At 39.7% G+C, this 256,490-nt stretch overlaps 23 protein-coding genes and 2 long non-coding RNA genes across 38 annotated transcripts; 14 read left to right on the forward strand and 11 right to left on the reverse strand.

Moving 5' to 3' along the window:
• Positions 1-44,739: 44,739 nt before the first annotated feature.
• On the reverse strand, positions 44,740-64,999 carry LOC148414885 (uncharacterized). Its single transcript, XR_015867360.1, has 3 exons — positions 64,891-64,999; positions 54,016-54,159; positions 44,740-44,884 (listed from the first exon to the last, which is right to left on the reverse strand). It is a non-coding gene; the product is annotated as an uncharacterized LOC148414885 (long non-coding RNA).
• An 11,217-nt stretch (positions 65,000-76,216) lies between these two features.
• Positions 76,217-82,249, reverse strand: psmb5 (proteasome 20S subunit beta 5). Its single transcript, XM_088430084.1, has 3 exons — positions 81,973-82,249; positions 80,650-80,956; positions 76,217-76,624 (listed from the first exon to the last, which is right to left on the reverse strand). Exons 1-3 carry the CDS (start codon positions 82,195-82,197, stop codon positions 76,341-76,343), a joined length of 816 nt encoding a protein of 271 aa, XP_088286210.1. The 5' UTR covers positions 82,198-82,249; the 3' UTR covers positions 76,217-76,340.
• A 3,164-nt stretch (positions 82,250-85,413) lies between these two features.
• prmt5 (protein arginine methyltransferase 5) lies at positions 85,414-91,645 on the forward strand. Its single transcript, XM_088429503.1, has 16 exons — positions 85,414-85,576; positions 85,782-85,900; positions 87,401-87,486; positions 87,627-87,761; positions 87,860-87,972; positions 88,082-88,131; positions 88,224-88,387; positions 88,544-88,705; positions 89,229-89,306; positions 89,393-89,451; positions 89,623-89,745; positions 89,856-90,031; positions 90,526-90,729; positions 90,812-90,922; positions 91,000-91,064; positions 91,141-91,645. Exons 1-16 carry the CDS (start codon positions 85,479-85,481, stop codon positions 91,291-91,293), a joined length of 1,896 nt encoding a protein of 631 aa, XP_088285629.1. The 5' UTR covers positions 85,414-85,478; the 3' UTR covers positions 91,294-91,645.
• Positions 91,646-92,483: 838 nt separating this feature from the next.
• Positions 92,484-106,851, forward strand: ap1g2 (adaptor related protein complex 1 subunit gamma 2). Of its 2 annotated transcripts, none has more exons than XM_088429206.1 (22): positions 92,484-92,740; positions 93,079-93,281; positions 93,862-93,986; positions 94,405-94,546; positions 95,592-95,688; positions 95,773-95,849; positions 96,063-96,158; positions 97,320-97,400; positions 97,514-97,612; positions 97,696-97,751; positions 99,755-99,868; positions 99,972-100,112; positions 100,392-100,446; positions 101,675-101,797; positions 102,826-102,915; positions 102,997-103,124; positions 103,313-103,417; positions 103,520-103,667; positions 104,146-104,308; positions 104,645-104,796; positions 105,138-105,236; positions 106,079-106,851. In XM_088429206.1, exons 2-22 carry the CDS (start codon positions 93,081-93,083, stop codon positions 106,172-106,174), a joined length of 2,388 nt encoding a protein of 795 aa, XP_088285332.1. In that variant the 5' UTR covers positions 92,484-92,740; positions 93,079-93,080; the 3' UTR covers positions 106,175-106,851. The 2 variants fall into 2 exon arrangements, with proteins under 2 accessions (XP_088285332.1, XP_088285333.1); XM_088429207.1 differs by having other exon boundaries at positions 93,105-93,281.
• A 66-nt stretch (positions 106,852-106,917) lies between these two features.
• On the reverse strand, positions 106,918-108,118 carry nedd8l (NEDD8 ubiquitin like modifier, like). Its single transcript, XM_088429208.1, has 4 exons — positions 107,972-108,118; positions 107,513-107,560; positions 107,341-107,423; positions 106,918-107,269 (listed from the first exon to the last, which is right to left on the reverse strand). The coding sequence occupies exons 1-4, from the start codon at positions 107,987-107,989 to the stop codon at positions 107,143-107,145; spliced, it is 276 nt and encodes a 91-aa protein (XP_088285334.1). The 5' UTR covers positions 107,990-108,118; the 3' UTR covers positions 106,918-107,142.
• Positions 108,119-109,080: 962 nt separating this feature from the next.
• zp3f.2 (zona pellucida glycoprotein 3f, tandem duplicate 2) lies at positions 109,081-110,686 on the forward strand. The gene is made up of 9 exons (XM_088429554.1): positions 109,081-109,153; positions 109,224-109,408; positions 109,472-109,575; positions 109,666-109,757; positions 109,841-110,021; positions 110,092-110,194; positions 110,273-110,361; positions 110,437-110,528; positions 110,604-110,686. The coding sequence occupies exons 1-9, from the start codon at positions 109,090-109,092 to the stop codon at positions 110,684-110,686; spliced, it is 993 nt and encodes a 330-aa protein (XP_088285680.1). The 5' UTR covers positions 109,081-109,089.
• Positions 110,687-112,701: 2,015 nt separating this feature from the next.
• On the forward strand, positions 112,702-114,367 carry LOC148414891 (zona pellucida sperm-binding protein 3-like). The gene is made up of 10 exons (XM_088429555.1): positions 112,702-112,768; positions 112,850-113,016; positions 113,080-113,180; positions 113,306-113,394; positions 113,470-113,647; positions 113,717-113,822; positions 113,886-113,971; positions 114,061-114,152; positions 114,231-114,283; positions 114,353-114,367. Exons 1-10 carry the CDS (start codon positions 112,702-112,704, stop codon positions 114,365-114,367), a joined length of 954 nt encoding a protein of 317 aa, XP_088285681.1.
• Positions 114,368-115,678: 1,311 nt separating this feature from the next.
• On the forward strand, positions 115,679-137,052 carry rnf212b (E3 ubiquitin-protein ligase RNF212B). Of its 8 annotated transcripts, none has more exons than XM_088429957.1 (12): positions 115,679-115,759; positions 116,040-116,151; positions 116,242-116,294; positions 117,572-117,646; positions 117,794-117,900; positions 117,972-118,074; positions 118,149-118,177; positions 118,250-118,290; positions 120,083-120,107; positions 120,199-120,268; positions 121,335-121,392; positions 126,464-127,119. In XM_088429957.1, exons 2-12 carry the CDS (start codon positions 116,052-116,054, stop codon positions 126,730-126,732), a joined length of 930 nt encoding a protein of 309 aa, XP_088286083.1. In that variant the 5' UTR covers positions 115,679-115,759; positions 116,040-116,051; the 3' UTR covers positions 126,733-127,119. The 8 variants fall into 8 exon arrangements, with proteins under 8 accessions (XP_088286083.1, XP_088286084.1, XP_088286087.1 ...); XM_088429958.1 differs by having other exon boundaries at positions 115,699-115,968; XM_088429961.1 differs by lacking the exons at positions 115,679-115,759; positions 126,464-127,119 and adding exons at positions 132,279-132,316; positions 135,890-137,052 and having other exon boundaries at positions 116,022-116,151.
• Positions 122,324-126,481, reverse strand: homeza (homeobox and leucine zipper encoding a). 2 transcript variants are annotated; one of them, XM_088429953.1, is made up of 2 exons: positions 126,098-126,481; positions 122,324-124,907 (listed from the first exon to the last, which is right to left on the reverse strand). In XM_088429953.1, the coding sequence occupies exon 2, from the start codon at positions 124,878-124,880 to the stop codon at positions 122,925-122,927; it is 1,956 nt and encodes a 651-aa protein (XP_088286079.1). In that variant the 5' UTR covers positions 124,881-124,907; positions 126,098-126,481; the 3' UTR covers positions 122,324-122,924. The 2 variants fall into 2 exon arrangements, with proteins under 2 accessions (XP_088286079.1, XP_088286080.1); XM_088429954.1 differs by lacking the exon at positions 126,098-126,481 and adding an exon at positions 125,271-125,411.
• Positions 127,333-133,498, reverse strand: dhrs1 (dehydrogenase/reductase (SDR family) member 1). Its single transcript, XM_088429955.1, has 9 exons — positions 133,351-133,498; positions 131,830-131,978; positions 131,049-131,192; positions 129,956-130,035; positions 129,720-129,852; positions 129,516-129,656; positions 129,380-129,449; positions 128,897-128,977; positions 127,333-128,820 (listed from the first exon to the last, which is right to left on the reverse strand). The coding sequence occupies exons 2-9, from the start codon at positions 131,971-131,973 to the stop codon at positions 128,684-128,686; spliced, it is 930 nt and encodes a 309-aa protein (XP_088286081.1). The 5' UTR covers positions 131,974-131,978; positions 133,351-133,498; the 3' UTR covers positions 127,333-128,683.
• Positions 134,540-137,066, reverse strand: c12h14orf119 (chromosome 12 C14orf119 homolog). Its single transcript, XM_088429966.1, has 2 exons — positions 135,899-137,066; positions 134,540-135,087 (listed from the first exon to the last, which is right to left on the reverse strand). Exons 1-2 carry the CDS (start codon positions 136,337-136,339, stop codon positions 134,914-134,916), a joined length of 615 nt encoding a protein of 204 aa, XP_088286092.1. The 5' UTR covers positions 136,340-137,066; the 3' UTR covers positions 134,540-134,913.
• LOC148414896 (uncharacterized) lies at positions 135,946-142,431 on the forward strand. Its single transcript, XM_088429965.1, has 6 exons — positions 135,946-136,795; positions 137,090-137,307; positions 140,978-141,043; positions 141,511-141,622; positions 141,711-141,766; positions 141,952-142,431. Exons 2-6 carry the CDS (start codon positions 137,170-137,172, stop codon positions 142,429-142,431), a joined length of 852 nt encoding a protein of 283 aa, XP_088286091.1. The 5' UTR covers positions 135,946-136,795; positions 137,090-137,169.
• On the forward strand, positions 142,416-151,778 carry LOC148414897 (uncharacterized). 2 transcript variants are annotated; one of them, XM_088429951.1, is made up of 14 exons: positions 142,416-145,174; positions 145,925-146,080; positions 146,214-146,293; positions 147,550-147,610; positions 147,941-147,980; positions 148,459-148,601; positions 148,667-148,807; positions 148,889-149,072; positions 149,175-149,320; positions 149,586-149,693; positions 149,775-149,882; positions 149,970-150,264; positions 150,345-150,445; positions 150,530-151,778. In XM_088429951.1, exons 1-14 carry the CDS (start codon positions 142,577-142,579, stop codon positions 150,830-150,832), a joined length of 4,464 nt encoding a protein of 1,487 aa, XP_088286077.1. In that variant the 5' UTR covers positions 142,416-142,576; the 3' UTR covers positions 150,833-151,778. The 2 variants fall into 2 exon arrangements, with proteins under 2 accessions (XP_088286077.1, XP_088286078.1); XM_088429952.1 differs by having other exon boundaries at positions 142,417-145,174; positions 147,553-147,610.
• A 100-nt stretch (positions 151,779-151,878) lies between these two features.
• Positions 151,879-155,304, forward strand: LOC148414898 (uncharacterized). Its single transcript, XR_015867500.1, has 3 exons — positions 151,879-152,032; positions 154,881-154,980; positions 155,170-155,304. It is a non-coding gene; the product is annotated as an uncharacterized LOC148414898 (long non-coding RNA).
• Positions 155,305-158,261: 2,957 nt separating this feature from the next.
• On the reverse strand, positions 158,262-173,667 carry mmp14b (matrix metallopeptidase 14b (membrane-inserted)). The gene is made up of 10 exons (XM_088429650.1): positions 173,277-173,667; positions 163,788-163,936; positions 163,576-163,698; positions 162,677-162,984; positions 161,414-161,575; positions 160,697-160,854; positions 160,475-160,613; positions 160,247-160,397; positions 159,995-160,110; positions 158,262-159,748 (listed from the first exon to the last, which is right to left on the reverse strand). The coding sequence occupies exons 1-10, from the start codon at positions 173,376-173,378 to the stop codon at positions 159,267-159,269; spliced, it is 1,890 nt and encodes a 629-aa protein (XP_088285776.1). The 5' UTR covers positions 173,379-173,667; the 3' UTR covers positions 158,262-159,266.
• A 1,009-nt stretch (positions 173,668-174,676) lies between these two features.
• On the reverse strand, positions 174,677-183,640 carry sall2 (spalt-like transcription factor 2). Of its 2 annotated transcripts, XM_088430204.1 has the most exons (4): positions 183,300-183,640; positions 176,905-180,421; positions 176,702-176,772; positions 174,677-175,573 (listed from the first exon to the last, which is right to left on the reverse strand). In XM_088430204.1, exons 2-4 carry the CDS (start codon positions 180,116-180,118, stop codon positions 175,271-175,273), a joined length of 3,588 nt encoding a protein of 1,195 aa, XP_088286330.1. In that variant the 5' UTR covers positions 180,119-180,421; positions 183,300-183,640; the 3' UTR covers positions 174,677-175,270. The 2 variants fall into 2 exon arrangements, with proteins under 2 accessions (XP_088286330.1, XP_088286329.1); XM_088430203.1 differs by having other exon boundaries at positions 176,702-180,421; positions 183,300-183,635.
• On the forward strand, positions 183,397-189,511 carry trim110 (tripartite motif containing 110). The gene is made up of 9 exons (XM_088430205.1): positions 183,397-183,761; positions 184,534-184,648; positions 186,053-186,577; positions 186,650-186,745; positions 187,029-187,262; positions 187,642-187,664; positions 187,905-188,050; positions 188,295-188,566; positions 188,734-189,511. Exons 3-9 carry the CDS (start codon positions 186,089-186,091, stop codon positions 189,001-189,003), a joined length of 1,530 nt encoding a protein of 509 aa, XP_088286331.1. The 5' UTR covers positions 183,397-183,761; positions 184,534-184,648; positions 186,053-186,088; the 3' UTR covers positions 189,004-189,511.
• Positions 189,512-190,249: 738 nt separating this feature from the next.
• Positions 190,250-193,467, forward strand: cbln12 (cerebellin 12). Its single transcript, XM_088429485.1, has 4 exons — positions 190,250-190,397; positions 190,876-191,378; positions 192,672-192,791; positions 192,865-193,467. The coding sequence occupies exons 2-4, from the start codon at positions 191,109-191,111 to the stop codon at positions 193,060-193,062; spliced, it is 588 nt and encodes a 195-aa protein (XP_088285611.1). The 5' UTR covers positions 190,250-190,397; positions 190,876-191,108; the 3' UTR covers positions 193,063-193,467.
• Positions 193,468-195,497: 2,030 nt separating this feature from the next.
• Positions 195,498-212,488, forward strand: chd8 (chromodomain helicase DNA binding protein 8). The gene is made up of 39 exons (XM_088429808.1): positions 195,498-195,540; positions 196,628-197,658; positions 197,781-198,095; positions 198,340-198,453; positions 198,533-199,035; positions 199,133-199,244; positions 199,680-199,889; positions 199,988-200,056; positions 200,146-200,201; positions 200,301-200,418; positions 200,791-200,874; positions 200,976-201,113; positions 201,291-201,412; positions 201,844-202,087; positions 202,161-202,337; positions 202,437-202,580; positions 202,749-202,847; positions 202,966-203,125; positions 203,347-203,557; positions 203,635-203,830; positions 203,931-204,101; positions 204,205-204,495; positions 204,574-204,794; positions 204,995-205,197; positions 205,330-205,486; positions 205,567-205,656; positions 206,315-206,418; positions 206,538-206,661; positions 207,003-207,078; positions 207,168-207,442; positions 207,550-207,782; positions 208,761-209,402; positions 209,483-209,586; positions 209,808-210,020; positions 210,167-210,259; positions 210,808-210,921; positions 211,021-211,122; positions 211,191-211,295; positions 211,403-212,488. The coding sequence occupies exons 2-39, from the start codon at positions 196,729-196,731 to the stop codon at positions 211,790-211,792; spliced, it is 7,710 nt and encodes a 2,569-aa protein (XP_088285934.1). The 5' UTR covers positions 195,498-195,540; positions 196,628-196,728; the 3' UTR covers positions 211,793-212,488.
• A 919-nt stretch (positions 212,489-213,407) lies between these two features.
• Positions 213,408-219,446, forward strand: tox4a (TOX high mobility group box family member 4 a). 2 transcript variants are annotated; one of them, XM_088430383.1, is made up of 9 exons: positions 213,408-214,054; positions 214,168-214,233; positions 214,806-215,117; positions 215,402-215,647; positions 215,823-216,128; positions 217,024-217,104; positions 217,170-217,898; positions 218,284-218,426; positions 218,530-219,446. In XM_088430383.1, exons 1-9 carry the CDS (start codon positions 213,950-213,952, stop codon positions 218,585-218,587), a joined length of 2,046 nt encoding a protein of 681 aa, XP_088286509.1. In that variant the 5' UTR covers positions 213,408-213,949; the 3' UTR covers positions 218,588-219,446. The 2 variants fall into 2 exon arrangements, with proteins under 2 accessions (XP_088286509.1, XP_088286510.1); XM_088430384.1 differs by having other exon boundaries at positions 213,409-214,054; positions 214,806-215,105.
• Positions 219,447-222,269: 2,823 nt separating this feature from the next.
• LOC148414905 (uncharacterized) lies at positions 222,270-225,899 on the reverse strand. Its single transcript, XM_088428660.1, has 4 exons — positions 225,517-225,899; positions 225,191-225,270; positions 224,677-224,752; positions 222,270-224,427 (listed from the first exon to the last, which is right to left on the reverse strand). Exons 1-4 carry the CDS (start codon positions 225,764-225,766, stop codon positions 223,511-223,513), a joined length of 1,323 nt encoding a protein of 440 aa, XP_088284786.1. The 5' UTR covers positions 225,767-225,899; the 3' UTR covers positions 222,270-223,510.
• Positions 225,900-226,782: 883 nt separating this feature from the next.
• Positions 226,783-233,019, reverse strand: casq1a (calsequestrin 1a). The gene is made up of 11 exons (XM_088429378.1): positions 232,666-233,019; positions 230,575-230,668; positions 230,357-230,457; positions 230,107-230,218; positions 229,835-229,908; positions 228,508-228,638; positions 228,382-228,427; positions 228,085-228,139; positions 227,865-227,965; positions 227,580-227,654; positions 226,783-227,501 (listed from the first exon to the last, which is right to left on the reverse strand). The coding sequence occupies exons 1-11, from the start codon at positions 232,900-232,902 to the stop codon at positions 227,217-227,219; spliced, it is 1,311 nt and encodes a 436-aa protein (XP_088285504.1). The 5' UTR covers positions 232,903-233,019; the 3' UTR covers positions 226,783-227,216.
• Positions 233,020-234,435: 1,416 nt separating this feature from the next.
• LOC148414907 (crystallin J1A-like) lies at positions 234,436-239,295 on the forward strand. Of its 2 annotated transcripts, none has more exons than XM_088429533.1 (10): positions 234,436-234,543; positions 234,820-234,883; positions 235,919-236,095; positions 236,221-236,319; positions 236,426-236,518; positions 236,613-236,769; positions 237,837-237,952; positions 238,074-238,151; positions 238,250-238,389; positions 238,730-239,295. In XM_088429533.1, the coding sequence occupies exons 2-10, from the start codon at positions 234,820-234,822 to the stop codon at positions 238,823-238,825; spliced, it is 1,020 nt and encodes a 339-aa protein (XP_088285659.1). In that variant the 5' UTR covers positions 234,436-234,543; the 3' UTR covers positions 238,826-239,295. The 2 variants fall into 2 exon arrangements, with proteins under 2 accessions (XP_088285659.1, XP_088285658.1); XM_088429532.1 differs by lacking the exon at positions 234,436-234,543 and adding an exon at positions 234,556-234,659.
• An 825-nt stretch (positions 239,296-240,120) lies between these two features.
• eif2b5 (eukaryotic translation initiation factor 2B, subunit 5 epsilon) lies at positions 240,121-246,848 on the forward strand. Its single transcript, XM_088430367.1, has 16 exons — positions 240,121-240,304; positions 240,500-240,624; positions 240,715-240,900; positions 241,120-241,297; positions 241,620-241,700; positions 241,792-241,869; positions 242,625-242,937; positions 243,046-243,191; positions 243,529-243,670; positions 243,737-243,838; positions 243,937-244,038; positions 244,896-244,986; positions 245,059-245,182; positions 246,108-246,233; positions 246,315-246,425; positions 246,629-246,848. Exons 1-16 carry the CDS (start codon positions 240,161-240,163, stop codon positions 246,689-246,691), a joined length of 2,112 nt encoding a protein of 703 aa, XP_088286493.1. The 5' UTR covers positions 240,121-240,160; the 3' UTR covers positions 246,692-246,848.
• A 92-nt stretch (positions 246,849-246,940) lies between these two features.
• mul3 (mitochondrial E3 ubiquitin protein ligase 3) lies at positions 246,941-248,974 on the reverse strand. The gene is made up of 4 exons (XM_088430368.1): positions 248,688-248,974; positions 248,503-248,590; positions 248,084-248,204; positions 246,941-248,019 (listed from the first exon to the last, which is right to left on the reverse strand). The coding sequence occupies exons 1-4, from the start codon at positions 248,802-248,804 to the stop codon at positions 247,533-247,535; spliced, it is 813 nt and encodes a 270-aa protein (XP_088286494.1). The 5' UTR covers positions 248,805-248,974; the 3' UTR covers positions 246,941-247,532.
• Between the last annotated feature and the right edge of the window lie 7,516 nt (positions 248,975-256,490).

Raw genomic sequence — 256,490 nt, forward strand, 5'->3', positions numbered from 1 at the left:
AAACTTGGGGTTATTTTGGTTGTTCGTTTGTCCCGCGCAAGGGACTAAACTTTTGTTTTCACCACTTGGCCCATTCTATATTTTGAAATGGAGAAAGGAGAGAAATTGAAAGGTGAGTGCTTTTACGACTTGAAACCTTGAAAGAAATATGAAAAAATAACACCGACTGAAGCATATTCATGTTCCGTCAATCTGCTAGAAACCTGCTAGTTTGTGCTCAGTCCCTGTATTCTTTCCAAATCTTTTTCATTTTAAAGAAATGCGAGAAAGAAAAAGCGAGAGTCTGCGAGCCCTCCCATGTTTTGCGGCATGCACTCGATGTTGCTGCAAAGTCTCAAAAACAACACGTGCACCAAGCACCAACTGTAGTGAGTTTACATCCATAGATCAGGTCAGCGAAGATCTTTCTAATTTTGTGTATTTTTACCACGCTTTCCATCATAAAGGCCTCGCTAAAGGTATGAAAGTCCGCATTCCTAAAGTAATTCGTAGATTTGCCAATGGACTGCCCGGCTCTAAAAAAGTATATCAATTTATTAGTATTAAGTTACCAGAGCTGAATATACATTAACAAAATGCTGCATTCTGCATTCTCATGCAGTATGTCACAACAAATGATGTTTTGTTTTTGGTTTTTTTCCCATCATCTTGCTTTTTTGTCATTCAGATTTTGAGTTAGTGCCACTTCTAGAACAGGAGTGGTAGTGCAATTCTTTTCCTCTGCTTCACCTCATCAGTCCAATTTGAATAAACGGCCTTGCCCTCAACAACTGGGCGTGATCGCTAACTGGTGGACCATAGTCAAAAACCTCGGATCAGAAACCCTGTATTCCTGAACTTTTTTGGTCTAAAGGGGGCTTATGAGTTACTCAAAAGACTATTTTTAACCAGTAGCTATTTTAATATTACCATCTAAACTTTGTTTTTGAAACTGGAGAAAAAATAGAATAATGACAAAACCAAAGCTGCCTTTGAAGGTTGAGAAAGAAAATGTAGAAATGTATTTCTTTTAAGCAGTCTCCTCCAACACAGCCAGTAGGGTTAGGGGAGGTCTGTAGGAAGGGTTCGGCGCACGTCTCTTTCGCCGCCCGGTGGAGCGCGGACAGCAGGGGGTGACTGAGACAAGCGGCAATCGGGGACTAGCTGCCACTCTGCGGTTGCATGGCAGAGAGGTGCTAAATTCTGCACACGCACACGGTCTTCCGTCATCTGTGCTTCTTCCGTGCGGCTAACTAGGAATTGAAACTTAGCACCAAACATTTTAAAACCCAAACAATTGAAGGTGATCTGGAATGGTGGTCCTGGTTCCATTTCATTCCCGATTGTGGGTGCCCAACCATGCTGTCATGTAAAGCTTTCTTTCCTATTACTTTTTCTGAGTTTGTTTTCCAAGTTTAGTTTCGAATGCTTGATATGGTGACATAAAAACTTTTACCTTTTTTTTTTTTTTTTTTTACTTTTTGCCTCTGGGTCCAACCTTTGCTCCTCGTGTAACATCAATACCGATATGTGCATTGGGATGGGTGCCGAATGAGAAACCCTTCAAAATAAAGGCATTTGAATTGAAGGGTTTATGGCAATCAAGTTACTTTTAAAAGAAGCAAATCTGGCAAGAGTCAACAGACACCTAAAAACCTGAGCAAACTAAGAACATTACAGGGCCTTTTCCCCATCTTGCGTGAGCCCAATAGGAACAACAAATGGCATTTTGTCATGGATTAGATCTATCTGCTCATCTACACACCTGTCCCCATGTCGCTTAAAGAAGAAAAACTCATCAATATCCTGGATCAATGGCCTCGAAGATTTAGCCTAAGCAATCCTCCATCTGTAACAGGTTGTCATTCACCACTGGCTGCACCGACACATCTTATTTACCAGAACACTTACTGGCTTCTAACTACATCTGGAAAGTAAAGCTCCTCCTGAAAAGATAGATTGGTTTTTATGGGATGGGGAGGGGTTACTTTGAGCAGAATTCCGACCTCTCGGAAAGACGAGGCGGCAGTGGAGAAGCTTCCATGTAAATAAATAAATACACCCACTCTGAGAATGCAACCAGGAAATGATCAACACAGCAGTTGGTTAAGGGTCCCTCTTGTTATAAGTAGTAAAAGATGATGCTGTAGCAGCAGACAAGCTGATAAATCTGACTTCTGGCTCCAGCTACAGATAGTCTCATTTTGTTTGACACGGTCCGCCTTTCCTTCACTGGCAGCACAATAAATGGGAGGTTTGGCATTTGAAAGGAAGCCGAGAGATTTGCTTGCGGATTAATCCTTTCATTAAGGAAAGTGAGGAGTTAATTGCGGCAGCAGCTGCATCTCTCATGTTTACGCGAGTGACAGTTTTACACCAAGCCTTCAAAGAGACAAAAAGCAATTATCAAAAAAAATGCAGAGCGGTCTTTCCGTGATGAATTCAAGTCAAATTAGCCTTTCTTCTTTAGAGCATCAGCAGCTGTGTTGACTGGTAGCGTGTGGTCTTTTCCGGGTGAATCGTCACACAACAAAGATGAAACACTTGACAGCGTGCGCTGAAGAGGTCCCAGTGAGAGCGATCAAAGGTGAGCCAGAGTCGTGATTTCAAACCATGAGACTGAGGAAAACGCGAAGCCGGGCAGGGGGAAGGGGGAACGTCGGCTGTGTTGTGATAATCTACGGAACAACAACTTGAACAGAAATAGAAACTTGCCAGAACCATACCAGAAAACTACCCAGAATTTTTTTTGACAATTTAGAGAAGTGTGTTCTAAGTCTACAAACGGAAACTGGAATGGCGGTCAGGAAAAAGTAGAGCACACTTAATGCTTTGTGTCTATTAAAAAAAGATGATTAGCGTACTTGCCTTGCCCAGCTGTTTTATCTTGATAATATGCATGCTATGTAATAATAAGTAATAATAATGAATTACACTCGGTGCTTTGTCATTTACTTTTGCACACTCAAATGTATGATTCACATACTCACACCTTCACACTATGGTGATGATAAACTACCTAAGTAGCAGAGATGGAAATGAAGTAATTCACTTATGTGCAAGTCTCAATTCGCAGCCTTCAAATCACAAGCAAGTCCTAATGAGTTACAGTGGAAAAAAAATCAAGCTTAGACGAACAAGTGATACAATTTTTTTTTAAACCTAAACATAACACGAACTAGTTCGTTCACCCCTTAAAAAGGTAGCAAACATCAACAGAGATTATGATCAATTGAATTATTGTGCTGAATTGTTTTCAAGTTACATTTCAAACTCATCCAAACTTTGTTTTAAACCGAGTAATGCAATTACAAGTAGAATAATTCCACCTCTTGTAAACTATTCATATTTTATTGTGTTCATATCCCTTATTTATATATTTGTTGTACGTTAAGTTAGGAATGCTTCAGATTTCCCATATTGTGAGCGTTCAGTGAACGCTTCATCAGTGTAATTTTGCACAAAGCTGTTGTTTTTCCTTTTCCCCGCGACGCTGTTCGAGTTTATTTTAACATAAATACCCAAAGTTTCACCAAGTTTATGAATGTGAGTCAAGCCAGAAGACCACAATTATTGAACGAGTCAAATGGAATACCTTTTCATGTTCTCGAACCGATGCACTCTTAATTGAATCAGCTGGAGACATCATAACTTTTACATGATCCTATCGGTTTTAGTAATATTCCTGTTTGTGAACAAGGATGGACTCGGACTTTCAATCTGCCCACATCTTTTATTGAAAAAAATGTAACAAACTCCGCTAACACGAGCTGCTGTTAGCTACTGCAGGCACGAGCTCATCCCATTACAGTAATTGTTATATACATAAGACTATATAAATGCACATCTGCAAGTCAAAACTCGGCTCATGTGGCTAACATATCATTCTTCCTCGAATGGTCGAAAAAAATATATACCAGAATGTAATTTTTAAGATATCGTTTATAGAACGCACTCATACTTTTGGCCTTCATTTTTGGGATAAAAGTGTGTCTTCTATTTGGGGAGTTACAGTATGTTTTTTTTCAAATGAATGTGACATAGCTAACACAACTCAATTGGGGGAAAAAAAAAAAAAAAACTTTTGAGGAAGATATGTAAGATTAATAGAGGAAAATAATTAAATAGCACCCTATTGGCCCACAACGACACGGGCTCAATGGGCGTCTGCCCTCTGTAACAGATGGTCAGTCAAGCCCTGTTCACACATTCGCTCCTAACCATCTGTACGCTACTCACTAGAGGTGGGTTGCACTTTTGTCGACTTTCCATGACCATAATCAGCAGACCTCTACCATGCTGCTGGTGCATCATGCACTGGTTGTCTGCCACTCTTCAAAGTTGCTCTCCACTCCTTTATTTTTTTTCCTCTCTTAGCAACACAGCGCTTTAATCCTTTTGCATTCAGCAGTTGGAGTCTGTGTTTTAGATGCTTAAGAGCTACTTTCAAATTTCACATCATTGGGTTGGGGTTCTGGGCGGGGCATGTTCCATCGTTACAATACAAACAGATTCACAGCGGTTGAAACTTAGCACTCAGTTTTCTTAAACCATTCTATCCCTAATTATATTACTTAGCAGTGCGCGTACATGTCCACAGTCACATAATTTGAACCTGTCTTGGTGTTGCGCGCAAAATCACAAAATTAAGTTTGACATTGAAGTTGTTGCGTTTAATCTTTGAGCCACAAACCATGCATTTTGCTGTCCTCCTTTTGCAACCTTCATCGACAGCATAATCTGTGAATCCAAATGGAATCATCTTCAGGACTACTTCCATCACTTTAAGTGCCACTTCCCACTGGCGAGTGCTCCACGTTGCTGACTGGGTTAACAGTAAAGCCCTATTTTGATTTCTTTTTTCCGTCGTTCTTAAAAGGGCAGACTGTGTATGAATGAGGACTTCCAACTGTTAAACAAGATGACTTGTCAAGTTATCCAAATCAAGTTGGGTTGACTGAGTTAGGTGCCAGGTCTTAAGAGAGAGAGAAAGACAAATGTAAAAAAACATGCAAGCGACTGGACTTCGAGGACTGGAATTTGACACCTGTGGCTTTAAGTCATTGTTGTTTTATCATTTTAAAATGTCTTGCATTTTACATTAATTATGAAGAAATATTTATGAATTGCTTTAGTTAACAAAACATATTAATCAGAACAGAATGTTTGAAAATTTTGCTTTCCCCACTTTGCAGTTTTCACAGTAAGCTTTATAATGCGGCTAATTCTTTATAATCTGGAAGGACTTTCACTTCATTGCGGTGCATGTTCAAGCATTAGGAGCAAATTCCTTGACCTTCCAACATGTTTAAATCTGGTGTTTCCACACTTTTGACTGGTACTGTATCTTTACATGGATCCACATCAAAATGTAATAGGCATTTCCACGTGCGGAAATTCGTGAAGTACTTCTTTTGTTAACTCATGCACATCAGCACCTAATCAGCAACCAACACATAACCACAGTTCGTACTTGGGGGAGGTAACCAAAATGACCTCCACAAATGACAAACAATAGTATTTTGGACCAGGACCAGATAGAAAATCACATGTCGATTTATTGTTGATACTTATGCTGTTCTGTGCTGTAGGGAGCTGGTGCAGGACACCAGAAAAAGGCCAGACTACATCCTTGACTTGTCGCTATTCAATCACAGGGCACATACTGTAAAGAGACAGACAACCACTCGTGCAAATATTCATGCCGTCGCCGAGTGGGAACTGAACCCACAATGTCTGCACTCAGTTGTCAGTGATCTACTCATATTTTCAGTAAATTTCCACCATTTATCTTTCAGATTTATGCATTAAAAGATGCATTGCACTATGTCATTGTAAACAAATGTGGGAAAATGCTAAGCCTGCTTCTTTATTTGTCTGCACCAAATTGCAACAAATGTATGATCAATATAATTGCACATTCTGTCAATTTAAGAAACTTAATTTTTGTCAACTGCAGTCAGATGTTTTTATACACTCGTCAGAGCATGTACATAATTTATTTAGGGCTTGTAATGATTTATTTGAACCATTCTTCCGAACTTCAATGGTTACATTACGTACATATTTAATGTGGTCATTTGTTCAAAGTAAGAACTGGGTCATTTTTATGGTTGCCTATGATACAGCAGTTCACTTGCTTGACTTTTGCAAACAGCATGACTTTTCATTCATTTCCACTCCAAAACAAAGCAAGAATTATTGTCATACATGTCCGGTAATTGACTGCCACTTAATGACAGAGAATCAAAGAGTTTTCTCAAAAGCTCAAAACTATACATATAGTACATGTTCATATAAATCCATACTTCAACAAAATCTTTTCATTTGTGAATGAAATAAATAAGTACCCGGGAATGAATGTCTGAACTCTCAAAAGACATAAAAATGCCTTTGGGATTGAATTTAAGACACCTAAGGATGAGAATTTAGCTTTGCCTGAAACTGTTTGGGAGCCATTTTCTATGCAACTGAAGATTTCAAGAGTATTTCTAAAAGTTCTAACAAATATACATATGTAGACATTAATATAGCACAACTTTGCTGAGATCTTAAAGATGACAGCTTCACACAGATGTGACCTCCGGTTTCAGCTTCATGTGACAGGAGGGTATATACAGCACTGAAATTGTAAAAAGGCTTGGTGGCTATAAGCTGAAAGAAAGGGCAGGGAGGGATGTGTGGGGGACACGGAACACAGCAGTGGTGAGAAGACAAAGAGACGCACGCTAACACTCGCTGTTAGAGCTGATCAATTTCCCATCCCCTCAATAATAGATGTGACGAGCACTGAGCGCTATCTGTCAGGCTTGACTGACCGAAATACAATCCCCAGCGGGAGCAGACACACACACACTCGCATACACCCACGCATACATATAAACACAACTGTAAGCTTCTGCGCAATCACATAATATTAGATTTCAACACACTCCACTTATTTGTTTGATTACTTTTAAGCTAACCTTGGAGAGCACGGCGGCACAAAAAAAAAAAAAAAAAAAAATTCAATGAAATTTAATACAAGATCGCGCTGGCTGTCTCCCGCGATGTCATCTCCGCGGTCACACACCGGTGCGCTCATTCATCAATTCAACTTGATCCATTTCAAATGCAATGAACAAAAAGTGGCACATCTTTCTTGCTCCCTTGTGCCACATACTTATAATCTCTGTCTCCCTCGTTCAAAAAATAGAGAATCTCTCACACACCTTCCCAAGCATCAAATAATGCATGCATTAAACACACTCTGTACCATCAGATTGCCCGATAGCAAAGCGGGAGCATGGAGCGACAACGGGAGGTGAGCATGTTGGAGAAGTCTGAGTGAGTCAGAGCACGACGTAAGAAGGCTCTTGCTCAGCCCATATCTGTCAGGACCCCCTTGTGTCCCTTTACCCAGATGTGTCACACCACAACACTGGCACACGCATCACATATTTCCTTTATCGCCAGCTGTTACCCTGCAAAAGCACATGGATGATTATTCTTCACCTAAAGATCAGAAGAGTATCGCTACATGTACAGACTTTTGTCTTTGTGACATTTGGCTTAATGGGTGTCATCATTCTCACGGCTGCGTTCAAAGAGAGCGCGACAAATGGAGAACAGCGGGTTTCGGTAATGTTGACGGTGTTGGGACAACAACTGAAAACATGTCAGCCCGACGAAATCAAACGCAGAAAAGAATTCCGAGAAGAATTGACGCAGACTTCAAATCCGATAAAAGGCCGCATCGTATGACAGTTCAAAAATCTGAGATAGTCAGCCTTGAAAGTGTTGGAATACTAAAAAGACGCGTGAGGCACTTTGTAAGTCAGCTTTGTCGTCATCACAGCCTGTTTGCGATCGAACAGAAGGCGATGGCTCCACATCCAAGCGTCTCACGGTGACACCTCGGCCACCAAATGCGCAAATGCATGAATTTTTAAAGTCGATTTATTCACGAGAGACGTGGCAAACGGCCCATCCACTGAAATTAATTGTTCATTAGCTATTGTTTTATCTGATTAAAACAATAAGTACAAGTGTTAAAGTCTGGGTACGGTTTGAGCCTCGCGCCCACCCACACATGTTTCAAGGTGAAGTGTGGCTTTGAGGTAAACATAATCGCTCTCTAATGTAACACACTGATATAGAGACAATTAGTCTCACACGAGCTGGCAGAGCTGCACGTAACTTGTTATACTGAGCCCCATAAACATCTGGAAAAGATCTACTGTTTTCTCACCTATGCTTAAAAAGTACAATCATTAAAACGTACTGATCTATTATTTAGTTAGCTATCTTGCTAGCTAGGTGCGTGACAGCGAGCTACCCTTTCAAAATGTTATCATATCTCCAAGCCTGTCACAGTTACATGACAAGACACTCTTGGCTCTTTTTTTTTTTTTTTTTTTTTACTGCGTTTATTAGAATATAACCACATCAGAAAGAGTGACAGAAACTCACTTTTTAAAATATTAAAAAAGTCAAATGAAAGGAATACAGAAGAGTGCACTATCTGACCTGTACAGCTGAAGGCCATCTTTTGACAGCACTCAATCCCTTTCCGGCTCCAGGTACAGATTGGTTTTCTATTAAAAGCAATAGAAAAATATTCAATCCCAATGCTGTATCGTTTTTAAATACATGCAAGTAAGGGGAGAGGTTAGAGCAGTAGCCACGAGAGGTGCTCACTTGTTGAAAGACCATTTTACATATTTTATGAATGCATCTTTCACATTTTTAGTGTACTATAAATACATTGTTGAAAACTGAGGCCTTCTCAACCTATGATTGCTTGAATGATTATTTGATTGTAAACGATCATCAATCATCAATCCCATCATCAATGAACATACTGACACACCCACTGGTTCATTTCTGCAGGGTCTGATTTCATACCATCTACACCAGGGATGATGAACATGTTGGTTCGTCAGCCAATTAAGCGAAACAGCAGAATGTCCAATGGGATTTCCTTTTACACATTCTCAGAAGGGTTTGAGAGTGTATGTATCGTTTTCTTTGTGCGACTATATGTTGATTTATTTCCCACATTTTGAAATAATTGACTCAGAACATTAGAGCAAAACGTGTTTTTGAAAACGTTTATGAAGACATCAAGAGTTCAAACCCTGCCTCCAGTATTTGTTAATTTTTATGTTTGTGTGTCAGTGTTTCAGTATAAGAGACTGGCAGCCTGCCCGGGATGTTGCAAGTACACACTACACATCATCATAAATTGAGAGATGCATCCCCAAAATGTTGTTTGTAAATTGGCCTTTCACCAGATCTAGTTTTTACTGCAAAGCAATGCTAGATTCGAGGAATGGGAATCCCTCTTGATACATACAGGCATATCAAGATGGGTACCAGTTTCAGGGCACCAGTTCAATACAATTTGTTGAAGTTATGCAATACTTGATTTCATATTCATTTCCAAATCCAAAACAATGTAGTAATTGAAATTTGATGATATAGAAATTAATCACTCATTCATCCATTTTCTATAGCCGTTTATTCTCACAAGGGCCACCGTCTTGCTGGTGCCTATCCCAACTGTCTTTGGGCAGTAGGCGGGGGACACCTTAAACTGGTTGCCAGCCTATTGAAGGGCAGCCAATCACACCTGTGGACATTTTAGAGTGTTTACACACCTACCATGCATGTTTTTGGAATGTGGGAGGCAGCCGGAGTGCCCAGAGAGAACCCACGCGGGCTCAGGGTGAACATGCAAACTCCACGGAGGAAGGCCTGAATGAGCTGGATTTGAACTCGGGACTCTGAACTGTGAGGTGGATGTGTTGACCACTCTTCCACCGACCCACCCCAGACATTAATGATTATTTTTTAAAAGATATTATTGTAGTAGGTTCAAACGCCACAATACTAATTATCCTTGGGCACTGTTGTTTTATGGTGCAGTAAAAAAAAAAAAAAAATGATAATAATTTCCAGATCAAACCACTTGGCAAGATGGCAATCACAATACAATACTGTTTCATGATGTTTTTAATATTAGTCGTAATGGACAGTTATTGTTATTTATTCAACCTATGTATGAGCAAAAAAAAAAAAGGCTGAATTCAGGATGGCTTTATTTGGACTTGAAAAAGAGATCAACGTAAATAAACTGAATTCACACATAATTCAAAGAATTTTGATAACAAACTTGATCTTGTCAAAACATCTGTGAGATGATACCAACATTTTTTGCAGTCATATATACAAATATGTCCCATTTCAGTCAGTTTTTTTAATGCACGTATTCATTTATTTATTTAATTGGTTCTGAGACAAGATGGTAAAACACTGAATCACCACTGTTCAAGCTCCTCATCAAACAGATGACGGAGTGATCAATTGATTGATAAGAATTCACAAGCACTACTCCAATACATGAATTTGAAAAGAAAAAAAACGGGATCATAAAAAGTACCCGGACTAAATACTGTGCCAAACAAATCAAGAGAGTGACTCGCTCTGGCTACCACTCCTGATGGGACAAGTCCAAAACTTCCTTCCTTCTACTAGAATGACAGATCTGCTTACAATTCCTAGTTGAATGTACATATACTGAGGATTTTTTTTTTTTAACTGGCATGGGGAAAGTTTGTCATCTCAGACACAAGAACAAGTTGGTTGTGCAACCACTCATCATTTACCAAAAAAAGACCAAAAGGCTTTAGGAAATGCACACAAATAAAAGATCTAAAGCACTCACGGTCTAGTTTAAAACAAGATTCAAGTCCTGTTCTGCCATACTGTGTTCACCATGTAGGCCAAGTCAAAACAAATGGCATGCTAGTGCAATAATGAACAAGCTTTGTGTTTGAGCGCGACCGTGATAATTAGTCTCAAGATGGTGCGTTTGTCGAGAGAAGGTTCATAAAATATAGAGGCCATTTGGCAAGCACTCAAGAACAAATCTGTATTCAGAGAGGGTGGGGTGTTACACTAATGTTTGAATGTTTCAATCTGGCAGTAGCATCAAAGATCCTAAAGATTCCAGGTAAAATGCTGTAAAGCCTGTAAAGAGAGAAATGTGAAAACACACTTCACACAAGTTCTTATATTTTGTTTACATTATAATTGCCTGTGGACCGTTTGGATCACCATTAAAGATTTCTGACAAAAATTGGGGCCACTGAAAAGAGGAACGACCCAAGGTCAGAAAAATTATAGGGATGTTTTTAAAGTCTGAACCCACAAAATGAGATTCTACTTTTCATCTTTTCAAGTACCTATATCGACACGAACCACTCAGCGTTGCGTTCAGGTGCATGCTAACTGACTTTATAGTGTGAAGTGTACTCAGGATGATCAGCACTACATCTCACAAACCTAACATTGAAACAATATCTGTCATATTACTGAGACTCATCTATGAAAGGCAAAAAGTGCCACAGGGAATACAGACTATCAGGAAATATGAAGACAATGTTGTAAAAGACTGCGATTGGTTGGCAAACAGTCCAGGCTGTGCCCCACCTACTGCCCGAAGATTGCTGGGATAGGCACCAGCAAGCCAGCGACCCTTGTGAGGATAAGCGGCTGAAGAAAATGGATGGATGGATGGATGGATGGATGGATGGATGGATGGATGGATGGATGGAAAAGAAGCCCTGCTAGTTGTTATCTTATCTTTCCTTTTCCTTGTCATTTTTGTTTACGGGGATGTCGCGGAAGATGTGTTATACAGACACTCGACACAACCAGCTGTCTCTCTTCTAAGTCTCACTTCCTAATTGTGTGAAGCTGAAAGCATTCACACCTTTGATATTCAACACCTTCAACTTTTATATTTTGTTTTTCACATTTTCAAGTGCTACTCCTTCCACATTTCTCAACTGATTCTCACCATTCCAACATGAATATTTTACGGCAGGTGTGCTTTCCTATTTTCTCATTCCAAATATTCACGGTTTTCCCAAAATGTAAACATTTTCTCACAGAAATTATTTCCAATGAAGTTTATTTCCAATGAAGCCCAAGGGTCGTTTACCAATCGTTTCAATGGCACATTCAACTTGACTTTGAAATTCTAAACACTCACCTCATTCTATTCAACTTGGGAATTATTTTTATCTTTTCAAAATTTTGCACACATACAAAAATTCACAATTTTTCACCCTAAATTAAATATCTTTAAATAGTTATAGTTAACTTCAAGCTCTAAAAGAAAAAAATGAAGGACATTCATTCATCCATTTCCTAGTCATTTATCCTCACAAGGGTCGCAGGCATGCTGGTTCCTATCCCAGCTGGCTTCAGGAAGTAGATAGACAAGTTGTCCAGAAATCGCATTCTCTATTTAGAAATTTATCATTCAACTAAACGTCAGTCACTGAGTCCGTGGCTCGCTTCACGTAAAATATGTTGTAATCTCTACAAATTCATTGCAATGTTGTACGCAGCATGACGGCTGATTTCTCCATGTCGAAATATTTATGGAACCCACTGTAGATCAATCCATTCCATTGCAGACGAATTGAAACGTGAAAACACAATCATGGCGTTGAAGTCCGGTTTATGTTTCAGTTGTGACATCCTCCTTGTGTTTGTTGTCCGTCGATTGGTTAGTAGGCTAATTCTTGGTTCAAAGATTATCAGGTCAAATACTTCAATAAGCTTTCTGTGCGTGCCTATTGGACAAGGCCAGACTTCTGTCAGACTGTTGTGAGGCTTGACATAAGTTAAAGAAACAATAAATCATAACAAAATGGGACAAGATGACAGGACAAAGTAGCTCAACTGCTGCTGATCCCAGTTCAGATTGTTCGTGTGTTTCTTGCATTTTCGTTGCCATTTGTTTTTGTGTGACTTGTATATGCTTTCACACTGTCAATAATACAACCAAAGAGACTTCATCGTTCCTCACGAGAGCTCAGTTCAACAAACATAAAAGGACATGTCTGTGCAAGTTTCTTTTCTCTTTTTTTTTTTGTGTGTTGGCTTTTTGAGGATTTTTGTGACACTTCAAAGGAGCAGTCTCAACTAGGGTTGATAAGAACAAAAATATACACCTGAAGTTAGTTTTGTAATACAGTATATTGTAGTACGAATACTTTGTTTTGCTACCTAAGAAGAAGTTTCACTTTTGTGTACTTTTACTCTCTTTGCGATATGTTATATAATTGTTAAATGGCAACTTTCACTTTTTACATTATAATGAGTGATGGCCATAAAGTTCATTATGAACTTTCCAACTATTCACTCTTTTATATATATATATATATATATATATATATATATATATATATATATATATATATATATATATATATATATATACACTAAACGCATGTCTCCTTTTTTTTAAAACCCCAAATGTGCCCATTGCACACAGACAGAAATAAGAATCCCATTCCTGAAGTGACATATTAGGAGATTATTGTTCCACGCTTCCAGCCCTCCGAGCTCATCTGCTCAGATATCATGACACTAATCACTTCATTTCAAAGCTGTTCTGTTTGCTTAGGAAATTGCAGCAACACAGTAGGTGACCTTCTGTGACAAATAAAAACTCGATGTTATACATAAATGTGATGACACTTAGGTGCAATTGCTGCAGGTCGGATATTGCATCGCGCCATTTAAGACGCTCGAAGACGCCGCTATTCTCACAAAGCAGGAGCTGTAACCACCAGGGGGAAGAAATACTTTTACTTCTTTAAGCTTTTCTTCTTGTCTTTTCATTCTAGGGGCATTAATGATTCATAAAAACAAGACTTTTTGATTAAAGTATCTAAAGGGAAAAAAGTGAAGTCTATGAGTGTATTTCAAAAGGGAGACTTGCCACATCTAATTGGACTGTTCTTTGACAGCATCAAACACTCTGAGGGACTCAAAACAATGAAACACAGTTGGAGTTCTAAGCACACAGCGACGTTCGGTACACTGTGTCTCAAGGACACATTTATGAGATCAATGGTGATGATCTAGATAGACTTATAATAATGAAGGCACACCCTAGGGGATTATATGCAGTATAAAGCTTATTCAAAGTAAACACAGGCATCCAACTGTGGTTGACCACAATTACCACAAAAGTTATTTTCAAACAGCTATACATACACACACACACAAACAGTCACTGCTTTGACCGCCAATGTTCTGCTACAAACCAAATTACAATTACATTCGGCATTGCACGCTCCTCTGGGGTAGGAATATCGATGATTCATTTCGGGTTTTATCAAAGAAAGAAGAGTGCCATTAAAAAGAGATCAGTCAGCCACCAGGCATGAGGACTCTGCGACTAATTGCCCATTCATCAAAAAGCCTCCTCAAGTGGATCGCAGGCCTGAAATATCGCACATGACAACTGAACCACAACACATTAATTTCAATATTGATGAACTTCATGCTCTGAAGCGTGCCCCCCTGTGAAGAGCCTCTGAAGAGTCTGGAAAATGAGCAGATGCACACACCTGGACATGTGCATATGTGGCGCACGCCATAGATAAGCCATATTGTCCTAACAGGCTAAAATAACTCTCATCATTAACAAAGCTATTTATCAAGAGAATTTGGCGGGAGATCGAACACGTATTCCCTGTACAGCTGTGGGTTTCTTTTTTTTTTAGCTCTCTGTGGGATAAGGACACTATATCAGCTTGGTGGTGATAGCAACAAATCTGTTTTAAAATAGGCCTTTTAAACATTTCACTTTGCAACATGTCCAGCAGGCTTTTACAGGGATTGAATACGGGTTTCAAAAGATACCAGACTCAGTGTCTTGTAGCTGACTTTGGTCGACTCAGCCGCTGTCGGGACTCACACAGATGAAGCGTTTTGAGCTCCATCCGTCTCCCCTAACCGCATACAGCAAATTTGCTATTCATCCATCTTATGATGTACCCTAACTAAGACGGTTTTTAGATTTGTCACAGAATTATACATGCTGCTTCTCTCTCTCTCTCTCTCTCTCTCTCTCTTTCTCACACACACACACAGACACACACACACGTGAACATCTGTATCTTTGCTCAGAATTCATCCATCTCTGCATATCTGCTTTTCTAGCTTTTGCAATTTTGACCCTTTTCCTCCCTCTTTTTCTGAACTGCTGCATCAGCTGGAGCTAAACACTAAACCCTTGCCCTGAGGCGAGGAAAAAGAGGCAACTTGCGTGTGTGGTTACTGTGCAGCTTCAGTTAAAACAGGCATTAAAAGAGTCACATGTGGGTATGATTGCAAGTACACATTTTTCTGAGCTATTTCATTTAAAGCATACTGATAACCAAGGAGCAGTCAAAGCCCCAGATGGTGCTGAATGTGTGGTTAATGATTTTGGTAAGGCTATGCACCACTTCTTCCATATCTAAACTCAATGGAAGCATGAAACTGCTGTATCAACTTGAGCATGAAACTAAGACATTAGCGTACTACAAAGACTTGGGCGATGAAGAAAAAAACCCAAATGTTGCTTTGCTTAATTGTATGCCTCCTCGTGAGGTAATCACATCTAAACAGGCTTCACATAGGAGTGATGTAACGTTGGTTGTCAGCATCTGCTGCACCTCAAGTTATTGTGTTCATGGACCATAGAGCTACAGTATGAGAGCTTTAATGGTGAACTAAGGTAATACGGAGATTTTGAAGCACATTACAGTGTGTCAGAAAGACCATATTTTGCAAGCCTACGCCATTAACGGGAGCGGCAAAGACACAGTGAGATGGGTTTCGGTGCACAAAAGCAAAAGCACTTTCCACACGTGTTCTCATCGCAAACACAAATACACGCTTACAAGTCAAGTAGAATGTAACAACCCTCAAGGCACCTGGCCAAGGGACACAAGGAAGCCATGACTACTGCTCCTTAAAAGTAAATTGTTGTTGGATCGCAACTTCTCAGCTAGTGTTTTCTTTTGTGTTTCGTGCGTGACTTCAGGTGCGTAGAATAACTTTAGGCATTCTAACTCCCAAATCAATCAAACTCCATTGTGATACTTTCTTGCGTACTGTGCAAAGAAGAATCCCCCCGCTCCTCCACCTCTTTAATTATTCTAGTCTTCCTTCTCCTTGTATTTATGATTGGCATACAAATCTTTTTCCTCTTCTGTTTTTATTTGTGATTGGCATACAGACTAGAAATTTGTTCAGCTGCACACAAGACACAAACCACATCCAAAACAAGATTTGAATTGCGTTTGCAAAGTTATCCTCTGGCTTTCCATAGCTAAAAGACACATGATATAATTATTACTTGACCTATGATTATTTAAAAATAAATAGTTGATGTGAGAGAACACATGTATTTGCATGTTATTGAAATTTAAAATGTATAACGTTTTTAAATGAATAACTCTCTAAATTCTACACACTGTACCTTCAAGCATGATTATGGGATGCTAGTCCAATATCGAGCCTTTTCTCCCCCTGAGGGTTGATGTCATTCTTGCTCATGTTCAGAGCAGAAGAGGCAAGCCAAACAAGTCTCAGTCATTACATGGTGCCGCATATGCCAGTTTTCCGCCATGCATACGGCCGAAGATAATTTGCACAGATATATATATATATATATATATATATATATATATATATATATATATATATATATATATATATATATATATATATATATATATAGTCATCAGACAGCACTCACCTCACCCACGAAAATGCTCTTGTCTGGATTGACTGCCCCCAGGTGCCCGAAGTCTCTCAGACTTTACATGTCAGTCCCTACAAAGGAGCTCTGCTCTGTAAGCACTACCAGAATCCGTTCATCATTGTCATACAGTAATTCAGTATGTAATGTGCTTCAATGTCCCTGAGAAGCAGAGCGACAGACAGTGTCTTCTGGAAACAATTCCAGCCAAGTCAGTGTCCTGTAGGAGCAGCTATTTAACACAGGAATAAGCCAATTACCTTTGTGTCGTGGGCAAATCGACAAAAGGATATACAGAATTCCTAAGGTATTTGCATGTCAGAGGTGGCAGCTTATACTGGAGGCCCCTTTCTAAAATCATGAACACACAAGCACTCGCACACATCTGCGGCTGATATGATAACATGCAGTCGTGCAGATGAACATTACCACCAGACCTTGCACACACCTACGTAGAAAATCGTTCCTCGGGCGGATATAGCTTCTCACATAATTACTGCCAACGATGATAAATGTGAACCAGAAAAAGAACACGATGCGATGAACCCACCAAAAAACACAACTATGAGCATATTTTATCTTTCAAAAACTCTTTCATGAGTATCGGCTGAATCATTTTTGGTGGCGCATATCAATAGAAATCGGGGAGTTAAAAAATCAAATCAAACGTGTCTGTAGTTTAGAATCATGAGCAAGACTAGGAAAATTAAAACTGCATATTTGTTTTGGCTGAAACACGTATGTACACTAAAGTATATTTTTGTTTACTAGAGGATAGAAAATTATGATTTGATGCACTCAAGCATTCAATTCAGGACTGAGCTCTCACACTGGTTCCTACATCATTATCAGAATAAATGTAAGTAATATAAGCTTACGTGAACATCACCAGCACAACTCAGTCTCCTTCCTTGATGATTCTCCAGGGCCTGTCTCTTCTGAAATTATAGGAGGATAGGGTAAAAAAAATAATGCACTGTAATTACTAGGAAAAGAAGACCGCCCCCCAAAGCGATCGCTGAAAACATTACGCCCTGACTGCTTTTGAATTTCTACAAAATGTTTTTTTTGTTTAAGGGGCAGAACATGTCATTAGTGCTTTTGGATTGCTTGGTTTCAAGACTCACTTTGGAGAATGATGCTGAGGGAATTTAAGTATGTAGTTTAATTCAATATATGTGTTATTTCCTACCCACAATTTAACATTGCTGCACAAAGTTAGTCTAGTTAGACTAGTTTCAAAGGTAATGTACATCCTGGATGTTGTATGTCTGAGGCAACAAGCAAATAATTTAGTCAGAGAACAGTTACATTACATGTCCATGTGATGTGAAGGTTATGTTCCGTTTTGTGTGGCACACATAATATTAAATCTGTTGCATCTTTAACCCTTGTGCAGTATTACTTCCAATCGTTTGATCTCTACTTCAAAGGCATTTCACATCAAAGGGAAAGCATTGAAAGAAGACACGAGTGAGCAAAAATTTCACCCAGATGGTGACAACATGTCAAAGTTCAAATGATTATCACACTACCAGGAGTAGGCCATCTTTTGACTAAAATACAGTGAAAAGATGTGGAAGAAAATTACTCAAAAATGATGAAAATACTTCACAAAGGTAAAGAGAGTGCTGCTCACTGTAGTATTTACTTGCTGGGCATGTTTCATTACAAACACTTCACTGTTAACCAACAAAAAATAATTCATCCCTAAAAAACTTGAAGGGGTTGAAAATTATCGAGATCTGTACTGCAGTTCCTGGAATGCACTTTTTTGATAAAAATGCAATCAACCTACTCAGTGATTTAATCCGGGCAAGTCTGGCACTCAAACTTAATTAGATATTTCCGATAAGGTTATGCAAACTGTTAAGAGCGGCAATCATTAGGTAGCGTTCAATTCCTGGCTCGTAGTCAAGAATTACATCAAAAATAACTCCATAGTATTGTCACTTTGGCTTGCTGATCCTATTCTTCATCAGTGTCATCGCTCATCAGTGTCAGCAAACACACACAAAAAAAGACAAGAGCAAAAATGGTAGAAGCTTTCTAGTGCTGCCTTTTTGTGATTTTCTGCTCTATTCGTTTTCACCGTAGTAGCAGGAAACTGTAAATATACTGAGAACACACATTCACACTGGGACACACACATTCCGCCCTGAGCGTCCTGCTGTCTTTCTCAATAGCAGTGTCTCCTGTGAAGAGAGATGCTGTACTTTTATCGCTGGAGTTCTCCTTCATCTCACCCATCCAAATAACCATCCGACGCGGAGGTGAATATGGCTCCACCAATCCAATTCAGTAAGATTTGCAAGATGAACCACCAACAGGTAACAAATACAGAATGTGCCTCAGAGAAAAAGTCCAGATAAGCCGTTGATCATGGATGGCTTTTCAAGGTAGGATAAGGTGCGCACCACCATACGCATTAGAGTAAACAGCAGCATCAGATGAAAACAATTCGACCATGACCAAAAGCGACATTGTGTGAAAACGGCTTCTATGGAGGAAAAACACCGCACCGTTCAACCATACCCTCTAAATCAGCGGTTCTATAATGGGGGTATGAGTACCCCTGGGGGTAGGGGAAGGCACTTCAGGGAGTATGTGAGATTTTAAACGGGTTTTATGCAAGTATGAGCGATTATAATGCAATGCTTTTTACTGCCTTGACAGGAACAGCACATTTTCGTTTCAAGAGCAAATTAATTGTAACATGAAGCAACCTTTTGCTAAATTATGTGATACTGAATTCTATGCAAAATGTTGCAAAATGCTGTTAGGTTTTATGCAGTTTTATACAGTTTTATATACGCCAAAATCAAATGTCTGGCTATCAAGTTTCTGACCACATCCACTAAGAATACCTAGAATGTTTTTGAGGTTTTATGAAATTTCTTTTAAAATCTAAGGGTGTTTATGGTATTTTATAGTTTCATTTCTCATGTCACAATTGAAACATAAACCAGACTTCAACGCACATAGTTCATTCATAACTGACAGTACTCAATCAGACATTATCCAAGTGCTTTATTCTGATTTCTGTTATTTTTTGGCACAATACTTTTTTGGACAAATTGAGTGACGTTATACATTATTACTTATATCTTGGTAGATATTCTGGCTACCCAATCCAGCCCTCATGTTAGAGAAATTGAAAGCAAGCCATGCCACAGAGACTCGCAATGTTCATGATTATCTCAAGTCTTGGATTTTTGTTGAACAAGTCTCAGTTGAGCTGCACGTCTCAAAAAGTAGTGACTTAATTCTCTCCGGAGTTCAGGTCGCAAGTCCTTATCGCTGATACCGACGAACATTGTACATGGTGACACAATTATCTGGCAGACAAGCCAGAAATAAAAATAAAACAGATGATGTTGCAAGAGCTATCTTCTGGAGTTCCCAAATAAAATACTAGCCTAGTGACAACAAATGTAGTTCCAAACTTTAGTAGATCAGACACGGACGGCTAAGCATTCTGTTTAAAGGTGTTTTTTTTTTTTTTCTCCTCACCTAAAAACGCTTTGTAGTGGTTAGGGAAAGCTTCCTTAAAGAAAAAAAAAATCTCAGGGGGTACATCACAAAGATTGTGAACCACTAGCGGTACCTCTCTCCATGCCTCAATACAACTGAGGATGAGGTCTCTGTGTCCCGCTGTAACCCTGATCTTGGGAGAACATTGCATCATGGACCACAGAAGAAACTGAGGGTTTGATGCTTTGTAACGGAACCTAGGTAGACCTTTGATGAATTGCGAGCTTTTACAAGGGAGCATCAGCAATCATGTGTCTTCGCCTCCCTTGATTGATCGCCATCAAAAAGGACAGCGAGGAAACGTGTTCTCCGTCATCTTTCACATCTGTGAGAATTTTAAAGCGAGCGGCACATATGGGTGAAAAATCACTCGTCAGTCACACGTCTTGAGTAGGTAATTGGAGAAGATATAGCGGAAGAATCTGCTCCCCACAAAGTCACTGCCAAGTCACGAGCTTTTTCCAACCCCCTTCAAAAGACTGACACGAGCGGATTCGCACTTTGCCGAAGGTTTGATAAAGCTTTTATAATCTTCGCTCTTCCCGGAAATCAAGCAGGAACTGAAGGGATCTTAAGATCTCCGAAATTACCTGTTTCCTTCCCTATACGAATCAATCGCAAAGGGAATGCGAGCATTACGTTATCGCTGGCTCTTGGGGAATGTTGATGTCTTGATCACTAAGAATTTGTTTTTTCGTTCCTGGGAGGCTGCGCTGTCTGATCCATTCCACGGCATTGTCAACTAATGAATGGTGCCCATCCATCGGCTGCCACACGCTCGGTCTGGTGAGAAAAGCCCCCATGGGTGCTCATCTTGGGGGTTCTCCCACTCTCATTAGGAGGGAATCAAAGGCAAGTAAAGGCTCAGTGATCATTTACCACATTTCCTGTGTGTTTTTGCCACTGTTGGGGGGGGCAGCTTTTCATAACACCAAATGATGATAAGTAAACTTCATAAAGGCTGATTCACTGCTGGGGTCTGACGGGAGAGGCATCTACTTGTCTTAGATCAGTCTTTAGTGGATATTTTTGCAATCCTGGCAAAACATTACAACCAAGGCAGAAACTTTCTGAAGCGTACCCTCTCATCTTCTCAATGTCTTCTTTGCCACTGATTCTGTCTTTTTTTTTTCCCATGGATGATATTCCATCCGTGGCCATTGCCAGCTACAGGGTAATGTTTCCTATCAGACTGACTTTTACATTATGTGCATAAATGTGTGTAGGTGTAGTTGGAACTGAATCAACAGCGCTTTTGCTCTTTAAAGCCTTGTACAACAAGGGGTTTAAAAGTGTCTTACAGTAAGCCATATGCAGATGAGGAATCAATGATTGTGGTTTTATGGTTTATGATGTATCAGTTGTGGTATCTCGGTAGCATTTACATTTCAACTTATTTAGTCTAGTTCAGTAGTTGTAGTCGTTCAGTAGTAGTAATGCTTCGGTATCGATAGCAGCTCCCCTTATTTACTTGACTGATTGATTATATAAACATGAACATAAACACTTTGCACATAATTCATATAAATTCATATAAATAATTTACACGTAACCAACTTTTAGACAAGATCTTATTCAACTCATACTTAAACAAATACACACTGGTGGCTTTCCCCCTGGTGGATGGTAAAAAATAAATAAATAAATAAAAAGGCAGGTAAGCACTGGATGACACCTCACAGGGCTCCAATCATGAGAAAAAAAGTTGTGGCTTATAATCCAAAATTTACAATAATGCTTTTTAATGCCTTGATAGGAACAATATATTCTTATTTTACTTAGATTAGTTTGTAAGATGAGGCAACCTATTGCTAAATAGTGTTATCGCGACTCCGACGTTTTATATGGGTGCGTATTGTCATCAGTGATGCAATTTTTCAGCAGACGAGCCACAAAATAAAATAGATGACTGTCTGTGGTTGCCACACAGATTCTTTTATTTTTTTCCCATTGATGGCACTCCATCCATGGCAATTTATAATAAAATATGCTTGGAGATACCAGCGCAAATTGAGTTCCAAAGTTTAAGAAATCTGACATTGATGGTAAAGCACTCTGTTTAAAATATTTGTTTTCCATGCAAAAATATTTTGTTCTGGTTAGAAGATATTTGGCTTAAAAAAAAAATATCTCACAGGGAGTAACTGTGAAATTGAATAATGACATGCTGTATGCTTTCTGAAATTGATTTTTTTTCAAGAAGGTATCACTATTTGCGAGAGTGTTGTTTTTTATCATCTGTAATTGGGCTGCAAAAAACTGGTTGATGCCAAGTGCAGCAGCTCATGGAGATCTAAATTAAAAAAAAAAAAAAGAATCGATTACGTTGCCCTTGTGGCACGCTGGATTTTGAGAGCAGACCCCAGATAAAAGCAGATGATTAAGCGCATGTCATTGCCATTACGCTAGTGAGCTGCAAATTTGGATGGCACAAACGATTTAACTATCATCTTAAAGCGGGGGTTCAGTACATTCTCTACTTATGCCTCCAGACTGTTTAAAAATGGGTCCTGCTTTCATCATTTTGTTCACTACATCTTCAGCCGTAGCAGAAGTCTTCAGAAATCTACTTTAAAAGGAGGTTTGGGTTTTCTGTCTCATCTGTTTCTCGACCAGTCGTCTTCAACAGTTACACTTTTGTACTTGTCTTATGATTTTATTCTCAAATTTATCATTTCTGACCAGAACAAATCATGTCTAAATGCTCCAGTTCACCATTTTCTTGATCTACCTCCCAGCACTTGAGCTAAATGTGTTAAAAAAAAAAAAGATTCAGTGGATGCTGACATACACGATAAAATATAATGTTTCATTTAACATGTTACCAACAAAACACTGAGCAGAAAAATATTGTACAAGCAAAGTGAAACGCCATGCATTCATGCACCAGCTACCTAACACTTAAAACAAGCGATCGGTCATGACATTGACATACAATTGTGGCCTGATGCAACACCGATGTATAATACATGAGCTTTCATCATACATAAACATGTCTGCTACTGATCAGAATCATTACAGCCACTTCCGACCCTTCATACGCACGTACATGTGTGATAGCATTGATTCCCAGCATTAGTTTTTTATATGTTCAACAAGGGTCTTTCAGTGCACTGCTTTCCCTCTTGAGAATTAACCCAGCTTTCAGACTTGAGTGTATCAGAACCTCTCTGTGCCCCCTGTAACATCAACAAATTATATATAGATGGGGTAGACCCACTTTTCTTGCTCTTACAAAGACATAGTACATGGCGGGCTGCAATAATCGATATAACCTGAGAAAATAGGTCATAAATCCAAGCAAATGTATTTCCCTGGGGCTCAATTGAGTCCTATGCTGCCACACAAACATTAATAGGTACTCTTGTGGAGAGCGCACAAATGAGCGTTGTGCACAAGCTCAAACTGCGCACATCCTCTGGATATGAGGCGAAGTACTTATTATCAGCGACTTCTTGGGTCGCATAATAAATGGAGGCAATCCAGCGGGGCTTTTGTAGCCGATCAAGCCCATTAGAGACGCGATGAACCGAGTGGAAATAGCACATATGGGCGGTGAGCAGGTAAAAATGTTCTGGCCCCGGGGGCTGGTGTCGCTGCTCGGTGTGTGACAGACAGTCAGTCCGTGGGCTGCTGTTCCTCGGTCTCCGGTGACGCCGTCTGTTCCGAGTCCCTTCTTGCGCGTAAAAGCACTCCGATTTACCCCATAAAGGAGACAACGCTCTCGTTTCTTCCAGTTACTGTGCATAATCAATAAACAGTACTTGATACATCGACGTATGGATTGCCGAATCATCTAACCCAAAGAAGATGGAACAGAGTGCGCCACTGGACAGGTCTCAATTAACAGCGGAATACAATTTATTTGGATTCTGACCTTCGTTAAATGTAACCAACACACCGATGTCATGTCTCGTAATTTACATAAAAAGTCAAATCCAGTTGGGACTATCTGGATTCATCAAAAACGCAACGCAGCATCAAAAGCGCGCATATAACGAAATCACTAAATGTACAGTTTACACAGTGCCTGTGTCGCAGCTTAATCTAAAATGATTAATTTGCCACGGAGCGATGATGGGAGCAGACAGAAAGAGGCGAGAGTCCCAGAATTCCTAACGAGATGAAACTGGGGCTGATTCTCACTCAGCCTGACCCCCGCAAAACATGCTCATATCGACAAGAGGACGTGCAATTAGTTGGACAAACTGGTCGTAAATTTACCTTAGGCGGGAGGTCTTTTGATAAGTCTCAAGTTGCCTCGCTCGCGTCTGTATGCCTCGCTCCTCTTCTCAGTCGCGTAGACCTGAGTCCGACCAACAGGGACGCGCACGAACACACGCACGCACGGGCTCCGTCGCTCGCTCTTGATCTCGCTCTCTTTCCCCTTTTCTTCGCCACTAGCAGGTATAATAATTGAGCGCACATATAAAAAACAAAAACAAAAAAAAAGTCGAACAACTTTTTGATGCCAACTCAAATATTGAGCACACTGCACCTTTTTTTTAGGTTAGTGCTTCCTGTAGATACACTCCTTAATGATCAAACATTTTTGGAGACATTTAGATATCCTGTATTTTTTTCTCCAATCAAAACATTTAATTTTATGACACTTCAAAATATTAAACTCGAATACAACATTGAGGAAGTGTGTCAGAAAAGTTCCAAGACTAGTGTAAATTTCATATTACAGTAGAACCCCTCTACAACGGAATCATTTTTGCAGCCAGAACGTTTCACCATTGCAAATCTATGACGTAAACATTAAAAACGTGTTGTGCGGTCTACGATCTGACTGAAATTAAAAGCAAAACAAACATTAAAAAAAGAAAAGGGAAAGAAAGAAATTGCCACATCTACGATAAGTATTTGTTTTTATACTTACATCAATTTCTTGCATGTCTTCCACTTTGCTTCATCCATCTTTCATTTTTATTACTTTTATCCTGTCTTCAAGTGTTAAGCTTCGTTTAAGCTTGACGTGTCTGTGACCTCCAGCTCCACGCGTCAAAATGACGTTATTGCAGCAACCACGCCTCTCCGTGTGGAGTCCATGCAGGTCAGATTTTCTACATTCCGGGCTTTCTTTACGAGCAGTAAACATGGTAGACGAACTATTGCTTATGGAAGTTCGCCGGTACAAACACCTTTATGATTGGGCTGAAAAGGACTACAGTGACTTAAATGCCGTAAACAACTCCTGGCGAGCACCATGTTGGAGAGAGACGAAGAGTCTATTGAAAAATGCTTGTAACAATTTCAATCGTTTGAATCTCCTTGGATTCTCTAGCTCTGTTATAAAGTAGTGTTGTTTGTATGCTGTAGAGTCAATTTACTGTCACATATAGTATGAGAAAATATCGTCTGACTGCAGGGAAAAGAAAGCAGACAGAGTATAAAGTACTGAAAGAAGCATGCCGGTGTATCAAACATAAATCAATCAAGACTTTTGCTGCAGGCTTGTTTTCGCTGTAGTGAATTTCAGTGCAAGGCAAAAGCAGAAAAAAAATTTTTTTTAATGTCAGGCAACCGGGGGATTTTTTGTTGTTTGGGGAAGTAAAAAAGAGGGAAAGGCTTCAATGCATGGATTTTTCTTTCAACATGCCAGAGTTTTACAGTACAAAAAACAACGTTTCCCTTTCCGTATGGGACGGATAAACAACCAACACGTTGACAAAAAGATACTGTGAAATTTGCTTTGTTCAGTAGTAAAAGACATGAAGGTTGCGGCAGGACAAAATCATGGCTGCTTCACCATGTAATTACCCGCGATGCCCATAGCATCCGACAAATCCTGATCAAGAAGCACATTGGCTGCCAACCCTTTTTGCAGGGGACATCAAAATGGCTATGACAACAGAAATGAGGAAGGGTGGTAGAACCTTTCCAGAAGAGCATGAAGGTATAGCAGAGAAAGCTGGGAAAGAGTGGGTTATGTTCCAAGAGAATTACGCCAAAGCATAAAAATATGCAACTAGGATATAAAAAAAAGAGTTCTGGAAAACCTCCATAAATAGGCATATCATAATAGCTGATTATGCTTACATCCATACATAAACATACTTTCACGTTTCACCAAGCATACAGTAATAGCCACAATTGTACAATGACCTTTTCAGTTAAGAGGCTTTCAACTTTACATTGTATAAACACACGAGCATCCATGCATAAATTTAACACTGTCAGAAATATTTAACAAAATGTTGTCTGTACTGCATCAAGCAAAATATTAAAAACTGCTCCTAGCATGATGCAGTGCATTCTACATCGGTGCAAACGTTTTTAAATTCATAAGCATGCCTACCTACATTTATAATTCTTTAATGTAACAATGTAACATTAGTATTGTCTATGTAACATTAGTATTTTGTAAACTGTTTTAAAGAATTTACAAAACCGTCAGACAACAATCATACTTTGTAAACTGGCAGCTTTATTGACTGAAAACCTAAGCGAGGCCTCAAATTAGCTGCAAATGCAAAATGTTCACAATATCTGTGGACAGTGTTATCATGAAGGTTGAAATGTTGATTCAGAAGTTGGCTTCATTTAATAGAGCACCCTCAGATCAAAGAGTCAAAGAGCCATGCTTAATTTGTGTCCTAAAAATTGCTTTGACCTTTACTTCATTCAGATGTGCGTGCACCCAAACCTGGGACATTACACCAGTTATTGCCGTTCATTTTTGGACCTGTAGCAGCAGCAGCATCTTTTGTCTTATGTATTCTTGAAGTTGAAACAGACATTAACATTTAACATTCAAACCAAACTAACTAAAATCAAATTAACAGTATGTTGTTAAAGCAAATTAAAAGAAAAAAAAACATTGTAACTGCCCAAATACTTCCATATATATATATATATATATATATATATATATATATATATATATATATATATATATATATATATATATATAATGCATTTCAAGTTTTCATGTATTAAACATAAATTATGCATCACTGGACATCAATCCTCACAAAATAAATACTGTTACGTTAATAATGTTATAAATTACCATTTCCCAAAAGCAAACCAATTAAATGTCTTGGTTATCGATCAATAAATATTACATTAATTCACACGCCAAGCTAATAGCAAATTAGAATGTTTCGTGTTTATCGCAAGATGGGACGAAGAAACAAAAGTGCTTACCATATAGATAACCGGAACCAACAAGAGCTTTAAGGAATCAATATTATGTTGACAATTGGGACTTATAACAGGCATTTAAAAATATATATTTTATTCATAATCTGTCCCGATCTGGCCTCAGAGACTCTCTGTGCTTGTAGCAGTTCTACCTCATGCATAATTAATACTTTGTCTCCTTATTCAAAGATCAGTAACAATCAATAAGAATGACTTTGTTTTGCTTAGGAGATGTGTTTTGTTGTAGACAGTTAAGTAACAAGGATTTATATTAGAGTATGCTTGTATTTGCAAGATGACATCCTTCAGACTTTCTTTCTGATGTCAAACATGGATGAGTTCCAACATGGGGGCTGAACTACTCAAGGTCAAATGAGTGCAATTTTTATTTTGGTGCGCTGCCAAATTTCATTTTCAATCAATCATTTACACTTTAAGGGATTTTTTTAAAATAATTCCCACAGCAAAATTTAGCTAGACACAAATACAGAGACAAACATTACAATAAATAAAAAAAAATGTATATATATATATATATATATATATATATATATATATATATATATATATATATATATATATATATTATATTATATATATATATTAGGGCTGGGTATAGGGTCTCAAAAGTGTATCGCGTATTGCAATATATTGACTCAACAATTTCCTCTTCTGCCGTGCATGCTCCGCCTCCACTCTCTCTCTCTCGCTTTCTCTCTCTCTCAACCAATCCCTCGCTCTCCAGTCACGCCATACACAAAGCACTATTGTAACATTTAATGTGTTTTTGAAGTGCTTGGGATGATGTATGTGTCAAACATGATTCATGATATGTCAAAAATCATGATACAAAAGCCACTTTGGAGCAGATTCGTTTAAAAAATGAAATACTAGGAAATCGAGACATTTAAAAACTGATACGCTATAAATTGGAAAATGAATGTCGAAGCGCAGATGCTTATTGCGTCACTTCGTATTGCAATATATCAATAATATCGCCCAACCCAATTGATTAAAAAATACGGTCCATTTTGCTTGGGATTTCTACAACCTCAAGGCCTCCACTTTCATTTCCCAGCAGCTAAAAAGTTCAATTTGTAATCAAAGTGTATGAAAATGAAAGCTTAGTAGAAGGTGCATACCACCGAAAGATAAATGCGCCAAATTCTTCTCGACTAGGGATCATTTAAATTGCCATGACTTCACAAGTTTTTGAGCTACAGCTATTTTTAACACATAGTTTTAAAGGGAATTAAAATTACATACAGTATAACACCATCGTCATGGTGAATATAGGCTACTTCATCACAACGCCAATATTTACACGCTTCGCATTTTGCTGGCAGTCAAGTCTTGCATGCTTGATAATTTTGTCCCCCTATCTGTCATTAGGGCTTCGTCCTCTAATGGAATTTAAATCAGGGTCCAATATTTTGGTTTTAGGTAGTCTTGGATACATTTAGTTTCACTGTGGAGTTGTGATCTGTGGCTGAAACTCATCTTTCAAAAAGAAGGCAGCCCATTTTGTTCCATGGGACCATTGTGTTCTTGGGATTTAATTCTCCCCTGCACCTGTTCAAGACCACATTTGTGCATTGCTAATTTGTTGAATCTGTGTAGAGTACAATAAAATACGAAGACTTTCTTGAAGCAAAATGTGTTTACATTTTCAGAAAGCTTGGTCTAAGTCACAGGTCATTCAACAGGATAAGAACCCAATGTCTATTGAACACCTCTGGATGGATCTGAAACATGCAGTTTGAATAAGGTTGACCTTTAAACCGGAGAAAGATGGAACAACTTTCTTGAGATGAGGTTGCCCCAGATAGTCTGTCTCAATTCTCACAGAAATCATTTGTTTGAAGCCGTTGCCTCAAAAGTGGCTGGCAGGGCCTACTCTCTTTTTATCATCCGTTCATCTAGAAAAAAAATGTGAACCTATATATATATATATATATATATATATATATATATATATATATATATATATATATATATATGAAAAAATCAGACAGATAGATAGATAGATAGATAGATAGATAGATAGATAGATAGATAGATAGATAGATGTAGTGAAGTGTATTCGGACCAAGTACCATATGATTTTGCACAAATTGATTGATTGATTGATTGATTGACTGATCGATTGACTGATCGATCGAAATACTTGGAAGTGTGCAAGGCAGCGCATACGTGTAGGGCACTGAAAAAAAAGGTGTGAACACCAAAAACAATCATTTCAAGTCCAAGCACTAAGTAAGTGGTCATTGTGGCTCTGTGCAGCTGCTGAACTACATAACAAGGAATCATTCGCTCGCCTCGGTGACAGAACAGCTTGTTAGGGCCACTCATAAGACTGTTTGTCAAGACTTTCTTATAAGCAGATGATAGGCGATGCGTCAAACCTCGTTTCTGTTCACAACCCATAGCAAAAAGTAAATGAAAATCACCACGCTCCAAGGATTTTCATTCAGTAGTTTACATTTACAGGAAAGGAGGACCATTTTCTTCAACTTTCACCTGTGATTTTCAACTGGATTGAGACTTTTTGACAGCCATGACATCGACCGTATGTGTCTTTCTTCAAGGAATGTTTTGAAAGCCTTTTTCTCTATGGCTCCATGCTTTGCCATCTTGAAAAATGATTTAATCATCCCTGAATGTCCTTTCAATTGACAGGGCAAGAAAAGTGCCCAAAATGTTGACATTAACTTGTGCATTTATGGAAGCTGTAATGGCAGCCATCTTCTCAGTGCCTCGACCTAACCTGCAGCCCCGTATCATCAATGACTGTGAAAATGTGCATGTTTTCTTCAGGCAGCCGCCTTCATAAAATTCATTGGGAATGGCACCAAATAAAAGTTCTAGCATCACCATTTTTCCCAAAGCAGATTCATGCTCCATCACTGAATATGCTTTCCATATCCAGTCATCTACAGTCCACAATTGCTTTTCCAATGCCCATTGTAATTTTGTTGTTTTTGTTTTGTTTGTTTTTTCCTTTTTGGGTAGTAATGATGGCTTTTCTGTATATAAAATGCATTTGTTCCAGAATTTAGACAAAGCTATCTGTGAACACCCAACTTATTTTACAATATTGACATGATGGTTTGCCTTCTTTTAGAAGTATGATAATCCTTTTTTTAATCAACTAACATCTCTCATGTCAGTCCTGATTAATGTCAGTTTATTTAGTCCAAAGTGTTATCATTCCTGTTTGACTCATGTTTGACTAATGAACCAATCTAATCAGAAGTAGACGTTAGTTTTGGGAATAGAAATTTAGCGTGAATCCATCATTTCTTTCTTAGATGTGGTTTTCCCTACTGTTTTTTTTTTTAATTTAACTCATTTGACTACCATACATTTTTTTCTTTATTTCATTTATGGTTACTTAAAACTCATAAAATGCCTTTTGATTTGAGTTGTCATTTCTATGAGCTGTATTTTTTCCTCTCTGCAAATTTAGACAAATGATTGAATAGCCTCTGAGAATAGTGAGTCCATAATTTTTGCCAAGGGCTGTTGAAATGGCCTTTCTAGTTTGACGTAGACGGCGGTCGTACCAATCCAGAATTTAGGGAGGCATAAATAAGGATTCCCCTAAAGTTATAACTGAAGAAACCATTTATATATAGTGGTGACTATATGTATATTATGGGAACCACTGGGGGGACTGGTGGGCACTGGTGAAAGGGTAAATATGTAAAAAAATGAGGGGCCTAACTGACTGAGTGATGTCTTGGGTCGGACTAAGGGTGAGCTGCTTTTTCTCTGTTTTCTCTGGTCATTCTCTCAAGGGTTTGGGGGGTGGAGGTGCAGGTAAAAAGGCACATGGACCCAAGCACAGAGAAGCAGGCAAACCAGGAGTGCAGGAGAATCTCAGAAATATTTTGACAAATGAAAAGAAAAAAAAAGGGAAGGAAGGAAGGAAAAAAAACACAGCACGATCCAAATTCATGAACACTATTTTCATTGACATGGCATATACTGTGAGGCACAAATGCAGGCGAATTCAAATTTTTGGATGAATACAAAATGTATACGGTGAGCATGTAAAGTTTGAGCACCTCAGGTAAAAATATATGCGGCATAAATTACGGTCTGTACGACCCACCTGATGATAACCCGTGACAACAAAAGTTGAAAAGGAAATAAATTATTGTCATATATAGGTTGCACAGGAATACAGTATAAGCTACAGTTTGTCACATCAGGTTACAAAGAAAGAGGGTACACAGAAGTTTTTTCATTTTCGGTTTTCATTTAAAACTTTTTTTTTAACCTGCCACATTATAACAACAACATGTTTTCAGCAGATTGAAAATACCTGCTCAGTTAGAAATAGGAGCAGTACCAACACACTCAGATTGTTAGAATGTTGCACATATACAACACTAACACGCATGTTTTAAAGCCTACCAGAAGTTATTAGGCGTGATCATCTTCCTCTTTGCACTAAATCCATTCATGATGCACGCTGATGTCCTGTGGCTTCAAATATTTTGTTGTGTCCCCAGGAATCACAACTGGTACTGAATTTGTTTTCTTAATGGCTGCTTTCACAAAATATGATGCAGATTGTCAACTAGTGACAATAGCAGATACACTGCCTGAACTATAAACCACAGGGTTGAAAACATGAGAAAAAGTAGTATTTTATAATCTGAAATTTACCATATTCAAGTGCATAAAGAAGCCAATTAAAGTAAAATCTTCAAAAGGTATCACATTAAAGATGAGACATAACGAGATTTACGCTTTCAGATGAACTAATTATGGCGTCCTTTTGGGCACTCAGGTCGCTAAGATCTTCCACGTCTCGTTTGTAGTATCTTGAAGCATTCTTTCTTACAAAAGTCCAGTTCTTTAAGATTGCTGGGACACCTTTTGGCACACTGCTCATTAAAGGTCTATAATTAGGTTGAGGTTAGGGGATTGTGAAGCCATGGCGAGTCCATTTTACACGTTTTCATGTAATCTACCAGCATCCAAAATGTGTTCAAATGCATTGAATCCATTTTCTTTCTACTTGTGATATGTTCCTTCTGCAACTGGCTGAGATACAACCCCAAACAATTATGGATACTCCTCCATATATAACAGAAGGGCAAAGGTTCTTTACAGTAAATTCTGTACCCTTTCTTCTTCATTTGTACCTTTGCTTATTCTGGCCCAAATCATTTATCAGTTCACAGAACTTGTTGCCCAAATACATCAGGCTTGTCTAAATGTTTTTTGGGGGGATACCAAATTCTGATTTTTGTGGTGAAAATGTGCAAAACAGATTTTTCTGAAAAAATTTAATGCACTCTTAGGGATACAATCAACCGATGTAAACTATTCATCATTGTTTAGGTATGGTGGATATGCTTTTTGTTGTGGTGGTCTGCTGTGAACATTTTCTAATGGAAAATATTAGATTATGTGCCATAGCTAAATAAAGACTGGGGAAAAATATTAAAAATTGCTTTTGGGGAACTACACGCTGTTGGATTTGGTTTTGTATTCACTAATGACTTTATTTTTATAAATCTATAAATGCATATCCAAGCAATTTCAAAGCCCCTGATTCATTGATCTCTTATTTCGCTATCATTTATCAAGTGGCTTTTCCTGATCGTTGGAAGTTGGTTTTCAAATCACTTCAAACTTTTTTATTTTCGTAAAGGTACACCAGTGTGTCATTATTAGAAGATTATTAGATTATTAGAAGCGCTTGTAGTCTATCGTTAACATGAACATGCGCACTGAGCCATCAGTTGATTACACTAATGAATGTTATTTAGGCCTTCTTCTTCATCATCACCATCATCATCATGATCATCATCATCCTCATTATTATAACTTAAAATGCCCATTAGCTCCACTAGCAAATTATCTCTCTCTCTCTCTCTCTCTCGCTCTCTCTCTCTCTCTGTCTCTCTCTCTCTCTCTCCCTCTCTCTCTCTCTCACTCTCATACTCTCTTAAAAAAATAATTCTTCTTCTAATATCTAAGTTGTCCAGTGTCCATTTTAAAAAGAGAGGAAAGAGAAATTGGACATTCAGTAAGTGTGAACATTAGAATAAAAAAGAACGGGGACTGCATTGCAGAATCACAGGCCAGCTAACAATGGAGCAAGAAAGCACTGATTACACACTACATGCACATATGTGTTTGAAAAACGGAGAGAGAGAGAAAGATGGAGTGAGAATGCACTTGCAGAAGTGTCATTGAGATTAAATGCAATCATTATGTACAATGCTGCAAAAAAATATGTGCTTTGTTCTTTAGTCCCGTGTTTTATTTTATTTTTTGCAATTTTTTCATTCACAAAGTTTTTCATTTCATTTAATCAATTTAGATATCACACTGAGCATGGTCATGGCGGTGTGATGGTCTGGGGCTGCTTTGCTTCCTCAGGACCAGGACAACTTGCTTTGATTGATCAAAAAAGGAATTCTGCTGCAGCAGTACAATGAGCAGCAAGAACAGCTCGGAATGGTTCAAACCTCCACATCCAACCTTTTGATTTCAGGCATTGCTGTTAAAGTGGCATACCTTTCTATTTAAGTTTGGGGGCAATTACTTTTTCACGTAGGGTCAGAAATGTTTGTATTTTCTGTATTTTTTGTAGAACCTGAATTTTATTCATTTTATCTATCCTTGGGTTGTCTCAGCCTGATATTAATATTGGTTTGATGAAATAAAACTTTTGCAAAAGATAAATAGGAACATAAATATAGAAACACAGAAATCAGGAAAGGGGAAAATACTTTTTGATAGCACTGTATAATGTGTGTCCATGCACTAGTTCATTCTACAATCTTTGTTTATTTTTCCCTTTGGCCAGTGGGCTGGATGGAACGCTTTTTTTTTTCAAGCCAAGAAAGTGTTTTTTTTTTTTTGTTGTTGTTTTTTTTTGCCATACACTCCCTATGTTTGGCAGGCAAGAAAAGTTGGCCAGGCAGTAGAATCAAGCTGGCTATACCATACACAGAAAGAAAAAAAAAAATCACTCCTGGGCAATTCGGCACAGTATCAAGAGGCAACATGTGCCACAATAAGCCAGTCTAAAATTCAGCCAGTGCGTCTTTCTTTTCTGCCGTTTTTCTTTCTCAGTGTTTACACTTGAGTAACAATCTCGCACTGCATCTGAAATGTTGTCAACAAAATCACAGGAACCTGTATTTTCTATAACCCCACATGGTGTCTTGCCGTCGACAATGAATTAGATGTTTTTTGAAGTAACAATTTCAAAGACTTCAGCCTTGACTCTGCTGCAGCGACGAATTGAAACGTACTTGGGTGTGACGCTCACACTCATGAAAAATGACATTTAGAAAAATCAAAAGCAGCATGTTTTCGCAGAAATAGCAGAACATGATAATGCATAGCCTGGATTGGAATTTAGCAAGTCAGTGGTCGAGAAACGTCTGCTTAAGTCAAAGTTCAGTCAAAGTTCAGTACAAATGCAATTTTGGAAGCCACTCATTTTCCAAAAAAAACATTTGAAAGAAGATACACTTCCTACAAAACCTATGGAAATTGTATTGCCATGTCAAATGAACTTAATTTGGCCTTCTCTAAACCTTTGCACTTTTTGTTTTCTGAACAGGAGCTGAATGTCAAAATTCACCACAGGTGTTTTACCTGTAATATTTGTACCATTTATCCAAAATTCCACTGTTAATCAGTCAAAAGAATGTACAGGTGTCAGCAGGGCTTCCTTAGTCACTCGCCATTTGTTTGATCAGGCGGGGTTTTGAGAGGTTGATGATGAATAAACTATTTCAAGCGCTTTCAAGCTAGAAATATTGTAGTATGTCAAATGATGCTTTGATTTTAAAACCTAAATTAACCAAGAGGCCTGCTTGCTCGCCTAGTTCATTGTACACACACATAAAAGGTGTCCATTTTCCTGCAAGAAGTGCACATTTCTAAACGCAATGTCCATGTTTGGCCAGTAGGGGACACACTGTGGCAGTCCTCAAATAGTAGGGCAGGCGGGATTACCCCAAGGAACAGGCTTAAAATTTAACATTAAGGCCTAAAAGTTAACAGTGTTTAAAAGGATACAATTTTATGTATACAGTACTGCACTACAATTTTGGGGGTGGGGGGGGTATGATATTGGGGGCAAGAAATGTTTTCTCTTCAATATAAGGAGGCTTTGCAAAAAATTGCCAAGCACTGGACTATGTTCAAGACTAGTGTTAGGAGTAATGCATTACAAATGCAATATTCTTACAAATGCAATATAATTGCTGTAATGCATTACTTTTTGCTGTAACGCCGTAGTGTAATATATTACAAACAAAAAAAACAGTAAGATTGTACTCATTACAAATGAGAGTAATGCAATGCATTCCAATGCATTTTTAGCCTGAAAGTGCTGTTGTTCCCCCAAATTCGCCAAAAATACCGCAAGATCAGAGGAAAAAAGTCAGAGGGAAAATGTTTACTTGCTGTTGTTAGTATCTAGCAGAGATGAATGTGGCAGCAGCAGACAACAGGTTCAATATGGACAATACATACACAAGATGGACATACGCCCATTACTTTCAGTTTGTCAGACAAGAAGACAAGAAGAATATAATCTTTAGGTGCACTTTGTGCACGACACCCAAAGAGCTGTCCACTTAGAAAAATAGGACCAGTAACTTGGCAAACCATTTAGAGTAGTGCCATAGTAACATGAAGTCAGCGCAAAAAGAAAAAAAATACGCAGAGTGTCACGCTCTTTCGCTGAGCGATGCCACTTCCACCTCAAGAGGTTAGGAGATTTGTGTTATGTCATACGTAGAAGGTATGCTGCCGCTTCCCATAGTGGATTCACCAGTATTTTGAAACCTTGTTAGCAAGATCCCTGTCGCAACTAACAATAATGACAAGGTAAGCTAACGCTAATTTTCACAGTCCAAATGTTATTATTAATTGCCTATAAATAGTACTGGTCAATGCATATCAAGATGAAGCAAACAAAACTCATGTTAAACAGTATGTTAAACACAAAAACAATGACGTAGGCTAGCTACTAATGTTATTCCCACCAATGAAGGGAACAAAATACCTTTTTTTGGTATCTTGTCTTTAAAGTTTTACTATATAATACAGCTGAAATTATTTGTACTGGTTTTACGCTTAAGCCAATGTTTTGTTGGATGTGTAATGAGCATAATGAGTTACATTAAAACGTCAAATCCATATTTCCAGTTATGGTAGTGGGAGTTATCTAAAAGTAATGCAATAGTAGTGAAATGCATTACATTTCAAATACAGTCATACTGTAATGTAACCTATTACTTTGAAAAGACAAAAACAAGTCATAAATAATTATTTATCTTAATTACAACATAAATAATTACTTTTTATTTCCAGGGACAATCAAAGACTGAATACAGGCAAAAACACAAGTTCCTTCGGATAACGGCTCCATTAGGTAGGATAAAAGCAGGGTTCCAAGTGGTTGCAATAAAGACAGGAAATTAAGTCAATCAAAGTGTGAAGGTATAGTCGTCAATTCCGTGCAAATAATATCTTACCGTGACTTATTTACCTCTGGTTTCCACAGATACTGTCTCCTACTCTGTATGCTTCATGTCACCCTCTCTCCTTCCTATTTAAAGGGGCTGTGTCATAAGTAGTTCCAATTTTTTGGCGGCCTATATCTACAGTATATTGCACAACTAATTATTCACCATAAACACCTCCACAGTGTCCATTCACACCAACACCTAAGAAGTGATTCACCATGCTTGATTCGCTGGCGTTTTGTCGCCAGTGTATACAGGCAACCAGCTACTTCCCTCGCATGCACCGGCAAAAGAGAGAGTTGCCGTTTGGTTGACAATTATTGTGCAGTAAACAGCGGGGTAGAGCTGAGAACCGCTAAATGCTTTTGTTTCTTTTCTGGTACTGTGGCAGAGCCAATCTTATTTCCTATATTATCGTTATCCTTTTTCTGAGTTGTGTGCCACTAGCTTTGTGAGCCAAACTCAGCTGACAGAAAAAAAACGTTTGGACATCGCAATCAAGTTGGCGATACTTTGCGAAATACTTTAGTTACCCTGCACTGTTGCTAATTTCGGTACATTTCAACAGCTGTTGAAAAAGAAAGAAATACTGAACATACCAGGTATCCCATTTTCCTCCCTCACCATTCTGCAAGACTGTTAAGGGCTCTAACGAGAAAGCTTACCTGGATGAGTTCACCTCAAAATTGCATCTTAAAGAATAGTGTGGCACACCGAGCAGATCTGAAGCTGATCAAGCTGGTTTTATGAAATATTCATACTTAATTTGAATTATGTCCATCTGTTCAATTCAATTATGTCTATATATTATCTATGTAGTGGCGGCTCGGTGACTGAGTGGTAAGCAGAGTTTAATTCCAGCTGACTCTGGCCTTCCTGTTTGGAGTTTACACGCTTTCCCCAAGCCCTCGCCCGAGCTCGCGCGGGCTCTCTACAAGCACACTCCAAAAACATGCAAAAATTGTCTTTTGGTGTGAGTAGGTGCATGGAAGGTCGTTCGTACATCTGTGCCCTGCAATTGGCTGGCAACCAGTACAGGGTGTCCGTCGCTTACTGCCTGACGACAGCTGGGATAGGCACCAGCAAGCCTCTGACCCTTGTGAGGATAAGCAGCTATAGAAATGGACTTATGTAATGTTTTGAAGCCAGTGTTGAATATAATTTGAGCTGCTTCATTTCATTGCACTGCAATTTCTTTTTCATATACAGTCGGCCCCCGGCTTACGAACATCCTGATTTAGGAACAATTCGCCTTACGAGCGTGGATCACGTAGATTTTTGTCCCCCACTTGCGAACAAACCTTTCGCCTTACGAGCAATCCGACATGCCAGCCATTGAGTATGTTAAAATGTTTTCGCTTAACTGCGTCATTAAATTCAGCAGATGCGTCACTTAAATCACCAGTAGATACTTGTGTCAGCAACGTGAACGCTATTGCTCTTAGAACGTCACACTGATTGTCTCACTCACGGTGTCTAAATATATTACCATTTAAGTGTAGTGTTTGTACAGCTAGAGGGAAAAACAGCTGACATGAAATTAAATGTGCCGATTGCAGGACAAAGAATTGTCATTGGTTTAAATGTGTGTTTTTTTTAAATTAATTGTCAATACATTCCAACCGTTTAAAAAAAAGCGCGAATAATTATCAGTCAGTCAAGGAGACGCCAATATGCTATTTGTCGATTAAGGTCACCCGGTCTCACTCACGGAGATGCTATTGGCCGGCGTCACACGTCAATCACAGAAATGCCGATATGCTATTGGCCGAACGCCTTTATCTAGCTTGATGGCACAGGATGGAAGGAAGGAGAGAAAATGAGTGAAAAACGGAATGTTGTGAAGACTTTGCAAACTTTATCTGTTAGACATAGCTTCTAAAATTACTAGCAGCGGTAAAGGAAGAAATAAGAGGATGATGTTTTAGTATCTCCGTGATTTGCACCCTGACTGAAAGAGTTACTGTAACACTGTAAGACCAATAGCATATCTACCGCCGTGTTGACTTTGAGCGTTGGTCTCTGCCCCCCTCTGCTTACACCTAGCTCAAGTCTCGTCGTTTCAAAGGTAAAAGCCATTTATCCATTGTATTTATTGCGTGATGCAAGTGTACAGCAGATTATGTCACTAAATTTTAACATATGTATACGGTGTGACGTTTTTACCTAAGGTGTGACGTTTTTACCTAAGGCTTCAGCGCGCGTTGCACGCATTCACTAATTAACATGGGTTTGAATTGCCCGCTATGCGAGCAATTCGAGATACGAGCGTAGCCGCTGAACGGATTAAGTTCGTAACCCGGGGGCCCACTGTATTTTTATATTAACTATTTCTGTGTTTATTTATGCATTCATTCATTCTACTTTTTCATTCATCCATCCATTATATTAAAAGCCTATCCTAATGAGGTTTACAAGCATCCGACATAGAGGGGGAAAAATCATCAGAAACTAAAGCATTAAAGCTAATAAATGCAAAGTCTGCTGTTAGCACTAATCACACTTATGTTTTGGAGTACACAAATTCTGATTCTTTGCTGATTTGTTTAATTTTGTACAAAAACAAACTCTGAACCATAATGATTTGTTTTGTGGCCTTTTAATGAGTGTTTAGACGATCCAGTTGATCTTAAGATGGCAGTAAGGTTTTCATGTACGTTTTCTCCAGAGAGGGAGTCACAGGAGACAGCAATTTCAATGTCTCTTATTTCTGTCAACCTGTCTATGAATTACTGCTAAGATACTCTTTATCCCCCAAAGGATCAACAAGTCACAACATGGGGATTTTCCACAGTCCTTTCGATCCAACAGTTTCTTCCACATCAGTGAGCACATATATGTCATGCGGATGTGTGCAGGCTGTCAACATGCATGTTTTGCAGGGCATGGCCGCGTACAGAGGAGGGGAGGAGGGGATGCTTCCCGCTGCAGCTTTGATCAGTATATTTTCCAGACGTATAAAACCCACAGGGTAAAGAGAGGCCGACAAATGTTCTGCACATACTGGAAGCTGGTAATATATGTGAAGTGGTGAGAAAGCAGCATCGGATGCGTCTTATCGACAAGCAGGTGGGAAGAAATTGTCCTTGCTGCCACAGGAAACATGCACCCTCCCAGGCAGACAGATGAGGAGAGGCAGGCAGAGTGACAGATAGCAAGACGGTAGCAGACGGCTGCGCAGTTGCATGATGGCGTTCCGCATCTACGGCCTGAACGTCAGTAAAACATAGCCGTAGCACGCTATAGAGCGAGTGGAGTGAAGACAGACAGATGCCCTTCTCTAAGTTGGAAGGATGCCACACCTCTGCGCACATACACACACGCTCGCACATTCTACTCCTCCCCTACACCTGTCTGCCCCTTGCTGTCAGGCGGCCAGACAGGAGGTGATGTTTGCTCCCAGGGGCACCGTCGTCTTCTTTTTTCTCTCGTCCTTATTCATACGTCCCTCCCTATCCTTTCCTTTCTATTATGTGTGGCATTTACTGTTTAAAGTGCCGCTGTCCTCGCAATAATGCCACAAAGAGTGACAGCGCGGCGCAGACTAGTCTATTGGCGTCTGCTCGTGGCTAAATTCCAGATATGACAAGGGCTTTTTGCCAGGAGAGAAGCGAGACCAATTGTCTGGATGCAAATGACTATATGTGGGTGCATTATTATTTTCATTTCTGCATCCTTCTATTTGTCAGTGGGAGTACTGGCAGATCATTTTTGGGGAATCTTGTCAACATCTGAAAAACTGTTGATCTTTGAAAGTAACGAAGATCTGAATTGGAAGAGAGAGGAAGATGAGAAAACCATAGAGAAGGAAGTGCATTGCTATATCTGGAAGTTGTTGTTTGCATGTGGAAGATATTCAGAGGCATCAGAGTGGGTCTGAAATGGAAGGGTTGTGTTGGTAGTCCAGCTGGTCACACTTGTACATAATAGCACTGTTGATTCCATCTGGCAAAATGTGTTTGCATGAAGCCAAATGCGCCAAAGATTGAAATATTTATTGAATAAGAGGATTGCTTTAGCTAATACGAATATGGATGACAAAAATAATCAAATATAATAACGCCTCCCAGCTGACGTACATTGAGGTGTCATTTATTTCCGTTTTCCTATTCTGTCTCACATTATTAAGTAGAATTTTCCCTAGAGACACTTATCAAATTGCCCAACTTTTAATTTAATGGAGTTAGAGCCAAACCTATATGAAAAGTGTGCTTGATCACCCAAGCACTTATTTCTGGTGTTTCATGCTCATCTGTCAATCTTAGGTTAGCTTAACAATTAGCATGGCATTCTTTCTCCGTTCTCTAGAGTTTTATATATACAGTCGGCCCCCGGTTTACGAACACCCTCTTTTACGAACATTTCGACTTACGAGTGTGGACCGCGGAATTTTTTGTCCCCCACTTACGCTCAAACCTTCCGTCTTACGAACAATCCGACATGCCGGCCATTGTATTCGTACATTTTTTTCAGTTTTGCTACGTCAACTAATTCAGAAGTTGACACTCATCACGGCAACATTGAACGCTATTGCACTTACAGTGTCACAGTCACTGTCTCAGTCACGGTGTCAGTCACGGACTCAGTCACAGAGATGCTATTGGCCGGCGTCACGTCAATCACAGGAATGAATAGAAATAAATGAAATTAAAAAAAAAATGAATGAAAAGAAATAAATAAATAAATTCTGCGGGTTGGTCTCTGCTCCCCTTTGCCTCCACCCAGCTCAAGTCACGTCGCCCCAAAGGTAAATGTCATTTTTCCTTTGTATATATTATTTAATTTAACTGTACAGTAGATTATGTTACTCATTTTTAATATGTGTATAAAGTCGTGATGTTTTTACCAAAGGTTTTTGCACGCGTTGCACGCATTCACGAATTAACATAGGTTTGGATTGCCCGTCATACGAGCAGTTCAAGTTACGAGCGTAGCCGCTGAACGGATTAAGTTCGTAACATGGGGGCCCACTGTATTAATTTTCTAGCTAACTAAAGGTTAACTAGATACTTGTCCGAAGCGCATCATATTCACGCTATGGAGACAAAGCTCCTTTCCCACCAAGAACCGAAAGTAGCTGTTGTTTCATTTGTGTCAGGAATCATTCATTGTTGGAAACTTTCCTCAAACGTTCGCCAGGCATTCACCTGTACTGTTGTTGCTGCAAGAAATGTTAGATATGTTCCAAATTTCTTCTTTGACTATTGATATTCAGGGTTAGGGTGTGGGGTGTAGTCATTCTGAGTGGATGTGCAAAAATATATTTACACAACCGTGTAGTCTGTCCTGTCACAAAATTATGACCGTGCCTCACCCATAAGATTGAGTAGCCCTATTTCCACCGACAGTATCTACTCTACTTGAAAAAAGCTCAGCTTCCACCAAGAAACTTACCAACTTTTTGATACCTACTGCTGTGTGGAGGTTCCAGAAAAGTGGTCGAGTTCCAAAGCATAATACTTTGAAGGCCACTGATTGGACTGAGACTGATTAAAATGTGCAGCAGCAAAAACCACTGTAAAACAGGCATCATTAATGACAGAGAGGAAAAAGAATGAAAAAGCTTCCACAACTTTGAACTTCAAGTGAATACCGTCTTCTCGTTGATGAAATATTCCAAAACAGGCAGAAACCAAGCAGCAGGTACAAAAACCTTCCCACGCTCTTCATTGTTTTTGTTACTGTGTGCAGAGTATGCTCGCCAAGATCAGTAGGTGAGATGGGGCTCCCGTGTAGTGATGGTGGCAGTGGAGACACAATGTTATTTAGTGTAGAGCCAAATAGACTAGCGTAGAGCACAAAGGTAAGGTAAGGTAAGGTAAGCTTGGATTTGTTAGCCACTTGTAGTCGTTATTAGACAGAGAGGGTGTAAAAAAGAGCCTTCGTTCAACAAGTTGCTTTTCATGAGATTGCATGGTGAACCTTGCCGTTGTCGAGATATCTGTCTTAACCCGTTTATTTTTAGGGTTGTATCTAAGCAATTAACGTCACTGTGGCGGTGAATACCTTATGCTTTTCATCGTTCACACCAGGAGATTGGGAGGAAAGAGTTTTTTCCAATTATTAAGATAACCTAAAGTTAACATGGATAGCTTGTTTGACAGCAGAATTAAATACTTGTGTGATCTGCAGTGGAACCACCTTAAGCAGAGAACATCCAGCGTTGAACAGCAAAAAAAGCAGGCAATTTAACTACCTAAAAAAAGAACACTTATGCTTGCTAATCTGAACCAGTGAAATATGGCAGATGTAATGAGTCAGCATGGAGTCAGCGCCCATAAGCTTAAAAGTATATTAATATAGTACGATATATTAATATCTGTCATGTTATTGGTTTCTTTTCACAATAGTTTTGAAAATCATTGCATTTAGTCTCCATAATTTTAATTAATTTACATTCTCAGACATTATTCTTTAAAACATGCAATGTTTATGATAGGTTTATGAAATAAATGAGAATATTTATTTACCAACTTTTAACTAAAATGTAAATGTTGTCAATGGCCATACCCTCTGGATGGGTACTGTAGTAAATAATATCTTAACCATTATTATTATTATTATTATTATTATTATTATTATTATTATTATCGCTGTTGTTCAATTTGCTTATTTATACAATGTAGCTTTGCCCCTAGACAAGAAAATACAGTTTTCCTCTATGGACAGTGAATGAACAAAAACTATTCGATCATCATATCATATTATTATTAATATTATTATTTAATTAAAAAAAAAAAACCTTGCTTCCAGTCCCTGAAAATACCTAGCAAGGACAACATCAAGCCAATGATTTGCAAAACTCCAATGCAACAAAAATAAAATCCAGTCTCATTATTTTTGTTCAACGCGTTAATAACGTTAAGACTCAAAATCGCTGCAAAGTGTAAGCAGCAGGATGTGTGTGTTGTAATTTTTTTTTAAAGGGCGAGACATTGCCTTCCTCAATCTCAGTCACTCACACGCAGACAGCAACACTCATCCTGCAACTGCCCAGGATCCTCAGCTAATCACATCACAGCAGAAATAAATGTATGTGTGCCTTATTAACCAAAAATGTCTACTATCTCTGGGTTCTGAACCAGAAATAGTTTTCTTTACTGTTTATCCTACTGACTAGGTGAGAGGTTACATAAAACCGATCTCTTATCAACAATTCACATTCACACCACAGGCACTGTAGTCTTCAGTCAATTTTACATACATTATTTTATCCTCCGGGAGAACCCGAGCACCCCTGGGAGAATATACAATCGTTATATAAATGTCACACAGGCAGTGAGGCAACAGTGCTACAGTAGCTGCTCAGCTCACCTGAAATCTTCAAAGGACTACAATTCTTGAAGCCTGTGTGCCTCACAAGATCAAAGTTAGTATAGGCTTAAAAGTAATATATAGCAACATAAAAGTCGCTTGGATTGGAAAATTAAACATTTTACCATCTGTCACAATTGAAGTCTATCATACTGTGTCTTTATTTGATCGAATATACTGGTACACCCATAGAAAACCCACAAACTACAATGAAAGCACGCAAAAGAAACAAGTCCTGTAATATACTCCAGGAAACGTGTACAGTATAAATTTTAACATGAAAGTTAATATGTTACACCATAAATGTATACTTGAGAGTTTATATTCAGTAATCGTTCTGGCAAAAGAGTTTATAAAATTGAGATTATTTCATTAGGATCTGTTAAATTTTTCTAATTAATCCCTTTTAGAGAGAAAAACCCTGGGAGTTTGTTTTTAATATATACATTGTTATTATGGCAGATTAAAATATTGATGTGCAACAACAAAAACGTTGGCTTCATTGATTTATTTGGTTTAAAAAAATGCAGTTGTGACCATTTATCTGCTGCTTATTTGAGGCGACCATCAGGATTAATGGTTCTGTTTTCTTTTGTCAATGGGCAAATATTTAGAAAATAACAGTCCTCCAACCTGTCATTGCTCAAATATAGGGTGTTCTTGAGTTTAATTTGGCAAAAGAGCTACATCAGCATCTTTGTTGCTGTCCTTAGCATTGGTTGCAGTCGAGACTGGGTGTTTCGTATTTATGTGGTAGACTCAACTTCTGTGGTAAGCAAGCTCCTTCCTATAAAGAATGCATATAACAAAAGTATCACACAGAGTATATACCACACATAAGTGGCACGCAGGTACGCATGCGTGACAGAAATCAAAACGGCATGTGTTTTATTACGCACGTTTGCATATGTGCCTACTTTAATCCTGAGCCGAACAAGTGTTTGTTTGTTTTCTTTCTGAAAAGTGGCTCCAAGATGTGCCATGGCTTGACGCACACTTAAATGTATGCTAATTTTTAATCAGCTTTTATTTGACAAATATGAAACGAGCATGCAAATGTAGCGCAAGTTATTGCTAACAAACAATCTGCTCATACCTGTCAACCTCGGGGTGTACTGAATCTTACGAAAGTTGGACTTTGCCCTTATATATTTGTATATAATCTTACACAGAATTTGTAGCGCATGCACACGATAAAAACAAAACAAAACCTGGCACGCATGTTAGCAAATTATTACTATTCTAATTCCAAAGCATTATAATCTTAACAGAGATCTTTTTGATATAACCAAATTTAATAGCGCTGTAAGAACTGGTTGCAAAAATCTCCTTCGTGGCACATTAAAAGCTTTGAATGAATAGTGTCCAGCGATTTTTCTCCCCATGGTTTAACAGATGTTTGTCGAGAGAGTTACTGCACAACTTCAGCTTTCATCAGAAAAAACTGTTATGGTCATGCGTCACCGGTGTTACCCTGCTACAAGCCTTTTAAAACAAGACTTCAGATGTATACTTCAATCATTTTAAATGAATAAAAAAAAATAATAATTCCAAATTAATTTGCAAGGTTTTAAACGTTTAAGATGCTTTTGTGTTACACCGATCCGTTTAGTATTTACAACTAATGCACTGTATTTTCTTAATAAGCTTTTATTTTGTGAGGGCTATCTTAACCACGGTTACACCTGCATCAATAGAAAAATGCACACTTGCAGGCCAAACAGATTACGAGGTATGGCGGACATACAAATGTGTTTCCACTCCGAAAGTGTACTACTTGATAGGTATGCAAGCTAGTCGAGAAGCAATGGCTAATCGTCCTCTTGCTAGGTGGCGACACAAACTACAGGCGAACTTCGCAAACCATAAATAATGGACTTACAAAACTTTTCGAGGTTGCAGGCTGTGCGCTGAGCAACACTGAGAAGGACTTTAAGGAAGACTGTTTTTAATGACAGAAAGGAAGCGTACCAAATACTATGTCCTGGTACTCATGTGAGTAACCCACAAAAAAAAAAATTATGTGCCCCTTGCATATCATCCATCAATCCATTTTCTTCCGCTTATCCGGGGTCGGGTTGCAAGGGCAGCAGGGAAGCCCAGACTTCCCTCTACCGGGCCATTTCATCCAGCTCCGCCGGGGGGACTCCCAGGTGTTCCCAGGCAGCCGAGAGACATAGTCCCTCCAGCGTGTCCTGAGTCATCCCCGGGAGGCATCCTAACCAGATGCCCGAACCACCTCAACTGGCTCTTCTCAACGCGGAGGAGCAGCGACCTTACACTGAGTCCCTTCCGGATGACCGAGCTCCTCACCCTATCTCTAGGGGAGAGCCCAGACACCCTGCGGAGAAAACTCATTTCGGCCGCTTGTATCCTGCATATCACTCTACCTTTATTAAAGGTACAGTCGGTGCGCTTTTTAAAGTTAATTTTAATATTCATCAGACAACTCTCACATTCTCCTCCATTTTCAAGTCTCCCTTCTACCTTTGAACTCTCCTTCCGACCCACAAATGTCAATCAAGTCATGCCAAACACAATGACAGCCAATCAGTGTCCACTTGAGAATGTGATTGACCTTTGTTTTCCAAACTCCAACAACTCAACCTGACGAAGCCTAATGCTTACAAATAGATATGATCAGCAAACAGAAAGCATAGTTTCAAAATGAAATAAACGTAATTCAAAAAAAAATATATATTCCTTTAACTGTGACTGCAATTAATTGATTGCAATGATTCTGTTAACCTGGCACCCCTATAAAATATGTTAAATGAAATGAAAATAAACTAATTAAAGGGTTTATTTCCCTATATGAACATGGAGTGCTGAGAAACTGCATTTCCCACTCATGAAGCAAAATAAGTACTATAAAATAAGTTTACATTTACACGGTATACATACACGACTACAAACAGAATAATAAACATGCAGTGGAACCTCTAAGGTGATCACAATATGTTCTGGGATGCTGGTTGACCTCCAATTTGTTATGTTTTAGAAACAATTTTCCCTTGAGAAATTAAAAAAGTAAAGAGAAGCAGTACTTTGCACATCTGCCATTGGGATATCACTTTGTGGAATTTGCAAGTTCTCACAGCGATTGCGTCAGTTGGTTCATGCGACTATGAATGTGAGTGATGTTAATTAGCGGCAATTGTGAAACAAAATGAAATTATCTTGCCACACTCTGATATCTGGAAAAGTGTGCAGTTTGTAGAAGCACGAACATTAAACAAATGTTTAAATATGCATACCTCAAACATTTCTGTTCATGGAGTGGGTTGATAAATGAGCTTATATCGTATTAAAGCATGTATGGCGTGTGTGTATGTATTTTTATTAGGAGGATGTTTCTGCATTTTTAATAGTGTGATAATAATAATATACTAGTGGTAATAACCTGCTCACCCCAGACTACAATATGCTATCAAACAAAAGAATATGCATACATTTCCGCTCATCTAAAGAAGAGATGTAACAGTGCCAAAAAGAATCATATCCGTTGGCATTACATTAATGTGAAAGTAGAACAATTACTTACTTGGCTGAGAAATTATCTGCATAATTATGAGATGAACATTAGCGGCTTTGGTGAGCATATTAATTGTAGTGTGCATACAGGAGAAAAAAATAAGCGCAACAGAGGCCCTGCAACCAGATGTCAGCTGTCTTCCAGATGGAGCTTAAACGCAAAACAACCTTTAAAAGCCAAATGGAACCTTGAAGCAGAAGATATTGTTGACATGAGCATCAGCTGCACCAGAAGAAAAGAGACAGGTAAAGTAGTTGCGCCACTGGCAAAATCAGCCTCATTTAGGCTGGTACAGCAAGCGTAACATTTTGTAATACCTTAAGGGGATACAAAGCACTCCCTGAGAGCTTTAACACCCTTTTAGGTTGGATCTACAGCAGGTTTTTTTTTCTTCAAATATTTATGAGAAAAATCAAATTCTTCAAAATCTCATTACTTGACACAACACTGTATTTTGCAGCCTGGATTAAATTTGGATGATGTCTTTTTTTATGTTCTTACAGCTTCTCTTGACATGACAAAAACAAGCTACTGTATGTGTGAGCGTGCAAACGCCCCAATCATTGAGACGCCGATTTGTCTTTCTGCCACCAAACATATTCTCCACAAGCGAGTGGACAAAGCAAAAACAGCAGAAAAATAGGATCAACAACAGTTACACAAAATCAGTTTACACCTGTTTTAAAATGTCAAACAAGACATTAAGACAAACCTTTGGAGGGAAAAAAAAAAACAAATACTTCACGGAGATGCAATCATCTTTGTTCTCTGCAAGATCTCTGCATATTACAATCGGATTACACTCAGATGACGTATACCACAAGAGGAAGCCTGCTGGTAGTTCTGGATTGTCCCTTTGAGGACCTCTGGTCCAGAGGGTTTAAATCTGGAGATTGACTTGGCCATGTCAAACCTTTCACATCTTTCCCAATGTGAATCCCTGGTTTGTTCTTGTGTTTTGAGTCGTTATATCGCCTTCTGTTTATTTTATATCCAAATAGTCAAAACAAAACGTAGAATCAGCTTACTAAAATACTTAATTTACTACGGACAGGCCTTACCTTTCCCTACTTGAAAAGATGCTGGTTTTGTACCAGTGAGACTTTTGCAACATTTACCTCTTTTGCTCTGGAAAAAGAAAAATTACAATTTGATCATTTTCATGTTCAGAAGGTGGTGATGTATATAGGTGGTATATGTAATATTAATTCAAAGTTGTACAATGACAATGTGCAAATAAAAGAAACAAATACCTAAACAAAGGGGGAAAAGGTAACTGATAACTAATGAAAAAAAAATCCTAAACAAAAACCAACAAAAGAAAATTACCGGTAATCGAAAAATAAAAATTATAAAAGAGGAAACATAACTGCAAAAACATCCCAAACAAAAACAACAAAATCACAAGCAAAAAAAATAAATATAAAAGACAAAACCCAAATCAAAAATCACAAAGAAAATATTAACAAACAACAGAAAATTCATTACATCATGAGAGAGCTTCTGGCTCAAGGTCCCTTGTGTGGAGTTTGCATGTTCTCCCCGTGCCTGTGTGGGATTTCTCTGGGTTCTCCGCTTTCCACCCACTCTCTAAAATCATGCACGGACTCACTAATTGTCTTTAGGTTGTGGATTGTTGTTCATCTTCATGTGCTGTGCCATTGACTGGCAAACACCTAGGGGTGTACACCACCAACTGCCCGAAGAATGCTGGAACAGGCTCCAGCCCGACAGCAACACTCGCAATGAAAAATATTCAAGATAATGGATGGACGGACATTACAAAAGATGACACAAATCAGCAAACTCAAGTATCCCAAACAAACAAACAAAGAAAACAATATTAATCACAAACAAAAAACACAAAATAGCATTTCAAAAGAACCGCAAATAAAATGTCACAAATAAAAAAATTAATGAACAAAAGAACATTAACTGCAAACAAAAACACATTTAAAAAGAAGAAACACAATCGCAAAATAAAAATTGCAAACAGCAAAAACACAAAAACAAAAATCACATTACAAAAGACAATGTTTTGTGATTTTCAATCCTTGTTTTCTGTACGTGTTTTTTTTTTCTTTTTCGTTTGCAATTACCTTTGCTTGTTTATTTGTTGTTTTTGTGATTTGCACTCCAGGACTAGCATAAAATTGTCACCCATATCAAACTAAATACAATTACAAAATGGGGCTTTTTCAAATGCAATACAGGGGTACACAAAGATTGCTCATACTGAATACGGCTCACCCTTTCTGCTTCAAAGCTTCCTAATGAATCAATTCATCACCTGGTGCTTATCAGCAGACGCCTAGTTTGTTATATGGTAAAGCAGTAGGTTTGACAACACTGTTGAAAATACCATTATGTTCAGCCCCATTACATGGGTGACAGCTGATTAATGAAATGTAACACTGCGCAACATATTCAAGAAAGCTCATTTTTAAAATGACCTTGCACATCATAATTTATGCATTTATTATCGAATCCCTCGAGTTTAAACACACTTTTCTCAGGTCTTGTGGTTCAGCTTGTTGCTTTTTCCACTTGGGCTCCCTCAAACGTTACGTGCGTTTCATCTTCCAGCAACCGCAGGCCACCTTCTGTGCCATCAAGTCTGCCAGTGGCTGTGGCTTTGTCGCTTTTCTCCCGGCCAACTCGCAACCGCCTCCTGCAGTGATGCAGCTTCACTGTTCGACTTCCAGGGCCACCGCTCAAAATTCACCGGTTTCGCTTCCCTGCCACATGCGTCGGAGCCAGTCACCATGCAGCTACTGATTTGCTACCTACTGGAGCTTAAAATGTCGAGATGGCGGTCCTACATCTGGTCTGAATTCAGGGTGCAACATTGAAATATGAAACTGCTACCAGCACAGCTGTGGTCTTTCACTTGGAATCAGATTGATTATATGTAAAGTGAACGCCTGCTTATTCACGGTTCGTCGCTCACTATTTTGCTGACTTATCTGGGGAGATGTGTCCTCCGTTGTTGTTTTCTGTGCTTGGGCCAAAGCAATGTCTAATACAGAAATTGTGCGCTGGTGCCATCATGGGGCTAAGAAATTACTGTATGTTGAAGCGGGTGGAGGAACATCATTAAGTAATGCTGCAGCAGCCTTATTGGAGGGGGGGTGGGGGGCTTTGTTGCCATCTTGTGGCATCTATCTGCAATCACAACCCATTTTGGGTGGCTGTTAATTACTTGCAGTTTTTGGCAGTCCTAGACTCGTTGTATCCTAATTAACGCTCTCAATCAGCAGTGTCTAATGCGCACACGGGCTCCATTTGCATTTTCACAGCAGTGTTATGAGCCTGTGGCACGTTCCAAAAATAAAATAAAACATTTTAAGAGAAAGCTTGGATAAGGTGTGTGCATGCCTGCAGTGTTCACCTTAATTTTGACACTAGGTGGTGCTGCTTTGAAAAGACAAAAGCAATCATTCATAGTCAGCATGTCCTCAAATGCAATTTAGAGAAACATATCCATCCAAAAAGATGACACCCAAATCAAGAGATTAAATTAACCCTCTAAGCGCTTAAGTAGCAATATCGCAGCTAACAACTTTTACAATATCCCTATATCACTAAACATTTTCAAGCTTTTGAAACAGTGATGCAAAAAGTGAATATTTTATTGAAAAAAACTCCTTAAGCGTTAATATGCAATGATCAGTATAATAGCATATAGCTTAACCAGCCATTTGTCAGGAAGTATTTGTCAGGAACAGTATTGGCCACATAATTTGATTAAACAATCAAAAACATGGCACAGACACGTGGTTCTGAGAAACAGCTCATGCACCATACAGGAATGCACTTTGAAAAATAATTCCACACATCTATAGTTCATAGTAATTGTATATGCACCAATTGCAGCAACGCCCCCAATTTCATTGTCTACCTGCTGTGCAATTAAAATAAAGGTATTCTATTCTTCTCTATTAATAGCTCTCTCATACACAACTGAATTTGAATTAGATATACATAGAATTTGAATTGACTAAACAAAAATCGATTTTGGATGGATGGAGATACAGACAGACAGACAGACAGACAGACAGACAGACAGACAGACAGACAGACAGATAGACAGATAGATAGATAGATAGATAGATAGATAGATAGATAGATAGATAGATAGATAGATAGATAGATAGATAGATAGATAGATAGATAGATAGATAGATAGATAGATAGATAGATAGATAGATAGATAGATAGACAACAGTGTCCATTTCCATGTTTATGCTGTGTGTGCCAATTCTCAACCAACCTACAGGCAACACCTCTTAATGTATGCATCCACCTGTTTTTGTCTCTGCCTGCCTGCCTGTGTGCATGTGTATGTGGGGGTGTGTACAGCACAATTTTCAATGGGACCAATTTTAATGAATACCAATTTCTATGTAGAACCAACTTATACATCTGGCCCCTGGTAAAGTAAGTTTCGAGCAGTGTTGCAACAGTTTGTTTGTCAAAATGAGCTTCAATGTAGCCAGAGGAGAAAAACAGACTGTGAGGAGCGTTTCAAAGAAAATGGAAAACAAATTGAGGCACAAGACAAGAAAGAAGTGGACTGAGAAAGTCCAGTGCTGAAAATTATTGAATTTTTTTTTTTTTCAAATTATTGTTTTCATGTTGCTTCCCTTGCACTCTGGTCACAGAATGATAAACATCTACTGCTTTTAATGCAAAGTAGTGCAAGGCATGGTCTCTAAAGGTTTACAATGACCAGAAAAGAGATGCTTCTCATTGCTTTAACAAAAACATAAAAAAGATTTATTAGAGGAGTCAAGTACTCTTTCAATGTAGCAATCAAAAGTCCAAGGGCCCAATTTACTAAGAATCCAACTAGCAGAAAGTAAAATGTTTGTTTGTTCGTTTCACCGAATAAAGGGATAAAGTTGCAATACATACTTTCGCAACAGCAGCTGCTATACCTACACAGGAAACCCATCAGTGTCAGACAAAAGATCTCACTCACTTTCCACACTCATGAACCCAGCAATTAGTATGAACAAGTTTATGTAGTCCAAACTGGATTGGACTAGAGCAGGGTTCTAAAAACTTGACATCAAAGTTTAATATTACCACGCTGTTGCTCTGGGCATTGTTTTTTTTTTTTTTTTTAATGGGCTATCATAGATCAGCCTCATGGCACCTTTCAGTGAAATGTAATTCTGAAGTGACATCCTGACAAATGATAAAGGCCAATTCTATGATTGGTGCCTTCATAATAAGCGCACCACTCACAAGTTATGCTGGTCCAAATGATTTGAACGGTCTCAAACTAAAAACAAACAGTTTAAGAGTTTTAAGTCACAGTGCATTCCCATCATCTCACTTGTTTCGTGGAAGGTAGCAATCTCAGTTATTTTTGATTAGACTCTTTAAGTCTTATATCAAACATCTTTCACATGATCACAAGTCTTTTGGTCTTTGCAATGACACGACACAACCATGAACCAAAAGATGAGCTCTAACAAAGCGGAAAGTGGAAACTTGGCATGGGGAAAACACCAGCGAAATTGCAACTGATCCAATGAACAAAGACCATTTTGAAAATGTGGCGGATTGCAGAGCTGTTTCAAAATATTCCAGCATTGTTGGTGATCGCTTCTCCATTTCATATTTCTACCAAGAACATGATGGAAATAATCTGCTTAGTAGGAAATATAAGACTACATAGGCTGAGACTAATGTCGTAAAATGTGAGCAGTTACAAGAAAATAGTCTTCCATGGTTATCTGATCTTTTGAAAGTCTTCTGCACTGTACAGGTGACATTAAAGAGCTACGAACTACAAACCTCTTTTGCATGCTTATTTATTTGTGTGCATTATCCTGCTCGAATTAGCTTGATCATTTGTCAAATTTTGGATCAGACCATACATCATTCAAATATTATACATTTTTAATGTTGACTTGAGTTTCCTTTAAACTTCCCCTAATGACTGGATCGCTATCAAATCAGGACATTAGAAAAAAAAGAATCTAATTTTGGAGAACCATACCGTGCTGACACGCTATCATAATTATTTTGTATAACTGTGATTATCATGTGTATTAATGTTCTCTTTAGCATTGAATTACTCAAGGGTACATCCAAATCTATATTTCATGTCCTGTTTAAGAGTATTCCATTTTGAGCTTAAAAAAAGACCACATAATCCTATTAAATACATAACAACCTTTAAAAGTAAATTCACTTTAATGCAGCTCTTTCAACCACTATAAATAAATAAATGTGTTTCTCGGAATTTCAAAGCACATTTTCTACTAACGTCCCTTAATGCATTGTTAATGTGTGAAATGTCTGAAAATGTATCCAGCATCTTAAAATGTAAGATTTGAATATTCGTGTAAGTGTGCGTGAGGTGTCACCTTTCATCTTCAAGAGTACGGGCTCAATGTCAACCTGCCAGCTGATAAAAGGCTTTTCGGCATTCCCCCTTTCCTGTCTGCATTCCTCAAAGCAAAGGTTGTGTATCTGCATGTGCCAGGAAGATGAACAACCACACTGGAATACTAAGACAATAAAGACAGAGTGTGTTGGCATCAATATCACAAGACTCATGAGGGAGACAAAAGCAGGTGTTTGTGTGTACGTTCATTTTGGGACAAGCCTGCAGGAACAAGACGTGCTCATGGACAGCAAACACAAGACGGGCAAAGTGAGTGATAATCACAGCAATGTTCATAATCTTCAGCCACCCGAGCAGAGAGAAAATAAAGTTTGCACAAATTACATGCGGGTTAATTTCCATCAAAACAAGCCCACACCCACCCGGCACGCGCGGGGAATGGAGTGGCCACTGGTTGAGAAGCCAGCGGTGATGAATCGCTCATACCTGCAATCACACTAACAATGATGGGGTGTGATGAAAGCGGACTCTGTGACCGGAATACGAAACCATGGCCGAATATGAAATAGGACGCCATATAGTAGAGGCCCGTCCATGCTAAGTCATTTTTCCATCATGTTCGCTTTGGCATTCATCAGGGGACCTTATTGTTCCGGCTGACAGGGTGTAAATTACAGGTGGAGCCAGACTTCCTGCCATTCTCGAGAAATTGGTCCCCAGTTACGGATTTCTTTGATCTTTTATAGGCTTAATAGACATGTTTTAGAATTCCATCTTAATCATCCACGCTGCTTTCCTACTCTGTCATACGGATATTCTTTTTTTCTTTTATCAAACAATCTCCCCGCGTATTCTTTCACAATTCTGTCATTTTTCTTGATCGCTTGTCTTTATCTTTGACTTTCACGTCTTCTTTATCATTGTGCCCTTCATCATTTGCAACCGCATGCGGGGGACACATCTGCAGCATTTTGGTTCCGTTTTGGAGCATGTCCATATAAAAGCCCGCAACCTTCAAAATTAAGCATATTTAATTTGCTTCCCACTAAGAGTTAGATACATGCATTTTGTTTTCTGCAGAGGGAACGACTTATCATGTTGCCAAGTCAAAAGTATGTAACCAGAAAGATTAATATGGGGGAATAATTGAATGAAAGTTGAAACATGGTTGAGCTGAACAGTGAATCTAGGTTGAACTTATACAGAAAGATTGAGATCATGTTAAAGCAATGCTTCTCAGGCAACCCAGGGGGAGGACACGAGGTGATGCCAGGAGGTGCGCGGATGACCCCAGGGAAAAGGCTTTGTTTTTATCATGTGAAATGTGAAATGAAAATTGCAATAAAATAAGAATTTTCACCGTCATTCTTCTTCTTCTTCTCCCCTATTGGTGAAAAACTGAGAAAGACAATCTTAGATTCAACAATATTTCAACATTGATCTTTCAAAATAATTCAACTAAAATCCAATGTGGATTCAATGGCCTTTTTTAAACACAACTTTTCTGTTGGCAAAATAATCAGAATCATTAACTGAGCATGATTTTTTTTTTTAACAAAACCAAAAATCGACTTCTTAACCCTAATTCAAAGTTGATCTTTAGTAATCTGGGTAGAAAACTAAACACTGAAACATATTTCACAAATTTCATCAATAAAATAACTTTTTTTTGGGGAGGGCATAGTGTGAGTTTTGGGACACATCGCATTGAAAGCAGCAATGTTTGATGGACTTTTTTTTAACAATATGCAATGAGCTGCACTTTGTATTTTATTTTGACAAAGAGCATAGAGTCACAATGGCATCATAATGACCTCCTCATAATAACAAGAGATTAGATGCACAGTTATGTGTTTACAGACTAAGTGTCCTCTCAGTACACTTAAAATTGGTCATAAAAAATGAAAACGGCTCATTAACCGACAATCGTACAATTGTTGGTATCGTGAAACATAAGAAAGAATGTGCCACATTTGTTTTTAAGTCTAGGCTTTGAGACTTTTTGTGGATGTCTTCACTTCCCAAATTCAATTCTCCCTAGTTATACAGGTTTGGGACTGGCACTGAATTGCCTCCCTTAACATACAGTAGGTAATCTTATGACACGTGATATGAACAGTTGGTCTCCCATCCAAATTCGAGCCAAGACTAACCCAATTTAGCTTCTAAGATTAAATGAGATTAGGTTTTATCAAATCAGCCTCTTTAACACCAAAATTGCTTTCGGTTACCTGAAAATGATTTTTTATGATGATGCTTTTCTACAGATGTCCCAATCCTGATCATGTGATAAGAAATCCAGCCTCATCACATTATTCACAGCTAATGTGAATCGGGGAAAAAGATGGAAGTTTTAGTTGCATTTTATTTGTTTTATTAAAGGGCTACAGAGCTACAAAACAATTAAAAGTGCATTGATATTGTCAAAAGAAAAAAAATACTGGTTTCCTACTATAAACACAGTCAAATCAATGAGTAAACACAGCCAGAGGGGGAACATCTAAATGTTCAAGTCTACGTGATTTAAATCTCCCTATCCATATAAAAGATGTCACGTTGCCATAGTTTGTACAAAAAAGGCAATTTGTTTTTACTTTTTTCTGACTCAACTAAAGAATGCCAAGTCATCAAATCTGGACTTGGTATTGGCACATCTTCAAAATTAGGTGGATAGGGACTAGGACTGGGGTGCAAAAAAAGGTCATGGAACATCCCTGTTGTTCAATCTGCATTTGGCTAGCAATCATTCCATCGTGTACCCCACCTCTCTTCTTCTTGCAAAGTCAGAAAACAACAACGGTATTGAAATAAATGGAAGCAATGTCAGTCAAAAAAATTGACATGAAGGGGGAAGCTGAGGTCCGTCAGTAAAAACCTTCCATCCATTTATTTTCCAGCAAACTGGAGCTCATTCCGTCTGACATCGGGTGAGAGACAGTGTACACTCTTGACTGGTCGCTCGTCAATCACTCAGCACATACAGAATTGGAATCATTTACATGTTATATGACTAGCACCTCTGGCTCGTGATAGAGATCTGCTACTGTCCATCTTTTACATGTATCTCATTATATCCTTTTCATCAAATTGAAATGTGAATTCACTTGACTGAAACCCTTTACCTGTCATGACGACTAAGACCGATTTGGATAGGGCAGAACAGCATGGACTTTCACCAGCTTCCCTTACTAGGCCTTTGTGTTCCTGAATAACAGGATCAAAGCATGGACTCACACCTCCACCATCTATGAGCCCAAGCTAATTATTTCCTTTGTTGGCATATGTCTCCCCCAATTGCTTACATCGCTACCAAATGTCTCCCCTCCCAAATCCTCCAGTGCAGCAATTACTTATTTTTTTTTAATCTAGGAAACTTGTGAGCGAATAAAAAGAGAGGATGCGGAAAGGTTTTTCAGAACAAAGCAGAATTGCTTTTGTGCAGTCCTCCTCCGTTCTCCTCATACATAAGACAGGAAAATGCATTTTCTCCTTCTTTGTGTATAGGTACTCACAAATGTCGAACAAGTGAACCTGACACCTTATTTCGGCAACTCCAGCAAACATTCTAATACATGCTAATTATGTATCAAAACAAAACCTATAAAACATTGTTAAACTGTACAAACACTGCAGTTTTGCTTACCTTTTGGCTTTGATATGATAGGGTTTTTCCTGTAGTCTCATACAGAAAGACTCCTGACGATGCTTGAAAATGGCGGATCTTGACTCAGCCTAACTTTTTAAGTCATGATTGGAGAAACTTTGTGCGGGGGAGTCACTCTTGCGCAGCTCGCTCGCGAACACATTTTTTAACGTAGGCAGCAGATTGCTCGATCACTTCTTACTTGGTAGGTGGGCACTGGCAGGCACTCCAGAGATTCAGCTATTTGTATACAAGCAGTTAAAAAGAACATTTTCCATGGTATGCCCTCTTTTATGTTCACATAAAACCTCATGATCTTTTGATGTCTATGTGTATGCACCGCATTGACCATTGGCACCTGGCTATGATGATGGACCCCCGGTGAACACATAAAACTCCTACACAACTTGCACTTCATCCACGCGCATAGATATTCCCAATTGCCATTGTTCACACGCACGCACACACAGACACAACTCTTCCGCGCACCCCCTCCTCCTTTCATGTCCCTCACTTTTCCTCCATCTACCAGATGGCTGACCCATCTGCTCCCCCTCTCTTTCCCTTACTCTTCGTCTTGTGCACACCCTCTCTTTCCCAACCTGCTGTTATGTGTTTCTTGAGGTCTCGATCCAAGTTATGGATACACAGGTCCCTTACTTCTCTTTACAATTTACACTCATGGGGACAACCTCTTGCCTTTTGCATTGATTGCACTTTCATGAACATCTGTTTGCTTACTACTTTCTCTGTGCAAATGGTCAAAGTTATTTATTTTTTTTGACAATGCTTCCATTTGAATGTTCAATTTGTATGTGGTTTATTTTGTTCAACACATCTGCTTAGGTAGCCAATTTTGTTTGTCTGTGCAGGCATCACACTTACCATCTGTTTGTGTAATATTGCCTTTGTGGGGGGAGGTGGTTGCGCGTCTGAGTGGATAGTGTCTGATTATAGACTAAAATGTGTTTTCACTGGAGTGTGAAGTCAACATTTCGTGTTTGTTTTCATCCCAACAACACTAATTATTTATTAGAGTACAGTATTTCATAAAAGGAAACTTGGTTATTGCACATTAGTTCATATTTTTACTTTTGTTATACTCATGAACAATCATCTGGCAGCTGGAGCCTTATTATGAGAAGCTGAAAATCATTTCCTCAGCTTCGTCTTGAACTGTGGATCACCTCGTACCACTTCCAGCCACATACACTGTTTGCTGTTTGTGTTCTACTGACAAAGCAATTTTAAAGGAAAGCCCAGAAGGCTACAACATTCATCACTGCTCTGATAGAATTTACCTGCAAGACCAGTATTGAATGTATGCTGTCTAAAAAACAAGGTGACCTCTTTCTTTTTAAGTAAGTGAGATTTTAACACGTTCACTTTTAGTGGCAAAACTGAAAGGGGAAGTTGAATCAAAAATTTTCTTGACAATAATATTTTATGTTTGCTCTCGCTAGTCAGCATTCTGATCCATCTCGGAGGCAGCCATTTTGCCACTTGCTATCTTACTGAAAATGACATCACAGTTGCTGTGGACTCAGGAAGGGACCAATCACGGCTTATGTTTTTTGAGTTTGTGACACTCGCAAGCTGAGCTACAATTGGTCATTACCTGAGCCCTGAGCAATACCTAAGCCCTGAGCAACTGAAAAAAGAAGAAAGCTTGCGCAGAGAACTTTCACAGAACTGGTGTTTTTCTCATTTTTAATGAATATAAGAAATCAATGGGGTCTTCAAAGTGTGTTTTTCTGACTTTCCTAAAGACGTATTATAATCAAGACTTGAATCAAGTTTGAACTGCTTTTGAACTCTACAGCATTCTGTCGGTGTTATGTGAAACATGCAGGTATGTTCAGTCTGTTGAAGATAGGATGTTGTTGTAAGCAGGCAATTAAAAAAAAGTTTTAAGGATTTTTTTTTTAAACTTCCATCTAAAGTACCATGATTCTGTGTAAATATCTGACATTATGACCTGTGAGTTTTAGTCCAGTGCGGTTTATCGGTGTGTTTTTTTTTTTGGGGGGGGGGGGGGGGGGGGGGGGGGGGTTTGGTGCTTCGGCTTATATACCGGTGTGCCTTATTGTGAAAATATGGTATTTGTTTTGTGTATAAAGGTCCACAAAACTTCTGAATGAAAAAAAAGTAAATATGCTGATTTATAGATGTGCCATTTTCATACAATTGGATTTTTTGTATGTTGGATTTTTTTTTTGTAATGGATTGATGCTTGACGGACTGCAGATATTTGATGACAGATGGGTGGCCTGACAACTACAGTTTGTTTTGACTTAAAAAAAATAACAAAAATAAATGAATAAAAATAGAATGATTGACCGACTCAAGTCATGCCCAGGAGGATGACAAATGACTATAGGCAAAATTCTGTAAAATACACACCTCTGAAAATAGGTATAATCTTTTATTTTAAACAAGACTAGTGCCCTTTATTTGCTCTTGAATATGATTAGGTAAAAACAGGATATTCATATTTTCCTCCTTTTTTGTTGGTGTTTTATACAACAAACAGGGCTGGAGAGCTAAACCCAGTTCAGCTGCTACTGTGCAGTGGAATTGCAAAAAGGTGGATCTTTTCATTTTCTAAAGCACTTGTCTTAAATAGGTTTGTAGGCTGGATCCACCTTCAAATGGAGGCCAAGAAGTCACATTGTTGTGAGAAAAAAACTATAAAATAATATACCAATTGACTTTGTTAACAGTTGATTACTCACAAGGTGAATCTGGCAGGAATGTGAATCTTGTAATTCCTGTAAATACCTTCCTTCTGAGGCCAGCACTTCTTTTGAACCAAGTGTTCCAAAAAGTCAACAAAAATGCAAAAGGAAAATCATATCACATTTCATGTGACATCAGGCATAGCAGGAAACTAACTAAAAGGCACTGTGTGTTAGTAAAGCTCTAATGAAAAGAAAATCCACAGACATACTTTATTTCTCTGAGTATGTTTTTTTTTCAAGGTATGTCGAGGTTTTTTTTCCCGCTCATTTTCAACCCCACACATAACTCAAAACAGGCCAATATTTTCTACATAGTATCTGTGTTTGAATAACATTAATTCAAATGTGAAATAAGTAATATCATATAATCTACAAGGCTTGAAATGAATACTGTATATATCCGTTTTGCATTTACACAGAACATTGCAAAAATGCACTTTCATCAAGCGCCGCCTAATTGGCTTTTTGTTGTTTATAACGAGGCGGCGTGGATATTTTTTTCAAAAGACTTTGACGCATTATAAAAATGAAAATATGGCTTCACTCATCTCCTTCAGCCCTCAAACATGTGAAAAATTGTATCGGTCAGATGATGACTGCCTGAGGAAGAGTAACGAGGGTGTTTGTACAATTAACAAGGAGATAAGAGAGGACTTCCAGGTCTTAAAAGGGAGGAGCTATTTGGAGGTAACTTACAAGTGTTCACATAAGTTTGCCCAAGTTTTGTAAATTCTGTGAAACGAAGTGACCCCACACTTTGCTGGCTTGGTATAGGCTTGGATCATATGGTCTCTCTGACATATAGTCGTTCTCGCGTTGCATTACCGTAATACCACTACATGTATGTACCCTTCTAAATTCTACACAGTGCAGCTTTAAAGCTATATTTGTTCTCTTGCATTTGTATTTTCAATGAATTCAATTTGTTTGGCTTCTGGGGCAGTTCCACAGGAAAAATCCATTTGAAAATGTACTCTATTTACTCAATGAATATTGCACAACTACATTAATTTGCTTTCAAATGTGTAGAAATAGCTTGTATTGTGATTGCAATTATCAAAATATGTTGCTTGTGTTAACAAAAGACACGTAGATCTTTCTCATCAGAGTAAAAAAGCAAACGGCCACGTGCATTTTTTTTTTTTTTTTTTTTTTTTTTACATACACTATATTGAGCATGCTTCCAGAATAGGTTCTATAATTCAATTCTCTTTGAAGGTTTCCTCTGCCGGAAAATGGAATGAGGAGCCTGTGCCTGGGAGTTTGGCCAGGAGCTCTCACTGTTTGCATCTGTGTGTTCTGTGTTGCTTTGACCTTGCCTTTACAGAGGGCTAATGCCCCGCCGAGAGACGTGTGACTAGCAGCAGCCTCACAAAAGCACAGAGATTAACTCACATTCACCAAGAACCAATGTGAATGGACAGTGACTGGCACATGGAGAATATATGCAGCAGATTACAAAAAAAAGAAGTAAAAACAGGGATGCATGCAAAACTGAAATCATGCTCTGGTTCAGTGGTTCTCAAATGGGGGTACGGGTAGCCCTGGGGATACTCGATTTTAAATAAAACAACCAAAAATCCTTTAAAAAAAAAACACACATTTTATGTTCAATAGGTTATTCAATTTAATTAGTTTTCCTAGCCAGATTCTCCTCCATACTAAAATGGTTCGACCCAAATTGTCAGTTCAGTTAATAATTTCTTTTTGTGAACACATCTCTAATATCATCCCAAAAGTTTAATATTTTTCTGTGGACAAATACAGGGTGTTCCAAAATGTTTGACCCCATTTTGTAGGCCAACAATTTTGACAATTTTCGGTGGAATGACCTCAAATTTTCACAGCTTGCGTAGACACGTTTCATGCTTTTGTGTGTAACGTTTGGCAGTTCTATCTTTTCAGGTTAAGAAATGCCATTCACTTCAAAAGAAAAGGCATTTTGCGTGTTAGAGTATGCTCTGACTCAGTCACCAAAGACAGTGCAACATGCCTTCACAAATTTTGCAAAGAAGGCACCAACTACAAAACAAATTAGGACTTGGCACCATAAATTTAGAGAAGAGGGTATATGCATACCTAAATCGCCAGGACGGCCATTAACGTTTGCAGAGTCACAGGCAGTACTCAAATTGAACATTTATGAAAGTCTGTCATAGAACCAACAAAAATTTGTACTTTTCTTCGTAAATTTTACTAATAAAGTGCATGACCTTCAACATGAAGTGTATTTAGTTTCATTAAGATCCATCAAGTAGTTTCCGAGATATTTTTTCTTTAACCCAAAAATGCTTTGCACTGCTTAAGGGGATGAAGCTGAACTTGGATGAAAACATATTTCACAGGGGGTACATCGCTGAAAAAAGGTTGAGAACCACTGCTCTAGTACATTTGTTTTCTGCCCAATCGGCTACATTATCGCTACACAGATTTCAAAGTGAGAAGCAGCAGCATGAAAAGACACAATTTTTAAAAGGAAACACACATGCATGCCCATAACCTTCACCAGAACAAAGCCTACTCGTTTCAGATGTGAGTCAGTGATATTTGATTTTGATACAGAAGCTCTATGTCACAAACGTGATCACATCCTCCTGAGGAAACGCGGTGGGAATAGAAAGTGCAGAGATGGAACATTTTCTCAGATGTTCTGACTGTACAAATATTCTCTAAAGGACACAAAAACAATATGAAGCACATCAACAGGATAATAACCCAGCACTTTCTCTACCCCTGACTGAGTGTATGAATATGGTATGCACTAGGATTGTATAAATTCAATGTGCATGTATTTCTGTATCAAGAAATACAGTGGGTAAAAGCGGCCTTGAGGCCACAGGTGTAGCAAGACAATGCAGAGAATTTAGAGTGGGATGGAGAGAGCCAAGGAGGTCACGGGCCTCGCTTTGGGCACCAGGCCAACTGTATTCAAGTGGAAGACCATCAGACACTCACGTTCCCCTACGGTCAGAAGGAAACCACATGGAAAATAAGGCACGGCAGGCTTGATGTCGTCCACATGGGGTCACGCTTCATGTACAGATGCTACCCGGCATGTACATACACACATAATCCGCCAGATATAAACAAATAAGAGTAAATACCACAGGCAAAGATACAAAATTAAACTGCGTTCGAATGGTTTCAAGTAGCATCATGCAGACCATGAATCACTGAATCATTGCTTTTTTAAAATGTTGATCTAATACAGACAATAGCCAATTGTCATGCAGCATTTATACTTTGAACAGGAGTATAACATGGATCTTTTATTATTCCATGAAGAATTCATCTCATTCATAGAGAATAGTTGCTTCATAATTCCCCTCATACATTTTGCACACTTGCTATTTCTACTCGGAGAACTCAAAAAGATGGCTGCAAAGATGAATGGTAAGGACACTTGAGTTTTTCCACATCACATCATTAATTATAACTAAAATGTAATTGTAATTATATAAAATTGAATTTATATTTAAATAATAACAGAAAAACTAAAGCAAACAAAGCTCAGGTAACAACCAATCGCAGCTCTGCATACGACTGTCACCTGGCGAAACACAAAAAAGTGTTGAGCTTTGACTTATTGTTAGCTGTCCCTTAACCGCATGCGATATCTTGTCATCCTAAGGCATTGACTGTTTATGCTGTTGTTTAGAGCCACAACCACCGGAAGCAACCACATTACTTAATTCACTGCCATTTACGACTATACTGTCGACACCATTTTTTTTTATTATACAGTACATTGGAATTCAATGAGTTAATTCCTTCACTGCCACTGACAAATATGTCAAAGGTCCATTTTAAGTAGACTGGTCGTGAATGTGTTGATTCTTTGCAATGCATGCTTCACTGCATAAATTGCTTGGACCACTGGCTAGCCTTGAGTTAACTTTGTAGAATGTATTCAACAAACACAAGAACGACCCCCCCCCCCCCCCCCCCCCCCTTACACTTTGGATTAGTCCACATTTTAGTTGAGATCTGATTGATTCAGTCTAATGTAACAGGAAGACTTACAGTGGCGGTCCATGCATTTCACATTTTGGCCTTCAGTGAATGGACCCCTCATGCACACGTACACAGGCTTTTTTCAAAGCATTTAAACATAAATAAACCCGCATCAGCAATTAACGCTTATCATTATACATGCCACTGAGAATAAGTCATAATAATTTCAAATTTTTTGTCCACGAAGTTTTATGAAGTCCAACGAGAGTAGGCAAGCTTTAACAGGATTGTACGCTACATTACAAACGGCAATTTAATATAAGTGTCACGTCTGCATGGGCATGGTGAGTGAGTTGGGAGAAGGAAGGACCAGGACCCAAAAAATGCAGGAAAACTGAGAAATATCTGACTGAGAAAGGAAGTTTTAACAAGGAAATGAAGCAGACGGGTGGAAGAAATCAAACCAACGAGAATGCAGACAATACAGGTAAAACCCCACAACAAACACGATAATTGAATATGAATGACATTAAATGACAAAAACATATTAACTCACCCAAAACGGCTGTCCCCAAGTTATTTCAGTACAAAAGCCATTCTTCTTTTTTTTCTCAGAAAGACTTTCATGACTTGCTTGTAGCGTTTGTTTTAGCGTTTCATTTCCAATAAAAAATCATTTTGTAATGACATGGACGCCAATGCTGAAAGTCGCGTCGGTTCAATTTCCGGTTTGCTCTTCTTCGCCCATTGTGGGTTGAAGAAAAAAAGCGTCTGCGGATCTGACTTCGACGTATGCTAACGCTAACGTTAGCTGGTTGAGCAACATGTTTTTTTTTATCTTCTAACTATTTACATGGTGGCCCAATATAGCACTGCCTTCCTGCAGTGAGCGTCCACTTACGTCACGTTCGACATGATAGTTCTTGAAGGCGTTTTTATGGCTCGATTGGCTTTTGCATCTTTCTAACAAAAAATATAGCAATGTACAAAATATGCCATTGCGCATAGCACAGAAGCCGATTGTTCAAGGCAGACATGGTCTGGAAATCTGCCTGGCGACACACGTTAGCTTAATTCTAATTGGCTAAAAACTCTACATTAAACCGGCAGCACTTATAGGAGTGTAACCATACGGATATTATATGACACGAAAAGAACAGAATATGGAGAATACGTTTATACATAAAATATATATATTTAGCAAGAATAAATTAAAAATGAAATTGACTTTTATTTTAGTTATCATAATTATTATAGTTATGATAATTTCAGGTTAATTTAGGCCAGAAGAGAAGGCCTTGCTGGCCCTGACAGACAACCACTGCTTAACACAAACTATTACTTTGACCAAAATGCTCTCATTATTATTGGTAAGGCCAAATAAATGACCCACCCATCCATCTTAAACACACAACCTCACAAGGGTCACGGGTGTGCTGGAGCCTATCCCAGCTGTCTTCAGGCTGTAGGCGGAGTGTACCGGGGTACACCCTGGTATCTCAGCCAGCCAATCGTAGGGCACACAAAAACAACCCTTTATTCCATGTATTAGAGTGGCAAATATACCTACGGCGCTTGTTTTCAGAATGTGGGAGAAAAAAGGAATACCCAGAGAAAAACCACGGAGGCACGGGGATAACATGCAAACTCTCCACAAGAAAGTTGGAGCCGGAAGCAAAACAACAACCTCTGCACTATGAGAAGGACGTGCTACCTAGCGTTTTACCATGCCAGCCCGAATTAATTACGTTTTAAAATGAATAATATTTACTACACAAGGTGGTTGTTTGCAGTTGACGGTGATTACATGATGATGTCAAATTGCCCGGCCAGTCTCACTTTTGGTGTGCTTAAGGCGAGTAACAAGAACAACCAGCTGATAGTTGCCGCAATCAGCTCCTAGTTTGCCACTCAAACAGCCAATTACACGATAATACCACGTGATAATTTTCTCATTGGCCTGGGGGGCAGCTATACTTAAGCCCTTCATCTTGTAAAATCATCACATGTGGAAGGAGTAAGGTGACAGACAATCAGTTCGTTTATGCAGCCTCACACACTAGTTAGACCTCATGCCCTTGCCTCATTTTTGCTGCTTTAACCTTTCATTAATCCCATGTGGTACAATTTTTAACCCAGTTGTCATCATAGCTTAGTGAGCTCTGCTGCAACTTCCAAAATTTCCTGCAGAGGTAATTAGGCACCATGAACACCCTTCTTTGAGAGATTACAGAGACCCGGGTGAGCAAGCAATAAAACTGAGCCTGCACATCTTTATTATATGATATATGGGGAATGAGAGGCAATGACAACTGCTGTGAATGTCCTAAACTGTTGTTCTCTATCTTTTCATATTAAACACAGCCCAATGTTTTTTAAGACTGAAAATACTACAATAAGTAAATAGTTCAGATACATGATATATGCAGTACATTAAAAGGATTCATTGTTTTGACAATGGGTGCAGTTTTGCAAGTTTGTAAAAGAATGAGAATGTGTTGGCAAAATCAGCAAGGTTTTTTAAGTCCAGTGTTTTTATTTTCTGTGAAAGAAACTTTACATTGCAAAACAGCTAGACCAAACTGTAGCAACAGCGCAGAGCAATAGTAAAAAAAAAAGTTGAAGACCATCTCAAAACAGCAGCTGAATTGTTATATTAAGGGTTTTGTTGTAACAAGCACTTTAGGGATTATAGGCTACAGGAGAGCTAAGACTATGAGCTTACTCTGATATGTTTTACAAAGAGTAAAGAAGGGAGTAAAGTAAGCCATCTGTTTTCAGGTTCCCATCCGAAGTACAAATTCACTGATGTCTATTCCTTAGAGAACAAACCAGAAAATCTGAAAAATCACCTGCTTAAACTAAGGCTTTCGTCTGACAACAACATTTAAATACCCTGCACTACCTACAGTACATATCGTTTCTTAACCTTGGTTTATCCACTTGAGAAGTTAAATGCAGCTGTTAGAATTTGTTACTAGAGACGCTCTGAAACTGATTCACTCTCTACTTAAAATAGCATCTATAATGTTATTGATTTGAAGGTGAACACCATCATTGCCAGCATTAGGTAACAGACATTTTGGGATTGGAAAATGTCCAGAAATAGAGTACTGAAGTTAGCCTTTTGAACAATCTATAAAAATTATAGCTTGATTCATACTCATCAGAACATGAGAGAAATGACATATGGTCCTGTTTCATTTGAAATAACGACACAAATTCAAAGGACATTTTCCAAAAGTTCTAAAAACTCCGACAGCCACTCAATTCAATTTACCACATAAAAATATGTAACGGGCAGCTGTCAAGCTGTCAGGCTGGGATTATCATAAAATATATGCTTTCTGGTAAAAATAAATCATTAGTTATCACGCCCTGGTAATTATGAGGGGTTTGGCTAAGCAAAAAATATATATTTTTTTTTTCACGTCCAGTCCAGCCCCGATTGGCATTTTACTATTTTGACACACCATTTGTCTTACCTTAAATATTTGATAACGCAAATTACAATCAAAGCATTTGTGCATCCATTTCTGTTCCTTTATGACAAATTAGCCTTTTCTCTGTGAACACAGATGAGGAAAATGTGCTTAAATTAAATTCTACTCTTGGAGCAGTGCTAGATTGCAGCTGTGGTTGTCACATTCCCCGCTCACTGTGCTTTGCCTTTCAGGCGGTGTTCTCCTTCCATGACAAGGGGGCGGAGTCACCGGCTGCACTCCTGATGGCAATTTGTCATCAAGTACTTTTTTAGTGCGGTCGGAGCAGGAGAACGATGCCGGGTTATCCCTTTCAAATTAATTTTGGTTTGTACTTTGTCTTTTTACCTTTTCTCCGCGTTTGACAAATTTTGTTGTTAATTTGATTTCTAGAGGTTCTCCTGCTGACTCCGCTCCCTTTGGATTGAAGACTCAAGACCCTTTTTGTCTCACTTTGATTTGCACTTTGTGATTTTGGTTGTACTTTGGCGTTTTTGGATTTTTTGTTCCACGCTTGTCGTGCGCTTTTTGTTTATTAAACCTTTTCTACTGCACTCTAGTCGAGTGTAGTGGCTGGGGTCCTTATTCTACTGGTGTGACAGCAGTAGCAATTATTGTACCTTAGGGGAATGTGGGACGCAGAATGAAGTTGTAATATCATGAGATAAAAGCATTAATATTGCAAACCATAGAAAAAGTTGAAGTACATGGAAAACTGATCATGTGAGGCACATCACAGCACCACCACAACCAAGTCATTGGCTTAGAAAATTGTTGCGGTGGATAGCATTCCTGCCTCACAGTTCTGAGGTTCTGGGTTTGAATCTGGGGCCAGGCTTTTGCATGTTCTCAAGGCTGGCACAAGTAAGCTGAAGACTGGAAATTATCCAAACGTGTGAATATATGTGATTGTTTGTATGTGTCCTCCAATTCTCCCAAGTCCTTAAAGATGAGCTACTGCCACATAAAATTTCTAAATCTTCTGAAACCCAAGATTATCACCAGAAGCCTTGGCAAAATGAAGATTAGCAGACCACACCGTTCCCTCACAATAAAATGTTCAGCATGGGGAAAAACACTGTCAAGCCTAATAGCCAAGAGAAAAGAGCTAAAAAATGGTGCGCATTAGATAAAGCATTCACCGTTAGCGTTTCACTAAAATGCAGTGGTAGCAAGCAAAATCATCTATAGTGCAGGTAATTCTGAAATATGCACCATTAAAGATGAATAATAGAAGGAAGCCATATTTCAGAATGATGTCAGTGCTGGCCCTTGACTGCGTAGTGCAAAGATGAAAGGAGAGCACTTGTGCCCAAGATCTAAAATAAGATTTGTGGGAATGTATTCCATTTTATTAAATATATCTACACAGTATCCCACACATAAATTACTGAACAGGTACATTTCCTTATAACTTGACACATTCGGGCACCTATGAATCCGCTGGGAAGAACTCCAGCTAAAGAAAGTATGTATTCACAATTCCGTGACGCGCGAGAGTGTGCATGTGCACCTGGGATATGATGTACCATTCAAGACAATCACATGGCCATCAGTGTAATGAGTGCAGATTGGTCCTGGAGTCAGTGAAAGGAAGGGGATTGTGAGGATGGATGATGGGGAAAAGAACGAGAGGGGAAATGTGGGAACATAAACCATATGGAATGGAATGATACAGAAGTGGTGGAAATTGTTTTTTTTCTAAGTAGTACCAGTCAAAAAATGTATCATAAAGAGGAAAAACACACACACATATATAATTTGCTCCATGTATGCACTGCTTCACGCCAACTGTTCGGTAACACAAGGAGTAGCAGAACCAAATGTGACGGCCATACAGATGGAAACAGTTCACAGACAAGCTAGTAATTGGTTGAAAACCTCGGCAGTGTTTGGAAACTAATGGGAGAGGAGCGTGTTATGCCTCTCTGAACATTCAAAGTGTTAGGGCATCAAGGTGAATTTTCTGAACGCACCAAGTGTTTACAGCAGCGAAAGCATTATAGCCGGTTTATGATATTCCACCTTTGACCAGAGATATGTTTTCTTTTTAGTTTTAAATACCTTACCTTGACTAGAATCTCGCCCTACATTGTGACCAAAGATACAATCATTGTTGTTTATTGCACCTTTTGAAGCTGTGGTGTAGTGAGATCTGCAGCTATGCCATTGTTAATGGCCATGTATTTGTCACCGTATACAATATCATTATAATGTATGTATTAGTTTTGTCATAAAGCGTACCGTGTTTACTGTTGTAAATTGGTGTGATTGTTCTCTTCCTTGATGTTTTAGTTTGCGATGCAGTCATTTTTTTTTAAGTTTGCTTTATCTTGTCACATAATAATGTCTCACAGTCTATAAGATCTCGTGTGTAAGAACATCGTCAAGCTCTCACACTGTCATGTCAAGCTGTTCTCCAAGTTTCTTTCTGAGTCTAGTTTCTGAGTCTACTTTCCAAGTCTCTTTATCGAGTATCGTCACTGAGTCTTTTTTCAAAGTCAGATTTCAAAGTGACTTTAGTTCTCCAGGTCTAGTTTCTGATGCTTGCTGTGATTACGTCACATATTTGTGTCTTAAGGCTGTTCTGTCTTCTTCTGGGTCCAAATTTGGATCTACAGTATAGAAAATACATCCTTCTTGTAGTAGAATCCCATGCTATCCTCGTGATACGTTTCACATTAGTGACGTCCTCCCCCTCCTTCTTCTTGTAGCTGGCAAATATTTATCACTGGCGGCCACTTTTTTAGCGTGCTAAAGATGGTATCTTTGGCCTCAATGTGAGTGACACAGGATTCTTTTTTTTTTAATTTATTTGAAGCTCATTCAGTGTTGTCAACATGGAACGGGCATTTTGAGTGTGAATCCGCGCTCTAATTATAATGTATGCAAGTCGCTGAGTAAAAGTCATACAATCATTAAAAAAAATAAAAAAAAGTGTCACTTATAGTCCAAAATGCATGACACCAAACATGCATTTATTTATATATTTTTACCAAAGTGCACTAAAAACATCAGGTTCTGAATAACAGTGTCCTGTCTGGTGGACACACTGAAGCAACAAGCAAGAATTTTATGATGCAGACAATTATACTGTGGGATAAACAAAGGGGGGTAATTAGCAAACAGCAATTTACCTAAATCTTCACAATTCAGCAGCAGCAAAATATATTGATCAGTCATGGTGTCTCTAATGGGGGAATGTTATTAGTTAGCAAAGTCTTGGGATTTAATTAAACTGCCATTGCCATGATTTAGTTCATTAGCAATTCACTCTCATTAAGGCACCAGTTTTGTCATTTCCAAAGCAGTAAAAACTGGGCTATTGTTTGCATTCGGAGCAAGTGAACTTTCAAGAGGTCATTACTCATTTCTGGCATTTGTCTCTGTTGTGGAAAAGGGAATCATGAATTATACATCTCACACATAATGACAGTGCCAAAACGATGTGTCACTTACTTCCTGATCATTCTCGACACCCTTAACATCACTTGTGTCACGTCCAGCCCAGTGGATCATCTATCAGTGGGCGATCATCCATTTGGACGGTACCCCTCTGTTATTACCCTTGCCCTCTGGGTCTATGGCTGAATTACAACTGCAAAATCTGTGAGGAGCCAGGAAGCTGAAAGGGCTGAGCCAGGGTAACGAGCTGTGGGGTGGGTAATTAATGGCTCCATTTACCCTTTGGCTCTGTTGAGGAGATGTGGGGTCATACAGATCAAAGCAGGATTAGGCCCCAGGGAACGGACGGAGGGATGGATGGATGGATGGATGGATGGATGGATGGATGGATGGATGGATGGATGGATGCACGGATGGATGGATGGATGGCCCGACGGACGGACAGACGGACGGGAACCTGAAACGCCCATAAATTAGATCAAAGTATCTTGTATTATTCAGCAGCATATGAAAATGCCAGCGTGTTTCCAAAAAAAATACCATTAAATACCATTTATATTGTACGTCACTACTTGTTAACTGTTGTTTTAAAGGCCAGAAAAGAATGAAATTATCACCTCATTGTATCAAAAGAAAAGATGTTTGTGAATGACAAAAATAGAAATGGGAATGACCCATTGGTACTATGAAGCAACGGAGTCCACAATTCAGTTTTGTTTCCCTCAAGGGGCCCAGTTCCCACCTAAAAAGAGGTAACTACGCAATATAAACAAATATGGCCGGCAGTAACACAGGTGTAAGTTGAGTGACCGTCACAGGTACCATTGCTCTTACCGCCTTGTCTTTTCCTGACCCGGTCTTTGCTGCCCAGAAGGCAAGGCCAGCCGTGCTTGAAAATAAAACAAACCGACAGGCACCATTTACACAGTCAGGTGTCATGACAAGGGATAAACAGCCAGCTGCCTTAGGCCTCTTGAGTCGCAGTCTGCATTAATCGTATGGGCTATCATCCTCATGCCGGCTATCACCCTCATGATCATCATCATCATCAAGTGCGGCAATGGCTGTGCTGAAAAAAGTCTCGGTGTGCTTGCCGGAAGAACACAGTGCACTGAAGGTGAACAGAAGTCAATGGCTGGTAACTCTTAGGAGAGCAGACTGCTTTTGTGTCACTGAATTAATCAAATCCTAAAAAATGTGCAACAAATCCGCACCCTTTCAGCTTGGGGCAGAATAAACAGTCTCGAGTAGAGAGATGGTGGCAGTGGTAAGCGCGTGGCAAGAATGGCAACAGAGTGGCTGTCATCACAAGGGATGAAAAACAGCACCTCTCAAATGAGGCGAAGCTGTGGCTGCCTCTTGAGCCAGTGAGGAAGAGGATGCACAGGGACCGCAAATGTAATTATGCTCATGCCAGCTTTGTTGCTTGTCGGAGCCGCGTGCATTTAAAGACTAGCGTGAGCTGATTAGGCAACTCCCAGGAAATATTTGGGGTGGACAAGAGGCAACCAGTTGGGAGTCATTACCCAGGATAAATAGAGTTCTCATTTGTTCTTCCTTCAGGGTAAAACATCAGTGGGAATAAGCAATGGCAGATGCATCAATCGGTGCAGGATTATACTCTGGTCTTGGTTTCCTTTTGTGATCCAATTATACAATATTAGCATTAAATATTACAGTGTGTGTATCTTGTGTGTGTGTGTGTGCGTGGGTGCATGTGTCTGTACGTCTGTGACACCTTTTGAATTCTGTTTGGATATGATGTGGTGTCCAGGAGTGAGATCCCATATAACCACCTGACAGATGGCAAAATGTAGGCTTTCACAGAGAGTAAAAATAATCCTGGCGGGAAAAAAAAAAAAAAGACTAGCTGGTCCAACCAATGAAAAGCCTTCCATTTAATTCTGACCATATAATGATCCTATTGTATTTTATGATCATCTATTGTCAGTAGTATGGTCCCCATAAATTTCAGCAAAACTGGGATTGAATTAGTTGCATTACAATAATACTGTATTTGAAATGTTAAGGCATTACACTACTATTGCATTACTTTTATATTACTCTCACCAACATAACTTGACATTTGGATTTGGTAATCTAAATGTAGCTCATTACGCTCATTACACAGGTGGAAGGTTGGCTTAAGCCATAAAAACAGTACAAATCATTTAATCTATACTGTATTGTAAACCTTTAAAGACTAAATATTTTTTGTATTTTATCCATTTATTACTTGGCTTCAAAGCATAGTGATGCATTGTTAGTGCTTTACGCAGAAACAGTTAGTGCATTTCACAATATCAATGATAATATTCAAATTCAAGTTCAGTAGGCGAGGTTAGGGACAGACGTTTCAAAAATAGATGGCTTCGGAGGGGTTAACGTTAGCAGCTAGCATACAGTATCTCATCATTATTGTGTTTAACGTACTGTTTAAGATGAGTTTTTGTACGCCTCATCTTAATGCATCGTGGCTGGCGTGGCACTACGATTAGGACACTACTATTATGATGTATTATATAGCCTTGTCGATTTTTCTTTGATAATATTTTCTGCTTTCATGCAATCTCTTCGCTGAAGCTATATCATTACTGTTAGAAATCACTGATGAACTCCTCTCATTTCCATATATCGAAATCCAGTGCTCATTCCATCTGTTAACTAGTCACCTGTGAAACTAGTTTTTAACCATGGTTTGATAGGGTTTGGTTTTGGATTTATCTCATCCAGTTTATTCTCAGCCATAAAAAGCACTGAAGGGGCACATACTGCCATCGCAGGTCGTTATATTGTAAAACAACTTGGCAGGCTGGCACGCAGTTGTGTATTCAGTGTAAGTGCATGGTGGGTGTGGAATTAAGTTTACATCTCCCTTCCAATTAAAATATGTATTTGTGCAAAATGAGTGTGGAAGATGAATATTATAATGGCACTGTAACAACTAAGGGGGTACAATTACTGAGGCTGGTGGTACACAATTAAACCGCACCAGTTAGACAGTGCAACCTCTACTAATAAATGCAGACCATAAAGCCGGTACATAGAAGGCTTTAGTGTTTCTCCTTTGCCTAATGGCCACAGATGACTGTAAACAAAAACACAAAACATATGACACTACACATTTATGTGAACTTGTGATGGTACTTTCTCAGAGTGAGACTTAATATTAATGTTTAAAATTTACCCAGTTTAAGAAAGAGATTGCTGGACAACTCTGCAACAACATGTATTTAGTTTCCATGTTGATACTAAACTTCTCATTAGTAAGAAGTTCATTTTTTATTTTCTCTGTAGTTAATCAATTATCTTTCATGTATCATTACAGCAATTGGCCAGCAAGCGGTCCAGCCTACTGCCCAAAGACTGCTGAGATAGGCACCAGCGAGCCAGCAACCCTAGTGAGCATAAGCCACTACAGATAGTGGATGGATGAGGGGTGTATTATTAATACTTTTAAATACACAATTTGCTACTTGCTGTCAACTGAAATTAACATTACATGTACTCAAGGCTCAGATAACAACCAGTCACAACTCACCTTTTTTCTGAACTTTGTCTATGATGTGATGTTTGCAAGCTATGCCGTGATTGGTTGTTTCCTGAGCTCTGGGTTTATGTGACATTATTTTCAGTCAAGAAAAAGTGGCAAAATGTCTTTTTAAAGGTATCAATTGTACGTGGAAATGTATTTAGTGATCAGATTGAGACAAAATATTAAATGTTTTACTGTTGAAAATGGCCAAACCTAATTATAATATTAGGTAAAGAAAAATGGAATGATTTGGAAAACAATTTTCAGCCTACTATATATCCAATTGAATACTTGAAAATTATCTAAACTTCAAGCTGGTCAATTTTGTTAGATTTGCAAATATTAGCTCATTTGTAATGTGATTCAGGCAACAAAAAAACCTCCAAAAAACTGGGCTAGCTGGCAAAAAGACTGAAAGTTGAAGAATGCCAATCAAACTTCTGCAGGTGAACTGGCTGAATGGGAACAAGAGCTTGCCATGACTGGTCACAAAAGGAGCTTACCTGAATTGCTCAGTCGTTCACAAGCAAAAATGGGGCAAGGTTCTCCTTTTTTGTGAAGTGCAATCTGGAGACATTAATTACATTGCTGTAGTCAGAAAGGCTGAAAACCAACATCAAATGCCTGTGACCTTTGATCTCCCAGGCACTACGGGGGTTATCATCACATGTGCTCAGGAACACCTCAGAAAACAACTGTCTGTAAATATAGCTCTGTAATTTAAGTGCAAGTGCAACTAATAATGCTACTATTCATAGCACTAATTATCAACAACACCCAGAAATGCAGCCAGCTTTTCTGGACCCAAGCTTGCTTAAAATGGACATCTGTTGCAAAGTGTAAAAGTGTTGTGTGGTCTGACGCGTCACTTTTTCTAATAGTTTTTGGCTCTTGTAGATAATGCATCCTTCAAGCATAGACACACACACACAAAAAAATATATTGTAAGAGTACAATGCATAGAGGTTTTGGAGAAACACACGCTGCAATGAGTACACTCGCTCCTGCTTACTTCAGCATAAAAATCCCAAACCACATTTTGTATGCGTTGTTCAAATGAAAGGTGACGAAAGACAATGTTCAACTAGACTGTGGCAGCTTTTTAGAACATGTTGGAGCCATTTTAAGTTAATCATTAAAAACAATATGGTTTATCGGTTTCAACATATCTTGTCTATAAAATGTCACTATATTGAAAATTATTCGCAAATCACAGTAACGGGTTTTTTATGTTTAACACAGTCCCAACTTTATTGGAATTAGATTTGCAAGTTAATTATCCCTTTAATTGTGACAACCTTGCACCAAAAGATGTTTAAATATTATGTCCTTTTCAGTCACTCACCTATGATGGGACTCCCTAGCATTCCCAAAAAAGAATAGCAGGCTTTGAATAAATCAATTTAGAGTTCTCGTTCTAAGTTACTTGTAACCTTAAAAAAAGGAGCCAGCAAAAAAAATGAGTGTTTGTTTGTTTTTATTAATATCAACCCAACTGACATTCCAGAACATTTTGAATTTTGTATACAGAAATAAATGATTTCCAAAACCTCAGCCTCCACCCTGAACATTTAACTTTAAAAATTATGCCTGATCCTTGTATCTGTGGTGCAGCTCAAGCACGTCATCCTGGGAGACCCTGGTCCAGCCTTTGCTATGGACATGGTAGAGATTGACCTGCCCTCCGCTGTAAGCGTCGCGGTATGTGGCTTGGTAGATAGCCCGGCGGCCTAGATCACAGGCTTCCTCCACGGTCAGATCCTGCCGAAAGCCACTGTCCATCACACCGTAGGCATAGACCGAGCCAGAGCCCAGCGAAAACAGGTCGCCACGAACTCTGCTCCCGCTTGAGTCGACGTAGTAGAGCCCTGAGGACAAAGCGGGTTGGTCAAAAAGTTGCTCAATGCAAACACTGTAAGGGGATTATCTTTAAAGGATCAACAGTTCTTGCTTGAGTGTTAAATTGTTGTGCTTTCACACGGAATTGTGAGTGTGTGTACACTGCATCCTCCAATGCTAATATGAGCAGCTGCAACCTTTCCAAGTGAAGACAAGCTGGCAGATAGAACAGCTGCATCCACTTGAAGTAAAATGAAGCAGACCACGGAACCTGCTGACGATGCGCGGGCCACATCGTTTTCCGCCCAGGGGCCCTGCTCAGGGCTTTATTGATCCCGCAAACCTGCCAAAAATTAACTATCGACCTGCAACCCAAGCTGCACAGTTAGATGCACCTTACGCCTCTGGGGAGGATGAACACTGCGAGCACATTCAGTGGACAGTGGACTTCTCTTTTATACTTACCGATATCCAATTTAGCATTTAGTACTCATACACATTGAAGCTTTCACATACCGGGACTTTTTCCCAATGTACTGGGACTTCACGAGACAACAAAATAGCTTATCTTGTAACATTTCTCTCCTTCATTTTGTGTGCCTTGTAATTGCAATAATTCAGGTAAACCAAACTGGATTAAACATTTTTAAAAAATGATGTAATTGTGCCATCAGCATAGGTGTCAAACTCCAGTCCTCAAGAGCTGGTATCCTGCATGGTTTCCGGTTTTCTCGACCCAACACATCTGATTCAAATGATTGGCGGGATCCTAATCATTTGAATCAGGCGTGCTTGGGTTAGGAAACATGCAGTATACTAGACCTCTAGGACTGGAGTTCGACAACTGGATACGGCACGGCGTTGGTGGCTAGCTAACATGAGTATTGATGTTGCGCATGAGACATGAGGTGCATACTAACTGCTGATAAGGAAAAAAAAAGGGGGGGGCGGGGCAAAAGGGGCTCCACATGCAGCCATGAAAACCTGTCCAACGTAAGCATCATGCTCGAGGACATGGCATGTTTGTGTGTATAAACTAAAACAATAAATATGCTGAATTTTGATCATGTCACCCACTTCTGGGAGATGATTGGACAAAGCTTTGCCAATGAAAATCAGGTTGTGTATGTATAATGCTTAGTGTATGTATAATGACAATGTGTACAGCTTAGAGGATAAGGAAGAGGTCTTTGTCTTTACAATTTGTGGCATGCTGCTGCTCATGGGTACTTTCCATCCAAAAGGACTGAAGTTTAGCTATTTTATCTGTAAATCACTATTTTTTTTCTAAATATTTTATCAGTCGATTACTGAGCATTTTTAACCATCAATTTACATATTATTGATCAAATGTATTTTAGCTTGTTTTAATCCCAAAGTAATGTGAGTTTCTCTCACCAAATGCCCGCTCACAAAATTGCAGATGGGAAAAGGCGCTTACAAAAGAGGCATGTATTTCATGACAGCTTCCAAAGCAAAAACGTGTGAAATTTTTATTCTGCCCAATATTCACTCATATGTGGTATTACTAAAAAACACTTTAAACAAAACAGTCCCAGATTGCACATTCACTGCTAAACTTGTGACAGACTATTAGAGCTATGGAGGGCCACTTACTTTTCTAGAGGGGAAAAAGCTTCCCATTCATTTCAGCTGACAAATTGCAGCTTCCTGAGCCCGTCGTTAGCTTGCCTTGATAATCATCCACTGCCTATGCATGGGGTAAAATTGCCACTCTGACACCTGCCTGTTCCAATTGAAAAGTGTTGAGGACTTGTTACAAACAATAGTGCAGGCGGACAGTTAGAATGGCAGCCTCCTCTTGTGTTGAGCACCACGCATGACAGTGGATGATGAGGACCACAAATAGAATCAGCAGCAAAAAAAGCACATCCCACCATCAGTCCCTTACAAACACAAGTGTGGTCTGGTTTGGTAACTGCAATAGCATTTACTGTTCTGAAAAGAGAAATGTATGTGAAGGCATTCATATTTCGGTTAGTATGAGTTCATATTAAAAGCGGAAAACTTCAATTCGGATTAGGCATCTTGACAGGAAACTGTTTACTCGGATTGCACAACTGGCTCCATGACGGGGGACTACTGACTATCATCATGTGTGAGCAGCAAGCTTTAAACATCACAGTCTCTTTCCACAGAAAAATTTTGACTGTCAGGAAGTGAACAAGTGCAGATTTAAGCATATCACAAAACAACCACTCACATTCACACTTGTGGACAGTGGCATTGACCAAACTTAAAATATATATATATATATATATATATATATATATATATATATATATATATATATATATATATATATATATATATATATATATATATATTTGTAGTGGTTTCTTGAGGTGCGTTTTATTCAGCAACTCGAAAAGATAAATTGTATTAACATCACTTGTTTTATGCCTGTTTTTTCCACCAGAAAATTGTCACGAATGACGACAAACATACGCATAAAATTTAACAAAATAAATGCATACAGCGTTTTGCAAAGGACTTACTATAACACAATTTAGAAAATGTTGCTTCATGTTCCAAATTATTTGTGGTTAATTTGAAAAGATAACTATGCTGTTCATGTTATGGCATGAAATTAAGATTTGCTGATACCTGCAGAAAGCTTCTAAAATCTCACATAACCCCAACATGCCTTCACATACCCAAAGGGCCCCTCATACTCCCCCACTTGAGAACTGTTGGTTTACAGTGCCTTTTCACTTAGCAGCGTGGTTCGAAGAATAGTCAGCTAGCAAGCCTCCCACTTAATTGTGGGAGATTTAATTTACATGCCGTTCACCTGACACTTCAATCACTGACATTGATAAGCTCGTATGACACTTGGACAAATGAAAGGGTCATTATTTTCCCATTTGAATGCCTTGCAATTTTTATGAACATTATTTACTTTGGATGGCAAAAAAACAGGCAGAAAGCATGCACACAAACACCTTCACGTCAAAACAAAGCTAACATCCATCTCACGCTATGTTGAAGCGATATGTACAACGGTCGTTTAGGGCCGGGATACAACGTCCATCTTGCCACTCTCACTGGCTAGCAGATCCGGCTGTATCGATTTGCTATCATTGTGTCACTATTGCTAGCTCTTTGTCCAAGCCTCCAGTGATGTATAGTCTCACTCAGCCATCAAAAATGGCAGCATTGAACACTCAAGCGGTAACTGCTCACAAGAGCAAGACAGAGGTAGCAGTGCCATCTGGTGGGCATCTCTACATTTTCATTTTCTATTTCAATCTATTTCTTTTAAATGCTGCGTATTTAAAATCCTACCAAGCTTGATTTTATAGTGGTCTATTATAAACCTCTCTGTTGCACTCAATTATCGTGCCGTGGAACCTCAAGTAAGCTAATCATGAAGATGATCAATTTGCAATCGCAACAGTTTTGCTGGAAAATATGCCTCCACCGTTACTAAACCTCCTAAATAAAGTTTTTTATGTATGACATTAAGCATGTTCATACAAGACTTCAGTTGAATAAAAATTAAGACTTTCATTTTTCTGTCTATCAATGTGATGCAACAGGAGAAACAATTCAAATCTAACGATTCCTTGTGCATATCTTTAAGGATTGTGGACCAACTCCAAGGGAAACAAAAGTTGTCTCTTGTGTGGTACCAATTTGAGCAAATTTCAGAGAATACGGTATTTATTTCAATCTCCTTGTCTCACCTTGAATTGTCTTGTTCCATTCTAATTCAAATTAATTTCAAGGTAACTCACACTTTACTACTTAAAAATGTCGCATCCCATTGGCCGCACAAACGAGGCCCAGCCCAAAACATCATTACAGCTCTCTGTTTTAGAAAATAGTACTTTGGGGGGGGGGGTGAAGTGGGGAGAGAGCAACATGTAAAAATAATTAAAAGGCCAATATCACCTTTGTCAGATCATCTTATATGTGATGAATTATACGCACTATATAAGTCTAGAAATCACGTGCAGTGTGTGGTTTTAAAAGCTTCTTTTATGTGACAATGAACAAAGTGAGGCGTTGCACTGCCAGATATATTTACCTGGGCCTCTCTTGTCCCAGCCACAGACCATGGTTGCCATGCTGAGTCCCATGCCCTTGTACTGGTAAACCATGTTGGCAAGTAGCTTGGATGCTGCGGCCACGGAGATGCGTTCTTTGTTGCGGAGCTCGTAGACTCGGCACTGACGGGCCAGCATGCGCTCCCAGAAGCTACAGTCGGCTGCTCCTCCAGCCATGGTGCCCAGCAAGTAGGGATTGATCTCAATCACCTTCTTGACAGTCTGCGACGCAATGTAAGAACCCGCTGTGGCCCGAGAGTCTACAGCCACAATGACGCCATGCTGGAACTGAAATGACAACAACCAAAAGAGAACATTTTACTGATTGGAGGTTGAAAGACCACTGCCTACTAACATTTTTTTTTCTTATACTGTCAATGATATACTTTTAAAGTTTCCAGACAAGTCTGGAAAAAAAAAAATCAAATCTTTGTGTCAGCCTATGAGAGGCATCACTAAACTCTACTGGAAGACATGCATCATCAAATAGGAGCAAATTAAGATGAAAATGTAATTACGTCATCACACCCGCCAGTGTTAGTCATTTAAAGGTTTTTAAATACACAATGTAACATATATTCTAATTTTTACTGCAATGCTTCATATCATGAGAGCATCAAGCTACAAGACAGTTATTAGATCAAATTATAAGAGTTGGTTGAACATTTCAGTGTTTAAATTCTGTGAAATTCTCTTATGTGCCACTTCGAGACTGAATATAAAGCAATATTAGTTCAAGTTTACTCATTTAATATTACTTAATATGCAGTCGTTTGACGTTTCAAAATATCGTTATAGTAAACCCAGCGAATAAAAGTCTTCCCATTCCACTATTATAGATTGAACTGCATGCATGCACTACTGCAAGTGACAATGCACTATAGTTGAGTTGTAACGTAAACAGAGACACTTACCAAAACTACGTAAACTTCAACTGATTTGTCTCAGTACTGAACCAAATACTGCGTTTAACAGCAATTAAATACTTTCGTTTTCACGACATTCATTAAAAAAATTAATTCCTGTGTACAGTCACCGCACTTAGCGCACCTTTGATAGAATGTATAACAATGATTTAAGCATGAGAGAATCTTACCCGTAACACGCGTGAAAATAAATGACGGTAGAAGCCGTGATTCGGCGGAATGTAAGCATGCTAACATGCTAAACGGGACATGGCGCCGTATCGACAATGTTCAGTCTTAGCATGCTACCAACAGACAAAATCTGTGTGTAGACGTTGTTGTCTAATTAACTAAGTAATTAGAGGGCTTACGAGCCAACTATCAGAGTAAATTCCTTACTTTGAACGCCAAGGTAGTGGTCCCATGCAGAAATTCGATTTTCCTCTCGATACCATCGTCGTCCACGGCACGCAGTGGATTTTTGATGGCAAATCTAATGTCGTCTCCCGATGCACTTTGGAGCCCCAGATCAGTCAGTCCAGGGTCACAATCAAAAGCAGCCGTTTGACGACTGCCAAAAGAAAAACCAGAACAATCACTGTTCAACACATTAGCAAGAGCCATCTTTGAATATACCCGATGAGCAAGCAACTTCCGTGGCTTCCTACTTGCACGTTTTGTGACGCAAGGAAGTCACACAGCGCCCCCTATAGTTCCGGATGTTTTTTAAACTTCAAACTTTCATTCAACAATCTGTCCGTCCATTTTTTTCTAGCCTCTTATCCTCGGTGAGGTCGCTGACTTGTGGTGCCTATGCCAGCTGTCTACGGCCTTAAAGGGACACTTGATTCCGGGCAGCAGGATGTACTGCATTTATCATTGTCCATAGCTATAACAGACATGGCAGCCTCTGGAGGAGTGCCACCCCACATAATATATTGTAATGATAACTAGACCTACGATGAACTTTAAAACATACTGTTGCTCATTAAGAACACATTTATTTGCAAGTTTTTTTTTTCATTTTCAATTATTTCAGTTATTCGTTTTTAATTAAAAACGGTCTAAATCTTACATACAGTATTGTCCCTTTAAGTACAATTTAAAGTGTTCAATACACCCTAGCCTAACCGGATTGACCGAAGAGAACGCACCTGGACTCGGGACAACTCGGGACTCTGAACTGTTAGGTAAATGTGCTAGCCACTCTACCACCGAGGCCCCCAATCTTTAAAAGATACTAGGCAAAATTAGGTAAGGCCATGTTTTTTATGCTTGTATTTTGAAAATGACTACTTGTAAATAAGATCTCAAATAAAATAATCATTGTTAAAAAAAATAGCAAGTTCAATGATTAAAACTAACAATGCTATTCAATAGTTTTACGCATAAACTTAATTTTAGTTAGTTAACCCATTATTTATTTAGATGTTGAATTCTTCCATTTTATTTATATTAATTTAGATGAAAATTTTGCATTATGTAAATTTGGTTCTTTTATAAATTTGCATTTGATGTTCACATTAAATCAACCAATGAGTTTTGCAATTTTTTTAGGTAAATATGTGACAAAATATGAATTTTAATCAACCAATTTAAAGGGGGAATTTTTTTAAATTCCTGCAACACATTGTACAGAAATCTTGATCACGTAATCTCTCAATGAGATGGATGAGTGGATGGATGAAAGCACAACGGCCCAACTCTGAGAAAAAAATGTTACATTAGGTTGCATTATTCAAATTGTTCAGTCAGTCTTTTTTTTTCAGTCTTTTCAGTATAATGTAATAAATTTATACCAGCACAAATACAAAAAAATGTATAGTCAAATGTAATAAAGCACAACTTTTGTCAAATCATTGCTTCATGTGTATTTTTGTTTGCCCATCACTTCTGCCATCTCCCAGTCCTGCCTGTAATGTTATTCCTGAAGGTCCTTCCTCAAGGTGGACTAAACGCAACTTCTTTTACCAAGGACCTTAATCTTCTTCAACTTCTTTTCAGACACCCATTCAAACTTTCATCAAGGACACCACAGGTATAACGTTTGGCGAACCAACAGTAAACAAGCAGACACGAGTCATTGCTACAAAAACATTTTCAATTTGGATCACCGTCTGGGGGATGCATCCATCACAGAACTATCATGCACTACATGTATCATGAACAGTTCATTTGCACAATAATTGTTTTATTACCCTTCGAGGTTCTGCACCAGCCGTGCTTTCTTTTACCAACTTATATGTGGTCACCAAGTCAAAATAAATTTGTGAAAAATACATTTAGCATGTCCCACCTTGAAAGCTAAATCCCAAGGTTGTTGTTCCATGAGTTAACAAAACCAGTCAGTGGACTGCCAGAGAGGGGATTGATGTGAGGAGTCGTTCGCGAGGGTAATTTGAGGTCAGCATCAGCATGCAAAAATTCAATGGATTTCCACTTTTCTTTCTGGTTGAAAAAGATTTAGTCTCCGTCCAAGGTCGTAGCAGTTGATCAATTCAAAAGATCTGGTTTATCTTCAAAGTTACATCAACCCACTTGTGATACACAGTGGTGTCCTTGAAGCCACAGATGTATCATCCAAAGCCAAAAGCCAAGTAGATAAAAATGTATTCCGTCTTCAAAAAATGTCTTGCTACACAGGAAGAAAACAACTCTTCATACAAAGATTTAATGGAGTATAGGAAAATTGGACATTTATAAACTTGCTAACCCCACAAGCCTTTGTTCAGGGAGATGCTGTCATCCATTATCTAGGTCAGCTCATCTCACTGTCTTTTTGCAATTCACCTAACAATCTTAGTCTCAACTCCTTTATAGCGCTTCTAAATGTGACAGCTTGCACAAAATGTTAACACTTACACAGCCATTTTTTAGTTGACAAGAGTAATTTGATCTTGCTAGAATTGAAAATGATATGGAGCGACGCCTATTTCTGCAAACCTTTTCACATTTACCTCTCTCTTTGCTAATGACATAGTACAACATGTTTCAACAAATCTGTCTGCTTGTAAAATATGATCTGGGAGGTAGGAACATATTAGAGATGGTGATAACTGTCGGAACAAAACCAGTTTATGTTATGTTTGTATCTTCCAATATGATCCAGTCCTTATATGATGAGTTTTACTTCTTTATTTATAACTCACATTACAATAAGTGAGACTGTAGAAATATGTTGCTATTGTACTTCAGCAGACTTTGTAGGTACTGTAAGGGCACTTAGTTTGATACAGTATTTATTTTTCTGACAACTTTATTTCCACTGCCACCCTGGAAAACAGATACCTTTACTTTCCACTACTTATCTTGTCTAAATAGACTTGTTAATTTTGTGAACTGTCATGGATAACAACGAGACTTTTTTTTTTTAACTAATAGAGGTAGGCCTATAGTTTGGTTGCTATAATTAGGCTACTGTTTGTTGACAGTTAACAGAGCTATTTGATCACTTTTTGATTAGTTGTGCAGTGACTGTTTTGTTTTCCTTCTTATCGTGCACACTATATGTATTAAAATATTTTATCTTTTTCACGCACAAGAGGGCATTTTTTATTACCCGGCATAAAAAAAATGTGCTTTGTTTTCATTCGATACTTTTCTTTTTTTTATTTATTTTGTTATTTAAGTAATTAATCAGTACTTCTAAATTGACCAAAATCGTTCAAGTATCTGTACTTTTGCGTAAGTAAATGGTTGGCGCGGGTACGTTTTAGAGGAAAACTAATGTTTCATGCCGCGATATTGCACGAGATGTGAAACTGGTTTTCTCTCGAAGCCATTTTGACTCCACCTTCCCTAATTCATTGTATTGTATAGCGTCAGGCGCAGATCCAAAATGGCGTCGATTTCCTCCAAACCTGTACCAGCGTGGTGGTCCTAGTTCATACCCTGCATGCCAAGTCATGGCGTCTGTCAGTACGGGGAGCAGGGTGTCCTGCGGGAGAGATTTGAACTGCGTGCCAGAAGTAGCCGAGACTTTAACAGCGGTCGCCAAACTCGGGTAAGAGTTGTATTGCTAAGTGTTGAATCTGGAGGGGGACGCGGACAATAATGAGTCAATATCAACGATGGATGCTAAGCTAGCCGGGGAATTTATCAGCACGTGCACTATTTTTCAATGTTGATTCAAACGTGCAGTTTGTCGTAAAAAAATAACATATTTGTTAACTAGTTTTTCTTTTTTTCTTTTTGTCTTTTGTGCTCAGGTTTGACTTCGTATGCATGCCGCTGTTCCACCCGAGGTTCAGGAGGGAGTTTGAATTAGAACCCGCTAAATCACGACTCGGTGCTCAGACGCGGTCTGACTTGCTGCTGTGTGGAAGAGGTTAGAACCAGTTATTGGGAAAGTCGGTCTCTGCTTCATCCCGAAATCTGCACGTGTGTGCCAAAGAATTTAAAAAAAAAAAGATTTCCGACTATTACTCAGAAAACTAATACCAAGACTTTCTGACTGCCCGGAATCCTCTAATTCAAACTCAAGGTCCGCGGGCCAGATAAGGCCCTACGTGCCGTTTTATGTCCTGTAAGTCTGGCCCTAAGGAAGGATTACAAGAATCTTTGCAAAAGACATCGTTCAGACATCTAAAGAAAATATATGCCATGCTTTTTTTTTATTATTGAAATTGAGCATTCCTAATAACATTTTTATTCACGTTATTACGGGTGTAAGTGATGCAAAGTCATCTGCTGTTTTTCGGTTAACCTTTCTCAATAAACTACTTTCACGCACTCCACCAGAAGGTTCACAACCTCAAATGAGCAATAGCAATTGATTGTCTGTTACTTGTAGTCATGAATAAAAGCAGACTGGTCATATTGCTTTGTTAAAATTAAACTGTTGCCTTCCTTTGGAAAATAATGACCAGCATTTTTTGTCTAGTTTCTGACATGTAAAGGGCCAAACCTATTCCAGAATCATAATTAATCTTTGTTTGTTCACAGTTATTATGAAATAATTAATGTTGTTCTGATACGGGTATCAGCAGAGGTCTTGATACAGCTTTAAAATTGTGAACCAGAACAGTGAAGCAGCAAGATAAATGTCAGAACAATTTTACCGAAACGATCGTGCACTTTAAATCACCCTTCTCCTTTGTAAACAATTTGAGATTTTTATGTCGGCTTTTTATGGCACATGAAAATTATGAGGTGCATTGTTGAAACAAGTCCTTCAGTAATTGGAGTACCTCTATTCAGAGAATGCTCAATGCTTTATTTTCTTGCCCTGACTACATAGATATTTGTGTACACGGCAGAAAAAAAAATATTTCAAGCCAATAGCAGCAACAAATTATAATATTCTGCGAGACAGTAAAACATGCCATCAACGTAGTGACAAAGCCAACTTTAAAATAAACTCTACTTTAACCAATACAAAATGGACACAAATGCCTCGGATAATATCAAATCCACGACACAAACAAATGACTTAATTACACAGACATTGATATACGGTACCTGTTGCTAGTGTTTACTCGTGGCTCAGGGTCCATTACAGTTGCATCTGGCATAAATTCGTATTACACTTGCTGACGTATAGATGTAAACACCTGCACGCTTTGATGCTGACAGCCGGACACACTTGCCATTTCTACTGATCACATTTTAACACACCATGCTGTTAACTAGAAATGTTCTGATTTCAGATAGGCGTTAATGCCACACTCTCTTACTACCTCATTTATATTATTTATTTTAACTTCTTTTGCACTCCGTTGTACTGTACATGTTAAAGTCATATGAAAATTGCATTATTTTGCCCTATGAGAGGCAAAATGCTCAGGTTTTAGAAGATGACTAAATTCACACTTTTTTTTTCTTTAAGATTGGAACACTCTGATTGTTGGGAAGCAGTCTCCATGGATTGACACAGATTCAGAAATTGACACTGTACGCAGAAACTCAGAAGCTGTAAGTTGGAATGAACGGTCACAGATGTTGGTGCTGGAAACAATCCTTTCATTCATCTCTATCCGTCTTTCCCCTTTTTGATTTTTGCCTCTTTCTTCTTATGCCTTCCATCTTCATCAACATGTTGCCATTCTCTCCAGGCTCTGGCTCAGGAGTTGCATTTCTCGGCCTACTTGGGCCTGCCTGTCTTCATGATCCCTTTGAATGGACCTCATAAAGCAAATCTTGCACGTGTGCTTCTAAACCACATCCAGTCAGGACACCACACGACAAATGTAAGACACTCGACCGCTTGTAGAATAAGAGCGAGAACAAAGGAGCAGGATTTAGTAGATGAATCACTTAATGCCCTCTGTCAAATTTCTGCGATTAGTTTTGGATTCAGGTTCCACTGATGGCTCCAGAAGACATGCGGGAAGACCTGATTGAGAATGAGCCAGTCACATGTATTGACGAGACAACTATTGATGAGAAGACATGGAACTGGTTGGTTTGAAGCGACTACATGTCATCAATCTGGAGTTTTCTGTTTGAATTTTTCTGTTAGCTTTTATTATTAATTTGAAAGATCTTCTTTTCTCGCCTGTAAAATTAGGTGGCACTCATTTAGGACACTTTGTGATTACAACAAGAGGGTCTGCCTTGGTAAGAATATCATGCCATGATGCTTCTTATCTGAGTTAGTCCAGGAGTGGACTTTAAAATTAACATGAGCATCCTCCTTTGTACTCATGAAGCCATTGAAGTTGGAGCAGACATGCCTTCAGAAACTGTGGTTGATAAATGGCTTGGGGAACCAATCAAAGCAGCCATACTTCCCACCAGCATCTTCCTAACCAATAAGAAAGGTTTCCCTGTTTTATCTAAAGCACACCAGCGAATAATTATCCGACTTTTCAAGGTAGGCTAAAGTCAGTTGATGACGAAATTAAATTGCTTTTTACAGTGGAATGGTTGTATTCTATGATTTTGTTTGACTTCTGGCAAAGCAAAGTTCTAAAATGAGATTTAAAGACTTCTCAAGTGAAAAGTTGATCAAGTGTGTGTTCTTTCACAGTTGGAGGCACAATTCATCTTTACAGGTACGAGTCGCCACACTGAGAAGGACTTTCGTTCATACCTGCAATACCTGGAACACCTCAGTCAGAACCGGCCAGCACCCAATTCCTATGAGCTATTTGCAAAGGGTTATGAAGATTACCTACAGTCTCCCTTACAGGTACAGAAATATTTGATACTTTTTGTGTGTGTGTTTAGGTCCACAAATAAGAGGTTTTGCGTGTAATTTTCGGGCCTATTCCTGATATAGTGAAAGTGGATTTTCTTTTCTTTGCATTTTTCAAAATGTTTGTCTTTGGGAAACATTTTGTAAGTGTTCCTCATCCCATGTAGTGTCTTTTTTATCTATCGGCTTACATTTGACTTGAATGACAGTGAAGTGCACACTTCACTGAAGAAGTGCTATTCAGATATTTATCTTGTGCCGCACAAGTGACCACAGACCTGTATTTCAGCACTCCTAAATGAACATGACTTACTTGGACATGCACACATCCTCCATTTTAGAAAAGCTGCCTCATTTGAGCCGAAAAAGATTAAGCAAGAATTTCCAGAATATCCACTTTTAGGCCTAGTTTTCTCCAAGATACTGTTGTCATAAAAATGGGTGCCAAAAAATGGCACAGTGAATGTTAAAACGGTGTTGTTAAATCTTTTTTTGTTTGTTTTCCTCTTTCATTTAGCCTCTCATGGATAACCTGGAGTCACAGACATATGAAGTCTTTGAGAAGGATCCTATTAAATACTCACAGTACCAACAGGTAAGACCCACGATGCAAAATGAATGGACTGTTTTGTCTGGGTGGTAATTGTTATGATCTAAAAAGCTGCTGTGATGTGTTTACAGGCTGTGTATAAATGCCTTCTCGATCGAGTCCCTGAGGAACAGAAAGACACCAATGTTCAGTAAGTAACATCACTAAAGCAAGTGTAAGTTCAGGCCAAGGTTTGTTTGTGGCTCAAAATCATTTCCCCTTATTCTGAGTTTTTGACATTGAATATTAACTTAAGAAGAGGGACTGTCTCGTCATGACAAATGAGAAAATTGGGTAAATTAGTTGTAATTCTTTCCCTTAGAGTTTTGATGGTGTTGGGGGCAGGTAGGGGTCCCTTGGTCAACGCGTCTCTGCATGCTGCTAAACAAGCAGACCGGAAGCTGAAAGTGTACGCTGTTGAAAAAAATCCCAACGCTGTCATCACGTGAGTGGCTAATGCAAGGACCTACTTAACCCTAACTTTACTTTCAAAGATATACGTTTGTTATCCTGAGCCATTAACCTTTATCTATGAATTGCTCACGTTTTCCGCAGGCTGGAAAACTGGCGCTTTGAAGAGTGGGGGGATCAGGTGACGGTGGTGTCATCTGACATGCGAGACTGGACCTCACCTGAGAAGGCTGACATTATTGTCAGCGAATTGCTTGGATCGTTTGGTGATAATGAACTTTCACCAGAGTGCTTAGATGGAGCGCAGCACTTTCTCAAAGGTGCTTCTTTACAGTCATCTCATGTAAATTTGATCAGTTATCACTTCTGAGTCAGTCTGCCAAGAGTTATTCATTTAACAATGTGCTTACACTTATTATGCCATTACAGTGGTTTGTAGATGACTAGGTTACACAACTCTAAACTTGGAGATGTTAGAGGATATGCATTTAACTTGTCTCCAATCACTGAAAAAGAATAATCAAATTATTTTATATAACCCTTCTTGGAATCAGTTGTTCTGCAGTACTACACTGCAATAGTAAATATTGTTAAATATATACCATATTTCAGGCTACAAAAACTATTTTTGAGGGGGTTGGCAAGCAGATGTCTTATGCGCTTGCACTAAAAAAAAAAAAAAAAACGTTTCAGTGCAAGTAAACCCAATGATGTGTCCACTGTGTATAGTTTGACACGAGAAAAAAATGTCTGTTCCCTTCCATCGCTGCGTCTGTAATCATCTTTTTCTTCTTCTCACGTCTCATTATGCCAGATGATGGTGTGAGTATCCCCTGCTCTTACACCTCCTACCTGGCACCACTGTCTTCCTCCAAGCTGTATAACGAAGTCCGAGGCTGCAGGGAACGTGACAAGGATCCTGAATGTCATTTCGAAATGCCATATGTGGTACGCCTCCACAACTTCCATCAGCTGGCTGAGCCCAAACCATGCTTTACCTTCACACACCCCACAAAAGGTAAACAATGAATTTTACACCGATTCGTGATATGTAATATATTTGAAGGCACTGACCTCTTTGAGCCCCGCCCACCCTTCAGATAAGAACAATAATCGTTACCAGTGCCTGAAATTCTCGGTGGGTTGCAATACTGTACTCCATGGTTTTGCTGGGTACTTTGAGACCACACTCTACAAAGATGTTACACTCAGTAAGTATGCTTCAAATTGTAACATCACTGCTTTATAGTGAAGGCATAATACAAACCTTTTTCCCTGTGCATAACAGGCATAAAACCTGATACACATTCACCCGGAATGTTTTCTTGGTTCCCGATACTCTTCCCGCTCAAAGTAAGTACTTTTAAAAGTACTTTTAAAACACAGAGACTTTGTTAACAACAATAAATTCATTTACTTCCTTCAACAGCAACCCATCTCCATATCCCGTAATGATACTGTCACCGTTCGATTCTGGCGTTGCAACAATGGGAAGAAAGTGTGGTACGAATGGGCTGTAACAGAGCCAGCCTGCTCTGCAATTCACAACCCTGCTGGACGCTCCTATACAATTGGGCTATAAACATGACAGATCGTGCTTGGCCGCATGTTCGTATTTGTATTTTGGTTGTTTTTTTTATGTTATTTTTTAAGTTAACGTGGCCACGGTGTGTGTCTCTTTGTCTATTCAGATATACTCAGTCTGATTAGGATAACACAATGTGTAAAAAACATGTTTCCGCATCTGTTTTCTTCATTATTCTTACAAACACCACACATAAAAAGTAGATCAGCACAAACAATGCCTTATCAGAGACATTCCATAAAAAAATGGATGAAACATTGGTCCACTCTGAAATATATAGCACTGGGATTACATTCTATGTTCCTGTATTGTATGTTTGAATCATGTCAATAAAGACACTGTAATAGTTTCTTAGCTTGTTTTTCAGTGGATGTGACCCCCCCTTCCCCCTCCCATTTCATGAAATAAAGTACTGTTGCACTATAAGAATATTGTTTCGGGCAACTATAAACATGGTTTCTTTTGACTTGATATGTGTTTTGTATTTATAGGCTTTTGTTGTGATGAAAACTATCATAGTATTAATTATTCTTGAATGACCCGTTGCAAATACTTGTGAATTCTGACAAAGCCTACATGTTCAAAATCTAAATAGGGTTTGCTATTTCCAAATGCCTGCACATAAATTCGTATGGTCCAAAATAGGAATAGTAGAGTAGTATTTTGTTTTAACTTCTTCCTCTGAATAGCAACCTTCAAGAAATTTCGCCTTCACACAATATTCTGTAAAGTTATGGAGCTGAGTGATAATTTCCCAGTTTTGTTGTAGTTGTAGATCTTCTGTCAGTAATGGCAGCCTTTGTTTTGCTGAAGACACATGATGGTATGCAACTTGTGAAAGAAGGCAACGCTCATCAATTTTTTATCTTACTACTTTTAAAGGAGACACTCAAGAATGAGTTGCGGAAGTCGTGGAGATTGCGGAAAGCTTTTGGAAATGCGGGCTTTAGCGTAAATCCGGAAACTGAAAAAATGCTTTTCCAAAATAAAGCATATTACGTGTTTTCGATCATGTTTTGCATCTTTAAACTGACTGTGTCGTTCTGATGGTATGTTTTTATTAAAAGTGCAATGTGAAAAAAAACGTGTATACCAATCAGCAATAAAGGATCGTGCGCCCTATATTTTCAATAGATGATTATTGTGAAAGATCAGACCAGGAAATGATTCACCATTGATCACTTTTCAAGAGGACGTCGCCTAACTTGTCAAGCAAGGAGTGTACGGGTTTTTGTCTTGTTTTGGTTTTGACCATAAGCCGTTAAGTGTACACATTGTTGAGCATGTTGTTGGGAATCTCAGCAATAATCTGCCGCACAAATCGACTGTCATTGCTAATCCATCTAGCTCTTTAGCTTGGCACCATTTCCCACGGTTAGCTCAGCGCTATCTGAAGGTTAGCGACCCGGCTGCACTACCTGAGTGACCTGTCTCCTTGGCGGAGGTAAAATAACTGTTTTTGTGAAAACTAAAATGTTAATTTATGGTTTTCCTCATGCAAAAGTGATGTAAGGCGTCGTTCATGATTCTAACTTGAATGCCCCTGCAAATGTATATATTCCATATATCGAACACCAAACTGAATTGTTTTTGCTGGGCCGATATACTGTATGTATGTATATTTTGAGTTAGTTTCAATAGCAGAGTGCACGTTGTTTTTTCATTTAAATGTTATCTTTCTGATTCTTTTGATATGCTGACTCGATTATAATCGATTGTAACTAGTCTCACTCTTCCACGCCACACACTTACACACATTCGCACGCACACGCGCACGCACAGCCATGTCTCCATCGATCCCTCTGCAGGAGATGATCCGAGCCATTCGGTCAGCCAGGACTCAGTGCGAGGAGCGAGGTGTCATCCAAAGGGAATGTGCTGCCATCCGAGCACAATTCAGACAATCTGACAACGATGGTCGATCTCACAACCTGGCCAAACTTCTATATGTGCACATGCTTGGCTACCCTGCACACTTTGGTCAGGTGAGAGGATTTGGGGTTTGAGTGTGACAAAAACTCATCACGGCAGATGGTACATCTAATTCATTTCACGGAAGAAATGTTTTCCCGGAAAGTGTGAAGTTCCAAACTTTGTCCTCAGCTTTAGTGAAAAAGAATGACTGATCATACAAGTTCAAAACTTACGATTTTTCTATTGTTTTTTAAACACCAGATGGTTCTCCTTATGATTATCACCCTTGCAGTAAGCACTTGCATATTTGGTTTTCTATAATATGTTTCCTTTCATAATTTAATCCATCAATATTCTAAAATAATTCCCTCTGAGTGGACTCTGGCACAACACATGTTAAAGCCTATAGAAGAAGACCAACTAAATCCATGTTTCCATTGAGAACATCTACTCAGCTCTACACCAAATGTAGAGTAGAGTGTAGTAGAGTACCATTGGTGGAAACGGAATTTAAGTGGGCCACCTAGTCCACCCTGGTCCGTGCCTGGCTGTTTTGGAGCTACATCTGATTTACACTTGGACTGTGCTAAGAAATGAATATTTGAGCCACTTATTCCTTACATTTAGCAAAGTTGTTATTCTCCCTGTTAGATGGAGTGTGTTCGGATGATAGCCAGCCCTCGCTACAGTGAAAAGCGTGTTGGATACCTTGGAGCCATGATGCTATTGGATGAGAAGCAGGATGCCAGTTTGCTCATCACCAATTCCATCAAGAAGTAAGGAACTCAATCACATTACTCATCAAAGAGGTGAAAAATTACTATGAGATTCATTTAGCTGTTTGTTTTAACCTTTTAGGCCTCAGACATTTTTTTTTCCAATATAATTTCGATAGTTCGAGATGAAGGTTGCTTTGTGCAATTTTGCTTCTTTGGTGCTTAAAAGGCTACCGGCACATTTCTTAGATGTAGCTGCATAGTCAAATATGATTAAATTCCACAGTTATGATGTGTGAAAACCCAACGTTATTTTTGTAAATATTTACCGTTAGACTGTAAATATGTTTGGCCGGTGAGTGACAACCTTTTGTAGCAAATGTATACCAGAGTTATTCCAGAAGACAATGGTTGGCCCAACATAACAAATTAATTCATCATGTGCTACAGTAGTCATGACCTTATTCTTCCCTTTCAGTGACCTTTCACATAGTAGCCAGTATGTGCAGTCTTTGGCTCTATGCACGCTCGCCTGTATCGGCTCAGCTGAGATGTGCAAAGATCTTGCCCCTGAGATTGACAGGCTGCTTCGGGCATCTAATTCTTACATTAAGAAGAAGGTAAAATTTTCATATTTAAATACCACAATTAAAAAATAAAAAGTCTGTTCATTTTGTAGTTGATCCTGGAGACAATCCAGCTCTGTGAGTATAGGATCTAGAAATAAAATTTATCATTATAAATTATTCAAATAGAATTAAAAGGCCAGTATAATAGGATTTTAAGCCTTCCATGTTTAAATATTTGCATATAAATGATGGAATCTTACCTTTGGCCCATTGGAAATTCAATTTTTTATGAAATATGAATTTTTTCACTGGCCTGATTTCTAACCAGGAAGTGTGATGGCTTGTTCACTGAAACCCCGCCTCTCAGCGTGTGGCTACCACACCCCTTTCATGATGTCGTTCTAAAGCCGACCGCCACGACGGAACGAAAAAAGCTAACATTGTAGGTATCTGTAATAGGAGTCAGATGCGGAGCCAGTGCTGAGAGCGCTGAATATGCAGGAAATTCTTTGAAAAGCATCAGTGAAGGAAAATTACACTTTGAGGGTGTTTAGAGGTGGAAATTAACATTGTAGCATGGTTAAAATGTCCAAAAAGTTGAATTGCCATAATATGGGCCATTTCATCATTTCCAATTTTCAACTGTTTCCATATTTCTTCAGAATAGGCTTTACTTTCTGTTTTAACATATTTAATTACTAAATTAATTGCAAACAGAATGTACAAGTAATATAACTGGGTCTGAACTCATCTTGTCAATCAATATTTGCCATCCAAACACCCATGGTTATCAGTGTTCCCATAATACCTTACTGCTAGTTTATTTTGAATACAAACAATGTAAAATTAAAAATCGCAAATTGTAAGCTGCCACTTCTTAATATTTGCTTTTGAAGTGTGCACCAGATGGGAGAAAAGGAAAAATGACAACCCTCGGTGATAATACGCTCTTTATTGTGAGGAACTTGATGACATTCGCCAAGCAGTGTTCCTTAGGAAATCAATAAAGTCCAAACAGTTAGGTTCTGAATTAAACAAACAGTTGATCTTTCTTCTTGGTATATTTATCAGTACTCGTGCTCTTCTATTTACTCAGGCCGCCCTGTGTGCCATCCACATAATTAAAAAAGTTCCAGATCTCGGGGAAGTCTTTGTTCCTACAGCTCGCTCTCTCCTGGCAGAGAAGCATCACGGTCAGTTTATGTTCAATACTCATCTCAAACGATCACTTCCTGGGTCGTTTGTGTTCAAGGTGTTTGTGCTCTGTCTGTCTCAAGGTGTGCTCCATGGTGCTGTCGTGCTCATCACTGTGCTGTGCGAGTGTAATCCTGAGACACTGGAGCGCTTCAGAAAGGTATAAAGATGACACACACACACACATTCATCTTGGGCTGAATGAATAATTTCACTTAATATTCTAACCAAAACCATGGAACATCCGTTATAACTTTGCACTACAGTATTTACCCTCATGCCTGCAGCATTCTGCATTCCTTAGTTTACGTAGTGAAATGCTTTAAAAACATGCTCAGCATGTTTACTTATTCAGTATCTGTGTGTATTGCAGGTGGTCCCAGATCTGGTTCGTATTATGAAAAGCTTGGTAACTTCTGGTTACTCTCCAGAACATGACGTGGCAGGGATCAGTGATCCATTTCTACAGGTTTGTCTGTTTAATACAGCTGATTTTGTACAACTGAGCAACACAGCTGAATGTCATTGAACTGAACCAATGTGAGCAAATTACAGTTGGCGGATGGACTCATAGCTGCACGTCTTTCTTTTGCCACTCGCATCGGCACCAACATAGCGCAAAAGAAAAACTACGAACCCAGAAGTTCTTATCGAGAAACGGCGTTGTAGAAGCGGCGTACTGTATATCAGCTACTGAAAGCTAGTCACAGATCTCTGTGCGCTCAGTGGCAGTTTAGTCGCTTTAAAACGAGCCTCCGGTGTTGGTCCTGTCAGAACTGGAACTGATTTAAAACAATACTTACTGAATTTCATGATTATATATGTAGACCTACATTTGGAGATAGTGACAAAAAATTATAGAGGAAAGCATTTTTGTTTGAAAGAAGAAAGACTTAAAACACACTGCTGTGCTCACATTGTCTGATTTACTAATCTTTAACCCAATTTGGATTGTGGGCTCACTGTAGTAGCATCAGTGGGTGATGCAGCCTCGTATAAATATCCAAAATTCCACACACTCCGCCCCCAATTATTTGCTATTATTTTTAAAGTAGTACTTATGAAATTCATAATTATACTGTATATTTTGGTCCACCTACCAGTGAATGAAATCATGACAAATGTACAGGTAGAGTCAGTGGCAAAAAAGCAGTGGGTGATATAGCCACTTAAAAAATTATACTCGCCCTGCACTCCTCCGTATTGATGATGTGATTTAAAACAGTACTTAACAAAGTTCATGATTATGTATGTAGTGAATGAATCAGTGAATAGTCACACTTAGTGGACACAATGCACATTGAATGGGGAGCATGAAATGTAAACAATAGAGGTAGTTTTAATGAATGTCAAAAATCAATTCAAGTGGATGAAACTCAATATATTGAATATTTGATATTAAAAAAGCAAAAACGTCTAAATTTCAACATATTTCTTTATTGAATTTTTTCTGCAGGATTCAATGAATAGACCTGGCCTGGACTATTGGGCCAACACTATCAGGCCTAGCAAAAAACAAAACAAAAAAAAACATATAATATACCATATACTGATATATCACAAGCTGTCATGATGTCTCACATTAACAGAGTCCTGCAGTTTTGAAAACACAAACATATTCCATTCATAGGTCCGCATCTTGAGACTGCTGAGAATCCTGGGTCGCAACAGCGAGTCAGCCAGTGACACCATGAATGATCTACTAGCTCAGGTTTCACCCATGCTCACGGCGCATGCATCATTGCTTGATCCCAGCTATTTAACATTATTGTTTACACCAGGTAACCTAATGGATGATTTTTTTGTGCATGTGCTGCTGTATAGGTAGCTACCAACACAGACAGCACCAAAACTGTGGGAAACGCTGTGCTGTATGAGACTGTTCTCACCGTGCTTGACATCAAGTCAGAAAGTGGCCTCAGGGTGAGAGAAGCTTTTTAAATGGGAGCTCCTCAGTCACAATATACTTTTATTAGATCATAATTCCCATATGCACACTTCCTCAGATCCTGGCTGTAAACATCTTGGGTCGCTTCCTCCTGAATAACGACAGGAATATTCGGTCAGTGCAGCTTAGTATCACATGACGGCACGTTCTTTTTCCTCCGTCTCATCTCTTTCTCTCTTCGTTTACCTTTCCTTCATTCTGTTTCTGATTCTGAATATGCAAATTAACAAACAAAAAGGGAGCCGTTCTTGTTTTTTCAAGAATTACAGTTGGTTTAAAATATAAGACCCATACCCCATGAAAATATATCAGTAAAATTCGATTTTGTGTTGTTGTTTTTTTTATTGTGATTCTTTTGTTGTTTGTTTTCTTTAACATATGTTAATCAAAATGTAGGGATAGTTCAAAATCACGCACAATCATGTCACTTTCCTTGAGCATAAATCTTTTGTTTCTTTTAAAGAGGATATAACTCGACTCTGTTGTACATGACCAATTGTTTATTCCGACTAGACTATAAAAGACAGGCAAGTGGTTATTAGCTGGTGGCTTCAGAACTACTGTACGAATCCGCGTAGTTCAAAAGCAATCAAACATCGGAAATAGGAATACTGGACAAAACTTTGAGGCCTGTCTGAAAAATCCCACATAGTTTGTTGTTTTTTGGGGGGGAAAGGGTTGTCAAAACGGTTATCCTATTTTTGTTTGAAAAATAAACATTGAAAATAAGGAACTAGATTTTCTTTATGATTGTTGTTTAAGAATTAAAAATAGAATGAACGGAAAGTACATGGACCTTTCTCCATCCTCTGCTTCTTAGTACATCTTTGTTCCTCAAGGCCACTGGCAACTTCTTGACAGGCTGTCATCAGTCTGAGCTATCTCATCGTTTTGCCTTGGTACATTATCTCTGGAGCTACACTAGAAGGTCACTTTCTATCTGCTAGCCGGGGTGAAGGCTCATCAATTGTTCCTCTGGGGTTTGCTCAAGTAATATTTTTCCTCAGCTCTTATCTTTAAGGGACATTAGGTCACCTTACAGGGTCGTCTGGTTTTTAGCTGCAGGGGCCTTTTTCATTGTAATAATGATGGGACTGTTTTTATATTGTTTTTCGGCCGTATATGAGTGACAGCTGAGGTGATGTCAAGTTTGAAAATCAACATTGTTTTATCAAAATGGAAGAGGATAAATAAATACTAGGGATGTCCAGATTCGGATCATGTCATCGGAAATCGGGCTCAGTCTCATCATTTTCAGCTGATCGGAATCAGGGCAAAAAGATTGGGTTCAGGAAAATTTAATTTCATTTTATTGTACTGTGTTTTTAATTTTTAGGGCTGGAGTAGTTCACGGATATTGCCAAAAGAAACAAAAATGTTTATGTGTACTATATGCAACATGGCAACCAAGCCGGAAAAAGAGAAAGTAAACACATCCAAACTTTTAAATGTTTTATTCGACTTAGGTTAAACTGTATAAAAAGTGTTGCACAATTTAAAAAAAAATAATCAAGACTATTCAGGATTTAATTTTTTAGTAGATTCTCTGTCTCAGCAGAAATCTCCTCAAAATCAGGTGGAAAAAAATTGCATGGAAAATGTGTAATAAATACTTTATTAATCCACAAGCGAATTTCACAAGATTACTGTTATTATTTTATTACTAATTAGTTATTATTCACTAGATAATCACCTCCGATTTGGACAATGTCAAAAACAGAGTTGTGCTGGAATGATCTTTTATTCAATAGTATTGTCAACATGTTCCATACAATATTAAGGCGAGCCAACATGACCTTATTTCTATTGGTGTTAAGCTATCAAAATGCAATTGTCTGGAATAGAACGACAAAAAATCTTTCATGCAATGTAATTAATTGGCATTGTCCTTGTTTGGGTCACAGGTGAGTTAAGTCTATCTGTGACTGACTTTGGGAAGGTTCAGACTAGAGTCTTTAAATGAGCTGTTGTGCATGTTTTTGGTGTGTGGGAGCAATTCTGAATACCGAGAGAAAAAGTTGAAATGATAAGCAGAACAAGCTTAACATATTGTGTGATTTTTTTTTCAGCTCCCCGTTTCTGTTTTGCCAAAGATTTGTGTGTATGTGTGTGTCCAGATACATTGCCATGACCTCCCTGCAAAAAATTGTTGCGACAGACAACATTGCAGTACAGCGTCACAGAGGAACCATTGTGGACTGCTTGAAGGACCCTGATGCTTCTGTCAAACGGTAACTTTCCACCTGCATGTATTTCTTTCACATATTTTCTTTTACCTTGACTCTAACCAGTTTTGAACATGTGCTAATATCTCCAACTTTTCATTTGTTTCAGCCGTGCGTTAGACCTCTCCTTAGCATTGGTGTCCGCGAGCAACATCCGCTCCATGATGAAAGAGCTGCTGGTGTTCCTCTCCTCCTGCCCCCCGGAACTCAGAGCTGAAGCTACCAGCGGTATATTTCATGCTGCAGAGAGGTGAGGGAATTATGCATGTAAACAGGCATGCAAACGTTCACATTTGCATGTGATACATTAGCGCTTGCTTTGACCCAAGTAGGGAATGGATCACTTTACCCGCATTTTGGGGCGCACGTCTCACTGACATAAGGACTTTCAAAGACGTTACTGTACTTGCTTTTTCACTGGCAGTGTGACAATGTCGCCACGGTTTCACCTTGTCAATTCTGTGTGTTCATGGATGGATTTCTCTGTGTGTTTTTAATCTGCACTAAAGCACCATTGTGTGTCTGTTAGGTATGCACCTTCCCAGCGCTGGCACATTGACACCATCCTGCATGTTCTCACCACGGTAAACACTGACACAACGTCACACACGTCACCTTCAATAATTATAATTTGTGCATTTGGAGCACAGGGTTATGTGTGCAACTTCTTTAATTGTGACCAGTCACTAAGATAATCAATTAAGCTGACAAAACAATGCAGTATTTATTTATTATTATGCCTTAATAAATATTTGATTTCCAAGACTGCCATTGGTTACTGTCAGTCAATTATATAGGAGTATTACTGTCCCTAAATTGTAACTTAACGTCTTTTCTACTTGTTCATTTTGAATTTTTTTTCACCAAAACCACAAAACACTTGACAATTTAGACGTGGCAAAAATGGCATTTTGCCTTCATTTTCTGGCTCCGCTTCTCGCAGAGTGGTTAGCACGTCCGCCCCACAGATACGGGACCCGAGTTCAATTCCAGCTGGCTTTTGCCCGCCTGTGTGGAGTTTGCATGTTCTCACCAAACCTGCGTGGGTTCTCTCCAGGCACTCTGGCTTCCTCCCACACTCCAAAAACATGCATGGCAGGTGCATCGGACACACCATATTGTCCTTAGGTGTGATTTGGTGCGTGAATAGTTGTTGGTCCCAGTGTGCCTTGCAATTTGCTAGCAACCAGGGTTTGTCCCGCCGACTGCCCGGAGTCAACTGGGATAGGCACCAGCAAGCCTGTGACCCTTGTGAGGATAAGCGACTATGGATGGATGGATTTTAACAAGTCTACTGCACTGCCATTTTTAAAACAACAAATCATAAATATTAATCTTAAGAGCTCAACATCCTATTAAACGTCTGTTTGTTGTTCTACTGAAGTAGATGTTTTTTTTTTTAACTATACTGTTTGTTTTTTTGTCACATTTTGTGATGTTCTGTTTTAAAATCTGACCCTTGAACTAAAAATCAACACTTATTTATATATATATATATATATATATATATATATATATATATATATATATATATATATATATTTATTTACATATTAGAATTTTTTGACTAATCACACAATTGTTCTCAATTATTTGCAATTAATCTTAGTTTTTCAACAACTGTATTCTACACAATTTGTAACAAATACCGACTAAGTTCTTGGAATTCATGTAAAATCAACAAAAACGCAATTTGTCATTTAACTGTAGTAGTTTTCTTTGATATTTTAACACGATTCTTCGCCTGGAAAGCACTGTGACGTGTTTAAAAGTGTGTGTTGATACACTGCTATTTGTTATCTCTTCCTGGAGGCTGGAGGTGATGTAAGAGATGAAACTGTCCCCAACCTGATTCTGCTCATCACCAACGCTTCTGAGCTTCACTGTTACACCGTCCACAAGCTTTACCGAGCGCTCCTCACAGACATCTCTCAGGTGTGTGTTTGTTTGTGTGTGTGTGTTTTTTATTATGCAGTTCTTTACTTATGCCAAGTAAATCTGTTGGGGATATTAGATCTTCATTTTAAGACTTAGTGTCATTTTTACAGTGGCAACCTGATTCAAATTTACAGCAGTATTTCATGCAATACCAAATTTAATTTCATATAGAAAAACCAATGCTGCATACAGAATCCTATTGCTCTAACCTGATGCATTAGTAAAAATATGAACATTAAAATAAAGAGCTTAACCAAATGCGGTGACATTAATGATCTTTGTTTTTTAACATGACCGTATCTAATCAATAGTAATTTAAATCATTTCCAAGGTAGGCTATGTAAATTAAGCTACAAAACACACTGTAAACTCTCAATAGTTTGTCCCCCATGTTAGAAATTGAAGGTACGCGTAGCGGGAAATCTGTCCTCCGCTTGGAGGGGCATGGTTGCAGAAAAGACGTAATTTTGACGCCTGGAGCCGCGCGGACATTGTGACCGCGTCAAGCATAAACCAAATTTAAGAATACATTTACCTTTATAAGGTTTAATAATTTAAGATTTAAGTAAATATGTGTACTGCAATCATCATTGTAAAAGTATAAATACTTTTTACATTTAAAAAATTCAGGTAACTGCTTACACATGTGGTAAAATTCCTTGGGGGTGGAGGGGCTATTCTACTTCGCGGATTTCACACGGGTTTTTGGTTCCCATTAACCACAAAAACGAGGGATTCCTGTACAACAGATATGTCTCCTTGGAGTGGAATGAGGTATTATCTCAAAATGGCATAGATCAACCACATATTTTGTGGGTTACAGATTGATTCGTTTTTTTGTTTGTTTTTTTTAAATCAATATCGGGCTATGAAAAGGAAAAAAAGCCCAGTCGTTTGTTTGTTTTTAATACCGATTCTAGTTCCAATTAGACAGCAATTAGCCCAGCAATTCTTTGCTCCATACAGATGCAATACAGCTCTATTGAAACACAATTATGTTCATATGTTTTTATGGATGTCTGTAGCAACCGCTGGTTCAGGTGGCATGCTGGTGCATTGGAGAGTATGGGGACCTGTTACTCAGAGGAGAGTGTCAGGAGATGGAGCCTGTTGAGGTAAATAGAGCACACTCTTTTCTTGTTCATTACTTTTGTCTGTAAAACATTTTTTTCATTCTTGTTAATGATTTCAATCAGGTGACTGCGGACAGTGTGTTGGATGCCTTGGAAACAGTTCTCCAGTCTCACATGTCCACTCCGACAACGAGGGGCTTTGCTCTCACGGCCACCATGAAACTGAGCACCCGCATCAATGACAATGTCGAGTAAGACACACCGTTGTTGTTCCATGCTGTCCCAACATTATGAACACAACTCATTGAGTTCAACATATTATGAAATTACATTGCAGATATAAATATTTTCATGTAAATTTAAAGTATTAAAAAAAATCTAAATCCCTGTAACTCCATTTCTATAGTCCCATTGCTCGTTATTGTATTTTATTTTTTAGTCGAATAAGAAGCATTGTAAGCATCTATGGGAGCTGTATAGATGTGGAGCTCCAGCAGAGGGCAGTGGAATACAACGCACTCTTCAAAAAATATGACCACATGAGGTTTGGGAGAATTTTAATATTTTAAAGGCAAAAAAAAAAAAAAGTCTAATCCCAGGAGGACAAGCAGAGGTGTAGTCCTGAAAGTGTTGACCGTGTCCACAGGGCAGCAGTGCTGGAGAGAATGCCCGTGATTGAAAGGAATTCTCCGGGCCATACCAATGGGGACTCGGTGGGGGATGTCATTAAAGAGATGGCGGTGGACAAGGTGAAGCAGAAAGAGGCCTCACTGCCACAGCAGCCTGCTAACCAGGTGAAATTCTGACGCTTTCACAGCACATGATACTAATTTCCACTTTTTTTGCCAGAAAACAGGTGTAATTGTGATAAAATCATCTTTTTTTTCTGGCACTTATTTTCTGCTTAGACCAGGGGTGTCAAACTCATTTTAGCTTGTGGGCCGTATGGAGAAAAATCTCTTCCCGAGTAGGCCAGACCAATAAAATCATGTCATTTATTTATACATCTTTAAAACAACAACTTCAAATGTATTTGTATTTTTTTTATTACCGTCCGAAATAGTGTCCAAAAGCACAACATCGTTATTAATCATAAAACATTAACATTACTAATAATCATAAAACTTTTCAAGTTTTTCATTGATTAAAAAAAAATTCAGCTCTTCTTTATACTTTACAAAATCTTTGCAAAATATTATTGAAAAGCACTCACACTGTGATTGAATGAATAATGATCCATGGAATTTTGTTTTCTTTCCTCCTGTGTTTAAGGTATGTGATCTTTTGGACCTGCTCGGGGACTCGTCAGAGTCAGTTCAGCCCAGTCCAGCTCAGGGCGACGCCATACCTGTCCAGCTCATAAACACGGCCAAGCCAGGTGGAGGGGACCTTTTGGATCTGTTGGGAGGCTTTGAGCCTGCCCCCGTGGTGCCAGGTTTGAGTCCGTCACACACTTGAGCTGTCCAGACTTTGAGGCTTGCATGCCAGTGACTGTCCAAGGCTTCACCCTTTGTGTGGTTTCTTTCTTTATTCTGCTTATTTGTGACCGTGAGTGTGATGTAAATGAGTAAACACTGAAGGATACATCAAGTAGGAAGACTTGAAAAATGTATTAAGTTCTACTCCAATTCAATTACCACTCCATTGACATAAACACTTGGTTAACTTAGTTAATATAGTAGTTTTGTTGAAGTATGTGTGGCACAAACAAAATTTTGTTTTGTTTTGTTTTGGCAATTACCAGAGTCGTCATGTTGCTTCTGTTCCATAGTCCCTGCCGTGACAGTGTACGAGAAGAACGGTGTCACTTTGACACTCAGCTGTGAGAAACAGTCCGAGTCCGATGTAACAGTTACCTTGAAAGGCTGCAACACCGCCGACTCGGACGTCACAAGCTTCGCTCTCCAAGCAGCTGTGCCAAAGGTTTGCTTCCTTTCCATCATATTTGCAAGGAACTGAGCACTTGAGGCACAATGTGATGTAAATAAGAACCTTTGACATATGGATCCTCACTTAATTTGGCATGCTCGTAGGACTACGTTAGTTGTAACACAAAACTGTTTACGAGTTGGCATCTGCACGCCACTAGTACAAATATAATTTTGTGAGAACCTGTAACTACTAAATACTGAAAACTAAAAAAAACTAAATCACTAAATACTAAAACTACTACTAAAAACTAAAAACCTGTTTATGATTATAGAATGACATGGGAAAAATCTACACCTGTTGAGTGTCCATATTTGTGTATTTGATTGTTTCAGAGTGTCCACTTACACATGAAGGCCCCCAGCGGTGATACTCTTCCTGCAAGAAGCTTAGGTCATGTCACCCAGTTGGTACTCCTCAACAATCCAAACAAGGTGAGATACGTGGCTACCTATTATCACGTTTCCATTTCTAGTGTTACATTTTTTAAGGGCCCCTGTCGTGGTATTTTAAACTTTGCACATTTGAATACATGCATATAAATGATCAAATCTTACCTTTAGCACATTGGTGATTTAGTTTCTTCTGAAATATGATTTCGACAAAACAATAAAAATGAACAACCTTGGGGTGTGTGAATCTTTGTGCACAATTTAGATTTTACAACGTCCAGTCACTCAAATGTAGATGCTAACAGTATTTCCCATTGATAAATGTGAGTAGCGACTGTGTAAATTCATCCAGTGCACATGGTTCATCTCTGTGCATATACACAGCTAATAGCAATAGCAAAGATTCACCATGCATTCATCCTGTGAAATTGTGACACAATGATGAGCAGGAATGCTCTGCAGTTTTCTGGCCTTGTGCTCCCAAACATTTTTTTGCCACTTCAACATTTTATACAGTTAAACTTAGTGACTAATAAATGAAACGTTGTTTACTTGAGCGACTGTGCAAAATCTGCTCTCCCCGACTCCGGTGTAAAACCCGAAGTAAAATTAGGCACGGCTGCTCTGATAGTGTGGGTATGTGTTTATGCTGTTTATTCCTTGTTGTTCTAATGTCATCGACCCTCTCACAAGCCCTTTTTATCTGCTGAGAGCGCTGAACAGGGATTTCTCATAAATGGCCAAAGGAAGGAAAATAACACTTATGTAATGTGGTAAAAACACTGTAACATGGTAAAAATTTCATTTCCAAAATATGGGCCTTGTTAAGGTCAACCATAGAGGGAAAAAAATCATTCAAGTTTAATCTCGCTCTCCCCCACCAGGTCAACCTTAAAATGAGGATACGGATATCGTACTCAAGCCAAGGATCTTCCATTCAGGACACAGTTCAGATTGATTCCTTTCCTGGGCTTTCCTGATTTACCCCTGACAGTCTACTGTCAGACCTCCACACTACCATTCCTCAGATTCCTGTTTTGGATGTTTACATACGTTGTTAGAGAACACAACCTCATGATCTACTTAGTATTGCGTTTCTACTTTGGAATACATAAAAAACAATCAAGTATTGGGTGTTTTCCAATGTCAATTGGCTATAACTTTGTCAACCTAGGTGTAAAATTCAGGGTATTGAATACTATAGTTGATTTTATTTGTATTATGATTGCCTGTTCTTTTGAAATATGGAATGTCTTGTAGCACTCCATTTGCACTCCCCCAAATCATTTTGAAAATGAATTGGTAAAAAGCTCATCACTACACCACATCGTCACTCACAGCTCTTCTCCTGTGCCTTTCGTTATTTTTTGTTCAGATTTTTCCTTCATTACATTGCAATCAGCATTTTGTGTTTATAAATCATGCAAAACTGCTTATTTGCAGTTATTTTAAATATTTTTTTAAGGATTGTATAAACTGGTCTCTGTCTTAACTTAGAAGCCAATACACATGTACTTAGAGGGCTGGAGTCCATTTTAATGAATAAAATAACTGGAAATCTTGGATGTCTGAAGTGATTAAAATGTTGTGGGCTTATGAAAATTCTAATGTTTGGATTCAAACTTTTTTTCTAATAAAAATGAGACCATTTCAAGCACCTTGGGGAATCAAAGTGTGTATTTTGCTATTTGACCAGTGTGTGCATTGGAAAAATATGACCAACTCAACTTTAGCATTTATTCACAAGCAATAATTACCACAGCATTGTTAAAACTGCATGAGTGCCTGCATGAATTGGGCAAAAATGAGAAAGACTGTGGGTTATATGAACACAAAGATAACATCCTTTTTTTTTTTTGTCTGAGAGTGGTGATGTTTTCATCGTAACATGGTTTGATAGAAGTCAGGACGCATAAAGCATTGGCACACAGCTGGCGATAGGCGTCATTCATGACGAGGTGACATGGATGACAAGGTGACGTGTGTGGTACGCCTTCCCTCCCCTTAACGCCAACACCAGATGCAGCACCGAGCCTCCCTGGATTTTGTAGTCTGCTGCGGTCTTCTCGTCATTCCTGAAAATATGAAAATATACATTGCATGATATATACAGCGAGGAAATTTTTGTCAGAGTGAAGGAGCTCACATTTGTTTTCCACTGTAGATGAGTCTTTGTTGCTGAGGGGGTATGCCTTCCTTTTCTTCCACCCTTTCTTTGATTCGCTCCACCTAAAAAGCCAAGCAAGATGTTTCTATACCTTGGGTTTCATTCAAGAGGATGATGAGGGCCATGATTTTTTTTTTTTTTAATTGCATACCTTATCTGTGGGCTCAATGTCAATTTCTATTTCTTTTCCGGTCAGGGTCTGAAAGACAATGAACATGTAAGACCTGTCGTAATCCTAATCATGTAGTAAGAACTAAATAGGCATATTTGAGTTTGTATGGTGCATGTCCCGTTATCTATTCCTGTGATTGCTATGTAGAGCAGTATCTCATTATTTTAACCGAAGTAGACCGTGCATTGAATTGGAAGTTTCCCACTTTCCAGATTTAAACCCGGCAAAGTACAGCATAAAGAAGGCAACTTCACAGTATTGTTTGAGGTGGCATTTGGAAGATACTTCACACATGTAAAAACGATACAAACAACGTATTTTCATATCAATAGCTGCCAAAGTGGCGGCTACACAAAATAGCTACCAAATGAAACGGGCATCTTATTTAAGAGACTGACTCCAAATTGTGTGTTTGACCTAAAACGACAAACGTCTTACCTTCACTTTGATGAGCATTTTGAACGATGACTATGACACAATTTTAAATATATGTGAACATGTAATGAATACACCAAATTCTGTTCGTGAGTACTTCTAAACAGTTTGCCGGGATGATTCAGGACTACTTCCTGTGTAACACACAAACATTCCGTTAAATCAAATTACATCCAAAGGTTCCGCTGTGCAAGCTAGTTTTTACTTTGTCGTCATATTTTGTAACTGTTTAACTTTCGTTTGAATCAAAAATATGTTATATTGAATTCCCTTGCACAAATAGCTCGTATGACAATAAAAGTAATAATAATAATAATAATAATAATAATAATAATAATAATAATAATAATAATAATAGATCACATAAAAATCATAACCATGAATTAAAAGATGCAGGAAAACAATGTCCTTAATGCACCCAAATTAAATACATTTAATAGAATACAACAATAAATGAGTCATCATTGAAAAAAAATATGCATTATGTTATAGGTTCACCAACTAGTTAAAACAAGGCAGATTAGTAATGCATTTGTAAAATATGATATTAGCAGCAGAATCCACTCGTTTTTATTGATCTCAAAGGGAAACAATTGTGCCACTTGCTTTGAATCGAAAATGTCAACATAGTGTAGAAGGGTTCATGTAAAAGATCACCCAACACACATCTGTTTTCTGGTTATGTGGTCTTGTATGTTCACAGCACCTTTGTTTTATTTATTGGCAACTTTTTAAATCCATTTATCACACATATAAAATGAACTACAAGTAAAACAAAAAGACTTACACTTACTTATGCATTAGGATTTTTTTTTATATTGTATTAAATGACTGGTTAATAGCCTTTTGAACATACATATGCTTCTTCTTTTTTTCTCTCTTTTTTTTAATTGCATATGCCTTCTTCATCATCATAGTGCTTATTACGGATGACATGGCTTCCCCGATTAAAAGAAAAATCTGATGTGGCCGTTGAAATTAATGTTTGCCCACTTGCTAGGAAGGAGCTCATGTGTCTATATGGTAGGCAGTCTGCTCCTACACAGATGTTTGTCATTGGTATGATTAGACAGGAAGTGTGCATATAATCCCACTTACAAGGTGTAGTTCCTCACGTAGCTATGCTTTTCCATCTCTTTTTGAGTGTGATGCTGTTGGCTGTTTTTACAACAGCTGATGATGAAGGTATTGAATACAAATCCTTTGTTTGTTATTATGCTGTACAGCTTTTCTCATCAGCTTCCTATATTCACAGCTATCAAAATAGAATGTTTGAAAGACTCTGTAAACGTCACATGGAGGATCAAGCAGGAGCTTGCGCCGTACTCAACTCGTCTTTACCTTGGAAACTGCATACGATCGAGTATAACTAGTTTGCCAACAGGGGATTGGGAACTACATTTCGACTACAGATTCAAAGATTGTAAATTTAAGAAAAAGGTAAGAAAGGGAATTTTGTTTTACTTCACAGAAGATTTCCGATGACCAGTTTGCCTTTCACAGATAAGAGGAAAGCATCTTATCTATCAAAATATTATGACCTACATGCCTGGGCCCAAGTCAGAACCGCCAGCTTATGAGTATTTATTTGAATGCGTCCAGAAAAGGTCCAGTATATTTGTTAGTCCCCCCCCCCCCCCCCCCCCCCCGCCCCTTTTTTTGTCTTGATTTTAAAATAGTGACTTTGTATGGTTTAGGCCAGACAGCTGGATTCCTTCATTCCTGAACCCAGGTGCCAGTCTTTCTATGGGGCGGGGTGCGCTTGTCTTCCATATGGCGCTCCTCAATGGTATTTTTTTTCTCTTTCTACTGATATAGAAAAGAATATATCACAAAGATGCATATATTGAGTACAAACATCCTCCCATACAGAAGAAATGTCCGGGATAGCAAAATCGAATGTAATCCCGCTGGGCTCGTTCATGCCTATCTGGGCGGCTGTAGAGCAGAAAGCTCATCAGCCGTTGCGTCTGTTCATGGAGGAGTGTGTCGCAGCTCCCACTGCAGTGCTTGATCCACAACAGCAGCTTTACCCCATCATTCTCAACAAAGGGTAAGTTTCCCCATCACCTCTTCAGATACTCCTCTAAAAGGTAGAGTTATAATGCCTTAACTTTCTGCAGGTGTCTTACAGATAGCATTAAAGGCAATTCAGAGTTTGTGCCTCGATACCATTCATCTGCACTTGTCCTTTCTCTGCAGTCTTTTATGTTTGGTGTCGGAAAGGTGAGAAGGCAAGAATGAACACTTTAAGCAGCTTTTTTTTTTTTTTTTTTTTAATTTTCAAACTGACTTTCACTTCAGGTATACATCCATTGTAAGCTTGTCGCATGGGATCCCGAAGTCCTCGATGAAAGCAAGAAAGCTTGTCAATATTCAAAGCAGAAGGGCGGGCAAGTGTTACACCTGAGCACACCCCCAGTCCTGCTGTGACTATTTATTTTCAATGTCTTTTCTTTTTTTTTTAGTTGGGAATTGATAGATGACCCAAACCGGAACCACCTCTGTAGCTGTTGTGACAGTGGCTGCAAAACCCGGCCCAAAAGAGGAACAGAGCAGAGTATTTTATTCATTTTAATGCTTTTCTTGAGCTAAGTCTCCACATGACTTCAATGTATTTTTAAACCCTTCTTAGAATCTCGTGGGACGAGTCAACTTTCAGTGTTGGGACCTTTGATCATCGTTGATATGTCAGACAATCAAAGTCTGACTGGCTAAAGGAGATGGAGCCCTTTGCTTCCAATAACCTGTCATAAGCAAGTGTGCAGATGTTGTGCATAAAATAAAATGCTATTAGATCCAGTTTGACTTTCAATGACTTTGATTGAATTTGTAAAATTTACTTTCAGTGTCTGGGCGCTCACATTTCAAGTGGTACTATTTCTACAGGGGTTTAGTGTGATTGACCTGCAGAGCACATTTCCACTGGGTGTCCAGACTGCCAGTAAATATAGTAGTCACGGAGGAAATTGGATCAAGGTCCGGGGGTCCCCAAATAATTTCTTCAGAGCCACATAACTTTTCACTTCTGATAGTCAGTTTTGTGTGTATCAAAAAAAAAACGCAAACAAATCAGAGGTGTCTGAATGTAAATACTGTATATACATTCCTGAAAGCTGATGAAATAAATGACCAAATAACCCTTTTAGATTGCTCCTGACTGTCCATGGAACAGAAACGTTCTTGTGGACACCGTCGTTTGCAGCTCTCAAGTTCTGTGAAACAACAGAAAACAGCATACTAACGTTAAATGTAATCTTTTATTCCTCCAAAATAATCACTGGCCAACGTTATTGAGCATAACTCGAACCGAAATAAAAATTGAACGTGGCGTCGGGAGAAGTGGGTGGACGGCGTACTCCCGCGAACCACAACCACTACACCCCTGTTAAGGGGGCCAGCCTGTGGACTTTAGTTTGGGGACCACTGATCGAGGCGAACTCTTAGCTAAATGCATTAGCTGACTTGGCATACAACAAAAATTAAACATGCACAATATTGACTGTTTTGTTTGTATTTTTTATTCTCCAGGTTGTGACTGGTTTAAAGGTATTCTGCTTGAAAGATTGTATTTTATTTAACTCCATGACTTTCTTTGGCTTTCTTAATTTAGTACCTAATAATAAAAATTGTATTTGTTGTGATAGTTTAATGGAATACATGATGAATTATGATTGATTTTTTTCAATTGCCTGTCTTATTTATATTAAATCTGAGCATACATGCCACCACTAGGCCACCCCTGTGAAGTGCTGTAACAACCTGTTCACCCGTCATGTTAACCTGTAAAACATTTGTGAGAAACTATACACAAAGAAGGAGAAAATGCATTCTTTTACCGTCTCATACATGAGAAGAATGGAGAGAGACTGCACAAATACAATTCTGCTGCATTCTGAAACATTCACAAATATTAAATTCAAAATCAAATTTAGCAGAGGTAATAACTAGTCATATTATTTAGTTAATTTTTGTTAATGAAAGCAATTTTACGTTATAATCACGTGTTACACAAACTTTAATATCATTAAGGCTCGATTAAAAAAAAAGAATTTCTAAGTGTAAGCTTGTGAATGTTTTTAATAAATGAAATATCAACACATTCTAAATCATGGCATTCACATCTATGACTCTCAAAGTTTTGAGTTCATTTCAGTCATGTGAGTTTTACACACACACAAAAAACCCAACCTGCTGATTGATTTCAACGCTTCTGCCATGCTTTCATACACATCTCTTGCACAGTGACACGATCTTGTGTGACACAGGTCACATGAGGGAAAAAATACATTTTAACAGAATCAATTCAAAGCTTTATGAATCAATATCGTGATATAAAGTCAAATTAATTAGTCCTTTAAAAAAAAAAAATCCTGCCAAAACATTAATGCATTTAACTCATTTATATACCTCATATATCAACCATATTTTTTAATGAGTCCAGACATTCATATATATATATATAAATATATATATATATATATATATATATATATATATATATATATATATATATATATACATATATATATATATATATATATATATATATATATATATATATATATATATATATATATATGTTGCACGAACACGAGTTGTTGTCAGGAGCTCACTGTAATCAGCTGCACCTGTGCTGGTTGACACACATGAGTGCAACAATTTGTCTTGATTGTCACCTTCCAGTGAGAGCAGTTAAAAACAGTGTCAATGCATCAAGCTTCTGTTCAGTCATGATGGCTTTCATTTGGCATAGTGCATTGCTTCTGAGCTTAACTGCTGCCATTGCAGTGTATGCAGGTAGATGTTGGTGTGTCTGTTTTTAGTTAACTTTGTGTTGCGGTGTTTCTAGTTTACTGTTTTGTCTTTCTTTCGCCTAAGATGTCAAGCTGGACTGCAGGCGTGATTTTTTGTCACTGGTGTGGACTGAAAGCAGACACCACACTGATATGTCACTTTTCCGATTGGGAACCTGTATTCCCACCAGCTCTTCGACACGGGAAGCAACTTTCAATGTGGGGTATATCGACTGTAACTTCAGGACTATGGTGAGTATCTTTTTGTGGCATCACCTTATTATTCTATTGTCTTATAGCTCATTTTCCTTATAGGTGACTGGAGAGAAGGTAGTCCACACCAATGACTTGGTTTATTTGGCTCCTGGCTCCCAAGGGCCAACCTTTGTTCATGCTGTTACTTGCATGTTTGACAGGTTGGTGTGGTTTTTTTTTTTTTGTATTGTTTTTTTTTCCCTGCTCTTTATTGTAATTTTAAAAGTTATTGCTTCAATGGATATTTTTAAGTTGGCGCTTAATGAATTGCAATAACATATCGCAGGCCGAAACAATGGTCTCCAACCAGCTATGACCCAGTGTTCTCAACCTATGGCCAATCGAGTCTGGTGTTTCAGATGACAATCATGAATGGTTGGTTCATGACTAAAATGACACAATTTTGTGAATTCAACCTAACTAGTTTTTGCTCTCCGTCCTCCGCTTAAGATGACTTCACCGGCCCAACTGAATCGACTCGTTTTGCTCTTGGTTCATTCGTCCCGATCGTGGCCCGTGTGGATGAAAAGAATCATCAGCCATTACTCCTGCTGATGGAGGAGTGTATAGCTACCACTGCAACAGAGTGGCAGCCTGATAATTTTTACAAAGTTATTGGCAACAAAGGGTACTTTTAAAAGCAGGCCTAATGGGGGAAACTATTGCACTTTGTAATTCTCACTTTCTTCACAAACAGATGTCTTTTGGACAGTAAAATGTCACGTTCAAGATTTGAACACAGAGACATTTCATCAGAGATCAGACTTCGCCTACAAGCATTTAAATTTGCTCTTGAAGAAGAGGTAACTTTTTATTCATTTGTTTTAATTCTCCACTTTCTTAGTTTCTGTGCTTGGTGGTAACAGGTTTTGATCCACTGTAAACTTGTGGCTTGGAATCCAGATGATATTATCAGCACCAAGAAGGCATGCAACTTCGTCAAAGGGCATGGGTAAACATCCAGTACCTCCCAACTACTTCAGTTTTAGTATTTTCAGAGCTATATTTTAAAATAAACATTCAATTTACCTCTCCTTTCAGTTGGGAGTTGGTGGACAACCCTGCACATAACAATCTCTGTGACTGCTGCGAAACAGGTTGCAAATCTAGGTGGTCAAGAAGTGTATCTTCAGGTATGTATTATCACCTCTGAAATCAATAATTTCCTGAATGGTTGGTTGGAAATACTTAAGTACTTTTTGTGCTAGCAGGAAAACATGGAATCATCCAGAATGCGGACCTTGACCCGATCACTGTCACTGAAGTAAGTGGCAATTTTTTATTTTTCATGTGGTATCTCATTGCATAACTTTCTTCCCCTCTCTCCCAACAGAAATATACCAGATGATACAAATGTTTTATTTTTTTTTCTTCAAATTGCTAAGTCAACTGAAGTTCTTGCCTTTTGTAGATTCAATAAACAGCTGGAACACATGTCTGTACTTTTTTTTTTTTTTTTTTTTTTTTTTTTTCTCCAATGACTTTAAAAATGCATGCTAAAGAAATAGCTTTTTACACAGTAACGGTGTCATGGTTTTTCGATTTACACAAGTTCAGGTCACACTTTATTGCATAGTATACAATGTAGACAATTGAGTGCAAGCAAGGTTGGAGTGCATCACAGGTTTCAAAACTCTTTTGATCAGGTGGAATGAATTTTGAATAGAAAAATGAACTTATACAGCAGCGTGTAAGATTTAGACAACTTGTCATTCAACAGGAATACTTTAAATTACTGTCAACTTCAAAAACTTGCAAATGTGTACTTAATGACCAACAGTATATTTGAAATATAGTCATAGGTCTAGTTTATCAAAACACTACATGGGGGTGGTAATATTTGTTATAGCTACAGACACTAGTAAATACCGCATCTGCAGCACCTCCTCCTGTTCATAATGGGAAAAACTGTCTAAATCTTAGCGTCCTTTTAATCACTGTGAAAATACTACACACAGCAGTTTCGAGAGTTAAATTCAAGACATACCTGAAAGTTTGCTTTCTGGTATCTGCTTTGCAGGTGAAAACTTAATTTGTGGCAAAAGCATCTTTACTGTTTGGAAAGCCTGACTCTGAACTCAATCACTAGTAGCTATTATCACTGCCGTTGACACGGTCCTTGATGAAATTCATTTCCAAACTAGTGATTTGTAAGTTTGGAACGAGTTAAAAAAAAAAAAAAAAAAAAAAAAAATATATATATATATATATATATATATATATATATATACCAGTTGAAAGGTATCCCTCAACACGTTACAGTACAATATGACCAATCAAGATATGCAGATTGTTTCAATATTTCATCGTTAGTTTGTATTAAATGTGAAGGGTAAAACAAGCTTCATTTTTCTTAAGTTTTTTCAATGCAACAATTAACTAGGCATTTGGTTACAAATGGAATACTGTACATTCAATTTTTAGGGGGCGGGGGGCGATTTCGCAGCCTCAATGTTGCCTTCCTGTGTTGGAATTCCCTAGTACTTATGTCAGAATACATCATTTTTTAAAATATTAATTTTGTTTTGATGCTGTTTGAAATTGTATCGTTTGGAAATCTCCGAAGAGGAGTGTTATCTTGTTATGTTATCAATGTTATGGAACATTATTTTCATAAACGCTTACTACCATTCATTACGAAGTTCAGTGAATGCATCAAGTTACAAGTCACCTGCCTCACGAGCTATTGCTAGCAGGCTAACAATTACAAACTCGATTTTTGCCACTTCTAAGATATGTGGTAGGTGGCTAAAATATTAGACTATGGTTTCTGTGACAGTATGTCAAGTATTTTAGGTGTGTGGTAGTAACACGTGAAATTTGAATAATTTGAACTAGCAACAATTCTCTAGTTTAAGCTAACATGAAGCCATGCTGTACGTATTGTGATATTTTTGCATACGCTCAGGGATAATGTGATGACATACTGAAATCGAATTCATTTAAAAAGTAAGTGTCAAATTTAATTTTACCAAGTCTGCATTTGCAGGAGGGTTTTTTTTTTTTTGCAACTAAACTAGATAAGGGTTCAAATGGACTGGTTACACTGTAACAAGTGTTTCTCAAGAAAAGCATCAAAGTTTGCAGTGACCACCTGTGGACACATCTGCTGTGAGACCTGCATTAAACCAGGTAAGGCTTGTCTGCGATAATATCCCAATTTCTACTATAAGGGATTGACAAAATGCTTTGGAAACTCTTGGAATTTTTCAATTCTCGCAGGGCAATGTGTCATATGTGGAGCCAGCTGCAGTTATCGGCCCATCACAGATAAGGTTGGTGATAATCATGGTTAGGCTCATCGTGAGCTAGTTCTATTAAAGGGACAATCAGAAGTTTGAACATAAAAGTAAATAATTTTGAAAAACCCAGTAAAAAAAATTAAATTACGTGCAAAAAAAAGTGTTCTACCACATCATGTTTTTATATCATCATCAGGGGTGTCCAAACCCTGTCCTCAAGTGCTGGTATCCTGCATGTTTTCCGGTTTCTTTCCCCGACACACCTCATTCAAATGATCAGACTTCTGCTGAGCTAATCTTTTGAATCAGGAGTGTCGTGGAAAGTAACCTGGAAAACATGCAGGACAGCGGTCCTCGAGGACCGAGTTTGGACACCTTAGTCCTAGGTCTAGTCATCCCCAATTAGAGCTCAGAGAGGAGGCCACCATGTTTAGCCACCATTTTTAGCTACGGATAGTCAAAGGATGATGCAAATTGAATTCAAAACCCGTGTTTCTGATTGTATGCCAATCACAATGAAAACAGAAGAAGAAAAATGTTTGTATGCTAATTGGAAATAAAAGAAGAAGAACGAGATGGAGAAGCAGAGTTTTGGTCTGGATAGAAAGCATTGAAAAGTATCACAACATGGTGCGTGACGATCGACGTGAAAGTTTATTTTATACCTGAATGGTTGACCAAAATGATTCTAAAACAGTTTTGCAGAAGATATTAAATGAATTTGATTTTACCACATGAATTGCTGCCACTGGAAGCACTGATGCCCAACTAACTAACCAACTAACTTATCGACAAACACACAATACTTAACAATTTGAGTTCAGTAAAAGGATACTTATTTAGTCATTTTCAGATGTAATCTATAATCTTAATAACTTCATTATTTTTCTTGAAATTGACTGAGAATAAAATCACGTACTTCAGGGATTATGTAATAGCCAATCATGGTTCTGCATGCAAACATCACATGACTAAACCCAGAAAACAGGCGTAATTGGTCATTACTTGCTCTGAGTAACTGTAATGTCATTTTCAGTAAACAGTATGTGGCAAAAATGGCCACCTTCTGAGATGGATGAAAACAGTTTGTGTTTGTTGATTAATTCATATTCCGCAAATGCAATATTAATCAGAAAGTTTTTTATAGCTGCCTTTTCCCTTTTATTCTGCGCACTTCATTTATTTTTTTTTCACTTTTGAAGTAAACAAATCACAGAGATCCAAAATGTCTTTGGAAATTTTATGTTCATTAGATGTGACAACGGGCTTCCTCGGGGATAAAAAAAAAAAAAAATGCCTCTGTGTTTTAGATGACACCACGGGAAAAGATGTTTTTTACGGATCCTTTGAGGCTGTTTCAGTCACGGTTAGAACACATTTCACAGGTTTGTTCACTTTTTACTTATGTCATTATGTCATTATGTAATAGCGTTGTGATTATAAGTTATTTCATCTTATTGATAATGTAAGAAAGCCTTAATTAATATGTGGAAGTGAACATCTAAAAAGTCTAAAGGTGGACACTCCCTCAGATTGCCGATTTTCAGCGGGCACAAATGGAGAGAGCAACAGCATACTTCAAGCACAAGTCTATTGAACTGGAAAAGCGTTTAAAAGACGTTACCGAGCAGAGTTACAGGTGACTTATTAATTGTTCCCATAAAAAAGATGAATATTAGCTGTGACTGCCACTGTTTCCTTTGCCACAAGGCAAATAGCGGAATTGAAGCGAGAGAATGCTGATTTAAAAAACCAAAATATGGAGTTGAAACAAGAGATGGCAGAGCTGAAAAAGCCTCTTTCACAGAGGAGGGTATGTGTTATTTTTTAATTTTAGATTTGAATCTTAAACCATGTGTGGAATAGTGAGAACTCTGCCCTTCATAGGTTTCTCCAGGACAACTGAAGTCAAATGGGTAAAAGCCAATTCACTTTTCTCAATTAATGATGTGGTAAGGCTGTAACTGAAATGTTTGTCTCGTATATAGTGTTCAAAGGATCTCACTGCCTGTGGCTGTCACTTCTCCTGGTAATTCCAGTCGGACAGTTATGTCTTTTTTGTTTACACTTTGTGTTTGTAGTTTGGCAGGATTGCTAGTTTTCAAACCTTCCCAACCAATTTCCTAAGAATCTCTGCAGAAGGGAGTTTTTAAAGGGCCCCTTTTATGGAAATTCAACTTTTTGGACATTTTAGTTTTAATGTTAATTTTTCATTTTCCTTCCTTGATCCATTTCTGAGAATTCCTTGCTTGTTCTGGGCTCTAGGCCTGCCCCACCCAAGAACATAATAAGATACTCTTGTTCTCTGTTCAATTCTTTACATGACAAAACAACAACGATAAAGAAGCTAATGTAGCAATTAGTAATTGGAATCAAAGGCAGAATGAATGGATAAATCAAACACTGGTGTTACATGTGAAAACTGGTGAAATGCCAAACAAAGCAAAAGATGGGCCAAGAGAGCGCACATAGCAAGACTCATTCCCCCTGACAGATTGGTCCCCCTGGGAAAACACTACTCATAACAACAGTACCAGGTGAATTATGTACTGCAACGGTGATTGTCTGGCCGTGTCCTAGCAAACACACATTTTTACCACTTGGAAGTTTTCTACAGTAAAACTTTGTGACTTTTAAAGGAAACGTTGCCATTTATTTGGCTGAGGCAGTGCAAAAATCGCTCCTCCCCAACCCCGGAGGGAAACCAAAAGTAAAAACCATGAATGTCTCCTCAGATAAGGTGGCATGTATTTACAGTACTTTTAAACTTGCGGAATGAGGGACTGTTCATCATCATCACCATCGTCATGCGTCTCGCAACTTATCTGTTCAAGCAGAGGCAATTCTGCACAACAAACAAAAATAACACTATGAGGGTGGTTAGGGTTAAAAATTAACATTGCAACCCAGTGAAAAACACCAAGAAGTTGAATTTTCATGATATGGGTATTTTGGACACCTCAAATTGTCCTTGGGTGTGATTGTGAGTGTGAATGGTTGTTTGTCTCTGTGTGCCCTGCGATTGGCTGGCACCCAATCTTAAAATTCCCCCGCCTACTTCCCAAAGACAGCTGGGATAGGCACCAGCAAGCCTGCAACCCCAGTGAGGATAAGCGGCTATAGAAAATGGAAGGATGGCCCCTTAAAGTTTTTATTTTTTAAATAATCCTAACATTGACATTCCAGCACATGCAAGGAATTTTTTTCCTTTTTTTAGTTTGTTTTCAATGGTGGACCAAAGCTGCAAGAATAAAAAATAAATAAATGTGAAAATAAAAATGAATATTAGTAAATATTGAGTTCAAAAATTAAAAATAAATCAGTATGAAGAAAAAGTAGAAATAAATATGAAAAATATCTTGAATAAATAGAAACGCTCTGCTCTCATTCTTTCATGCTGGCGGCACTGTAAGCATGAAGTGGTTTTCAAAAGCAGGGGCGGTCCTAAGTTTGCGTTGGGGTCATGTGGTTAGCTTACATCGTTAGTTTGGATTCCAAAGAAAGTGTATCCCTTTGAGGAAGAAACGTTGCGTGTGTGGTTCTTTCTTTGGCAAATGGCAAAACACTAAAAGAGAGCAAAATATTTTTATTTACCTATTTTTATTTTATCGGTATTTATATATTTTCTTTACTTTTAATTTGTGAATGTTTTTCGATCTTGCATTTCTTTGTACTTTTGTCCATATATTTTCATTTGTTTTGTCTTTTATTTTGGCAGTTTTAGTCCTTCATAGTTTGCTACTGGATAATCCTTTTTTTGTAGTTGCTTTATTGTTGTTGATGAATATAATTTTATTCAAGATGAGCTTTTGTTTCTCCAGTTACACCTCAGTTGAGAAATATGAGGTATGTTACACACATTCCATGTTGACTTTATGATACCGTGTTTTCTTATATTGCTTTTATGATGTCAAAAATGAAGTGCTGTGTTTTTCAGTCGCCTAGATCCAACTGATTCCCCAGTATGGAGCACCAGAAACAGAGGTGTTGGTCTTGCATCCCGTGCAGTTAAGTAGTGCTTCCACAGTTACCCAGAAAGAGTCATTTAGTTACTTGATTACTTACTTTAAAAGTAACTAAGTTTTCAGATTCCGACCACCTTGCTTAATATAAAAATGGCACACGATTTTGACACCTAATTGGAAGTGTGCTTCTAAGAATGAAAGTAAAGAACAGCTATTTTTTATTAAAAACAAAGAGTGCAGCCATTTACACTTTTAATCATTTTAATAAAAAAAAGACTTCAGAATCTCATTAATCAGAATTGGTGCTTTTTTTATTTAAATAAACTGAATTAAAAGACACTTTCTAGATTTAAAAGAAATACATCTTAATAAATTCTAAAAAATAGTCAGCATGACTTGGTGGTAGATCTCCCAGCCGAGAGGCTGTGGGTTCGATCCCCCCGACCATCATGACCATGTCGAAGTTTCCTTGAGCAAGACACTGAACCCCTAATTGCTCCTGATGCTGCGTCGTCAGTAGGTAAATGACTAGTGTAAAGCGCTTTGAGTACCCAAGGTAGAAAAGCGCTATATAAGTGAAAGTCCATTTACCATTTAAAAAAATAGAATTATACTTGACATTTAATTATTTATGTTGCAATGGCAAAACACAACATTTATAATGTACAGTATTTATAAATATAACTATTTAATTTGGGGAATTCCTGCTGTGTGTCTGTAAATGAATATCATCCTGTGAAATGTTTTTTTTTCCACATTTTTTGACTGTTATTGAAAGTATGTAGATAACTATTGACTGTGCAACAAAAGGTTTTGTTTTTAGCTGATACAAATCCAATAGTAGTAACTACCTGCATTTGAAAAACCAATTAATAATGTTTGATATGTTCACATTTTACATGATAGCATCATGAAGCTTACACAAATACAGTATATGTGTGTGTGTGTGTGTGTGTATGTATGTATGATATATATATATATATATATATATATATATATATATATATATATATATAAATACACACACAATTAAAAAAAACTATTTATGTGAGCTAGATTTGAAAATGTAACAATAATTGCTCACATTGTTTGGTGTAATATTCCTCAGACACCTGGATCAAGCACCTCTTTGTCTAGCCACAGCCCTCTTCTTGAACATGGACGCAGTAAGTGTTGTAATGTCTTCTCTCATTCATTTGTGCATATTAGGCTTGCTGGTCCCAGAATATTAAATGCCTTTTAAATGATCTTAAAGTGACCCCAAATTTGACCGGCTCATCTATGAGGTGAGAAATGCAATCCTGAACAGTCATCATTTAGTCTCATCTGCACATTGTACTTTTCAATTCCTGCCATCCACAGAACCCCAAACATCTTCCGCTTCAATCTGCTGAGCGGCTTATCAATGCATTCACCTAGGCGTTAACCACATGTGGAGGCATGTCAAGATGTTTTTGTGAGGAAAAAAACAAAACTTTTTTTGGGGGGTGGGGGGGCACTTCAGTTGTTGCACTGTGTTATATTCCGTTGAGTAATTTAACAGTCATATGATCTCACTGCTCTGGTTTCTTCCTGGTGCCCGTTATTCCTGGGTCCCGATAAGATTCTATTCATCCACACAGTGAATTGTGAGTGGCAATACCATTAATTTCACAGTCTCTTGCAAAATGTTCCTGTTGTGCCATCAAAATAACATGCACTTGGAATGCGTTGCTCTAACGACTTTATAAATAATTTTGGGAGGGGATACAAAATTAAAGACAAATGAAAACAAGTGTTCTAACATTTAAGAAGACTTGGTGGATGTATGCTATCCAATATTAAAACTATGCTGATATTGTTTTGTCCTTCACAATATTTTCAAGTCTTTTCTAAACATGTTGATCTGAATATTCATCTAAACTCTTTATATTAAGCCGCATGCATCCCAGTTGTCGGGTAATGAAAAACGTAAGAATAAATGAATGTACTCAGTTAAGAAATCAGGATAGCGTGGGTTTTTTTCGTAGTACAGTGAAATTGCAACATGTAAGTACTTTAACAGATTAGCTAAATGAATGCGGATTGTGTTATGGATACATACTGCAGAGGTAAATGTCAATGTTTGCATTTTTTTTTTAATCTAAACTTGTATAAGTTAACAAACAACAGCAGGTTAAAGGAGGACAGTGTTTAGTACATGAAATAATTGGACTTATTAACATAACGGCAGCAGGTTCCAAATCCAAAGTGCAAGATGTCAAATTAAAGGGGAAACTGTCCAGTGTACATTCCTTTTAAGGAATAATGAATTATAAAGGAATGATTACACAAAATGACAGTGGCAAAGTCAACATAAATCTCGTCTCATCCACTGTACTCGGGTACCAAACGAACCACCAGTTTAAATTACCGCTACAATGAGCTATTCTGTAGTTTAGATCTAACCAAGAAAAAAAAAAATAGAGCCACCCAGTGTACACTTTTCTTTCATATTTACAGTAACACAGGCAGCAATGTTGAAATATATTAGGGTGAGCAGAAAAGGAAGTAAATATACACGCCTCAAAGCTTGATTTGGGCTTGTACTTGGAAGACTAAATGTTACAATCATGCTTCAGATAAAGCAAAACGTATATACCAAGTAACAACTAAGCTTGCTGGTAGCGACGATATTAGGAGTACTCAGTCGACGTGAACCCTTCAGTATGGTTGGCCTTTATTCTGCAACAACAGCTTCTTGGCCATTCTCGCCAACAACCTGAGCTGAAAACCAATCTCGCACTTGTTGATAGCTCATTTTTGATTTCTTGCATAATATGTCAAGGTCTTTTTCGTTGAGCGAGCCCGTTGAGAGGAAATAGTTTATTAGTGGCTGGACATTTGGGAAATCGCCACTGGTTCCATTGACTTGAGATTTCCGTTTGCGGCCGGCAGCAACCCGCGGAGACGGTCCTGAACCGTTAGGTAAGGCGGCATTATTCTGCTGGGCGGCGAGTTCTGCCAAGAATTTGTCACGGACCCCCTTAACCCATCGCAGCTGGCCGTTTTTAACGGCGTAACGCGTGTCCCCAAACCACTGGATTACATCGGCTCGTGGTAAACCTGTAATTTTAACAAGTTCTGTGTAATCTTCGCTCTTGGGCCACTGGCAGCGTAGGAAGTGCTGCTTTAATAAAGCCAACTGCTCCTTGGTTTTCCTTGGCCTGCCACCAGATGTCCGGGACGTAGATGCCGTCGAGAGGTGTAGATTATCGCCCCCGGCTGGGTGGACTGACTTCTTTGATGTGCTGATGTTGTTTGGGGGCAGTTTGTATGGCGACGCGGCAAGTGGTGGAGTTCCAGAGGGGGAGGAGCAGGGAGAGTGTTTGAAAGCGTCGGGCGGATCCTGCGGAGGAGCCTGTTGGTCAACCTTGCAGGGCTTGACCAACTGCAAAGGCTCCTCCTCACTTTGTTCCCCGTCTTTTAGGCTGTCTCCGTCGCCAGACAGATCTTCCATCGCTTCATATCCCTCAGCCTCGAGGTCCCGTTCCCCAAACGCCTCGAGGCTGTGAGACAAGAAAGTCTGAAAGAAATGCGAATTTCTCATCACGTTGCTCCGGGCTCCCTCGAGGCCCTTCCCCGCCGGATTAAAAAGACGAGTCTTTTGAGTCGTAAGCGAAAGAGGTTCGCTTTGTTGTTCGTGTTTGCCTCCTACAGCGGCGAGGTTAGAAAAGCCCTGGGCTGCTGCCAGGCTTCCTCGCCCGACTCGAAGCTGGTAACGGCTGTCGCTGAACCATTTTCGGATGTCGTTGCGGGTCAAACCGGTCTCTTCCTGCAAGCGCCTGAGCTCCACCTCTGCAGGCCAGTTCTCTCTCAAAAAGCTCTTGCGAAGTGCAGCAAGTTGAGCTTTAGACTTTTTATAGCGTCCGTGGCGGTGCTGTTGCGGCGAGGACCCCGAAAGGTCTAAGGACACCTCAGTGGCAGCGTCGGCGGCGACGGGAGCCGCCGCGTTAGCACTTGATGGTGTGTCACTTGGTGGGCGGTAGAAGTAGGAATCCTCAGGTGGCGGTAATGTGGAACTGAAACACGGGGAGGTGGATTTGGTTGGTTTATAGGAATCTGGCGATTCACATTTTGGTTTCTTCTTCTGGGGAGTCACGACAGGGAAAACAGGCTCTGGTTCGGAATCTTTATCCTCGCTTACTTTGGCTTCCTCACTTGTATCAGTGGACTCATCAAAAGAATATGGCACCGATAGTTTTCGTCGTGTCTCCTCTATCTCCTCTGATGACCAACTGATCCCATATTTGATTCTCTGTACCATAAACCAGACCTTAACTTTGTCCAAGGGCAAAGAGCACACTCGGGCTAGGGTGTTGACCTCAAGTGATGATGGGTACGGAAACAAGTTAAAGGCTTGGACGAGCTCTGGAATGGAATCAAGTTCGCGGGTTTGATCGGAATGCGTCCACACCAATTTTAGTTCTTCTGACACAAGGGGCAAACACACAACGGAGTTGTGGTTGGTCGTGAAACTGGACGCAGAGCCTGGGTTGCTTTCAGGTGACCTGGCAGGAAGATGCAAATCCTTATCGGCGTGACTGTCTTCTTGCTTTACTTTACAAACGGTCTTTGTAAACTTCTTGGTTGCGTGTGGTCCCAGTCTTCCATTTTGTTCATCATAGGTCGCCATCTGGACCTTGTAAGTGGGGTGTTTCACCTGGAAGAAAAAGAGATTTCCTTTATGTTTAGTTTCGCAAAATTGTTAGACCACAAGAGTTCATGCGCTAATGTTTTAAGGACTTTTGGTTAAGATAACTTATGTGTGGATGTTTTGCCCTCATTGTCGAAGTCAGTTATCGGACAGCTGTTTCCCCTCCCCCCTCTACTTTGAACTCCTTATTCTGAACTCCCACTGAAACGAGTTGTATACCCGGTCCAGACTGGGTTCCCCTCCCCCAAAGTGTGGTGGGTGACTTTTGTTTTGTGTGAGCAGGGGGGTGGGTAGGGGGCACTGGTCGCAAAGGGTGGGAGTGTGGAGAACGGACATCCATGAGAAAACCTTTCACGGTTACGTTCTCACCCTTTTCTTGTTGGGCTTTGTTCCACTTCAAGTTTCCAAAGACAATCAGAGCCCCTTCACGAAGGTAAACAGCAGAGCAAAAGCCTATGAACTTGTACAACGGAGAAAACGTTTTCGGTAAACCACTCCAATTATTTTTCCGCATTAAAAAGTACAAAAACACAAAAAAATCCAAAACGAGTTTGAGAAACTTTGTTCAATGTTAATCAATGGGTAATCAATAAAGCAAGCTGCTTTTTAAATGTTAAAGTTTTAGGTAAAACTCATTTGAACATTGAATTAAATAAAAATATTACGGAATGACTTTTTTTTGTGATTTGATTTTATGAATGAGTGAGTCTTCTGTAACAAGCGAAGCCGGGGGGCTCTGTGCTCAACTATTTACTAAAAAAAAAAAAAAAACTACATCATTTTTCTTGGGGGGTGAACTTTTTAAATAGGCAACGAGAAGAAATCGTGCGCATCTTGTTTTGAGACTGCGCCATGACCGCGGATTTAGGTCGCTTGAGCTACGCAAGAAATGTGTAAGCAAACCACGAGCCAACTCAAACGCCACAACGTTCGTCATTCGTGACCTATTGGAACAAATAGACGCGGCGATTTAAGTAGCCGCCCAACGCTCTTGTTAGCTTTACCCGAGACCCGAAGCGTTGAAATGAACAATGATTATTAAAAATAACGGTGTGTGCGGCTGAAAAGTTGTTCGTTGTGCCATTAACAATGGTAGTCGTGCCTGTGCCCCTTTATGGCGTACTAAGTAAAACGCTTCACTGAGCTGGCGCACTTCGCCGCCAGACTCTTGGGGTTGGACGCGAAAAATAACTTACCGCAAAATAATCCGTCGTTCTGGAGTTCGGCGAGAGCGAAAAGCCAACAAGAAGAGAAACCCACTTTCCGTTTGGTGAGAGGCGGCTCTAAATGGCCGAAGTTTGGAAGAAGACAGTGGACACAATGCCCGTCCGTCTGGCGGCTTGACCCTCGCTTTATTTAACCGAGCACCTCGTCGGATTAACGGTCAATGAAGGCAAAACGCGACGGCGATCAAGTTTGACGCCCTTTGATCGAACTTGCTCTCGCTCGCTCCCCGCTTCGGCGTCTTTTATTTCCTTCCGAGAGCTGGTGTTGGGTCGCGATCGCTGCTTGGTCCGCGGCCGCTTTTGTTCTGTTGAGAAGTGTTTCCACTGTCCGGCCAGATCGAGGCGAGGCGGAGCTGCGGACCAGGAAGCCCGACAAGGCCCAACTGACTGTCACGGCCTCGGCGGGGTGGGTGTGCCAGTCTGCCGGGGAAGGCTTCACATTGGTGGGAGCAAGCGTCTGTACAACAAATCCCGGCCAGTGGGCTAAACACTTTTTTTTTTTTTTTAATATATACGTACGTCAGCCACGCTGCGCGCCCCCCATCAGATCTGGGCCACATGCTATTTACGATGATTTATTTGCAGAGATAATCATCTATGAATAAACAAAGTGTAATGATGATGCTGGCGGTGTAGGACCGGGCAACCATGTCAAGTAAAACTGTTGTTAAAAATTAAAGGTCTATGGAAAAAAAAAAAAGGCACGTAGCTCACAGAAACCTAAAAAATGATGCACACAGCAGTAGGCACGGAGGCAATCGGATCTCATTGAAAAAAAAAAAAAACTATATAAATTTGTAATTCTCATTTTCACATTTATAACATCCCGAGTCAATGACATTACATTGAAGTCTGAAAATGTTACTTGGCAGATTGCTGCTGGATCGGTTAGCAATAGTAGCAGATGATGGCATCTGCGAATTAGCAATATTTTCTTGCTCTGAGATGGAAAAATTATAGTTGGGCACATGATTTCATAAAATGCATCGTATCAAATGTGTGTCAAATATAGCTCATGAAAACAAACAGATCCATATTGGATACATTTTTCTTTTTCTTTTGATGCACTATGTCACAGTGCGGGAAGATCACATACCTTCTTGCGAGAACAGACAAAAGCTGAGATTTAAGTCTTGAACTTTTTGAGCATATGGAACGGCAGTATTAAAAGTTAGATCCCTAGTTTTGGAGGAAAAATAAACCACTTTGTTTTACCCCATTTCTTTATTTATCAAGATACTTTGGTGGCAACTGTATAGCAGCAACACTTACATTGATACAAATATATAGTGTATGTATAATGCTTCAACATTTGATCAAAAATACTGTTGTAGATTGAGTGCATTCACATCAAATACAGACAAACCAGCTTCATATTTAACTCAAGTACAATTTTAAATTCTTCAGCTTAGTAATAAGCAATGCTGGGACCTCTAAATTTGAATGACTAAACAGTTCAACAAATAATATCCAGAAAAAAAAGGGCCTAGTTTCATGTGACTGTGCGGAGTTGTGTGTGTGTTAATGCAACTGCTGAAAGCATTCATGTACGCTAGATGTTTTCGCTGCCCAAACAGTTTGACGATTGTCATTGCAATTGTAAGTATTTAGTTTTCCAGCACACTCTGAATATTTATCAGTGGCATTTATCAAGTGTCAAATATATGACTGGATAGATGTTTTATTGCACTCCCATCACATTAACACTAGGTATATTTACACGTGTTGATGTTTTCATTTTAATTTATTCATTCCCAGAAGTCCATTTTTATTTCGTTGTAACGAGTCAACAGCTGCACTGTGGCCAGTAAGTGTGTGGTGGATGTTAATTTTGGGGTCATGTCAGATTCTGGCCTCTTTAAGATCCATCCATTTAGGGTGCCTAACGCCTTTAGAAACACTATGCTTTTTTTTTTTTTTTTTTTTTTTTTGACCAATGAGGCTAACTCTTTAACCAGACTTCAAACTGGTCTTACAGGGACAATTTTCGCACACAGTTTCAGCATTTCTTTATCCTCTGATTGGTTGCTACAGCTAACTTCAACACATAACACACATGTAGTATTCTGCACACGGTAATTTAAGTAAGCATTTTAAGCATATCTAATATGACCCCCTCGTAAATGTTTCTGTTTATGTCATGTTATTAGTTCAACACTGATTCTTAACTGCTACAGAGAATGTAAGTGGCACAGTTGTATGTCGTTATATTGCATTTCTCTATATTATTGAGATGGTTCCATTCAGTTACTGCGATGTACTGGTAGTGGCATTCAGTTTTGGATTAGTTGTTTAAGTCCCCGCTGAAGCCCCAGGTACTAAGTGCACAGCCCAACATTGTACAGTATTTGCCAACTGTTTGAGATGGAATGATTTGTTTCAACATCTGGGAAAAAAAATGGAGGTTGACCAGCGTTGCCGAACTGAATTCAAATTTAGAGGATTCACTATGGCAGTGATTCAAACTTCCCGGAGTCTTTGAATTAAATAGACACTTGTGGTGATTGAATTAAAAAGTAGTCACAAAGAGATTTTCATCGCATCATCATCTTGTGGTTAGAAATGGTTGCTAGCCAAGGGAAGCAGAAAGCGTGGCATTCTTAGAAAAGAAGGGACAAAAAATGAGAACCAGGAGAGGTACGGGACCTGGGTCAGAAGGAACTTCAGGGAGGTGAAGTCTTTTACATCTCGTCCTGGAAAAGCAAACAAACATAAATAACACATATATCCAGTTGACTTCCATTTTATTCTTCTCTAAAAGTGATTTACCATCAAAATCTTTGATTCCATAACGCCTGGCCAGGTCACAGGTCATGAGAATTTTCCCACTCAATGACATGAGGTTTTTATCTTTGAATCAGAGAGAGAGTGCGCTGATTGGAGCTTAAGAAACATTTCTTGTTAAAAGCGATTAAGTAAAAAAATAAAAATAACAGTTGTTTTAATGTTGCGTTTAAAGACTAAGAATTCATCAGAATAATCCACCTGTTTTTTTCAGCCATCCAATGTGACCCCTACTGCTTGCCGAACTTGTCCTGTAAGTGCCCATGGTCTTCGCTTAGTTTATAATATCAGCCACATTGGCTGGCTGAAAACGTTTGGATGTGTCTTTTTAAATCTTATTCGGAATACACATTTTTAATCAGAGCACCATGTTTGGACTAGTGGAGGGGTACATCCAACTTAGTATTGCAATCAACATTTTTGACTTCCACTTTAAAGTGAAAAGTGATCAAATTTCAGTCAACCTACCTTTAGCGAGGTTGACAATGCAAAGGCCACTAAATTCTGTGGTTTCTCCATCGGCAAACAAATCCTTAGACTGAGGGAGACAATTGAGATATTTTGTGAAAAAGACTCCACGCGTGTTCTACTGAGAGGAGCCTACCTTGGGATCTACCTTCGCTGCATCATCTGAAAGGACGAACTGAGTTATCAGCTCAGTCTTCACCGGTCCAGGCCACAGACTGACAGATGCTATTCCCCTGCTTCGAAGCTCCACAGCCATGTCGACTGCCATTCTGTCACACTGTAAATAAATCGTTTAATTGCTCTATACATCGATATGAGACCTTATGCAACACCAACTTACTGCTGCTTTCCCAACACCATATGGCACATTGAAGAGATAACGCATCCCTCCCATGGATGAAATGGTGACGATCAAACCTTGACCTCGAGCCACCATCATACGGGATGCATACACGGAGGCGATATAGTGGCTTCTACCAGATTGAGTAAATAAAGGAACAAAAAGAGAGGTTAAATAAATGTAAAGTAATGACACTGGCTTTTTTTCTGGCGTGAATAAGCATGCAGGTCTAATACCTTAGGCCCGTGTTGTTGATGATGTCCCAAAGTGACGGCTCCGTCTCCCAGAATTTTTTCCCCTGGTTCTCAAAGATAGCCTGCAATGATACAACATACATACAGTACAGTAGTTGTCATCTAAAGATGTCTGTAAAGTAACGACAGTAGGATTTCTCAGCATTACTTTTTTTTCCTAGATTGTGCTGAAGTTGGCATAACACCTTGAAGAAGTGATTGATCATTTTTTTTGTCATTTTAGCCACGTTAAAGAGTTGAATGCTAAAAAGTCAAGCTAAAAACTCTAGTTGACCTTGCATTTTGTCAGCCTGTCCCAAAAAGGAGGAATTCAGCTGGACACGACCCCCCAAAACATTGAGACAATATGCTTGGCGTAAGGACATTCAAACACATATGTAAAACACACAAAAACCTTTCCTTAACTTGTGACAGCTGCCTGTTAGCCCCATCATACATTTTTTTGTCTATTTCTAGGATAGACCTATGAAGTAAAATTCTGTTGCCTTGTAGTTGGGCAGATGTAATTACAATAAACAAACTTTGACCTCGTTGACAAAAGTTAGGCAGCTTGGAGGCGCAGTGGTTAACACGTCCCCCTCACAGTTCCGAGGTCAATTCCAGCTGGCTCCGGCCTTCCTGCGTGGCGTTTGCATGTTCTCCCCGAACCCACGCGGGTTTTCTCCCGGCACTCTGGCTTCCTCCCACACTCCAAAAAACATGCATGGCAGGTGTACTGGACATACTAAATTGTCTTTTGGTGTCATTGGGTGCGTGAATGGTTGTTTGTCTCCCTGCCCTGCGATTGGCTGGCAACCAGGTCAGGGTGTCCCCCGCCTATTGCTCAAAGTCAGCTGGAATAGGCACCAGCGAGCCTGCAACCCTTGTGAGCATAAGCAGCTGTAGAAAATGGATGAATGGGTGGACAACAGTTGGACGTTGGGACAAATTATCTCCCTTAACTCTATTATGAGAAATTATCCAATGTTTTGAAGTGAGAAACGTGATTGTCAATCAACATTACAAAACTATTGCATTCGATACTGGATGTTCTACAATCTACAGTATATGAATTAGTGCTTTAATTGCCACAAACCTGTACTCCAGCGTATGCATTGTTGACCAGGAGATCTAGTCTGCCACTCTGTTCCATTTTTATGCGTTCAAACAGTTTTGCAATGTCGCCATCATTTGTGGAATCACAGATGACTGGCACACACTTTCCACCCCTCTCGCTAACCTGAGTAGAGAGCAAAGTGATTATATGTGCAGTAAACATTTATTGAAAACAGTTTACCTCAGTAATGAGCATCCATTCATGTTTTAAAATGAACAAATGAACCAGGACAGTAAGGTGAGTTCAAAAAAGAAAAATACGAAAAAAAAAAATCTATGGAAATATAAGGTTAATTTTAACGATACAATAATTGATTCTCATTTTAAATGTGTCTTCATAGTTTTTCAATCAATTGTTATTGTAATATGAGGCCACCATACATTTATTTGGGTTTGCAGAGCATATCAGCGGTGAGTAGGAGAAATATCCAGCAGGTGGGGCTGTTGCGAATTCAAGAATAAGCTACAGGGAATGGGCTGCCTGCCCATGAATAGTAAATATGCATTTGGTGCTCATTGGAATGCATTGTTAACAATTATTCTGGGGGACAGCTGTTATTGTGTACCTGGTGTGTGTATATACTGCAGTATATCCTAGTCCTTTCTATTTCCACGGTAAACAAAGCTTAGTAGTTGCAATGAACCACAAAGCCTTTTCAAAATTTAGTAAAAGAAAAAAAAAGTAACAAAGAAGTACTACAGGTAACTAAAGTCTAACTCCTTGTTATGGTTATCACCCCCACCCAAGTTGACAATTCCACCTGTGTTGCTGTTTCCTGAAGAGTGTTTTCCTGGCGTCCAGTGATGTAAACGGTGGCGCCCGCCTCAGAAAGCTGCAGCGCTATTCCTTTACCGATGCCTCTGGAGGCACCTGTGACCACGCATATCCAGCCTGCCAGAGACATGTCCTCTGTGAACGTGAAGGGGACAAAATAATAAATAACCTTCAACTAACAATTGTCATAAACAACGATTAAAAAGGAGCTGGAAAGAAGACTCGTGACACTCTTTTCACACGATATTAAAAAATTCATAAGCAAACAAACACCCACAACACACACAAGCTCAACGTAACCAATCCCCATCAGTGATAAGTATTCATTCACAGATGATAAACAATATGATTTTGAATAATGTTACATTGTATGTCTGTATCCAAGTTTTTTTGTAAGCATTTTTCTCCCTCTGCGCTTGCGTATGTTTTCACCAGGTGCTCTGGCGTACCTCAACATTCACAAAAGTTGCATGGTAGGTTAATTAAAGATTGTGGGTGTGACAGTATGCTATTTGTCTAGAAAAGCCATGCCATTGGCTGGCAACCAGTCCAGGATGTAGCTTGCCACTTGCACAAAGACAATTGAACACAACTATAGCCCACCTGTGACCCAGATGAAGACAACCTCAATAGTAAATTTATACAGGTTGGACTGGTCACGAGTCAAATGCAGACAAACACCCATTCACACCAATGAACGGTTGAGTCTTCAACGAGCCTAAGATTTTGAAAGGAGTACACAAAGCCAGGGGAACTAGAGAAAACGCGCACACAAGCACAAGGAGAACATCTAGACACCAAACATGGACTCCATTCTCAGCTGTCCATAAAGGTTTCCATGAAGCTCTACTCAAGATATCCATGGCTATGTACTAGTATCTCGTCTTCAATTGTATGATACTGTATATGGCATCGTTGTATGGTGACAACACAAATAAGGCATTACTGTACACAAAATCTCATGCAGCAATAATACTTTTAATATATAAAACAGAAGGGGGTATGTTACAAAATAAATCAAAAGTTTGGCTCGCCTTTCACCGTTTTAATCAAGGATTTCAATTGTCAGTTCTTGGCAAGCTGATGTTGACTAGAACAACTAACTTAAGTAAACAAGAAGTATGACAGCGCGTTCTTCACCGTATGGCCAAAAAAAAAGCACCGTCATTCTTACTCATCTCTTGTGGCCAGAGTCCAATAGAAGTTGAGGGGTGTGGTATTAAGGTTTAAGCGACGTCTCTTCAGTAATTATTGATTGATTGATAACGCCGATTGACTCACGACTACTAAGTCGTGCAATCTGCCACCAAATAAGAAATAAAATGCATTCAATGTTTAAGTAAAGTTATGTAAATTCGAAATGTTTTACGCAAATATAGTACAAAATTACACAATAATACATCATAAGTGGATTACGTTTCCATTAAATGTCAAACTTGTTATTTAACATAACGTGCTACAAAACCAATAACAAGTTGAAAGAGGATCTTCGACGGCTGCAACTTACATCGAGTGGCTTCGGATAATGTTTTCTGAGTGAGTCTCCCTAATTATCTGCCAAAGAATCTGCAACGGGTTTGCTGCTGATATAAATGCAACGCCTCCAAGTTTCTTCGCAGCGTTTTAGCGTAGCCGTTATACATGATGTCACTTTACTGCCCTCTTTCGGCGAATTTGCTCATCTTTGGCTAATAAACAACTCTGCAAATAAATACGTATAGGTAATTATTTAATGATTGAGATCCCCTGTTCAATCTGTAAGATTGTTCATTTACAGATCATACAAAGTTTGTTAATTTACAGATCATGCAAATGAAAAATGTCCTTTTTCGTTATTAGCAATTGATGTAATTTAACCGCAGCAAAAGTTCACAGTCAAAGTACAGATAATTTTGTTAAAACACTTAAAATTTTCATTTAGCTCCCGTAAAGTTATAGTTGAATTTTTTTTTTTAGTATTTTTTAGCAGTGAAAAAGTTAATATTTTGTTACTGTGTTATTCATGTACAATACCTTTGAAAACAAAATTTTCTACTTGCCCACCACTGAAATTGACATGATCTGTGCTAAGGCTCAACTAACCAATGACAGCTCACCCGTTAGTCATTTTATGTTCATAAAATGAGCTATGATTGGTCGTTACCTAAGATTAGCACATGTGATGTGGACAGCAAATGGCAAAATGGTTGCTTTGTCCATTCATGTAATTTTAATTGTCAACAAATTAATCAAATGAAAATTAGTTGTAAACGTTTTACAACAGAAAATGGCGAAATATAAGGAATATCCTTTTCAATGAAAAAAAAAAAAAAATCTGTCAATGATACACTTGCTGTACTGAAGATAACCAACTCTATCACCAACTCAAGGCTCTGGTAATGACCAATCACGCCTCACTTAGTTTCTGGTTTGGTCATGTGACATTCACAAATTGACCTTTAATTGGTCGTTACCTGATTCTTGAGCATGCAATGCCAAGTTCGGTGGACAGCAAATTGCAAAATGCGATTTTAAATGTATTACTTGTACATGGAAAATGAATGGAATCAAATTAATGATTCAAAATTTAACTTATTTACCGCTTAAAATGTCTCAACGTGTATTATATTAACAAGAAAGCAAGGTCTTTGAAAGTATTTCGGACCTATGCATGAAATAGTCGTAGCAAGCATGCTTAAACAAATCAAAACTCAAGGTTAGAATAATGTATCATGTTTATTTGTGCAAGTTTACAAAAAAATGTACAGTATACACAATATCAGGTGTATAAATCACAATACCTGTAGTCAAAAAACATTTTCACAAAACTATTAGAGCCAGCGCATCACATATCAAGCTATCCATTACATACACAATTTAACAAAATGGCAATTTTGGGGGGGGGGGGGGGGGGGGGGGGGGCGCACTACATATTCTGTGTGATGTTTTCCTGAAAAAATGCCTAAGAAACAAACTGGTGACAATGCTAAGGATTTAACAACTCACAGATAACATTCATTTCTCTTTTAGGATACCGGTAGACATTCATTTTGCTTATTGTCCCTGCATGAGTTTTAGATCGAATCAAGACTCAGGCTCTCCCTGCTGTACCGGCTACACAATTGTAAAAGTGGGAAACAAATATGGGATCTCTCTCCTCCAGTATGTGTAAGAAATGATTGCGCTCTTCTTCTCCCCAAGACTCAAACCATTGTGTCCACAGGCGTAGCTGGCATTCGAATATGTTTGGTAGTCGGTCCTTAACCTTGACAGAGTATTAAAAAAAAAAAAAAAGAGAGAAAGAGAGGAAAAAAAGTTGAAGAATAGTTGTAGGCCAGCCCACAAAGAGAGGACATTTTTGGCATCACCCATTATATTTCAAACAGTCCCCATAATTTAACAAAACTATATATTTTGTACAATATTGACAGATGTCCTTGTTCATATTTTCGTCAATAACTCTAAACTAATATCTGCGACATGTGCTTTTGTCAAAACACATCACATACAAATAGATTGATTTTTAGTTTTAGAAAACTGATGGTTATTTAGGAAAAGCCCAGCATAGGTCTCAAACTCCAGTCCTTGAGGGCCGCAAACAAGCATATTTTCCATACTGCTCTCTTAAACACACCTGACTCAAATGATTAGGATCATTTTCAAGCTCCTGTAGAGCTTGCTGATGAGCTAATAATTTGATTCAGGTGAGTTAATGACAGAAGCATCAAAAACATGCAGGATTGCGGCCATCGAGGACTGGAGTTTTAGACCTATGGCCTTAAGCAGGGGTGGGCAATTCCAGGCCTCGGGGGCCGGTGTCCTTCATGTTTTCCTGTTTTCTCTCTCAAACACACCTGATTCAAATGATTAGGATTATTCTCAAGCTCCAGCAGAGCTTGTTGATGAGCTAATGGTTTAAATCAGGTGTGTTAGGAGAGAAAACTGGAAAACATGCAGGACACCGGCCCTCGAGGGCTGGAATTGCTCACCCCTGGCCTAAAGTGTTGTGCATATATTAAATGACTCATTTCCACTTTTAAGACTTTTGGGTTGTCATTGTGTGGCAGTGTTGTTACCTGAAGAGTACTAAGAGAGTCTAGAAGGGTGCACACCTTCCCAGGAACGGCTTTTCCCACCAGATTCTGCAGAAATCTCTCCCGCTGAGGGACAGTCCATCCCTGGAACCAGCTTAGGACGCACCTTTGCTCCTGGAGGGTCACATAGGAGATTGGCACTGGGTCTGCGACTTGGCCGCCGGTTGGAGACCCGCATGTCAGATTCTCCAACGTGGGGGGGCAGGCGACACCCTGGAATGCCGAGGGAAAATCCTCCGGCCCGCGAGAGATGGAAAGCCGTTCTTGTGTTGCAATGGTCGGTGAAGCCACAGTCGTCGTCTGCGCCCCCCTGAGCCAGGAGCTAGCGCCACATGAGGCGTCTGTGGCCGACGTTCTTCGGATCGCGGTGGGAACTTGCTGCTGGTGGCCCGAGGTTTGACTGACGTAATTGAACCATGACATCGTTTGGTAGGCTGTTTGGTTTCAACATGAGAAGACCCACCAGCGACTTGTCTGCTTGAAATGAATCGTTGGTATCAACCTTTTGGTTTGGATAATATGAGCTGTACATTTATCTGGCAGCCATTCTAAAGCACCATTGTACACATTCGTATCTATATTACCCACCTTTAAGAGTCGTCAGAACTAGTTATGTGTTAATCCGGTTTCTCCTTCGTGTTGTTTTGCTGCAGTTTGCAAACCGCGATACGGCAATACTGCCACCTATTGATTTGCGATGATCCCTATTTGTCGTGAATACTAAACAGTAAAGCAAAACAAAGGACATTAGATCTACAACGTATTTTTTTCAAATCCTTTACTCTGACTCGTTCTCCATCGATCCATCCACCCAGCACTGCAGTGACAGGAAACACGTAGCAGATAAAATGGAAGAACTCAACATCACCAACTTGGGAGGTATTCTTTTCTAAGCGTTTGAAAAATAATGAATGCGTCAATACAGCATTCAATTATAAAATGGAGAGGAGAATCAGACTAAGATAAAAGTTGCAAAACGACTGCGTTTTCGAGTTGGTCGCGGTAAAATGCGTCCGTTGACCTTGAGAAGTATCAGAACTGCGCACAAATTGCGCAAGTGTGGTAGTTTGCATGTTAACTGAATGTTACAAGTTTTATATTACTGTTGAATAAATACGCCGTGAAGGAAATGAAAAGGGACAAACGTATTTCATCTTTTTTTTTCTATCGAAGGAGGAAGTGGTCGGCGATGACGTCGGCTGTAGGAGGGCGTTGCTCGAGCTCTCGCTGGAATCGGTCCAGAGGAACGGAAAATGGCGGACCTCGAAGACGTAACCCTGGACGGTAGACCGCTCCAGTCGCTTCGTGTTGCAGATTTAAAAGCAGCGCTTGAGGAAAGGGGACTTCCGAAAAGCGGACAAAAGAATGCTCTTATAAAAAGACTCAAAGGGGTGAGTTCTACTACGAGTTGTACGGCTACCATTGCAGTGAGTTCGGATAACGATGAGACGGGGCTGATGCTTTCTCGAGGGCCGTCATCCGAGTATGGTTACTGTTTAACAGCGTAGTAGCCGGAGTTTGGCGTTTAAGCATTCCGAATCGGTTGTATTTTGCCTCCATTTTGTCTTGGTTTATTTTTTAAAGTGAGTTTTGTGTTTGGGAGTATAGCGGCCATAGGAAGGAAGACTTAACGCAACTTGAGTGCAACACGAAATGTGTGTTGAGGGTGATGTTTCCATGTTAGCTTTATTAGCCATTCTGGCTAACGTCGCGAGTTTAGCAGTGGCCGCTGTGAATTTTTGCGGTTTACGGTGTCTTGTGTGAAACATCCGAAAGCCTGCCTCGTTATTCACAACTATGTTATTTAATTAGCTAAGCATATTTTAACAACCAAACTGTTTAGCTATGATCGAAGTAATCGTTTTGAATTGTTACTTCTCTCTATGCATTGACGACTTAAGGTCTGTGTATTCTTAAAATATGTTTGAGGCCTTTGAGCTGCCGTAGGTCATTGACGAGCTGGTTTGTTTACTTTTCAACTGGCCATCAACCAAATCGTGTCGTTGACACAATTGTTTTCTTTTTAAAAAGGACAAGTTGGCAATTTACTTCACAGAATCCCCCCTCCCTCCCACAAACATCAACAATTGGCGGTTGATTTCGTAATTATATTTCTCTCCGCTGTCGGTTGTTTTTCATGTTAAATATATATTTTTAGGTTTATAATGTAGTAACATCAGCATTAATAAAAGTGGGTAAAGTTTGCGTAAATTCTTGGCGAATTCCATGGTAGTGTCTTCGTGGTGCCAGATGTTGGATAATGCGTTTATAAATGATTGATCCGCAAAACATTTCTTTGATATTTACAAACTTGTCTTGCACTTTATGAAAGAGTCTGTGAGGGGAGCTTGGTAATGATAATTACTATGTAGTGACAGGAGACCAGTAATGATCATTATTGTCAAGCAATGCTTAGTGATGTGGAAAAAAATCTTATTCCACACACACACACACACACACACACACACACACACACATATATGTATGTATATATATATATATATATATATATATATATATATATATATATATATATATATATATATATATATATATATATATATATATATATATGTGTATCTATATGTATGTGTGTATGTAAGGGGCTGCACAGTTATGTCCAAAATAATAATGTTTATTTTGGTTAGTATTAAAATCACAATTATTAATCACAATTATTCATCACGTTTCATATAAAATGTTTATTTCCTTTTTTTTAAACAAGTAGTATATTAACAAGACTGCAAGGCTTGATACTTAAAAATAATAAGCTTAAAAGTAAATAAGACAAATTCACTCAGGGCATGGCAAAAATGTGGCACACAGGGCAACTCAGCTAACTTAAATGCAAACCAAGGGAAAAAAAATAAGCCTACATGGAACCCAAAATTTATTATTTGCTTTTAAGCAAATTTTAATCAATTAGCAGTCCAAATTTTATTTTCAGTGATTTCGAACTATTCAAAATTTTTTGCTAATCAGATTGTTCAAAATGGGTCTCAGTTGACAGCACGGTATATATTAGGAATAAGGTGAGAAACTCAACGCCGTTTCACACTGGTAAATAATATGATTCAAAAGCAGAGGCTTTTGTCATGCAAATATGTGGGAAACATTGCCATCTAAAGGTTTTTATGGTGGAATTAAAAGCTGCAATCATGGGAGGGAGCCGTGAAGCCAAATTCAGTGTCTTCCAAGTTTTTTTTTTTTTTTTTTTTTTTTAATTCAACACTTCATCATCATGTATAGGTAGCCATCTTTTTAAATTTTAATATTGCCAAGGGTCATCTTAATTAATTGTGGCAGCCAATATAGTGATGGCTATTAAAATTCAATTAATTGTGCAGCCCTAAAATCACGGTGTTTTTATTTGTTATTTTGATATCTCAAAACCAGCAACACACACGCATGTCAAAGAAGTAAACCTGAAAGCATGCCATCACTGCTCTTCTAACTCAGTCCCTTCAGACTAACTTTCCCTCTGGAACTCCTCAACAACAGTTTCATGTTTGTTTTGAATTGCACCGTATGCCTTCAGAACGCGTTTTTTTTTTTTTTACACCGCATTTTACGCCTTGAGATCAGAGATAGCATCGAGAACGCCACTCTCGATGCCTAGCAGCGACCAGTGTTTATTTTGAAAAACGCCAGATGCCATTTGGAGCATTAACGTTAGCCAACAGCATTAGCAACGCCAGTTCGCGTCAAAATAAAAAAAGCTGTTCCAAACAACGACTGGTGTTTTTCAACATCAACATCGGTCACCACTACTGGTCTAAAGCGGTGTTTCACTAGCGATCTTTGATATTACTAGGCGCAAAAAGCGGCTTTCCAAATGCAAACCGGCGTAACTCAAAACAAACCTGAATTAGTGTCATGATCTCATCTACTTGCCGTACTGCGGGAGTGACAGGAACATTGTTTGTGTGTACGTATGGTATGTGCATGTTTGGGGAAATAGTCAACACTAAATGGCAGAATTCACACTGTACTATTAAGTGATACAAATAGTAGTCGGAAATAGTCAACATGAAAAAACATAATTGTAAAAAATGTACTGTAGTGTATTCATTGGCACAGCGTCTGTAATGACTAACTCAGGAGCAAAACCGTGACATGTTAAACAGGAAATTGTAGCCAGCTAAAGCCTGTTGCTTAATTTTGCCAACAAACTGCTTCCACAGGTCATGTTAGCAGCTCAACAAGGCCTTTTGGGACCTTCTCCCTCTGTTGTTATATGGGATGTCATGGTCATTAAAAAAACAGATCTGTATCAGTTTGGAACACTGTTTTTATAAATCTCTCTGCTCACATTTTCAAAAGATCTTTTCGAAAGTTCTTTTCTGTTTTGAACCGTTTCAGATTTTGTACTACCTAGCACTGATTTACATAAAAATGAAACTGTTCCTTGTTTCCAAAGTGCATCTTTCTAACGTGAGGGAGTAGTCGATTTTCCATGGCCCACTTAAATCTATGCGCATCAGTTTACTTTCCCTGCTCATGCAGGTTATTCTAAACATACATTTCTGGTTTCTTAAGCAAGTGAGTTTTGCCCACTGCTAGGCATTGAATGGTATCAGATTCTGACAGCATTTTAACCTTGTGCAAAAATATCCCTGTGTTTCATGGTTTCATGGTATTGAAATTAGAGTTCTAAAATATACAATTTTAAAATCTCGCTAAATAGCCAATTTTCTACATTCTAAAAATGGTTTTATTTTTAAACAAAATATATACTATAATATGTTATAATACCGAAATTTACCATGCTTAACTAAAATAAATATATCAATGAAATCAAAACAAACCTTCAGTGAGCAAAACAGGTCTTGCTCACCAATAAATTATTAATGTCAATTGGAGTCATTTCTAGATGTCTTGTAAGAGACACAAAAGGTTCTTGACAAAATCAAAGTGTCCCTAACAATATAATAATACATTTTTAATATATATATTCAGAATGTTTTTGAGAGCTGATAAAAATAGTTGGCTTTGTTTTTATTGCTCTTAACTGCGCAATGTGTCTAAAATAAAGTCAGTGACATCCCTTCTCAATGGCAGGCTCTCATGCTGGAGAATCTGCAGAAGACATCCACTGCCAATGCTGGACTCCAACCTAACTCTCACGTAAGTATTTCAAAGCTATACAACGTTTGCATTTTCAAACTGCAAGCATGGTGTGAATATAACCTCACTACTAGGCTTTGTCACAATAATTGCTATTTGGACTTGAGGAGCAAAAATGATTACTATAGTTGTGTTTTTTTATAATCTCTAAAAGGACATTTACATGCATTTTTTTTTCTTTCTTTTATATGTCTTCAACATTGAGTGTCATTATGGGCACTCAAATTATTCTAACTTGCTAACTGTTCGCATTGGATTTATTCACAAGTCAGCATACAGGGATTAATTCTGTCATGCCTGATGTGTTTTTTTTCTGGTCCTGATAAATTAGATTTATGACACACTGTATGATAGTGTTGTATTTTAACTGCACACTCCCCTTTTAATTTGTGTAATACTCAGTCTTATAAAAGCAAGAGGTAATTGCCCATTGACTTTTAGTTTTTCATTCATCTTTGTTCATTTAGATTGCTGAGGAAATGAGCCAGAATTGTTTCATCAAGCAGTATCTGGCTAAACAGCAGGAACTTTTGCGACAATGGCCCGAGAGAGAGGCCCGTGAATCAAATGACACCAATGGTAAAGGATGTAACAATTTGTAAAACATGTTAAGTGCAAATATGTTAAGTATGATGCCTGTTTTATTTTGTTTACTTTTTGTCACCAGACCAAAAGGAACACAAAGAAGTTAATCACACCATTGCAGGTCCTCCACAAGCCCAGGTCAGATACTTTCCCCTCTGCACAATTGTCATTTGAATCCCTTTCTAAAAGTGTGTGTGGTAATTCTGCTAGAAGATGTGAATGGGGGAAGAGAAAAAAATCTGAAAACTTCTACCAGTAGAAATATTGCTTGGAAACTGTAATGATGCCAGTATAAAATATTTCACCCTCTATTTTCTCTTTAGGATGTGACCCCAGCCTTGGTTGACCAGCACAAGCCTCCTGGCCCCTCTGATGGAGAGATCCAGTTTGTTACAGTAAATGAAGGAGAAGCTAATAGCAACCAGGAAACTCATATGTCTACACCTCCTGCTTCTGGATCATTTACCATCCATGTTCCCAGCAATGAGCGTCAACCAGAGAAGAGTGTTGCGACTAATGACTTCGCAGCTGACAGTGACGATGATGATAGTGAGGACTTCGATGAGGATGGTGACGATGATGAGGACTGGGGCAGTAACATTCGCAGGAGAACGCCGAGACAACCAGCCAGAGGACCCCTCACTCGGGAGAGGTGTGGAGCATCTCGTCAACCCCAGCAGCAGCAGCAGCAGCACATCCCTTCCCTTTTATCTCCTCAACTCCGTCAGCCAACCCCTCCCCCTTCCCCCCCCTCCCGAGCTATCGTTCTCCTTGCCAGACACCCCGAAACAGAGCCCCCCTAGTCCTGATGTAGCTCCAGCAAGGCACTCACCCAGTACCTCCAGCTCTGGTTCCTCTAGCAGTGATAGCCGCAGTAGCAGCCCTGAGCCACAGAGGAGTGGACATGTGGAGCGTAAACCTGGCCCATTGACTCTTCTGGCCCGTAAAATGGAGTCAGAAGGTGCTTTCTCTGGGGTTAGGAAAGACAGCAATTTACCAATAGCCACATCATTTTGTGGCACAGAGCATGTTGAGGGTCTCTCATCAGCTACCGCAGCGTGCCATGCGCAAGTTTCAATGATAACGGGCATCAACCAAGGTGCCAGCGGAACACATTCAGCTCGTGGTCATATTCCTGTGAGTGTGCTTAAGACTTCTATGATGACAGAGAAGGAATCAGTACTAGAGTCTGAACTGCAAAGACAAGGGCTTAGAAGCCTTGATCATGACCAAGCATTGGCAGAAGAGCACAGAAGAATTCTTGAAGGAAAGGAAATTGAAAAATTTAAGGGTTTGCAGGCTTTAGAGGGGGAGGACCTAGAAACTTTGACATTGGAAAAGAAAATTGCTTCTGAAAGGGAGAGTCTGGTGAGAGAACAAGCTTTTTTCAAGGAGCAGGAAGTGCAAGAGCAAAATTTGTCAAGAGAGAGAGTGCTAAAGATGGAGAGGCAGAGGGAACTTGAAAAGCAAAGGGTTTCAGAGCAAGAACTTCTCCAACGGGTAATAGAGGATAAAGAAAAGAAAGAGAGAGAAATGGAGTTAGAAAGAATTCAGCTGTTGGAACAAGAGAGGGAGAAAAAAATTGCTGAGGAAGAAATGTTAAAAAGAGAAAAAGCTGCAGAGGCAGAGAGAAAAGAGAAAGAACGAATTGATAAGGAAAGAGAATTGGAACACCAACGATTGGAAAAAGAACAATTTGAGCGAGAGCAACTAGAGAAAGAAAAAGCTTTAGAGCTAGAGCGACTAGAGATGGAAAGAAAGCAAAAAGAAACATTGGAAAAAGAAAAGCAAGAGCAAGAAGCGTTGGAAAATGAGCGACAGCAGAGGGCGAGAGCTTTGAGAGAGCAGCAGGATCGAGAGAAAGCCTTAGCACTAGAAAAGGAAAAAGCCTTAGAGCTTGAGCGACTGGAAAAAGAGCAGCAGGAGAAGGAGAAAGCCTTAAAAGAGCTGCAAGAACGAGAAAAAGCTTTAGAACTAGAACGACTAAAAAACGAAGCCTTAGAGCGACAGAAAGCCCTGGAGCAAGAACGCCTGGAAAAAGAGCGTCTAGAGCAAGAGTGCCTGGAAAAAAAGCGCCTAGAAGAAGAGCGCCTATCAAGGGTACGTGTAGAGCAAGAGCGTCTAGAGCAAGAGCGCCTGGAAAAAGAGCGACGAGAGCTTGAGCGCCTGGAAAAGGAGCGTCTAGAACTTGAGCGCCTGGAAAAGGAGCGTCTAAAGCTTGAGCGTCTGGAAAAGGAGCGTCTAGAGCAAGAGCGCCTGGAAAAGGAGCGTCTAGAGCAAGAGCGCCTGGAAAAGGAGCGCCTGGAGCAAGAGCGCCTGGAAAAGGAGCGCCTGGAGCAAGAGCGCCTGGAAAAGGAGCGCCAAGAGCAAGAGCGCCTGGAAAAGGAACGCCTGGAGCAAGAGTGCCTGGAAAAGGAGCGTCTGGAGCAAGAGCGCCTGGAAAAGGAGCGTCTGGAGCAAGAGTGCCTGGAAAAGGAGCGCCTGGAAAAGGAGCGTCTGGAGCAAGAGCGGTTGGAAAAGGAGCGTCTAGAGCAAGAGCGCCTCGAAAAAGAGCGTCTAGAGCAAGAGCGCCTTGAAAAAGAGCGTCTAGAGCAAGAGCGCCTGAAGAAAGAGCATCAAGAGAGAACACGTGTAGAGCAAGAGTGTCTGGCAAAGAGGTTGGACAGCAATAGAGCAGAGGAGCACGAGAGACTAAAACTGAATTGGATGGGACAAGAGAGGGAGACTAAAGATGCAGCTCTTGAAAGGAGGATTGAAGAGAACATTTCAATGGAAAAGTCTAGTGAACAGGATATTTTAAAGAAAACGTTCAAAAAGTTAGACACTGAACTCTCTCCATCCAAATGTGGTAGTGAGCTTGGTTTTACCCCTCCCACACACCTTTTAACAGGACCAGATAGAAAAACGGCTGTAGGAGTCCTGGAAGACGCTAAGGCGTCAATGTCAAAGAGTGAATCTCATGCAGCAGAATCAAGTTCCCCGATGACAACTCCACAGGCTTCATTGAAAAAATTCCGGTTCCTCAGGGACCCCCTAATTCAAGCCCAGTCTACCACATCCATGGTCATCAAGCAGCCTCATACTTTTTCCAACGTACACCAGCCCCAAATGACACTCTTCTCCCCCCCTACCAATTGTGGAGAAAGTGAAATCTCCGCTGAACAGGAACGGCATGTATCAGAGGACGTTAGTACCAATCTGCTGGGAGAGGTGGTGAGCCAATCTGAGAAGCAGTCTGCTTTCAAACAAAAAGCAAATTTTAAAGAAGGTTTCACAAATCAAGTTTTAGAGGACAGTGTGAAAAATGATACAAGGCAGAATGAGGCTGCAGAATTAAAAGATGTGGATAATGACGTTCCTACAAGTCCAGTAAAAGCTGTCGAGCGGCAGAGAAGAGATGGAAATATGGAAGAGAAAAAAACCAGAAAACATTCATCCTCTAATGATTCCTCTTCCTCTGAATCTGATTCTGGCTCCTCATCATCCAGGTCTTCTGCCACCTCCTCATCTTCCCTTGAGAAAATCTGCACTTCAACAAATATAAGGGTATGCAATCCAAACCAAAATGTTTTTTCAATTCTTTATTTCATCTCTTAAGTGTAAACTACAGATATTACACAGACAATTTTGCCCAGTGCTAGTTAATTTAAAGTAGGTGGATTATGCAGGTTAAAAAAAAAAATGGCCAAAATGAACTGTCTTGAAATAGTGTCATCGTCATATGGTCTTCTTGAGTGGTGCATTGGATCACCTTTGATTATTGATTGGTACAGGTTATGCACCATGGACCGGGCCACACACGAAATGTTGATTGGGTTGGTGGGGAGGACAAAACATGCACTTTCACCTCATCTGTTGCTTTCTTTACTACTTTTTCTATGTTGCGGATAAAGGCTATATTTTAATTCACTCCATATTTAATGGAAGGAACGAAGAGAATGTGCCTTAAATTGTACTATGAGGTCTAGTCTCCCGGGATCTGAGTTTTGTTTTGTTTTTTGCTCAATCTTGCTTGACGACGGACTCGTTGAAGTTGGGTTGAATGCTTCTGGGACTAATAATTAGAACCGATTTGGATTTTTAAAAGGCACTAGGTTGCAGATAAGATGTTGGTGCTTTGGACGCTCAACCACATTACAGACTGGCATCAATAAATTGGATTCAGCCAAAAGCAATTGTTGCTGGTCTTTTTTGTTTAGGGTCCAGCCCAAATCGTTAAACATGTCGTAATTACATGTACGGGACTCAACAGAAGGATTATTGCCTCAAAGTCGTTTTTGTGTTGCTTGCGTTTAGGAAGGAAAACATGAAAGAACGGCTTCGCCACAGCGTAGAGTGGCTGCTGTGGCCCAAGATACCAGTATAAAAGAAACTCAAAAGGCTTCCCCCTGCAAAAGAGAGAGGTCTGTCGAGAGGACAAGCACGGCAGATAATGAAGCTAGTCAGGCCAAGGTGAGTGTCTTTAATTCCAGTATTATTTCTGAATTATATATTTTTGCCTTTGATCAAGGGTTATACATGTCTACTGAATAGCTACATGATTTCTGTCAACTATTAAGCATTTTGATGGCCCTTAATATTCCAGAAAGCATTCCTTGAAACGCCGACCAGAAACGTGATAAACAGGAAAGACGGCCAAGGATTGGAGGAAAAGGATGAACAAAGGTCTGCTTTTATGTCTTCTTATAGATTGAAATGTCATATAAACACATGTATCTATACAGTACTGTATATGCATCTGTCCATACATTCCTGTCTTTCTGTCTTGTCAGTCTCTTTCCATATATTCCTGTCTGTCTTTCTCTCAGTCTCTTATCATCTATCGTCTATGTCTGTCTAATAGACCAACATACCAATTCAATTGAAACCCTAATATGTTGCTTTGCAAATCCTTTTCAACTAGACTCAGTTGAACACCCTACAAAGACAGGAAGTATATTTAACATGAGACCAAAATAGTGTAAATCATTTCAAAACCTTCCCACCTTCGTGCCCTATAAAGTTAACTTGACCTGTAGGTAAAAAAAAGAATCTTGTCGACAGGGAAAGTAAAACAAGCGTTTGTTGGCACGTGTGCGCATCCTCCTAGAACTGATACCTGTGCTCAGAAATTGACCAATAACATTCAGGCTATGAGTATTTTCAAGTCACCCTATTCTGAATTTTTGTCTCCATGTTTTTTTAATTGCAGTGCGAACATACCCGATTTTTTTCAAATGCATTCCCAAGCCACTTGTGGATGTGGTCCTGAAACCGATCCATATATGATCTTTTGTCATGCGACTTCAGTCTGAATTGCCAGGTCACATTGATCTAACCCACATGTGACCAAAAAGCAACAAATGTGGGAAAAACAAAACAACAATAGTGGATGAGGCAGAGACAGTTTAATGGAGGGAAAACGTGGTGCTCTCTCTCGCACTCTCTCTGTCTCTCCTTCAGCCCTTGGATGTGTGCTTGAACAAGCCGGCATGAATGTCGGCAGTTGGTGGGAGAAACAGCGGAGGGCAACCTTCCCCGCTATGATCTCACAACAGTCGTCACTTGGGTAAAGAAATCTTGAGATAATATCCCAAGTATGATGATGAGCAAATAATTTCCGGAGACCTCCATTTCAAACGAATTGGACGGGTCAGAAAAGGACTACCCGTGGAAGAGTAACGAGGAGGTTTGAACAATTGACGAGCAGGGAGTAGGGGACGTTCGAGATTTCAATGGGAGAAAGCTATTTGGCGATAGGGATAAGATAGTGATGATGATTTTTAGGGCTGTTAGTCAAATTCCAGTAAGAAAAGGGGTGTACTTGTACTTTGAGAATTAGTAAGTCTTGCTGTGTGAAGGTATACGTTTGTATTTCGTTACTCACCATGCAATCCTTTTTTCCCCCTCTCATTTTCTGCTTACGTGAATAAAATCCGAAGAAGACAGGGGATTGAGTCTGCCATGGCAGAGTCAGAGAAGCTTCAGGAGGCCAGCGAGGAGGTAAGGCAGTGGTGGAATCGTAATCCTTGTTTTTTGTTTTAAATATGCAGGTCGTCTAAAGTAGTGATGACAAAAATTATAGCTCAAACTAAAGTTTTCACAAAACACGTTTTATGACTAGGGATACTGTTGGCAACAAAGACTGCCCAATTTCAATTTCAGTTGTTTGTAACCACCACAGCGCTGACATTTGTATTATGAAATTAGCTCATCAGTTTTTATTTAGCGCTTTCTACTTGTTACTTTCTCCCTGCTCTGTTAAACCCATCGTTAACCATTTGTTGTCACCCTTCTCACTTATGTTGGGCTACTTTTCTTTTTGTGTTTCAGGCACACAAGTCCTTCTCACCCCGAAAAATCTCTCTTAGCAGTATGTACATCATCTGTTAATATCTTTTTGATGTGTTCCTTTGTTTTTATTGCGCAGAATAGCTCCAAGGGTGCTTGACTTGTGAATTTTATGAGCTGTGACGTGCTTGGATAATGCTTAAAAGACTTGACTATGTTTAACTACAAGACATGATATGATAAGTCATTCTGTTCATTGTTTAAAAAACTGCATTTTTAAAATGGTACTTTCACTCCAGATGCAAATTTCATTGGTGTGTATTTTCATCCATGACCATCTACAACCAGTCCCACACTGGTGAATTTCCTGCAACCTACAATTTGTTGTCCTACATTCTCCGCTATCAATTAAATCAATTAAAATATGTTAGTATGAATGCACCCTTAAGTTCAGTTTTGTGAACCATCATGTGAAAATGTCTTCTGAAGTTAAGCTTATTGAAGCAGCAAGACAGTGAAATGATTCACATCATAATTTCTTTCTCAAATTGCAATGGCAGGCAGTAAGTCATCTCCTGGTGCAGGCAGTACAGATGGCGATCAGGAATCTGGGGCTGCAGGTGCTCGCAAGAGGAGGTGGGGTTCCAGCACTGTAGTCACTGCCAAGAAAGCTTCAATCAGCATCACCACAGATTCGCTCAAGGTTTGAAAAGCATTCTTTTACTGGCACTCTTTTGTCTTGTCACTTATAAATTGTTTTGTTCCCAGTCCCTGATCCCTGACATCCGGACGGGTGCAGCCCAGGATGCTGTTGTGGACCTGCACCCTGAAGAGGTTGTTCTGTCCGGGGATGATGAACAAAAAGAGCCCTCTGAGCAGGACCTTCAGATCCGACGCACTGTCACCCAAGTAGGACATACAGCTGCTTGAATATGTGGCTTTTGGTGCTTAGCCGAGTGCCGGCGAGCTGACTTATTCTCTCGATTGGAGGCGGTACCTTCAGACAGCCAAGAGAATGGAGAGCAGCAGATGAAGAGGAGGAGATGTGAGGATGCGGAGGAAAATGACATCGGGGTAGACCGCGATCGGACCGCAACTCATGAAAAGGCACCTGAGGCAAACATGGAAACCCAATCACCAACCCAGCCCAGCCAGGATGGAGACATTGGCACTGGTGATATATTTCATTTCTTACGTTTCTTTTTTCTTCCTAGTTTATTGTTGGTGGGAGGGATGTTTCCACCGCCCTGACCTTTTTTCCCCATCCCTCTATTAGTGGCCACAGACAACACCGCCATTCGTCGCTCCATCAGTCAGCAAAAAACCGGCGTTTCCATCACCATTGACGACCCCGTACGCACCACCCGACAGCCCTCTCCTCCACGTGGCAAAGTTTCTAGCATCGTTCACATCAGCAACCTGGTGAGAAGAAAAATGATACGTTTGATTGCTCTCTCTCTATTGCTCTCTAGCTCTGCCTCTGTGTGTGTCTAGTATTATTGGATCCCCCAAAATTCTGAATCTGCATGAAACATTTTCTTTATAGAACCCCGATCATACTGTGCACCTGAAGATTTTTCAAGTTAGATGTTTTGAGTTGACGGATGTCTATGGTCTATGAAAGTTTCAGGCTTGGGTGAATAGCAATTTATGAACGTGAGTGTGTGTTTGTATTAACGTTGTCTAGGTGAGGCCATTTACTCTTGGGCAACTAAAGGAATTGCTGGGCAGAACCGGTACCATGGTAGAGGATGGCTTCTGGATTGACAAAATCAAATCTCACTGCTACGTCACTGTGAGTTACTATTTTTTTTTCACATGTACGGTTTTCACAGAACAACTAGAATGAGTGTTAACTGTACTTCGCTCTGTCTAGTACTCAAGTTCAGAGGAGGCGATTGCTACGCGAGAAGCACTTCATGGAGTAAAGTGGCCTCAGAGTAACCCAAAATTTCTTAATGTAGACTTTTGCCAGAAGGATGAGGTAATCCCTGAAAGGCCCATTTATATTTTGGTGTTTTGTCATATTTAAAAAAAATGCATTGACCTGGCCATGCCTTGTGCCTTGTAGCTTGACTTCCACAAAGGTTTGGGCACCGCAGAGAAACCTGGAACGGTGGAGCAGTGGCTGGCTTCAAGCCGCTTTCAAGCCGCGCCCCTGCCTTCCCTCCTTCCCAGTCGAGACCAGTGGACTGAACGCGAGCGGGAAATGGAGCGCAGGGAGAAGGCGCGCTCTGAGCGGGATTGGGACCGCGACAAGGTAAAACCTGGTAACGATGGAGAGGGCGGTCCCCGGAGGTCACGCTCAAGGGAGAGACGGCGCAAGGAGAGGGGAAAGAGCAAGGAGAAGAAGACTGAAAAGAAAGGTAACAGACGCAAGACGAGCTCATGTGCTTTTTGCGTTAGATGCAAGCGAGACCTTTTGTTTTGGTTTCTCTTTCTGCAGAGAAAGCTGCTGAGGAGCCCCCCGCCAAGCTTCTTGATGATCTTTTTCAGAAAACTAAAGCAACTCCTTGCATTTACTGGCTGCCGCTTACTGATGAACAGGTAGAAGCACACGGTCACTGCTCTCATCAATCCAGAGGCTTGGGAGACTTTCCTTTTTCTTGAATGGTTTCGTCTTTGTTTCAGTTTGTCGAGAGGGAAGCCGCCAGAGCGGAGCGGATGAAGGAGCGTGAAAAACGGCTCAAGCAGCAGCAGCAGGAGGAAGAGGACAAAAAAAGGAAAGATGAGCGCAAGGACAGAAGCAAAGGTGGAGATGATGCATCAGGAGAGCGGAACGAGGGAGCGAGAGAACGGGACAGGGACAGAGATAAAGACAGGGAGAGGGACACTGACAAACACAGAGATGGCTACCGAAGGCCGAGGGCGAGCGGGGAAGGGAGCAGCAGGCGCTCCCGGAGCCGCAGCGACCCACGAGACAGGCGGCGTTAATCAGCTCACGGAACTGTCTCGAAAGACCGCCCTCTTCCATTTGCCTTTCGCTACTACATGTACTTTGTTCCCAGTGAGACCCAGCAAAGGACCAACCCATGTCATCGCCTTTCCCTCTCACGTTCAGTTCTCACCTCAAAGCACATGTACACACACTCACGCAAACGTGTTGAAAGGGGACCAGAAAAGTTGCAGTGCCGTATGCGTCACTCCTTGTCAAGGTTTGCTGTACAGTATATTGGCTTCATGCGTTTGCCATGACGTTTTTTTGTTTAGTTTTTTTTTTTCTTCATCCATGCAGCATAGCAGTACGGCTGGGTAATCCCTTATCCTCATCTTCCATATCTGACCGAAAGTATTGGTGCCATCATTTGCTCTTTGCCTCCGCATTTAACAGGCTCGCACTTTTGATAAGGAGGACTTGTTGCTGCATGGAAACCAACAATCTTCTCAGCCGTCCTGCCTAGAGACAAGAGAACGAGAAAGCTCATCACTTTGCGAAGATGTGCTGAAATGTGGCCAACGTGTGGCATTCTGTACAGACATCTTTAATCATGTTTTTAACGGAGGCAGCTTTGGAATATTTTGATCATAGGCAATGCAGTGTTCCTCTCTCCAGCTGTTTGGAGAAGAAAAACAAAATCGAAATGGATCCTGGAGGCGACACTTTTTCTGTCGCACCAGATTCCTTTATTATCTCATCTATGATCATTCCCTTCCCTTGGAGTCCGCCGACGCTCTCTCCATGTAGGGCTTGTAACAGGCCAGCAAGGGGAGGTTGTACTATTTACTGTTTTCTCACCAATGGTTTTAATAATTGTTTTTAATTTACCATTTTAGTACAAATGCTTTGTTTTTGATTTTGTTTTGAATTTCTTCTTTGATTACGCCTATCAGTGGTGAATGTACAAATAATAAAAAAAAATTCGTAAAGAGTTTGAAAATACTGGCTTGTCTGTTTTATATTTTCTCCGTTGTTCCGCGTCCATCTCTGAGTACACGTTCAAGGATCCTCGTTTGGTGAGCTTCGCAAAGAACGAAGCAATCTGGCGGTCTGAAATACAACGTGAAAGACATTCAAAGCACTGATATAAGTCAGTGATGTACCACACAGTAGTTTGTTTGGCAGGAGCACAAATTGTGCCCTATATTGACATGATGAGCTGCTTTCCATCGAATCGGGGTTCATGTTGAGCACCGGTAAGTAAAGCGAGTTATTTTTATTTTAATATTTACTTACGGCAAAATTTCGTGTTAACTGAATATGTTAAGGCACTCAGGTTTAGAAGTGTTTAATTCCATGTCGGTACGCGAGTTGCCTACATACATGACGTACTGAGTAGATGGGTGCTAATTTTCAAGCTAGATAAGATAAAGTCATGTTATTAATGCTAGTTAGTTGATTTCGGTTGTATAAAATGTAAACATTTACATAGCTCATTGAAAGTAATTCATTTAAATAAATTAGGTTCATTGTAGTACAATGAACATATTTTATTTAAATGAAACAATGATTGTACCTATGCTACAATAATTTTAGTGTGGGTCTAGCAACTCGTTTTTGTAATAATTTATTGCATTGCCGATGTTTGTTAAACAAGACCACAAAAAAATGTACTAGGGCAGTAGCAGAACAATTACAACCTTCAACAAAGGATATCGTCGTTCTAATTTTAGTTAATAGAAATTCTCCCTGTTTCATTTTCATATATTTTGTCTGCCACAATGTTTTGTGAAGGTTATAATTTCATGCTGTTCAACTTCCAGCGTCTCCTTTTGCTAGTGATAGAGGAATTCAAAACTTCGAACTACGAGTAAGTGTCATTATCTTTAAGGTTTTGAGAAGCAATTATTTAATTATTATTGAATTAGACCCCTGGTTAATTTTGGGAATCTGAATTTCAATCCAGTTTTCCCCAAGATTCACTGTAGCATTATACCATTACAACTATAGTCCACAAGATGGCGTTCACCACAAGCAGTAAATTTTTGAGTATGTTCCCACTCAACTACATACAGTAAAACCACGATTGACGTGTTATGTTTGCAGAGCAAATCTAAATACATATCAGGGTCAGAGTTACATGGTGGCCAGGGGTGTCCATGATTCCCCCTTGTTACTCTGTGGCCACCCATTTGGCTACCCCCACGAACTACGGAACATATTAGATGTCTGTGCTTTTTCCACCATCTTTTACTTTACTACTTGACAAGTGCTTATTATTATTCTAATTATTTTATATTAACAATTATTTATTGGCCAGCACTTCTGCCCCACAGTGCAGTGGTCGAAGGTTTGTTTCCATCCCGGGCCTTCTCGTGCGAAGTTTGCCTTACCACCCCGTGCCTCTGTGTTTTCGCCATTAACTCTAGTTTCCTCCCACATTCCCAAAACATGCACGGAAGTTATATTCATCACTCCGAATTGTCCTTTGGTGTGTTTGCGAGCATGAATGGTTATTCTTCTTTGTGTGCCTTACTATTGCTGGGCAAACATTTCAGGGTATACGCCGCCTGATGCCCAAAGACAGCTGTGATAGGCTCCAGCATGCCCTCGCGAGGATACGTGGTTACAATAATGAATGGAAGGATTGATGGAATAATAAATTTATTTCCTAAAACCCTGACTTAAATACCACTCTCGGACATCTCTCACTGAGGTGTTGTGACACTCTGGCTACCCCATAGAAAAATTTCTGGCTATGCCCCTGCAAAATACAATTTTTTTTTTTTTAAATATAAAAAATCAAAGTTGGCTGTTTGTATTCTTTGAAATCGTCATTTTTAATCTACTCATTTCCTCCCACCTAACTCCTTTTGTGTAAATTATGAGTTTGCCCCCATTCCCCCTTCTTTCTCCTCTTTGTTCCATTTTTTTGCTCTTGACGTTCATCCTGTAGACCACAGCTGAGCTCCTGTGTAATTACAGCCCTTTGGTCGCTGAGCATGACATTTTTGTGCCCTGATGCAAGTCCACGCGTCTGGACTAGTGAATCCTCTGCCATCTTATCTGGCAGACCAAGAACTAGAGCAGTTCAGATGTCTTTGACAAGTATGGAGGTACATTTTCCATTGCATAAAGGAGGGACTGTGACCAAGCTACTGTGTCAGTAGGCCTTTGAATTATTGGCAGTTCTTGATAATGTAGTGAGTTCCCCTAGAGATGAAAAAAGAAAGAATGACTATTTAGAGAGTAAAATGTACAACTCTGAGCTGTGAAAAGACAAGCAGCCTATCATTTCTTGCAATTGCTTCATTCGAATGAAAGACAACATGTTTTACAGTTTCAAGCCAGATTTATTCATACGGTGCATACAAGAAGTTAACTCAATGTGTTTTCACAGTTAAAAATATGACATTCACAGGCTTTTCCGAACAAAAGATTAATTTATTTACATTTATTTGTAAGTTTTTGAAATTTATTATCGCTTCATTTATTCATTTTTAATGAAAACCCGTCTAAATCTTACAGTGTCCCTTTACGATATCTTGCATGGTTTTGGGCCCATGCTGTAGTCTCAAGGTGAAGTTTAGGGGTTGCTGTTCATCAAATAAATAAGCAAATACCGCTAAAGCATTTGCAGAGTAGCATGTGTTCTACTTGTGATCCTGAGCTGGATTGGTGGCCCATAATTTTAACTCACCCACAGCGATTTGTGTTCCCAACTCAAAGACATGGGCGTAGCGTAATTTTAATGGTGTCTCTCTTTGGGGTCCTCAGTGTTCAAATAGTGCGGATGATCTGGCAAATATCTCATGGTCATTCCCAGATTTGCTTCCTTCCTCTTTTATAACAACACCAATTTCCGGATCTACTGCATCAATTGCCTGGATGCAATGTTAATGTATGATGGAGTTTAAATGTTTACAGCTGTATCCTCTTAAATGCTAATCTTGCTTTTAAACAAAGTGTGTGCCCTGTTTTGGTGATATGTATTGCACTTTAGGCTCCCAAAAAAGGTAAAGCTAAAAACTTCAGCCTTCAACGCATGTGACACCACTAAGCCCCCGCTCCCCCCTCCACCTGATGTAATAATTTTCTTTTCAGATCCCATAATAGTTGCTGGAGAAGCACAGCGGCCCACCTGTGCCTGGTTCCGATCTGGGGTTAACGTTACAGACCAGTCAGCTGGGCAAGACCAACTCTGGTAAGAAGTATGCCATAGAAGCAATATTCTTTTGCCCTGTAAGCAGGACCCTCCTACGCATACATCCCCTCTACAGTGAAAGCGCATGTCTTTGTGTCCAGCGCTCGCTCAACACACAGACCCACTGAGATCCTCTTTCAAAGACAACCCTCTCTTGTGGCCTCTCTGATCTTGTTGACTTTTCTCTAGATTCAGCGTGTTTCTCCTGCTGGCCGCCCCTTCCGACACATCTTATAGACCCCCCCCACCATCGTGAGGCAAAGCTGAAAGGAAACACGGGAGGGGACACAATCAAAGCCATCTTGCCACTCGCTTGCTTTTGGCCTCACACAAACCCCTTCAGTCCCCCACCACCTCCCTTCTTGGTGATGACATCTTTTCACTTATGGAAACCAGATGCGGCAGTAGAAGAAGGGACGGGGCGGGGGGGGTGCATCGGGTTGGATAGCTCACGATCAAAGTGCAGGGGAAAGAACTCAGACATGAAATGAGTCCACTATCTTGACTAGTTCAGATTGAGAGGGGGTTTCCTTGTGAAGATGACTAGGTCAGAGTGAGGGCATTTGGCTGTGGAGCACAACCAGGAAGGAGAGCCTGAATCAGCATTTCATGTCAGAGGTGTTTTCCTGACAGGCTTGGGGAAAAAACCAGGCCGCATGAGACTGACGGTTCTTGGGAAAGAAAAAGTTCAATGTTGATGGTTCAACTTCCTTGCACCTGTATTTTTTATTTCACCCACACAATACCTCCCTTCGGGAGACTGCACCACACCCAGCACGGATCCTCTTTTTGACTTTTGATGGTTAAGATTCATCTTGGAGGGGCCAATGGTGAGTGAAAGTGCACTGTTGAGAAAATCTAGTACGATGGTAAACCATGAAGTATATCATACGTCACCCTTGAACCACTCGCTAAACACAAACCATGACATTTTTAATACTAGCACACAACAAGTAGAACATCAGGTCCAATACCAAAGAAATCAAATTTACTTAGCTGTCACTGTCAAAGTTACTCATTTAACGACGTGTTTGTTTTTGTGGTTGATTCTTGTAGTGATGTAAGGATGTGCAATATCCAACTGTTGGGTTAATAGAGCCGGGTCCAATTTTTCTCTTCCTCCATTTTCGTAACTGTTTTTTGTTATTAGGAGTGCTAAACAGCAGGAACCTATTTCTTCGGAGTTTGATCAGATCTAAACATGCCAAAACGGAAAGGGATGTATTGCCAGATCGTCATCATCACCACCATTTACCTCCATTCATGAAGGGTAGAAGTCAAAAGTTTGGAAACAAATTAAGTGAAAGTCATTCTCGGCCATAAATGAAGAAAATCCAGGTTATGGCAAACCCTGTGTTACTGTTTGAGGCCATGCTGCACATAGCAGGATGTGGTTTAGCACATGCTAATAAAATCCATATGTAGCCTTTGAGGCCACTTGCCAGCATCCTTATGAACGTCCAGAACTACCTCAGCCGACGTCCTTGTTGACAGGTAAGGGTTCAAGATTCTCATTTGAATAAAAAGGCAACCCGGCAGTCTTTCTGTTAGCATTGTCCTGGAATTCCACTTTGATGTATGGGTTGGTCATTATATGAGGCACAGCGGACCAGAGTAGAACCTCCTCCGATGGGAAATTTCCACTCCTGAGCCGGCAGGCCAAATACATTAAACTGAAACAGGAAGTGTCCTGCAAGGAGAAAAACTGCTCAAAACACTGATTGATGAGGTTTGTGACATGACACGAGGCCACCTTGTGACTTTCCAGGCAGCAGTGTAGTCAAGCAACAGTTTTCGTTTTATCTTGGTTGGAAAAGTGGTTCTATTTGTAGAGAGAAAAACCTCTCTAGTTACACAGAGGCAGAAAAAAAAGAAGCTGCAATGTGTTGTGCTGATTCTTCTCTTCACTTTGCGGAATCAGCAGGGAGAGACAGAAACACTTGAGCACCATGGCTACATTTTTTGATTGTCAACCTACATTAATAACAACTTCATACAAAATGCAGTTTCACCTAATAACATTGCATCCTGCGCCAGCCGCCACAACATTGCCGTGTCCTGCTTCGCATGTGATGCATTTGGAATTCCAGATGTAGCTCATGGAATTCTGGTCTCCAAATGTGACTTAATCCCCCCCCCCCCCCAACTCCTCCTTCATCCTGCAAACAGCCTCGTGACTTCACTCCTGACTCTTCAAAACACTTCAACAAAGCAGAGACAACCGGGCGCCTCCTTTTTCTTTTTTTTTAATTTTGGTGGGGCTTTAGGCGACTAAGAAAACATGATGTTTACTGCAAAGTTGCATTGCTGTCATAACATCACATATTAGCTCAGCCCCCTTACTGTCAGTCACACTTATGGTGACACGTAAGCCAAATAGGTCATTTTGAAGTGGGGTGACACCTTAACTTATTTGAACTTTTACTGGCTCATAAAAATCAGAGCCAGTGTAATACACACAAATACTGAGTGCATTTTCAACAGACACACGTGCTTTACAACAAACAAGACCAGGATTAAATGTTTACCAACTGAATTGCTTCATTAGAAAGAAAGTACTCCACATGTGATCCTATAAAATCAGGAGAAAACCCACACGCACATGCGCACACACACAACCATACAGCTGAGATATGTTTTCCTGCTGTGCAACGGCTCGATCATCTTTATTCCTGTTTCTACTTAGGATTTGGACGCATTCCCCTTTTTCCAACCCAATTCCCCTTCCCGATATTTTCCGATCGCCGCTAATAGAGGCTGGGGAGCAAGAAAGCTGGAGGTCCAGGAGGACAGTTGAAGACCTGAAGGAGGGCACAAAAGTCAATCAATTGGGTTTTACAACTTTAATCAACTTTAACACTCGAAAATAGGCAAGGCTAAAATTTCCCCTTACAAAATAAGTAGTGTTCCACATATCCTGATTCATCCATGACTGTACTTTCTGAATATTACAGGAGGAAAGTACAGTATATTGACACACTTCCTCTGCTTGTTTAATACATTAAAAACAAATAATAAACTTTTGGATTTCACAAATGCTCAGATTCAATTCAAGGGTACTTGATTACCCCTAATGATGGGCTAGAAATCCCCACGCTCTGTGTATGTGTGTGTGTGTGTATCATTTTACTTGTTGATTAGCAGTGTTGGCCGTATAGTGTTATTGGTTACAAAAATTGTGACTTTCGTGCCAGTATTATGAGTGGAATAATTTTTGGATGGTAACATGCAGGTTAAAGGAGCAGCTTGTTAAATGCCTAGTGAAACTCACACAACAAATATACTTTTGAAATGTCTTTATTTTGTAAGAAAGGTCCAAATGTAAAGAGCACAGACACAATCTCATCAAGAAAACTAAGGTCATTCTCATTATTATCATCATCACTAGTATCATCATTATTGCTGTGAGGTTTCTCTTCAACCTTGACAAGTCAAGTTAGCACCATATTGTGAAGGGTAGACAAATACAATGAAAAGAAGTGGAAGCCATGATTTCAGATTTTGGATTTATTTTCATTTGAAGATCAAATAAAAACAATTTTCAATAACAAATAATAACCCGCGTCCCCAGTTCACTATTCCCACATATAAAATTAAGGCCACTTTTAAAACTGTATGTCACTGTCCAGCAGGACTTTTTAATGACAATGTACAAAAAAAAAACACATTCATGACACAGACAACAACAATAATAGTATTGGTCATAATAATAATGACAACATCAGCATTTATATGAAAAAAGGGGAAACACAGTTTATTGCTCACGCTGATGTTTTCTTTCCCTTTTACGGTTCACACTTGGCTCTATTTTACTGGAGGGTTTAAAAAACACAATGATTTTGTGGTTTGTATGAGTTTCTGTGAGTGCAAAGAGAAACAACCGTGTGTGTGTGTGTGTGTGTGTTGTACAGTATATTGCTGGTGTGTGAGTGTGTATGGGGGGGCTAACACGCAAATTTGCTTACACGAGGAACATGCTCCGATGGTATGCCGTGAAGAGGCCACAAATGCTGACCAATGACATCAACTTGACAACAAGACATTGAAAAAAGGCTAAAACAAACAGCCGTGAGCTGGCGTCAGTCCCCACAAGGCCAGAGAAGCAAATGGAAGGCCCGAGTGGTTGAGTGACAGAGCAAAAAGAACCTTTCAGTGGTCTCAAAAGTGAAGTGCGCCGCCGTTCCTCACATTTAATCTAATTTTGTCGAACGCCACCTTCCATTTGTTTCTCTTTCGATCCCCGTCGTTCTTTCCTCCCTCTGTCGCTCCCTCCTCCCCTGTTCCAACTACACCTTGTCCAGTAAGGACCGTTGGCAGTAGAGGAGTCGGCGAGGAGTACCATAGCGACGGATAAACACTAAAGCTGCCAGCGTTGCGATCACACACACCAAGAGGAACAATGGAATAACCACAGCCGCTGCCCCCCCGCCACTTCCCGCCCTTCCCTCCTCGTCCACCTCGATAATGATCACTTCGGTATCCTCCACTTCCTCTTCCCGATCCACCTTTGTCTCCGTTTCTCTCTCTCGCTCTCTGTCCTTCTCTCTCTCCTTGTCTGTCTCCCTGTCTCGACTCCTGTCTTTATCGTCGTCATTGTGGTCCCTCTCTTTGTCCTTGTCATGGCCGCCTTTTCCTCCGTCCGTCTTGGGGTCTTCGTTGGGGCAGCCCATCCAATCGCGTAGAGCTGATTTAGGGTAGCCGGGCTCGACGCGCATCATCTGATTGTTGAACTTCCAGTACTTATTGGCCTTATAAAAGTAGGTGTATGCTGAGGAGGAGAAGAAAAGCATGTATGTGTTAAATCTTTTTTTTTTTTAATTTGTATTCAAGTTTCAAAATAAGCCATTTCGCATTGCTGATTGCTCTGATGTGGTTTTTGAACCACAGTTGATTGGTGTTCAAGAGCGACAAGTTTCGTTACATCTAAACCACGATCGGTATGGAACAATTCCCAAGGTTCTGGCCGCACATGTTAAGGTGAATTGCTCTGTGAAAGAGGAAAAACACCACTTACCTTGATCTTTGCTCATGAAGGCCGCCTTGATATTATCGGGCACCCCTTGCCACACATTGATGGGCCTTGGATAACCTTCGTCAACACTTCGCGATGCTTCATTAAAGCGGTAATACCTACAAAAATAAAAGAGAAAGGTTAGGAAGCCGTTAATTGTTGTTCCACTGATCTGAGCTGCTACTGGAAGGTGCTCAGGTCTTAATACCCAAATGGGATTTAGTTTCTACATTGAGACAAAAAGTTAAGACTGACTTGTCTCCCCTGAAGAAGAACGTCTGTCCAGTGGGAGTGTAATAAAGTGCGGCGTCTATCCGATCTTTCGGGAGGCCAGTCCCCATTTCCCTTAGCTTCCTGGGGTAACCAGAATCTAGAACAGATTCACTAAAGACCCAGTATCTGTCACCTAATTGGAGAGAGGAGAAACAAAACTTTAAGAAACCAATATATTTATTTGGTCAAATACTAAAAAGTCAAATTAACCTTTGAAGAATGCAAACGTGCCGTCCTCCCTTTCAAAAGCAGCGTTGATGAGAGTGGGCAGACCTCGCCAGAAGTGACCAATAGGCATTGGGTATCCATCCATCACATGGTTGTTACGCACTCGCCAGAACCATTTATCCTAAGAGGGGGGAAACAAAAACAAACAAATGTCCTAAATGTTGTTAAAACCTGCCCAAACAAGATTTACTGAATCTGCTTTACCTTAAACACAAACATTTCTCCTCTGAGAATGGCGATGGTGTCAAAGTGTCCATCGCAAATGTTTGGTCCAAAACGAGGTTTGTCTGGCGTATATCCGGGAGTTGTGTCTGTTGGTATTCGAGGTGTCACAAATGGGGGCTGAGGGCCTGATCCAGATCCTGAAATGAGACATTGTGCGGGGAAAAGTAGCAATAAGTAATAATTGCGTACTAGCTGTGGCATTCATGCGATACAATACACTAGACCAGACAGTAAAAAAAACAAGACATAAAAATTAGGACAAAATGTGAGGTGTGCTTCCCCTGAGAAGTTTTCTTAAAGGGACAGTGTGTAAGATTTAGACCTTTTATCATTAAAAAGGAATACAATAAGTGATTGTAAGTTCCAAAAACTTGCAAATGAATGTGTTCTTAATGACCAAGAGTATGTTTTAAAAATACTCACAGGTCTAGTTATCATGAAATTATATTACATGGGTGGTGGGACTTCTCCAGAGGCGGCCATGTTTGTTATAGCTACGGACAATGGTAAATGCAGTACCTGCAGCACCCCCTGCTGTCCGTAATGAAAAACAGCCTGAATCTTACACATTGTCCCTTTAAGGCAACGTCCAGATAGCAGTTTGTGAAAAATAAGATATTTTTAAATATACCTGCTGAGGAAAAGTACAGGAAATAATCTCACTGAGAAGTTTAAAAAACAGCGTCCAGCACCCACCGTAAAGTTGTTGTATGCCCCTGAGATCATCCTCAGGAAGTTGGAAGTTCTCAGTGTCCATCCATTGGTAAAAGGGAGCCATAATGGCTGAGGGGTCACTGGAATGCTCCAAACCGAGAGCGTGTCCCAACTCGTGCACCGCAACCAGGAATATATCATTGCCTGCGGGCACCGCAAAATTACGAAACGTGACTAAGTAGGAATAGGAAGAAAAGGAAGGCATACTGAATGTTGTTTTTCCACGACATCATTTATCACAGTGGATGAGCTCCAGACCATTTTTTTGCTCAATAGTTTTACGTCTTCCAAATGCCTCAAAGGTGAAGTGGACCACTTAAATGTCTTTACAATATGGTCTACGCAGCCTCCACGAGTCTAAAACCGGCAGTCTTATCTTTGTGTGTGTGGAAGATGAATTAGCTATCAAAATCCACCTGTTTTAATCTCAGAGGGCAGCCATTTTGCCACTTCCCATCAACTGAAAATCAGATCGTAACTAATCAAGGTTCAAATAACAACCTACCATGGCTCAACTTACAGAGGTCACATGGCAAATCTCAGAAAACAGGTTAGCCATGATTGGTTATTACTTAAGGGTTTACAAAGTGTGATGTCATTTTCACTTGAGGTAAAATGGCCGTCCACCTCAGATGGAAAAATACGGGTGGATTTTGCCTCATAAATCATATTCCTCAAACACAATATTTATCAGAATGAGTTCTGTCGCACAAATATACCCACTAGTAGTAGTGTATGAGTAAAATAATTGTAATATATTAATGGGAGGATGTAAAAACAATTGATTTCAAAACAACATCACAATGTAGTCGATAACCGTTTCAAATAGCAAAGGCAACAATTTAATACATGACATACTTTATGAAGGGATAATAAGTTGATCAAATAAATGCTCAAATTGACTTTGCATGTGAGAGGCCGTTTTTTGTGCCTTTGAGGTGACTAACATTCACACAAATACTTGACCTGTCTGTTAATCAAAAACAATGGAACATGTCCAAACATTTGCAGGTCATGTGAAGACTGACACAAGGCAATCCAGAAATAAACACTTCCCCATCTTTTAAGCGTGACTCTGGGAATTAACTCCCTCATACCAACGCAAGAGAGGACATGCCAGCACTTGTAGGATACAGCAGCAAAACAGCCAGAACATTTCCCAGGACTGTGCTCACTTGTTGTTAGCTTGTGAATGACACTAATGACAGAAACAACATCCTCAGTTTCTCAAAAGACTTTCCTTACCCAACAGATCCCGGTTTCCAATAGTCCAAGGCTCAGCTGCATCAAAGTGGGTGTCACCCCCAATGCCAACACCAGGGAAGTAAGCATGGGCCAGGAAGCCTCCTTCGCCATCAAAAGGGCTGCTGTCGCCGTGGAAACCCTCAGCGAAGAAGATCATGATATCCGCAAACTCCTCCACCTTGTCCCGTATGTAATGGTAGGGGATCTCCCGGAACTGCAGCGGGGTGACGCGCTCCCACACCTTAAAGGCCCGTCTGATGGCCTCGTGGGTCTCGTACTCGCCCACTTTTGGAGTGTAGTTCTGTATTCTGAGGATGGACAAATATTGTCTTTTAAAAGTTGGAAAATGACAAGAACAGGACTAGAAATTCTGTTTAAGGGCAAAGTTTCTCCGTGAACTGCGGAGAGTATTTTATAATTGTTTTTTTATTAAGACAATGACGTGTATAAAGGGGGATAAAAGCGCTTCAATGTTGCTGGAGCAAGCCTTGAAAAAAAATTAATGTTAATGTTAATAAAAAAATAAATGTTAGAAATGACTATATATATAAGAGCGCTGACAAATGATTATTTGTTAGCTATATAATTGCAAACCTTTCCATAATTAATCACAGTTAATCGCATTTTTCAACAGCTATTTTCTATGAAGTTTAGAAAATATTTACTGAGTAAAATCACATAAAAATGAATAAATAAACGACTGTATATTAAGTTTCAATGACTGTAATAGGTTTCTTTGATCCTTCAATACAGTTCTATGTGTATAAATCCATCTGTTGAACAAAAGTAACAAATGTGACTAATTTAAGCCATAGGTCAGGTGGCATAAGCTGCAGCACCAAATGATTTTGGACAGGCTTAAAAAAAGATATATGGATGGATGTTCATGAATCACTTACGAAAATGTGATTTGGTTCTTAGTCCACTTCAAGCCCTGGATGGCATAACGCTTCCTCCTCAGGTTGGTTTTCAACTCAGCGCCGAACTTGTCCGGCACACCACAGCGAGGTCGCTGCATCGCCCTGCCGGACGATACATTTGATCACAAGAGTTCTCTCATCGCGTCGTTAACCTATAACGGAACTGTGTTTTTTTTCCGAAGGCTACTCACTCAATGGTGTTGGTGTCAAAAGAACCGGTGACCGTGAGGCCATAGAACCTTTGCATGGCGGCGATGGCTGAGGAGACGGAGTGTGGCGAACGCTGGGTGTGTGTCCGCATGTCACCTGGGGGAAGGTAACCATATTGTTGCAGCCAAGACTGCCAAAAAAAAAGAGACATGTTAGCTTACTCTAAAATAAAAAACAAAATAGAAATTGCTCAACTCCAAACAGACAGACAGAATTCCTCAACAACGCTGACACAACACATCTTGAATTTTTTGGACCTTGATGAGGATAATAGAACAGAATGTGTTTGGATAGTCCAAATCACGCGAATTTGATGTTGAGGCATTAAGTGCAGCTGTTGTAATTCCACTTTGTTGCACAAAATGAGCTGTTTTGGCGTACTGCTGCCAACAAGTGTAGCATCATCCGAAGCCTCTCTGGATTTCTTCGTTGAGTAACTATCTCCAAAAGCCATTCGACCATCAACAGTCGGCCAGCGTAGGGCTATAACTTACTGAAAGTAAAACCCAGTCCAAAGCACTGCTCCAACAGCAAACGCAGCTCAAGTTTCGACAAAACCCCAGCAAGCCCGGAACCGCTCGAGGAAATTCCCTCTTTAGAATAAAACAATAACGTGACTTTTTCACTGCAGTTTCGTGCTAGTTACTCCTCTGATTTGGGGGTAGTGCTGCAATGCTCATCAAGTTCTTCAGAATTCTCAGGCTGAACTTGACCTTACTTTCCCCTGGAAAAACCATTTCACCGCGGCGCTGGCTCAACACTTGGACAGACGCCAGCGGCTTTGCTCGGCACATCTCCCACACAGCTTCTTTCCCTCTGTGACCGAAAGTCGAAAAAAATAACACTGAGGGTATTGTGAATGCAAAACTTAACCCACTTTGGTATTCTGTTGTAGTCACACCGAATGACCTTTTCTATGTGTATGGATGAAATGTCAAATCTTTTAAGATTGCAGCAAAATTATGCTCCCCGCAACATTTGATCATTGCTGATGTTTAACAACACCAATAATTTCAAAATTTTTGCAATATTCATACGCAGCATGCTGATATGATTCTAATACTTGATTTACCTTAAAGGGTACTTGTGGCACTCAGAAGGGAAACTATACATGGTTTATCAAAAGAACATTGCATCCAAATGTGTTATTTATCTCGCGGGTTGTATTAAAGCAACCTAAAAGCAGCTTGTTCAAATTAATTTTAGAGACAACATGCGCATAGGCATACTTGAGGGGGTTCCCATTCTATGAGCATAATTTTCTTGGCGAGATTGTGGCCAATCTGAGTCTGTCTCAATATTTTCCAAAGTCAATAGAGATGGGATTCAATGACCTTTTTTTCAGTAGTGACTCTGGAAAACTATGAGACTGACTGACTCTGATCGAGCACAATGAGAGAAGAAAACTGACATGCATTGAACGCAAGCCAAAAAAAGGTAGGATTGGCTGTCAATGCTTCCACCATCATTATGTGTCAAATTAATTTGGCCAATGCTCTTGACAGGTGCCGTCTTGAAGCCCAACATGCGCAATGCATGCTTGCAAAATTACAAACTGAAACATTTATCAGTGCAAGTTTCTTTCCTGCATAAATTAATGACAATTTCATCACAAAAAGACTGTGCAAATGGAGTCTTAGGCAATTTTGACACTTGTGTACTAAATTTCCGATTATTTACTACCAACTTAGCTGTTTGGTTTGACAACAGCTTGCAATGTTGCCTGCATTTGATTGGCATGGTGAAGAATTTTCTCCTAAATTTATCCTGTATGTCATTATACTAAGGAATTGCCATGTTGACAATAATGGTCTTGTTCTGTGTGAACACTTGACATAAAAAAATAATTAAAAAAAATCCAAAAAAATACGTCTTAGCAACACTAACTCTTACTATAGCCCTTATCTATTGATTGATGGGAGAAAAAAAAATCTATGACAAAAATAAGATGTCAGTGTCACATGACTGATGTCCATGTGACAATTTTCCGCTGAATCTTTGTTTAGTTATTTATCATTAAACTCACAAAAAGCAACTGAATTAAACACCAATGACACAGAGTGAAAAGCTGCACGATAAAAATCAGTTTACTGCTTTCAGCCAATCAGCATCTGCAGCCAGAAGCAGCAAGCTCTTTAGTTGGTCTGACTAAGATCTCTACCCCTTCCGGATCAAATGGATAAACATTTTGAAGCAGAAAATACAATGTTTGAGGGGCCTTCCTACTCCCAATTTGGATGGAGGGACGGATGGGAAATATCGAAAAGTAGCAGATCTTTATTCAGAACAACTTCGTTTGAGTTTTTGTCCTATTAATTGCGCTCGTCCATCTATTTCACCCGTCTTCATTCGCGTCGCGGCAAGACCGGAGTGAGATCTGAATCCCAGACCTCAGAAATGAGAGGGACACATGCTAGCAATGAGGCCACCACAGCAAAGCGAGAGAGGGAGTGTTCCAGGGTGAGACGCGGACCTCGGGCAAACCTCAGCAGATGGCTCCAGTGGTGCTCCAACGTCAGTCGGTAATTAAACAGGGAATTCTGCATTCAGCGATGCATCCAAACCTCAAAGTGTCTGTCTTTGCCTCATCACTCCACCCCTTCGCCTCTCTGCCCTCTCCTGGAAAACCCGGAGACTTCAGACCACACCCAGAGCCTATCAATCATTCCTCCAAAGCCCATCTGCTGCTGATACTTAGTAAATAGAATGACAGGATGACATGCTTCACTTGTGCACAGGGCTGTGCTGACATCTTTAAATATATGCTCAGCCCTTGTAGGTTTACAGTCCTCTAGTATGAGAGAGAACAGATTCTGATCCAACTTGACTATGTTTGGCATGAAGAAGGTTTAATTTCTCACTTTTGGTCTGTGTCAGGGAGACATGGAGGTTTGAGTGTTTACACTACTTTACCTTTGAAAGAGCCCTTTCTGGTTGTGACTCAGACATTGGGCAGCAGTGGACACTCATAAAGACTCACTGTCTCTTAGAAACGCATTGCGCTCACACGCAAAAAAAGATGGTGAAACATGGCAGATTATAGCAATGGAACCCAATTAGGAATGGTGGAAAATAAACCGATTGTTGAATAATCGAGTTAAGACTTCTGCAAATCATGTGAAATGAATTTGTGATGAATAGTATTTCACCTTCATCTGCCAGCCCTTTGTTAACCAGGACAGTCACAATTTTTAGCGATTTATCCCGAGTCCCGACGTAGGTCGCGTTCCGACGTCTAGTTTGTTTTTTTTTCCCCCAGAAACCAATCAGGCTTGAACTCAATGAAAAGAAATGTAAACTCTTTACTTTCACATTGACATTTGGGGCATACCAACACTAGAACTACTTCCTGTTTCAGTGTCAAGGAACCATGGGAAATGTTGTCAGACTGTAGCAAGTTTAACGATTCTGGTGGTAAGTTTCCAATGTAGGACTGTGAGGTATGTTATGCCAATGGATTTTTTGTTTTATGAACAAGGTTTTACAGAAAAAAAGTGCTTTCATTCTAAGATCAATAGCTGCGTAGAGAAGTAAAACAAAGCAAGTTCTGTTCTGGAAAAATTTAGTGTCCCTGTTTCAAATTTTGATTATCTTGTTACTAATGTGAAGTGTGAAGCTAAATTACTTTGGTTAGCTTGACAGTTTAGCTCACCAACTCCTGGTCAATTATAAGCAAATTTTCATGTCAGTAATGTGTTTATACAGAAGACAAGTATTATTATTAAGAAAAGTTCAAGAAACTTTGAAACTACAAGTATATCATTGAAAAAGTGATTTAGGCATGAAAATGTCTAAAGATAATATACTTTGATTTAGTATGTTGTAAAAACCCATGAAATGGCTACGCAGAAACGAAAATGTATGCTATATAGTGAGGATCTCTGTGTTTGAATAGTAAATATAATTGAGAAAAAAAAAGGTTATGTAGCGGGACCATGCTAGGTGCACCACAAAAAAATTGGATTTCGAGTATGAATCAAAAGTTGTGGTGTTTAACCACACAGGTTCCAATGTAGCCGGGCCATGCTAGGTGCACCACAAAAAAATTGGATTCCAAGTATGAATCAAAAGTTGTGGTGTTTAACCACACAGGTTCCAATGCACAAGGAAAAGGTTGTTTCAGGTCCAGTTTGACTGATATTTGAGACTTTGTCACAAGCATGTTTTTTTTTTTTTTGTTCAACTCATTCAAAAGACTGCTGTTGTGTGACACTGAGAGCCTGTATAAGCTTTAAGACGCCTAACATTTTTCCATCCATCCTTATAAGGGCCTCTGCAAGTGACATGACAAAGTCTTATTCACATTTAAACGATGCTATTTTTACAGCGCTAATAAGCTGAGTAATTTAAGAGGTGGCAGGAAGTGGAAATGGTCAGAATTTACGCAAATAATGACTGCCAACACTAAAAGGGCTTTTGAAGTCAAATATGTGAAACTTCCGCATGGAAACGTTTTTTACACGTCGTTTTGACAGCTTTATTTTATTTTATATTTGCAGCTCAACCATGCCATTTGAAATGTAGTTGCAAACACCCACATGTAAGACTTAATGGCAATGGTCAAGAGTGAAATGGGAGCATGTCCATTTTGCATAGGAAGGGAGTTAGGATAAGGGATAGTGTGTCAGTACAGAAAGAGAGCCAGTTGTTCCATCCACGCCGAGCCAATGGAAAAAAAAATGGTGATCACCAGTGATGGTAGTCATTCAGAGGTACTGTATGATCCTCACACTACTAACCAAATGGATTACACAGCATTATTACTCCCATCAGTTGTCACATTTTGTTAGAAGTGGCTTGCAAGCGACTGTGATGTGCATTCACAGGTTTTGGCTCGTAATTCCTCAAATGATGTGAACAAACCGTTTTCTGGCCAAGGACAATAAGGTCACACAAAAAGGGTGAACGTCACTGCAAATGTCATTTTCGTGGCAACGATTCCTCTTGTTGAGGTTACCACTTTGGGTATTACCTCATTTCCTGTAACAACATCAATCACTCCTAAGGGATACTACTCTCGGGCCACCCACTCTTTATGATCAGGGTGTGTCTTTGTCTATAACAAAACATAAGAGGGGAGAGGGGGGGGGGGGGGGGGGGGGGGGGGGGGGAACATCCGTCCTACTTTCCTGTCTTTCTTCTTTGTCAGTGCAAAAATATAAACTGCATGAGCCACACATATAATGTTTATATACATCTGAGCAGGTATATATACTTAAATGTAAAGTTACAGTAGTGTTTAAAAAAGAGCAAATAAAGGTTTATGATGTTTGACCATAGAACAGATTATTTCTGGTTCCGTCAGTTCCCATTTAGCTGCCGCACAGTTCCTAGGTTCTGGTTGTTTTTTCCTGTGGGAAAATCACCTGGGGCAAGCGCCAACTCACCCCTCGCTCTAATGAAGAAAAAGAATCAAGAAATTAATTGATGGATGGATGGGAGCAAGTAAGAAAGGAAAGACTGGTTCCTAAGGGGAAAGCAGTTAAAAAATCATGTGAACAAGCAAACTGGCTTTGATTGCAAAGATGTTTAAAAGAAATTTGACTTTGACTTGTCATTCCGCTTGAAACAACACAAATGACTTCAAATCTCACTTTCACAAATAATATAACATGAGTTCCCAAAGTGTTAATATGTTTGTATTTAACAGGGGCATCTTAATACTTGCAAAAATATTCTACAAGAAAAAAATGAATAGGTTGAAATAGGTGTTATCTTTAACAGAGGATTATACACACGGATATTTTGCCTTCCGTCGATTCCTATTCGTCATGATTATGATTCCTTTTCTGTCTTTCTTCAAAAATGGCATCATTCACATGGCCATAATGCCTTCTTTTGTGGTCTGCAACAGCCCCCTCACTGTCCTAGCTGGATATTCCCCCATTTCAGATCAACAGTATCTAACTTCCATTAAATGACCTCATATGGCAGCCATTCCATTAAATATTTTTGAAGTGTATCGGAACAGATCTCTAATTGTATCAGTGCATATGTCATACAAGCTTGTTAGCACACCAAGGTGTTTTATTGGTTGAGCAAAAACCAAATGCCCACATCCTCTTCAAGTCAAAGTCAAGGAAATGACTTCAGCGTCTGTATCCGGTGACCATCAGTGTTTATTACGCTGACACAGACCGGCTGACCACTCGCAAAGTTAACATATAAACATCCTCATTATCATCCTCATCCTTAGTGAATATTCCGTATTTAATTACAAGGAGAATACGCAGGAGAATTCTGTATTCAATTATAGAGGCCATATAAAAGAGCCAATTAACCATTTACTGTAAAATGATTATCCGTTACTAAAAAAATTGCAAAAATAGGTTCAAGAGAAAATGTGCATGACATGAGCATCCGTAGAAAATAAAATTTTAATTCCATTGATTTCATTTCCTACAGTTAATGTCTACATAACTAAACAGTCAGATGTCACTTCATATTGTACTATGTTATTTGAATGCACATACACTTATTGCATGAGTTGTGCAGTTGTTACATTTTACAAGCTAATCTCAGCCATTTGCACCTAAGCCTAAACAGCAAAAAACGTTTACTGTATCTAAGAAAGATTATTTTTTTCCAAAAATTGAATGTTAATCTGACACTGTGGTCACTTTGAGCCTTAGATTCAGTATTGCAAACAAATGTTTGTTGCCTTTATAATGTTGGTTTATTATGGGTTGCTTGTTGGCAGGATTATACAAAAACCTATAGAACATATTTCCACCAAATAATGTAAAGGAATAAAATAAAGCGAATAAAGACTACTTGTCATGTATCCAGGATGAAAGACCAACGTCACCAATGTATTTAAAATTGAAATCTAACACTCAGATTTATAGCAAAATGAATTAAATAGTGAGGCACTATGCTCATTAAAGTGTAATGTTTTGTTGGAGGTGTTTTACTTTTTCTATGGTTTACTATTAACAGTGGTTAACTTTTTTTTCTTGGTCAACGTGCTACATTTTGATGCAAATACAGAAAAAGTATGGAGAATCATTTTTGCTATTTCACTGTCAAAAGAAGGTTTTTTTTCTTTACTAAGTTATTTACTTAGCCTTTTTCATGTTGACTTGGAGTTTATTAAATTTTAATTCAAAAGATATCTTCCAATATGTTAGGTTTGCACAATGTATTAGGTCCATAATATTGTTATACGGAAACTAGAACTACCTGCTATCGTATCTAAAAAAAAATCACAGGAAATGTTGCCCTACTCACCTAAGGCTGCCATCATCAGACTGAACGCAAGATGAGCGTTTCTGGCGGCGTGTTTCCAATGTTACAACGTGAGACTGGCGTGAGCTAAACAACACAGCCAGCTTGCAATAGTCGCAAAAAAAAAAAATAATGCTGACTGTATTGACTTGTCTACAGCTGTTGAGCTGTCAACCGAGAAAGGATTTCGCATTAACCAATGTAATAAAACAACCGGTGGTTACCATATTGACTAGTGATGTTTACTATTACATATTAATGAACTATTTAACATGCAAAACTTCACAAAGATAATATGACTTATCATCTTGGGTGCATTATATATGAAAATATTTGGAAATAGACCCATTCATGGCTCTTGCGTATCATAATATAGTGCGCTGAATTGCAAGAAAAATGTGGCAAGGACTCTATGACTTGATATCTTCCATTGGTAACCATTCATCCATGCCAGAGGTTTTAACAGAAAAGTACAGACTGCTATCATCTGGCTAGAATTTTGTTAGTGTCTTGTTGGGCCTTCATTGCAGATATTGCAAACATATGCAAACTCTTAAATGTGAAATAGTCTCAGGTTTCAAACCTGGATTTCAAATTTGGTGGTGAGCCAGGTCCTGTGCTTACATTTGAATCATAAATTGTTCCCTTCGTTTGGCACTTGAATGTAGGTCAGCACGGCTAATGTAACATTCTTCCACTAGGACAGCTGGAATAATAATGAAGAAGTTTGACACTACTGTTTGATCAAACCAATCATGTGAACCACTGATTAGCGATTGTAATTCATTTAAAAAGACAGGGGAAAAAAAAGCAGAAAGACTGCTGCTTTTTATCAGTGGTCAGTGTTTTTCCACAGCTGACTCTTTCTTCGAGAGATTGAAGAACGTCTCCTAGTCTGCTGAGCCTTAATTTAAGACAGATGTCAACAATTACATTTCCCCATCCCCCTAAATATTAACGCACCCACAGCTCTTCGAAACCCCCTCCCATGCCCACAAAAATTGCCTCTGACTCTGCCCCGACCACAAAACAAACTCAGATTTCTCCCTATTCGCCTTCGCATGCTTCCTTGCTTTTGCATTCTCAGCACTCTTCGTCGTTTTCATGAGCGCTATCATCATTATGGGCTGCTTCCGCTAACCCCGGTCAAAGCCCTTCCCGGCTTGCAAAGTGCCAACAAGTGACTTTTGTTGACATTATTCTCCTTGATTCATGTTGTATTAACATTGATTACAAAAAGCAAGAGTATAAAACTCTCATACGTTAAAACTGTCTCAAAACACACTTTGTCTTCATTAATCTTTTCATTCTGATCGGGGTGACTGTGCTTGTGAAAGGGTCAAGCAGTATTTTATTTATTTATTCATGTACATATATATATATATATATATATATATATATATATATATATATATATATATATATATATATATATATATATATATATATATATATATATATATATATATATATATATATATATATAGATATTTTTTTTTTTTAACAAAAAATCTGTACTGCTCAAATGACACAGGAACACTTATTTTGGTTTGATTAAGCTATTTTTTTCTCAATATCTAGTGGCTTCTAAAATAATACATTTCTTCACAGCGTTATTAAAGGAAACCAATCTTTTGACGGTGTAATGATGTCACGGCATCATGTGACAATGACAGCCGTTGAAAAGCGTACTATCGCAATCCGGTCAACTCATTCTCTGGGGGATTGTGCAACAACTAAAATGGATGCTTATAAAGGAAAACGTGCCTTGAAGGTTTTCACACAACTTCAGCTACCCAGTATCATATATGACATAACACAAAACCTCATCTTACCTTATTCGTATGCCGTTCGGGGAACAATGTATTAACTGCAAAAACATATTTTTGCAACCAAAAGAAGCGCTCGCCTCAATAATGCGCAGAGACAGCAGTCATTTGATTTCAGCATCCATAATCATTATGTTTAGAGTTTGTGTTGATTTAATTATCTTTTTACACTTGTATGACAGGTAAAAAAAAAAAAAAAAAAGATTGTGTCTTTGTTATCCAAACAACTCAAAGTGGATCACTTATCACTGATCGTGGAACTGTTTTGAGAAAAACAAGAATGACCTGCTGCATTAATTGAATTCCCCCCAAATGTGACCATTTGTTTGTTACGTCCTATCATTTTGAAGTTACTTCACATTGTCCAGTTGCGCATCCATTTTTATGAACTTTCTCACCTCAGTCCGAACTCACCTCAGGATTGATTTTTTTGTTGGCCCCCGCCTGCGTGCTCGCGTCCATCAGCACTGCCAGCAGCAGCAATCGGAGCAGCAGTTTCAGCCTCCGCGGTGCCATCTCGTTTCTCTCTAGTCAAACTATTTAGAAAAAGGGCGTTTTTGTGTTCGAATTTGACGCAGCCGTCGCGTTGTCAAAACATTCTTCAAAAGAAACTCAATCACAAACTAAAGCTTGAAGGTTCCTTACGGCTACCAGCGCCTGCAAAATCTCCAATTACTTGAAGTTAGTTTGCAACCACACGCATTCTTTCCGTGTTTTAGTTCAAAGCTTACGAAGACAAGAGGAGGGAAAAGTCCGTTATTTTGTCGGGAAATGCTTCACTTGTGTCTCCTCCTTTAAGCCGCATCCCCTTTTCCTGTCTTCCCCATGTAGACGTGGTGGTAGTTTGAAACGCCTCCCACAGCCCGTGTAGAAAATGCCCGCCCCAAAGGTGTCGTGAAATATTTGCAGAAAATGGCCCAAAAATTAATGATTGTCATTGTTTTGTAGTGGAGGCAATTACTAAAACAACGCAATCGAACTTTGATGGTGTGATTTCTAAATTTGGAATATAGGTGCTTGTTTTTTGTTTTTTTTTTCCAGTCGTCTACAAAATGAAATTTCAAATCTGCTATCTATATCTTTCATGGCCTTGCCGCTTTCAGTTTACCTGATTGGCCAGAAATACTTGACCACAAACAATTGTAAATGCAGAGAAAAGCTGAGACACGTTTTCCAATTGATTTAAAGGGAACATTGCGCCATCTAATGCTCACCTTGTGCAAAAATCTGCTTTAGACAAATTGTAATGTAAAATTACAATTTGATCGTTGTAGGCAAATTTTCCGCCTACTAAAAATATACAAAACATATATGCACTATGCAAATACAAATAGTAGTGATAAGAGTAGTCGGATTGTGTACTTTAGCAAAGTTAGTCATTGTACTGAGAAGATAAAAAAAAAAAAAAACACACTGGGCAAAGTTTATCTACAAGCTAAATTCAGAAAGAAAAATCAGGACCTATTAAGACAAAACAGGTCCTGCATAACCATCTGGATAAATTTAAACTGCATTTAATCTGGTAGTTTGCAAAACCAGGGTATGTTTTTTTTTTTTTTTCTGTTCCCTCAATTTAGTCATCTGGTCCCTCAATTTACTAATGTGTTTCCTTGTTGTACTAATCTGTACCTCCAGTTTAGCAAATGCCATAATAATTAGCTAATGATTACAACAGGTGGAGGTAGCTAATGGTAACAATGTTATCAATAACTGTATTCTGTTTTTAATTTACGTTTTACTGAACGTTTTCGTAATTGGAGTTTGCATATGTAGGTTCCCATCTATATTTTAATACAAAGATAATACACACACAGTTCACAGTTAACATAAACTTTATTGGATTTAGTAGCTTGTGCCACAGGTTACTTCTGCACCAAACAACATTCATATTGTTTCTGTTCTCAGTAGATTTACAAATACTGCAGCTGTGCTTCTGGATACTTCACAAAGCATCATTGTACCGCATATGAATCCGAACATAGGCAACAAATGACATACTATTCCACATAGAAATGCATCGATAATGTCCATCGGGTTTGTTATTGCAAAGTGAAATTCTTTCTGAAGGAATTCTCTTTTGCTTGAGCCTCTTGGTAATAGGTCAGATTTGAATACTATACCTGAGGAAGAAACCTTTCAGTGAATTGTAAAAAAACAAAACCAGATCTGACATACAACATTGATACGCTTAGTTAGTCAACAACAGTCTTGTCACAGCAATTACTGACAACAAATTTACTTGAATAATTGGTTGTGTGTGATATACACTATGTCTGTTTTTGCAAGACGACCAAAACCATTGACTCACGACTTTCACAGACAAACATATTATTACTGTGACTATCAAACTGACAGGCTACATGAAATGCAGTACGGAAGCAGTATTCAGCCATTCAAACTGAGTCAAGTTATGACCCTGAACTAAATTCATCCCCCGCTTCATTGACAGCGGACTTTTCCAGCTCAGACTGCAAGGGAGATTTTGCAGACTTGTTAGTGTCCTGGCTGGCAGGAGCAGTGTCTTCAGTTAAACCAGAACTGGGATTGAGGAAGGCCTGGTACTGGTTCCAGAAACCTGCTGCACTTGTGGAGGCCGGAATAGTCAAGGAACCTATTGATGTAGATGGCTGAGGTTGGTCAGCACATGACCGACTATTACGGGCTAAAGGACGGGTTGCTTTGGTTACTACACCATGGTGCTTCATATGACCCTGTGCATGACACAAGAAAACAAGGGAATCAGCCTCGCTCAGTGAGGAATACAGCAAAAATTGAAGAATCAAGCAAAAAATATTATTACATGAATTGTTTTTGATTTCCTACTATAAGTACTCCGCTACATGAGATCAGTGACTCTTTATTTGCATATCATAGAGTCATAATCCACATGGATTATAATAATTAAACAGGATTATCAAACGTGATTCCCAACCAGTTATTGTGTATATGACCATTTTTGGTAACAGCAAGCTTTCAAACTGCTACCTTCTGGTCGGTGCTAAAATGCTCATAAAAAACGAACCAACTGACTCAGGAACAGCTTTTCCCCAGACCTATAAACGCTCTGTACAACAACAACAAAACCAGAGCACACTGAAAAAAATCAATAACGATTACAGTGCTGTGAAACTACGATTTCTATTCTATTCTCTTTATTCTACTTATTGTGTCTATTCAATATGCACCAATTGGGGCAGTGCTCCCAATTTTGTTGTATAATTGCCGTACAATTATAAAAAGACATTCTACTCATATCAATGGGGTACTTGAAAAACACAGTACAATATATTTTTGTGAGAGAATGCTCAAAAGACCACACTGTGAGTGGCTGTTTGATTACTCCCTCCTTTTTTTTCCAACCCTACCAATTGCTTAAGAAATGCTGATCAACATTCATTACATGTTAAAAAAGTTAAAAAAGAAACAAACAAACAAAAAAAAATGGGGAGTGTATTTGAAATATGCAGGGGGTGACTAAGTTTTTAAGTTGTAATGTCACCATTCACCTCTAGATGGCAATAACATTGCTGCTTTTTTTTTCTTTTGGCAATGTTTTAAAGTATACGATTTTGGGTATACTTATACAATTTTTTTGAAAATAAACACATTAATAGTCAGGGCAGAGAGTGGGGGGGGGGCATAAAAGACTTTCGCTATCCTAGGGGGGCTTTGCAAGTAATAAATGAGAAGCATAGATCTACAAATGGCATGTCATATAAATAATCCGTACATTATTTGCACGGATTTCACACTTTCAATTTGTTGTTTTGGATCAACGCTCCTAGATGTTTATTGGCTCAGTCATCGTACATTTTCGATGTTCAAACACATTTTCTTACCTTTAGCCCACTGCGACTAGCGTATGCTTTTCCACATTCAGCACAGCAATAGGTCTTCTTCTCAGGTCGAGCTATTGGAGACGGGAGCGTTGGGGTTAGGCTGAGAGGAACGCAAACCTCCGGTACTTCACTTGAAGTAGGTCCAATTATTTTATTCACACCATCTGTTTGTTTGTCATATGAGTCAAAATTTGAGTTCTGACCTGCCTCCCTTGTAAAGGTAGAAGCCCCCTGTGCATCACTTTCTTGAATATTGTCTGCAGTTTCTGAGGATGACATCATTTGGGGGAATTCCTCAGGCACTTTTGCTTGTGTTGGTGTTACTGGAGAACAAAACTGGTCTCCGTCTTCAACTTGAGCTTCAGGTGATTGGACATTGGAAGAGACTAAGCCTGGATTTGGAGCTGGACTGTCGTTAGTCATGGTAACGTCTTGATTCTGAGCTGAAGATGTAATTGTGCTTGAACAGCTCTGAGCAAAGGGGGCACAATTTAGAGGTGTACTTTGTAGATCCTGCGGATTTAATGTTTTGTCACAGTCCACGGCCATAATATTGTGCAATGAGGTGGTTTGGCAAACAGGTGAAGCTGATTTGGAGAGCAGATCCCTGGTGGCTTGCTCAGTGCAGTCATCTTTGTTATCCACGGAAAATCCATCAAATTCCGTTTTCTGGGTGAATGGCAGGGGGGCACTAGCGCAAAGCAATGGAGGGTCATCAGTAGTAGATGGTGGAATTTGTGTTGTACTATTCATGAAAGGATCAGGACTAAGATCAGTGGGGGGGTTGAGGTCTGGGCTGCAGCGACCAGATTTGGCCGTCTTTGCAGTATATTGAACAGGTTTACTCTCAGAAATAGGGCATGAGTCCATTTCTACATTTTGAAACTGTGAACTTGGGGATAGGTTCGTTACATTGCCAGCTGGTTGAGATGTTTTACTGGGGGCGTTAGTTTGGTCACTTGTGTTGGATTCAGGTTGTGACAAAGATTTAGCGTTAGGTTCGTCTGTCATCTCACAGGTAGAATCGTCTGGGCCTACTGGGGGAAGTTGACCACCGAGATGCATACGAATGTGGTGCTGAAGTACAAGAGCGTTGGTGAATTTTCGTTGGCAAAGTGGGCAAGAGTTGTGGCCGCGAGCGTTGGGGGGTCGAGCATGATGAGTTGCCAGATGTGACCGCAGGCTGCCTTTAGTTGAGAAGGATCTTCCACACAACTTGCATGGGAAAGGGCGTTCTCCAAGGTGAGTGGCTTGGTGTAAGCGCAGTGCTCTGGGACAGCTCAGTACTCGAAGACACACGCCACATTGGTTGGTTGCCAAATTATTGGCAGCACTTGTGATGCTCAGTGCTGGAAGCAAACCTCCTGCAATGGCACTTGTATTATTGACACTCAATCCAAGTGCAGCAACCATCTGTCGGGTGAAGTTTGAAACAGAGGTGGAGACAGGAGTAGAGGAGGGTGCAGCTGCCATAATATATGTGGTAGATGTGCTGGTATTTGTGAAATTACTGTCGGTCGAACTTGAGGGAGAAGATATGGTATTGCTTATCTGAGACTCCATTGCAGTGGTGGAAATAGACGAAGAGGTCCATGGAGAATTTGACTGAGAAGATGTCTTTTCCAGCTTCTCCACCAGCCTCTGCAACTTGGAAGTTTCAGATGTCGGAGTAGAGACAGCTATGGAGGATGGTGCAGTAGTAGGAGGTTTATGAAAGGGGGAGAAAGGAAAAGTGATATTTGAAAAGCTGGAAGAAGCTGGTTGATGGGAACCTGGATTAGAGGGTAACGGGTTACAGAGCATCCCCAAAGCCGGGTGCAGTGCTGAGTGTGTGACACTTGAGGTAGAAGAAGAAGAACCAGATGAGAAAAGAAGCTTCGGCAGGTGGGCTAACTGGGTGTAAGCAGTAGGAGAAAGTATAGGAGCTTGAGGGGGGGTGTTTTCATCAGAGTTGTTTGAATGCTTCGAACCCTTCAGCAATCCTGTGATGGTAGATGGTGAAGGTAATGTTGGATTTGCAAGTAAGGAGGTGGCTAGTGAAGACGAGGGGGCAGCGGAGGTGGAGGGGGATGAGTAAGATGAGCCAGAGGCAATTGAGACTGCAGCTGCTACAGCTGCTGCCCTGTTAAGCTGAAGCAAGGAATGTGAAATCAAGGCCAGGTCCACACTTGGAGGCAGTGGTAGCGTACAAGGGGTGGATCCCCCTGATGCTCCAAGGGAGAACTGAGAATTGGTACCGCTGACCTCCATGTCGTTTCCGTATATGTCATTCTCAGGCCTGCTTTTTGGCTTCTTTTCCGACATCTTCAAAGCACTAGAGTTAGAACCGCTGCCACTAGTCTGACTCGCATCTGTGGAACGCAAAGCCACGCCAAACAATGATGGTGGAAGGAGTGAAAGCGAGAGCTCCGGGTTTTGCTCGCGGTGGCGTAAGAAATGCACTTTGAGGTTGCCTCTGGTGGTGAAGCGACTGAGGCACACAGGACACTGATAGGGCCGCTCCCCCGTATGCGAACGCAGATGAATCTGCAGGGCTGAGTCCCCACTAAAAATCTTTCCACAGAAACGGCAAGCGTGTTGGAGCCGGCTAGTACTGCTGGTGGAAGAGGTAGATGAAGGGTTCACCCCTCCAGAGAGAGATTGCAAAGCATATTGTGCATTTGGGGATACTGAGGAGAGGGCTGCGTTTAAAAAGGACTTGCCACAGTGCTCACTCATTGAGAGATCATGTGAGGATTTGTCATTGAAATAGTGGTTAGGTAGAGCCAACGATAAAGCGAGTGGATAGTTGGAGGATGTCATGGCAGCAGTTGAAGATGTGGAATGGTCTGAAGACTGGGAGTTCATTGTCAGGTAACTATTTACCCCTGGACTGGCACCTACCCCTTCAGTGTGGGGTTTGCACGTTTGCAAGATTTGGGACAAGGCATTGTTTGACTTTGAAGGTTTGTTGGCCACCTGAGAGGGAAGTAAGGTTGAAAAACATGCCAGGAGAGGAGCCACAGTTGTGGATGGCTGGGTTGCAGTGGTTTGGCTAGTTGGGCTGCTGGCCCCATTGTCTTCCAGACAGAGTTGAGGTAGGGGTGGGAAAAGATGTTGAGAAGGTGTATCTATAGAATAGGATGCCCCACCAAGACGAAGTACCTGTCTGCAGATCTCCTCTGTAATTTGCATCTGGTTGATCTGCCTTTGCTGAAGCACCCGCAGCTCTTCTAATATCAGAGCCAGACTCAACTGAGCCCGAGTTGGAGCGGCTGAGGAGGACGGTACTCCTGGACTAGGTGTCGGGGTAACAGGACTTGGAGGACCTTCTGGCACGCGGCTGGGACTTCCAGGGTGCGGTGGACACATGGATGCGGAAGATGATGAGGACGAGGAGGTGGTAGTGGCTGACAGGCCCAATTTGGGAGAGGCCATGGTTCTGCCTCTGACAAGCTCTTGAAGCAGTTCACTTGGGTTTAAAAACGAGAGTCCAATGGCGGTGGGTATAATTTAAGGAAAAAAGGTCTAAGTATAGGTAGTCTGGCGTGTGAGGAGGGTAGTGATATTTGAGGAGCTGGTAGAGGGACTGGTTTGAAGAGAGTGAATATTCAGGGTCCTGGAAAGCCTTGGGAAGCGAGTGTCTAATGAAATCCAGCTGGGTGCTTTGAAAGAAGAAAGATGACGAGCTCTAGGGAGAATCTGGGCAGAATGGATATGACTTCATTGCCAAAGGATCACCTGGGAAAAGTAAAATTAGGTCTGAATGTAATTTGTAGATATTTATCGGTGTCTGCAGTTATTAGAAAACACATACAAAAATGTGTGCTCATACAGCCCACCTATGGGTCTTAAGAGGTCATATCTAGGTCTATATTAGGCATTAGATTTTTTTGAGCCAATTGTTTTGTTGCAATAATCAAAACAATCCTGATACTGTTTAAGGTTGAACAGAATTGCCAAAAAAGGAGGTGGCATGCAAAGAAAACAACAACTTCCTGGCATACAAATGACTCACAGACCAAAAAGAATTGTATTTCATCCAAAAAGGATTAAGAGACACATGTGAAAACACATGGCCTCAAAAACAGTCTTTATATATATACAAAAGGAACTTTGCATGCAACAAGTACTGAGTAACACAATAAAATATACTGTAGGACTTATGTAGTGGTAATTCCGCTTTCCATTGTTGTTGACCGAAACACAAAATCATGCACGCATTATACATTCATTTCTTCAGATGGCATGCTCATGCTTCAAGTCTCAGCAGAAAAAAAAAATCTCAAAATAGGGATGCAATGATTTTCAAAAGGAAAGAAAAAACAACCTTACGGTGCAATTTTCATGTCCAAAAACATTCTATGTCTTTATATTTTACAGTACTGAATATTTTTCCTCCAATTTGTTTGTTTTTGGATTTAAGTCAGGCTTTTCTGCCTAGCCTGTGCCTTTTGAGTATGGCGCTGAGGAAAAAGTGAAGATGCTTCAGTTTTACAGGCTGTCAAAGCAACTAATTACTGCGGCAAGAAGGCGACATAAACTATCTACAACTGCAGCACGCCTTTTTGTCTTTTGAGGGGGAAAAAAAAATCAAAATAGTCACCCTCTATTCTTGCTTAATGCTTGATTCGTATTTCACAAATGCAATTTTTAACCAGATGCTGTATTAGAACCAAAGGAGGCACAAATAACATGAATGCAAAGTAAATGTTGTACTTAACTTCCCCTGTAAAACAGGCTTCTTAATTTTTTCTAAACTCCACATTTGTTGACACAAAGCAAATGAGATGTAAACAGTGAGGCGGTAATGTCAATTGTAGTCTTGTAATCTTGGCTAGTTACAAGGAAGAAAAAAAAAACAAGAATAGAAGAAAGTGGAGGAACATGAACCAGGGAACATTAAATTAACACTAAAGCATAACATATATGCAGTGCTGTGAAAAAGTATTTGCCATCTTCCTGATGTATGTGTTTTTTGCATAACCATCACTTGCAAAAGTTTCATTTCATCAAACCAATATTAATATCACAATTACTTTTCCACATAGGGTTAGATAGGTTTGTATTTTTGTCTTCCTTGGAACTTAATTTACCATATTAACACAGGAAGGGGGCTAATGTGCTTTCACGGCACTATATATATATATATATATATATATATATATATATATATATATATATATATATATATATATATATATATATATATATATATATATATATATATATATATATATATATATATATATATATATATATATATATTTTTTTTTTTTTTTTTTTTTTTTTTTTTTTAATACACACACACCTCAGGAGGTAAACTTTAACTTTTTGTTTGCCAAGTGATCAAAAGTGACATTGCATGTCGTTTTCTCTCCTTTGAAACTAAACAGGTTCTAGTCTTTTTCTTTTTATTGAGTACAGGAATTAAATTATATTTCTACATTTACCGGAGTATTGTTTCACATGTATGTCTATAGCTTACTTCTACTTAAGCAGAGAGTACATCTGATAAGCATGACGCCCTTCTTTCCGTTCCAGGATGAATGGTCACAAGGAAGTTTATCAATCCATCTTATTGTGGCGTTTCACTCAGCCGAGAATGCCCCCTTCCCTCCCTACGCACACACACAGTTTACTTGTTCATTTGCTACTTAGCATTCAAATGGCGAGACGACACTTTTTACCCTCTCTCTGGTACATTGTTATTAAGGATGATTAAGACAACAAATCAAAATGTGTGTTTTAAAATCGATGCACACAAACCAGCAACTGGAATTTCAGTGCTAGTATCACATAAAAGAATCACTTCTGGCGGGTGCGAATAAAAAGGTCGTTCATGCAAGTTCAATTGTAATAGCGGGTCGTGTGACGATTCTAACGATTCAATGCAACGATTCTGCAAGGGGAACCTGGTAAACAAGGCGGCTGAGTGAGGCGAGGTGGAATTTGCAACAATGGCGTTGAGAGAGCACAGCTGAATGAGCATCGCCTCCTCCTCCAACACATGATGCCAACGAGGGGAGCAACAATGCTCCCCTTTTTACCCCCACGCCAACATGCTTAACACGTGGAGTGAGGTGCATTGGGGGAAAGAAAGAGAAAGTCGCATGACCAGGCGTGAAATTATTCAGAAATGCGGTCTTAATAGATAAGGTTTTCATAAATGGCTACCTGATAAATTTTTATTTAAACCGAGTCGACCTCGTTGAACTCATCTGTTCGAGCCAGATTACATCGCCACACGGGGCTACATAAAACCCCCCAAGTAAAGCATAAAGGCGTGTTCGATGCGCATTTTGTCAAAAAATGAAAGACTCCGTCCATATACCGGCCAAATCCCGCCGTGCTATCACGACAACGTTCCGACGACATGACAGAAGAGTGTAATGTCCGTTGTAAACACGCACACAAATATGTATGGCAGTGAAATGCGCGCTCCCGCTACTGTACGAGCACCTGTTGCACGCCGCGCGCGCCACCCACATCATAACAAGTTATGATTCATAAAATATTATGACCGGGAAAGAAATGTCCCGGATGTGCATCCCAACCCCCCTATAGGCCACAATAAGCGACACCGCTTATTCTGTCATAATACAAAAATATAACTTACCAATTTTGAACGGATGGTTTTGGTTGTGGAATAATAAAAAGGTGAAGCGGCCGGAGCTTGAGTGGATGATCGACGCCTTCTCTCAGACGGGACACTGGCGCACTATTTCCCTATTCACCACCAGGGATGCGCAGTAGGATGGCCGCATTTTCTCCCTCAATTATTTATCTCTCTTGCTAATCGCTTTTCTTTATTTACGGACACATAAACAACTATTCGTGTGTGTGCTGCTACGGTGACACATGGGCGGGCATGGCGGTGCGAAAGGACTCGATGAGCGGAGGAGCCTTGTTTTCTTGCTGGTCTTTGAACGTCTCACGGCCTGTCTGCGCTCTCTGCGGTACCGTCATTCTGTCTGTCTGCCTATCTGTCTGTTATAATTAATGACCCTCACCGCCAGACGGTCCTCTGGGAAACAGTGACCACGGTTACCATCTTATTGGCTCTCACAGTACGTCTCAAGTAAGACACACACTCACTCACACACACCTATAAAGGGCGGCTTGGTCCAGGTCATTTATAAAAGATTTGGACTGGGATTAAATTCCAAATCTACATCATGTAAAATGTGCTTGGAAGTACAGGACAAAAAGGAAATACAGTAGAATAAAGTATTTATTTTTGTAATTGTTACATATGTGTACCAAACACATATTTTGATTAAAAAATTATAATTCGGTTGTGAACAAATAGAGATTATGAAATACATATTATGCAAACAATTAAATTTGTAATATCAATAAGAATAAAATAATAGAAAGTATTTTACTCCTAAAACACGCTAGATGTCGCTCTAAAACAACAATAATAGCCTTTGTTGCCCTGCACAGTAAATATTTTGCATGGCTTCGCCATTCAAATATTACAGGTTTAATTTCCATTGTTAATGTTGTTTGATTGTCCGTTTTTTATTTTCTGAAAACTCATCATGGGATGTATGTGAAACCAAAGTATGTCCTCTAATAAGGTATTGAGGCTTCGCACTTATTATTACTAATTGATAGCTGACGTTTGGTGAAAGGGAGGCTGTGGACTGTGGCTACAAAGATAATCAACCATTCTTTGCCGAAATTGAAACTGAACTCACACAGCCTGCACATAGAGTAATCAAATGGGTGTACAATATGTAACTATGTAACTAAAGAATGCTTTATGTACAAGAAATATACTTACTTAATTGTTCCTGGGCCTCTTTCTATCTCACTATCACGTGACTGCACTGAACTCGGGTCAGTGGTTAAACCAGACACTAAAGGAGCAAGGTGAATCCCAACAGATTAACCACCGGTCAACATAGTAAGCACCTCTAGCAGATCGATGGCCACGGACGGCAAACATCTACCCTACAGGTGAGAGCCTTTCTGTTTCCTATGTAATATTTTCTTTACATATTTCCATATTCAATAAAACACTGTTGATATCATGTGTAAATGTATGAGTTTTCGGTTGAGCATGCAACAGCTGACAGTAAATCAGGTCAACAAGCTGTCAAGGATGATCTCCTGATCCCTCCATTGCAGTCAACTACTTAAGACTCTGCCAGTGTCAGTGTTTCAAACATTGGTGTATGGAATGCATAACAATTATGCCATTTCCTTCTATACTGTACTGATTTTCATACCCCCAAGAGTTTCATTTCAGCATAGCAGTGCTGAGAAGTAATGAAGTACAAATACTCTAAGAGCTAAGGTCCAAGCCGATACAGTCTTATGTGTTTAACTTCACAGGTAGATTTTTCATGTGCAGTAGCTGTACTCAGTTTGAATATGTATTTTTGTGATGAGTTTTTACTTTTACTCCTTATCTTTGAAAACTGATAATACTGTAGTGTTTTCTACTCATGCTCTCAAAAATGGGCCTTTATTTTTTCAAAACTAGAGGTAAAGTCAAGTCTGTACTTTATTGGGATGTTGGGGGAAAATAAGGCTGGAAAAGCAACAAATAATAGGGACAGAAAGAACATGAAGGAACATAACACAAAGCGCATTAGAGATGGGTAATGTATATAGTGTATACTGTATACTGCTACTAACATTGACAGTGACCATTAATTTATGATCTTGCTCTCAAGCACGTTTCAGAGTCTTTACTTCTTTCTTTCGTTTTCGACTACTGGTACATTTACAGTAGGGCTGCACGATTATGGCCAAAAAAATAATCACGATTATTTTGGTCAATTTTGAAATCACGATTATTTATCATGTTTGGTCAAACATGCAGTATATAAACAAGGCTTCAGGCTTGACACTTTCAAATATTAATAATAAACTAAAACAACTAAAGTAAATAATAAATATGGCCAAACACACGGAGCAATACAACTAACTTACTTGGTGAATGCAGACCAATGAAAGAAATAAGCCTACTTAGAATGAAGCACATTTTTACTTCTAAGCATATTTGAATTAGCAGTCAAAATGTCATTTTCCATCATTTCAAACCGAATTTATTCCATTTGTTGCTCATCGGATTTTTCAAAATGGGTCTCAATTGACAGCCAGCACTGTATATATTAGCAATCAGGTAAGAGAGGGTTTATTTGGGTGAGAAAAGCAGAAGCTTTTGTCATGCAAACATGTGGGCCTTCCAACTGTAAAACACCGACAGGAGGGCTGATACTAGTACCGGCCACCATCAGGTCCTGATGGATGGTATCATACTCACCCATACGTAGTCGTAACAACCACAGTTAAGTCATGTTTTATTTTATGATACTACTAATTTTGATTTGTTGCGTATTTCTGTGTTGTTAGTACATAGGTACTTCACATACAGTGCATCGCTTCACAATGGCGTCTGCGACAGAAGAGTTGACCTGCTCTGTTTGCAGAGATAACTTCAGCCAGTCTCACCCCCTACCCTGCGGTCACAGTTTCTGTCCTACTTGCATTCGTGATGCCTGGACTGCCTATGGTGAGGGCAAAGGTCATTTTACATGTCCCCAGTGTGTGGAGGAGCACGGCGAAGTGCTGTGCGACTGCTGCTCACCTGAGGCTGACGAAGGGCTGGTTCCTTTGGCTGTCAAAACCTGCCTGCGGTGTGAAGTATCGCTGTGCGCAGAACATCTCCGGCACCACCTGGAAAGACCTGCATTCAGCACCCATCTGTTGGTGAACCCGCTGGGCGACCTGTCTCAGCGAAAGTGCCCTATACACACAGAGCTATTGCGCTACTACTGCGCGGATGAGAGGGTATACGTATGCTGTGACTGTCTGCTGGAGGGAAGTCACATTCAACATAAAGTCAAGGGGCTAAGACAGGTGGAAGAGGATCTAAAGGTTAGTTTTTGGAGGGAGATTATTACTCTTTGTCTTGGAAGTGATATTGCTCAAAGATTTGTGTTTCCTCAGGCCATTCTCCTGACATTGTTATCCAAGTCAGAGGAAAAAGTAAAGAACGGAGAGCAAATTCTCAAAGAATATGCCAACATTGATTCGACTGTTGCAGTGAGTAATGATCCAGCAGAAATTGATGTTTGCAGTCCACTATTGGCACAATTTATACATTATAGACCACATTGAAACTTACATCACGTGAGGTGGGAGCATAGATTAGACAAGACATTAGATTTCTATTATACATTAACCAGCATTATAATCTCCAGTGAATTTCTTTCCATGGCAAGGCTGCAACATCTTTTCACTTTTGCATGACATTTCTAGATATGTTCAATTTACTTCAATTAAGTCATTGTATCAAAGTAAAACACCATTTCTTGATTACAAATAGGAGTGTCTGATGGAGGAAAATGCTCAAGTGGAGCGCCTGGGCTCAGACCTGCAGGTCCAAGTGGAGAAACTAGTCATGGGTCTGATGGAGCTGACTAAGAAGGACCGACAGCAAATCATTGAGCGTGTGCATGAGGACTGTGCCAAAGTGAACGAGGACGTGAGCCAGACGATGAGCATACAACACTACTTGACCTCGCTGCTAGCGGAAACGGACCCCTTCCTGCTCATATGGGTAAGATAGGCAACTGTGATCAAGATTGGAATATTCTGTAATACAAGCGGGATTGCTATTTATATTTATTTGGTTTTATTTTTATTTATTTTTTTCAAAATTGTGGTACTTTGTTCACTTTTTTTTTTACCAACACATACCAAGGAAGAATATGTCAGTGAGAGGTTTCACGGCATACTTTTGCCGAGTTTTGCTGTGATAAATACTGTTTTAGGTCTATGGTGCTAAAATGATCAATTTGACAGGCTGATCCTGTATGTTCCAGAATATTAAATATTTTCCACAATGACATGCAAAATATCTCTAATACTGATATTTGTATTAAAACGTAGGCTACAGTACTAATGATTGTGTTGATTGTGTATTCCACTTTCCGCAGGCTTTTCAGTCTGATGACACAAAGTAAGTCAATGGAACCATATTTTTTTTCTTTATATGTACTAGTACCTAGTACAATATTATGGAAAATCCTGTGCTTTTGCCAAATCTGATCTAAAATAAGCATGTTAATGAATACCACAGAAATACTAACATCCAGCAAATCAACAAATAATATGTAACAGAGCAGTAAAATTCAGAATTGCAACGTAGTATTGCTGCCTCATGTCCTTCAAGTAAAATGTGTGTGTTCTTGCTCTGCAGGTTACTAGCTGACCTTAGCAGTCCCCTTTTCACACCAGAACCCGTCAGTTTGGACAGGAAGCACATTTTGGAGGACATCGAGGGCAAGTATCGAGAGTTTATCACTGCCACCCTCCGCTGCCTCAGTGAACTCAAGAGGGAGCTCTGTGAGTAAATACATGCAAATAATGTTTTATATTCTTCATATATCGCATGCACAATGTAAGTGTTTAATGAGCCTAACATGTAGCACATTATTGGGACTGTGTGAGGAATGCAATTGTGAGCAAAACATGCATCTATGAAACAAATAGGAAACAATACATTGGTTGGTAATTGGTTTGGCTTTGATTGACATAGGAAAAGTTTTAGGTAATAACTAATAAATATTTCTCCCCCTTCTGACCACAGTGACCAGTCCGCTGACGCTAGACACCAACACATCTCATCCTCTTCTGAGCATTTCTGATGACCTACGATTGGTCACAAGGGTTAAAACACGTCTTCCCTGCGCAGCTCACCCAGAACGTTTCGACCACTGGCCGCAGGTCCTCACAGTTCAGAGTTTCTCAGCTGGGACTCATTACTGGGAACTAGAAGCTGAAGGATTCTGGGATATCGCCATATGCTATAAGAGTATTGGACGGAAGGGGAAAGAAGGCAATTCCTTTGGTAACAATGTGGTACGCGTGTTACTTTGTCAGTCCTACTGGAAGAACACGTTGAATTGTACTGTCATTTATTTATCGCTACATGAAAAATCTTCAATACAAGTTTTTTAAAAAAATCAGCTGTATACATTGAGCAAAGAAAACATGCCACTATAGTTTCAATCCTTTTTTTCTTCCAGTTATCATGGAGTTTGACTCAACAACATGACAAGAAACTGGCTGCCTGGCATGATCGAAAGAAAACACGTCTCGCATACAAAATGACTGGCAACCGAGTTGCTGTTGCTGTGGACTATAGTGCAGGAACCATCACCTTCTCTGAAGTGGGACCGTCGAACAACCTAACTCATGTCCACACATTCTGGACCACGTTCACTGAACCAGTGTCCTTGGGCTTTGGACTTTATAAATCAGAGCTCAATAGTCATATTTCAATTGTAAAAGTGTGAGGTGACCAATTGAAGGTACACAGATGTTACAGATTGTTACTGTATGTTGCTGATGGTTAGGAAAAAGCAAAACTGTTATGGAACCTTGTGAAATAAGCTGGAGATTTTTGTGAGTCTCATCTCAACAGCTAACATTTGTCAAAATTGGGTTACAGAAATCAGATCATGTTTAATTCAGTGGAATATTATATAGGACGATATGAAATCACCAACAAACCTAATATTCAAAATGTTTTAACGTAAATTTAGACATTGTTCAAATACGATGGAACACCCAAAAACTCTGATTGTTGTTGTTGTAATATATTTATATTTGATCAAATCCCATTGGAATTTCCATCCAACCATTACCTTGACGAGGCTCACAAGGGTCGCGGTTGTGAAAAAAAGAAACAAAACAAAACAATCTGAAATTATTTGTTTATTGTGTCCTCATTAATCTAGATGGTATTTGAATCAACTGTTTGTAGGACGTGAATTAAACAAATGTTTGGGGTTTTTTTTTTCAATCACAAGGGCAGTCATTTTGTCACTCGCTGTCAAATAAAAATGACATCACTGTGTCTAATTGGCTCAGGTAATGATCAATCCTGGCTCAGCTTTCTTCTTTTTTAATTTTTTTTTACACTTCGTTTTTCAATATTGTGTTGATACTCATAATCATGCTTGTTTTAGACATTATCATCAGGTCCCCACCTTTTTTCTGAGTTTCATGTGACATTCACTAGCTAAGCCATGATTGGTCGCTACCTAACCCATTGGTCACTGTGATGCTTAACAGTAAATAGGACTTCACTTATTTAGCATTTTTTCTCTTACAAGGCCCTCAAAGCGCTTTCCATCGACTTCTCATTAAGCTGCTTGCTAACGACACAGCATCAGCAGCAACTGGAGTTTTGTTGTTTTGATTTTTGAGACATGGCAAAAGGAAATGTATGAACGCAAGATAACTGTTTAGTGCCATTAGCGGTCTTCTAATAATAGTTTGACTAAAGGTCACATTCAGACTTATTTTTGCTTTGCTTGTGACCATGCATAAAGTAATATAAAAATATATTTAAACATACACACACATTACATTCGCTTGGCCACTCAAGTTCTTTCCATGACACAGCTTTGATGCTCAATTACTTTGATATTTTTGAAATTTCACTGTGGTAGTGGGTGGATGTAGCATCGAGAATGAGAGAGGCGGAGGTAAAGTGGGGGTGGCAGAGTGAGATAGGGAGGGAGAACAAAAAGAAAACAAGAGCGAGATGATCACATTTCTGTCTTGGCTCAGATCTGCCTGTTGTGTGGAATTATGTGATGAACCAGGAGGAAGAACCACAACATGTGTCCATGATTTCCCACGGCTTGGAGTATAGCATAGAGGATTGCTCGAAGGGATACAGGTGACACACTTTTTTTTTAACCATGCATAATGTTAAACCACCGAAGTTAATGATAGTGTGTTTCTAATGTATTGTGTATCTCCAATATGAAAAGCAAAACAAGTTTGAACTTGTGAGCGTCTTCTGACGCGTTAGAAATTGTTTTGAAAGTCAAATAGTTTAACTCCAGTGCTCGGAGAGAAATGATAACTGCATGGTCCATGTTTAGCTTTGCAGTGTGAAACAAGTGCACAAGTGAGAACGTGCGTGCACCATGTGAGGAAATGCATGTTGAGCGAACGGCGTTAGGTGGGAAGGAGCAACGTGTAGAAGACAGATGGTCACTCAGTGGAGTTGTTCCTCCACCCCCTCGCTTTTTCTGCCGCCCTACCTCAGTCTTGCATCCTTCTGCTAGTGTTTTCAAATCAATGCATCTTTCACAACCTTTCTCTGCTCCATCAGGACTTTGCTCATCTTGTCAATCTCTTCCCATCCCTAGATACTTTTCAACAGCCTCGTCATTTTTTTTGCTGAGGAAGTCAACTTCAGAGGACCAGAGGTCTAGTTGTCATTGTTCTGCTGAGGCCTTCTGACACCACAAGAGCCATTTGGGACTTTGGATTGACACATAAGAAAGTTTAAGCCCAACAAGGAATGAACAGCTCTGAATAGTGACTGGTACACTTTAATTTGAATAATCAACAATAATTGGCTAACTGTACAAAATAAGTCATGTATACTTGCGATCTTGGCATATTGGTGGCTCTGCTGCTACTGTGGAGGCCACCATGGGCCAATGGCCAGAACGACACAGAGCCTATCATTCTTGAGGGAAAATGTTTGGTGGTATGTGACTCCACACCGTCGTCGGAACCTGCTGGGAACGCACTGGGCATGTCTGTCCGCTCGGGTAGCGGCCGCGTCGCTTTCTCCGCCAGTCGCCAGACCAACCATGAGCCGACGGACATGAGCAATCGCACTATGATCATCTATTTTGATAATGTAAGTGGGCACGCAAGACTGGAAATTTGGGGGGAAAACATGACAATGAACATTGAAAGTTACGCTATAAACTTAAATGAGGAAAACATTTTGTTAACTTGGCTAACACAACCAACTTTAAGGCAAATTTGGAAGGATTTGCAAATTTCACTTAACAAAACTAAGAAAACAAGTGAGCAGTGATTGGTCGTTACCTGTGCCAGGAATAAATGATGTCATTTTCAGTCGACAGCAAGACGCAAAATAGTCGCTCTTTAAAATGGATTGAAACGGTTGGATTTTGCTGCTTAATTCATATTCCACAAACGCAATATTAATCAAAATGATGTGTTCAAACCGAATGGGGTGCAAATAACATTATTTCACACTCCACATTTGACACAATGAAAACACGGAAAGACAGAGAGATGGTAACGTAGGCAAATTTGGTCGAATTTGCAAATGTAACATGACCAGACTAAGGAAACGGGAGAGCATAGAGTGGTTGTCATCCTCAGCCTGAGCAATTGTGGTGCCTTTTTCACTCGACAGCAGGTTGCAAAATGGCTGCCCCCAGAGATGGATCAAAATGGCTAGATTTTGCTGCTTAATTCATATTCCACAAACACAATCTTAAGAATAACATATTCAGAGTAATGGGAAGGCATGCTGTATTTTTGTAAAGAGAAAATATTTTTTTACTGAACTTCCCCTTTAAATTTGCAAATAACCCTATTTTTATTGCATAAATTATCCCAAATAACTAATTAATTCCCATTAACGCTTTTGTTTAGTTCTGGAATGCAGAATATTTCTTAAACCATAAATGCTTTCTGGTAGTATTGTGGTCTTTGACAAGTATGGGATTATTACACCCTTTTAAAACGTCCTGGTAATTTCTAACACAGTCTATAGCATTTTATTTAAATGGAGGAATATGAATAATTTAGCTCATTAAAGTCTGTTTAATTCATAACGCAGTTTAATATTATACTTTTTACCATGTTCTTGTGATTAGCGTGGCAGCAAAACAATCCCAACCCAACAAGTTACTCTGAGTTTGACCACAAAATGAATCATTTAGGATTAGACGCAACGCATTGGAAACCGATGGGCCAATTGCATCCAATTTAACAGTTGGTGTTTATTTGCAGTGATATTTTAAAGAAATACAGTAAATGAGGACAAAATGATAATTATGTTTATCGCTGAATTTGTGTAATTTTTTTGTCCATTTTACGCTGGGCAGTTTGCATGTAACAAATTACCTTACATTACCATTTTGTATGCCTCCTCTTCATGTTGTCAATTCAGATCTTGGTGAATGTGGGCAGTCATTTTGATCAAGAGAGCAGCGTCTTCCTCGCGCCAAGGAGAGGAGTTTACAGCTTCAACTTCCATGTTGTGAAAGCCTACAACAGACAGACTATCCAGGTAAGTCACTCTCAACTGTAGTGTTTACTGGATGTGACTATTAGATGTTAAAACCTCACATAATTTCTTCCAGGTCAGCTTGATGGTAAACGGCTGGCCGATGATTTCCGCTTTCGCCGGAGACCAGGACGTGACCAGGGAAGCAGCCACAAATGCCGGTTTGGTGATCATGGAGAAAGGGGACAAGGCCTACCTCCGACTAGAGCGGGGTAACTTGATGGGAGGCTGGAAATACTCCACCTTCTCTGGCTTCCTGGTCTTCCCCTTGTGAACAAGCTGGAATTGCTGTGATGGTTTGTGAAGGAATTAAGTTGGAGTTAAGAGAAAATTATGACTTCTTCAATGCTAAGTTTCAGAAAGTGAAAATATTCCTTACTGGACAGAAAGGTCAACGAATGTGTTACAAACAGTACATTTATCATTATTTTTGCGTTTGTGTATAAATATTTATTGAGTTTATCTGATTGGTATTGCACTCATGAACAGTAACAGTCTACAGTAAACACGTGCATTGTGTTCTTTGCAATTGATTGTGATGTTTTTTTCTCTCTCTGGTTAAATGTATGAAGTACTTTTATGACCATGTCACATTACTAAGCTTATTTATGCCTGCATCACATGTCAGCATACAGAAATTTATATGAAGAACTCATATTAAAATATACTATACAAAGTTGGTTCAGCGAGTCCTTTTAATCTAGTGTGTACGCCATGTTATTAAATGTTACCTGCAAGATCTCTGTCAATATCTCACTTATAAACAAATCACAGATCAAGCTAAATATTATCACGCCTCTCTCTCAAAGTACTGTAACCATTGCCACAGCAGCTGTTTGTAAATATAGCTCCCACCAGCAGAGCCGGCGTTGGCGTGGACCGAGCGGTGCAGCATGGGGCAGAGAGTAAGTATGGTGAAACGCAAATATCCTCCTTGCAGAGCCGTAGACAGATGGAGCCATTGGCGAGCAGCAAGGTTCATCTCTGCAGGGCTGCTACGAATAAAGAGTGGTGTGCTGTCACATGTAGTCACTTACACTTGCCTGATTATCATCACAATCACTGCTTCCCTAGCATTCCTTTGTATACTATATACGCTCACATTTAATGGGAAAAAGCAGCTTATGATTTCAGGAGAGGCTTTTTAGTTTTACCGAAAGTATTTTAAAGTAACATCATGATTTGTAATTTCACATGTAGTTGTAGTAATCACGGGAATAGAAGGACGCTTTTGTAGACTTACTGTCAATTACTAGGCCTCTTTTCCAAGTAAAATATAGTGACTGACAAACAAATGAGCAACATATGGTGATTATGATTCAGGCTTTGAATTTTAGCTTAGTTCTTCCCATGTGGACAATCACTATCTGTTTTTGACAAGTAAAAAACATTGCATTGTTTGGAGTAAGCAGGTAAGATTCAGATCAATTGTGTGAACTTTGATTATTTCCGACATGGCGATAGCAAATAAGTTCAGGAATTATTATTTTTTTTATTAAATGGCATGATATGGGTATTTATTTTGGGCTTTATTGATGTAATGAGCCCACACACAATAGCAAAAACTCTACATACACACACCAAAAAATGGGGCTACTGAAAATTCAGGATGAATCTAAAATTAACTCTAAGCTTGATCTATTGACCTTAGTTGACCTCTGAACTTATACATGCATGTTGTTCAATTTACATTTATCATTATCTAGCAATTTTTGAGCATCAAATGGTTCAGTTAGTCAAAAATGTTTCCAGTTTAAATGACTGATTTTTTTTTATTTCAGCCACTTTGATACCCTTTAAGTTATCTCTTATGTTTCAGATGAACCTGTAACCTGTACAAACCCTGTAAAAAGTAAAGTTACCATTTTTAAAAGCTGATTTACTGTAGCCTATACTGTTTTTTTTTTCTTTTGTTAATGTTAAAACGGATACAGTCTTAAGTAGACTTATACCATTTTTATAGTCACCGCAATGAGTGGAAGGGACGAAATATTTTGTCTTTCCTTAAGGGGAGGCTTTGCAAAAATAATTGAGAAACATTGCTACGCGAATAATAAGCTTTAATAGCGTTTACCTTTTTGATTGCATGAGTCGCTAGGGGGAGCTAATTCCTTATTCACGTACGATGAAACAGTACTACTGTATTTTACTGCCTGCTATCCCGACAAACGAAAGGTAAAATTCAGTAATTTCGAAGAGCCCAACAAAGGCAGTTTTTGTACTTATGTTATGGTCCATAATAATAACCGTGCGGGATCCAACTGGATCCTCATTAAACGATCAAAGTAAGCATCCTTTATTATTAAAATGCTACAAAAGAGACGGCATATTATTAAAATAGGCCTCCGTTATAATTCCCTATTATGCTTGATATTTTTAAATACATAGGGTAGAAACTGATTTCCCCTCTGTTAGCGGCTTCCCGCATAAGCATCCAGGGCAGTAAAACAGTACCGACGAACGACCACTCTCACAAATGAGCTCAGCTAGGCCGCATTTATTGTTCCTCAACCAAACTCGCTCTTATCCCGCCTAACAGCGGCTGAGCGTTGAATGGCAAGAACTAAAGCCAATGAGATCATCCCGTTTTTCCGGCTCCTCGCATAAGTGGCCAATCCTAGCCTGATATCCTTCGCGAGGCAGGCTTTGTACGGGCTCTCTGGCAAGAATGTTAGTTCCTGCTCTTCCCTAGCCGTTTCCTGTAATCGTACTGTGTTGTGAGACGGAGAAAGCCATGTGTGTCGATGCAAAGGTAAATTTAGCGCCCCGAATTATTACTGTGAACCTTCGGACAGCGGACTTGATGGTTATTTTCCGGTATTTTATCGAAAAAATGGCCGCAAACTAACCGAAAGAGCATTGCGGCCTAACCTGTGTCAGAACGTTGACGGGTAATGGTTATTGTGGCACGTTGCTTTGGTTTGTTCGGGTTTGTTGATGAGATTGAACAAGTCCGGTTGACTCGATGGTCGATTGTGATGGACCCAAAAGCCAGTTAACTGTCCCAAACATACAACACTGCGTGGTTATGAGTGGATATATGTAGTCATTGCAAAAACGCTTTGGCAATAGGCAGAACTTGACGGTAGATGCTAATGCTAACCGACGGTTTTGTGAGGCAGGTTGCAATGTGAGTAGAGTAAAGCATCCTACCTCTCCATCACTGCCTCCGCGCCAACTATTTAGGATCACAAAACATTTCTCAGTGTAGTTTTATTTGATCAAAACTATTGTAGGCACACGTTACTCAACAGTTGTGCTTACACAATTCCGTCCATATTCACAGAATCTGTGAAATATTGGTTATTTGGGGTGGGGATAGCTACTTATCACTTAACAGTCATCAAAACACTGAACGTTTTGTTGTTTTCTTTGTTGCTGCGTTTTGTTTATTGTATGGCTTATTCTGAATGGTGTAGCACGAATCCTATCAAAAATATCTTCTCTTAATAGTACAGATCTTACATTTTTTTTCTAGGCTATCTCAGCCTTGTCTGTATGATCAACAAAGTAGGAATAAACCAAAGATGCATTCACAGTTCATAGTTAACTGATAATGTATTGACTTTTACATTTTTGATGTCCCTTTTAAGATGAATCATCCTTGTAACTCGGTAGCTATGTTGGTAGTGTGTGATGTTCATTCATTCTCATATGTTGTATACAGGTCAATAAAATATGTACATTTTTTTTGTATACACAAATCCAAAGAAGTCTAATATAGAGAAAAACAAGACAATGTCCATTTACTAAACTTTTCTTGTTTATCACTGAATGTTAATTCCCTGAAATCTTACAGAAAATGCTGAAACAATGTCTGTCTTCTTTCTGATCCCTAGCTGTTTTCTTTGACATTTTGAAAAACTGGACGTGAAATCATTACCTTTCGTCTCGGAGCCTCTATAACATTGTGCCCGTCTCCCTGTGTGGAGGGGGCAAGATGGCAGACCCAATAATGGACCTCTTTGAGGACACACCCCTGTTTAACCTGGATGCCCTCCCAGATGACTCCTTTTCTCAGGGTTCATCGGACCCAGTGGAAGAGGCTCTCAAGATGGCGTTAGGGGATGTAGACACACCAGTTGAGTCAGAGTCTACACCTGACGTTTCAGTCAACACTGGCCCATGTGTTCCTGTTCCGGCCGCCACTGTATCTGAACAGGTCTCCATTCCAGCACCGACACAGCAGACGGCAGTGGCAGCTGCTCAGACTGTTTCTTTAGCTGCGGTTTCCACTGTAGCCCAGACTCCTGCTGCTGTTGACACAGTACCTCAAGTTCAAGCCCATGTCACAGTACCCATAGCTAGCAACACCAATGTGGGCACCAGTAGCACTGTCCTGGTTAACTCACCGCTAACTGTTTCCAGCCCTCCGGCCACCACAACTGCCACCCCGCAGCTCACACAGATTGCTCAGCAACTCACGCCCCAGCAGCTATCTGCCATCACACAGCAGGCGGGTGGGAAAATTGTAATTCTTAAAGGTCCCCAGGGGCAAGCCCAGGTCCTACAGACTGTACCAGGTGCCACAAGCCAGACAGGTGGTAAGGTCATCCGTTTGGTGTCTGGCTCTCCACTTAAACCAGGTATGCCTATACTACAAGGAGGAGCTGTTTTGAACCAAACAACTACAGGACAAACTCAAGTGAAGGTCGGTGCGGCGGGTGTGCAGAGGCTGCTGCAGTCCCCCAATGGTCCAGTGAAACAGTTGCTTCTCACCTCCATGCCCCAGCAAGGCCAGCAGGTTCAAGTGCAAATTCCAGCTCAAACACAGATACCCCAAGTCCAGTCACAGAGCCAACCTGCTCAGATCCAAATCCAAACTCAAAACCAGGTGCAACTCCAGCCAGCCATGCAGGCCCAAACCCCCGTAAGTTCTTGAAGTCAGTCAGTTGAATCAGGCTGGCACTTGGTTCACGTTTTTCAGATTGTATATTTGTCCTGTTTGTTCGTGGTCACATTGAGATTAATTAATTGTCTTTGTGGCCCTAGGGGAGTGAAGCAAAACGAATCACCCTGGTTCTCCAGCAGCCCTCACAGGCAGCCGCAGCTTCGTCAGTGGGTCAAACTGTTGTAGCCCAACCCCAGGTCACACAGGTTCAAACAGGCCAGGGAGGTCAACAACAAGTCCAAGCTCCAGCTAGACTGGTACTGGGACAGCTGCCTGGGGGTAAGTTGGTCCTCCAGGGAAGCCAGCTAGCAGCCTTGACCCAGGCCCGGGCTGCAGGCCAAGCTGGAGGACAGCCCAAAGTTCTTACAATCCAGCTGCAGGTCCAACAACAGCCAAACCAGCAAGGAGGAGTTAAGGTAAAAACACGCCTAAATTAGTTGTTCAAAAATTATTCAATGAACTCATTCATTGCCATTGACTACTATAGATAAATATCCGTTTTTACCTGGCTAACAATGAATGTTTGCCATTGGCAGCTTCATAATTTCAACCACCTATTTTAACTGGACTGGCAGTGAATGTGTTAAATATGTACAATAATAATTTTGAAAGTAAATACAAATCATTATTGTAAATGTTGACAAATTTGTATCTTTTCAGTACCAGTTGGTGTCAGGAGCAAGCGGTACTGGCAGCCCGCAGGTATTGCAGATTTCTCAAGGCCAAGGGGGGCAGAGAGTGGCAGTGCCCCTCAAAATGCTTCTTCAGCCACAGGTCAGAGATTTTCTGGTTTTGTGGATAGGTTTTTTTAGATGTGGCGGGAAGAAAAAAACAATTTATTTTTCTGATACAGACGAGCTCATCATCTACAGCCGGCGGAGCTGTTTCTGTTGTGAAAGTCGTCAACTCTTCAGCAGCAGGCCCCTCCAGCACAACCACCACGGCGACACAGGCTATCCGCATCACCAAGGCACCTGGCGATTCTTCCTCCGTGCGACGAGTGGAGATCCTCTGCAAGCAGGAGAAGGCGAATCGTATAGTGGCTGAAGCTATAGCAAGGGCGAAAGCACGCGGGGAGAAAAACTTGCCTCGAGTGCTCAACCAGGATGAACTTCCGTCCACCCAGACCTCGCCAGAAATTGCCGGCACTGTGACAGTGGTCACATCTCCAAAGAAAAAGACAAGTGGGGGAGGGAGCAAAAAGAAATGTACCGTCGTTGCTGGATTGCCATCTAAAAGTGTAGGAGGAGCTGACAAAAAAGGCAAAGCCAAACCGGCCGGAGGGATGTTTGTAGATGTCGGAGGCACCACCATAGCAGCTGCAGGCATGAAGAGCAAAAGCAAAACCAAGACAAAGTAAGAGTTGAATATTGGGTAATCTTGTTTTCTTCACACTAACTTGATCTTTAGAGATCAATAAGGGATGTATTTTGATTTCTTGAACCCCTCTTAGCACTATTACTCTTGTTGGGGCGAAGAAAAGAAAAAGGAATCCATCCTCTGATCATTCAGACGGGGAGTTGAGTCCAGCCTCACCTGCTGCGCTGGAAGAAGACCTCATCATGGTAAGACATGCTTCACACATTTTAATGTTGACCCGCGTTCTGGAAAATTCCTGCAAATAGAATGACACCTCTGAAATTGAACTTTTGGTTGGTTCTACAGACCTAGTTTTTAGATATATCACTTCAAATCACGACCTGTGTTTGAACAAATTGTAATCACAGTAAAACCTTTTATCTGTAGTTTTTCTTGTAGTTTATAATGTAGGTATAATAATTGCTTCATCAAAGCTTTATCAAGTTTCTGTTTGAAAGAAGTCATGTTTTTTCCCCCCCATTTAATTGGATTGTGGTGTAGCATGTTTTCATCAGCTGCTTACGAACAGCTCATATGGCTTAAAGTGTTTCCTGAGGTGACTCTGACTTCTTTAGAGATGCACAATTTTTATGTGCGGAATGAAGCTTTTTTGTATAACATGGAAACATTTCTCTTTCCAGAAGAGGCGCTCTAATCGTGTGGTGAACAGGAAGAAATACACTGAGGACCTGGACATTAAGATAACAGATGACGAAGACGAGCAGGAGGATGTCGACATCACGACGACCACTGCAGCTGTGGCTTCCATCAGTACAGCACCCGCAGCGGCACACATCCACCAGGAAATTGAGTTGCATGGTGACGGACTGCCTGGCATGCAGTTCTTTGTGGTGTGTTGAACAATTCCATCTTTTAAAAACTAAACTGAAAAAAAAAATATTTAGAGTATCCTTCTTCATTGAAGTGTCATGTTTGTTCATCTGTGCAGGAAAACCCAAGTGAAGAAGATGCTGCCATTGTAGATAAAATCCTTTCCATGCGTGTAACAAAGAAAGAAGTATGCTTTTTGCACTGAGTTGTCATCCACTATTTAGTTTATAATTTACATACTGCTTTAAAAATGTGAAAAATACTGTTTTTTGGTAGGTATCCCCAGGTCAGTATACCAGTGTTGAGGAATTCTTCGTAAAATACAAGAACTAGTAAGTATCTCACGCTTGACAAACTAAACGCAGCCTTTACTTTGAGTACATGACAGGGAATACAATACAGAAAAAAAATCACTTTTTTTCCCCTTCCAGTTCATATTTACACTGTGAATGGGCCAGTATGGGGCAGCTAGAGAAAGACAAGAGGATCCATCAAAAGATCAAAAGGTTCAAGACCAAACATGCACAGATGAGGCATTTCTTCCATGAGGTAAGGATATACTTTTTTTCACACACACATAGACATATATTCAAGCGTTTTATTGTCATATACATAGTAATACTACACAATGAAATTCTTATTCTGATCACTTCCCGGAGCAGACTACATTTCATAATGGAGCAAATAATAAAGTAGGCAGTTTAAAATAAATAAATAAAACAGTAATGGAGCTATAAGGGCAGTAATAACAAACCACTATAAATGAATAGACTAGAAGAATTGCGGAAACTAAACCACTGTCTGAGTCCATCTTTGTTCACACCTAGATTCTCTCCATTTTAATAAGGTTTCTATCTCTTACTATCTTATGCTGCCATATTGAAATGATTTTAAAGTATTTGCCTCTGTGGTCCTCTTTAGGAGGAGGAGCTCTTTAATCCGGACTATGTCGAGGTAGACAGGATTTTGGATGTGTCCCATAGTATTGACAAAGACAATGGCGAGGTAAGAAAAACCACACAAAAATGATAAATGTGAATATTCTTAAAAAAAAAAAAAAAATACAATAATATATTCCTAACTGCCACTTTCTTCCATCCCCTTAGCCTGTTATTTATTACTTGGTCAAGTGGTGCTCCCTGCCTTATGAAGATGCAACCTGGGAACTGAATGAAGATGTGGATGAGGGCAAAGTCGAAGAGTTTAACAAAATCCAAAATCGACAGCCTCGCATCAGAAAACCTGTAAGGACTGAAGTACTACTCATCAAGACATGTGTTTTGCTTGTTGACTATCAGTAATGTTAAAGACAATGTCAAGCTGCTAATTTACCTTTTAATTTCCAGTTATCCAAGAATATTAAAAGGACTAAACAGATGTGCTCTGGAAAAATGGCGTGCTGAGATTTATTTCTTTTGTAGGCGCGACCACAAGCTGGCTCGTGGAAGAAATTGGAGGAGACTAGAGAGTACAAGAATGGCAACACTCTTAGAGAGTATCAACTGGAGGGTGTCAACTGGCTGCTCTTTAACTGGTACAACAGGTATCTATCACACCCATTCACATGACATTTCCTGCAAAAAAACAATACAAAAGTCAGATATTGATCTTGTTCAAATGTTTTATGCTGATGACCAGTTGGATGGCTTATCGTATTTTAAAAAACAAAATGTTCCCCTCCCCAATCAACCCGAGAGTCTTAATTGTTGCCTGATTTTGTTTTTTGAGACCCGATTCGACCTACCAGTTGAGAATCACACGCGAAGGGGGTAGGTGGGACTTTTGTTAAGGTTTGGTTCGACACTATGTTGGGACATTTGTGAAAATTTGGTTTGACTCCCATTTCAACTCTGTCTTGAATAAGAATTCTTAAGGGAAATTATTCTGAGTTCTCCACTGCAAGGGAAGGAAATTGGGAAATATCCTCCAACTTTTTATCCTCTAACTTTCCTCTGCTCAAACTTTGTGTCTTAGGCAAAACTGTATCTTGGCGGATGAAATGGGTCTAGGGAAGACAATCCAGTCCATCACGTTGTTGTCTGAGATTTATGCTACTGGGATCCAGGGCCCCTTCCTGGTCATTGCTCCCCTTTCTACCATCACAAATTGGGAGAGGGAGTTCTCCACATGGACCAACATGAATGCCATAGTCTACCATGGCAGCCTGGCCAGCAGGCAGATGATCCAACAGTATGAGATGTACTGTAAAGATGATAAGGTAGGATTGATACTTACAAAATTAGTTGTCTGAAAGCAATCCTATCTAACATATTTTCCCCTTTTGTGGACAGGAACATTTAATCCCAGGCGCATACAAATTTGATGCCCTAATAACAACTTTTGAGATGGTGCTGTCTGACTGTCCTGAGCTGAGGGAAATCTCGTGGCGCTGTGTGATCATTGATGAGGCGCATCGCCTCAAAAATCGTAACTGCAAGCTGTTGGATAGTTTGAAAATGTTGGACCTGGTTAGTTGACCCAAGTAGAATAATTTTTTTTTTGAAGAAAACTCTTATGTAGGCAGAGCTGTTTGAAATTGAGTGTCATCTTCATGTTTTTGCCTTCAGGAGCACAAAGTGTTGTTGACTGGCACTCCTCTACAGAATACTGTGGAAGAACTCTTCAGTTTGCTCCATTTCCTAGAGCCAGCTCAGTTCCCCTCTGAAATCGAATTTCTCAGGGAATTCGGAGATCTCAAAACAGAGGAGCAGGTAGGTGCAAAATACATGATACATGATCAGCTTGGCGCCGGCACTTTTCTTTTTATCTGATGACTATAAAAAATATAAGTGACAATTACAGGTACAATTTATAATTGTTCTTGTAAATTTTGCTGTGACAAGACTTTGTATTTATTTGTATTTTTTTTAACCCTTCAGGTTCAGAAGCTGCAGGCTATATTGAAGCCAATGATGCTGCGAAGGCTCAAGGAGGATGTTGAGAAAAATTTGGCACCCAAACAGGAGACAATCATTGAGGTTAGTATATGTTCATAATGCATAATGATAATTTTAGTTGATGAAATGATAATGTGCATCAGCCACCTCTTTTGTCAAGAGTTCAAATTTAAAATGACTTTCCTATTTCTTCTGTTAGGTCGAGTTGACTGATGTTCAGAAGAAGTACTACAGGGCTATCCTGGAGAGGAACTTCAATTTTCTCAGTTTAGGAGCAAACAGTAACAGCAACGTTCCCAACCTGCTCAACACAATGATGGAATTGCGCAAGTGCTGCAACCACCCTTACCTCATCAATGGTATCATAAGTTTCTATTAGTTTCCTGTTTTATACAAATACATATAACTCTTTGTTTGTTTGTTTGTTTTTTTTATTATTTTAACAGATTCATGTCAATTGTTTGTCTTGCACTCATTTTTTTAATTTCCTTTTTAGACTGAAGTCCTAGGTCCGAATGTTGCATTTTCTGTGTTAACAAATTCTTCGTTTGATGCTGATGTGTTTGTCTTTCTCAACAAGGTGCGGAGGAGAAGATTGTAGCAGAGTTACGACAGGTGTATGACCCTATGGCCCCAGACTTCCATTTGCAGGCCCTAATTCGGTCAGCTGGAAAGCTTGTCTTGCTGGACAAGTTGCTGCCACGTCTCAAGGCTGGTGGTCACAAAGTCCTCATTTTCTCCCAAATGGTGCGCTGCTTAGACATTCTGGAGGACTACCTCATCAACAAAAGGTTGGACACTTTTCCTGAATTACTTCCGTCCATTCTTGTCGAGCTCTTTTCAAATTTTTGTTTACACATTTGTATAGATACCTTTACGAGCGGATTGATGGCCGAGTACGTGGCAATTTACGACAGGCTGCCATCGATCGCTTTAGCAAGCCCGACTCGGACCGCTTTGTCTTTTTGCTGTGTACCCGAGCTGGCGGCTTGGGAATTAACCTCACTGCTGCTGACACCTGCGTCATCTTTGACTCGGACTGGAACCCGCAAAATGACCTACAGGTACATATTCAACTGCTGATCAATCCAACATGGCAGGTGATGCTTTGCCCTTCCACAACAATAATACGATATTTTTGTTGTTGTTTTAAAACTCCCTCAGGCACAAGCCCGATGCCATCGTATTGGGCAGTCAAAGGCAGTCAAGGTCTACCGTCTGATTACAAGGAATTCCTATGAGAGAGAAATGCTGGATAAAGCAAGTCTGAAGCTGGGTCTCGACCGTGCCGTCCTGCAGAGCATGAGTGGCAATAAAGACAGTAATGTTAATGGGGTAAGAAAATGACTGTAAATGACTAAATGACTTGATTTTATGAATTAATTTGTTGCACTTTTATTTTTAAGCCAACAAAATGCTTTTGTGTTTCATCAAACAGATCCAGCAGTTTTCCAAGAAGGAGATTGAAGACTTGCTGAGGAAAGGAGCTTACGCCGCCATAATGGATGAGAACGATGAGGGTAGTCGCTTCTGTGAAGAAGATATTGACCAGATCCTCCAGCGCAGAGCCACCACCATCACCATAGAGAGCGAGGGCAAAGGCTCCACCTTCTCTAAGGCTAGCTTTGTGGCCTCTGAGAACCGTAATGACATTGCTCTCGATGACCCGGAATTCTGGGAAAAGTGGGCCAAGAAAGCTGACATAGACATGGACACTATCAACAGAAAGGTAAACTAATTTTAATACTTTTCAAGGTTGTTTTGCACTTATTGACTACCTGTACTTAATTGATTATTTCACCCTTAGAACACACTCGTGATTGACACTCCCAGAGTGCGCAAGCAGACCCGCCAGTATTCCACTTTGCGAGGAGAAGGTGCAGAACTATCTGATGTGGACAGTGACGAAGAGTACCCACCTGCAAATTCCAGACACTCTCGTTCTTCCCGACGTGCTGAACGTCACACTGGAGTGGGTTATGGTCGCACCGACTGTTTCCGTGTAGAAAAACATCTGCTTGTTTATGGGTATGTAGTACTGGCTAATAAACTATCTTTCTCAAGATTATTGTTGTTTTACTGGAGGAAGCTTTGCTTGTTGTTGTTGTTTTTCTGGTTGTGCTCTGAGCCTGCAATGTGTTCGTAGTGACAATATAGGATGATATTGCGTCTTATTAATACAGTTTTATTGCTTATGATTTCACACCCGCTTTTTCACAATCTTGCAGTTGGGGCCGGTGGAGGGACATTCTCTCTCATGCCAGGTGTAAGCGGCGTTTGAGTGAGCGAGATGTAGAGACAATCTGCCGTGTAATTCTGGTATTTTGTCTCATTCACTATCGCGGAGATGAGAATATTAAGAGTTTCATCTGGGAACTTATCACGCCACCAGAGAACGGACGCGAACCCCAAACACTGCTCAACCACTCTGGTACGAAAATGTTCATAGCTTAAAAATGTCATGTAAAATAGTTGGCTTACCTGGGCAAACGCAAGGCGCTTTTTGTTTAATTTGAGGTATGACAATCCTTGCCTTGATTGACTTGCCTTTTTTTCTTTTTAGGCCTTTCCATCCCAGTCCCCAGAGGCAGAAAGGGTAAGAGGGTAAAAGCGCAAAGCACATTTGATGTGCAGAAGGTGGAATGGATCCGGAAATATAACCCAGACACCCTGCTGCTTGATGAAAGTTACCGCAAACATCTCAAACACCAATGCAACAAGTTAGTGGAGCATAAATGTTGTCTTTAGCTCCTTATGTTTAATATCGAGCTATGCCTTTATATGACTTCTTGTCTCATAGGGTGTTGCTGAGGGTTCGCATGCTGTACTATCTAAAACAGGAAGTGATTGGGGAACATGCAGATTCTGTTCTAAAAGGAGCTGACATTAGGTACAACATTAAGCAGTTTGCATCTCACCTTCTTATCATGTTTGGACACATAAATCAGCAACATCCCAGATTATTTGGGCTGTTATTTCAGAAAGTGACTTTATGCTACCAGTTACTTATGAACTGATTCCTGTTTTGATGGTTTTTTGTGTTTTTAAAAGGTCAAGGTATATATACATATATACACATATATACTCGGCAAGCAGAGGGGAAGGGGAAGGGTTTACGCCCAGAGGTGAAGGGGTGAGGGAGGCGAAAGGGATGTTCTCCAACTCCAGCAGATGGTGCCAGGTGGTACTAAGTTTGCCCCAAGGATAACATGAGTAGCCTATTGATCTAGCAAAAATAGCTCATCACTCACGGAGCACAGCGAATGAAAACAGAAAAACTTCAAATGTAATTCTTTATTTAAATTTTATACACAATACTCAGTTTTTTTTCTTAATAAAATAGATTGTTTTATTGACTAAATAACATCTTTTTAAAAAAATATTAGTTGCAATATTAATACTGTGATACTGCAGTATTTTTGCTCACAGCTATCATACTGACACAATCTAAAATGGGTCCGTGCCTACTAACCAATGCACACCTATAAACTCACTTTATGAAGCTACTTGAGACAAAAAAATGGACTAACTAGTATGTTTACTTTCAGAGATGTTGATATCTGGATGCCAGAGATGGAGCAGCAGGAAGTACCTGCAGGATGGTGGGATGGAGAGGCGGACCGCTCTCTGCTGGCTGGTGTATTCAAACACGGTAAGACGATTGTTGAAAACAGCAGGTCGTTCCTGTTGGTGGTCAGGTTCACTACTGCTGCTTCTATGAGATTGAGCCGCTTTGTACATACTAACTGACCTGTGGGTCTCTGTTGTCAGGTTATGAGATGTACACAACTATGCGTGCTGATCCTTGTCTCTGTTTTCTGGAGAGAGTGGGCCGGCCAGATGACAAAGCTATTGATGCCGAGCAGCACACTGCTGACGGCGAAATGGGAGATGAGTGAGTCATGCTTTATTATCATTATTGTCCATGTGTAACATACAATGCCACTTAGGTGAAGTGATACAGTTATGCCCATGATTTGAGCAATAGTTGCTAAAAGACCTTAGATGCCTAGTAATAGTGATGAGTACCGTACCCGGCTCCGGGCTTATAACTTCAAAAGCTATCGTTAAGCTCCACCATTAAACGTCTTGAAGAAAAATATATAAATATTATTTTGCGTCTCTTCATTGCAGTCGAAGGCAAGCCAGATCCCCTCAGCAGCTCTCAATTTATTTCACTTTGAAAAATTGATGACTCAGCTGATGTCTTACATGCTTATTACTTGTTTTACACAGAGGTGATTATGATAAATACTCAGAGGACCCAGAGTTCAAGCCTGCATCAAGACTTCCCAAAGATTCTTATGATGAGGTATACCAATGAGAATTACAACATCATAGCTCTGAAGTGGCTTTAAAAATATGTCTCTCACGCTGTCATTTACCACATTTGTCCTCCAGCCTGACGGAATGAAGATGGAAGAGGACGCGCCTGTTGAAGACAAGGCGGTTCCAGCAATCACAGAACATGTTTCTACCCAGAACCAGAGCGGATGCGATTGGCCCTCGAGTTCATCACTTACTGCGCGCTTACGACGGTTGGTCACAGCTTACCAACGTAGCTACAGACAGGAGCAGCTGAAAATTGAAGCAGAGGCAAAGGGCGACCGCAGACGCAGGAGATGTGAGCAAGCCAGCAAGCTGAAGGAAATTGCGCGTCAGGAGCGACAACAAAGGTTTTTATTCCCTCTTTTAAAAGGCCTTTTTTTTCCTCCCCACAATTACCCAAATCAATTTCACTTTGAACAGTTGTTTAATTTGATTTGTGTTTTTTCTTCTGCAGATGGACACGCAGGGAAGAATGTGACTTTTACCGAGTTGTATCAACTTTTGGTGTGGAAAGAATGAAAAAGGAGCCTGGCCTTGTTGAGGGCGAAGAACCAGACTTTGAATGGACGCGATTCCGTACATTTGCACGTCTGGATAAAAAAACGGATGAAAGCCTTAGCCGCTACTTCCGCTCTTTTGTAGCCATGTGCCGGAGAGTTTGCCACCTGCGCCCTGGTCGCGATGAGGGTAACTGCACTGCCACCCAATACTCTAATATGCAAATGTGATCGCAAAGGCACCCCCAAAATGAGGCATTCCCCACTGTCAAGTAGCTACCTAGGCATGTTGTCAGTGCTGAGCAAACTACATTGACAATTTTTAGAGCTAAAGTATTCGACTGCTGTGTGTGACGTCACGATATCATCTGTGCATTCGCTGATACACAGGTTACACACTAGTTGCATTTATTTGAAAATGTTTACGACCTCAAGGAAAAATTCGGATTCCACAAACAAATTTGTAATTGAGCATTAACCCCTGCGTTGTGAACCTAGCCTAACAGTTCAATTCAATTGTTTATTCAACTTTTCTCTCAACATCAACAAAGAAAGCATACTAACCAATACACTTTCCATCCTCTAATCAGACACATCACATGTGCCCAAGGCTCAGGAAATAACCAATAATGGCTCACCTCTTTACTGGGTTTGGTCATGTAACATTCACAAGCTGAGCTGTGATAGCTTGTTATCTGAACCCTTAATATATTTAGTTGACAGCAAGTAGCAAAAAGATGTTAAAGATATTAATTACACATGAAAAACATTAGTTATGAAATTCTTTACTGATGTGATTGGTCATTACCTGAGCCCTGAGTATGTCATGTCATTTTCAGTCGACAGCAAGTGGCGACATGTTTTTTTGCGTTTTTAAAGGGATTAATTGTACATAAAATAATTTTAATCACAGTAATTATAGACAAAAAATAGCTCCTAATAATGGCTAAAAAAGTAAACTTTTTACACAGTACAACTTCAAACTCTACTACTGTCAAAAGCTGCAAGTTGTAAATTAGATTTTAATTACTTCCATGAAAAGTAATAGTTTGCACAACTGATTAAGATTTCAATGCATCCCTTTGGGTTTTTTTGTGGTTAATTTTTATATTGTAGAAAATTACTGTGAAGGTTGATCAAAAAACTCAACTCCACTTATTTTTCCTAGAGCCGTCACCACTTCCTCAGACGGTGGCCCCCATCACAGAGGAGCGCGCTTCCCGCACACTTTATCGCATTAGCCTCCTTCGTCGCCTACGCGAACGAGTCCTTCCGCACCCCTCCCTGGAAGAGCGTCTGCCTCTGGCCCCCCGCACATCCGAGCTGCCCACCTGGTGGAGTATCCCGGACCACGACCGGCAGCTGATGCTTGGTGCAGCGCTACACGGCGTCAGCCGCACCGAGCTCTCAATCTTCGCGGACCCGCAGTTTACCTTCAGTGCGGCCCGGGATGAATTCATTCAGAACCAGCAAGCTGCGCCGCCACCCCAGCCACAACCTATCCTGCCCCTAAACCAGCCAAAGTCTATTGCAGAGCTGGCAGGGGTGAAAGAGGATGGACAAGAAATAGACATTGGTTTGCTGGGTGGTGAAATCAGCGCTCACCTGCAAAGTACACCTTTGACTCACCAAGATGGCAAAGCACAAGGGCAAAGCTGGAGCTTCAAGAAGAACAAAAACAAGGGAGCGAGCAAAGGAGGTGAAGAGGGTGGCTCGGACTCCGACTCAGATTCAGACTCAGGTTCGTCGTCGTCTGATCGATCAGGCAGCAGCGATGAGAGCGGCGACAGTGAAGAAGAAGTGGATGGAGGTCAGTTGGCATTTGACAAGAACAATATGCAGTTATCGAGGAAAAGAATTGAAATCAACACAACTGCTTTTTGCTTTTAGGTATGAAGGCATGTGACGTCGATGAAGAGAATAGTTTACTCTCGATGGCCATGTCTCAGGATGGCATTCCCCCTGCGGATCCGATCAGAGTAGAGTGGCCAAAGGTAAATGGGTTTAAAAAAAAAGGGGGAGGGGGCATCACAATGACTGCACAGTATTTCTGTATAATTTATAAACCCTTTGATAGGAAAAAAAATGGAATTAGATTTTGAATGTATTCATAATTAAAAATCAAATTGTGTTCAGCTTCAGCCCTAAATGTATATATGTTTGCACGTTGACTTGCTCATGCTAAAGGTTTAACTAATGCCCTTTATTTAAACAGGACCGTGTTTTGATCAACCGTTTGGATAGTTTGTGTACACTGGTGCTTAGTGGTCAGTGGCCATCGGGGCGGCGCTACGTGCCTGAGGCTCACATCAACCAAAGCTCCGAGCTGCAAGCGGACGAGATGCTCTACGCTCGGGCGGGCCGCAAACCTATCGGCCTGCCTGCCGGAGAAGGAGAGGATGGTGAATTCACTGTCAAACTTCTCAAGGTAATTGTCCACGAAATCTTTGTAAGATCTTGCTTTATGTATCATCCTGATCCACAAAGACATGTCAAAAAAAGACTTTAGATGATTTGACACGTTGTTGGTGGTTGTGTTGTCTCAATACATCTCTCGCTTTCTCACATTACCAGGAGGAGGGGCTAAAGCTGACCTTCTCCAAGCAGGCGCTGATGCCCAATGGCTCCGGAGCAGAAAGCAGCCGCAAGCGACGCAAAGAACTAGAGGTACAATAATCGTCGTGATGAAAACCCTACTGCATTTACCATATTCTCGCGCCCAAAAGGCACAACGTACAAAATGTCAAAGTCTCAATTAGAGGTGTTATTTCAGTGTAAAACACATGCACAAGGCGCACCGTAATATTAGGCACTATCTTAAAACTTAACCATGTAATTTGGGGGGGGGTCTTTAGTCAAACAGATGTAGTTTTGCACAATGCTCATACAGGCATGCCCTACTGATGTCATTCTTTTAGCAGCCTCTTTCACACCCACCGTTCTCCTTTCAACATCCACATGCTGCCCCTAATCACGTCCGCCTTTCATTTAAATAAGCAATGTGTCAGCTGGAAATGCTCTCAGTCAGTTGAGCAGAACACTCATCAGTCACACAACATATTTACTGATTTTGCAACTCATGCATAAATAAGGCATGCCGCATTATACGCCCCCCCTCCCCATTATTTTTGAGAACATTTAAGACTAATAAATGTGCCTCATGGTTGTGAAAATACAATATTCCTCTGACATACTCTTGTATTTGTGTGTTCTAGTTAGCGGACCCAGATGGCCTCCTTGATCCACTTGAGCGTATTCCTCGCCGCCGCGACCCTCCAACCTGGCTGAAAGAGAATCCAGATTATGAAGTGGAGGGAGATATGCTAGAGGTACAAACATTCATCAACACAGTTTGTCGTTCCTTCTCTAAATATCAAGAGAGAAGCAAAAATGAATTTTTGGTCACACGCTGTTCCTTGTTTCTTCAGCTTCTTGTAAACAGGAGCAAGAGGAAGAGGAGGAGGAAGGCAGATAAAGCCCTGACAGGCAATGAGAAAGTCAAGCTCATTAATATGAGGACAGGAAAGAAGGTCAGCTATAGCATACTTATTTCAGACCTGTTGACATTTCTTTCCAACAAAATGTATCTCTCCCCCAGATCGGAGCTGCATTCTGTCCGATGCTGCAGGACCTGAGAGAATATCTAGAAGAAAACACAGATTTAGTTGTGGCACCCGATTGGTCAGAAACCGTTCGGAACTCTGTACGTACACTGCTTTTGGTTCTAAAGATACACGCGTATAAAGCCAAGCATTTACCAGGACTCATCAATAATTACTTTTTTTTTTCCAACATTACTCTCTCTTCCAGGGTTTTTTGCCTGAGACGCTCTTCCATCGACTGCTGACTGAATACTCTGATGTCCCCAAGAAAAGCCGCCACCGCCACCACCATCATCATCACCAACATCACCACCATCATCACCAACATCACCACCACACTCCAGAACCAACAGCAGAAAATCCCTACCTGGAAGGAGTAGAAGAGGAGACTCTGGTCTCAGATGGCGCTTACATGATGGACGAGGAGGACTTGGAGACCTCCCAACACTTCCTCACCAGTCCGGACTTTGATGTTAAAATTGAGGCTGGTGACAGCCTTTCCCAAGGAGACTATGACAGCTCGGATCAGGAGGCCCTATTAGATGACGTCATCCTCACGCAGAAGGACTCTGACTCATCAACTAGCTCAGAGGATTGACTCACTCCCCCCCCAATTTTTTTGACTTAAATCCTATCTGAAAGTGCGTCGTTATCCCTCATTTATTTTTACTTTTATGTATCAAAATATAGTTGGAATTATGTTGCTGCTTTTATGCATAACATTTTTTTTTCTTTGAAAGAGCAGGTTTGCACTCATGTTTTCCTTTTCATCAGTGACACATTCAAGCCATCTCTCTTCAGTCCACCACTGTAGCCGATGCAAATGGCAAAAATCATTCTTACTCTGTGGCCCACCATCATGCTCTGTTCACTCCAAAATTGAGGAGTTCCCATCACATTCCCAGCTGTGACCAAAAGTGGGCCTCCTGCTGTAGATAACACTTTCTTATGAAGGAACCCCAGTTAGGGTTCTCAACAAACAATAATGGAGTACATATAGTGAAATGGCATCCCACACTTTCCCAGCCTTGCGGGTTCACATCATCTGAGTCCACACAAGTCTGTAAATGACATATAAGGGGTTCCAAAGTGTGGATGTACTGTTAATGTTTTAACTGTGTGAAGGAGAGAGTGGCGCATTAGTTACTGAGGCAGTGATTAAAGGATGGTTGTATTGTATCATGTAGATCAGGTAAGTTGTGTCCTATGGTGCAAAGGTGACAATTGAGTTGCTATTCTTGTTTTATGATCTGACTGTCTGTGACTTGAATTACAGCAATCTACAGTGACAGCACGTCTGTGTGTATTATTGTCTCTTTCAGCAAGCAACTCATGGGCTATGTTCCGTGAAAACGTTTTGACACCTGAGAAGGGAACTGTAGTGTACTATATGTGACAAGGTATTAATGGGGAAAAATAAGGGACATTGGGGCTTATGCGAAAAATTTCCATGCAAAAAAGTTCACTTGCTTTCGAGTTTGAATGCCCGTGTTGAGTAGCGTGTGTTAGTACATTTTACAACCTGCTGATGTCACGCTTTAGTTGGTGGTCTCTACAAATGAGAACATCCTGTATGAAATCTTGCAATCGAAAGGTACTGTTGATCAATTGTTAAGCGTTGTCTTAGTATCATCGTCTCAGTATCTTGATAGACCGCCGGGCTGGCCTGTGGAGGCCTTGGGAGTCCCACGGAAAAGCTGGAATAAGTGGTTTGGGAGACGGAGGTTTGGGCTTCTTTTTTAAAGCTGCCGCACCCTCGAGCCTACCCAAGAAAAGCAGAAGAAAATGGATCGAAGAATCCCTAATATGTTGAGTTGTGAAGTTAATGAGTTGAACTCTAGGCCTCAACTGATGTTTGATAACATCAGATGGATATAGTCTGGCCTTCACTACTAAAGCTCTTGACCCCACGACCCTACCTAAGAAAACTGACATATGGAAGACACCTATCCTAATGAGTAGTTTGTTAGTAATAATGAGTTGAACTAGGCCTCAACTGATTGGCAGTGTGTTCCCAGTGTGCCCTGTGATTGGGTGGAAAAGCTGGGTTTGCTTGGGTATAAATTGTATCCGTTTAATAATAAGTCACGTTGAACTCGGGCAGCGCGCAATTTTACGTCGCCTTGACGTAAAATAAACGTTTGACCACGTTATAGTGCTTTTGATCGTTCAGGAAACGAAAGGCTTAGCATGTCGCTTCCTTATCAGTAGGACTATAACTGTTGTTTCATATTCGATTCTTAATGGGTTTATGTGAACGTCAAATGCTTCACAAATATAAAGAAATACACTTCTATTTATAAACGGATTGCGTTTTAAAAATTCCCAACTGACGCTGTCCTAACGATGACATACACTGATTTTATCTTTTTTTCCGATGGTTCTTGAACTACCCAATGTCCTTTAACGTTGCACACTCAAAATGAATGGCGTTTCCGTTTGATCGAGACTTTTTCCGCTCACGAGGTGCTCTTTAAGCTCAACGTTTATTTTTTTCTGCGATATCGAATGTTCTTTAAAGCTGACCAATATCGACCAAATATCCCAAACGTTGCTTGGTCTCAAATGAATCGCCGAGCACATGGTTATGTTATGTGGCTAGTTAGCTAGCTATGTTGCTAGCTAGCTAGCTAGCTACTAGCATTTTCGTTATTGTTGAGTGATCCATGAATGAATTGGATCCAGTACAATTTGAGTTTTTTTCTCCTTACCTAACGGTTAAAGGTATTTTTTGTTTGTTTGTTTTTTCCTCATAATGGACCTTAATTTTTATTCTGAGCTTTCTGACAGTTGTGCTCAAAATGTTGAGCCTGAGTTTTTGGACAGCCAAGCATATGGCGGATACACTGAGGAAAATAAGGTAACCCTACCGCGTTTATTTACGAATTTAAGTCTGGAAAAAAAAACACGAACTTGAATAAATATCAAATATACATGGCAAATTTGTCATTTATTGCCAATCATGTGTTTCAGTTTTCAGAGGGCGCCGATAGCTATTTAACCATAGGTGGCGGTGCTCATCATTTTTTGTCCGCTGAGGTAAGCGACATCAAAGTTGATTGTTTATGTCCTTCTCATATATAATAAAATTGTGCCATGGAAAGCCGCTGGAGCATGTATTTGATATTCCTAATGTACACCTTAAGGCCACGTTACAGGTATACTTTTTGGCCTCACTATTTGAAATCTGGGCAGAAAGGCAAAAACTACTAGCGGGCAACTGGACTTTTCAGTTTGTTTCTTACCCTCTTCTCTTGAATGAACTGATGACTATGAGGGGTTAAACGTCTTCTAACACCCAACTTCTCCCGTTGGCGATCGATTCATTGCCCTGAGAAACGTAAAACCATGGTGAATGATAATATCCACTCTTATACAAGTGGGTATTTTGTTTCTACTAGGAGAGTCAAGGAAGCTATTAGTAAATGAAACATGCTTACTAGTTGAACCTAGTCGTGATATTACTACCAATGGTCACAAGTCTAGCTAACGTCTAGTAAAGACCTGGACTTTAAGCTTGGTATCAAGGACATCAATTAAAAGCTCTAGCGGCTTCCCATAGTGTGCATAGTGTCTGACTGCTAAACATCCTTTTGTTTCCCATATAACAGCAGACTTTCCACACACCAAGCCTCGGAGATGAAGTTTTTGAGATTCCCCCCATCTCACTCGACCCAGACACGTCCCTAGGCATTGCTGAAGCAGTGTCCCACTTTGAGTTGTCAGATGGGTCAGATGGCACCGTGGGAGCTTCAAGTTCCGGTAACCTGGTTAGCAACATGGTGGTGGAAGCTAACGATCCATCTTTTGCATCCCCCTTTGTAAACACTGGCTCCCAAAACCTGGAGCATCTCAACATGGGGACCATGGCTCAAGCAAATGGAGGAGCCCTTCTCAGCTCTTCATCTTTGGTAAGCACTTTGGTAAGCAAATTCATTGGAACAGAAAAAAACTTATTGATAAATTATCTTATAGTAGCTTATTTGCCAAATGTTGTATGACTTAGTTTTATACAAATGCGCACAGCACTGTTTTATGGCTTACAAAAAATATCCAACATGTTTTGTGCTGGTTAAGTGATACTTGGCTGAAAAAAAGATTTCACAAGGGTACATCATTCAAAAAAAAAAGTGTGAAAACCACTTTCCAACTATTGCTTTGCCTGACTGTTCTTTCCTACTTTGTGTTTCATATAATCTAACCCCAGGAGCTGGGTAACAGCAGCGGGTCCCACTTTGACGGCTCGTCCCCAATGACCATTGACGTTCAACTTGCCGACATAACTCATGGTCTTTTAGGAAGCGCTCAGCTCCCCACCATTAACCAGGCGGAGCTGGCCCTGGGTCTAGGAGGAGAATGCATGGGACCTCCTGCGGGGACATCCGACCCGCCGCTGTCAGCGACACCTTCCCCAGCGGACTCCTTACAAGATGAGGACATGGACGATTTCAAGGTGTGGAGCCTTTTACGTGCATAAGTTACTACTATTTTAAAAATTAGAGTTGTCAAAAGTAACTAATTATTTCATTTGTATGGAAGTTTATGGGCTACTCGGATTGTGTATTTGTATTCTGTGATGCTTTCCTAGTGGTCCTGCAACTAAATTGCTCTAATGTTTCCTCTCACAGAGGAGTGTGCTGGTAGACCCCCCCATGCCTCTGCCCTCATCCTCAGTCGTCTCCCAACCAGCTGTCCAGTCTTCCGTCTCCCAGGCAACAGGCAAAAGGGCTGGTGGGACAACAGCCACATCAGCGTCCAAAATAGGCCGGGCCAAGAAAGACCCCAATGAGCCGCAAAAGCCAGTTTCTGCATATGCGCTGTTTTTTCGAGACACTCAGGCTGCCATCAAGGGCCAGAATCCAAACGCTTCTTTTGGAGAGGTGTCGAAGATTGTGGCTTCCATGTGGGACAGCTTGGCCGAGGAGCAGAAACAGGTGTGCACACGCTTGCATATTTGATTTGATTTGTCTGTTTTTAAGTTAAGGGAATGAAGGATATTTGATCAACATTCTTTACTTAGTTTTGTCACAGTTGCCTTGAAAAAATAATATACTGATTACATGCTTTTGAATTAACTTACTTCACTGATCACTTGATTTTAAATTTGACTTAATTGTAGTGCAAGTTACTTAATTTTTACGTTCACCACATGCCCTGTAGAGCCCTGCTTAACAATAAAATGACACAAATGTTTGCCCCTGTACTTAATTGGAAGTGTATTTTTAACAGTGTAACTAACAAAGTGCTTTCCTTGCTTCTTTTCTCAATCATCACGGGCACACCTCTGTGGTGGGGTCGTGCTGGGCTGTTACCGTTGTTACCTCAGAAAAACACTTCATATGTAATGCTTACGGTATTGGTGAGCTCATGAGTTGCTTACCCTTGACACTAGACAAAATGATTTACACCTCGCAAGTAACGCCTCCCGTCTAATGTCTTGTTTTTTTTCTTGGCGCAGTGGTTGATTGGGGTCCACATATCTTTATCATTAAAAAAAGTCATATGATAATGCATGTTTTAACAAATGTGTCAGTTTCTCAAGGAAAATTGCCAGTTTCCCCTTTATCTCTCCAACCATATTTTAAGTAATAGTTTCACATTCTTTGTGGTCATACCACTTTTGATGCTATCACTTAAAAACAATAAATCGAACTTGCATGACAACTGAGGCAGGCAATAAAACAATAACCTGGTAAACCTTCTTGAAATCATTTGTATGAATAATTCTTCTCTTGTGCTATAAGAATTTACACAACAAAAAAAAAAACTGATTGCACTGCTGGAGGTGCACTGTATTAATGTTCTTAACTTACTCTGTGTGTCTTCAAGGTGTATAAGAAAAAGACCGATGCTGCCAAGAAGGAGTATTTAAAAGCTCTGGCAGCTTATCGAGCCAGTCAACTGTCACAGGTAAGATTGCGTTGATTCGGCAAGGGTTAAAGTCCCTAATTTTCCCATTTCCTGTCTCACCTCAGCCCACCAGTCACAGCTCAGCTCCACCTGATATCATTCAAGCTCCTGTAGCGCCCCCCCCTGTTAGTTACCAGGTAGTCCGTCCAGCCAACGTCGAGGAGAACACCATCACCAACATTTGTGCCTCCAACATCATTCTGGATATCCCAGAGAGGGCAACCCGTTCCCGCACGGGCGCAGCCAAAACAGCGGCAACTCCAGCACCAGCAGTAGCTGCCACCACTACCGCTGCCCCAGCCCCAGTCGCAGTTCCACCTCCCCAGACAATCACCAAGATCCTAATTCCCAAACACATGCTTCAGGCAGGAGGCCAGTTTGTCACTCTACTGCCTGGTGGCATCCACACCTTGCAGCCCACCCTCGTAGTGTCGGGCGCCCCTCGCCAGCCGCCACCCCTGCAGCAGATGCAGAATGCACCCCCGCCGCCACCACTCCAACAGATGGCGCCAGCGCCGCCGCGCTTACTCCAGGCCAAGCCTCGGGAGGGAGGAAGTACAGCGGGACCCCCTGTGACCATTACAGCTGCCCCTCCACCTCCGCTTCAGATAAAAATAGTTCCCGCCTCTTTGCAGAGAAAAGACACGCACCCCGTCGTCATCCCCGCCACTGCTACAGTGGCGTCAACGGTGTCCGGATCCACACTTGCGGTAGGAGTGCAGGTGGTGAATCCTGCCGAGTCGGCAGGTCACCACGATGAGGAGGTCGTCTCAGAGGTGCACCCTTCAGAAGAGGTACGTGGTCCTTTTGATGTTGCGTCTATTGCTTTGATTGAGATCTTACGTAAATCGTAAAGTCAAACTCCCCAAAAGTCACACGCATTGAACTTTGAACTCATTAGTGCGCTGACGTTGGAATTTCAAAAGTTTGGAGAAGGTCAATTTAAAAGTTACTGTACATTTGGGGTTCATCATAAAATTTTAACCAAAAGCCCAATATCCTTAACATTTTGCGCATATGTAAGATTGCCCAAATTTTCTTGGTCAACAAATGTGAGTATATGTCATATATTTTAGCTTGCCAGCTTGAGAAGTGCACTACTGAGCTGAGCCAATTTGCACGAGAGCCAATTATAGGCATCGCATTACATGAAGTTTGATTTTCCACCTTGTATTTCAGGATGAGATGGAGGTGAACGAGTCATGCGTGGATGCCGCTGCGCCATGCGTGTGCGTGAGGTCCGGCTGCACAAACCCAGCAGTGGAGAGCGAAGATTGGGACAAAGAATACTGCAGTAATGAGTGTGTGGCCTCTCACTGCAGGTGAGTTTGGGATTCACCAGTAAACTAGAAGCAAAACTTTTATATCCTGTAGTTGTGAACATTATTTGTTTAACATGAAAAAAACCATCTGTTTATCCCCCAGTGACATTTTCAAGGCTTGGTGTTCCATCAGGAACCAGACCATGGGAACCGTGAAATAAACGCCCCTACTCCAGATAATCACCTATCATTGTACTGCAATTTGGACATTGTTACTCTTAAAGGATTATTGAAAGAGACTTGGGGGGGAGGCTTATCAACTCCTTAGTAGGAATCACAGCCTGAAGCCAGATGCCAGGATTTCTTTGAAAACTCCAGTGTTGTTCAAAACATCCTGAAAAGGATTTGTTTATCTTTTGCTCTCAGAATTGTAAGATTGTTGGTCTCAGTAGTTAGAGTGAGTTCTTGTGGCTGGATGTGGTTCCCACAATGTGAATGTGTGCGATTGGTCGTCTGTCTCTCTATGTTCCCTGCGATTAAGTGGCGCTCAGTCTCAGGGCATAGTCTGCCTTTTGCCCATCGTCAACTGGCGCAGGTAGTAAGTGGTCTCGAAAATATCTGAATAGATGAGTTGTTTAGTTATTTTTAGGTAATTTGATTTTGTATGTATAGCAAGAGACAGTCCATTTCTTTTGTGTTCTGTAGTTGGCTGAAAAGGCCCACCTCTGAATAAGAAAGTTATACTGTGCAAGCATTCAGTGCCGAGTTTTGCCAACTCTACACTATTACAAGGAGCACATGTTGCACTATACCTACAGAAACCATTGTTTTTGAAAGCTATTTAATTGAAAGGGAGCTTAGTTCAGCTGTTTGAGCTATAGCCAGTAGTGTCACATAGTTTTGACTTGATATAGCAACGTGGGCATGGGATCGTGGAACAAAATGTCAGAAAGAATTGCCGGCCACATTGAAAAGATGATTAAAGCAGACATGTTTTTTTCTTGCTGCCTTTTAAGGTTTAAATAGTCAGAAAATGTACATTTGTTGTAAAGGCAACCTGAAAATAAAATCTTGACCTCATCCTTGCTCAAGTATACTTTGTGTTTTACAATTACATTGCAGCTCTCTTCAGTCCTTACTTGGTAGAGCACAAACATCCCAGTGTGAGAGAGCTTCAACTTGACGATTAGATTGTGGGTGCAGCTGCACACAGACAGGAACAAATACATTTTCTAAGAAGAAAAACTTGAAGTAGGATGAGCTAACCTTGATCAGTCGAATGCTATCACTTGAAAGAATTAAAAACAAAGCTCAATGGTTTATAGAATGTTAATGCAGCAGACCTTATTTTAATATTTTGACCAAAAACGTAAAAATAAGCAGAAATCTAGAGGATATTCAGCCTGATTTGGATGGATGATCTGTTGTTTGAATTATTGTACTCTCCAGGTTAAGAAACCACGACTAGATTGTTAAAAAATGATTGATGATTGATTTTCCTTTTCAGAGCCCATTGTGAATTCATAAATCCATCCATAAACTACCTAAAATGTGGTTCTCAAACAGTGTATTGTCAGATGTGCACTTACCACACCACTATTATCACTATAATGTACAATATGGTAAGCCCTGACCGACTCGTTGAAAGCACAGGTCCTCGCAGGCCATAATCCTTTGCGTTTTCCATGTTCCTATCCCCAAATCACATCGAAAGGATTAACTCATCAGCAAGATCTGCAGGGGATTGAAAAACATCTTTATTGTTTATTATCACTGTGTTCACACTGTATATACATATAAATTTCTTTGTGGGCCAAATGAAACTCAAAAATACCATAAACCCAACTGCCCAGTGGAAGGAAAAGCCCCTAATCAAAATACTGTACAGTATATGACTTTATTTCAAGAAGTACATTGCAAAAAAGTGCAAAAACAAAAACAGAACGAAATGGTGCTGTAGTGTCTAATTTTGAACACTGAGTGGCAGCCACATAATGATGATATACATGACAGAACAAGTTGTCAACTCACAAAGAAGTCATGATGTCACCATGACCATTGGAAGCGTTGCAATTAGTCTTTGAATACGAAAAGAAAAACCAGACTGATTGTTTATAATACAGATTGTTTATAATACAACAATGACACAAGCCGAATGTCACCAAATGGCGACCCCGCCCATTGTTAATCTTTTCAGTGCGATCGAAGGATTTTACTTGTCCTCAGTGGTAGCACAACGAGTCTAGATACTAATGCTACTGTGAATGCTAGAGAAGTGTTCTAGTTTCTGACACAAGCAATCGGAAAGCATGCAACTGGTCACTTCCGCTTTTAAATTGCAGCGCTCATCAGGGCATTGCTTAGAAAAAATATTACATTTTTGTTTAGTGATTGTAGAAAGCAGACTAATGGCGTCCTATTTGTTGTTGGGTTTTTTTTTATTGACTGAAATAATTTGGAGTTTGAAGCGTAAAATGGCTTGAGTGGTTCCAAGAGACCGACTTTGGCTCCTCAACTAAAACCTCATTCACAAACCACCGACAGGCCCTGACAGGTGTTGTGCTAAAAGGAGTCACGAATAAGAAAATACAAGCACATTGTTAGATGGACATTTTTCACGGCTCGCGTGGAGATTGTGTGTTGCGTAAAAGTTGAACACAAAACACAAGGTGCCAAGCTTGTTTTGGCCGCACTCCACGATTCCTCTTTTCTGTTTTAGAAATTGTGAACTTGTTTTTGTGATTTTTTTTTGTGTGTGTGCAATTTCCTGGCCTCAACCCTGTGTTGCAAAGCTTTCTCACAATTGTTTGACACGAAACGAATTGTTGATGTTGAAAACACAAAAAAAACTTTCGTTCTTTCCCACCTATAGAAACTCGTTCCAAAACAAAAGTCTACATTTTTAAGCTTTTAAACCTATTGTGTAAAAGGTGCAAAACATATGGAAATAACTTACTGAATATATGTTATAGTGCTGTTATTTAAGTTAATATTTCTAAAAGCAAGCAATCTGGCCATATAATGAGTTTGTGAAATTATGTGTAGGTTTTTTAATGAGAATATTTTACCCATCAAGTCTGGCGAACCCTAGCGATCAAATTTGGTACTGCAATTGGCACTACTGCATCGTCAATCCTTATGCTCGTTGGTTTCTCAAGACAATTCAAATTATTAAAATATAGCATGTTAGCTGCAAGGTAACAAGGTTAGTCTGCAAGGTAACAAGGTTAGTCTGCAAGGTATTAATTTACCAACAAATAGTCCCGAAAACAGCAAAGCAATTGTCTGAACAGAGTTCTAGGTCACTAGCTGATGTTAACCATAAAAGTAGCTGAGCTCAATGACTACGCGCCTCTACCCAGGTTTTCATACGAGGTCAAAAGCAGTGGGGTATAGTAAGCATACATTATATGCAGGGGTGCACACAATTGGTACACAGGAAAATCATGCATAATGTCGCGTGCGTAAGAGTATAACATTTTGTTGTTCACCTGGTTTTCTTTGAACAATGTCTTTGTTTAGGGCTGGCTTTTATTTTGTGGGATTTCACTCCTTTGAATGAAGAATGTTCTCTTGTCCCTTACACTCGCTTACAACCACCAGACTGCTGTTTAACACTTGTGTCCTTGAAGCTTCAAAAAGAAACCCCCAAAAGACAATTTGTTTTCTATACTATTTTACTCATCTCGCCTAAGTAAAAATAAAATTCAAAACCAAACAATACCTACTTCTTTCATCCATAACAACTGAGTCTGAGCAGATTTTTCTTTTTTTGGAAAAGTGTCTCTTAGACGTGCCCTGGCTTAAAGCATACCCAAATCTTTACCGCTAATGTCCTCAGCTGGCTGTCAAAAAAAAAAAAAAAAAAAGTGTTTTATTCAGTGAATGAATAACAATGAAACACAAAGTCAGTAGTTTTTTAATCTTAACTCTCTAGGATGGAAAGAACACCCTTACATTCTGTAATCATGACATACTATAACTATAGTACAAAACGGAGAAAAAAAAATAGTAAGAAGTAACAAACAGTAAAATAAAAGCCATTTCAAGTATCAAGACATAACTTCTCAGCCAAACAGGCTTTCACTTGTCATAATGACTAAAAACACTGGTTATCAAAACAAAGAACACAAAGGGCCTCTAAAGTACAACAACAAATTTACATAATAGAAAAAAAAACAAACAAAAAAAACATTAACATGCACCTGAATTATTTTTCAATACAAAAGCTGAAACTGGCAAATACAAAAATACTCACTGTGATTGTCACAACATCACACTTTTAGTAAACCACAATATTAGAAAAGTTCTCTTAGAGTGATGTAAGATTCAATAAATGTTGAAGAGTTTGGTCAGTGACAAGAAGTTGCCAAAGATAAAGGTCCGGATTTGTTTTCCCGCTCATCTGCAACCATGTCATCATATCAAGACATGACCAAAAACAAACAAAAAAAGTGTTCAATAGCTCAATAAGCAGAAACAGGACATCAGTGTTAGAAAAACAAAACCTTGCTATATTTTAATGGAACCTTCAAAGGTTTTGCATTCTGAGGTAGAGAATGATATGGGCATTCTTAAATAGCCCCATTAAAGCAATTTCTGTAAAATGTTCTCTGTGCAGAACATTACTGCGTTAAACTTCACATCTACATTTTCACCTTTCATATAGTTTCATCAAGACTGCAGAATTTCAAAGTTGGAAACTTTTGAGCTAATAATGGAAATGAAGATGAACCAGTTTTGAGAAAAAAAAAAAGTTCCATATGGCCCCGCCAATCCAAACATGGCACTCTAATGTTACGTTTGCAGAAAATGAATTCAACAACAAAATCGCCACATTTTTATGCGTGGCCATTCCGCTACTTGCTGTCGACTGAAAAAGACATCACACTTGCTCATGGCAAACGGAATCATGGTTACGTTTGTGAACACCCCCCCACCTCCCCCCAAAGTGAGTTGACGTAATTTGAAGTGATAAAATGGCCGCCCCGAGATGGCTAAAAATGTGGATTTTGCCATTAACTCATTTTCCACGTAAGCAATATTAATCAATGTAATTAGTGGACATTGAACATCATATTGTCAAGAATTGTTTGGACCTGACTTCTTTCGATATGTTCTAAGCTCGGCCAACGTTGTATCAGCTACACGCCAGCGATGGTCCGGAATGAAGTCAGAAACAACCTACACGAGTTGAGTTTGTGCCTGTCCAGATTCCCCAGGATCCGGAACATCTTTCCACACAAGTTGCATTGGTACGGCTTCTCCCCGGTGTGAAATCTCAGGTGCGTTTTCAGATTTACCCGCAGGCGGAAGCTTTTCCCGCAATGCGTGCATTTGTGCGGCCTCTCCCCCGTGTGGAATCTCATGTGGCGGCGAAGGCTCTTCCTGAGCGCGAATGTCTTGGTGCACTTGGAGCACGGGTACGGCTTTTCACCCGTGTGGAAACGCTCGTGGCGGCGGAGGATTTTGCGCCGCTTGAACGTTTTCCCGCAGATGCCGCACACGTAGCCGTCGCGAGAGTGGCTTATGACTTTCTGGAGTCGCCAAACGCCCTTTTCGCCTGGTGCGAAGCAGCAGAGGCGATGGCCCGTGTGCACGCCTTGGTGGCGCCGCAAATCTTTCGGCACGGGCCGCTTCGTTTTACTGCCGCCACCGCTTTTCTGAAATTTCGCCTCTACTTCTGCCGCAGTCATCACGTTGACGAGTTGCACCACGCAGGGATTGTTCAGCTTCTTGTCCGGCGAACTGCCATCCAGTTTCATCTGGAGATGGATTTTGGTCTCCTTTTGCGCAGGCACGGGTTCCCAAAGGCCGACCGGCACTGTAGTAACGGCTCCATCGCTAATGGACGGGCTGTAGGCCCTCCCCTCGGCCGTGCTCGCGCAGGCTTGGTGAGGCTCTACCTTAACAGGCGTCTTGGAGCTGTACGGCTGCGGAGCGGGAGACTCGGGCCTCAGGGTTAGCGGACAGCTAACAGAGACTTCATCGCCTGGGTGGGGTTGTACCACATGAGGACTTTTCTTAGCTGGTGGGCTTTCCCTTTGCCTACATTTTTGATCTGCAAAAATGAAAAGGAAAAGTAGATGATGTGAGCTATGTGATCTACTCAAGCACTGAACTTATTTACGTGTCAAAAACATAAATGTGTGCTCACGTTACTCAAACAAACTTCCGTTTTGTGTAATTTTAATAGCTTCAGGTGATGACAAATATTTCATCGTTATTTCTGAGGCTTATTTCAGAGGGTTGATGAGAAACTCCTGAAATATGCCATCCACGGTAGCATCCACAAAGACAAATTCCTTACCATCCAAAGTAGCGTCTGTCTGTGGTCCACTGTCTTTTTCAAGGATGTTGAACTCTGCCTCATTCACACTTTCTGTCTGGTTCAAGAAACAAAACAATATGATTGCCTGATAGCTTGTAGTCCAAAATCAAAGCATAAATTGGACAAAGTGAAGATGAGCATTTGTAGCCCATTTTTTCACTCACTCAAACTAAAAGTTTATGTTGTGAGGGAAGAGTTACTTCAGTTTTGTTTCTATCTAGGGAAGGTGTCAGGCAACCAAACAGTACTACTGTCCTGTTCTCTTTGAATTGGAATTGGGATGTGGTAGCTGTTGTCTTGTTAAACCAGTTCGTCCAAAATAATGGGGAGGGCCCCTCTGGGAGGGCGCACAAAATGGATGTACGATATAGATAGATGTACAAGATGGTCTCTTGCCTGGTTGGGATATATGAGCATCCCGAATTCTATGGCTCTAGAATCGCTCCCGATTCTCCTCAAACTTTCACTTCTCCTCCACGGGCTATTATTTTACCTTGAATTGTGGCTCATCGCCAGCAAAAGGAGAATCCTGCACCTCATGTTCCTTTCCGCACGCTATGGAACAATCGCCATCTACAAAAGGGCAAGAAGGGTCACGTTCCTTTGCATTGAAAGACAACGCATGGGTCGTCAGATAAATGTAGAAAATGCTATCTGCTATTCAAGATTAATACTATGAGTAGTAAAAGTGCATGCAAGGGTCTACGGCTGTTTTTAGCAGTCCTAGTACCGCAGAGCAGCAAAACTTGGCCCAAAAGCTTCGGTCGCTGCAGGCTAACCGTGGAGCAAAAAGTCGCAGGATTTCAGGAAGCAACATACACGAAAGCTGGAGCTGTGGCTGGATGTCCTCGTCCACCTGAACGCCGATGCTGCGCGTTCTCTCAGCAGACGACAAACTTTCCAGGGACTCGCTTCCCTTGAAGTCGTCGGCGTGGCCCACTTCAACGGTTGCAACGGAAGCTGCATACGTGCTCTCGAACAGTTTGCTCAACTCCGCCGCGGCCACTTTGACGAGCGCAAACAGCACAGACTCCACCTGTGCGTGGATGTTTACGATGTCCGCCGACATTTTGTCCTTCGTGACTGACACCGTAGGAAGGCTTAAACAACAATTCACGAAAATGTAAACCCTGCCTAACAAAACAGCAACACTCACATGGCTCGCACCGACTACCAAGTGTAGTGTACGCGCATGTGCGCAAACACGGACGTGAGATAGAAGGGACTGGACACAACTAGTCACAGGAAGTGACGTCGCAGAAAATATGTTGCGTTTTGATATCAAACTGCTCACATTGCATTTATTTCTTTTGTTTTGGCAAGTCATAAGACAATTTTAGGACCTATTTAAATGTAAATAAATACCATTAAACTGTTTTAATGATATATTTTATTATTATTATTATTATTATTATTATTATTATTATTATTATTATTATTATCATTATTATTATTATTATTATTATTATTATTATTATTATTATTATTACTAGATGGGCAATGATTATTGATTAATCACTATTAAATTGACAATTAAACATTTGTAGTTATTTTCGAAAATAATTTCCTCATTTTAATTTGAAATTGTCAAAAATATTTTAATTTTAGCTTCTCAACAGACTGTTGCCCGATCTGTGTTCTCCGCCAATAAAACAGACAGATAATCTTTGTGTTGTGGCAACATAAAACATTTGTTTTTAGTTTGGAAAATAACAATCAAAATGTTTGCCTATTTTCTGACATGTTATTAACCAAACAAATGATGGAATTATAATATATTCGATGCGATCATAATTAATTTTTTCATTTCAAATGATCCATCTGCCTTTTTTCAATTAATTGGATGTAAATTTAAACATGTTTAGTTTGATTAACTTAATGACAAAAAAAGTCAACAGAACAATTATTGAACATTTAAACTATATTATTATCAATAATAGCTAAAACAACAATAATAATAATAATGTGGGATCAGTTGGTAAACAAAGTGTACAAACACAGTCATTGGTGTTTCTGTCCAAATCTGTCATTTATTTAAGACTTCACAGTAAGTATTTTCTCGTTACAAAAATAAAATATGGCTGTTGTTATACTTCATTGTCGTAGAAAACATCTATTCGATGTACAGTGTTACAATGATTTGGCAGAGTATGCTGGTGATACATAAACACCCATCTGTAAAAAGTTGCTAGCACCTTTGGATTTGACTTGACGCGTTTGCACCGGGGAAAATAAGGAAAACAGTGACCATATCTGAAATATGATCCAGTACAATATTGCAACCCTCCATTACTTAATAAAACACCAACCTTAATCATATCAAAGTACTAGCAGTACTATTCAAAGATTTGATTTTTTTGTTCACCGAAGAATTGTGCATGACAGTAGATTGGGGAGTAACAATGGAATTTAGTTAGGATGACAAAGAGATGAGATGAAAAAGATGGATAAGATGTACTCGCTGTTCATATCAGCACTTTGAACTGCATTGGTCAAATTTAGATACGATATGTCCCAATTTATTCATCGTCATCGTCATCATCATCGTCGTCATCATCGTCGTCATCATCATCGTCGTCGTCGTCGTCATCATCATCGTCATCGTCATCATCATCGTCGTCGTCATCGTCATCATCATCGTCATCATCGTCATCATCATCATCATCATCGTCATCATCATCATCATCATCGTCATCATCATCAGGATCAATTTCTCCTGACAGAACATCCTCAATCCAGTCCTCCAGTTCCTCCGCAGATGGCATGTCGTCGCCATCGTCCATGTCCATCCACACGCTGTCAGCCTAGTGAAGAGCATCATGTGCATAAATTAGAAAACCTCCCTCAACTATCATACCTGTTGTTTCTTGACACACACTTACATCATCAGCTTCCACAACACCGATCTGTGGGGAGGACAGGTCGATTCCGAAAATCTTCTCCCAGTGAGGCACAAGCTGCAAAGAAAGAAGGGGATGCTTCATTCAATTTCAAAAACAGTTTTGATGTTTGAGATCACAGAGGGAGAACTTCAGTTTATCCCAGCTGAATTGAGGTAAAAGATGGAATATACCCTGAACTGGTCGCAAGTTTCAGGGGGCGCTTTGAGAGACAATGGATCCTCAATTATAGGACATATCATTTGAATCGAGTAAAACTGATCGTACCAGGGGGAAGTCATCAGGATCGATCCAGACAATACTGAGGTGAGGATGTTCTGTGTTGTCCTCTGCAACTTCCTTCAGGATCTCCAAGAATTCAAAGCCATCTAAAGAGTAAAGAAGCACACAAAGGAAGTCAACCTTGCATTGTACATGTCTTTTGAAATTATTTGTTGTTGTTGTTTTTTTTTTCATGAAATTCAAATGAAGGTTAACGTTCTCCTACCTGGATCGGACTCCTCAGCGAAAGCAATGATGTGTTCGCCATCAACATGGTCATCCTTTGGAAAGAATATTACCATTGCATATTAGAAGAAAAAAACTATCAAGGTTGGTAGATTAGGTATCTGGGACAAATGTTGAGAGCAAGCACTTGAGCTAGGCTGCTATTTTGCTGATAATAGCGATAAAAGAGCGAGGAAAAGGTTGCTACAGAACTTTACAAGTTCAAATCAAATCAATTGAATTGTGTTTATTTGATTTACTTATTTATGTATTTATTCTAAGACAGGAATGTTCTTACCCAGATTTCATACATGTTGTGGGGTTGCAGCTTCCTTAGAGTTGGCCTTCAAAAGCACAAAAAAAACAAAACCACATTTCAATTTTTTGTTGTTGTGGAAAAATCTACTTTAGAAACTAGATTCACCTGTCATTTTCTTCAATGAATTTCACCAGCTCTTCCTCAGTATATGGTTTTCCTGGGATCACAACTGGATCATCCATGAAGGGTTCATAGAAGTCAACCTCATTAAGCTTGAGGTCCAAAGCCTTGGCAACCTGTTGCCAACAGATCAAACATGAGATACAGGTACACAATGACATGCCATAACTAAATAAAAAGAGCAAATGCATGTTGTTGGGTTTTTTTCCTGTATGATAAAAAGATTGGGTCTTAAAATTAAGGGTTTTATTTTGGGAGACACTCACACGTTGGCTCAGAATAAAAACAGCCGGAGCTTCATTTTGTGCTAGGGAAATTCCAGTTTCCCATGCTTGGGAATTTGTCACTGTGCTGCGCCATCGTAGGCGTTCACGCAGCTACTGGGGGTTTTCTATCAGGTGCACTTGATAATTTGCTTGCTAAAAAATCAGCTATCCTTGTGGCACAGCTAGTGTAGCATGATTTTAGTGGATTTGATCAAGGCTCAGGCAGATGGCCTCTGAATTCTATAGAAAGGTGTAGTAATCATTTTGAGTAGTTATTATACATTTGTCGTAATAATATATATTTGCAGCATAAATGAGTGTTTCAGATACAAGTTTGTGTTTGTGGCTACAAGAGGGCGACTCGACTGCAGAGTGCGAACAGCTGATAAGGAGACATTGACGACGGAGCCCCTGGGAGGTGACGTCAGGACCCCTGGGCTCACATGCACTACCAGAAAATGTGAAGCTTGATAAAGGACTCTTGCTAATATTAACACATAAACAAGTATACTGTGTGCCAATTTTACATGTAATCAGATGCCTCTGTATCATATAAATTGGGGGGTGTTAGAAGTAGCGTTGGAGAACGAATGTGCAGTGATCCCACTCGAGAAGAACAGAAACTGAGTGCCTTTTCTCTCTTTATCGCCTAATTATTATAAATGTCTATTTGGTGAACCTGACAAAAGGTGTGCAGAATGTCATTGTATTTCATTCATAAGTATGGCAATAAATTGCATAAAACCCTCTGAATCAATTTAAAAATCAGCTCGGTAAAATTATAATCATGATGCTTTCATTCCATTCCAGTGGATGGAAACACGCCGGGTGTGTTCTTCAGTAACGCCCTTTTGTAACTAAGTTCGTCTACATAAACTCCAAAAGAAAAATAAACTCCCCTATACGCACAGCTAAACCGTGGGTTGTGCTCGACTTGCGCTGTGCATGCAAAATGCAGTTAATCAAAACCTATTTTCTACATCTAATTTGTTTTTTTTACACCCTTTGACATGGGTAATCGTTTGTTTTGTAATGGTTTGACCCACCTTGGCATTGAATGTTGCATAGAACTTCATATGTGGGTGGAACTCTTCGGCAGCATCAGCAAAAGCCTCAAAATCTGAAATTCGACACACAAGCAATCAGGCTCCTGATATCAAATAAATGAAGTACAAATATGCATTGTTGCTTTCCACATCATTTTCCATCCTCATTGCAAAGCCGTCAAAAATAGCTGACACAAACGGAGTCTGATCTTGAGCGGGAAAACAAACAAGCACATCTTAGATTTTCATGCCATCACAGTGCAGATTCTTACGTTCTGACTTGTGACTCTTAAAGTAGCCCACCAATTTGATGTCCTCTTCGATGTTCTCAAAGCCCTTCAGTTCCCTATTGTTGTCAATAATTTCCACTGGATCTTCAAGCAGCTGTGAAGGAAACGTGAGATCGTGGAGAAAAGAGAAAAGAGGCAACCAATGTAAGAAACCGTCTTGAAAGAGAAACAGTAGACTTTTTCCCTCCTAGAAATTGGGAGCTATTAACTGGGAGTTTATATCCTCACGAACATCAAAGATGAACTCCACAAGAGTGTCCGCCGCAAGCTCGCCATCGTATTCGATGACCTCGTCATCCGTGAAGATGAAGATGCTGTCAGATTCTTCAAGGCCTGGGAGGTAAGAACCGAATGAGAAAGTTGAAATGTGGTCAAACTTTGCCTTTCTGTCATAAATTCATTGCATTTCCTTATAGCAATTGAGCATAAATGAACTGTTATAGTATTTACCCAGTTTCTTTGCTAAAGCCTTGTCAATCTTTGCATCAATGAGACCAACACCAATGTCTTCCTCATCAAATTCCTCTAGGACCTGGGCTGCAAGCTACAAAACAAACTCACAATGTAGTCAGTGCAATTTATGAACTGAACAGAATCAGAGAACTAAGGTGTGAGTGAAACTGAGAGTTTTCTCTCTTTTTTTAGCGTCTTTTTAACAGTTTTCTCTACTAGTTGGTGCATGACCATAAAAGCCTTCTTTATATATCTGTATGCTGCTTATGCACTTTCTAAATCTGTATGAAACTTGAACCTCATGACTGACAGTTGCTTTCACCAATGGAAGCGTCACATTCACCGGGGGGGCTGTACTGAGGAAGTGGATCGAGGGGCTGTCTCAATTTGTTCGCGCAGCACAAACGTATTAACGCGTGACATAAAAATAAATGAGCTTCGGTACAACTTATTTTGAAACCGTGAATAAAATAAAATAATAAATGCTAAATGAGCTTTATGCAAATAAAGAAATGCTCAATGGGCTTTATGCTTGATAACGTTAATTTACAAAAAATCTGAAATGGAAAGTTCTTGTTTTGAACATCCGTTGTCCTTGATGTGACTGCATTTCTTGAGGTCTAATTTGAAACTATGCCATAGGTGACCTTCACGTCCACATAATGATAAGATTTCAACTTCATGCCCTGGTAATAAGATCACTTCCTCTATTGAATGCTGCAGTGACCATCGGGAATTGATTTACTGAAATCCAAACAGGAAGTTAATATAAATCTGTGTTAGGTGACTATTTTCAACCATGCAAAGCCTTGTTTGTTTTTGTTTTTTTTTTACTTTTTAAAAAAAAGGTACACTGTAATAAGCGCTTAATTGCCTGTTTTCCATCACAAGCAACACAAACTCAATGAGCAATGACTTTCGTGGACACTCACAATGCAATGTTGATGTTTAAATCCTCAGAGATAACTAAAATGTTAAGTCTTTACCATTACCTGTTACTAATTATAACTTCTTATCAGATAAATGTGAATATAAATACATTAATACTTAGAAACACAAACCTTCAGGGTACTCAACTACCACAAAAACAGCTCGGGATAAATATATCTACAGAGCTACACCATCTTCAGGGACTATTTTGGTGAGTTGGCAGTGATGTTCAGTGCTCCGAGATCCGCTGACAAGTACAGTATTGCAAGTGTCAATCACAGCAAACAGAGCTGAGCTGGCACAACCGGAGCCAGAAGCTCCAGTGCTGGCTTTTAGCCTCGAGTTGCGACGCCCCATACAGAGACAGCCCGGAGGAAGCGATATGCCGAAGGAGTGCAGCTTCTACCTTTTTGGCTGGAATTTAATGTTTTCATCTTCATGATTGCATTACCTCTATTTTAGTTGAAGGGATATATTCAAATTTATACATGTATATGTTTAAACAGTTTTTGAATGATAATTGAGCACGGTTCTAAAAGTTAAAATACTCTTGAAGCCCTCACATCAGGATTGACAAAATCATTTGCGAGTGTTAAAATTACCCATTTGCACGACTGTCATCCCACAATGTTGTTTCGGATTAAAAGTACTGTGACATTTATGCAACAGATATTCAAAAAGAAATATATATCCCCCCTTTGGTATCATTTGATATGTGCGCGGTGTACGCTAGGACTTTAAGCAGTGATGATTTCATGCTTATCTCTAAGGAATGTGGCGAAGCATCTGAGTGCGCTGTTGACAGACAGCCCTCAGTATGATACAAAGAGTGATGGAGCTGCTTCAGCGCACGCACATTTGAAACTAGACATGCCCAAGTGGTCACAGCTCAGCTGTCTGCTTTAGGTGGACGACATTGTTAACGCGTCACTGGCTTGTGATACATGCTCAAGATGTCAACTAGCAGCATTACTTAGAAGCTATTTCCCACCTTGTAATATCCCTTTTCCAAGATAATATCATCCAGGTGCCTGATTTGAAGTGCTATATACTTATTTCAACAATATTTGAACGGCCATCGTCTTAATATGATGTCACTATTTAAGAAACTCCTGATATTGTGCAACAGGAGTTCCCATCATTTCTAACTCAACTTACCTCAAGGGATAACTCCTCTATCTCAAATTGTTTCTGGGCGACGCGGCTGGATCCGGGATGGTCATGGTAGTACACCACCATGACATCATACTTCTTCATCACAGACTTATAATTCTTGAGGTGGAGGTCGTGGACTCTGTCCCTGCCGTCATATTCGGGGAAATCCAAGCTGTCCTTGCCCAGTGTGAGCCCCGCAATGGACAGCAAAACTGCCACTAGCACCCAGGTCCACTTCATGGCTCCTCTCTGGAGTGGATCAAATGCAATCGCAGTTTCAGAATGTACACAAAAACTTTGGAGTAAGTATGAGGTACCCTTTCCAGTCCGCGTCACCCAGAAGAGAGCAAGACCAACTCCTACATCCACCTTAATAAAAACCCCACACGGGCTACTGGCATTGGGGCACAGGGTGTAAGGGGGGCTGAGCTAAGTTGGTGTTAGTGTGTGTCTATGTGGGGTAAGATGAGGCGGGGGCCTGCGTGGTTGCTGGGGAGACGGCTTTGTGTGGAGGCGTATGTTTCATACTTGTCAAATTTGGTTCAGGGGTTTAACGAAGGCTGGGATGAGGGCGAAGGCAAATCGTGTTCTAATTAGTGCCGGAAATGAAATACATTCTCAAATGCGGCACGGTTTTCCCATATTAAGTGAAGTTGTAGGATTGGATCCCAGCTAAAAATAATGGATGAGGTACAGAGAAGTACATATCAGGAGGCGTTGGTGGTGTCTCATTTGCTGCAGTTGGCACCTGCATCAGACTAGAATGTTGCACTGGGTCACCTAGGGACATGAATGAGACGAGACAAGAGGAACGGTCTGCACACCTGCTGATAACCCATTAGAATAACGCAGGATAATCCCAATGACTGATTTTCACCAGGGACTGAGGGTTTATTTTTTCTGCGTGTGCCCTTTGCAGTGTCTGCTTAAGATGGTCACCTGTAATATTACTTTACAAATTGAAATGGAAGAAGTAAACTATAAATAAATGGCGGCAACTGACCCACCCCTCTTATCTGTGGCAAGATATGCAAGCATACAGTATTACAAGTCTGAGTTTGAAGCGAACAGTTGGAAGATGTACTTGATGTGTGTGCGTGTGTAACCTAAGACCAGCAATGTGTGTTGTCACTAATAATGGGGAATCAAACTAATTCGCTGTAACTGTGAACATTTTGCAGTGACGCCAGAAGGAGGCACAGTTGAACATCACAGTATCACATGCTTCAGATAGCACAGTGTAGCTACTTTACCGTTTATAATTTACATAGCAGCTGCTGTTCCACATCTACAAACTGAACATCATGAAGATATGACACTTTATATGCAGATCAGTGATGTGTCATCAGTTGTTTTAATAGGTTCGCTAATGGTTTGGTGACCATTCCATTCGTCGACCGTGACATTACCAATGACAAATCTGACCTTTGGAAAGAGAGCATTGAAAGTAAACTTCAACAAGGCTGTAATTAATGAAGCTGCCACTTTGAAAGTGCTCATACAAGTAATTGTGGACTCTAATTTGTATGAATAATGGTTAAACAGTTAAAAAAAACAACAACACATATTTTGCAGCATTGCTTACTGAATGAAAGGAAAATCTGGTGGTAAATTTACATATATAATATGACAAGTTGGATCAAACCAAAATTTTTTTTATTGCTCACCATTTTTTTTTAAATAAACATGACTAACGATCGCAACCTAATAAGATATGTGCGGTAAAAAATTACTCGGGATAGTGGCAGGCCTGGCTATGTTACACTTGCTGTCCATTGTGGGGCGCCAACTAACCAGTTCCTCACATTTTTTTCGTCTTATGTTATATCCGGTTATGGCAAAGGCACGGGAGTGAACTTTGTTACTAAACATTTGTTTACGGTAAGCATTAAACGGAATATCAACTCAGCACATATCATCGGGCGCATTATAAGTGATCTATGGCAAGCTAATATTACTTTATGAACGACGCAACAGAGTCGATATCGTCAATGGTGGTGAGAATTTGAAAAAACAAAACAAAACAACAAGCTTGGATCAGTATTTCATTTATAAGCATTCTAATGTATTGTATCGAACGTATATCGAATAAAGTACCCTTTGTAATAAAAAAAACATAAATGTAAATATGTAATAATAATATAACTTTTTCCATAGATGGCAGCTGTGGCTAATAGAGCAATAGGAGCTATTGTAGGATCAGCAGTTGCAGATGCAGCAGGTAGGCTAATGATTTTACAGTCTGTAATTAGATGCTTATATTTTCGTCACGCTCCTGCTTTTTGTTTATAATAAATAAATAAAGCTTCTGTCTTTCTGTTCAGGTGCATCAGCTTTACCAAAATGTCAGTAATTCAATCTCATTTGTTGGACATTAGCATAATATCAACCGAGTATGAACCGAGTGACAATTATCATTTTCATTATAAATCATCTAATTTGTATTTAACATTACCTCTCTGTTTGTCCTCCGGCATTTGTTTTATGGGAAGAGTGGAAATGCGAGGACAAGATGGATAATATTTTTTTCTGCCATTTATTGATTATAATATTCTGAATAAGAGATTCTCTGGATTCAGAGTAAACTCACCCTGCCAGGCAAACATTCACAAAATGAGACAAACCAGTCAAGGCTAACGTTCTTCGATTAACCCTTTTATTTTTGTCCAAACATTGCACTGTCACAGAAAGATTTTTTATTTTTTTTTCATAACTGCAAGTCATCTTATGGTTGGCTAGATGATGGTTTCCTTGCTTTGGCTGCATTTGCATGAACTAGCAAACTACATATCTTAGCTGCTGCATTTACATAAAATAGCAAAACACCTCTCTTTTTTTTTTTACTTGACCCGGAACTGACGGAAGAGTCTACACTTGTCAAACTGGCATATTTTTCTTTTGCTGCGACCCTTGTGAGGATAAGCGGCTACAGTTAATGGATGGATGCACAGTTTCATACTTCTGCTGCTTTTACCTTATGGTGTTTAAACAATATCATAATAAATGGACATTCATTTGCCATGTGACATATAGCTATTATACTGTATTTGTTCAAACATAGCATGGAATTAAATGATTGGGGGTTATATTAGACACATTAGAAGGTGCAACAGATGTTATGGTCAACTGGTGTGTTTTAGAGTAAAGATTATGATTACCCTTGGAATCAATGATTTCTATAAATTTGTCAATACAAAATGCCACAAATTTCTACTCAAACCTTGTTTTTCTGCTTTTTATGACTTGTAACTCACAGCGCAGCCTCTCCACTGGGTCTATGACCTCCAGAAGCTGCGCGAGATCCTGGCTCACGAGCCAAATCCGGAATTCCACAGGGAATCAGCGAATCCCTTTTACAGGAGACAGACGGGCCAACAGAGCTGCTATGGAGACCAAGCTTATGTCCTGCTTGAGTCTTTGTCTGAATGTGAAGGTAGGCTCTTATGTTGCGTCGCACTTATTAAAAGCCACATGCATACCCAGCATAACTCTGTCAACATTTGTTTACAACAATTGAAATGTTTACATCCATCTAATTTGTCACATCTCCATAATCAGGTCTAAATGTTGATGATTTGACACAGCGCACGCTAAAATTCTTTGGGCCTGGGTCAGAATATGACACGCCTGTCAATGATCCTTACAGGCCGAAAGGCGGTAAGAAGATATTCAAATTTGGGGTCATGAGCTTAATGTTTTTTACAAACAAGATTCACAAATTTGCTGATTCTCGTCTTCACGATGTTGTATATTTTGTTTTCAGGACCCAGACCTCAGTTGCCCATCGAGGGACCGTGGAGACACGGTAGTTTAAAAAGCTTCCTGAAGAATGTGGATTCTCACAAAGAGGAGACAGGTGAAAGAAGCTTCTCTGACTCTTAGATTGAAGTCACGGGATGACAGAACAAACAAAGAAAAAAAAACTAACCAAGCTCCTGTATTTTCTACAGGTTGTGAGACTGACTGCCAAATTGATGGAATAGCTAAACTAGCTCCCATAGTTGCTTTTTACGCAGGGAAGCCAGACATGTTGGAAAAGGTTGAACAGGCCATTCGAGTCACACAAAACAATGACGCATGTGTGGCAGAGACTTTGGCAGCTGCCAGGTCAGTATCAACTCCATTATTATTATTGTCATTATTATTACATATTTTACTGTAATTTCTTTGAGACTAGATTTATTTATTAACATGACTCTGCCTGGGGTCAGATTTGTGGTGTTTCTGTATTAGTCAATGAATATTACGTTTAAATCTCTTTACTCATTTAATCTAACGACACATGAGTGGCACACAGGAGTGTGTGGATTGGGAAAAAAAAACCATAGATATGTGTTAGGTTTAAGCAACCTAGAACATTTAATAAACAACAATCAGGAGGAAGACAACAGGGTTTTCTTTCTTGCAAGAAGAGTGAACAGGAACCTGACCTTCTCAGATCTCCTTCCGGTCTGCTTACAGATCCTTTCCGCTCCCTATTTATTCATTTGGGATGGCCCTAGGTACGAAAGCCAATGCTGCCCTAAAGGATTTGGGGGAGTGGTCTTGGCAACAATGCAAACAATCAATTTGTAATAGTGGGGGGTGTAGGTGGCCTTCCATACTATGATCTTCTTTATCAGAAACACAAAGACCAACCCCCATGCTTTGTCGGGGGTGCAGGTGAGAGTCCATGCTGTTCTGCCCTTGGAGACGTGTCGTCTCCTCACATGCGCTTCGCCAACAGAAAATATCCATGTCTCCAGTTCTAATATACATGTTGCAAGAAAAAATATGTGATAACCTAGATACAGTTACACTAAAAATATGTGTAATATAAAATAACATCCATCCATCTCTTTTCTATAGCGCTCGTCCTTATTAGGGGTCACATAAAGAAGTGTTTGGCTGCGTGATCATGATTCTTGTGTTCTCTGACAAATGGATCAAAAAGTCTGCTTTTCAAACATGGTCTACTCATTTATGGTGTGTATTTTAAATTCTGGCAGCAGATTAGTTCCATTGTGTGTAATTATCTTACAACTACCAGTTTTGCAGGGGTCGTGAAATGCCAGGCAGATTATGAAGTGTTGCCCTGTAATGCCCAGTATTGTCAACTCGCATAAATAATTGAATAATTTTAACAGTATGAATATTTCATAGGACTTATACAGTACTATGTGTGTTTTCCTCAGGTTCCTAGAGCATTTCATCCTAAATGGTCCTGATCCAAAAGCTTTGGAGGCAGTTCTTGGTCAGCTCAATGACCCAAACAGAAAACAACCACAAGATTTGGACAGGGCTGTCATTGGTGCGTGGGCTTTATTATTTCGGTGCTGCGTCAAATTTATTGACTCATTCAAACAATCGTCACTGTCAAGTTGGTATAACATGTACAGTTAGATTGATAGGTGGTTATTTTTTTGGGCTAGGGCATATTCTTCAGGTGAAGGAGAATTTATCCAAAAGTCCTCAGGAAGTTATTCCAGCCATCTACCCCAACACCTGAGGTATCAATCACATGGCTTACTTTAAACCGGCAAATATCAGTTTTTTGTTTTTGTTTTTTTTTAATATACGAATGCTGATCTGAATTTACTTTCTACAGGTTTGCCAGGTGCGTTCCAGGCAGCACTACATGGAGTCCTGACAGCCAAGAATTATCAACAGGCTATCAGAGAAACCATGCACTGTGGGGGATGCACCTGTAGCAGAGGCTCCTTTATTGGGGCTTGTCTTGGGGCGCAGGTAGGACAAATTACTCATTTTGTATGAATTTTCAAAAATGTCACCATAAATGTACATAGATATACACAGGGGCATAGCCGCAGATTTTTGTGTGTAATGGCCAGTGGTGACATGCACAGTCAGGGTTTCATTACATAAAATAAATACTTTTATCACAGAAATTTAATTACGCAGGTAATATAATTTAAAAGATAAAGAATTCATATTCTATTGCAGCAATTCAGTTCTGGATTGTTCTCATTCTTTTCCCTTACCTACAAATATATTTAACATACTTAGACATGAATCTTGAAAGTTACTTTACAGGATATTTTCAATGTCTTTTTTTTTCTTCTTTCAGCTTGGGATGGAGGCTATTCCAGTGTCCTGGGCTTCTAAAACCCAACGATATGAATCTGTGTTAAAGCATAGCATGAAGATAACAAAGCATCACTAGTTTTGTTGTTTTGTTTTGTTTTTTGTCTCTCAAACACCCTTGAAGACCATTCCTGGAAACAGTTGACCTTTCACAGAGCATTCAATGAAGGTTCTTGTCTAAACAGTTGACAAGAGTTGGATGTTTTTGTTTCTGTAAAAGTTTAGTTGTTGCTTCGGTTGTTCTTCACTGTGGTTTGTCTAACAAAAACAACAAAGATGAACGTTGATGAAAGCTGTGATTAATGTTTTCATTTGAAGTTTATTCACTGATCTGACTGGTTAATTGATTTGCTTTCAAAAGGATATTACATTTGCAAACTTACTTTTCTTACTTACCGTAAGTATTTTCAGGATTGGATGCTGTTTCTTTTCCTTGAATTTCATTTAATCTAATTGATCTGTTAAAAAAAAAAAAAAACTTTGGGCTCATATTTCCTTTCAGGCTTGCTATATTTCTCATTGATGAAATAAATAAAAGAACAAACATCACTTGATTGACGTTGATTGACAGTTTTCCATGGGGTAAACGACATTTGACCATTCAAACAGAACCATTAAGATTCAATCACGTTTTTCGTGTCTGCTGTGCAATGCTGTTCTCAAGGCCAACATTTTAAAGAACTTGCAAAAGATTTTAGTGTCAATAAATTCTTGTACACACTTGTTCAGGTTTTGAGGGTTAAATATTTTAGCAGGAATAATCAATGTCTCATTGAGTGACACTTGAGGACGTGACAAAATATTTAGCCATACCATTGGAATTGTTTTTAAAGTTTCTGATAGGTTTAATGAACTCCATTGAAAGGCAAAACAACTAAAGCAGTAACCATTCTGTTGCCATTACTGGCCAATAAAGTACACCCCTTTGACGTTAATTCCATTTCTTGTTTAAACGGAATCCTCAAAAATCTCGTGTAGCTTGTATTTATTATTAATTAATAATAATTATTATATTAATTGGGAGAAGTAGTGTATGGTACGTATGGTAGGTAATAACACCGTCACTGGGGAAGAGCAGTGGTTTGTATGATGTTTGACTGGTTTTAAAGAATGGAGACCAAGTGCTGATTACTGTAAGTATAATTAAGTCATAAATAACCAGAACACATACAAGATTAGAGTCAAAGAGAAGAGGAAATGGAATACATAAGTTACTTCAAGGGTAGTTGAGTGGCGGCTCACAAAACTGCATAGACTGCAGTCCCTTTGTTATTCCTGCACAGAAGGGGGCAGCAAGCGTCTAAGAGACGCAATTCAATAGAAAATTAAAAGGCGAGGAAGAATTTGTGCTACCTCGGCCACCGTAGCGGTTTCTGACGCCATTCTTGATTTAGTGGGGGGTAAATATTTGAGCATGGCAGGTAAAGGTGGAAAACAGAGAATTTCAGGTAGAAAAGGTGGGTGTGACCAAGATGAAGAGGAGCCCCAGTTGCAGGCCGTTTTAGTCGCTGACAGCTTTAACCGGAAGTTTTTCCCGGTGACCAAAGACCAGCCGCGGGTAAAGGAATTGTGCAGAGCTAACAGGATTTCTACCAACAGCTAACCATGCCGCCAAACATTACGGGGTTTCTGTCTTCTAATACAACTATGCATTTATTTACACTTGATACTTAATCGCGGTGTTAGTTTTGTGTAGTTGCAGTAGTTCATTGTCCATACGGCAGTGATGTAACTGGCCATCTTTTGGTGACAGGCTTTGCTGCCTCTGGGCAATGTTGCTATGATCGATTACACTCTGGAGTTCCTCACATCCACGGGGGTCCAAGAAACACACGTGTTTTGCTGTTGGATGGCTGGCAAGATTAAGGAACACTTGCTGTAAGTATCATTATAAACACTATACATTGAATCTGTGAAAAAGTGTTACCCTTTGTTATGTTAATTCATCTTGATTTTCATACCTGTCAGGAAATCTAAATGGTGTCGATCGACCTCTCCAAACAAAGTCAACATCATCACTTCAGAACTGTACAGATCCTTGGGGGATGTGCTCAGGGATGTTGATGCAAAGTCCCTTGTGCGCTCTGACTTTTTGCTTGTCTATGGAGACGTGGTATCCAACATTGACATCAGCCAGGCACTGCTGGAGCACAGGTAATTAATACTATTATCTACAATGCTGTGAAAAAGTATTTGCCCTCATCGTCATTACTGTATTTTTGCACATTTTTAACTTAATATTCTGTAGTTAGGCAGTGATGCTTTAATGCACCACATGAAAGCTAGCGCTATCCCCATCACACTGAGAAGAAGTGGTATCTGGTAACTAGATGATGTTGTTTTACTTAATGAGTGATATTTATGTGCTTTTAGGCAGCGACGAAAGATTGACAAGAACATCTCCGTGATGACAATGCTCTTCAAGGAATCATCGCCGGGTCACAAGTCTCGCTGTGAGGAAGATGATGTGATTGTTGCCATGGACAGCAAGAGTCAGCGAGTTTTACACTACCACAAGACACAAGGCTTGAAGAAGCTTCATTTTCCAATGGTAAGTTTTTTTTTTAATCACATGAGATGTCACTTCTATTTTTATACTATATAAAGATGCATGACAATCAAAGAATTCAACAGCGCTCAGCAAGGTACAACACATTTAGAAGCCAGCACAAAATAAACCACAATAATTAATGCTGGTGTCAACTGAACCAGCATTATTATCTCTGTAAAGGCAAAACATTTTATAAAGTTTGATACTGGTCTTAATGTTGTGGCTGGTTAATGTGCATTTCTTTGGGTTGACTACTGCGCTACTGTAACAATGTATTTTTTCCAAAACATGTATAATAACAAAATTACTGCTGCAATTGCAGAATATATTCCATAGTGGAAGTGATGAGTTTGAAATCCGACATGACCTCCTTGACTGCCACATCAGTATTTGTTCACCACAGGTAAAACCTTTCCAGTGATCTGTTCTACTTTAACTGTTGTTTAAAAAAAAAAAAAAAAAGGTTGAAAACATTTCTTTGTCTCATATTTTAGGTTGCAGAACTCTTCACTGACAATTTTGACTACCAAACGAGAAATGACTTTGTCAGGGGGATTTTGGTCAATGAAGAGGTAATAAACAGCAATTGACATTTTATTTAAAGCACCAGTATGAAATGATTAGGAACATCTTGGGTTGTACACTTACATTTCTCAGTTTCAGGGGTTAAAATGTCAACTTCAGTCTTGATGTAAAATTTGCATGTTCTTTCCAAGCTTGTGTGGATCTATGTGTAGTTTGGTTTCCTCTCACGTTCCAAAAACCATCCAGTCTTTGAAGACTATGCTTAGTCCACCAAGGTCAATGTAAATTAGGAACGGTTGTTTGACTAAACCTCTGATTGGCTGTACACATAGTCAAAAACAAAGTCAACTGGAGTAGATGCCAGCTCAACCACAAATTTAATGAAGACAAGTGGTTGAGAACAGCGCTATTTAACATTTACGTCAATACCACCCAAAAACAATTGCATCTTCAAGTAGCTCTAAATTGACCATCATTAAAAATTCACAAGTGTGTTAGATTTAAATATTAATAAAAACTGAGATAGGGGTTCCACTGTATATCTTAAGTTGTAATATTTTTCAAGGAATAAAATCCAAATTTTCTGCTCGATATTACACTAAAGTAAGCTATAGTATTATGTCATAATGTTATGAGTAAAAAATAAATTATACAGCATATTTGTGATATGTGAGAAATAGCACATTGTAAGAAAAAAATATCTGAGATCAAGACAAAACAATACAACTAAAAAAAAAAAAAAAAGCATAGTCCTTTACAAAATTCCCTCAAAACTAAATCTCTTTTGTTTAATCTTCCTCAGATCCTGGGGAATCAGATACATATGCACGTCACCAGAGATGGTTATGGTGCAAGAGTGTCCAACTTGCTCATGTACGATTCCGTGTCCTCTGATTTGGTGAGACGGTGGGTCTACCCTCTCACCCCCGAAGCTAATTTCACAGACCAGAAAGGATGGAGCTGCACTTACTCCCGCCACAATGTCTACCGTGGGTCAGGGGTCACCCTTGGCCACGGCAGTCAGATGGAGGAGAATGTTCTCATTGGCTTTGACAGCAGCATAGGAGCCAACTGTTTTATCTCCAACAGCGTCATTGGTAACAATTGCACTATAGGTGAGTTTCCCTGCAAAGCTTATATAACACTCACACACGCACACACACACACAACTTGAATTTATTTATTTATTTATTTGTGTGTGTGTGTGTGTGTGTGTGTGTAAGGTGACAATGTAATTCTGGACCACGCCTACATCTGGAACAATGTTCAAATCGGTGCCAATGTGGTGATCAGTCATTCTGTGGTCTGTGACAAGGCTGAAGTCAAAGAGGGCGTCAAACTTAATAAACAATGCGTCCTGGCGTACAATGTAAGTAACATTTATTGTCCTGATTAGTCATGGAACATTCACATATTTATATACACAGAATGCAGGTGAGTTGTGATTGGTCGTTTTCTGATCCAAGCATCTGTGGCGGCATTTTCAGTTGACAGCATGTGACAAAATGGCCGTGCACTGAGGTGGATAAAACCGGGTCGATTTTGCTGCTTTATTCATAATCCAAAAGTGATATCTTTCAGAATACTAAATTTAGACTATTTGGGTTGTATAGAAAATATTTGTCTCGAAAATACTGAGGTTGACCATTTGAAATGTTCGTGGGTATGCGTGATGACAGAACTTCACTTTTTTCCTTGTTTTCAAGGTGGTGATCGGGCCACACATTTCGGTGCCAGAGGGCACGGTGGTGTCCATGCATCATCCAGCAGAAGAGGAGGAAGACGACGATGAATTTCTTGGTGATGACGTCGCGGTGGGCCAGATCAAGGACAAAATCAAACAGAAAGGTGTGCCTTGCAAATCGGTTAATCCCAACTGTGGTAGAAGTGAGCTGTAGTTAGTTTTCTCTGCAGCTTTTAATCCCACTGAGGTTGGGGCAGAAGGACAAGGCTACGTCTGGAAAGCCAGCAATCTGGATGACACAGATGATGAAGAGCTGTCACATTGTCTATGGGGTAGGATAACAACCAAGTTTATTGTTTACTCAGGTGTGGCACATAAATTGACATGTACAATAATGCCAATTCCTTAAAATAGTTTTTTGTTGTCCAAGGCTTGACGCTAAATCCAGATCTTGAGAGCGAGAGTGAGGACAGTGAGCCTGATGGACCTGACGATCCAGTGATACCTTCCCCTGAGATGGATGACGCTAAAGGTGAGTCAAATGACCAAAGCCTGGCTAAGTTGTGTTGCTGCCATCTAGGGGCCAACAAAGGAAAGCTTATTTTGTTTTTTTATTTTGTTCCCACGTGCTGGGCTTGTTTGATCCCGAGCTCTTGCCCTACCTATTTGCCATGGTAACTAAATTCATCCTCATCATTGGCCCAGCTGTATATGGGGTAGGGTGTCCAGGAAAAGTGTGCCAAAAATCGATTCACAACAATCAAAATGCTCGCTTAGTACGATTCCGAATCCTTATGAAATGCCCCACTGCAAACTTTATGAATTACAAATAATGAAACAAATCTGCTTCCTGCCATTATCTGTGTAACTAGGCTGGATGCGCATTGCCTAAGAAGAAACAATTATATCATGTCACACACGCTAACTGCATGCTGCATGGATGTCAACACAATGCCCGTAGTATGCTTTTATTGTGATGTTGGGCTTTGCAGCGGCATTTGCTACCAGGTAGCATTTTTTACCTCGCAACTTCCAATTTCAATGCCAACTTACCACGTCTCTCCACTCATCATCACATAACCATAAAAAAATCCTATTCAAACACTCATTAAGTCAATTCCGTTGTCATAGAATGATAAGACACAAGTGTCCAACATCAGCGCTAGCGCTGGTACATTCAAATACAGTTGGACAAATATCAAAGTCAGACAAAAAAAAAAAAGGTCCTTTCTTTGAATGAAACATTAACTGCAAATATAAGTAAAATGTTGGCTTTCTACTAATCTATAAAAGTTGACATATTTCAAGAAAGATGAATGAAATGAAACTGTTAATTGAAATGAAACGAAAACTGTTAAATAACAATAACAAAACAACTTAAACCTGCAGTGTTCCAGAAGGAGGTGCTGGGCACTCTGCAAAGAGGCTTGGATGAGAATATCAGCTGCGACCACCTGGTGCTTGAGATCAACTCTCTCAAGTAAGTTGTAAGAGCCTACTGAAGTTCTCTCTCTCAAAGCCATCAAGTTTAACAAGCGTGTAACTTGTCCAGGTACGCCTACAACATCACGCTACAGGAAGTGATGCAGATACTAACTGCAGTGCTGTTGAATCTCCCGTTGCAAAATCATGCATCGCAGATCACCGCATCTCAATATGTGACTGGCCTTCTCCCGGTAACGCTGCTTTTCAGGGACAATTAATTCCGAATGGACCAGAGTAGACACGCCTCTCTCAATCAATGAATTTGTCACAGTACTTTTGGGCATACCATACTATAACAATACCCATACTGCATAATGGATGCATAAGTGCCAATATTTTTAAATGAAATGTTTTGGCATTTAATCGCCCATATTTTTTTTGGTAATCATTGTTAGGTATACTTTCGATTCCCATTTTTTCACACATCTAATCCCAGCAACCATCCTGAAGGTTGTTTTCACAGTGACACATCTACATACATTTGAGTACAGTGTTGTCATTTTTATTCCGAATAAAAAATGTGCCGTAACAATACAAGAACTAACACTTGAACAACCTTCATTCTGTCTATGGTTTAAAATCAACCGTTGTGTTCCTCTTTATCAGACAGTGACAAGACTTAAAAACTTTAAAATTCAAAAAATAAAAACTTTAAAAACATTTCTAAGAGGTTAGACCTGACATGTTTCAGCGTTATCTTTCACGTTCTTCAGTGTGTCACACGATGGTCCGTGACTCGTCTGTCAGCTGATGTTTCATGGAGCCGTGACTCACCTGTCAGATTTTTCGACAGGAGAGTCACGCCTCCGCCTCCATGAAACATCAGCTCACAAAAAGACAGGTCACGGACCATCATGTGACACTGTGAAGAAGGCCAAAGATTGCGCCAAAACATGTCAGGTAAAAACCCTTATTTTAATGTTTTAAAGTTTTTAAGTCTTGTCACTGTCTGATAAAGAGGGACACAACAGTTGAATACAAGAACAAAACTTTTTCAAACTCCCATAAATTTTCTGTGAAAGTGCCGTGTTGTCATCACATCCGTAAAGACTCCATTTGCCAGTGCACTACAGCAGAAGTGGTGGCCCCTAACAGATTGTGTGGTTCTTCTGTCAGTTATTAGAGAGATGGGCACCAGTGTTTAAGAACTACGTGAAGAGATCACAGGACCAACTGGATTGTCTGACTGCTTTCGAGGAGCACTTTCTGGAGCAAGTCGGTCACTGGCCCGCCATGTGCAAGGTAAGGCTCATCTGCATGATGTCATTCTCGCTCACATAGTGGGAATACTTGAAGACATAGTTCCCTCTGTTTGCTTTTTAGATTCTTATGAACATGTACCAACTGGAGATCCTGGAGGAGGAGATGATTCTGCGCTGGTTTTCTCATAACGTCACGTCTGACAAAAGCAGACAGCTCCGGAAGAACCAAGGGGTAAGTGCCCGCATTACACCAAGTAAGATTATAAATGGGTGACGTACTTCTAATCTTTGGAAATATGAATGGATATGAACCTTTTTGGATCATAGATGATCACAGCAATTGGACTATTTCATTGCATCCCAATAAAATAAATGGATATTTTTATTGTAATTTGATGACACTTTATTGAACGTTTTTCTTTTCTCTCCCTAAAGCTTCAGAAGTTCATTCAGTGGCTGAGGGAGGCTGAGGAATCATCAGAGGAGGACGGCGAATAATCCGTCAGTTTTAACGGTCAAAGCAGACGTGCCAAAACTTGACGGCTGACCTGCACTTAAGCTTCCTTTATCAGCGCTGTACAACTGACATCCATAATTATTTGTGCCTTGAATGGAATTATACAAAAGGCGTAGGCTCTTGGACCGCTTGACAAAAGGTGGCAACATCCATTTCTTTCACTAACAGAATTCAGGTTTTGGAAAGTGTAAGATAAAAAAAAAAAAAAAAAAAAAAAAAAGACTTCCACATCACTGATACCATTTTAATTTTAAACCAACTACACCTCATCACATCATACAGATAAAAACATTATCTGAGCTGTAATATAAATGTAATCCTTGCCCCTATAAATTAAAACAAGCAAAAATTATGAGTCAAAAAATTCCCCGTGGTCATCCTTTTTCACTTGCCCGATGACTTTCGTCAGATGTCCATTCATAACGGCAAACCTTTCACATTTTAGTTTGCTCAAATAAGTAAATATGGGCAAATGGATTTTAGTTTTTAGGAAGCAACTTCATTTAATTTGCAGGGGTACCCTTGATTAAAAACATGAAATTCCAAGTGAAGGTAATGGTCGGGATTTATCTAAATAATTGGGACACCTGGCTGTTTCACTCAATTGGGAAAACATTGGGCCACAACAATAATGGGCTTTCTTGTGAAAGATTTTGTGTCATGTTTGTGAGAATTTCTTCTAACCATTCAGAGAGCTGGCTCACTCGTGTACTGTATTTGATTTTTAAATGAAGAACTCAAATTTGGATGTATGTCTTGATCCCTGATGCAATAATAAGGGTGCGTTTTGCAAAGAGCGAAAAATTCCCCGAAAATGTGATCCTATTTGGATCTATTGTCTTTTCCCATCGTGTCATAAATCACACTGGCTAGTACGGAGGCTCCAATGATGCCTGTTAGAGCAGTCAGCGTTTTCCACATGCTGGCTGATCGCTCGTGCCGCTCGATGAAGCTCTTGTAGTCAGTAGGAACCAGGAGGTATTCTCTGCCATCTTTCGGGGGCTGCAGCCTCCCGTGGCCTCCTTCCAGAACAACTTCCCCAAACACAGTCAGATTGCTCCCTACACGCAGCATTTCTTCAGTCTCCTCCATTGCCACCGCTCGCTCCCCGCTGATGCCCTGCAAGACCACATTCACCAGGCCCTCTTCGGCTCGTCTTACTTTGTGGTAAATCCTCTCCAGGAAATAACCGGAGCCCTCTGAGGGCTCTTGCACCCGCACATGGAAGTCAGAGATGTACGAACCAGGACAGATGAGAGAAAAGGGCACAGAGTTGTTGGTTTCTTTCCTGTTCATCGGCCGAGTGCTCCTGGAGGAAATCGCAAAGTAACTGGACAGTAAAGGGACGATGAATTTGAAGCATCAGAATATACCATGTTTTAGAGAGGGAGTTCCAGAATTCTGCATGTTCCACGACTTTTATCTTCTGAAATACACCATAGCATCTTGGAACAAATTTGCTGGTAATAGGCTTTTCATCTGCCTCGACCACACCTTAAAAAACAAAACAATCACACAGAAGGTCTAAGATTTTAGTCCACTAAAAGTTAGTACTAATTAATATTTCCATAAAATTCCCTGACCAATGTTTACGAGATTGCATGCAGTATATGACCCGATTTTAAATGCTAAGGGACAAAATATAAAATCGGACTTAATTGCAAATATATGGTTGTGGTCATGTCTTTGGAGAAAATAAGGGTTTATTGGCAATTCACGAAAGGGGATAATGGTCATTTTGACATTACACTGCAGTAGGTCTTCACGTTTCACATTTGTAACGCACATTTACCTTCTACTGCGACATAGCGTAGTCTCTTGTGGGGAGATGATTTCAGCAAGGTGGCCAAATGATGATCTGGTCGGAATACTGGTATTTCCTAAAACGATTCATTGAGCAACACGTACTTCATTACGCAAACTCGTCAAAAGAAAGGATAGTCTTATGACTCGTCCTATGAGAAAGAGGTGACATACCTTCAGCTTTATCAGCTCCTTTTTCTTCTCCTGGTACAAATGATAGAAAAGGCCTGAACAGGCAAAACTGGATCCAACTCCAATTAAAATCAGGGGGTTTATCGGGAATTCACTCATTTCTCCACTTTAAAAACGCACACGCGGCTAAAATAAAGCAATCGTGTAAACTTACAACACGTGTTTCTTAAACAGAACTAAAAACAATCATTGTAAATAAAATAACACCAGCAAAACTGAGAGTACGCGACGAAGAAGTCAACAAAAGGTGTTTCGCTTCCCTTCCTCGTTCGCGCGTACTACGTCATATTTGAGGCAGCCAATGAGAAAATAGCCAAGTTTCACAAAAACATACGAATGACCAGAAGATGACAGCACTTATCTACCAATTTAAAGGTCACTGTAAAATTTAGACTGTTTGATATTAAAAAGGAATAAACTAAATGATTATAAAAAAACTTACAATTATATGTGTTCCTAACAACAAATAGTATGTTCTAAATATAATCGTATTTTCCTTTATGTCTTCGGTGTCCCTCTACCTTCCGTCATCGTAAACATTACTCCGCTGCTCCGTCAGAGACGTTATTCGAAACCTCGCTCATGCTCCACCCCCCAACGAAAAAAAATAAAGTAAGATTTAGAAAATTATAAAGGACTGACTGCAATTAGCAATCACCTCCACTAGGAAGCATACACACACCTTTTTGATTCAGGCACACTTACCTCTCTAAAGACATTTTTTTTCAGAAATTGTAACATAAATCAAAATTCAAATCGATATATAACAGATTTTCCTGGCTAAAAGCTATCACTTCACAATATGCCTATTAGTTAGTGGAATCCGTCACCTGTTTGCCCGCAAAAAGGCATCCTACAATGCTCTGCTCAACAATGTTTAAGAAATGTATGAATTCAAATCATATTTAAAAAGTAAAATAAAACAAAACATTCTATGCCGGCTTTGTCCGAAAAAGGGGAGAGACACCAAGGTTCTTCTTACTGATGCTTTACTGACTGCACTTGTTTGCAACAGTTCACACCGTAGAACTGACACATACAAAGGAGATGTCAGCTACGGACAACATAACATGCATTTAAACATAAACCAAACCACACATACCACTTTGGGCCGCTAAACAGACAAAGCTGGAACACTTTACGTCGGTGGATACACGCGTGCCGTCGCGTCCGACCCGATGACAGCAGCGTGAATGATTTTCCGGAAGCCCCTTTCGCGACCCTAAATAAACTCTGCAGCTGACGGATTGAAAATCATCCATAAATTAACACTATTGCTCCAGTGGGCTTAGAAATAATATGGAGCCATCTCAACCGAAATACAAAATATAGAAATCGAACAGAACAAAATTAGGTTATGTTTTAATACAACATTGCCCTCTTCCGGCGAATGCATGGCATTTCTTTGCCAACCGCCACACATTCTCTTAAAACTGATGTCTAAACATTGCTTTTTACTTCGTGTCTGTACAACAAATGCGTTGAGCAATATAGTGTGCAGTATTTAGTTCATGGACTGATTGATGTTTGTGCTGCATTTCATCAAATGCAGCGCAAACATTGACTTCCAGCAATGGAAGCCAAGCTAAAGAAACGAAGCATTATAGTGACGGTGAGAGGTGGTGACATTTACAAAGACAGATGACATTTCTGTTCATTCGTGATTAATCCGTCTTTTAAAACTGGTTTCGCCATTCGGCAGCTCATCAGTCAATCGCTGGACCTTCGGTGACGGACGAACAGACTTCAGTACGGACGGACTGCTCAACTTTGCTATATAGTATGTATATCGTGTATGTGAGCTGTAGGTATTATTGATGTCCCCTAGGGGTCACTAACCCCTCACATAGCACGTGAAAAAAACAATGATGTAAAAGTGAGCTTCACCAAGCGTATTGAAACTGAGAGCTACTTCTTTGGCTCAGAGTAATACGAAGGGCTACCACATTGTGTGAAAACACCGATCATAATAATGATTTTTCTCAGTAATTAAGGAACAGCTGTAGTAAATATGTAAATCAAGTGTGATATGTAATGTAAATGTAGTACATGTATAATTGTTTGTAAAATTAATAGATAATCACCAATGTTCTATCTCTTTTAAGCTATTTGCAGAACAGGCGTGCAACCTACTCAAGTGATCACTACGTTGGTGACACCTGTTTTATTCAGTGTCAGGTATGGCAACTCTCTCACACGCATTGATGAATAAAGCCTGTCATATGTGTTTATATCTCTGTCGTCCATTTAATGAAAAATTCAGTTTATTGATCCTAGAGACAGTAAATTAGGATGGTCTGGCAGTGCTGAATCTCTCTACTAACAAGTTATGTGCCCAGGTATCGACTGGAATATTCCCCCTACTTGCTTTCTCCGGCATCTGTGGGTTTAGGCAGAGTATACGGTAACAACAGAGAAACAACTCACTTTCTCACCCTTCACACCTAAGAGCAATGGTTAGACCTTTATGGATTACTATGACCTTGACGACGACAAATCTACCCAGACCTCATCTAACACCAAGGACACACTATAAGCTTCTTGAAACCGAAAGATAAGAGTTCTTCTTGGATATTGGTCTTTTGAAAGGTTTCCAGTTTGATATACACTTCTAAAATAAGTAACACAGCATGTCTAAATTACTTTTAATTAAACATCATTAATCAGTAATGATTCTCATCTACAGGTATCTCATATGATGATACTGCTTATGTTAATGAGTTTTCATAAGCAGTTATCTCATATGATGATACTGCTTATGTTAATGAGTTTTCATAAAAAGTATCAATAATGATGAAGCTGGGAACAGATAAATATCAATATGCAATAGTTGATATCAGTGAATCTCTGCACATTTTTGAACGTTTTTAGAAAATCACAGTCCCATCTCCGATGATTTATTTTTAAAACAATGGTCCGTGAAGGTGGACAGGAGCCCGCTTTTAACACCCCACCCTCAGAACTGTGAGGCTAATATGCTAACCTCTTGTTCATTGCATTGAGACAGAAGACTGATTGTAATCTTTATTCTGATCGTGTGGAAGTAATGTGGGCGTGCTTTGCACTTTTGTTCTAGGTGTTCATAGTTAATTCATTAACAAAGCAACACCTTTTTTTTTGCGTATTTTATTGATAATGTATACAAATTCAAACTTGAAACATGGGAGAATGTAACGTATTCATTGGAAATGATTGTTTGAAGTGACGGGTGTCAGGTGTGGTTACATGGCCCAAATGTGACTGTTTGTGCAATGTGTCAATAGTCAGACAACATGTAGGGCAGTGGAAAAGGCCCCAACCGTTTCCTTCCTGAACAAGTTGTGGTTGGGAAATATATTAATATAGGTAGGTACAACAAAATAGATGACAGTTATAAAATAATTAAAATATAAAGAGGATACGTAATCATTAAACAGAATAGAGATAACTTAAAGATCAGATACAGGTCGGATAGGATAAAACAATCGGAATTATGTCACTTGCTGCGGTGTGAACCTAGCCTTAAATAGTGACAAAAAATACTCAACATTATTACTACTACTATGAATAAAAAAAATACAAGATTAAAAACACTTTTTTCACCCTTCTTACTATTCATTGCTCTTGATTGCCCTCTAGTGGTCACAAGCCTCCAGCAGCTGCTGAGTTTGCTTCAACCTTGATTGAGTTCATTCTGCAAAGGCCGCTTGTCTGCTTGCTCAAAACATTAACCAAACTGAACATCAATGTTAAATTTGCTAACGGTCCTCTAAATGATATTTCTGATTCAAAGCCTTATGTCACGTGTGCGATCATCAGTGGTAGCGACGTGAATGATGAGTCATTCGAAAGCCACCTGAAACTTCGCCCCTTTGCCGATCACGAAAACAGGTATAAACGTGTAGTGTTGATTGTTTGTACAATGCGTCTCCTCCACTGTTGTTAGGAGTTACACAAAAAACAAGGGTGTCCAAACGATGGCCTGGGAGTCATTTCCGGCCCACCATCCGTTTTTCATCTGCAAATGACGTGGCCAGAAAAGCTAATTTAAAAAAAAAAACGGAATGGAGGTGAGCAGAGTGTCAAGCGTTGGGTGTAAAAAAATGGACTAAATGATAAATGACTAATAATACGTTGGTTTATATACTGTGGAGGTTTTTATGACGCACAAAGATAAAAATAAACTATTTATAATAACAACAACAACAAATGAGCACAGCTTTGCTTCAAAACACTAGTGCTTAAAGATAATTCATTTTTAGAAACAAAAAGGATTGTTTCCACATTCTGCTCTGTGTCAAGGTTAGAATGATCATCAGGATGGGATTTGATCTTTGTTCAGTGCAGCCGTGGAACTATTTTAGTACACTTTAGAGTAATAACCTTAACTGTTTGCCAAATCACTTTTAACATGAAGCTTTTAAAATATAAATATGAAAAGATACATAAACATAAATAAAAATCCAAAACTTAGCCTAGCTTTTATTTTTTTTGTTCTTGTTTTCATTTTTCTTCTTCTGCTTTTTCTTATATTCTTTTTTGTCTAATTCTTCTTCTCTTTTTTCTTCTCAACTGCCCTCTTCCTCCTCCACTTTGTTTTTCTTCACTCCCTTCTTTCTTCTTCGTCTTCTTCGTCTTTTTCTTCTTCAGCTTCTTCTTCTTCTTTTGATTTCCTGGCAGTCTGAATATACTGGGGCATCCAAAAGTGTAATTTGTGAAATGAAGATGATAGCACTGCGTTCCTGCGGCTTTATTATTAGTGTTGCAGTATTAATGACTGAGGATGGTTCACAATCATTTCATGATGGATCCGCACTCAAACTTATCTCAGCCGGTATTGTACTTGTGTAGGTTGAATGTAGGTTAAATTCATACAAAACAATGTGATATTCTTTTTCATATTCCTCGTGACAACTCTGTGAGTTTTTTGCTCCTCTGCTGTGAGTTTGGGAAGCACTGCCGTTGCAACAATTGCCTTATGTGCAGGAACCCGCTTGTTGCTTTGAGCTGCATCACCAGTGATAAATAAGTGAAAGATTGCAGACTTCCCTTTTTACTCCTTTACTCTCTGTATACCGACTGCCAGAGTGTGATGTCTTTGCAAACATTGGGATGCCAGTTACACACCCAATCCATTTTTCATTGCTCTTTTTGTTCCTCGACATGTGAAAGTTAATTGGTGAAACGGAAATAGCTACATGGATACAGTGCAGCACTTTTTCCATCAGTCCTCCAAATAATGACTACTATGACAGGGGTTTCAATCCTATGCGCGCACTTGACCTTGTGTTCAAGTATGTTTTTATGAAAGGAGCCCATTTGACAATGATAGAGATAATGATGTTGCACAACAGCTGACAGCGACCATACAACACACTAAGCTGGAGCTACGTTTTCTGTGTGGAATTGCAAGTTAGAAACACCAATCGCGCCCATGAATAACAACTTAATCTTTTTTTTTTTTAAACATCAAAATCCCCGTTTTGTAATTCCTCAATTTGTTGTTGGCCCAGTATACCCATGATGAGTACGAGGTGATAAATAAGGTATGTTTCAGAGTCGCAAGCCTGACTTTTTGTGCCAAGTCTATGTTATGCATTGTAAATCATTTAAAAACAGCAATGGAGGAGAGGCTTTTGATGGATGCTTTACTTAGACCCTGTTTGTGTGTCATACAGTATGCGCCAACAAAATCTGCGGTTGTTCACATGAGATATAAAAAGAAACATCGTATGTGTGCATACATTTTTTTTGTTTGCTGCTAGTAAACAGCTGTCATACCAACAGCTGTGGAGGACTTCACTTCTGAATTATGTGACCGCTTATGACATGTTGACATAAAACAGGTTCACCGTGTTGCACCATCAACTGATTGGACTGTCTCGCTGATATAAATTCCATCTAAAAAGAAAATCCAAACCACATTGAAAAGTATTGTCCAGGGGTCGGTCTTTCTCTTGGGAAAATACATTTGGGCCATTTTTTTCCCCTAAGGTGACCTGAGGAAATGCACTTATTACATTGTTTAGGTGATAGAGCTGCATCATGCAGATGATTTTCATCAACTCTCATGTGAAATGATTTAAAGTTCAGTTATGCATAATGTATGAGGCTCTAAAAGAACAAAAAACAGATGTGGATGTTTGTGTCTGCATTATCTCAAGTCAAAACTTGATTTTTTTGCAGTTTTTTTTCTGGCTATCTGTCTCTTGGTGTGCATATGATAACTGTCTTATATTATTTTTCGATCAGCCTCATGCTTCACTCTGAAAACATTTGGGTCAACACCAATGCAAATTGGGTGAGAAAGCGATTGACCCAACATTTTCGTATTTATTTAATCCAGAAGTTGGGTTTCTTTTCATTTGGAACTCAAACCCAACTCTTATTAATTATTTTAGAGCCACTTTTTTGGTTCCTTTAACAAAACAAGTAACATTCTGGAGATTGTCTTGTCCAAAAATGACCCATTTTTGGGGTTGTTTTGTGCAAAAGCATCCCAGAAAAATGCACACCAAATATTGGGCCGGTCCTTTTTAATCCATAGATGGGTTATTTTCTATCCCAACTTTTATTATGGGTGTATTCGTGATTTTATTGTGGCTGTAATGAAAAGAAACACACAAATTCAGTACTAGTCACAGCACCTCAACATACTTGATCAACTTGTACTTGCCGAGGCCAAGAGAGTTTCGGCTGTGCACATTTTATTTATGTATTTTTAGTTAAATATTAACATAAATCTTTTAACCTAAACATTTCAAGAGCCAAATACTGTGTAAGTAAATCAACAGTCAGATGATCAGACATTGACCCTGATGAGCTGAGCGCAGCAAACAAATTCCTCCAACATTCTCAGGACAACAGCACATATGATTTTCAATCCCATTAGAATTCTGACATTCATCAAAGCATTCATAAGCCTTGCGAATCACCCACTGTGCGTAAAAGTAGGCGAGTGAAAACTATGCATCAAAGAACACGCATTGAAAACAACGACTGATCCCGAGTACTGTTTTGAGCTCGGTTGGAAGTAAGTGACTCAAAAATTGTCATCTCAGATGAACATTGTTTGCATAGTACTGATACCAAGGAAAAGAAGAAGCATAGACTTCTGCGTTAATTATAAGCAATTAAAGAGCAATTTCAAAATTCTTTCAAAACATCTCACTGAATGACGTGATGAAGCTGTAGCTACTTGCCAACTAAAAGTTTGATACAGCACCTTAATTGGATCTCAATCAACTGTGCAAGTGGTCGTAATGTTATGGCCAATGTTTATGTATTGGATGGAATAAACACCAATTTTAAATAAAGTAAATCTGCACTGTCCTTTAAAACACTGAGCATTATCTTATCTCCAGCTTTGTATACATTAGGACCAGCAGTATATGCAGGAAGTAAACTTTACAGTTCATTTTTATGTCTGGTTTTCGGTCAAGACACAACCCACTCCCTTAGAGGAATCCTTTTTTTTCATAGAAAAATTAATACCTCTATAACACGTTTTTTTCACTTGCTGCTGACTGAAAATTATATCATGATTGAAAGGCTCAGGTAACGACCAATCACGGCTCACAAGTTTTCTTGGTTTGGCCGTTTGGCATTTGCAAGATGTGCGGGGATTTGTTGTTACTTGAGCTCTGACTACATGTGATGCCATTTTCACTCAACAGCAAATGGCAAAATGCATTTTAAATGCATTATTAATTGTAGACGACAGGAAAAGTCATTTACCTATCAAACTAAGCCCAGACAAAAACAAACAAACATTTTACTGCTTTTTATTACAATTGATGTCCTTTA

The sequence above is a fragment of the Hippichthys cyanospilos genome, chromosome 12 (assembly GCF_059441005.1).
Source record: "Hippichthys cyanospilos isolate Australia breed blue-spotted pipefish chromosome 12, RoL_Hcya_1.0, whole genome shotgun sequence".
Taxonomy (NCBI): Eukaryota; Metazoa; Chordata; class Actinopteri; order Syngnathiformes; family Syngnathidae; genus Hippichthys; species Hippichthys cyanospilos.

What these genes read in the sequence shown, in the direction of transcription:
- psmb5 (XM_088430084.1), bottom strand. Translation starts at nt 82,197, where the DNA reads ATGGCTCTTGCTAATGTGTTGAACAGTGATTGTTCTGGTTTTTCTTTT. An exon ending in CCACTACCTTGGCGTTCAAA is followed by an intron (nt 80,957 to 81,972) that starts GTAAGGAATTTA and finishes TTGTCATTTCAG; the next exon opens with TTCCAGCATGGCGTCATTGT. An exon ending in CTGGGACAAGAGAGGCCCAG is followed by an intron (nt 76,625 to 80,649) that starts GTAAATATATCT and finishes CTTTGTCCTCAG; the next exon opens with GGCTCTACTACGTCGACTCA.
- prmt5 (XM_088429503.1), top strand. Translation starts at nt 85,479, where the DNA reads ATGGCGTCTGTCAGTACGGGGAGCAGGGTGTCCTGCGGGAGAGATTTG. An exon ending in TAATTATCCGACTTTTCAAG is followed by an intron (nt 88,388 to 88,543) that starts GTAGGCTAAAGT and finishes GTTCTTTCACAG; the next exon opens with TTGGAGGCACAATTCATCTT. An exon ending in CAGAAAGACACCAATGTTCA is followed by an intron (nt 89,452 to 89,622) that starts GTAAGTAACATC and finishes TCTTTCCCTTAG; the next exon opens with AGTTTTGATGGTGTTGGGGG.
- ap1g2 (XM_088429206.1), top strand. Translation starts at nt 93,081, where the DNA reads ATGTCTCCATCGATCCCTCTGCAGGAGATGATCCGAGCCATTCGGTCA. An exon ending in TGAATGATCTACTAGCTCAG is followed by an intron (nt 97,401 to 97,513) that starts GTTTCACCCATG and finishes GCTGCTGTATAG; the next exon opens with GTAGCTACCAACACAGACAG. An exon ending in TCCTGCATGTTCTCACCACG is followed by an intron (nt 100,447 to 101,674) that starts GTAAACACTGAC and finishes CTCTTCCTGGAG; the next exon opens with GCTGGAGGTGATGTAAGAGA.
- nedd8l (XM_088429208.1), bottom strand. An exon ending in ACATTGAGCCCACAGATAAG is followed by an intron (nt 107,424 to 107,512) that starts GTATGCAATTAA and finishes TTGGCTTTTTAG; the next exon opens with GTGGAGCGAATCAAAGAAAG. An exon ending in ATCTACAGTGGAAAACAAAT is followed by an intron (nt 107,270 to 107,340) that starts GTGAGCTCCTTC and finishes TCATATTTTCAG; the next exon opens with GAATGACGAGAAGACCGCAG.
- zp3f.2 (XM_088429554.1), top strand. Translation starts at nt 109,090, where the DNA reads ATGCTTTTCCATCTCTTTTTGAGTGTGATGCTGTTGGCTGTTTTTACA. An exon ending in TTTGAATGCGTCCAGAAAAG is followed by an intron (nt 109,576 to 109,665) that starts GTCCAGTATATT and finishes TGTATGGTTTAG; the next exon opens with GCCAGACAGCTGGATTCCTT. An exon ending in CCATATGGCGCTCCTCAATG is followed by an intron (nt 109,758 to 109,840) that starts GTATTTTTTTTC and finishes CCTCCCATACAG; the next exon opens with AAGAAATGTCCGGGATAGCA.
- LOC148414891 (XM_088429555.1), top strand. Translation starts at nt 112,702, where the DNA reads ATGATGGCTTTCATTTGGCATAGTGCATTGCTTCTGAGCTTAACTGCT. An exon ending in AAAGTTATTGGCAACAAAGG is followed by an intron (nt 113,648 to 113,716) that starts GTACTTTTAAAA and finishes CTTCACAAACAG; the next exon opens with ATGTCTTTTGGACAGTAAAA. An exon ending in AATTTGCTCTTGAAGAAGAG is followed by an intron (nt 113,823 to 113,885) that starts GTAACTTTTTAT and finishes TGGTGGTAACAG; the next exon opens with GTTTTGATCCACTGTAAACT.
- rnf212b (XM_088429957.1), top strand. Translation starts at nt 116,052, where the DNA reads ATGGACTGGTTACACTGTAACAAGTGTTTCTCAAGAAAAGCATCAAAG. An exon ending in ATCGGCCCATCACAGATAAG is followed by an intron (nt 116,295 to 117,571) that starts GTTGGTGATAAT and finishes TCTGTGTTTTAG; the next exon opens with ATGACACCACGGGAAAAGAT. An exon ending in CCTCAGTTGAGAAATATGAG is followed by an intron (nt 120,108 to 120,198) that starts GTATGTTACACA and finishes TGTGTTTTTCAG; the next exon opens with TCGCCTAGATCCAACTGATT.
- homeza (XM_088429953.1), bottom strand. Translation starts at nt 124,880, where the DNA reads ATGGCGACCTATGATGAACAAAATGGAAGACTGGGACCACACGCAACC.
- dhrs1 (XM_088429955.1), bottom strand. Translation starts at nt 131,973, where the DNA reads ATGTCTCTGGCAGGCTGGATATGCGTGGTCACAGGTGCCTCCAGAGGC. An exon ending in ATGCATACGCTGGAGTACAG is followed by an intron (nt 130,036 to 131,048) that starts GTTTGTGGCAAT and finishes GTATCATTGCAG; the next exon opens with GCTATCTTTGAGAACCAGGG. An exon ending in ATGGTGTTGGGAAAGCAGCA is followed by an intron (nt 129,657 to 129,719) that starts GTAAGTTGGTGT and finishes ATTTATTTACAG; the next exon opens with TGTGACAGAATGGCAGTCGA.
- c12h14orf119 (XM_088429966.1), bottom strand. Translation starts at nt 136,339, where the DNA reads ATGTCATGGTTCAATTACGTCAGTCAAACCTCGGGCCACCAGCAGCAA. An exon ending in ACTCTCTTAGTACTCTTCAG is followed by an intron (nt 135,088 to 135,898) that starts GTAACAACACTG and finishes TACTCTGTCAAG; the next exon opens with GTTAAGGACCGACTACCAAA.
- LOC148414896 (XM_088429965.1), top strand. Translation starts at nt 137,170, where the DNA reads ATGGCGGACCTCGAAGACGTAACCCTGGACGGTAGACCGCTCCAGTCG. An exon ending in TTATAAAAAGACTCAAAGGG is followed by an intron (nt 137,308 to 140,977) that starts GTGAGTTCTACT and finishes TCTCAATGGCAG; the next exon opens with GCTCTCATGCTGGAGAATCT. An exon ending in TGAATCAAATGACACCAATG is followed by an intron (nt 141,623 to 141,710) that starts GTAAAGGATGTA and finishes TTTTGTCACCAG; the next exon opens with ACCAAAAGGAACACAAAGAA.
- LOC148414897 (XM_088429951.1), top strand. Translation starts at nt 142,577, where the DNA reads ATGGAGTCAGAAGGTGCTTTCTCTGGGGTTAGGAAAGACAGCAATTTA. An exon ending in GCACTTCAACAAATATAAGG is followed by an intron (nt 145,175 to 145,924) that starts GTATGCAATCCA and finishes GCTTGCGTTTAG; the next exon opens with GAAGGAAAACATGAAAGAAC. An exon ending in ACTTTTGCCAGAAGGATGAG is followed by an intron (nt 149,883 to 149,969) that starts GTAATCCCTGAA and finishes TGTGCCTTGTAG; the next exon opens with CTTGACTTCCACAAAGGTTT.
- mmp14b (XM_088429650.1), bottom strand. Translation starts at nt 173,378, where the DNA reads ATGGCACCGCGGAGGCTGAAACTGCTGCTCCGATTGCTGCTGCTGGCA. An exon ending in TGGAAACCGGGATCTGTTGG is followed by an intron (nt 161,576 to 162,676) that starts GTAAGGAAAGTC and finishes CGGTGCCCGCAG; the next exon opens with GCAATGATATATTCCTGGTT. An exon ending in GAGAAATGTTTGTGTTTAAG is followed by an intron (nt 160,614 to 160,696) that starts GTAAAGCAGATT and finishes CCCCCCTCTTAG; the next exon opens with GATAAATGGTTCTGGCGAGT.
- sall2 (XM_088430203.1), bottom strand. Translation starts at nt 180,118, where the DNA reads ATGGCCTCTCCCAAATTGGGCCTGTCAGCCACTACCACCTCCTCGTCC. An exon ending in CTAGTCGCAGTGGGCTAAAG is followed by an intron (nt 175,574 to 176,701) that starts GTAAGAAAATGT and finishes TGTCATGCACAG; the next exon opens with GGTCATATGAAGCACCATGG.
- trim110 (XM_088430205.1), top strand. Translation starts at nt 186,089, where the DNA reads ATGGCGTCTGCGACAGAAGAGTTGACCTGCTCTGTTTGCAGAGATAAC. An exon ending in TTTCAGTCTGATGACACAAA is followed by an intron (nt 187,665 to 187,904) that starts GTAAGTCAATGG and finishes CTTGCTCTGCAG; the next exon opens with GTTACTAGCTGACCTTAGCA. An exon ending in TGAACTCAAGAGGGAGCTCT is followed by an intron (nt 188,051 to 188,294) that starts GTGAGTAAATAC and finishes TTCTGACCACAG; the next exon opens with TGACCAGTCCGCTGACGCTA.
- cbln12 (XM_088429485.1), top strand. Translation starts at nt 191,109, where the DNA reads ATGTATACTTGCGATCTTGGCATATTGGTGGCTCTGCTGCTACTGTGG. An exon ending in TGATCATCTATTTTGATAAT is followed by an intron (nt 191,379 to 192,671) that starts GTAAGTGGGCAC and finishes TTGTCAATTCAG; the next exon opens with ATCTTGGTGAATGTGGGCAG. An exon ending in ACAACAGACAGACTATCCAG is followed by an intron (nt 192,792 to 192,864) that starts GTAAGTCACTCT and finishes AATTTCTTCCAG; the next exon opens with GTCAGCTTGATGGTAAACGG.
- chd8 (XM_088429808.1), top strand. Translation starts at nt 196,729, where the DNA reads ATGGCAGACCCAATAATGGACCTCTTTGAGGACACACCCCTGTTTAAC. An exon ending in CCATGCAGGCCCAAACCCCC is followed by an intron (nt 197,659 to 197,780) that starts GTAAGTTCTTGA and finishes TTGTGGCCCTAG; the next exon opens with GGGAGTGAAGCAAAACGAAT. An exon ending in AAACATCTGCTTGTTTATGG is followed by an intron (nt 204,795 to 204,994) that starts GTATGTAGTACT and finishes ACAATCTTGCAG; the next exon opens with TTGGGGCCGGTGGAGGGACA.
- tox4a (XM_088430383.1), top strand. Translation starts at nt 213,950, where the DNA reads ATGGACCTTAATTTTTATTCTGAGCTTTCTGACAGTTGTGCTCAAAAT. An exon ending in GATACACTGAGGAAAATAAG is followed by an intron (nt 214,055 to 214,167) that starts GTAACCCTACCG and finishes CATGTGTTTCAG; the next exon opens with TTTTCAGAGGGCGCCGATAG. An exon ending in ATCATTTTTTGTCCGCTGAG is followed by an intron (nt 214,234 to 214,805) that starts GTAAGCGACATC and finishes CCCATATAACAG; the next exon opens with CAGACTTTCCACACACCAAG.
- LOC148414905 (XM_088428660.1), bottom strand. Translation starts at nt 225,766, where the DNA reads ATGTCGGCGGACATCGTAAACATCCACGCACAGGTGGAGTCTGTGCTG. An exon ending in GCGATGAGCCACAATTCAAG is followed by an intron (nt 224,753 to 225,190) that starts GTAAAATAATAG and finishes TTCTTGAACCAG; the next exon opens with ACAGAAAGTGTGAATGAGGC. An exon ending in GACAGACGCTACTTTGGATG is followed by an intron (nt 224,428 to 224,676) that starts GTAAGGAATTTG and finishes TCATTTTTGCAG; the next exon opens with ATCAAAAATGTAGGCAAAGG.
- casq1a (XM_088429378.1), bottom strand. Translation starts at nt 232,902, where the DNA reads ATGAAGTGGACCTGGGTGCTAGTGGCAGTTTTGCTGTCCATTGCGGGG. An exon ending in GGCTTTAGCAAAGAAACTGG is followed by an intron (nt 230,458 to 230,574) that starts GTAAATACTATA and finishes CTTACCTCCCAG; the next exon opens with GCCTTGAAGAATCTGACAGC. An exon ending in ACAACATGTATGAAATCTGG is followed by an intron (nt 228,140 to 228,381) that starts GTAAGAACATTC and finishes TTCTTTCCAAAG; the next exon opens with GATGACCATGTTGATGGCGA.
- eif2b5 (XM_088430367.1), top strand. Translation starts at nt 240,161, where the DNA reads ATGGCAGGTAAAGGTGGAAAACAGAGAATTTCAGGTAGAAAAGGTGGG. An exon ending in TCAGTATTTGTTCACCACAG is followed by an intron (nt 241,701 to 241,791) that starts GTAAAACCTTTC and finishes CTCATATTTTAG; the next exon opens with GTTGCAGAACTCTTCACTGA. An exon ending in ATGTGACTGGCCTTCTCCCG is followed by an intron (nt 245,183 to 246,107) that starts GTAACGCTGCTT and finishes TTCTTCTGTCAG; the next exon opens with TTATTAGAGAGATGGGCACC.
- mul3 (XM_088430368.1), bottom strand. Translation starts at nt 248,804, where the DNA reads ATGAGTGAATTCCCGATAAACCCCCTGATTTTAATTGGAGTTGGATCC. An exon ending in AGGAGCTGATAAAGCTGAAG is followed by an intron (nt 248,591 to 248,687) that starts GTATGTCACCTC and finishes GAATCGTTTTAG; the next exon opens with GAAATACCAGTATTCCGACC. An exon ending in AACTCCCTCTCTAAAACATG is followed by an intron (nt 248,020 to 248,083) that starts GTATATTCTGAT and finishes GATTTCCTCCAG; the next exon opens with GAGCACTCGGCCGATGAACA.